General features: G+C 45.2%; 2 protein-coding genes across 8 annotated transcripts; one reads left to right on the top strand and one right to left on the bottom strand.

Annotated features, from left to right (window-relative positions):
• Positions 1–10,298: 10,298 nt before the first annotated feature.
• Positions 10,299–40,909, bottom strand: LOC137571709 (deoxyribodipyrimidine photo-lyase-like). Of its 3 annotated transcripts, none has more exons than XM_068281258.1 (10): positions 40,825–40,909; positions 32,747–33,230; positions 29,230–29,375; positions 28,953–29,135; positions 26,559–26,717; positions 26,241–26,439; positions 20,506–20,658; positions 17,895–18,016; positions 13,703–13,862; positions 10,299–10,766 (listed from the first exon to the last, which is right to left on the bottom strand). In XM_068281258.1, the coding sequence occupies exons 2-10, from the start codon at positions 33,159–33,161 to the stop codon at positions 10,615–10,617; spliced, it is 1,689 nt and encodes a 562-aa protein (XP_068137359.1). In that variant the 5' UTR covers positions 33,162–33,230; positions 40,825–40,909; the 3' UTR covers positions 10,299–10,614. The 3 variants fall into 3 exon arrangements, with proteins under 3 accessions (XP_068137359.1, XP_068137360.1, XP_068137358.1); XM_068281259.1 differs by lacking the exon at positions 40,825–40,909 and adding an exon at positions 40,560–40,628; XM_068281257.1 differs by lacking the exon at positions 40,825–40,909 and adding an exon at positions 34,015–34,129.
• LOC137571708 (uncharacterized) lies at positions 34,253–208,012 on the top strand. Of its 5 annotated transcripts, XM_068281253.1 has the most exons (9): positions 34,253–34,437; positions 88,067–88,201; positions 103,755–107,726; positions 107,810–107,974; positions 117,503–117,727; positions 123,703–123,750; positions 123,840–123,925; positions 157,537–157,604; positions 160,155–160,230. In XM_068281253.1, the coding sequence occupies exons 1-8, from the start codon at positions 34,398–34,400 to the stop codon at positions 157,594–157,596; spliced, it is 4,731 nt and encodes a 1,576-aa protein (XP_068137354.1). In that variant the 5' UTR covers positions 34,253–34,397; the 3' UTR covers positions 157,597–157,604; positions 160,155–160,230. The 5 variants fall into 5 exon arrangements, with proteins under 5 accessions (XP_068137354.1, XP_068137356.1, XP_068137353.1 ...); XM_068281255.1 differs by lacking the exons at positions 157,537–157,604; positions 160,155–160,230 and adding an exon at positions 207,964–208,012; XM_068281252.1 differs by lacking the exon at positions 157,537–157,604 and having other exon boundaries at positions 160,155–160,504.
• The last annotated feature ends 32,450 nt before the right edge of the window (positions 208,013–240,462 follow it).

Here is a 240,462-nt window from a genome sequence, read left to right as displayed (position 1 = left end):
CCAGCATGCCCCGGTACATTCTCTGCTGCAAAAGACCATCTCTGCACTCCTCATGGAGGTACAGTACAAGCACTTGCCATCCATTTGTAGGACTACAAGGTTAAATTCTAAAGATTTGATAATTACCTGGGGCTACCTCCAGCCCCATAAGCTTGTCAACCGCGATCAGCCCTGGTAACAGGCTCAGTCAGATCCAGTCTGGGTCTTCTGCACAGGCGCAGTAGTCCTGGACTGAGACAGTTACCTGGGCTGATCGTGACTGAACAGCAGACAGCAAGAAAATGGCGTTGGACTCAGACAAGCTTATGGGGCTGGAGGAAGCCCCAGGTAAATCTTTAGAATTTGACATCTCTGGTTTCCTTTAAGTATACCTTAGGGCTGCATAAATTGCTGGTACAGTATCCACTCGCTTCTGTGAGTGACCCGATAGCTGCACGGGTGAGACTTTCAGCACATGTCCTGCAAAACTTTCTGTTCACACATTGAAAGTGAACCTCCGGACTAAAAATCGACTCAGCAGCATTGAAAAGGCTTGGGGTTTCTTTAATAGTTTCACAGCATCAGAACTTTGTTTCTCTTATACAAGCCTCATTTTTAGCTTCACAGATGCTGTGCAAAGCATGATGGTATTTCTGATCTTCTCGTTCTGCTGTAAAAAATTTTTTTTACATTTTGATTTTGACATTTGAAGCCTAGCGTGTGCAGCTGGGAGGGGTAATCAGGACACAGGACAGTTGGAACTGTGTCTCCTGCTCCTTGTCACCTCCTTTCAACCAAAAAGATGGCTGCCCCCATGAATCAAACATTTGCCTGTTCTTTTAAAACAGGGTGGGTAAGAGATTAGATTACCTATCTATTCTAATTAACAAAACTAATGTAACTTGATGACAGTATGTTTAGGCTGAAGTTCCCCTTTAAGCCCCTCTTCAAAATGCACCCAATCATGATAAGCCACTTGCATCTGTAATACCTCCATAGGTAGGACTTGGCACTTTCCTCTCCACTCTTAGTTTTACAGCGAGTAGGCCTTCTCTGATCTGCAATACAAGTGAAAATAGCCTGTACTGTGCTCCACGCACTACCATGAGTGCCACCGTCAACAAGGAAAGAGATACCCGGCAGTACGTATAATCCTGTGGGAGGACTGTGACAATACTTTTATTGGTGATTGCAAAGTGGCAGTGGTAACATTCCATCCTCTTGTTTACATTCACATTAGTCCTCATTTTCCCCAGGGTACTTATTTGTACAGTACTGTATATACAGTGCTGATGCCATTCTTATCTTATAGATGTTAGGCATCAACTCACTTACAACCAGCCTGAAGGGAACAATTGACCATGGGTTTCACACTGACATATGACACATGAACTGCCCACTTTTTACTATATCCAGTCAGCATCATGTAGGGGCCAAAAAACATGTTTACTATGACAGAAGTTTTATTATATTTACTATACCAAGCATTGCTCCCATAGACTTATAATGGAGATTAGCCGGGACCTGGAGAGGTAGTTTACTATAATTTATTATAAATGAGATTATACTGCCAATCTTCAAAAACACTCAGGGACATGGGCCTCGATTCATCATTCTCTTTGAGATAACTTTTTCCAGTTTGTTAAATTACCAAATTCGAAGTTTAGCGATTTCTAGTTGTATTCATCAAGGTTTTTCTTCATTCGGTGTGAATTCGATAACAATTCGGTAACGTGTCGATATTTCCATTTTACAGTGGTACTTTAACACAAGGCCATAAGATTCCCAAGGAATTGTGGGTAAAAGGCAGTCCTTTGAGCACTACGTAGCAACATTCTGAATAGGGCTTTACACCTGGACCAGGATTCTGAAAGTGGTTGGGACAATCCCACAATTTGATAGGAGCCTTTTCTAAAAAAAAAGTATAGTGCAGCTAGCAAATTAGTTAACCCTGACAGTGCCTGTGTTCTCTTACAAGATGATTCAAGAGAAATGCAGATGTCGTGTTATAGCAAATAAATCTATTCTCTTACAAATTTATATGGTTGCAGACCTTATTCTTGCCCTTCTGCGCCTTTGAATCACTCTCAGCTGATACATAACCACTTCAAATGGCTCCATCTTCTCTGTCAGCAATGATCTGACAGGAATAACGACAGAGCAGTGAAGGAGATAACTAATCCTAAATGTAACACTAAACCACGCCCACTTTCTTTTTCATGAATTGCACTTTATTCCGTTTTAGCGAATCGTTACCGAATGTTCGCTAACAGCTGTAGATAACTTTGATGAATCCTGAAATGAAGTTAACAAATTCGGTATTTTACCAAACAGTTAACAAATTTGTTAAGTGTTGATGAATCGAGGCCATTGGCCTCGATTCATCATTCTCTTTGAGATAACTTTTCCAGTTTGTTAAATTACCGAATTCGAAGTTTAGCGATTTCTAGTTGTATTCATCAAGGTTTTTCCTCATTCGGTGTGAATTCGATAACAATTCGGTAAACCATTCGGTAACGTGTCAATATTCCCATTTTACAGCGATAATTTAACACAAGGCCATAAGATTCCCATGGAATTGTGGGTAAAAGGCAGTCCTTTGAACAATACGTAGCAACATTCTGAATAGGGCTTAACACCTGGACCAGGATTCTGTAAGTGGCTTGGGACAATCCCACAATTTGATAGGAGCCTTTTCTAAAAAAAAATATAGTGCAGCTAGCAAATTAGTTAACCCTGGCACTGCCTGTGTTATCTTACAAGATGATTCAAAAGAAATGCAGATGTCCTGTTATAGCAAATAAATCTATTCTCTTGCAAATTGATATGGTTCTAGACCTTATTCTTGCCCTTCTGCGCCTTTGAATCACTCTCAGCTTATAAATAATCACTTCAAATGGCTCCATCTTCTCTGTCAGCAATGATCTGACAGGAATAACGACAGAGCAGTGAAGGAGATAACTAATCCTAAATGTAACGCTAAACCACGCCCACTTTAATTTTCATGAATTGCACTCTCTTCCGTTTTAACGCATCACTAACGAATTCTTACCGAATTATTACCGAATGCTCACTAACAGCTGTAGATAAATTTGATGAATCCTGAAATCAACTTAACGAATTCGGTATTTTACCAAACTGTCGTTAACCAATTCGATAAGTCTTGATGAATCGAGGCCATGGTCTTAGTTTATGTTCTCTCCGGCAAACTTCGGTCTGGTGTGATATTTTTCTTAAGCCTTGTTCACACTGCAAGAGATTTTTCTAAGCGCTTGTGACTTTAAAATCTCTTGCTAATGTAATGCTAGGTATGTATTCACACTGGAGTAATGTGATTTTATAAAAATTACCCACAGCATTGCATTAAGAGCTTTTCAAATCTCGAGCACTTAAATGCTTGCAATGTGAACCCTTAAAAAGCAAAGGTTTACTCCTTGCATACACACCTCTCCCCCATGCAAGTGCAGTTTCTATCTGATTGTATAAGCAAGCACGCCTGCCGTTATAAGTCCTGTGATGGCATATTACGGTTTTTGGAGACTTATTTCAGCATCTTACTGTCTCATCTCAGCGTGAACTTGCTTGGGCGGCCAGTTCTGGGGCATGTTAACAGTTTTGAAAATCCTCCACTTGTAGACTATTTTCTAAGCAGTGGAATGGCTGATTTCAAATGATTTTAAGATCTTTTCAAATCCTTTACCAAATTTATAAGCTGCTACAATTTTCTTTCTGAAAGTCTCAGCCAGCTCTGTTCAACTAAGCATGATCTTCACTCTGATCTCAGTCAGGCGCACATCAAACTAATGTCTGTTTAGAGAGGAACTGTCGCAAAAATCTTAAAATTTAAAAACACATACAAATAAGAAGTACATTTCTTCTTGAGTAAAATGAGTCAAATTACTTTTCTCCTATGTTGCTGTCACTTACAGTAGGTAGTAGAAATCTGTCATTACCAACAAATTTTGGACTAGCCCATCGGTACTTATCCGTTAGCCGGGCGCATCCTCTAGGTGGCGACAAAACTCCACCAGAGTTACAGCTTTCCCTACTATCCATGTCGGCCTGGAGGGGGAATAGTAATTAGCGCCACCTGCCGGATGCGCCCGGCTAACGGATAAGTACCAGCCCATCTACTCATAGGGGGGTTTGTCAAGGTTTTCTTTATTTTTAAAAGCACTTTGTGAATGTCAGTTGCTCAGTCCAACTTCCAAATAAGTGTGCAGGGAGGCTGGCCAGCATCTTTGTATTAATCTTTTTCAGGGTATGTCTTTAGAAAGAATAAAAAGCCACGCTGAGAATCCCCGATGAAGCGATGGACTAGCCCAAAACCTGTCAGTAATGCCAGATTTCTACTACCTACTGTAAGTGACAACATAGAAAGGAAATTATGGCTCATTTTACCCTGGGAGAAAAAGTACCTCTTATTTGTACGAGTTTTACATTTTTTGCGACAGTTCCTCTTTAAATAGCTAAAAAAAAAAAATCCAACAGTCACTGTCCCTCTAAGGAGAAAAAGAGCTCATGGGGTGTACTTACGTTGAAAGGGGAACACCTCTAGTTCCTAATGAAGCTTTCCCCATCCTTTTAAAATATTACCAGTTACCCGACTCTCCTGCTAATCCTGTGTCTAATACTTTTAGCCACAGCCCCTCAACGAGCATGCAGATCAGGTGCTCTGACTGAAGTCAGACTGGATTAGCTGCATGCTTGTTTCAGGTGTGTGATTCATCCACTGCTACAGCCAAAGAGATCTGCAGGACTGACAAGCAACTGGTCTTGTTTAAAAGGAAACATCCATATCCCCCTCAGTTAAAGGGGAACTGAAGAGAGAGGTATATGGAGGCTGTCATGTTTATTTCCTTTTAGACAATACCAGTTGCCTGGCAACCCTGCTGATCCTCTGCCTCTAATACTATTAGCCATAGCCCCTGAACAAGCATGCAGCAGATCAGGTGTTTCAGTGGTTCAGACTTATAAGTCTGATCTGACAAGACTAGCTGCATGCTTGTTTCTGGTTTTAATCAGATACTACTGCAGAGAAATAGACCAGCAGGGCTGCCAGGCAACTGGTATTGATTAAAAGGAAATAAACATGACAGCCTCCATATACCTCTCTCTTCAGTTCCCCTTTAAGGTTCACTTTCAGCCTCAGTGATCCAGCGCTGGCGGCCCCCCAAGCATCACACACGGCAATATTTACAATCTGCACAAGCACAGTACAAGCTTCCCCTCGGGCTCCAGTGGAAATGCCGAGCCAGATCAGGTTCACTCTGCTGTGTAGGCGACTTGCGCCTGCGCAGAACAGTGGACCATATCAGCTCTGTTATTTCCGCCGGAGACCAAGGAAAAGCTTGCACTGTGCAGGAGCAAAGATTATAAATATTGTCGAGCTCTGTCAGTGGAAGAGGATTGGGGGGGGGGGGGGGGGGGAGCCGCATCAGGATCCACAGACTTCCCCCTCACGAGGTGAGTACCTCCAGGGCCACTATTTCTCAGGTACACAAAGTGATGCAGTATTTCTTTTAGACCGATCGCAACAAAAAGCCAACGTTTCGGAATCGAGAATTCCTTTTATTAAAAGCAAATGTTGGTAAAAGCCAAGTCTGTCCACAGAGTTGGGCACATTCAGATAATTGTAATGACTTGAAAGAACTCCTGTGCCCATATGCCCATTCTCTCTTTCTCCTAAGTTTTCTCCTAGAACCTGCAGTGGTGTGAAAAACTATTTGCCCCCTTCCTGATTTCTTATTCTTTTGCATGTTTGTCACACTTAAATGTTTCTGCTCATCAAAAACCATTAACTATTAGTCAAAGATAACATAATTGAACACAAAATGCAGTTTTAAATGATGGTTTTTATTATTTAGTAAGAAAAAAAACTCAAAACCTACATGGAGCTGTGTGAAAAGGACATTGCCCCCTGAACCTAATAACTGGTTGGGCCACCCTTAGCAGCAATAACTGCAATCAAGCATATGCGATAACTTGCAACGAGCCTTTTACAGCGCTCTGGAGGAATTTTGGCCCACTCATCTTTGCAGAATTTTTGTAATTCAGCTTTATTTGAGGGTTTTCTAGCATGAACTGCCTTTTTAACCATCTTAGCGGTATGGACGAGCTCAGCTCGTCCATCACCGCCGATGGCTGCCGCTCAGGCCCTGCTGGGCCGATTTTGCTCAAATAAAAAGCAGCACACGCAGCCGGCACTTTGCCAGCCGCGTGTGCTGCCCGATCGCCGCCGCTCTGCGGCGATCCGCCGCGAGCAGCGGCGAAAGAGGGTCCCCCCAGCCGCCTGAGCCCTGCGCAGCCGGAACAAATAGTTCCGGCCAGCGCTAAGGGCTGGATCGGAGGCGGCTGACGTCAGGACGTCGGCTGACGTCCATGACGTCACTCCGCTCGTCGCCATGGCGACAGGAGAAGCCAAACACGGAAGGCTGCTCATTGCGGCCTTCCGTGTTACTTCTGGCTGCCGGAGGCGATCGGAAGAATGCCTCCGGAGCGCCATCTAGTGGGCTTTCATGCAGCCAACTTTCAGTTGGCTGCATGAAATAGTTTTTTTTTTTTATTTAAAAAAAAAACCCTCCCGCAGCCGCCCTGGCGATCTTAATAGAACGCCAGGGTGGTTAAGGTCATGCCACAACATCTCAATAGGATTCAGGTCAGGACTTTGACTAGGCCACTCAAAAGTCTTCATTTTGTTTTTCTTCAGCCATTCAGAGGTGGATTTGCTGGTGTGTTTTGGGTCATTGTCCTGCTGCAGCACCCAAGATCGCTTCAGCTTGAGTTGAGGAACAGATGGCCGGACATTCTCCTTCAGGATTTTTGGTAGACAGTAGAATTCATGGTTCCATCTATCACAGCAAGCCTTCCAGGTCCTGAAGCAGCAAAACAACCCCAGACCATCACACTACCACCACCATATTTTACGGTTGGTATGATGTCCTTTTGCTGAAATGCTGTGTTACTTCTATGCCAGATGTAACGGGACACGCACCTTTTGTTCAACTTGTCTCGTCAGTCCACAAGGTATTTTCCCAAAAGTCTTGGCAATCATTGAGATTTTTTTTTAGCAAAATTGAGACGAGCCTTAATGTTCTTTTTGCTTAAAAGTGGTTTGCGCCTTGGATATCTGCCATGCAGGCCGTTTTTGCCAAGTCTCTTTCTTATGGTGGAGTCATGAACACTGACCTTAATTGAGGCAAGTGAGGCCTGCAGTTCTTTAGATGTTGTCCTGGGGTCTTTTGTGGCCTCTCGGATGAGTTTTCTCTGCGCTCTTGGGGTAATTTTGGTTGGCCGGCCACTCCTGGGAAGGTTCATCACTGTTCCATGTTTTTGCCATTTGTGGATAATGGCTCTCACTGTGGTTCGCTGGAGTCCTAAAGCTTTAGAAATGGCTTTATAACCTTTACCAGACTGATAGATCTCAATTACAGAACCTTTGTTTTCATTTGTTCCTGAATTTCTTTGGATCTTGGCATGATGTCTAGCTTTTGAGGTGCTTTTGGTCTACTTCTCAGACCTCAGAGTTAGCAGGGGCATGTGTGCCCCTGCTAAACCGCCGCTATCCCGCGGCTTAACGGGGGTCCCTGATCCCCCAAATCCCCTCCGTAATGCGGGGGAGCGCTTCCTGGTTGGGGCAGGGCTAACCGCCGCAGCCCTGCCCCACGCGCATCTGTCAGCGCGTATCTCCGCCTCTCCCCCGCCCCTCTCAGTCTTCCTTCACTGAGAGGGGCGGGGGAGAGGCGGCGATGCGCCGCTGATAAGACGCGACTGGAGGCAGGGCTGCAGCAGTTAGCCCTGCCTCCAGGAGCGACCAAGTGTCGCAGTGGGGGGTTTGGGGGTCAAGGGACCCCCGTTTAGCAGCGCTGATGCGGCGGTTTAGCAGGGGCACACGTGCCCCTGCTAACTATGAGCTCTGAAGCGAGATTTATTCTCGCTTCAGAGTCTCTTTAAGTGATTTCTTGATTGAAACAGGTGTGGCAGTAATCAGGCCTGGGGGTGACTACAGAAATTGAACTCAGGTGTGATAAACCACAGTTAAGTTATTTTTTAACAAGGGGGGCAATTACTTTTTCACCAAGGGCCATGTAGATTGAGTTTTTTTTCTCACTAAATAATAAAAAACATAATTTAAAACTGCATTTTGTGTTCAATTATGTTATCTTTGACTAATAGTTAACGGTTTTTGATGAGCAAAAAAATTTAAAGTGTGACAAACATGCAAAAGAATAAGAAATCAGGAAGGGGGCAAATAGTTTTTCACACCACTGTAGGTGATATTTTCACACCTAGTCAATAAAATGCCATTTAAATCCCCAGTAAGCAAAACAACTCAAAATGATTTCTACAGTACTTTTTGACCAAATGTTGCTGCTCTATCAATTGCAGAGCATTGAAAAGTTATTTTAAGGAGACGATAAAGGATCTCCTAGGAGAAAAAAGTAATTGCATGTGGGCCCAGAAGTCAGAGGGATATGGATCCAGATTTAATTTCCTTTTCAGGGCTGGTGCACACCGAGCGGCTTTTTGGGTGTTTTCAGATCCGCTTGCGGCTGCGGATCTGCTTGGTCAATGTATCTCAATGGGGTGGTGCACACCAGAGCGGGAGGCGTTTTGCGGAAACGAAAAATGCCTGGGTGAGGCATTTTTTGGATTTCGGATGCGTTTCTGCCTCAATGTTAAGTATAGGAAAAACGCAAACCGCTCTGAAAAACGGCACTTCAGAGCGGTTTGCCAGGCGGTTTTGTTACAGAAGCTGTTCAGTAACAGCTTTACTGTAACAATATATAAAATCTACTATACTGAAATCCGCAGCAGCAATCCGCAAAACGCCATAGAAAAATTTAAAAAAGCGTTTAAAAATCTGCTAGCATTTTGCGGATCTGCTAGCGGGTTTTGGTGTGCACCAGCCCTAAATGTTGCTGATGGACAGAGACTTGTCTGCACCACATCGCAGAAAGACCAGAACAGCTGGTATGGAGATTTCCATAATATTTTTATTAACGTACCAGGAGGAGAAAACCCTTCTAGTTTCCTGTAGTTACTGTTTTCTTATTATCACAAAGGACAACTGAAGTGAGAAAAACATGGATGCTGTCATATTTATTAATTTTAAAAAAAAAATATCAGTTACCTGGCAGCCCTGCTGATCTATTTGGCTGCAGTAGTGTCTGAATCAAAGCAGAAACTAACATGCAGCTAATCTTCTCAGATCTTACAATAATGTTAAAAACACCGAATCTGCTGCATGCTTGTTCAGGGTCTATGGCTATAAAGGTTAGAGACAGAGGATCAGCAGAACAGTCAGGCAACTAGTATTGCTTAGAAGGAAAAATATAGCAGCCTCCATATCCCTCTCACTTCAGTTGTCCTATAAAAGGGTTACTAGCACAAAATTGAAAATTAAAAAACATGTGTACACAAACAAAATGTACATTTCTCCCAGAGTAATATGCACTATAAATTATGTTTCTTCTATGTTGCTGTCACCTACAGCTGATCGTAAAAAACCAACAGGTTTTGGATTCGTTAATTTCCTCATGGGAGATTCTTCCTTTGTTCTTAAAAAAAAAAAAAAACCCTATGGAGAGAATTATACAAAAGGTGCTGACCAGCCCCTCCCTACTCACTTTCGCACTATTTTGGCAGCTGGACTGAGCAACTGCCATCCAGTGCTTTTGACAATAAGGAAAAGCCTAAACATCCCCCATGAGGAGTTGGACTAGAAGTAAAAAAAAAAAGAAAAAAAAAAAAAGGAGTTGAATGGATCTGTTGTATTAAGCTTTTAACGACCAGTGCACATTTTAGTACTGTATCATCATTACCTAAAGTGTACCAGAGCTTTAAATAAAGCAAGATTTGATACTTACCCAGGGCTTCCTCCAGCCCCATAAGCACAGGTGAGTCCCTCGCAGTCCTCCCTCGATCTGACGTTCAGCCTCGGTAACAGGCTCAGTCGCATCAGTCGTGGTCTTAAGCACATGCAGACCTCCCGGGCATGCGCAGAAGGCCACGACTGACGCGACTGAGCCCGTTACCGGGTCTGATTGCAGCTGAATGGCAGAAAGCGGGAGGATGGCAAGGGACTTGCATGTGCTTATGGGGCGGGAGGAAGCCCCGGGTAAGTATTGAATCTTACTTTACTCACAGAACTGGTTTACTTTAAAGAGTAAACTGTCAGCTAAGATATATGTGTATAATATAAAAAAAAAAAAAAAAAAAAAAAAAAAAGGACACCTGTTTAAAAAAGAAAAAAAAGCATTTTTTTTTTTTTACAAATTGTAAATATAGAAAAGAGAACATAGTTAACATACTTTGTAACATTTAAACAGTATTTTTAACAAAATAAAAGTACCAGAGTAAAAAACAAAACAGTATTTTACATTCCCACCAATGTGTTTTGAAGCTGTGTAACATTTCTATGTTCAGCAGAAAAGAGAAAATGTGTATTCTTTATGAGTAAAGATCAGAGTTCTGCATAAGGCAAACCTCCCAGGTATGAAAATACAGGAAATGATCTAGGACATTTACTGCAGAGTATGTAAAACAAGGCAATAAGCTCCCTGAATGTCACCATCAATGTCTCCTGAGTGTCACTGTGTATGTCTTGCACATCTACCATTCCAGGCACCAACACTAACTGAATTTCTTTGGATTATAGCGTCGCTCAAATTGTTCAACGTCAAATTTCCTTTTACACCCCTGATAATTCATGAATCTGATTTTACCAAAAACGGCTCTCTCTGCCCAGCCCTGATCGTGGATCCCACAAATAGACCACATGCAACCTGCAAAGATAAAATGACCATAATTATAACTTTGGAAAACAATGTAGCTCAACAAATACCATCCTACCATGGCTGTTGCTGAAAACCCTAAGTGCCCGTTTCCACTAGGAGCGGTGCGGCTACATAGCTGCATCGCACCGCGGGTGTGCTGAAACACATGCACGCCAGTGGAAGAGTTTCCTCTGCGTGCATGTTGTGCAGTGCGGAGCGATCTGAAAATCTGCAGCATGCTGCAGATTTTCGCACGGCCGCAGCTGCGTTCCATCTCCTCCATGGACTTCCGCATCGGGAGATGCGGCAGTGATGCGGCCGGTGGCGGAAGTGATGCGATGCGGCTACGTAGCCGCATTCGCATCACTTACTAGTGGAAACGGGCCATAAAAGGTCTACCTCAACAATTCATTAATTATTATTGTCATTGTATAATTCTACTGCAACGCTCATACTTCAGTCAATGTTCTGGGACTAGTAGGGTTGAGGTAAGCTAGCATGAAAGTACATAGGGAAATTTTGCTAATGTGATTGGATGGTCAGCACCTTCTCAAACGTCTACGTCTCAGATAGGTTGTACTATAATACACCTACACTATTTGGCCAATTAGGGCGCACGGTGGCATAGTGGTTACCGCTCTCGCCTTGCAGTGCAGGGTCCCCGGTTCGTTTCCTCCGGGCACTCAGTTTTCCGCCCACATCCCAAAAACATACAGATAAGTTAATTGGCTCCCCCCTAAAATTGACCCCAGACTACAATACATACAGTGGCTTGCAAAAGTATTCGGCCCCCTTGAAGTTTTCCACATTTTGTCACATTACTGCCACAAACATGAATCTATTTTATTGGAATTCCACGTGAAAGACCAATACAAAGTGGTGTACACGTGAGAAGTGGAACGGAAATCATATATGATTCCAAACATTTTTTTTTAAATAAATAACTGCAAAGTGGGGTGTGCATAATTATTCAGCCTCCTTTGGTCTGAGTGCAGTCAGTTGCCCATAGACATTGCCTGATGAGTGCTAATGACTAAATAGAGTGCATCTGTGTGTAATCTAATGTCAGTACAAATACAGCTGCTCTATGACGGCCTCAGAGGTTGTCTAAGAGAATATTGGGAGCAACACCACCATGAAGTCCAAAGAACACACCAGACAGGTCAGGGATAAAGTTATTGAGAAATTTAAAGCAGGCTTAGGCTACAAAAAGATTTCCAAAGCCTTGAACATCCCACGGAGCACTGTTCAAGCAATCATTCAGAAATGGAAGGAGTATGGCACAACTGTAAACCTACCAAGACAAGGCCATCCATCTAAACTCACAGGCCAAACAAGGAGAGCGCTGATCAGAAATGCAGTCAAGAGGCCCATGGTAACTCTGGAAGAGATGCAGAGATCTACAGCTCAGGTGGAGGAATCTGTCCATAGGACAACTATTAGTCGTGCACTGCACAAAGTTGGCCTTTATGGAAAAGTGGCAAGAAGAAAGGCATTGTTAACAGAAAAGCATAAGACGTCCCGTTTGCAGATTGCCACAAGCCATGTGGGGGACACAGCAAACATGTGGAAGAAGGTGCTCTGGTCAGATGAGACCAAAATGGAACTTTTTGGCCAAAATGCTATGTGTGGCGGAAAACTAACACTGCACATCACTCAGAACACACCATCCTCACTGTCAAATATAGTGGTGGCAGCATCATGCTCTTGGGGTGCTTCTCTTCAGCAGGGACAGGGAAGCTGGTCAGAGTTGATGGGAAGATGGATGGAGGGCAATCTTGAAGAAAACCTTTTGGAGTCTGCAAAAGACTTGAGACTGGGGCGGAGGTTCACCTTCCAGCAGGACAACAATCCTAAACATAAAGCTAGGGCAACAATGGAATGGTTTAAAACAAAAACATATCCATGTGTTAGAATGGCCCAGTCAAAGTCCAGATCTAAATCCAATCGAGAATCTGTGGCAAGATCTGAAAACTGCTGTTCACAAACACTGTCCATCTAATCTGACTGAGCTGGAGCTGTTTTGCAAAGAAAAATGGGCAAGGATTTCAGTCTCTAGATGTGCAAAGCTGGTAGAGACATACCCTAAAAGACTGGCAGCTGTAATTGCAGCACAAGGTGGTTTTACAAAGTATTGACTCGGGGCTGAATAATTACGCACACCCCACTTTGCAGTTATTTTTTTTTTAAATGTTTGAAATCATGTATGATTTTCATTCCACTTCTCACGTGTACACCACTTTGTGTTGGTCTTTCATGTGGAACTCCAATAAAATTGATGCATGTTTGTGGCAGCAATATGACAAAATGTGGAAAACTTCAAGGGGGCCAAATACTTTTGCAAGCCACTGTAGACATAGGACTCTGGTAGGGATTAGATTGTGAGCTCCTTTGAGGGACAGTTAGTGACTAGGCTATATACTATGTACAGTGCTGCGGAAGAGGTCAGTGCTATATAAATACTAAATAATAAAGAATGTTTCATATTGTAGACCTTGCTGTGATTGGAGAACTGTTCCCTATGGACTTTCATGCTGGCTCACCTCAACCATACTAGCTCCAATATTCTATACAACCAAGGGCCAGTTTGGAAGGGAAGTCAATCCACTTACCAGAATATTTTGGGGTTATAAAAGGACATTGATTGATGTGCAGGAAACCAATACAGTCACAGGAAGAACATAGAAACTCCATGCAGATAATGAGGAACCAGGGACTCTAGCACTGCAAAACCACTTATGCTCCCCCTACTGTGTTACTTTAGTATCACTCCACCTTTCTATGCACATTATCACACTGACAAATGCAGCCTTCACCAAAGAACAGAACACACCGCTTGGCAGATAATTGAGATGAAATGTTTTTATGGTAAAAAGCTATCCGTAATTATCAAGAACATTTGTTATTGCAACTGTATAAAGGACCTTCAGTCCATGTGTGCTCACCTACATATCCGTTGGGATCGCGCCCATCCAGCTCAAACCGGTCATTGAGATAAATGGCAAATCTAAGGGCTTCTTCAGGAGAAGTAGTCCACTCTAGAATTTTCTTCGCCCAGTACATACGCAGGAAGCCATGCATCTTTCCTTCATGAACCATTTGCAACTGAAATAGGAAAAATTAGTAAATGCAACTGAACTAAAATTAAGGGTAAAAGCAGTCACAAAGTCACTGATAAGACTCTCATAGCTCTGAACGCTGCAGGCCATGCTATGTGAGCACTGGCTGCTGTGAGCAAGGCCACAACCTCAAATTCTATTGCCGCACAAGTCACCCTAAAACAAGGACAGAATAGAGGTCAAGAGATTCAGTCCTCACACTACCATTTTAAATACGTTAATATTTTTCCTAGATAAGGTAAACATAAGCAATGGACAGGATTGATGATCATCTTTCTGAGCTCAGTTCAGGAGATCACAAGACAAATAGTACCCTTTAAAATCTTGTAGATCAGGGGTGCCCAATGCGTTGATCGTGATGGACTCTTGGGTAGATCGCGGCCGGGTGTTTTAAAGTAGTGCACCGGACACTACCGCTGTACTATCTAATTGTGCTGCTCTGCTGCGCTATGCAGAGCAGCACGTGGCCAGTCAGAGGAGGAAAAGAAGGGGGAAGAACAGCCAGTGAGAGTCAGCGTCTGTGGCCCCACCCCTCCAGGACGCACAGAGGAATCAGCGGGGAAGAAGAGTGAATGCAGGAGACAGCGTTGTGTTGCACGGAGCTCCAGGAGGGGATCAAGGGAGACTAGGCAAGCTGTTAAAAGAAGCTGAGAGCTTCCCGCAAAAAAGGGTGAGCGAGTCCACAGGCAGACATCCCACCTGGCTGACACAGGTCTGCAGCTGCTGGCTGATCACACTGTAATTAGTCTAACACCAACCAGCAGCACGCTGAGATGGCAGCACAAATGTGGTGTTTGTAAGACTGCTTTGATGTCTCACTCACAAGTTCATTATTCAGAGTCCTAAATTAGAGTTTGCATTGTTGACTGGGTAAATGAGTAGTTAATGGATCCTCTTTGATAAAGATCTCTGATAGCGTACGAGAGGAATCGGCGCAGGAGACTTGGGCGCAGGATACAGCTGGTATATGGATGATCCTGCTGCTGCACAAGTCTCGGGGGTATTAAATACTATTCCCCCCTCCAGGCCACCATGGATGGTGGGGAATGATATAATTCGGCTTCCAGCTATTGCTGGAAGCCGAATTATTGGCCTCGATTCATCAAGACTTATCGAATCAATTACCGACAGCTCGGTAAAATACTGAACTCGATAAGTTGATTTCAGGATTCATCAAAGTTATCTACAGCTGTTAGTGAGCATTCGGTAATGATGTGATAAAACGGAAGAAAGTGCAATTCAATAAATTGAAAGTGCGCGTGGTTTAGCGTTAAATTTAGGATTAGTTATCTCCTTCACTGCTCTGTTATTCCTGTCAGATCATTGCTGACAGAGAAGATGGAACCATTTGAAGTGGTTATGTATCAGCTGAGAGTGATTCAAAGGCGCAGAAGGGCAAAAATAAGGTCTAGAACTATATCAATTTGCAAGAGAATTGATTAATTTGCTATACCAGGACATCGGCATTTCTCTTGAATCATTTTGTAAGAGAACACAGGCAGTGCCAGGGTTAACTAAATTGCTAGCTGCACTACATTTTTTTCAGGAAAGGCTCCTATCAAGCAGTAGCTGGCAAAATTGTGGGATTGTCCCAAGTCGCTTCCACAATCCTGGTCCAGGTGTTATTCGGAATGTTCCTTCGTGGTGTTCAAAGGACTGCCTTTTTACCCACAATTCTACGGGAATCTTATGGCCTGGTGTTAAATTACCGCTATAAAATGGAAATATCGATACGTTGTTTAACAGACATTAATCTGCATATCTGACAATCCATCCTGGTGGATCTGATCTGCAGATGACTGTCTGTTAAACAAGGTGTGTATGAGGATCTTCAGATATAGACTATGGGCTGGTGCACACCAAAAACCGCTAGCAGATCCGCAAAATGCTAGCAGATTTTTAAACGCTTTTTTTTATTTTTCTATGGCGTTTTGCTAGCGTTTTGCGGATTGCTGCTGCGGTTTTCAGTATAGTAGATTTCATATATTGTTACAGTAAAGCTGTTACTGAACAGCTTCTGTAACAAAACCGCCGGCAAAACCGCTCTGAAGTGCCGTTTTTCAGAGCGGTTTGCGTTTTTCCTATACTTAACATTGAGGCAGAAACGCATCCGAAATCCAAAAAATGCCTCACCCAGGCATTTTTCGTTTCTGCAAAACGCCTGCCGCTCTGGTGTGCACCACCCCATTGAGATACATTGACCAAGCAGATCCGCAGCCGCAAGCGGATCTGAAAACGCCCAAAAAGCCGCTCGGTGTGCACCAGCCCTATGAATGCATTTTGCAGGAACGGATCTTTTGCAGGAACAGATCTTTTGCAGATACTGCTCTTTTGAATGTGTACAGCATCTTTGTGTGCAGCATCTTGCAAAGATTTTTATCTGATGGAGAGTTCAGCTCAATAGAATAGATCCTAGGTTCTTAACATGTGGTACGCGTACTCCAGGGGGTACTTCTGATAGTTCCAAGGGGGTACTCAGGCTTGATATACTTAACCAAGAATAACAAATTTAGAGCTTTAAAAAATGATAAATCATATTTAAACACCGAATTCGTGTTTTAATTAATTAAAAGCAATAGTAAATGCTTGGAAATTGTTTAGAACCAATTATTATGTACTACAATTAGATATATATTTATCAAGGGGTACTTGTGATAATGTTTAGGCTACTTTCACATCAGGACGTTGAGTTTGATGCGACGTTAAGGTCGCACAACGTGCCCCTAACACAACGCATTGTGCACTATAACTTAGACGTTATAGTACATTCTTTAGCCCTGCATTTGGTGCGCAGTTTTCATCGCACAGTGATGGAACGAAACCGGCACATGCGTTACATAAAAAAAAACAAAAAAAAACATTTCTGAGCACAGCATGCAGCACTTTCTAATAACGCCTCACGTTACACACAAACTCAACGTGTGCACTGTGAATGTCGCACAGACTTTAGTATTGCTGTGCATTAGTCTGAATTATACAATTTTCTAACGTCGCACTGTGAAAGAGCCCTTAATGTTTTATGCTGGGGGGTACTTGGTGAGTACAGGGTTTTAAAAGGGGTACATACCAATAAAATGTTGAGAAACACTTGAATAGACTATGTTGAGTATGGCTCTCATACTAAACGGAAGGGGGTAAAATTAGTCTAAGATTTTTCATTGATCTTTTAAGTGTGTACACACCACCTAAGCATCACTGGGAGGGTAGGGCTACATACCAATATACAAATGGAAGTGTTTCTCACGCTGAAACCAGGATAATTACTGTAAAAGTGGGTGTCCTAAATTAGTTACTGCATTCTAATATATGTTAAGACATCTGCGGAGAGCTGTTAGAAGCCCCATGTAAGTTCAACTTTTTACAGTACTCCTTTAAAGCTAAGCCTGGAGCCACACGTAATGCTTTTCAATACCATTCCACGTGTTAATTGGCAAATCCATGATTTTTCGACCGCAATATGTGCGCATTTAAAAAATTTATTGCGGCTGCATAAAATTGCAATTCATGTGCATTCCCATAGATTGCTAACAAATATTGGCAGTCTATGGTTGCTGAGGCGTTAAAATGCACACAGAATACAAAAAATTGCCCAAGTAAAACTGCCAACATTTTACATAGACACAAGTGTGGCATATCACAAGTTGCTGCATATCTTGACTGTAGCAAAGCCGCATATTATGCAATTCTGTCCCCTTAGCTGCTGCCATTAATGAATGGCAGATGAAGAGTTAGATGAAAAGCAGACTATACTCTGGAGCTACAAAACTCAGCAAAAAAAAAATTCACACAATATCGCCAAACGCTAGTGTCAGCGATTGCGACTTATGATGTGAACAAGGCCTAACTGGCTGTTTTTCCAAGTCAGGTTTCTGGCCATAGCCATGGGAATCCTACTGGCTTATTCAAAAGCTTACATAAAATAGTCTAAGGTGCTAAACATCTTGCATATGGGCATAGCAGTACCTTCAAGAATAGATGCGGTATACGGTTCTGATGAATGATACCTATAAGCTATTACCTGTGCTGCGTTCCACAGCGGATCATGAGTCTTCCCAGCTTCAAGTTTTTCCAGGCTATATATATGCGTTCTCTTGTCTTTTTTATGGTCATTGAGCGTGTTCTTGGCCCAGTCATAAGCACCTTAGACACAAAATGCAAACAGTAAAGTAGCGATCCATCTTCTTATACGTTAATTAGTTGCAGGTTAAGCATATGCTACTGTCAAGGCAGCAGGGCTAAAGACAAACAACTAGGTTTTGTGCAGTGCATCCTAAATACATTAAAAAGCACTATTCCAAAATACTTCACAACTCAAGAGATGTATACACATACATATGAGGAGTTAAGAAAAAGGAGTAAGGCCTGGAACCCACTAAAAAGCACAATCGCTAGCGATTTGTGATAGCATTTTGCAAGCGATTTCCCTGCTCCTATACAATTTACTAGAATGGAAACACTCCCAAAATGCTGCATGTCCTGCAGTTGCCATTTTCCCTAAACACAAAAAAAACGCCCTAGTGGGTTCCAGGCCTACAAAAAGCATTTTAAATTACTTTTTAATTTGGAAACTTTTCAGCTCACTTGAACTTGCTACTCTATTACTGGTTTAACCAAGCACACACCTTCCCTCTATTGAGGAGACTGGGTACTGCAGCTTGGCTGCACAAGTCTCTTTGCCCATTTGTTCTTTGAAGTAAGATGTGCATTAAAGTAGAAGCAGAAAACATCAGTGCGAGGGGCTTATAATGGTTTGCTGCATTTTGAAGAGAGGCCTCATCAGTGTTCTCCCAGGCTCTTTAACCACCTTAGCGGTATGGACGAGCTCAGCTCGTCCATTACCGCCAGAGGGTGCCGCTCAGGCCCTGCTGGGCCGATTTTGATCAAATAAAGTGCAGCACACGCAGCCGGCACTTTGCCAGCCGCGTGTGCTGCCTGATCGCCGCCGCTCTGCGGCGATCCGCCGTGAGCAGCGGCGAAAGAGGGTCCCCCCAGCCGCTTGAGCCCTGCGCAGCCGGAACAAATAGTTCCGGCCAGCGCTAAGGGCTGGATCGGAGGCGGATGACGTCAGGACGTCGGCTGACGTCCATGACGTCACTCCGCTCGTCGCCATGGCGACGAAGTAAGCAAAACACGGAAGGCCGCTCATTGCGGCCTTCCGTGTTACTTTTGGCCGCCGGAGGCGATCAGAAGAACGCCTCCGGAGCGCCATCTAGTGGGCTTTCATGCAGCCAACTTTCAGTTGGCTGCATGAAATAGTTTCTTTTTTAATTTAAAAAAAACCCTCCCGCAGCCGCCCTGGCGATCTTAATAGAACGCCAGGGTGGTTAAAGGACCACTGAAGTGAGAAGAATATGGAGGCTGCCATATTTGTTTCCTTTTAAACAATACCAGCTGCATGGCAGCCCTGCTGGTCTATTTAGCTGTAGAAGTGTCTGAATCACACCAGAAACAAGCATGCAGCTAACTGATCAGATCTGACAATAATGTCAGATAACACTGATCTACTGCATGCTTGTTCAGGGGCTATGGCAAAAAGTATTACAAGCAGATGATCAGCAGGATATCCAGGCAACGAATTGTTTAAAGGAAATAAATATGGCGGCCTCCATAAACCTGTCTCTTCAGTTGTCCTGTAAGTCGGGTGCTCCACCTGGCTGTCATCAGCTCTCTTCCTCCTCGGGTGTAAGGAGAGCTGCACCAGCCCTGCATTCTCCCCCCTTCCCCCCCTCACACCCCACCCGGGTACTTTGTCATGCCACCCGACTGGAAAAAAATTCTGGAGAGAAGACTGCTTCATGATTGGCTCAAGTGTGAGCAGAAAGTTTTGCAGGACACATGCGGCAAGTCCCACCCACGGAGGTATCGGAGCCACTCACAGGAAGAGAGTGGCTGCCTCTATTCAGTGACAGCTGCAATGTTTATGGTGCTTTAGATACTGTACTAGCAATTTGTCCAGCCTGGCTATGCAGCCCTAAGGTATACTTAACCTTGTCATCCGCCAAATGTGCACGTGCTTGTACTGGACCTCCACTGGAAGGACAGAGTCGCTCCTTTGCAGCAGAATATGTACCAGGGCATGATGGGCATCAGGGGCATAACTAGACTTAATAGAGCTCGCCCTGCAAAAATGATAGCTTGGGGCCTCCTTGGTCCCGAACACCATGGGATTGGGCGCCAGTTAATGGCAGCAGAGAGTGTTCTACTGTGAAGCAGGGAAAACATTTACACATGCTCCTGCACATGGCTTTTGTGAGTGAATTGTGGGAGAGGTCTCTTTGCTAATTGGCTGCACTTGTGGTTGGGGAGAGGAAGGTGGAGGGGACCCCAGCTATGGCAGAGGTCGCAGGGGTGATTGCTACGCCCATGTTGGGCATTTCTAGGTCAATTTCTGATATAGTAAACCACTTTTCCTGGCCCCTTGGCATTTACTATACAGAGATTATACTGTATTAAAACAGGAAAGCAATGTTTTCTACCAAAAGTGAACTCTTGATTGTGGCGACTAGGCTCTAACATTTTGGCTGCTCTATATGTGGTAATGGAGTCATACTGCAGGAGTTAGATCCGCTAAGACCATATACGCTTTACGTTACCAATGGATGTTTTATGAACTAAACACTTAGGTGTACCTTCCACTTTGTCATAGTTTTTGTTGTAATAACAGAAGTTATCTGCTAGCTCTCTTCTCACTACAGCCTCCTCCACAAAGCTGTCCACTGATTCCTTGTATTTGCTGCGACACTTCTGCACCTCCAGGATGGCCCGCTGCACAGACAGGTGGCCTGAAATGCAACAGGACAGAACAACATTATTTTTAGGCTGGAGTCACACTGCACACCTTGCATAACATGCATGCATATTGCAATGGACACTGCAAGTTATAATACATTATTTCAAGGCCTAGTCAATTTCTCTGCAAATATAAACATATTCACACACGTTATCCAGGAATACACTGCAAAGAGGGAGTTACAAATAACACGATCCTTTACAATACAGAGATATGAACATGCTCATACAATTGTATAGGCAGTGGGTTCACACGTGGAATTGTTGCACAATGCAACGTACATAGGCCCTTATTCAATTAACTTTTTCTCCGACATAGTTCTAACTATGCCCTTCTCGTGGCTGCCTAAGCCTGATGTGGTGTAATGTTAATGCCACCCGATCCCTTGCACAAGACGCAATAGTGCATCTCCACCAGCAAAGAACTCAGCTGTCTATAAACAGAAAAACTCCGTAACTCTGTCAGGAGCAGTTTTCAATGGCTCCTGACCCCCTGAACACTGTGAGCCAATCCAGAGTCAGCGTCACGTAAAAAAAAACCCCAAAAAAACCCCAAAAACAAACACCATGGTCCTTTAAAAAAAAGGGACCAGAGCCTGCGGTCCAGAAATATTTAAGAAGATGAAAATGCATCTCCTAGGAGAAAAAGCAAACAGAGTAAGGGCCATAGTGTGAACTTAGGCGTATGGTATCTGATGAAACAAAAATACAAATCCAATTAAATATTTATGAGAGGATCCAAAAAGCCAAAGTGTCCTAACAGTCTCTAAAAGCTGCAAAGATGCATTATAAAATGAGGTGTTGTAAACGATAAGGCAAGTGCCATCAGTCAAATCCAGATAAGCGATATTGGGCTCTATTCATAAAACATTTGGGGGGGGGGGGGGGGGGGGAGGGGGGGAATCTTGGGAGGGAAAATACTGCATCGGTATTTTAGACTTGCGTGTGCTAATTCATAAAAACGTTTACACTTGCGATAATAGGTCGGAGAATTCCCGCACTAAACTAGCGGTACTGGCTGAGTTGATACATTTTCTCTGTGCAGAGACAGAGTAAGGCCTTGTTTCCATCTATGCGCTTCTATCCGCTTCTGTCCGCTTTTCAGCAACATGTATCAATCTGTAACATTGATGTGCTGATAAAAAGCGGACAGAAGCGGACAGATGGAAACAAGGCCTTATGGTGTGTATACACTTGAAAGATAAATGAAAGATATCAGACCAATTTTACCATTATTTTTTTCCATGTAGTATGAGAGCCATACTCTACACAGTCTATTCTATGGAGCTGAACTCCCCATCAGATAAAAACTCTTTGCAAGATGCTGCACAAAGATGCTGTACACATTCAAAAGATCAGTATCTGCAAAAGATCTGTTCCTGCAAAAAAAATGAATGTATTTTGCAGGAACGGATCTTTTGCAGATACTAATCTTTTGAATGTGTACAGCATCTTTGTGCAGCATCTTGCAAAGAGTTTTTATCTGATGGGGAGTTTAGCTCCATAGAATAGACTGTGTAGAGTATGCTCTCATACTACATGGAAGGTGGTAAAATTGGTCCGATATCTTTTATTTATCTTTCAAGTGTGTACACACCATTAGTATAAAGGAGGCAGCCCCAGCATCCCTTTACATGTGCATTTTTTTTTATTGCCTCTCCTTGCCCTGAATCTGCGCTGAATCTGTCTAATAGTCTTTCTAAACAATCTATTTAATTGCTGCAGTTTAGAAGAACTTCAAGAAATGTTACACATGCAGGCTTTCTGATGTGAAATTTAACTGAAAACAGGTACCCAAGGGGTTAAAAAACACAGCCTTTGTATTCTAGGATGCATTTTTTTGTTCTGCTCTCACTGCAGCTGCCTGGGAGGTCTGTCCACATTAGCTTGCCTGTTATTGCTGGCTTATCTCCTTTTCTAAACAGTCGGTGTTCTCCGTGCTGATTACGCTTGCTCTAATCTTTATGAATTAACCTTCAGTGACATGTGTTGTGATAATCTCCGCAGAAGGCCGGTAATTTCCCGCACTGCTCAGGAATTTTAGCTTTTCATGCGGAAACAGCTTTTATGAATGGACACTTTGCTAAGGGCTCGTTTCCACTATTGCGGTGCAGGATCGCCTGGATTCCACCGCTGATGAAATCGCATGCGGATGCGATTCCGCGTGCGTTTTTTGCCTCGAATTCGCATATGAATTTGCATAGGTGAGGGCATATGCGATTTTAACCATGTCACTGCCTGTGTGAATTTACATTGGTACTTATGTGAATTCGCGGCGGAAACCGCATGCGATTTCCCTATTAAATATATTGTGCGCGATTCGCCTGAATTCCACACGCAGGTGAATTCTGAGGGCTCTGCCGTGCAGAAAAATCCTGCACAGAAAAACGCACAGCAAAACTGACAAGTGGAAACAGGCCCATCTATTTGTATTGGCTGTGCGAATCCGCATGCAGATTCGCGATAGTGGAAACTGACCCTAAATGGTCAGGAAAGTCAGCTGTTTTGAGCATTACCACGCTTTATGAATAGAAGCCATTGTCAGTATTACTATCTTCTATTGCCGTGTACACATGGGTGCGCTTGAAGGTTACAAGAGATGGAAAGTGACAAATATGAATGGAATTCCAAAGAAGGGAAGGATATACATAAAATAAATATCTAGATAGAACACACTGGCAAACCATGTGATAAAAAGCAAAGGGCACTTGTGGAAATGACAGAGGCGCAAATTTATCAGCATGAGACTATTTCTAATAAAAACAGGAGCAGTCGCCCAGAGCAACCAATCACCTGTAAAGTGTTAAATGGCATAAGGAAAATGACAGTCTTGAGCATTTCTTTCACTTCTTGTTTCCCATGCACAGTTCTTGACAAATCACCCCTAAAGCAGCAAACTGCACTTGACTCAAAAGCTGCAGCTGCCTACATAATCTGAGCTCTGACAGTGCTGCCTAGTTTTCTAGTCTAATGGCTGTATTAGAGGGGAGAAGGAGCAACAATAAGGCCTAGGGCCCACTAGAATGTTTTCCATAGAGTTTTGGGATGACTGGTGATACCAAAAAGTGCAAAGCTAATGAAAGTGAATGCAGGCAAACACACAGGAGCAATTGCGATTAGGCCAAATTGCAATCATGGGTCCTGCATCATTCTGGAGTATTTGCGATGTAATGTGAAGTATAGAAGTGCTGCAAAATCACTTTTCAAATCACTATACTATTTTGCTGTGCTTTTACTACCCAGACTCACCCACTGTACCCAGAAGCCTGTGCAAAAACTTGTTTTTCTTCCCGTTCCCTCTCTATGGTTAGTAAGCGCATATGTCTCACAATCAGGACAAAGGAGCAAAACTGAAGAGATACACAGCATGCAATGGTTTACAACAGAGGACCTCACTAGCAAGGTCCAGCATAAAATGGACCTGCATCGCACTGCTGCCCCATTCATACATCCAGAAAGCAGGAGGCAGAAGAACAGTTTCATAACTCTGAGACTTGCTGCAGAAATTGTCACCCATCCTAATCTGACTGCTGCATTTAGATATGCCGTCTATGTCTGATCCACAACTGTGCATTCACTGATCGGGGGGCTAGCGGCAGGAGCAGCATTGCCTATCTGGGCGAGGAAGCTCGTCCAGATAGGCCGAACTGGTTAAGTGAGCAGATAAACAGCACCAAATGATAAAATATCTTGTTTTTTTCGCCACTAATTAGGCTTTCTTTGGGTAGTACATTTTGCTAATAATTATTTTTTTTCTAAATCCATTTTAACAGGAAGATTAAGAAAGAAATGAAAAAAATTCATTATTTCTCAGTTTTTGGCCATTATAGTTTGAAATTAATATACGCTACCGTAATTAAAACCTATGTATTTTATTTGCCCATCTCTCCCAGTTATTATTACACCGTCTAAACGATGTCCCTATCACAATTTATGGTGCCGATATTTCATTTAGAAATAAAGGTGCATTTTTTCAATTTGCGTCCATCACTATAAGCTTATAATTTTAAATAATATAATAACATACTCTCTTGACATGCATATTTAAAAAGTTTAGACCCTTGGGTAACTATTTATGTTGTTTTTGTTTTTTTTTTTATTGTTTTTTTTTTAATAAAAAATGTATGTGGGTAATTTTTGGTGTGGGAGGGAAACTGCTTATTTTAAATGTAAAATAACAATTGTTTAATTTAAAATGTATGTGGGTGCAGTTTACTATTTGGCCACAAGATGGCCAAAGTGAAAAAAGTCCTGGATGCGAACAATCTCGCATCCAGGAACTTAAAAGCAGAGGAGAAGTTTCCTGGGGGCAGAAATACCGCGCTCTCTGGATAGAAAGCATCGGTATTTCTGCGGGGAAGTTAGATCGGTGAATGGGAATTATATTCCCATTCACTGATCGGGGGGCTAGCGGCAGGAGCAGCATTGCCTATCTGGGCGAGGAAGCTCGTCCAGATAGGCCGAACTGGTTAAGTGAGCAGATAAACAGCACCAAATGATAAAAGCCAGGATGACCATCACAGTACCTCAGCAAACTGCTTAAAGAGACTAACAAAAATGTCATCTTTTTTTCTACTATCCTACAAGTTCCTGAACCTATTCTAATGTGCTCTGGCTTACTGCAGCACTTTCTACTATCACCATCTCTGTAATAAATCAACTTCTCTTTCCCCTGTCGGATTTGTTGCCCTGTGTCTGGAAGGCTGCTAACTCTTCAGTGTTGTTGAACTGTTATGCATGCCCCCCCCCCTCCATGCCCCCTCTATGCACACTTTCGTGTGTGTTATTTACATTAGGCAGCCTCTCTGCTCTCTTGTCAGTGAGAGAATAGAGCTTCCTTTTACAAGCTGGATAAATCGTCCTCTGTCAGGCTGTGGAAGGAGCTGGGCTGTCACATATTGAGGAATTACAGACACAGAGCTGTCTGCAGGACGAAACAGTCTGTCACTCTTTAGTGGATGAGAGCTGCAGGGGGAAGAAGGTAAACACATAAATGATCTCTTGAGATTCAAAAGGAAGGCTGTATACAGCCTGCTTGTGTATGCATGTATTTTCTATGTGTGGACATACTGTACATCAACCTACTTCCGGTTTTGGTGGCCATTTTGTTTGTTTATAAACAAACTTTTTAAAACTGTTTTTGACTACTTTTAATGTGGCGGGGAGAGGCAAAAATTGTGACAGAGGGGAAAAGGAGATGTCCCCTAACGCACTGGTATGTTTACTTTTGTGCGATTTTAACAATACAGATTCTCTTTAAACCCAAAACTACAACCATGGGAGAATGTACATTTAAAATCACTGTAGCCAGCTTCTTCGAGAAAAGGTTGAAATAATGGCAGATGAGTAGACAGTAGTACTGACAGCATTGCCTCTCTACAGTCAACAGACAATCACAGGAAGCTCTTACATCAGTGCTCCACAGTAAGTTTACATGAAATACGTTTTCCTACTTAACTTTATAACAGGTGCAGCAATGGCTTTAGTGTGGCACTGCCAATGCACTAACAAAATAGTACATAAAAGGCTCACTTTTATATAACATTATGGAGTTTTCGTTTACTTGGCAACTCACCAAAGTGGAACCACGGTGACAAATTGCTTAGAGCTTGACGATTTGGGTTGTTCCTGTCTGAATTAAAAGACTTAAGGCGCTCTGATAAAAACGAATGGAGCATGTTCAGTCCCGCCCTTGATCCAGGTTTGGCCCAATCAACTTCCTTAATAGTCCGATCCACCTCCAGACTGGCGTAACACTGATCCCAATCTATGGGCTGCCCAGTGAATACCAGGCAGAGAAAAAAAAAAAAAAAAAAAATTGCACATGAATAAGTCTGTTTTCAGACAGCTGCTTGAGTTGTAATGACGATAAGTGCAAGAAACAAACACTAACCTCTCCCTCAAACTTGGAGTCATATGGATGTTTTGTGACTGGTGGGTATTCAGTGAGAAACTGTGAGAGTTGGTCATGTATCTTCCTCCGTATGGTACGTGCTCCATACTCCTGTTTACCGGAGGCAGTCCAGCAAGGCACAATGTTATGGGCATCCACCTGGAAATGGTAAAGAATTAAGAAAAATCTTTGAAGAGTCCTTTCAATTATGGTCGCATTCACAGTGGGACATTATGGTCGCACGTTATTAAAGTCTTATAACGCAGCTTACCGCACTGCAATGCTAATCCTATGGGCCCTTCACAGTGCGACGTTATAGTTGTGTTAAAAAAAGTTGCGTTGTGGTAACTCACTGCTTGCAGCGTGTTACCTCAACGCAGACACGTTGCATTAAAAACGCAACGTCCCACTGTGAATACAGCCTATAGGCCTATTAGTTCTACTGTAATACAGAGGTAATGCAAAGAGCCGATCAGGTAAATATGTACCATAACACTAATATATGTACTATGTACTGTGTCTATCGACTACTATATGCTAGCAGCAGCCTGTATTGTAAATAAAAGTTTGTAATGGACATTTTTATGGGACACAAGGCCAATTAAACGCACAATTGAATAAGACCACTTCTAAGAGTAATTAGGATGGTAGATGAATATCAGAAGTGTATTCCTCCACTGTGTTCTCTCCCTGCGGTGTTGCACACATCTGAAGAAGCTTTTGTGACAAAACGCATCATGTGTTCACCTGACGTCAGCTGGTCCCTGCTCAAGCCTCCCCCCGTGGCTCTGTACTCCTATGCCCAAGCTCAGCTCCCACGTGACCAACACAGAAAGTACTGGCAGCATTGCGACATCACAATCTCCCAACACCTGCAGTTGTGCAAAACACACTGTAGGGAGCGACAACAGCAGAGGAACTGCAGCAGTACTGTTGGCATCTGAATGGCCCTACTTGAAGGGGACACAAATGTTTATAACTGCAGCTCCTGCATTGAGGCTGCGCATGAACACCTGCCTGTAAGGAGTACATGCATTGTATATGTTGTGATAGAGGCGTGTTGCATTACACACGAGGATGGCTGTGTCCATCTTTCTTTGCAGGACATCACAGTCAGACTTGGGTTACCACTCACAAGATTATTGGGCCCGAAGAAAATAACTGGTTCGGATTTACAGGAAAGCACTCCTGATATGGAATCATTATGCCCACAGGTTATTTATGATTGGTCACAATTTTATGGGGGTTTTATGGCACCGTGTGTTCATTGTATAGATTATGACGCCTTTTGTATAATAAACGGTTATATGGTAAATAGCTCAGTGCTCCGTTAGTTCATTCAATTAAAACTGTTCAATTCTGGCCTTAGTTGGGCTTTAAATATGAGCATCTTTGAAGAATCTGTATGATATGTGCCTGAGAACTGGAGCCACTGGTCCTGTGCTATCTGAATATCGTTATGTGATAATTGGGGTTTACTGTCTACAGACAGCCCTCACAAGAATTGCAGTAGATTAAATACTTACTGAGGGCCTGAGCCCACTAAGGGCTTTGTTTCCATTATACAACGCAGAGCCATGCGCTCAGCGTGGCTCTGCATTGCACGCGACTCCCGGGGGGCAGCGCTTGCGATCCCATTCATTACACTGAATGAGCATCACAGGCGCAAGTGCCCAAAAATGCAGGCAACCATGTGCTGCGGTTCAGCTGTAAATCCCAGCCCATGTATGGTTGTCCCTGTGATGGAGTTTCCATAAGCACGCCTGAAAGCACGCTATACATAAACGAGTCCTTATGCAATTGTGTCCACTTCTGTCCGCATTTCAGCCTCTGCAACATTGATGTGTAATTGAAAAGCAGGTACAACTGCGTCAGTGGGCTCAGGTCCTGAGTAAGTAAAGAGCACAGGAACTGCTTTAGAACCTGAAAATGTATATTCAATTCTTAAAAGGACAAGTGTCAACAGTTATTTATTTTTGCCCCACAGAAAACAAATACACTTACTTATTCAAATGTATCCTGTGCCTGTTCAGGCATCAGCGGCGGGACATACCATCGTGGTGTGAGAGAACATGATCAGCCTCTCACCTAGTGCTACTTATGCTCCCCTGGCCAATTTGATTCGCGCTCTCTGGCTGCACTCGAGGATCCAGCGGGACAGTCTGTCATGTTGACAGGTGACGGCACTGCTGTTCTTCAGGAAGACTCTAGAGGGGATTTTCAGTGTCCCGTCTCTACAGGCATTACTACGGGCAGCTGACGAGTCTCCGAGACTCACGCATGTGCTCTGTGTACAACTAGATCTATCTGCTTCACACAAAATCATTGGCGACACCGGTCCTTTAACAACAATGCTCATTTCTAGGTTTTGAGTTGAACCCATAAATGTTATACCTGGACTAGTGGTACATCCTTAGGCAAGCGTCCACAGACATCATCCACCCACTGCAAGGGGACACGGAGAGGTGCAAAGTCGGTTACAACCCCACCGATACTGTGCTCTTTCACAAAGTTTGGGAGAACATCTTTAGCATACCCAATCAGCAAATGGAAAGGAATATTCAACTCTTTACAGTCCTGAAAAGGAAAACAAACAAAAAAACCAAAAAAACTAGGGTCACTGGGAAGTCTTTAAACAAATTGGCAAAAGTCACTGATTTTATAGCTGTACCTCAGCGACTTCTTTCAGACCCTTCAGCATAAAGCCATAGTGTCGAATGGTGGCATCCAAAAACTTTGGTACCAAACAGAAAACAACATGCAGTGGCAACTTCTGCTTCAGAGCCAGACGCTGAGCATACAGAAAGGCCCAGTTATCTGAAAAAGATTTATATAGCAAAGAACATATAGAAGGTAAGTGAAAAATATAGAATTATAGAAAAACAAAGAACTACTATGCCATGTGACATTGTTCTACAAATAGTATAGTATAGAATAGAATACAGAGTAAACAGTACATATCTGAAATATATATCTGATCTTCTAACAGTGTGCACATTAATGAATACCCATAAATTGTTCAGTTTCAGCATCCCAGCATATTTTAAGGCCTCATGCACACCTACAAGGCATGTCAGCTGTCATGGATCAGGACTTAATCCCTCAGGCAACAGCCAAGGCTGTGCAGACCTGTTGCTGGCATCCAAACTAGCATCAGGTGTTATTGCCAAGAGAGGTGCACAAGGAGCGTAACTGAGCAGGCAGGGCAAGGAGAACAAAGCCCTTGGCAGAGTTGACCCTTCAGGCAGAGGAGGATCAGAGGCCATACACACGATGGAATCTTGGCAGAGATTATCCCCAGCCTAGGCAGAGTTTAATCTACCATGTGTATGAAGCTTAAAGGACAACTGAAGTGAGAAGTATATGGAGGCTGTCATATTTATGTCCTTACAATACCAGTTGCCTGGCAACCTTGCTGATCTGTTTGGCTGCAGTAGTGTCTGAATTACACCAGAAACAAGCATGCTGCTAATCTTGTTAGATCTGACAGTAATGTCAGAAACACCTGGTCTGCTGCATGCTTGTCCGGGGTCTATGGCTAAAAGTATTAGAGGCAGAGGATCAGCAGTATAGCGAAGCAACTGGTATTGTATAAAATAAGAGAATAAATATGGCAGCCTCCACATATCTCTTGGTACAGTTGTCCTTTAAGATGTCTGCTGTGTAGAGTCATCAGGTTGAAACACAAGATCATACAGCTTACACTTCAGCCCTTCCACGTTACAACTCCCCACAGCTGCTTGAAAGTGTTTGTTGTTGGTGATCAGTCTCAGCTCAAGGTTGCTGGCTGACCACCGCTTTACCCCTCCTGCACCATTTCCTTGCCAAGTGCATAGCCAGACTAGCAGCTGAATTAAGTTAAATGTGACACGCAAGCCACTAAAAGCCTATGAACATCTATGAACTCCCAAGTGGAACATCTAATAAAACATTCAAGGAAAAAGTTGTACTTATCACTACACCACAGTTTCCACAGCATGTTCATCATATTTCAGGTACCACAGCCTAGACCTAAACCAAAGCGTACAAGTCACCCAAGTACAAAACTAGGGAAAGTAAATCGCCATAATCCTTAGAATAGTGCTCAGCAACTACTTATGTAGGAGGAACTGCTCAAACTAAGGTGTGGACTGTTGTCAAAACAACACGGAAAAGATGCCAAACCATGTTGATAAGGGATGCTGGAGGCTCACATCTCTATTTAAAGGACCACTATCGCAAAAAATTGTCAAATGTAAAATACATGTAAACATATACAAATAAGAAGTGTGTTTCTTCCAGAGTAAAATGAGCCATAAATTACTTTCCTCCTATGTTGCTGCCACTTATAGTAGGTAGTAGAAATCTGTCAGAGCTGACAGGTTTTAAACTAGTCCATCTCTTCATGGGGGGTGACAGGGATTTCTTTATTTTAAAAATGGACTGGATTCTTAGCAAGGCTTTTATTCTTTACTAGTGGACCTAAGCCCATTTAAAAACTGGCTAGGTCTGTCCCTAATGCGCCGCGTGCATCCACACGCCTGCCCCTTCTGGCTCCGTCCTCCTCCGGCTCTCGGCAGTGTCTCTGCGTCCCTGCACATGCGCAGTGCACAAAAAGCACTGACGGACGGACATGGGACGCAGCGACACTTGCCTTTTATTAGGTAGGATAAAGACATTCCCTGAAAAGGATTTATACAATGATGCAGGCCAGCCTCCGTGCTCGCTGCACACTTTTTTGGCAGTTGGACAGAGCAACTGCCATTCACTAAGCGCTTTTGAAACTAAACAAAACCCTGAGAATTCCCCCTGAGGAGATGGGCTAGTCCAAAACCTGTCGGTTCTGTCAGATTTCTACTATCTACTGTAAGTGACAGCAACATAGGATAGAAGTAATTTACGTCTTATTTTACTCTAGAAGAAACGTACGTCTTATTTGTATGCGTTTACATGTATTTTACATTTTTTGATTTCAGTGATAGTGGTCCTTTAAAGGACTTACGGGGCCAAAATGCTACAGTGCGTGGTTCGGGGGGTTGGCCGTAGAGCTGCGCAGCCGCACTCGCGGCCAGGCGGACTGCGCAGCCGCGGCCAATGGAAGCGGCCATATTGAGAGCGGCACGAGAGCCCGACCCGGCCTGGGGGGGGTCGGGGTCGGCGCGGGGGGGCGATCTCAGGAAGGGGACCCGGCGGAACTGCACGGAGCGCGCGGACGGCGTCCTCCGTGCATTTAAACAGCTTACAGGTACTTTTCTTTTTTTAGACATTTTGGCCTCGTAAGTCCTTTAAGGACTGTAGTCTCATGCTTCCAGAGACCCGTTCTCTCTCTTGATAAATGCACTGCAGTGACCTCAAAAGATCAACATTTCTCCTTGGGTTACGCCAATTTAGCACAAACATTTACTATATTTTTCAGCATATAAAAATGCCCAGCATATAGGTCCAAGGCAACCACTGTAGATGCAAATGGGGAGATTAGACCTGTCCCCACTCAGGATTAAGAAGTCGCTCTCTGTAGATCAGAAAAAAGGGGGGTTGGCATTCCTCCACCAAGGGTGACTCAGATAATGTAGAAGGCAAACAGAAGCTCCAAAATAATGAAATTCACTAAAATCTTTAAAAATAGAGGCTGTAGTGGTGGACTTACCTCCTCAAATCAGACACAAGACTTGTTGATTTCGATAAAGTAAACAACTTTCATTTAAGTACTCCAAAATTATTTTCTGCATCGTGTTTCACAGGTATGAACCCGCTTCATCAGACAATAAGGGATTGAGAATATAACAAATGCAGGTCTGGAAGACACCAAGCGCCTCTGTGAATTTTGTTTAGTTTATCGAAATCGACAAGTCTTGTGTCTCCTGGAAAGAGGTAAGTCCACCACTTTCTCTTCTATTTTTTAAAAATTTAGTGAATTTTATTCTTTTGGCACCTCTGTTTACCTTCTACAACTTTAGATCAGTCAGTAGTCAGTCCCCTGCAACTTTGTGCATTACAAGTCGATTTTCTGGACTCCGCTGTACTTGTAAGCAGATAGCCCACAGAATTGGAGGACCACCGTCTTCCTATAACAAGTAAGAACACACGAACACACACACACACGAACACACACACACACGAACACACACGAACACACACGAACACACACGAACACACACGAACACACGAACACACACGAACACACACACACACACACAAAAAATAAGCACCTTCAACTCTTTGATCTCTCGACATCCAGTACACTATACCAAGTGCATCATCCTTCAGGTCATCCCCACTGGTCACCAACCGCAACCTCTTCTTGTTAAATTTAAAGTCCGCAACAGAGGCAGCGTTAGCCAGACGAGAATTCTTCACTGCATCAAACAGACTTCCGACTTCAGCATCAGCTTTTTTATCTAGCTTCATCCTCTTAGGATCAGCGTCTGAATTTTCACTGCTGCTTGCCTCTGATATTGCTTTAGCTTTGCCCTTTTCTGTGCCTTCCGACTTTCTTTTCATTGGGCTTTTCGCCATCTTGCTTGCTTTAGACTTGGCATCCAATGTCTGTGTAGGTTTCTGGCTGCCATTTGATTTTTCACTCCCAGACCCTTCTTTCTTGCTCTTGGGGGCCTTCTGTGACATCCTTGTGGCTCTTGTCAAGGGACGGAACAGGAGCAGATACCTCAGAATCAGCTTGGCAGAACAACTAATCTAGAAATAAAATAGATACATTTAATTTAGACAGCGAGAATAGTAGAGATGATCTATGGCAGAGCTCCCCAACCCTGTTCTGAAGGCCCACCAACAGTACATGCTGTGCAAGAAACCACAAACATTCACAGGTGAGGTAATTAGTGTCTCAGAAGATCTGATTAACTACCTCTGTGCATTTCCACAAAACATGCACTGTTGGGCCTAGTGCACACCAGAGCGGTTCTGCTGCGGTTTGCGATCCGCTTGCGGGTGCGGATCAGCTAGGGTAATGTATTTCAATGGGCTGGTGCACACCAGAGCGGGAGGCGTTTTGCAGAAACGCATACTCCCGGGCTGCTGCAGATTTTGGATTGCGGATGCGTTTCTGCCTCAATGTTAAGTATAGGAAAAACGCAAACCGCTCTGAAAAACGGCACTTCAGAGCGGTTTGCCAGGCGTTTTTAGTTACAGTAGCTGTTCAGTAACAGCTTTACTGTAACAATACATGAAATCTACTACACCAAAACGCTTCACAAAACCGCAAATGCTAGCTGAAACGCTACAGAAAAATAAGAAAAAGCGTTTCAAAATCTGCTAGCATTTTGCGGATCTGCTAGCGGTTTTTGGTGTGCACCAGGCCTTGGTGGGCCTTAAGGACCGGGTTGGGGAACACTGGGAGACAGAAAAAGCAAATCCCCCCCTCTATCCCCATGCTGGCTTCATAGTGGTTGTGGGCCAAATCCAGCCCCCGGGCCATAGTTTACCCAGGCCTGGCCTAAGCAATTTGGACGCAGACACGCACCACTGCAATTTCCGGAGTGCATCCTTCAAGAGACATGATAGCTAAGTGGAAATCAGCCCTTATGGCTATAATTACTTATCCGTAAGGTTTACACTACAATCCGACAAGGGTCTGACAAGAGATAAACTTGCATGCCTGAAGTATAACTCTTTCAGGCACAAAAAGATGATAGCATAAGAGTTTACTGGTTCCAGCCTACTGACCACCTGACATCTAACTGCTAAATAAGAACCAGTAAGCTGTCATCTTCGTGTTTACCTACATACAGTGTTTTACATACACACACAAACAATCACTTCCTGGTTAGCGGCCATGTTTTTGGTTTGTAAACTCTGCCTAAAACTGGCGATTAAAAGTCAGGATCGTGGCGGGGAGCTGCGGAAATGGCAAAGAGGAATCCAGGAGATCACAGTAACTCGATTGGTATGTTTTTTTATTGTACAAATCGGACAGTACAGATTTTCTTTAAGAAATGTGATGGAAAGCTTGGCAACTGCATGCAACTTGCTATTAAAGATATTAAGAATTCTACGCTCATACTACATGGAAGTAGTAAAATTGGCCAGTCAAAATGTGGTGTGTACCAGGCTTATGCCTGGTACACACGATGCAATTTTCCACTAGATTGATGGTCGAATCGATTTCAGACAGGTCCAATCTGATTTATGAATGGGTTTTCTGATCGATTTTGTGATCACTTCTATACAAAATCGATCATAAAAACAATCAGAAATCAGATCAGACCTGTCGGAAATAATCCATTTGACCGTCAATCTTAAGGAAAATTGCATTGTGTGTACCAGGCTTGGTCCTCACTAGGACAGATGTACAATGGTGCATATCTCTAGAGTTTCCTGAACAACTACACTGGTTCCGACTTGCCGCTTCTCCTGCCACCAGGGACCAGCACTGAAATACTGATAGGAACCCTGGCAGAAGGCATATTGCTGAGGCTTTCTGTTGGAATGAAACTAGCCAATAGTAGTGTTGTCCGGATCATGAACTATTCAGATCTTTGATCCGAATCTCTTTTGTGAGTCGAATCATCCGAATCATCAAAATGAGTGATTTGGATCGCAAAAGGGGCGGGGCCAGGAGCAACACGCCCCCTCAGCGGGCAGCGGGGTCCTGGAAGCAGAGCAGAGATGGATCGCTCTGTTGGAGGGGAGCCAGGGACAGGTAGATGAGAGAGAGGGGACATCAGTGCCACTGCCAGATATGTGTAGAGCACACATACTGGCTATAATGTGCTGCTCGTTATAGGCTGTCTGTTCCGTAGTTGTGCACAGTGAACTAATTGGAAGCTTTTGGCTCAGCTCAGCAACTTTGCAGGCACTGTGATTGCAGGACAATATGATCCTCCTGCACTCGCTCTAAACAGCTGCACTTATCTTCTGAGAATGCTTTCTTTCACTGTGCGACGTTTGCATTCAAAGTGTACAGATGAACATATAGGTGAAATACATGTAAAGCATATGATTGCAGCATGTGGGTATTGTGTGCAAACAAACATTTCTGCTCTCTGCTCGTCCCTCCTCCCTTCTCTGTCCACTCCCTGCCCTCTGTCCATCTTCTCCCCTTCTCTGTGTGTCCACCCCCCCTCCCCTTCTCCTGTCCTGCTAGTCATTTCACCCCCGAATGCTTCCATAATAAAATCCGAGATTCGGATCAAAGATCCGGATCTTTTCAATGATCCGATTCGAATCATCCGGATCATTGAAAAGATCCGAACTTCGCATTTCTAGCCAATAGTAATCCTCCCTACTCATTGAGGATTCTCATTGGTCCACTGTGGTGAACCAGTAAGAATCTTCCCTAGGGAGGGAGGGTATTACACTCCAGTAAAATTCTATATACCATTGCTACTACACAAACAATGATTTATTGTCAACTCTGGCCATTAACATTCTAGTCCCCCATTGATTATTAGGAAGTTACACGTCTGCAGAGATGTAATCTTAAAAATTTGACTTTCTCTATCCAATTATCAGCATTAGAAGGGGATTGAACCGATTCAGAAACCAAGAAAGAATTATTGGAAATCCCTTTGAGAGGCAGTGACTAGACCACATACTTTGCAAAGCACAGCACAAGATGCCAGAATTACACAAACTATATTAAAAAAAAAATGATCATTTGCACCTGGAATCAACATTTGCAAATTTTCAGTTTAGCATCAAACAATTCCAGCTCTTGCTAATCAAAAATGTACAGGATTGTGACATTGCAAGTTGATTTCGAGTGGTAAGTAAACCTGCCTGTTACTGTATCATGGAGATTGTCAGATTTTTAAACATGCATTAAGTACAAGTTTGCTTTAACTTTTTGCAGTATTAAATTAACGTAGATCAAGCAAAGTAATATGTCACTAAATTGCAGCCCCTAGGCCTAGCTCATGTTCAGCAGCTAAGTTCATTGTATCCGGGGTCTTATTGTCTACCCCAGCCTTTCTCAACCTTTTTACCTTGGAGGAACCCTGTAAATAACTTTTGGATCTCAAGGAACATGATAAAACAAGAAAAGCTTTTGGGCTCATAGTGTCAACAAGGAATACAAAACTTTTTATTAATTACAGCACCGATATACAAATTTTCCAAAAACTATGCAAGCATCACAATTGTCATCACAATACAAAAGGTTAAAAACAAGAGCTCAGCAGAAAACTTCATAAATCAGCTTGTCCGCAATTACATGTGCTCACAGACGTATAGCGTGTATGGCATACTTAATCACATACATCCATCACTCGCCCGCGCATTCACCTGTAAATGCACCATGCCCGGATAGGTAAAAATTGTTGGGGGGCCCCCTTAGAAAAAACTCTGCAATAGGGAGAAAGCTTTATCCACTTAAATTCAATGATGGTGGCAGCCACATCCTGTTTATATACCCGAATTGCACATGGTATTGAGCTGTAGCATAGGGGGATCTCACCAACATCCAACGTGATGCTCCGTTTGAATCCGCAGTGCCGCCTCACATGAACCCAGCTGATCCTAAGGGTCCTATCGCTCCTGCTCAATCGCAGCAGGGGATTCTCTTGTGATGATTCACCGGCAGGGGAGAAGAGCACGCCGGGCCCGGAGCAGTAGCGGGCACACGCTGCTGTGAAGCGATCAGCTGATCAAAGCTCCGCCCACCGACGCGTTTCGAACCGCCCAGGTTCTTTCTCAAGGTGTGGCTAGCTCCTGACATGTCGCCCTTTTCAACACCCGTGTCACGCCCATCCACCAGCAAACAACAGGAGGAGAGACAAGCCAGGAAGGGGAGGGGAAGGCAGAGGGGAGGGAAAGAGAAGGCTGCACGTCCTAGCCAATTCCTAGATATTCCACTCCCCGAATCATCATAGCTTCAGAGTCCAGCAAAGCATCAGACACTCCCACCACCTGAAGCAACAATCCAATCCAAATGAAGGAGTTTAGTACAGGGCATGTGTCAGTTACCACAGTTCCAGTTTCTCCCATCAAATTTCACGTTCAAAGTGATGTTCATGTTCCATCAAATAGCAGCGTCCTCATTAGATACAGGCATCAGTGCATGTCTTTTTATTGATTTGTGTGCGGCAGGTAGTGGCACAGCTTAAAGAAGGCACGGTGCATTTCTAACATTCATTGCGGGACCAAGCATATTCACATTCCAATGCCGAAGTGACATGGCTTAAAAAAGGAACCATTCATCGCAACCATTGGTTTTTATAAGCACCGTAAGTGCCATAGGGTCAGCCATACCTTGCTACCTTCAAGAAAGGTGAGAGGTCCAACTTTGTATTCAAACCTCTAGGGCTCACCGTGTCAAGTTTGAATATCCACATTGACTCCTTGCAGAGTAACACTTCATCAAAGTCACCTCTACGGCTTGAAATGTTAAGTTTATATATCCCTTTTACAGTTGTACCCCTCAAACTATTCCCATGAACCTCTCTGTAGTGCTCCGCCATGTTGGTCTGACCTTTCCCACCAACAATGATAGCTAGGTGTTCCAACACCCGTTCCTTTAGGGCCCTCTTAGTCTTCCCTATATATCTAAGATGACAGGGGCACTCAATCATGTACACTACCTTCTCACTGTCACAGTTTATGAAAGCTCTTATATCATAATTGGTGACACCTAGTCTATCCTGGAAATTTTTGGTCCTATCAATAAATGGACATAGTTTGCACTTGCCGCACCTAAACATGCCTTTTGGCACTCGTTCCTGTAGCCATGTGTTATTTTTTGCCTGTAACTCACTGTGAACCAGGCGGTCTCTGAGATTGGGGGCCCTTCTCGCTGTCAGCAAGGGTCGGGGGCCCACAACCTCAGACACCTCCCTCAGCACCGGCCAGAATTTAGTCAAAAGCCCCTGTAACCGTTCCCAGTGTGCCCCATACCTGGTAATGATACGTACATAGCCCTGTTCGTCAACCTGTTTTTTATCTTTTGGGGCTAACAACCTGTCACGATCCAGGGACCATGCTCTACTCAATGCCCTCCGTAGGACCGAATGTGGGTAACCGCGGGCTCGAAAACGCCTGTACATTGCGCGCGACTCTCTCCGAAAGTCCCCATCACATGAACAGTTCCTCCGTAAACGGAGGAACTGCCCATATGGAATTCCACATTTTAAGGACCGCGGATGGTGACTGTCGGCATGTAAAATCGTATTGCCAGCTGTACTTTTACGATAAGAGGAGGACACCACTTTGTCCCCTTCAATTCTCAGCATCAAATCCAGGAATGAAATCTCCTGTCCGAATGTATATGTGAGCCTTATATTTTTCCCGTTGATATTTAGCTTATCAATGAATCCCTTTAACTCATCGGTCGTTCCACTCCACACCATCAATACATCGTCTATATATCGAATCCAGAGGGCGACGTGTGCACCGTACTCTGGAATGGGAAACACATCCTCGCGTTCCCACAATCCCAGGTGCAAACATGCATAAGCTGGGGCACACGCCGCCCCCATAGACGTACCGCGGATTTGCCGATAAAAACGACCCTGAAAAACGAAGCAGTTAAGATACAAAATTAGCTCCATGGATTCTACAAGGAAGGCATTGTGTAGATCAGCCCCCGGATAACGCTCGTTCAAAAAGAAAGACATTGCCCGGAGCCCCCCCCCGGTGTGGGATCGAAGTGTACAAGGATTCAACATCGATCCCCACTAGGAGGGACCCCGGGGGTGCCAAGAAACCAGCCAACACACCCAACACATCGCAGGTGTCCTGCACATATGAGGGGAGCGACTGGACCAGAGGTTTCAGCTTCTGGTCAATCAATTGTCCCAACCTCTGTGTGGGGCTGCGTACATTTGAAATCGGCGCCGGTAGACTTGGGCGCAGGATACAGCGTTATATAGCTGATCCTGCTTCTGCACAAGTCCGGGCCGATTTAATTACTATTCCCCCTCCAGGCCGACATGGATAGTAGGGAAATGAAATAATTCGGCTTCCAGCGATTGCTGGAGGCCGAATTATTATGTTTTTAAGCAACTTCGGCTCTGTCTTCTGACGGAGCCGACGTTACTCACTGAGCACTTCAATAGGAATGATTCCTATTGAAGTCTATGGAGGCGCCGGCTGCGCCCAAATCTAGCAGCGCTGAAAAGCACTGCTCCGGTGGGGCTACCTACAGCTGAAACTATGGATCTCAAGGAACCCCTGCAAAAAATGTTTTGGTCTTGAGGAACCCCTACATTTATTGTTCAGGCAGCATGGTCGTTAAAGAGAGTCGGAAGCGAGAATAGATCTCGCTTCAGACCTCATATATAGCAGGGGCACGTGTGTCCCTGCTAAAACGCCGCTATCCCGCGGCTTAACGGGGGTCCCTGTCCGCCCAAATCCCCTCCGTAATGCGGGGGAGCGCTTCCGCATTGGGGCAGGGCTAACCGCCACAGCCCTGCCCCACGCGTGTCTGTCAGTGCGTATCTCCGCCTCTCCCCCGCCCCTCTCAGTCTTCCTTCACTGAGAGGGGCGGGGGAGAGGCGGCGATGCGCGTCTGATAGACGCGCTGAGAGGCAGGGCTGCAGCCGTTAGCCCTGCCTCTAGGAAGCATATTCTACGACCAACCTTTGCAACCAACTTTTGCGGGGGTGGGTTGGGGGGGGGTCAGGGACCCTCGTTTAGCCGCGGGATAGCGGCGTTTTAGCAGGGGCACACATGCCCCTGCTATATATGAGAGCTGAAGCGAGATTTAGTCTCGCTTCAGTGTCTCTTTAAGTAGGTTAGGCTGCTAATTTCACTATCTCCTATTACACTGCCACTCATTATACTGTCTCCTGACTCGCCAATTTAGTGCTTCTTGTTACAGTACCACCTATTATGGTATGCTCTATTATACTTCCCCCACGATGGGGTAAAATGCCAAGGAACCCCTGCAGAGTCCTCAAGGAACCCTGGGGTTCCAGAGAACCCTGGTTGAGAAAGCCTGGTCTACACACATCAAAGAACTGAATTCTGCAGCCATATAATAGCTAAGGACTCACACACAGTAGCTGCAGCACATGAAGGAATCACACACAGTAGCTGCAGCGCAGCCCATGAATAAATCACACACAGTACCTGCAGCACATACAAGACCTGTCCATCCCTCGCTCCTGCCTCTACAATGCACAGTGCCTGCAGCCCATAGAGGAGCTGTCCATCCCATTGACCATCCCTCGCTCCTGCCTCTACAATGCACAGTGCCTGCAGCCCATAGAGGAGCTGTCCATCCCATTGACCATCCCTCGCTCCTGCCTCTACAATGCACAGTGCCTGCAGCCCATAGAGGAGCTGTCCATCCCATTGACCATCACTCGCTCAGCCTCTATCACACACACAGTACCTGCAGCCACGCGTTCCAGCTATTGCAGCTTGTTGTATAACATTCCCTTGCTCCACCTCCAACCGCAACTTACATAAACCAGCAGATAGAGGCATTTCAAGATTACGTCACTTTCCTCCGACATTCTCGTTTCCGGCGTGTGTTAATCGCCATCTGCTGGCAAGTAAAAGTAATGCATTATGTATGAGATCAGGATAAAGGAAGTGCTTCAGTCGACGTGCTGGATATCTCTTTACACGAGACGTGACAAAACTCTTGACCTGAAGAAAAATATTTGGCATAACGTTATTTTCTAACTTATCAGTCCATCTTTTGGTAGAACAGACACAGTAATGTAAAGCTGTAGTCACCTATAAAAAAAGTTACAGAGTACCTAGCAAGCTCGTGGTGAACCAGAACTCCTAGGAGTTTGTGAGGGGCTACAACGGACCTAAAAGCAGGGACGGATCAAGACCAAGTTGCGCCTGGGGCAACGTCAGGTTTTGGCGCCTAAAGGTCAGGTTTTGGCGCCTAAACTGCCATTCATTTTGACGCCTTTTTAAGAATTCAACAAACTGCGCCTGGGGCAAGATACCCGCTTGCCCCCCCCTAGATCCGCCCATGCCTAAAAGCCCCCTTACTTAGGGTGACCATATTTTGATTTCCAAAAAAGAGGACGATCACAACAGCATGTGGGCGTGGTCATGGGTGGGGCCAAATATACAAGACCTTAGCAGTGTGCTGTTCAACTTCGTGGGCATGGAGGGACGTTTTTTTTTTCCAGACCACATGGTCGAGGGCCGGCCAACCACAAAATGCAATCAGATTCACAGATTTTCCCACAAAATGCAATGAGATTGGCAGCAGATTTCCCCACAAATGTGCTGACAAGGTATATGTCCGCAGTATAGGTTAGATAGGAATATGGCCCCAGTATAGGTTAGATAGGAATATGGCCCCAGTATAGCTTAGAATCTCAGGCCCTTATGCTCCCACAGGCTGGCCACACAGCAGAGTGACTTCACTGCTAACTCAGGCCCTTATGCTCCCACAGGCTGGCCACACAGCAGAGTGACTTCACTGCTAACTCAGGCCCTTATGCTCCCACAGGCCGCCCACACAGCAGAGTGACTTCACTGCTAACTCAGGCCCTTATGCTCCCACAGGCTGGCCACACAGCAGTGACTTCACTGCTAACAACTAAGGCCCTTATGCTCCCACAGGCTGCCCACACAGCACCAGCGTGACTTGAATCAATTCACTGACACTGACAGACTGAACTCAGGGCTCAGGCTGTGCTGCTGAGCTGCTCCCACAGGTCACACACAAACAGCACCAGTGATCAGCCCAGCGTGAGTCCCACTGAACTCTAGTGTTGTCCGGATCATGAACGATTCGGATCTTTGATCCGAATCTATTTTGTGAGTCGAATCATCCGAATCATCAAAATGAGTGATTCGGATCGCAAAAGGGGCGGGGCAAGGAGCGACACGCCCCACTCTCAGCGGGCAGCGGGGTCCTGGAAGCAGAGCTGAGATGGATCGCTCTGTTAGATGGGAGCCAGCCTTGGAGCCAAAGGTAGATGAGAGAGAGGGGACATGGGTGCCACTGCCAGATATGTGTAGAGCACACATACTGGCTATAATTTGCTGCTCAGTATAGGCTGTCTGTTCTGTAGTTGTGCACAGTGATCACATTGGAAACTTTTGGCTCAGCACAGCTCAGTAACTTTGCAGGCACTGTGATTGCAGCGCAATATGATCCTCATAAACAGCTGCACTTTACTTTGGGGAATGCTTTCTTTCACTGTGTGACGTTTGCATGCAAAGTACACAGATGCACATATAGGTGAAATACATGTAAAGCATATGATTGCAGCATGTGGGTATTGTGTGCAAACATTTCTGCTCTCTGTTCGTCCCTCCTCCCTTCTCTGTCCACTCCCTGCCCTCTGTCCATCTTCCCCCCTTCTCTGTGTGTCCATCCCCCTCCCCTTCTCCTGTCTCACTAGTCATTTCACCCCCGAAATGCTTCCGTAGTCAAATGATCCGAGATTCGGATCAAAGATCCGGATCTTTTCAATGATCCGATTCGAATCATCCGGATCATTGAAAAGATCCGAACTTCCCATCTCTACTGAACTCAGGCTGTCTCTGGCGCTGTCTCCACCCCTCTGCTCTGCAATTTGCTCTGTCTCAGTGGATGGGGGCGGCTGGAGGTGGAGCAGAGCAGCAGGAAGGGATTGACTCACTGCCTAGCCCGAGGAAGAGCCGTTTGAGTCAGGAGCTGAATGAGATGAGCCGAACACTGGGAGCCCAAGCTGCAGAAGAACAGCTTGCAGAGAGAGAAGATCCACTGAGGCTGAGATGAGCCAAACACTGTGAGCCAGCGACAGAAGAACCACTTGCAGAGATCCACTCAGGCTGAGATGAGCCGAACACTGCGAGCCCATGCAGCAGAAGAACCGTTTGCAGAGAATCTCTGCAAATGGTTATTCTGCCTTGGGCTCGCTGTATTCGGCTCATCTCAGCCTCAGTGGATCTCTGCAAGCAGTTCTTCTGTCGCTGGCTCACAGTGTTCGGCTCATCTCAGCCTCAATGGATCTCTGCAAGCTGTTCTTCTGCCACTGACTCGCAGTGTTCGGCTCATCTCAGCCTCAATGGATCTCTCTCTGCAAGTGTGTTCGGCTCTCCGGACAGATCAAATATCCGGGAGGACAGCCCGGACAGGTCTGAAAAAGTGGACCTGTCCGGGCAAAAGAGGACACATGGTCAGCCTACCCTTACTAAAATGCTATGGAAAACAAAAGTTTGCTTTCTTAAAGCAGAAAGTATTTGCGATAATTCTGGTTGGAGTGAGCTCCAAGAGGTCTCCCAGCAGTGGCGGCGCTACACTGGGGCTTACCCAGGCTTAAGCCCCAGCTGAAATGATGTCAGCCCCTCCAAAAGCCCCCGCTCTGCAGAATTACCCGATCATCACACAGCGTGGAACACTGGGGATGTATAGGCAACGCAACGTGTTCTGCTGCTGCAGGACTGAAGCAGGCTGGTAAGTTTAATGCCCATTGGATGTTGGGAAGTAGGCGGAGCTATAGGAGACGAGAAGCTCCAGCAGGGATAGGAGAGATTTGCAGGCTGTCTGTGCGTGATCTCTGCCTCCCTCCCTCTCCCCACGTGTGTAGATTTCCTTATCGCGGTAGATTTGAGCTTTCTATGCGGGCTGACAGGGACTCCCTCTCTTCCTCAGACAGCTGGACCAGGCGCTTCCCTGAGCCTGGACTCTACACACAGGACAGGGGTGAGCTTATCTCAGGCATTTCTGGCTGCTCTCTGACTCCCTGTAATGGGGGGGAGGGGTTACTTAACCCTTTCAGCAGTTCAGCTGCCTCTGTTGCTTGCAAAGTCTCTGGCATTCCTCTTCCACAAGGGTTTTTATGCATGTCAGTTAGTTCTGCACTCAGAGGCGGCCTTTGGGGGTGGCAAGTGGGGCGATCGCCCCAGGCCCCGCACATGAAGAGGGCCCCGCATGTCATGCCCGCCATACCATGCTCATTTTGGTAGTGGTGAAGGAAAGGTCTACAGAAGCCTAGCTGTTTGTGTTCTGAGCAGTGTGTCATTTACAAATAATCAGATTTTCCTATTTTGTTTTACACACCTTATATTTTGCACAACCCCCCTTTTATTGCTTAGGTTTTCGTCTTCAGCATGCTTTACTGTACTATGCCGTTTGCATTTTTGTAATTAATTTCTTCACTGACATGAAGCTTGCCAAATGTCAGATTAAGGTAATGTGCAAGGTGATGTGCTCAGCCTGAGGGCCCCAGGGGCATTTAGGTCAGTCAAGCATGGACTGGAGCTAGAGAGGGCTCAGGTTGAAGCTTCCAGACTGGCTGGGGATTGGTGCTAGGTTTCATGGGGAGCTAGGGATAGGTAGAGGCTAGCTGGGGAGCTAGGGATAGATACAGTTTGATTACATTACGTACTGTAATTGTTCCTGTATTGGTTGGCTTAGGGGCCTTTAACAAGTTTTTAGACAATAATAAGGCATACTGCTTTAGAGGTGGACAAGTCCGTGACTGTGGTGGTACGGTACATGGCCTTCACTTATGCCTCTAGGCCCCACATATGACACTCGCCCCAGGCCCCGCGTACTCTAAGGCCAGCTCTGTCTGCACTATTCTTATAAAATCTATGGTTTCTCCTGTTCTGCGTGTATATGCACACATACACACAATGTAGATGTTATAAGAATAGTGCATAACTCACTGTTTGACATGCATGTGGAAAAGGAATGCCAGAGCCTTTGCAATCAACACATCTGAGTTGCTGAAAGGGTTAAGTACACCTGTTTCTAAGGTGCCCACACATCAGCAGCTCTATGGGCAGATTGACCTAGAGTCAGATCTCTCTCTGATTAGAGAGTGATCTGTCGGCTGCCCATACACCGCAGGCTGATTCCCGATCGGTTTCAGCATGAAATCTCTCGGGAATCAGGCTTTTGACGCCGCCTTGCGCCCCCCAAGCTGTCCCCCTTAATGTAAAATGTTCCCTACCCCCTGTTGCTCTATACTTACCTGTCCATTGCTGGCACTGTCCTCATACATTCCCCATGTGGTTGCCAGTGTATGTGTGGGAGCATGTGTGATGTCACACATGCACTCACGTTACGCAGGCAACCAGGTGGGACGCTATGGCCTCGATTCATAAAGCATTCCCGCATTCGGAAATGCTGAAAACGGCTCACTTTACCGACCACACAGCAAAATCTGTATTCATAAAGGCTTTTTCCGCATGAAAAGCCGACATTCGCGAGCAGAGTGATAAATCACCACCTTGCACGGTGATTATCATAGCAAAAGTAACAAGTAGTCAATTCATAAAGATTAGAGGTAGCGGTATGCGGACGGGTATTACCGCTACCTCTGATGTGGCGAGAAGCGTGCGGAATACAGTGCAGTGAATGGGACAGACCTCCCAAGCAGCTGCAGAGAGAACACCGCACGGAGGGACTACGCCTGCTTCTCCTGTTTCCGCATGTCTCCCGACAGCCTAACGCCTGCCTACAGCGGAATATCTCTGCACGCCTGTCACAACTAGCAACATTTTTATGAATTACCACCCTGAAGGCGGAAATACCGACAGCGGTGTTTCCCCGCTCAACTTTACCTTACCGACAGCACTTTTATGAATCGAGGCCTATGAGGGATGAAGCACAGATTGGCATAGGGGGGCCCCATCCAAAGTTTCACAGGGGGGGCCCAATGATGTCAAGTTACGGTGAGGGAAGGGGGGGAGATGTCCCCCTTCCCCACCGCTGTGCCCATCGCTCCCTCTTCTCTCTCTGCTGCCACCCCACCTGGGGACATCTGTACACCTGGCTATACTGGGCCCTGGGGACACAGTAAGGCCCAGTGCACACCGAGCGGTTTTGGATGTGAACCGCCGGCCGCATCCGCCTGTAAAACTGCTTGGCTAATGTATTTCAATGGGATGGTGCACACCGGCGGTTTGAGGTTTGTAGCAAACCGCAAACATGCCTCCTGTTGCACGTTTGCGGTTTGCAGAAGCGTTTCTGCCTCAATGTAAAGAATAGGGAAAACGCAAACCGCTCTGAAAAACGCTACGTCAGAGCAGTTTGCCAGGCGTTTTTGTTACAGAAGCTGTTCAGTAACAGCTTTTACTGTAACAGTATAAGTAATCTGCTACCCAAAAACGCTCCTAAAACCGCTAGGCATGTGTAGAAAACGTCTCTAAACGTGCCTAGAATCGCTCTGAAATCCGCTCCAAAAACCGCTACCGTTTTGTGGATCTGCTAGCGGTTTTGGTGTGCACTGGGCCTAAGTCCTGGTTGACACTGGCTGTCTGTCATTGCATGCATTTACTGGTGAAAGGCTGTCTGTCATTACGTGCATTTAAGGCCCATTCACACTAGAGCGTTTTGCCAGCGATTTCGGCAAAATTGCTGAAGCACTAGCATTTTTTAAAGCGCTAGTGCAATAATACCCTATGGGCCTGTTCTCACTTGGGGGATTTGCGTTAAAGCAAATCGCCAAACACAAACGTGTAACCTACACCATTTTCAGGCAATTTTCCGGTGATCGCGTTTCAGTGCTAAAGAAGCGCTAAACGCGATCGCTAAAAAAATCGCCAAGTGTGAATGGCATTTTTTTTTCACGTTCAATGCAAAAAAACGCCATAGCAAACGCTAGCAAAAGCACTAGTGTTTTGCGTTCAGCAAGTGTGAATGGGCCATAACTGGTGAAAAGCTGTCTCTTATGTGCATTTACTAGTGAAAGGCTGTCTCTCATTACATGCAAATACTGGGGAGAATTTGTCTGTCACTATGTGCATTTACTGGTGAAATGCAGTCTGCCATTACGTGCATTCACTAGGGAAACGCTGTCTGTCATTACGTGCATTCACTAGGGAAACACTGTCTGTCATTATGTGCATTTACCGAGGAAAAGTTGTCTGTCATTACGTGCATTTACTTCATTTTTTTTAATGTAACTACATTAGGTGGTATAACTACGTTACAGTTAGCCCCGCCCACATGATGTCATGACCACGCCCATTGTTCGCCGCTGCGCGCGCCGCTAATTTCCCCCATGAGCCCCGCCTGACAGCCATTGTGCCTCTTTTCAGCCCCCCCCAAAATCTGAAGCTGGAGCCGCCACTGTCTCCCAGTGCATCACTACTGAAATATGCAAATTATCCATTGTTATCCCTGTAAGCTAGCCACACCTCCAGATCCGCTGGAATGCAACGATGTGTCAGCTTGTGAATATTACAGAGGATAATCAAAGCTTGATACTTAACCTAGGTAGTCTAGACGTAAAAGCGCAAAACGGCACTGAAGATTAGGGTGCCGCCATAGGCTGTAATGTGAATTACCACTGGATTTAGCGGCACTCAGACTAATTTGGGAGCCGTCAAAATACAGTGCCCAAATTACTTTAAAAACAGCGTACTTTGGCAACTAGCAGTAGCTGGTCTTTCCCCTAAGTCCATGGCAGCCTGGAGGGGGGGAACAGTAATTAACACAGCCGGGATTTTTGCAGTAGCAAGATGAGCTGTTTTTTTGGCTTCTTCTTAGTCTATTCTCACCTCCTTACTTCCTCTCATGTCTCCTCACATCTACTTGTATCTCCTCTTGACCTCTAATGTGTGCTCTCTCCTCTTATGTCTCCTCTTGTCCTCCAGCATCTGCTTATTCATCTCCTCAAAACTTCTCATATATCCTCTTGTGTCACCTTGTGAGCAGTGGTGCTCAGCAGAGCTCGAATATTCGAGTAGCTCGAATATTCGAGCTCTTTTTCAGCTATTCGAGCTCGGTATTCGAGCTCCGAATAGCTGGAGCTATTCGAATGGGCTATTCGAGTGAACTCGAATAGCCCATTCACTATTCGCGCTATTCGAGCTAACAGCGCTATTCTAACTCGAATACCGAGCTCGAATAGCGTCATAGCCCAGATTGATGTCCTTAGGTCCAATCAGAGGGCTCCCAGGCCCTCTGACGGCGGCCAATCACTGAGGGGGACCCTGGCCAGCCCCTACCCTATAAATAGCGGCCGCCATGTTCCGTTTCTCCGTCCTTGCCCGACTTTGCACAGAGAGAGATTTGCTCCTTTGTGCGTTGGCTTAGCAAGAGCTTTATTGTGGTCATTTACCTAGCGTTTTTGCTCACATACACCTCCTATATACACCTATATTGTTGTTAGTTAGATAGACATTGTATTTTAGTTAGTAGCTTTTGTGTTACATAGAGAGAGACTCAGACAGCTGCTGCAGGCTTACAGCTTTAGGCCTCAGGGCCTTGCCTGTGTGGGCAGCTGTTCTCTCCAGGCCTCTGTTTATTTCTCATCTATACCAGTATTTCTGCTGTCCTTTAGTACTGATTGATTGTATTTTGTATTGTAGTTATATACTGTAACTGTACTAGGACACTCACTCAGTCACTGTTCATAGGCTACTAGCTCCTGCGTGTGCGTGCACTCACTGTCTGTGTACTGTACACACACTCTATTTCCTTCTGAATAGTTATATACTGTAACTGTACTAGGACACTCACTCACTGACACTGTTCATAGGCTACTAGCTCCTGCGTATGCGTGCACTCACTGTCTGTGTACTGTAGTGTACACACACTCTATTTCCTTCTGAATAGTTATATACTGTAACTGTACTAGGACACTCACTCACTGACACTGTTCATAGGCTACTAGCTCCTGCGTATGCGTGCACTCACTGTCTGTGTACTGTAGTGTACACACACTCTATTTCCTTCTGAATAGTTATATACTGTAACTGTACTAGGACACTCACTGTCACTGTTCATAGGCTACTAGCTCCTGCGTGTGCGTGCACTCACTGTCTGTGTACTGTACACACACTCTATTTCCTTCTGAATAGTTATATACTGTAACTGTACTAGGACACTCACTGTCACTGTTCATAGGCTACTAGCTCCTGCGTGTGCGTGCACTCACTGTCTGTGTACTGTACACACACTCTATTTCCTTCTGAATAGTTATATACTGTAACTGTACTAGGACACTCACTGACTGTCACTGTTCATAGGCTAGCTCCTGCGTGTGCGTGCACTCACTGTCTGTGTACTGTAGTGTACACACACTCTATTTCCTTCTGAATAGTTATATACTGTAACTGTACTAGGACACTCACTCACTGACACTGTTCATAGGCTACTAGCTCCTGCGTGTGCGTGCACTCACTGTCTGTGTACTGTAGTGTACACACACTCTATTTCCTTCTGAATAGTTATATACTGTAACTGTACTAGGACACTCACTGTCACTGTTCATAGGCTACTAGCTCCTGCGTGTGCGTGCACTCACTGTCTGTGTACTGTACACACACTCTATTTCCTTCTGAATAGTTATATACTGTAACTGTACTAGTACACTCACTGTCACTGTTCATAGGCTACTAGCTCCTGCGTGTGCGTGCACTTACTGTCTGTGTACTGTACACACACTCTATTTCCTTTTGAATAGTTATATACTGTAACTGTACTAGGACACTCACTCACTGACACTGTTCATAGGCTAGCTCCTGCGTGTGCGTGCACTCACTGTCTGTGTACTGTACACACACTCTATTTCCTTCTGAATAGTTATATACTGTAACTGTACTAGGACACTCACTCACTGACACTGTTCATAGGCTACTAGCTCCTGCGTGTGCGTGCACTCACTGTCTGTGTACTGTAGTGTACACACACTCTATTTCCTTCTGAATAGTTATATACTGTCTCTGTACTAGGACACTCACTGTCACTGTTCATAGGCTACTAGCTCCTGCGTGTGCGTGCACTCACTGTCTGTGTACTGTAGTGTACACACACTCTATTTCCTTCTGAATAGTTATATACTGTAACTGTACTAGGACACTCACTGTCACTGTTCATAGGCTACTAGCTCCTGCGTGTGCGTGCACTCACTGTCTGTGTACTGTACACACACTCTATTTCCTTCTGATTACTGATTGATTATTGTAATTTCTGGTTGTACTTACTGTTACTACTTACTGTACTAGTAGGGACACTCAGTCACTGTTAATAGGCTAGCTCCTGCGTGTGCGTGCACTCACTCACTGTCTGTGTACACACACTCTATTTCCTTGTGATTATTACTACTGATTATTGTAACTTTTAGTTGTACTTACTGACTCTGTTACTACTTACTTACTGTACTAGACACTCACTCAGTCACCTCGCCCACCAACCCACTCCATTAAAGTACCCCACTTTTCACCCGCCCTTTTAAAAAACTTTTGTGTTTACGCCCAAAACATCGAAGATGTCTGGAAGTGGCAGCCAGCGCGGTCTGGGCAAGGGGAAGGGCAGCAAGGGAATCAGGAGGAGAGGGAGCAGCATTGTGGCAAGCCGCGGGCGCGGCCGCGCCACCATGCACAGTTCCGCAGCAGCAGCGTCAGTGGCTAACATTCCTCCTATAGCCACTGGCCGTGGACGCCTTGGGCGCCGCCCAGCAGGAGCATCTGCAACTCACGCTGCAGAGACGCAGCAGCGTGTAGCACCTGCTCCGATTTTCCTCCAGCCGGGTCGGAAACGTCCCATTGAGGAAAAGGATGCAGACACTGTGGTGCAACTGATGACGGAGGATGAGCCGCCCGCCATCAGCTCTGCATCCGAGGCCTCCACCCTCACCACCACCACCCCTGTTCGCAGCAGCCGCCCAGCAGGGCCTGGGGAGGAGGCCAGTTCACCGTCAGTCGCCGACCTGTCACTCAGCACTCTTTTGACCCCAGGCATGATGAGTCAATTGTCTGCTGTTGTTGGCGATTTGGAGGAGGAGATGCTGATGGGCACTTTGGGGGATGAGGGATTGGACAGCAAGACTGTGGCGACAGTCAAGCAGCCCATCCATGCATCAGGAGAGGAGTTTGGGGGGTCATCATCCCAGCAGGACATGTTTCAGGAGGGGGAGGATGATGATGACACGGTGACAGACAGAGACTGGGTGCCACCAGCTCCAGGGGATGTCGTCATCAGCAGCTCTGAGGAGGAGGAGGAGGATGCGCTTGTGGGCCTTGCAAGGAGGCGCATCATTGCAAGCATTGTCAGCAGTAGGCAGGTCCCCCAGCCTGCTGGTGTCTCAGGCTCAGCAGCAGCAGCAGCAGCATCTGCCAGTACCACCACCAGCCGCACCCAAGCCCCCCCCCCCCCCCCCCCCAACCACCACAGGGAGACAGGCAGCAGCGGTTCCATGCCGTAGGGTTTTTTTTTTTGTCACCAATCTGGCGCTTTTTCACCATGCCCACAGTGTACAGCAAGTACGCCACTTGCAACCACTGTCAGCGGAAGTTGAGCAGAGGTGCAGACCCCTTAAAGTTCAGCACCAGCTCGCTCATCAACCACCTTGCTGCGAAACATTTCCACCAGCATGAGGAGTTCCAGAGGCTGAAGGCATCTGGTGCTGGCAGTGGCACCACACCCATCACTGCACAGCCTTCAGCAGCAGCAGCAGCAACAGCAGCCACCCGCCCTCCTGCTCCTCCAGCAGCACCAGCAGGAGTGCGGAAATGCACTGCTCCTCCCCCCTCTGCAACTCCTGCCGCCGACACTGAGGCCTGTTCTGGCAGCCAGTCCTCAGTGGCCTCCTCTGCTGTGTCTGCTGATTCCCGTGCCAGCAAAAGGCCACGCCAGAGCTTTTTGAGCGAGTCCTTCCAGGGGGTGGTTAGGGCTCTGCCTCCCAGCTGAACGGCTTGCTGGCACGGGCCATGTGCTCCCAACTCCTGCCGTACACGCTCGTGCAGGAGGGGAGCGACATTCGTGCGCTGCTTGCTTGCGCAGCCCCAGACTGGCAGCTCCCCAGCAGACACTTCTTCGCCCGCAAGGCCATTCCTGCACTGCACCGCTTTGTGATGGCCAATGTGGAGCGAGGGCTGGAGCACGCGGTTGGTGAAAGGGTCCACGTCACCATGGACTCCTGGAGCAGCCGCTTCGGGACAGGCCGCTACCTGTCCTTCACTGTCCACTGGGTCAGCTTGGTGGAAGGGGGTGAGGATGGGAGAGCAGCAGCGGGCACAGCAGCAGCAGCAACACAGTGGGTGGTGCCACCCCGCAGGGTCGGGGGAACTGCAGCAGGTTCCTCCGATCCTCTGCCATCCTCCGGCACACCTGGCCAAACCCCCCGCCTCAGCAGCAGCGTGAAGGCCCGCCACTGCCAAGCGCTGCTGCACTTGGTCAGCCTTGGGAAGACCAAGCTGACGGCAACCCATGTGTTGGCCAAACTCCAGGAGCAGGAGAGGATTTGGCTGACCCCCAGAGGCCTCAGAGTCGGAGAGGTGGTGGCCGACAATGGGGCCAATCTGGTTGCCGCAATAGACAGGGGAAACCTGACCCACATCCCCTGTCTTGCCCACGTGCTGAACCTGGTGGTGCAGAAGTTCTTGCGCACCTACCAGGGGATGGGCGAACTGCTGGAAACGGCAAGGAACGTTGTGCGTCACTTCCGGCGCTCGGCTGCAGCCTGTGCGAGCCTGGAAGACGTGCAAAAGGAGCTGGAGCTGCCACGCCATCGGCTGATCCTTGACGTTCCGACTCGCTGGAACTCCACCCTGGCGATGTTGGAGCGTCTGGTTGAACAGAAGCACGCTGTCAACCAGTACCTTGCCCTGGCCACTGTTTCCGCCGCTCAGAGAAGGGACAAGACCAGCAACATCCCGTCCATCGTCCCCGATGATGACTGGAGGCACATGCAGCAGGTGTGCTTAGTGCTGGCTCCCTTTCTGCAGGCCACTAACATGGTGAGCAGGGACCATGCTATGGTCTGCGAGTGGGTGCCCCTGGTTTGTCTGCTGAACAGGGCCCTCGATGCTTTGCTGGAACAGGAAGCGGCAGCCTTGAACCAGCAGGAGCGGCAAGCAGCTGCACAGTCCACCTCTGAGGGGGAGGAGGAGGAGGACTTGGTGGAGGTCCCTGACCTTGCTGCTGATGAGGGGGATCAGCACAGCGCAGCTGAGTTGGTGCGGGGGTGGAGAGAGGATGAGGCGGCAGAGGAGGAGGATGAGGAGGACAGCACTGCCGTCGATGTGCCAGCAGACGTGGCCCGCCTCTTCCCAATGGCAGCGCACATGCTGACGTGCCTGCGCAAGGACCCCAGGGTGATCCAGATGAAGCAGAGGGAGGACATCTGGATCAGCATGATGTTGGACCCGCGCCTCAAGGGGAAGTTGAGCCAGTTCCTGCCGCCTGCAGGAGGAGACCCAGCGCAACAAATAAGGAGCTTGCAGCAGGCCCTTGTTGAGCTCTTGGAGGAAGCCTTCCCCCAGCCTTCCACCCCCACTGTCCAGCCAGCACAGAGGCAGCAGCAGGTGCCTGCATCCAGCAGCAAGCGCCCCACAGACCTGCTGTCTCTCAGCCACGAGCTCTACAGGACTGTAGAGGCTCCGGCAGCAGTAACTAGAGAGGAGGTGCATGCAGCAGCATCCTCCTCCGGTCACAGCCAGCGCCTGACCCGCATGGTGGCTGACTACATGGGGTCCTACAGCGGGCTTGACAGCGATGCCCCTGTTGATCCCATGGAGTATTGGGTCAAGCGCCTGGAGATCTGGAGCGAGCTGGCGCAGTACGCCCTGGAAGTGCTGTCCTGTCCCCCTTCCAGCGTGCTGTCCGAGCGCTGCTTCAGTGCAGCTGGTGGCGTGGTCACCGAGAAACGCTCACGTCTGTCTCACAAGTCTGTGGACAGACTGACGTTTCTCAAGATGAACCAGGCGTGGGTGGAAGGCGAGTTCCTGGCCCCTGTTGTCGGCGAGAGGGGGACATGAACTGAAGAACCATCGTTAATGTGCCTTACCACCCTTTACCACTTCCTGGCTCCTGCTCACTAAGCCAGCCTGGTTCACTTTGACTATTACGTCGCCTACAGCCACACATTTTACACCTACAGTGGGCTGCTGTGTACTGCCCTTCTGCTGTCTGTCTGTGTTTCCCACTGTCAGAGTACACAGATTTACCTTCTGCTGCCACTCTGCCACCAGCTATTACGTCAAAAAATAGCTATATCTGTGTAATTGGTTGTAAAACCAAAACTACAAAACCATTAAAAAAAAAAAAAAAAAAGGTTTAATTTTTCTGAGGTGCCCGGGTTGAAAACTGTGTTGTCCCAGTTGTGTATTGGACACAATGTGGGCTGCACGACCGCTGTCTGGGACCTCCTGTTGTGTTTATTTACGCCCTGGTATCACCGCTAGGTACCAGGGCTATTATGTCACGCTGCCTGCCTGCTGCCACACTCACACTACTCCTCCATTCCTCCTGCTGCTGCTGCTGTCTGTCTGTGTTTCCCACTGCCAGGGTACACAGAATTACATTCTGCTGCCACTCTGCCACCAGCTATTACGTCAAACAATAGCTGCTCACATTACTCCTCCATTCCTCCTGCTGCTGCTGCTGTCGGTCTGTGTTTCCCACTGCCAGGGTACACAGAATTACATTCTGCTGCCACTCTGCCACCAGCTATTACGTCAAAAAATAGCTATATATCTGTGTAATTTGTTTTACAAACAAAACCAAAAAACCATAAAAAAAAAAAAGGTTTAATTTTTCAGAGGTGCCCGGGTTGAAAACTGTGTTGTCCCAGTTGTGTATTGGACACGATGTGGGCTGCACGACCGCTGTCTGGGACCTCCTGTTGTGTTTATTTACAGCCCTGGTATCACCCGCTAGGTACCAGGGCTATTATGTCACGCTGCCTGCCTGCTGCCACACTCACACTACTCCTCCATTCCTCCTGCTGCTGCTGCTGTCTGTCTGTGTTTCCCACTGCCAGGGTACACAGAATTACATTCTGCTGCCACTCTGCCACCAGCTATTACGTCAAACAATAGCTGCTCACATTACTCCTCCATTCCTCCTCCTGCTGCTGCTGTCGGTCTGTGTTTCCCACTGCCAGGGTACACAGAATTACATTCTGCTGCCACCAGCTATTACGTCAAAAAATAGCTATATATCTGTGTAATTTGTTTTACAAACAAAACCAAAAAACCATAAAAAAAAAAGGTTTAATTTTTCTGAGGTGCCCGGGTTGAAAACTGTGTTGTCCCAGTTGTGTATTGGACACGATGTGGGCTGCACGACCGCTGTCTGGGACCTCCTGTTGTGTTTATTTACAGCCCTGGTATCACCCGCTAGGTACCAGGGCTATTATGTCACGCTGCCTGCCTGCTGCCACACTCACACTACTCCTCCATTCCTCCTGCTGCTGCTGCTGTCTGTCTGTGTTTCCCACTGCCAGGGTACACAGAATTACATTCTGCTGCCACTCTGCCACCAGCTATTACGTCAAACAATAGCTGTTCACATTACTCCTCCATTCCTCCTGCTGCTGCTGCTGCTGTCTGTCTGTGTTTCCCACTGCCAGGGTACACAGAATTACATTCTGCTGCCACTCTGCCACCAGCTATTATGTCAAACAATAGCTGCTCACATTACTCCTCCATTCCTCCTGCTGCTGCTGCTGTCAGTCTGTGTTTCCCACTGCCAGGGTACACAGAATTACATTCTGCTGCCACTCTGCCACCAGCTATTACGTCAAAAAATAGCTATATATCTGTGTAATTTGTTTTACAAACAAAACCAAAAAACCATAAAAAAAAAAAAGGTTTAATTTTTCAGAGGTGCCCGGGTTGAAAACTGTGTTGTCCCAGTTGTGTATTGGACACGATGTGGGCTGCACGACCGCTGTCTGGGACCTCCTGCCTGCTGTGTTTATTTACAGCCCTGGTATCACCGCTAGGTACCAGGGCTATTATGTCACGCTGCCTGCCTCATTGACTGCCTGCTGCCACACACTCATCCTCCTCCTCCTGCTGCTGAATTTACCTCCTGCTGTCTGTGTGTTTCCACTGCCAGGGAGCACATACAATGGCGCTTCCAACATGCGTGCGCCACCAGCTATTTGTTACGCTCAAAAATAGCTGCATTTCTTTAACCACTTGAGGACCCACCCTTTACCCCCCCTTAAGGACCAGCGCTGTTTTAGCTGATCTGTGCTGGGTGGGCTCCGCAGCCCCCAGCACAGATCAGCGTGCAGGCAGAGCGACCAGATCGCCCCCCTTTTTTCCCCACTAGGGGGATGATGTGCTGGGGGGGTCTGATCGCTCCTGCCTGCCGGGTGTTACGGGGGGGCACCTCAAAGCCCCCCTCCGCGGCGAAATCCTCCCCCTCCCTCTCCTACCTGGCCCCCCCCTGGAGATCCGGGCTGCACAGGACGCTATCCGTCCTGTGCAGCCAGTGACAGGCTGTCTCCTGTCACATGGCGGCGATCCCCGGCCGCTGATTGGCCGGGGATCGCCGATCTGCCTTACGGCGCTGCTGCGCAGCAGCGCCGTACAATGTAAACAAAGCGGATTATTTCCGCTTGTGTTTACATTTAGCCTGCGAGCCGCCATCGGCGGCCCGCAGGCTATTCACGGAGCCCCCCGCCGTGAATTGACAGGAAGCAGCCGCTCGCGCAAGCGGCTGCTTCCTGATTAATCAGCCTGCAGCTGGCGACGCAATACTGCGTCGCTGGTCCTGCAGCTGCCACTTTGCCGACGCATGGTATAAGCGTGCGGTCGGCAAGTGGTTAAAAAAAAATTTGAAAAGAGAAATAAGTGAAGAAGAAGAAGACGATATAGAAAAAGAAGGAGAAGAAGAAGGAGAAGAAGAAGAAGAAGAAGATGAAGGAGAAGAAGAAGAAGAAGAAGATGAAGAAGAAGAAGATGAAGAAGAAGAAGATGAAGAAGATGAAGATGAAGAAGATCAAGAAGAAGAAGAAGATGAAGAAGAAGAAGATGAAGAAGATCAAGAAGAAGAAGATGAAGAAGATCAAGAAGAAGAAGATGAAGAAGATGAAGAAGAAGAAGATGGAGAAGATGAAGAAGAAGAAGAAGATGAAGAAGATGAAGAAGATGAAGAAGAAGAAGATGAAGAAGAAGAAGATGAAGAAGAAGAAGATGAAGAAGAAGAAGATGAAGAAGAAGAAGAAGAAGATGATGAAGAAGAAGAAGATGAAGATGATGATGAAGAAGATGAAGAAGATGAAGAAGAAGATGAAGAAGAAGAAGAAGAAGAAGACAATATAGAAGAAGAAGAAGAAGATATAGAAGAAGAAGATATAGAAGAAGATATAGAAGAAGAAGAAGAAGATATAGAAGATAAAGAAGAAGAAGAAGAAGTATATACAGTACTGAACAAAATTCTGGACACAACTTCTCTTTCCACCTTTTTTTTTTTAAAGGAACATCCCCACATAATCACTTGCTGTTGTTACTTGGAAAAAAAGATGTTTCTTGCATCATTCACCCTCAAAACAAGTGTTGGAAGCTATTTAAGGCCAATTCGAATAGTCAGCTCGAATAATGAGCTCGAATACCGACTCGAATAGTGAGCTCGAAGTCCGAGGTCGAATCGAATAGTAAAAATTATTCGACTCGAATATTCGACTGACCTCGAATAATTTACTATTCGAATTCGACCAAACTCGAATTTTAAAAAGGGGTATTTGAGCACCACTGCTTGTGAGTCTGCCTCCTCGAGCCTTTTTACCTCTGCTGTCCTTTCGTCATCTTTAGATTCTTAGTGTACCTGCTGTCGTATCTGCCCTCTTGGGGAATCAGAATCAGAATCAATTTATTTTCGCCAAGTAAGTTTGCACCTACAAGGAATTTGTCTTGGCAGTTGCTTAACAAACACAAACAAAAACAATAGAAGGACAGACAGTGTGAATATTACAAGTTAAGGACATTATAAGTATAGTGGCAGTAAGCAATGTGAGAATTGTTCATGTTTAGTTCTGTGCTGATTACTTTCAGTCCTAGCAGCTCTAACGTGGTTCAGCATTAAGTATGGCTACCGCTTGAGGAAAAAAACTGTTCCTGTGTCTAGAGGTTTTGGTAGCGATTGACCGGAATCTTACTCCTGAAGGCATGCGCTGGAAGATGGAGTGAGCTGGGTGAGAGGGGTCAGAGGCAATTTTGGTTGCTCTCTTTCTGCACCTGCTAGTGTAAAGATCCTGCAGGGAAGGTAAGCTACAGCCAATTATCCTTTCCGCTGATCGGATGATGCGCTGCAGCCTCCCCTTTTCTAATGCTGAGCAGGAGCCGAACCATACAGTCATAGATGATGTTATGGTTGATTCGATGATTGCAGTGTAGAACTGCACCATTAGATTTTGAGGTAGGCCAAACTTTTTCAGCTGCCGTAGATGGTACATTCTCTGTTGTGCTTTCTTGACAATCGTGGCAGTGTTGTTGTCCCATTTTAAGTCGTTTGAGATCGTGGACCCAAGAAACTTGAATGACTCTACTTGGGTTATTGTGGATCCATTTATGGTTAAGGGGAGGTGCTGGGGGGGAGATCTCCTAAAGTCTATTATCATCTCCATGGTTTTGAGAGCATTTAGTTCCAAGTTGTTGCTGCTGCACCAGGAGGAAAGCTGTCCCACCACATGCCTGTATGCAGACTCATCCCCGTTTTGAATGAGACCAACAACTGTTGTGTCGTCTGCAAACTTCAGAACCTTAACAGATGGATCTGTGGAGATGCAGTCATTGGTGTAAAGTGAGTACAGCAGTGGGGAAAGCACACAGCCCTGGGGTGCACCAGTACTGACTGTCAGAGAGCTTGATGTGAGTTTACCAAGTCTAACACGCTGTCTTCTGTCGGTTAAGAAGTCGGTTATCCATTTGCAGAGGGATTCAGGTATATGTAGCTGGGAGAGCTTGCTGTGCAGCAGTGATGGAATTATGGTATTAAATGCAGAGCTGAAATCTATAAATAAAATCCTGGTGTAGGTTCCTGGGATATCTAAATGCTGTAGTACATAATGCATACACATGTTCACGGCAGAAGAAAGGCTGCTTAAAGGCCTGGGACCACTTTTGCATCGCTGAACGGATCTCAACAAAGCGCATCAGTGTGAGATACGCAGAGACATCCAAAAGTGCATAGACAGCACTTTCTGATGGGCACATATACAGGATCTTCTCAAAAAATTAGCATATTGTGATAAAGTTCATTATTTTCTGTAATATACGGATAAACATTAGACTTTCATATATTTTAGATTCATTACACACAACTGAAGTAGTTCAAGCCTTTTATTGTTTTAATATTGATGATTTTGGCATACAGCTCATGAAAAGCTTTATGGAGATGAAGATTTAATTTTTCAACACGACCTGGCACCTGCTCACAGTGCCAAAACCACTGGTAAATGGTTTACTGACCATGGTATTACTGTGCTCAATTGGCCTGCCAACTCCCCTGACCTGAACCCCATAGAGAATCTGTGGGATTATGTGAAGATAAAGTTGAGACGCAAGACCACACTCTGGATGAGCTGGAGGCTGCTATCGAAGCATCCTGGGCCTCCATAACACATGAGCAGTGCCACAGGCTGATTGCCTCCATGCCACGCCGCATTGAAGCAGTCCTTTCTGCAAAAGGATTCCCGACCAAGTATTGAGTGCATAACTGAACATAATTATTTGAAGGTTGACTTTTTTTGTTTTAAAAACACTTTTATTTTATTGGTCGGATGAAATATGCTAATTTTTTGAGATAGGAATTTTGGGTTTTCATGAGCTGTATGCCAAAATCATCAATAAGAAAAACAATAAAAGGCTTGAACTACTTCAGTTGTGTGTATTTGAATCTAAAATATATGAAAGTCTAATGTTTATCAGTACATTACAGAAAATAATGAACTTTATCACAGTATGCTAATTTTTTGAGAAGATCCTGTAAGTGCTGCACTGCAGTACATTATGGCAACGGACTGCTGAATACATTTTGAGTGCAACGCTGAGCTGACCTTTTCACTATAGTTGAGTGGGGTCAGCTCTGTATTGGAGAGCAATGCAGGTGCCAAATGTTCGTTTAAATCAATGGCCTCGATTCATAAAGCATTCCCGCATGCGGAAATGCTGAAAACGGCTCACTTTACTGACCACATAGCAAAATCTGTATTCATAAAGGCTTTTTCCGCATGAAAAGCCGACATTCCGCGAGCAGAGTGATAAATCACCGCCTTGCGCGGTGATTATCTTAACAAAGGTAACAAATGTCAATTCATAAAGATTAGAGGAAGTGGTATGCAGACGGGTATTACCGCTACCTCTGATGTGGCGAGAAGCATGCGGAATACATTGCAGTGAATGGGACAGACCTCCCAAGCAGCAGCAGAGAGAACACCGCACGGAGGGACTCGGCCAGCTTCTCCTTGTTTCCGCATGCGTAGGACAGCCTAACGCTAGCCTACAGCGGAATATCTCCGCACTCCTATCACAACTAGAAACATTTTTATGAATGACCACCCCGAAGGCTGAAATACCGACAGCGGTGTTTCCCCGCTCGAATTTACCTTACCGACAGCACTTTTATGAATCGAGGCGGCCCTTATTATGCTGTTGGGGACTGACACTCTGCATAATTATGTATTTTGGGGGACACGTTGCTAATTGTGATGTTTGGTGCACACACTGCTGAATTCTGTGTTGTTGGGTAAACATGCTGCCGAATTGTTATGTGCGGGATTTGCCTGCTTAATTATAATCTAAGAAACGGATGCTAAATGTCTGTGTTATTTCATCTTGTATGGCTGATTGTATGGTAACTAACTAAGACTTATTTAATGTTAATCAATTAAAAGGGGATTCAAATTTTTGCTGGGCAGTCCAATTGTGTTTGTTTGTATTACACTGCTACTATGTTCATGTACATTTGGCTCCAACCATCACTTTCAGGTGCATGGCCATCGCATGGCAGTGAAAAGGAGCATACAGCTAAAACCGTCCAGTTCCATATTAAGCGCCTCTGTCAGACAGAGGCACTTAATATGGACCTGGACGGTTTTAGCTGTACCCTCCTTTTTACTGCCTGATGAAGCAGGGTCACGGCTGCGAAACGCGTTGCAAACTATTGTGGAGTATATTAATACATTTTCTTTGATTAAACGTCATTACGTTTACCTTGTGTCCTTTGGAGTAGGTAAGTCCACCACAACCTCTCCTATTTTATCGGGGAGGGCTTCTCACACTATGAAAAGATTTGCAATAGATTTTAGTATGATAAGTCACTTCCCATACAGCTATAGGTAAATGCCACGTCTGAACACAGTCAGTTCTGCTGAAACAGTAAGCCTACCTTGTGTGTACCTCTATTAGCATGCAGGGGACCCCCCCTCCCCCTTGGGTCAGTATAAATGGAATTGGAATAAATGGAATTGATTGCTAGTCTAACCATTATAATTCAAGTGATACTGTACTGAAAAATTTAAAGTGATCACAAGTTTTCATAACTTTATTAGAAATTGGGGGTATCATATGGAAATCAGAAAACCGAGTTCAATGTAAAAAGCAAAAATGTCTTCACATAGGTATCTACTATAGATTACCATTGTCGATATCTTACAAATGGCAGTAGAGATACCATATTTAGGATTAGCAACACAGACATCATCATTACGCAAGAAATATACAATCTACACAGAGATACAGCTTACAGCTCTGAAGGGAAAAATCCTGCATGGCTGGAGTCTGAACCTTCATCTGACAACTGCACCATCTGATGTTCTCTTCCTATCACTATGTTAAGATCTCAAATCAATGGGGCCACCAGTGCAGCCTGTACTATGGGTGTCAGACACCTTCATATACAGGGCATTGGGATCACCATAGCAGCCATAATAGGTCACCATAGTAGCCATAGCGGCTGCTGTCGGGCCTATAGCTGGGTGGTGGGGGGGGCTGGTGATAATAAGGTGATCTGCATAGACAGTAAGTAAGTGTAAATTCCTGGGCAGAAACAGTATCCTCAGAATGAGACATGTCAACATGTTAGGCTAATTTATTCATATTTATCCTCTTCTTAGTGCAGCTTACTGAAATCTACACCCTGTTTGCAGCCTCTTTATGTCTGCCAGTATGTAGATTTCAATAGCCCGACTCTGCACATTCCTGCTGCTATCACACTTCTGCCGCTGCTAAACTCAGCTATTGTGCAGAGTGACAGCTGAGCTCCCTACACCAGTAAAGAGTCCATTTAGTTGGCTTCTGACCCTGTGATCACCATGAGCCAATCACAGTGATCCCAAATGAAAAATAAAAAAAAGTCTCCTGGAGCTAGAGCAGCGCTGTCTGGAAGAAGTTAAAGTGCTTCACAATCAGTGGGGGTATTTTTCTCACTTTATAAAACTTTCTTTGAATAGATGGGGGCACTTTAAATGTTCCCTTTTCTCATTCACTTTGGAATGTTTGGATATCTACTTGCTATTCTTTCCCCACTCAGTGGCAGGGGAACAGGCAGGTAGTAAAACCCCCCAATCTCTACCCCTTTACGGGCATTTCATCTTCCACTGTAGGTGGTAAGGACCCCTGTGCCTGGCAGCTCTAGGGGTCACTGCTTTGCATGGGTGGGGTGGGAACATGTTTTGAAGCACTGTTCACATGGTCCACACTTTGAAATTCAGTGTCATATTTCTGCATTTTAGAAGAGCTACCGATATGCTATTTTACTATTCTGAAAAGCTCCATTTGTTTAGACACTGGGATTGACTAGAAATCCCATAGCTGTTCGAGGAGGAAATAATAATAATAATAATAACAACAACAACGTATAAGCAAAGTGTAGATGTTTTGTTTGTTTGTTTCTTTATCCATCAGATTTAACTGCCTATCTGTCATTGTTCTGTTCTCTGGCCTAAGTTCAAAACAGATTAATTTCTTTGTTAGCCAAAGCTTTCAAAAGATCTTTCACACATAAAATCAGCTGGGAAGCTTTGATCATCACAATGTAACTACTGAATGTAGTAACCAAAAATACTTATGTAGGAAACAAGATACACCTTTTTCCTGTTATTTGTTCGGGGATGGTTAGCTTTGAATAACTCTGCAGATGATGTTTGAATAGTGTTTTTTAATGACTAATAGCTGGGAGTAAGGAATCCATATCTCTTCTACTGTAATGCTGGATACACACCATGCGTTTCCGCGTTCGATGCGTCCGTCGATACGCGTCGATTCGATTATTTCCGACATGTCCGATTCAAGCTTCGATGGATCGTTAGGTCGATGTGCCATACTTTACATGGCAATCGACCTAAAAATCATCTAAATTCGTTCGGAAATGCTCGGAAATAATCGAATCGACGCGTATCGATGGACGCAGAAACTCATGGGGCTCGATTCACAAAGCGGTGATAACCCAGTTATCACGCCTAAAAGATTTTAGGCGTGATAACCTTTGCACCACTGAGTTATCACCGATTTTTGCTCTTTATCGCGCGAAGTTTCCGCGCGTACGCGCGTACGCGCGTCAAAGTCCCATAGGGCTTAATGGGAGCTTCGCGCGAAGTGCCAGGTGCTGCGCGCGCGCGTACGCGCGTACGCGCGGTAACTTCGCGCGAGTTTCTTCTTATCATGCCTAAAGTGAGTTTAGGCGTGATAAGGGCCTTTTCACCAGCGTGCAAACACTTTGCACCGCTTGGTGAATCGAGCCCATGGTGTGTATCCAGCATAAAAGGATAAAAGTCAGCAGCAACAGCTCTCATATTTTACTAGTGGCAGATAAAAATTGATAGGCATTCTAGGCACCAGAGTTTCCTAAAGTAACATATTACTGGTCATATTTGTCCTTCTTGTAAATGGTTCATCAATAGAGCAGTAGGGTGTGTTAGCACTACAGTGTGTGTGTGCAGCATGCATGATGGCGGTGAGCATGCATCTTCCATGTACCGTACCTATATCGCAGACTCAGCAAGTCCTGACCATGGTAGACATTTTATGGAGCAGGGAGTAAAGAGGACATTCAGCACTGCTGGTGCTTGCTTTTATAAAAGAGCATGGATACATAAAGCACCACAGCTGATTCTGCCTGGGGGACAATCAGGGCATCCCTGAATAGATCAGGGGCACATGCCACTGATCTTTGGGACTAGCAATGCCCCTGGCGGCAGGGAGAGCTATGCATGTGCTGGATTCACTGACATGGGAGCTGGTTATATGCGGTGCATGCAGCCATGTGATTCACAGAGTGGGTCTGCCCAAAAAAACTTTAGACAAAATAATTGAGTACTTATATGCTTCATGATAATTCTTCAAGTAGTCACATGCCACTAAATACAGTGGCTTGCAAAAGTATTTGGCCCCCTTGAAGTTTTCCACATTTTGTCACATTACTGCCACAAATATGCATCAATTTTATTGGAATTAAACGTGAAAGACCAATACAAAGTGGTGCACACGTGAGAAGTGGATCGAAAATCATATATGATTCCAAACATTTTTTACAAATAAATAACTGCAAAGTGGGGTGTGCGTAATTATTCAGCCCCCTGAGTCAATACTTTGTAGAACCACCTTTTGCTGCAATTACAGCTGCCAGTCTTTTAGGGTATGTCTCTACCAGCTTTCCACATCTAGAGACTGAAAACCTTGCCCATTCTTCTCTGCAAAACAGCTCCAGCTCAGTCAGATTAGATGGACAGCGTTTGTGAACAGCAGTTTTCAGATCTTGCCACAGATTCTCGATTGGATTGAGATCTGGACTTTGGCTTGGCCATTCTAACACATGGATAGGTTTTGTTTTAAACCATTCCATTGTTGCCCTGGCTTTATGTTTAGGGACATTGTCCTGCTGGAAGGTGAACCTCTGCCCCAGTCTCAAGAGGTTTTCTTCCAAGATTGCCCAGTATTTGGCTCCATCCATCTTCCCATCAACTCTGACCAGCTTCCCTGTCCCTGCTCAAGAGATGCACCCCCCGCGCATGATGCTGCCACCACCATATTTGACAGTGGGGATGGTGTGTTCAGAGTGATGTGCAGTGTTAGTTTTCCGCCACACATAGCGTTTTGCATTTTGGCAAAAAGTTCAATTTTGGTCTCATCTGACCAGAGCACCTTCTTCCACATGGTTGCTGTGTTCCCCACATGGCTTGTGGCAAACTGCAAACGGGACTTCTTATGCTTTCTGTTAACAATGCCTTTCTTCTTGCCACTCTTCCATAAAGGCCAACTTTGTACAGCTCATGACTAATAGTTGTCCTATGGATAGAGTCTCCCACCTGAGCTGTAGATCTCTGCAGCTCGTCCAGAGTCACCATGGGCCTCTTGACTGCATTTCTGATCAGCGCTTTCCTTATTCGGCCTGTGAGTTTAGGTGGATGGCCTTGTCTTGGTAGGTGTACAGTTGTGCCATACTCCTTCCATTTCTGAATGATTGCTTGAACAGTGCTCCGTGGGATGTTCAAGGCTTTGGAAATCTTTTTGTAGTCTAAGCCTGCTTTAAGTTTCTCAATAACTTGATCCCTGACCTGTCTTGTGTGTTCTTTGGACATCACAGTGTTGTTGCTCCCAATATTCTCTTAGACAACCTCTGAGGCCCTTCACAGAGCAACTGTATTTGTACTGACATTAGATTACACACAGGTGCACTCTATTTAGTCATTAGCACTCATCAGGCAATGTCTATAGGCAACTGACTGCACTCAGATCAAAGGGGGCCGAATAATTATGCGCACACCACTTTGCAGTTATTTATTTGTAAAAAATGTTTGGAATCATGTATGATTTTCGTTACACTTCTCATGTGTACACCACTTTGTGTTGGTCTTTCATGTGGAATTCCAATAAAATTGATTCATGTTTGTGGCAGTAATGTGACAAAATGTGGAAAACTTCAAGGGGGCTGAATACTTTTGCAACCCACTGTAAAAATATTAAGTAGTCACACACCTCCAAATAAGATAGTTAAGTAGCCAGGTGCCTTACAATGAACAAATTAAATAGCCAGGCATGTCAAGATAACATAATTAAATAGCCAAGTGGGCCCTGCATACATAAATTAACCACTTGAGGACCGCCCCCAGCCGATGGGCGGCGGCAAAGACCGGGCCCAAACGACCGCAATACGCGGCGGGGGCGGCATCAGAGGTGGCTGTGCGGCGATCGCATCATCAATGACGCGATCGCCGGCGGCAATAGGCTCCGCCCACCCTGCTCGGAAACCCGTCGGCCAATTAGCAGCGCCGGCGGGTTTCAAATGCGGCAATCGGGCCAATCAGAGGAGTATAATACACTTTGTTATTGTAACAAAGTGTATTATACTGGCTGCCTCCTCCGCTGATGGTCACTCGTCGTGCGACCATCAGAGAGGACGGCAGCCTTGCAGCTAAGTGTAACAAAACACATTTTCACCCACACAGACCCCCCGATCGCCCACCCCAGCCCTCAGAACCCCCCCTGACCACCCCAGCACACCAGTATCTGCACCCCACCACCCACCTAAAAACCCATCAATCACTCCCTGTCACTATCTAGCGATGCTATCCCCTAGCTTAGGTCCCTAACTGCCCCCTAGGGTCCCCTGATCACCCCCCCTACCCTCAGATCCCCCCAGACCCCCCCCCAGACCACCCCCCTGTATACTGTATACATTTGTATACAGCTGCTTTACCCACTGATCACCTGCCTATCACCTCTTGTCACCACCACCCATCAGAGCAGACCCTAAACTGTCACTTGGGGGTACCTGATCACCCAACCAGACCCTCAGATTGTCCTCAGACCCCCCCTACTGATAACCTCCCCAGTGCATTGTTTACATCTATTCTCCCCTGTAATCCCTCACTGATCTCCTATCATCACCCCCTGTGTCTGCCACCCATCAGATCAGGACCCAGTCTGCCCCGTGCGGGCACCTAATCAACCCCCCACAACCTTTAGATCGCCCTCAGACCCCCCCCCCCCCCCCCCCCAATCACCTTCCTAGTGCATTGTATTTGATGGTGCTGTAATTGTATTTGACTGTGCTGACATTCAATTTAATTGTGCTGACATTCAATTTAATTGTGCTGACATTCTATTTGATTGTGCTGTAATTGCAGGGGTCTAGTCCTGGGCGAAGAAGTGAGTGAACTCACTTAGAGAACTCCTGCGCGGCGCGCCAAAAATGGGCGTGGTCAAGCACACCGTGGGCATGGTCATGGGTGGGGCCAAATATACATGACCTTAGCAGTGATGTAAAAGGTCTGCCGAGGAAGTTTGAGCTCTGCCGTAGTGTATCCCCCAAAAATAGATGTAATCTGACAGCATTTCACCAAAAAGACACATAATCTGGTAGAAGTTCCTCCAAAATACAGATAATATGGAAGTGGTTCCCCAAAATAGACAATGTGGCAGCAGCAGTTCCACCAACATACACATAATTTGGAAGCAGTTCCCCAAAATACGCGAAACCTGGCAGCGGATCACCCAAAATACACGTAACACCCAAAGGACATAGAATCTGGCAGTAGTGGTCCCCCAAACATACACAATCTGGCAGCAGTTCCCCAAAATACATATAATCTGGCAGCAGCCATTCCCCTAACATACACATAATCTGGCAGCTGTTCCCCAAAATACATAACAGCGGTTCCACAAAAATGCAGATAATCTGACAGCATTTCCCCCAAAATAGGTACCCCCAGGTAGCCAGGTCTATAGGTGTCCCCAGTATAAGTAGCCATGAGTATAGTAGTCCCCAGTATATGTAGCCAGAGGTATATGTGCCCAGTATATGTAGCCAGTGGGATATGTCCCCAGTATATGTAGTCAGGGGTATATGTGCCCAGTATATGTAGCCAGGGGTATATATGCCCAGTATATGTAGGCAGGGGTATATGTCCCCAGTATATGTAGGCAGGTGTATATATCCCCAGTATATGTAGGCAGGGGTATATGTGCCCAGGTAGCCAGGGGTATATGTCCCCAGTATATGTAGGCAGGGTATACAGTATTTGCCCAGGTAGCCAGGGGTATATGTCCCCAGTATATGTAGCCAGGGGTATATGTCCCCAGTATATGTAGGCAGGGGTATATGTGCCCAGGTAGCCAGGTGTGCCCCCACCCGGAGGGAGCAGAGCAGAGAAGGAGAGCTATGGGGACAGCAGGGATGGGCGGACATCTTCCCCCCCATCCCTCACCTTCGTGCTCCCTTTCCTGCCTCTCCCCTCCAGTGTTGTGAAGTGTCGGGCCCGGCGGCGAAAGTGGGAGACTTACCTCGTTCCAGCCGCAAGGGACGCTCCGCTCTGTGTGCAGCTAGTCTGGTCTTCTATCCGCACACAGAGCGGAGCGTCCCTTGCGGCTGGAAGAAGGCGGAAAGTCTCCGCCCACTTTCGCCGCCGGGCCCGACATTTCAAAACGCTGGAGGGGAGAGGCAGGAAGGGGAGCACGAAGGTGAGGGATGGGGGGGGGGAGATGTCCGCCCATCCCCGCTGTTCCCATAGCTCGCCTTCTCTGCGCTGCTCCCTCCACACAAGCCAGGGTGAACGGCGTTCACTCTGAAGAAAAAGTGGGTGGACACCGTTCACCCGCGTCCACGCAGGACTCGACCCCTGTGTAATTGCATTTGATTGTCCCGTGATTGGCTTTGATTGTCCCGTGATTGGCTTTGATTGCCCTGTGATTGCCCTGTGATTGGCCTGTGATTGGCTTTGATTGTCCCGTGATCGGCTTTGATTGTCCCGTGATTGGTTTGATTGCCCTGTGATTGGCTTTGATTGGCCTGTGATTGGCTTTGATTGTGCCGTGATTGGTTTGATTGCCCTGTGATTGGCCTGTGATTGGCTTTGATTGTCCCGTGATTGGCTTTGATTGTCCCCTGAATTGAGTGCCCTGTGATTGGCCTGCGATTGTCCTGTGATTGCCTTTGATTGTCCTGTGATTGTTTCTGATTGCCTCTGATTCCCCACTCGCCACCACCCCCCTGTCACTATCCTAGTGATCTAAAAACAGTGATCAGTGAAAACTGTCACTTTTTTAGTATCACTAGTGTTAGCAGTTAGGCCAGTTAGCTAGGCCCCTTTGTAAGTGTCAGTTAGTGCTCAGCCCACTGCACCACAGTTAGCGTCATCACTGTCGCTAATCAACATTGGTACTATATAGTATCTGTAAGTGATCATTACTGATCGCAGTCAGATCTATTAGGGTCACTAGGATCCACAAAAAAACGCAGTGTTTGCCCGATCAGGCCTGATCGTTCGCCTGCACTTGCGTTCAGCCCGCCCCACCGCAGTGACAGAAATTTTTACTGATCACTGCAAAAAACACTGTACAATAGCTGTGGCACTGTAAACATCAGTTTTGATTTTTTTTTTGTCAAAACTCAGTGACCACAGCTTTCTACCTCTCAAATACTCCCTTTTGCTAGGTAGGTGCTCTTTTTTTCTGGGTAGTCTCAAAGGAATACCCCCTAAATTTAGCAGTCCACCATGGCAAGAAAGGGGTATTCCGATGATGAGGTTCTCAGGTACATGGCCCAGTCGGATGAGGACGATTGGGACGCCTCCTTCGACGAATCTTCCGGGTCAGAGTTTGAACCTGAATTGAGCAGTGGCTCACTGACCGATAGTGATGACGAGGTTGAGGTCTCGGCTAGAGCCAGGCGTACCACACCCCATGTTGTTGGACCGCAGGTGGCGCAGGATCGGCCTCAAGGGCAGCAGAGTGGTGTTCGTGCTGGTCTGAGATTTCATGGTGGGGCAGGCACCAGCAGCACAACATCTCCTGGACCTAGAACCAGTACTTCCGTAGACCCTGGTGAAGTGGCGAGCACCAGCATGGAAGTTGAAACTGGTTTGGTGGCACGTGCACTAAGATCCCAGTCGCAGCCACCAAAAAGACGGGCCCGTACTACCCCTAGTTTACCAGAGGTGCTGGCAAACCCAAATTGGCAATCCCCTGATTCTGCCGCACCCGTACTTCCCCCTTTCACCGCCCAGTCTGGAGTCCAGGTGGAGACAGATAATCTAGGATCGGCACTAGACTTTTTCTATCTGTTCTTCACCCACAATCTCTTAGACTTAATTGTGGCAGAGACCAACCGTAAGGCCACACAATATATAACCACCAATCCGGAAAAGTTCCTTGCCCAGCCTTTTCGGTGGAAACCAGTCCAAGTTTCCGAAATTAAATTTTTTTTGGGCCTTCTCCTTCACACTGGACTAGTAAAGCAGAATGTGTTGCGGTCTTATTGGTCTACGGACCCAGCATATCATGTTCCCCTGTACTCTGCTGCCATGTCCAGGACACGATTTGAGAACATCCTGCGCTTCCTACACTTCAATAACAACGAAACCTGTCATCGAAGTGACCACCCTGCTTTTGACCGGCTCCACAAAATTCGACCCCTTATAGACCACCTGTCATCCAGATTTGCAGATGCTTATACCCCTGACCAGGACATCTGTGTAGACGAGTCCCTCATACGTTTTACCGGGCGCCTTCGCATCAAACAGTACATCCCAAGCAAGAGCGCCCGGTATGGGGTGAAACTGTATAAGCTCTGTGAAAGGGCCACAGGCTATACATCTTATTTTAGGGTCTATGAGGGAAAAGACTCAAACTTGGAGCCGGTCGGATGCCCTGACTACCTGGGGAGCAGTGGAAAGGTTGTGTGGGACTTGGTGTCACCCTTGTTCCAGAAGGGGTACCATCTTTTTGTGGACAATTATTACACAACTGTGGCCCTCTACCAGCACTTAAAAATAGAAAAAATCCGATGCTGTGGCACCGTGCGGCCTAGTCGCTGGGGCTTCCCCCAACGGCTCATTACCACCAGACTTGAATGGGGGCAGAGGGCTGCCTTGTGTGCTGACGACCTGCTCGCGGTGAAATGGAAGGACAAGAGGGAGGTTTACTTCCTGTCCACCATTCACGCAGACACGACAGTTGAAATTCAACGACGAACTGAAGTCATTGAAAAACCCCTTGTCATCCACGAGTATAATACTAACATGGGAGGGGTGGACTTCAATGACCAGAGGTTAGCGCCCTATTTAGTTGCCCGAAAAACAAGACGCTGGTATAAAAAAGTGTCTTTTTACCTCATTCAATTGGCAATTTACAACAGATTTGTTCTCTACAGTAAGGCTGGGAGAACTGGATCGTTTATTCAATTCAATAAACAGATCGTGATGGAACTCCTGTATCCAGGAAGTGCCGTGGACCAACCCCAAGATGCAACTAGCCGGCTGCATGGAAGGCATTACACCTATCCAATTTCCGAGTACCCAGTTCACCGAACCCGAAGAAAACGTTGTTGTGTCTGCAGCAGGGCTGGAATAAGGCGTGACACCACTGTTTATTGTCCCACCTGTCCTGACCAGCCTGGCCTATGCCTAGGGGAGTGTTTTGAGAGGTACCACGAGCAGGTACACTATTAGAGAGTAGGGAACTCCACACACAGCGGTAGGCACACAAGGGTCTCTCAGTGCTATTTCACACTGCTGCGATGCGTTAGGGCAAAATGCCTAGCAAAAGTCACACTTTGCGGTCCCCCCCTACGCCAGAACTGCTTGACCTAACACTAGTGCATGCCTACGTTACTGCGTGGCTTCTGTGGCAATATCGATCGGCCCGGAAGTCATGTTAGTCTATGGCGACGCAGTTCATTACTAGGCCGAATGCTACTCTTGTGGTATTGCCTGAAGGTCTGTTTTGGACGATACGGTGCGGCGGGCTCGACCCACCGGATATGTCAATATGCAGTGTGAAACCAAACATCGGGTTTCCAGAGACCCTAATACACAGGGCTGCCAGAAACCTCTCCTTTTACTTGGGACAAATTGCGTAAAGTACTTCGCCACAACTCTGTGCGATTTGCACTTTGCACATTGTCCCACGGGGGAGGAGAGGTTTGTCCTTGGGAGGTAAGTTAAAAAAACAAAACAAAAAAAAAAAAAAAACCAGGTAAGCAAAAAAGTTAATGTTTGGTTCGCAATGTTAAGGTTTTGATTAAAAAAGTTCAAAGTTTATTAATGTTAATGAAGTAATTGCTTTGCTGCTTGCTTGTTTTTTGTTTTTTTTTGTATTTTTTTTTCTCTTTTTCCATCCATTAACCTTCCAGGTGGACCGAGCGAACGACTAACCAGCTGCAGCACTGATGGTGCATCCTGACAGAACATTGCGCGTCTGTCAGGTTACACAAAATCGGTGCATGCTGCAGGACGAGATTTCTCCCCCGCAGTCAAAAAGATACGTTTGCCGAGGCATATGGGCTGAGGAGTGGTGTTGGGGTTCATACGCTTTGGCAAGCACTTTGTATCAAAAAAGAACTCTGGCAATGATTTGTTCATCCACATCGATCGGTGTGAATGGATAAATCAGGTTTGCCAGGGCATACGAGCTGGTGGGTTTGGATTTTTGGGGCGGCAGCTCCTATGTCCTGGCAGACACCTTCCCCTCCTTTTTGTATTGTTTTGTCTTTTTTTGTCTTTCTTTTTTCTATCCAGACCGACTAATCAGCTGCAGCACTGATGGTGCATCCTGACAGAAGCATTGTGCCTTTGTCAGGTTATACAAAATCGGTGCATGCAGTGCTGCAGGACGAGAGTTCTCCTCCACAGTCAAAAAGATACGTTTGCCGAGGCATATGGGCCGAGGAGCGGTGTTGGGGTTTCATATGCTTTGGCAAGCACTTTGTATCAAAAAAGAACTCTGGCAATGATTTGTTCATCCAAATCGATCGGTGTGAATGGATAAATCGGGTTTGCCAGGGCATACGAGCTGGTGGGTTCGGATTTTTGGGGTGGCAGCTCCTATGTCCTGGCAGACGCCTTCCCCTCTTTTTTTTCACATTTTTTTGGCAGATATTTTTTCATCCACATTGATTGATTGTTTGACGTTCATTTTTCCTTTCAGCCCAGAGTGCATTACCCTTATGCCCAATATAAGGAGTATAGCAGAAACTCCTAATACTGGCCATACATGTAATGATTGCAGAGACCCTAAAATGCCAGGACAGACCCCACGAATGATGCCATTTTGGAAAGAGGACACCCTAAAGTATTCTGTTAGGTGCATGGTGAATTCATAGAATATTTTCTTTTTTGTCACAAGTTAGCAGAAATTGTGGGTTTTTTTTTTCACAAAATGTCATTTTCCGCTAATTTGTGACAAAAAATAAAATTTTCTATGAACTCACCATGGCCCTCATGGAATACCTTAGCGTGCATTCTTTCCAAAATGGGGTCATTTGTGGGGTTTGTTAACTGTCCTGGCAAGTGTGTGTGGGGGGGGGTGCTAAATTGTAAGCACCCCTGTAAAGCCTGAAGGTGCTCATTGGACTTTGGGCCCCTTAGCGCAGTTAGGGTGCAAAAAAGTGCCACACATGTGGTATTGCCGCACTCGGGAGAAGTAGTTTAATGTGTTTTGGGGTGTATTTTTACACACACCCATGCTGGGTGGGAGAAATATCTCTGTAAATGACAATTTTTTACTTTTTTTTACACACAATTGTCCATTTACAGAGATATTTCTCCCACCCAGCATGGGTATGTGTAAAAATACACCCCAAAACACATTAAACTACTTCTCCTGAGTATGGCGATACCACATGTGTGGCACTTTTTTGCACCCTAACTGCGCTAAGGGGCCAAAGTCCAATGAGCACCTTTAGGATTTCACAGGTCATTTTGAGAAATTTAGTTTCAAGACTACTCCTCACGGTTTAGGGCCCCTAAAATGCCAGGACAGTATAGGAACCCCACAAATGACCCCATTTTAGAAAGAAGAAACCCCAAGGTATTCCGTTAGTAGTACGGTGAGTTCATAGAAGATCTTATTTTTTGTCACAAGTTAGCGGAAATTGATTTTTATTGTTTTTTTTCACAAAGTGTCATTTTCCGCTAACTTGTGACAAAAAATAAAATCATCGATGAACTCACCGTACTCCTAACGGAATACCTTGGGGTGCCTTCTTTCTAAAATGGGGTCATTTGTGGGGTTCCTATACTGTCCTGGCATTTTAGGGGCCCTAAACCGTGAGGAGTAGTCTTGAAACAAAATTTCTCAAAATGACCTTTGAAACCCTAAAGGTACTCATTGGACTTTGGGCCCCTTAGCGCAGTTAGGGTGCAAAAAAGTGCCACACATGTGGTATCGCCGTACTCAGGAGAAGTAGTTTAATGTGTTTTGGGGTGTATTTTTACACATACCCATGCTGGGTGGGAGAAATATCTCTGTAAATGGACAATTGTGTGTAAAAAAAGCAAAAAATTGTCATTTACAGAGATATTTCTCCCACCCAGCATGGGTATGTGTAAAAATACACCCCAAAACACATTAAACTACTTCTCCCGAGTGCGGCGATACCACATGTGTGGCACTTTTTTGCACCCTAACTGCGCTAAAGGGCCCAAAGTCCAATGAGTACCTTTAGGATTTCACAGGTCATTATGAGAAATTTTGTTTCAAGACTACTCCTCACGGTTTAGGGCCCCTAAAATGCCAGGACAGTATAGGAACCCCACAAATGACCCCATTTTAGAAAGAAGACACCCCAAGGTATTCCCTTAGTAGTACGGTGAGTTCATAGAAGATTTTATGTTTTGTCATAAGTTAGCGGAAATTGATTTTTATTGTTTTTTTTCACAAAGTGTCATTTTCCGCTAACTTGTGACAAAAAATAAAATCTTCTATGAACTCACCGTACTCCTAACGGAATACCTGGGGTGTCTTCTATCTAAAATGGGGTCATTTGTGGGGTTCCTATACTGTCCTGGCATTTTAGGGGCCCTAAACCGTGAGGAGTAGTCTTGAAACGAAATTTCTCAAAATGACCTGTGAAATCGTGGTACTCATTGGACTTTGGGCCCCTTAGCGCAGTTAGGGTGCAAAAAAGTGCCACACATGTGGTATCGCCGTACTCAGGAGAAGTAGTATAATGTGTTTTGGGGTGTATTTTTACACATACCCATGCTGGGTGGGAAAAAATCTCTCTGTAAATGGACAATTGTGTGTAAAAAAAAATCAAAAGATTGTCATTTACAGAGATATTTCTCCCACCCAGCATGGGTATGTGTAAAAATACACCCCAAAACACATTATACTACTTCTCCTGAGTATGGCAATACCACATGTGTGACCCCTTTTTGCAGCCTAGGTGCGCTAAGGGCTCTTTCACATTAGGGCAGACTTTCTGCGTTAACGCAAACGGAAGCCGTTTGCGTTAACCAAGGTAAGATGAAAGTCCATAGACTTTCATTTTACCTTTCACACTCGACGCTGCGTTTTGATGCGTTGCGGTTCCGACGCACCTGGGCGCAGTTTTTCCTCCAACGCACCCGTGAGCCGGTGTTTTCCGTCGGGTTTAATTACCAGCTACCGCCGCTGATTGCGTCGCACCGCAGATACCCGACGACACGCCGCAGGCAGACAACGCGTGCAGGAGAACGGCTCCTGTTCGCGTTGTCTGATGTGAAAGAGCCCTAAGGGGCCCAACGTCCAATGAGCACCTTTAGGCTTTACAGGGGTGCTTACAATTTAGCACCCCCCAAAATGCCAGGACAGTAAATACACCCTACAAATGACCCGATTTTGGAAAGTAGACACTTCAAGGTATTCAGAGAGGGCTATGGTGAGTCCGTGGCAGATTTTTTTTTTTTTTTGTCACAAGTTAGCAGAAATTGATTTTTTTTTCCACAAAGTGTCATTTTCCGCTAACTTGTGACAAAAAATAAAATCTTCTATGAACTCACCATTCCTCTTTGTGAATACTTTGTAATGTCTTCTTTCCAAAATGGGGTCATTTGGGGGGTATTTATACTATCCTGGAATTTTAGCACCTCATGAAACCTGACAGGTGCTCAGAAAAGTCAGAGATGCTTTAAAATGGGAAAATTCACTTTTGGCACCATAGTTTGTAAACGCTATAACTTCTACCCAATCCAATAAATATACACTGAATGTTTTTTTTTATCAAAGACATGTAGCAGAATAACTTTTGCGCTCAAGTGTATAGGAAATTTTACTTTATTTGAAAAATGTCAGCACAGAAAGTTAAAAAAGTCATTTTTTTTGACAAAATTCATGTCTTTTTTAATGAATATAATAAAAAGTAAAACTCGCAGCAGCAATCAAGTAGCACCAAAAGAAAGCTGTATTAGTGACAAGAAAAGGAGGTAAAATTCATTTAGGTGGTAGGTTGTATGACCGAGCAATAAACCTTGAAATCTGCAGTGGTCTGAATGGAGAAAAAGGCTCTGGTCCTTAAGGGGCGAAAAGACTGTGGTCCTCAAGTGGTTAAGTAGCCATGTTCCCCAGAAAACAGAATTAAGTAGCCTTGCGCCAGCTGGAAATGTCTCCCTTTATCCCTTGTAGGCAGATGTCAACTTAATTAAAATGAAGTTCTTACCAAAATATACATATGTATTCAGGAACTCCCCCATACGACCAAACAAAAACTTTTTTGCACAAGTAAACTCATTCATGTGCAGCTTCATTTGGGATAACAAAACTCCCCGGATCAGTTTAAGAAAGCTACAGAGGCCATGGAGGGGGGGGGGGGGGGGTTTAGCCTTTCCTAACTTATACAAATATTTCTTAAGAGGCCCATCCACTTAACGATTTTCCCGCTTATATACAGCAGATTCGATCACTGTGATCAAATCTGCTGTGAAATAGCACAAACGCTGAGCAAACGATCGATTTCCGACCGAAATCGATCGTTCCCGTCGATCCGTCTGTGCGGAAGATTTCGCTCGATCACCAGTGGGTCGGGAGTGCGTCGATAGCGGGGTTCGAATGTCCGACGACCGACGCTAGCGGCAATACATTACCTGCTCCGCCATCACGTGTCCCCTGGTCTCCGCTGTCCCTTCTCCGCGCTGGGCTCCGGCAGGCTTCACTTCTTCCTGTCCCGACAGGAAGTTTAAACAGTAGAGCACCCTCTACTGTTTAAACTTCCCCGGACAGGAAGTACAGTGAAGCTGCAGCCCTGGAGCCCAGAGCGGAGAAGACAGTAGAGCACCCTCTAAACAGTAGAGCACCCTCTACTGTTTAAACTTCCCCGGACAGGAAGTACAGTGAAGCTGCTGCCCTGGAGCCCAGAGCAGAGAAGACAGTGGAGACCGGGGACTCGCGCCGGCCGGATCAGGTAATGTATGCAGGGGGGACGGTGGCAGTGGCAGCTTCACAGATGGTTCACAATCTGTTTGCAGTAAAGACAGCCATACGGTCCCTCTCTGATCAGATTCGATCTGAGAGGGATCTATCTGTTGGTCGATCTCATGGCAAATCGACCAGTGTATGGCCACCTTTAGCTAGTCAGTAAGTGTAAGCTAGTTTTATGTTCTCATAAAACCTTTTGAATACATAATAGCATCAAAAGATAAATTGATCCAATTTAAAATAATTCATAGAGCTTATATGGCACCCTCCAGACTTGTTAAATTTCGATCCTCGGGGGCTTCAGTTTCTGGAGATGTGGGGTCGATTTGGCAAATTTTGACCATATTTTCTGGCTTTGTCCAGCGATAGCCTCAAAATGGAAAGAGCTATGTAAATATATTTCACAATTAACAAAAATTAAGGATCTCCCCTGAACCATTTTACTGCCTTCTTGGAGAAGTAACAACCTTAGCTCCAACTAGAGCTCAAAGAGCATTATTGGGTCTCCTGCTGTTTTATTACAGAAAATCCATATTGCAGCATTGGAAACAGCAGGACCCCCCAACAATCCCATTCTGGAAAAACCTTATTAATTCATCTCTGCACTTATACAAGGCAGCATTCATTGCCAAAGGTTGTGCCACCAAATTTCAAAACGTTTGGGGAATATGGACTAAAAATCCTCAATTAAATAATATGTAGAATTTGATATGGAGGAACGGGTCTTCTCACTTTATGTACGATTTAGATATATAATCAAATGTACAAACCTTCACACATCCTAAAAATATGCATTTGTAGGGATTTGCCCTTACAATCTGCCTATAGTAACGGGGGGGGGGGGGGGGGGGGGGTAATGGGTGTTAAAAGGTATTAATGAGCAGTTATTACCTGTGCACTTAACAATTGCAGTAGCATATATGATGCTGTACTTTCGTAATGGGATGCAGTTATACTCCTTACTGTAAGCTTCTTCTAATGGTGTATTTGTGTGTAATCCCCTTCTGTTTGGGGAATGTTGTTCTTATTGTATGTTTCTAAGAAATGAAATGAAAAGAAACTTTAAAAAAAAAAAAAGTAGCCATGTGCCCATATATATATCAGTATTAGGTAGCCAGTGCTGGGAAGGGATGGGCGCTGCCTGCTTTGCTGGGTGCTGCCTGAGTGCTGGGAACTTTGGTGGGTGCTAGGCTGGGGGTTTGCTGGGGGATTTGCTGTGGGCTTTGCTCGGCAATTTGCTGGGGGCTTTGCAGGGCTAGAGCTTGGTTTGCTGGGCTGGGAGTTTTGCTTTGCTGAGGGCTGGCTTTCCTTTGCTGGGCTGGGGGCTTTGCTGAGCTGGAAGCTTTGCTGTGCTGGGCTGGAGGCTTTGCTGAACTGGGAGCCTTGCTTTGCTGGGCTGGGGGCATTGCTTTTGTGGACACTAAGCTTTGCCTTGCTGGGCTACTCATAGATCTCAGATCAGGGCAACCAAAGAGAGGCAGAGCAGAGTGCACGCTGCTCGCCCACACCAGTTACACTTTGCATGCAGGAAGTGACCAATGATGTCACTTCCGCATTTGAAGTGTCCCTGTCCAAGGAAAATGTGCGTCCTGCTCTGCCTCTCTCTGGTCACCGCTGATCTGAGATCTTTTTGAGAGGAAGCCAGGCAGCGGGGACCAGTAGGCACAAGTGGCGGAGGGCCCATGGCAACTGGCACTGGCGCCATTTTTAAACCGCAAGATGGCCCACCGGGTATTTTCCATCTCCCCAGCAGCTCAGTTTGACCCTGTTGTTCACTCCCATCCCCGGCTGCTGATCTGCTGCTCTAACCTCATTCACCTTACCAGCCATTCCTGGTATCTGTCAGCGTTGCAACAATCTTACTATCAGAGAGTTGACATGTACTTAAAATCTGCACCTTAATTTACCCAGCACAGTCAAACGGGCTGGCACCCACCAAAATCAGTAGGGGGAAAGCCTCTGGATGCTCCAAAGGCTTCCCTGATCTTCTTCACCCCCTACGCTGCTGGCCAGGACCCTCTTCCACTTTGTGGTCACTTTCCCTTCGATCACACAGGTACCAGCCAGTTCGCGCCTGCGCAGTAGCACAGAGCCACTTGTGCACAAAGAAAAAAGCCATGCTCAAAGCAGCTCCGAGGTACTGCACAGATGTGGACCATCCGTGTGCTTTCACGGTGTGGACGTGCTCGTACACAGAGGGGTGTGCGATTTAGACTTTAATTTCACGTATTCTTTAGAGAGTCCCAGGAGAGGAACAGAGAGAGAACTTCAGGCTTACTTTAGGTCAGAGGAGTCATCATACTCCTCCAAATGACTCAGGCTTGGACTGATGTTCGTGTTACAGTGGCACACAAACGTGATTTCGAATATAGAATTTGTTTTAGAAAAAAAATGTTATGGGATAGCAAAGCCAGTCAGTGAAAATCTTGTTATCTGTAGTCTATGAAAAACACAGCTGTCCTAGATGATAAATTAAACTCTCTATTATGTAAGTATTTTTTTTTAGAAGGAGAGAACAAGTGTTTTCCAAAGTACCTAGCAAGGTAAACAATGAGATCTGTGATCATCATAAACTGAGCAGATGTTTTCTCACTGTAAACTGAGCTGTGTTTCAATGAAAAGGACTCAAGTGGCAGTCTGTGTTTGCATTGCTGAATAAGGTTGTGTCAGCCTTTGTTGTCAGATTTCTATATGTCTTTATATATTGTATTTTCCAGTAATCGTGAAACTCTAGCTGGATGATACAAAAGATTTTGTAGTAACATTTCCTTCCTCTTATTGAATGACTTTCAAAGTCATATATTAATGTTTCTAAACAAGGATAAATGCTAATATTTTGTATAATTGTGTATTTATTAGGTATTTTGTTTATCTTCTTAAAATTGTCTGTAAAACGCCTTTTATTGAGAAAATTAAAGCCACCTAGACAGTGCAGGTGATTAAAAGTGTTGTGAGTTGGAATTAGGTCCGGTAATGTCAGACACTGCATGGAGGACATGTGGTGGGTGGGTCTGACTGCCCTGTGTGCTCTTGTGTGCTTGTGATCTGGCATGCGCTGCATTCTGTACTTTAGCATCATCTAGCAAAGAGTGGCTGGATAGTGGTTAAAGAGGATGAGTAACCAAGGATTGGAATTCATCCCAATCAGTAGCTCATATTTCCTTTCCCATGAGAAATATTTACCTTTTCTCTAATAGATCATGGAGGGAAGGGGGGCCTGTATTGCTAATATTGTGGTGGACCCCCTCTTATAGTGTGATGTCAGGACCTAGGTTCTGACAGTTTCCTGTCTGTGAACCTCATTGCATTGTGCTAAATAAGTTTTATAATGGTACTTCTTAGATTCCCTATGCACTGGGCAGGTGTTCAAAAATGCAGCAATATTGGGGTGTCTATCACCCCATCATTTTATATTACACTGTGTTGTGGTGCATCTTCAGCTTCTTTCGTACTGTTTGATTAGTTTCTCCAATGTAGAGAATGTTGTTGGAACATTTTGTGCATAATCACATACACCATGTTGGATTATGTGTTATGTGTATACCCAGAGCAGGGTCATCCGTATTACAACCTAGGCAGGTGCCTGGTGGGTTTCAGGGGGCCAAACTCCCACTATCTCTGTCCCGTCTTCCACCTCAGATTGCTGAAATGACCATTAAAATAAGCCGAAGCTAGTACCTTGCTTAGGGCCCCATTTCATCTTAATCCATCATTCTTGTATACCTCCTGGACATAGTAGACCTCAGTAGAATCTGGTAATGGTAATATATCACTGCATAGTATGTGACAGTAGGTTTTGTATTACCTCTGCCCACAGGGGAATGTACCATTTTTTGAAGGCTAGAGCAGGGGGGCTCCTGCCAAGGAGTTACCTCAGGTTAGTTGGCTGTGTGTAGGCAAGGAGTGATTATTCTGGGAAGGGCTGTAGTTCCCAGGCGATCTTTTGGAGAACTCGCGTAGCTACAGGAGCTCCTAATCTAACCTTTACCATAGTGAGAGTCTAATGTCTTTACTTTTCTCAAAGGCCATTTTGAGACGAAGCTTCTTAACTTATCCATGCAGATGCCTGTTCAGTTTATAATTCAATTCTTCAGTCTCCAACTATACATTACACAGATAATCAAGGTCATGTGACCACGCCAAACTTCAATTTTAAGGACTCCTGAAATGAGAGGGATATAAATATATGGATATACCTAGTAAACAATGTCCACTAATACATTTAGCCATAGATCCTGAACAAGCATGCCGACCAAGTGTTTCTGACTGAAGTCTGACTTGATTAGCCGCATGCTTGTTTCAGGTGTGTGATCCAGATACTACAGCTAAAGAGATCAGAAAAATATTATGCTGGGAACACACCATGAGTTTTTTCGGCAGATAGATGCCTTGATAGATAATTTCCGACAGGTTGGATCTGATTTTGATCGTTTTTATGATCGATTTTCTCAAGAAGTGAATGGAGATCGATCAGAAAAACAATAGATAAATTGATCGGGAAAACGATCGGACAGTAAATCTGCCGAAAAAACTCATTGTGTATTCCCAGCATTAGACAACTGGTATTGTTTCAAAGGAAGTCAATATTATAGCCTTCATATGCCTCTTACTTCAGGTGTCCTTTAAGCCTATATTGGAAGCATAAGTGAGACATGATCACATGATTGCAACCACTCCTTTAGAGATTTACATATCAGTTACCTAGTAAAAAATATCACACGTTTCTCCATACATTCTCAAATGTACTGTATATAGAATAAACTGACCTAGAATAAGGTGTACCGCTCTAACTCCCAGGCTCTGGAAAGTGCCCAACCAAAAACAGCCAGTCCACCGACAGAAGTAGTAGAGAGGTCCGCACATGTTCCAGAATGTCACGGTGCCGTAGTGGTTAGCGCTCTCTCCTTGCAGCGCTGGGTCCCCAGTTCGAATCCCAGCCAGGTCAACATCTGCAAGGAGTGTGTATGTTCTCCCCGTGTCTGCATGGGTTTCCTCTTGGAACTCCAGTTTTCTCCCACATCCCAAAAACATACAGATAAGATAATTGGCTTACCCCTAAATTGGCCCTAGACTACGATACATACACTACACTACATGATATAGACATATGACTATGGTAGGGACTAGATTGTGAGCTCCTCTAAGGGACAGTTAGTGACAAGACAATAAACTCTGTACAGTGCTGCGTAATATATCAGTGCTATATAAATAGTAAATAATAATAATAAATAATAAAATAATGCATGTCCAAATGGAAACTTTATTGTGGAAGTATCCAATCAGCAAATCCCAGACACCAACAGCTGTTGGTTTCCATTTGGACATTCTGGTACATGTGCGAATCTCTCTATTACTATTACAAAATGTGTTGGGATTAAATGAATAAGTAAATATGACTTTTCAAAACTGGAAGAACATAATAAAGTTGCTACAATTTGGTGATTACTACCTTGACAAAGACGTAGTAATACACAATGTTAGATGCACATCAATGACTATTGCACTAGAAAAGTTCTTGCTTGTAAATACTTCATGGTTCATGGTGGGATTTATTTATCTTAGAAGCACACATAAACATGGGTGTAGGCTTATCTCAGTGTCACTGGTAAGAACATTATCCTCAGAGCGCTAATCTGGCCACAATAAGAATGCTACATGATATTCACCTGTTTTCACCAAGTGACGTGGGCTTTTCTTTACCCTGAGTTTTTGTTACAAGCGTAACTCTCACACTTGTTCAGTCATTCTGTAAACAAAATGAAGATCACACTGATGATAATCTGCGGTGTATTCTGCATGGCAAGGAGTCAGTTTGTAGGTAAGATGGCATGACGCTGGTTGATTTTATTGTATCTTGTATGTATGCCACAAAGCCAGCAAATAATGTAGAATGTTTGTGCAGGATATTACTGATGATTAGTACATCAGTAATATCTCAACAAACTTCCGTGTCCTATTCTCACACTAACCTTTTTCTTTTCGACTACTAACCGCTTCACACCTAACACTTACTATTACTGTCTCAGTTTGGCTGCAGTGTAGTTGAACTCATTTCCGATGTGCCCACTTGTCCCACCACCACTATATACGTTTGCCTATTATAAACCATCATACAATATTAGATTAGTGTTAACATCAGGTAAATTAGTAAAATCTGATTGATGTTGATTGTTTGAACAAACAAAATCCTCCACACTCTTTCCATATAATAAAAATAGTAATTCGTTTATTAAATCATCATTAGAAAAATGTGCAAAAAAGCATGGCAGCATGCAAGCTGATATTAATTGTTTGCCTGGTTACCACTGTATACATTTGTCAATAGTGCAGATGTAATGCTGCCTCCAGTGTCTTTATACTGCCCAATGAAGTACAAAGCTATAGGAAATGTTAACATGTCACTCAAGTGCCACTTCTGTTCTGTTTGCTCGCTCTCCTGGCAAAAACTGACCTTTTCAATGAATGTTTCATTGGTAAAGCAGACAAATAGCCACCTAGAAGGCCTTGATTTTATGTTTATTTTTCATATATTCATATTTTTATAAAACCACATGACTAGACTTTTCAAAAGATGTAACAATTTATGGTAGGCTCAAGATTGGATCATCCCAAAGAACTCTGAGGCTCTCCAGTAAGAGCAAAACTCAAGCAAACCTGAGTGGGACCTTTTTAAAAAGTTGTGTGCCATTATGTAGTAAAAGACTGCAGATCTCATGTGGGCCATATTGAAACACAGTGAAGTTTGCTAAAATGGTGAAAGCAAGCTCCTACTGACACCCACAGTGAAAGCTATTTTTAATAGAAGTAAGCTGTTGTAGATTTATAAAAAATAAATCTCCCGCTGTGGATGAAATCACAAAACTACTAATAGATAAACCTTTCAGCAATTGTGACCATGATCTGAAAAGACCCCGTTGAGGGTGGCAAATGCTTACCACTTAAAGGGAATCTGGAGTGAAAATAAACTTATGATATAATGATTTGTATGTGTAGTACATCTAAAGCCTCATCTACACGGTACAATTTTCCATCGGATAGATGGCTCTATTAGCTAGATCTAATAAGAAACTGCATTGTGTGTAGATGTCCAAATTGTTTCAGATCAATTTTGTGATAGATTTTGCTTTGATAAAGGTACCCATAGACCTGACTATTATGGGCAGATTTAACAAAGAGACACATTTATCTCTAATCGAATCTGATTAGAGATACATTTGCTTTTGTTTATTCTACCCATACACTACAGGCCGATTCCCATCCGATTTCAGCATGAAATCTTCAGGGCATCGGCTGCCCCCAATGTATAATGTGCCTCCCCTTGTGTGCATTTATATGTTACCTGTCCTGTAGCAGCCTCCGCGTGCTGTCCGTAACCCTCTGGGCGGCTATCCATACATGCCATTGGCGCATAGTGTATGACATCAGACGCTATGTGCCGACGTCAGACACTATGCACCAGTGGCTTGTACGGAGAGCCACACGGAGGTTACGGCCACCACCCAGAGGCTGTTACAGAACAGGTAACGTATAAATGCACACACCGGGCACATTTATACATTGCGACGGTAGCGGCGGGGGTTTCGTTTTCTCAACGCTCGTTCTGGAAATGGCTGCCGTACCGCCGCACACCCAACCAACCAATTTTGGCCCGACATCTTGCGGCATGCGGGATCGACCATGTGACCAATTTCCGTCCCGAAATTGGTCGCTTTGTCGGTCGGGCATGCACTTGGCAGCACCAGTTTTAATAATCGAATTGGATGGTTGATTGGCCACCAAGTCGCCTGATGTATGGCCACCTTAAAGCGGTTTAAAACTCTGACAAAATTTTAAACAAAAATGTGTTTCCTTACTTTTTATAACCCATACAATTATCATGTTTGCTTTTGTGCACAAGTATTATTATTAATTTAGACATTATAACTTCCCAGAGTTCAGTTAATTTATTTTTAAAGCTGCTGGTGCATTTTACTCATAACTGTTGTAACTCTGTTTTAATTGCAGCCACCAGTGATTTCTGACCTGTGTTTCACCCCAGGACTCATCATCTGAAGTCCTGCACAGCCAGAGAATGTTTAGATAAATGTATCAAGTAAAAAATGTGTACACAAGATAAGCTTAACAGCAGTTCGGCTGCGGGTTCTCCCTGCAGAAGAAAGAGTCAGCCCTGTGATGTAACCCTTTGAAAGCTGTTTTACTAAAAAAAAAATTGTGTTAGTATCTTATGTGCTGTAAATCATCTTTTAGAGCAAAGAAGAAATTCTGGGTTATATTCCGCTTCAAAGCGGAATATAACCCTGCATTTCAACTTTGCTCTAAAACATTATTTACAGTATATTATATGCAACCAGCATTTTTTTTTTTTACTAGACCAGCATTGGAAGGGTTACACACAGCTTTAAAGTTCCTGGAGATTTCTTCAGACGCATCCGAAGCTGACAAAGATACATTTTGTTTACATAAATGTATCTAAGTGTTGAATGTGACTCACTCTCTCAGGAGCTGGAGGACAGACAAAGAGTGTGTAACATTTCTCAATAGATACATATAACTAAATAGAATGTAACAATCTGAACTTCTGCATATCTCTCCCGGAACCTTAAACCTCTGTGTTTAACCCTTCCAAAAAAAATGCTTTTTGCATATAATATGCTGTAAATAATGTTTTAGAGCAAAGTTGATATGCAGGGTTATATTCCGCTTTAAGTACCCAAAATCTATTGCAAAATCTAATGCAATCCGATTGGACTGGCTGAAAATTATCTAATACATCCGTCTAATACATCCGATCTGATGGAAAATTGTACCGTGTAGATGAGGCTTCAGAAATAAAATATTAGCAGCAGAGATATGAGTCTAATATTGTTTACAGTACAGGAAGACTTAAAGTGACTCCGAGCTCAGAGTAAAAATAAAATTTGAACTTACCCGGGGCTTTCTCCATCCCAGCCCTGGTCGGGACGTCCCACGCCGGCCTCCTGGCTCTTCTCCCGGCGGCTGTCTGCATAGTGCGGACAGGCCAGTCCCCCGGGCGACACTGGCGAGTGTCGGGCCTTCTCCTTCCGTATAAGTCACGAATGACGTCACACGCCGGCCGCCGCGCGTCATGACGGCGGCCGGCGTGACAGCACGGTGCATGCGCGGTTTAATCGCACATGCGCTATGCGGACAGCCGCCGGTAGAAGAGCCAGGAGGCCGGCGTGGGACGTCCCGACCAGGGCTGGGATGGAGAAAGCCCCGGGTAAGTTCAAATTTTATTTTTACTCTGAGCTCGGAGTCCCTTTAAGAAACTCCAGTTGTTATCTATGCAAAAGAGCTAGAGTCACAGAGAGCTCTGTCTCTTGAAGCTTATTATCTCAAGTGTCTGTCACTGTATTTTGTTTTTCTGCAGAGTAAACTTCAAAAGCTCACTAGCCTGCTCTGTGAAATTATTTAGAATGTTGAGTGTAGTGTGTAAATTGCAAATATTAGAGAATGATGCAATGTTATAAAAAAAAACTATATAAATGAAAATAAAAATATGAGACTATTTTCTTTGCTCTTAATATGTATTACTACACATACAATTAATTATATCATAATATTTTTTTTGCTTCAGTGTCACTTTAATAGAAGGCATTTTTTTTTACCAGTTTCTGGTCAGATTTCCTAAATTCCTGTAAGTAACCTCACTGGGGATGCTTGGACATCTCTGGGAATGATTTGATAAATCAAGCATATTGATTCTTGGCCAAAACTTCTAAAACTGTGAAAATAATGTGAAAAATACCAGCAATTTTATACAGTAGTAATATTAATAATATCAAATAATAACAACATGCATAGTCACAATAAAAGATAGCACGGTGACAGCATTATAAGAATGTAAGTAACACACTACCAGACATAATATACGTATGCAGGTGAAACCGGTGAGTTGTTACATGTGTTGAGTAAGCAAATTATGACCTGCAAATGAGTCTGTGGGAAAGGTTACAGTAGCCTTATGTACAACATGACTGAGGTGATCATTGTCAAACCTTTCACTATTTAGCATTCTCCATGGAAAAGCCTGAGACCACTTCCACTCATGTAGTTATCAGACTAAGCAAGCTCCAGTGAGTTGTGGTGCCATAGGTTTACATAGCTGTTGTTTTGCCTTTTATGAACAACTAGGCTACCTAAGCCCGGTTAAAAAACGGGCTCTAGGTCTGTCACCGCTGCATATCAGCGCGCATGCACCCGCCACGCACACGCCCACCCCTCCTGGCCCCGTCCTCCCCTGCAAGCCGCGTGTCAGTGTCTCTACGTCCCTACACATGTGCAGAGTGAAAAAAACACACACACACAGGGACATGGGACGCAGAGACACTTAGGTTTTATTAGGTAGGATAAATAGAATATAGTATTTAACTCTAAAGCCATGCATAGTTAGGCAGTATTTTGTCATTCAGAGGAAAGTGTCGTTCGCCTAATTGCGCACTCGTACCCACCTCGTGAGATTGTGGAAACGATTGCTCGTTGCTTAAAAAAACCCTCGGCCGTTGGAAGAATTGCGCAAAGAATCGCAAGGTGGGTACAAGCCTTAAGTCTCTCTGCTTTGAAAGAACCCGTATCTGCCACTGGTGCTGGGGTCAACAGAGTAACTATAATTTATCAAATTTATTGATTTGTCAAGACAGACAACCACAAATAATTGTCTCTAATGATGCTCTAAAGATGAATATCTTCCCTTTAAGTGTATCTTGGAAATAGTTTTGAGATGAATCTTTGCAGATGTTTGAATTATCTCTACAACATACAAATAACTTTGTGTTTCTTGTTTTTAGGGCGATGCACTGCAAGTCCACTGATATGCTGCGTAGGAATAAACAGTGCATGCCATAGAACGGATTGCTACTGTGATGAGTTCTGCACTGTCAATCATGACTGCTGCCTGGACTTCGGCTCCGCATGTAATGAAGGTAAAACACGGGTCAAAACTCATCAGGACTGACTTGCTAAGACCTGTGCAAAGTAAACTGGAGCAGTGCCCTGTAGCAACCAATCAGAATCATTGTTTCATTTAAGAGGTGAAATTTAAATGGTTGCTCTTAATGACAACTTCACTTTTGCAAGTTTTTACAATAAGATATCTGTAAATAAAGGAAAGGCTCAGCAGCTTAGAGCAGTTACTGATTGATATATTTCATAATGGTAATTAGGCCAAAGGGAAACACACAAATGGTTACATTTGAACGTAGTGTGCCGTGATCCAGCTCTGGTACCCCCTCAGAGCCAGTGGCATAGCTAAGGAGCTATGGGCGCCAGTGCAAGTTTAAAGAGAATCTGTAACCTATAAACCTCATATAAATAAACATACCAGCTTGTAGGTTTTCATCTCCTGTCCCCCTCTGTCACATTTTCGCTGCTCCCCACCAGGATCCTGGCTCAAAAAAAGCAGTTTTATAAACTGTTTTTGTAAACAAAAAGTATGGCTGCCAAACAGGAAGTTCATCATAATATTGCATATTCCTGTAAACTGTATTACAGTTTCCATGAAAGGTTATATTATTGAACAATAAATTCAGCCTTTAGAGTTTATTTCATAGTTTAGAAGTTTTACCTTGTAAAGAATGCTGCAATCTTTAGTAGTGATTACTGATAGCAGGTTGGTGTCTGCATCCTGCAATAGTCTATGAGCTATGCTTCTCACAATTATCAGCTTTTATCAGTAAATGATACTGAGTTACTGAGAGCAGGGAATGTGTGAGCTCTGATTTTCACAGTTTTTAGTGTGTGAAAGACTTGAAGAGACTCAGAGCAGGGCTATCAGTGTAACCTCCTTCTGTCTGTTAACAATTACAGCCACTTCCTCTTTGGGCCGACAAGCCTGACAAAGGAGAGTAAATTTGATTTATTACAGCAATTGAGCAACTAAAAAAGGATGCAGTAAGCCAGAGCACTTTAGAATAGATATAGGAACTTGTAGGATAGTAGAAAAAAGGCTGAAAATTTTGTTACAGAGTCTCTTTAACATTGGTCCCCCCAAGCACTCAATACATAACAATTGATACAGCGCACCAAAACCTGCCAGGGACAACCACAGTGTCAGAGACTGAAGCAGGTCATGGGGAACAGTTTGCTGACCTCCCTGGTGGTGTGATTCCTTCCTGATTTTAGGGTCTAAAAGCGGTACAATGTTTTCATGTGCTTTTAGACCCTAAAAGGGATCCAGCGTTGCAGTTCTCCCTCCGTCCTCCGGGTAGCGCTGTAACCCTATAGAAGAAGAAGAGGGTAGCTCGGGGTTACCACTCTGAGCTGCGGTTTTCTACCCTGTGTCTAGCTCGTGGTTACTGCTAAGAAAGTTAATGATCACTACTATTCAAAGCATCTATAGAAGTGATTATTACCAGCACAGGACCGATAAAGAGCTAATACTGTGGTTGAGGGAGGGCCCCTCTGGCTCAAGGGCCCTGGTGTCGTCACAACTTCTGCACCCATCATATTGCTATGATTGCTCCTCCACTCTATCGCCCCCGCCTCCCCACCACATCCGACTCCTTCCTCTTTCTCCTCCCTTACCTCCTTCAATCCTGTCACGGTGGAGGAAGTCAACCAGCTGCTGGCAACTTCACCTGCCACTTCCTGCCCCCTAGATCCGGTCCCATCTGATTCTCTGCGCCCACATTTTTTTGATCTGGTCCCTGTCCTCACCCATCTGTTCAACCTCTCCTTCTCCACCGGCATCTTCCCCTCCGTATTCAAACAGGCCACTGTGCTTCCCCTACTAAAGAAATCTTCACTTGACCCTGCTCTGCCATCCAACTACCGCCCAATCTCTCTCCTCCCTTTTGCCTCAAAAATTCTTGAACGCCTGGCCCACCAACGCCTGACCAACTTCCTTAACTCCAACTCCCTTCTCGATCCCCTGCAATCTGGTTTTCGCACAGCCCATTCTACAGAAACCGCTCTCACCAAAGTGGTAAATGACCTCGCCCTTGCCAAAGCCGAAGGTAAATACTCCATCCTGCTCCTCCTGGACCTCTCCTCGGCATTTGACACTGTCGGCCACTCCCTCCTCCTCCACTCCCTGCAGCTAATTAGCATTCAGGACCTAGCCTTAGCCTGGATCTCCTCCTACCTCTCCAACCGCTCCTTTACAACATTTTTCAATGGCTCCTCATCCACTCCTACACCCCTCTCAGTTGGTGTTCCTCAAGGTTCCGTCCTAGGACCCCTACTGTTCTCACTCTATACTGCCTCAATTGGCAAAATCATCTCCTCCATGGGCTTCAATTACCACCTGTATGCCGACGACACCCAGATATATCTCCACACCCCAGACCTCTCCTCCTCTACCATGGACAAAGTCTCTGCCTGCCTCACATCCATTTCCTCCTGGATGGCTGCCAGGTACCTGAAGCTTAATTTGGACAAGACTGAGCTTCTAATATTCCCACCCCGCTCAGCTGCACCCCTCCCAGATCTGCACGTCACTATTGAAAATACTATAATCCACCCTACCTCCCAAGCCCGCTGTCTAGGCGTTACTCTGGACTCTGAACTTTCCTTTACCGCCCACATCCAAGGTATTGCCAGATCCTGCAACTTCCACCTCCGCAACATCTCCAAGATCCGCTCCTACCTGTCCCCTGACACCACTAAACTCCTTATCCACGCCCTTGTCATCTCCCGCCTAGACTACTGCAATTCTCTTTTATCTGGCCTCCCCTCTAACCGTACTGACCCACTTAAATTGGTAATGAATGCGGCAGCCAGACTGATACATTCTTCTCACCGCAGCGCCTCTACAACTCCGCTCTGTAAAGCACTACACTGGCTCCCCATCAGCTTTAGGATCAATTTCAAAATCCTGTGCTTTGCCTACAAATCAGTGCACAAGACCTGCCCAACCTACATCTCTGATCTGGTCCACAGGCACATACCAGCCCGCCCCCTCCGATCCTCCAATGACCTGCGCCTAGTCGCACCACGCATAACTCAGTCACACGCACGATTGCAGGACTTCACCAGGGCCGCCCCTACTCTCTGGAACTCTCTCCCACCAGCCGTCAGACTCGCCCCCACCTTTAATTCCTTCAAACAAGCTCTCAAGACTCACCTCTTCACGCTCGCATACCCCCCTACACCAGCACCATAATATGTTCTGTTAGACCCCCTCTCAAAAGACGCACCTATTGTCTCCACCCCACCCTTTAGATTGTAAGCCTCCGGCAGGGCCCTCCTCCCTAACGTATCCAGCTTGATTATGCAATCTTACTCGCAACCACCCCTCTTGTAGACTCGAACAGTCTCTATTTTGACCTATGATACTGTATTGTTATCAAATCATTTGCATGATCTTGTTTTGTTGTGAGTTTCCGTATGTTCTACCTGTATGTTAACCCATTTATCTATTGTGCAGCGCTGCGTAAGATGTTGGCGCTTTATAAATACAATAAATAATAATAATAATAATGATACTGCTCAGAGCCAACAGGACCAATGAATAATGAAGGGTCGACATCACTGAATAGATCACTCCATACAGGTTAAAATCTGCTGCAGTGAAATATTGCTGTCTCAAGGGACAACCCTCTTAGTCAAGCTGCTAAAGTCATCAGGCTAAAAAAACATAAAATCAGCTTTACTCACCTGGGGCTTTCTCCAGCCCCTTGCCGCGGACTGTCCCACGCCGACCGCTCCGCTCTCCGCCTCTGTACTTGGCTCCCTGCATGCTGTTCAGGCCGACCTCGAGGTCGTCCTTACTGCGCCTGCAAGAAGCGCCGCAGTAGTTCTGCGCCTGCGCAGTTCGCCTGCGCTTCACACAGGCGCAGTAAGGACGACCTCGAGGTCGGCCTGAACAGCGTGCGGGGTGCCCAGGACGGCGGCGACTCTCCTTCGAAACAGCGGTCTGTCACTGCAACAGATTTTGATCTGTATGGAGTGATTTTTTTAAAGAGTAAAGCTGGGTCTAGATGTAGCGATCCGGCGGCTTGATTAGCCGCCGGATCGCCTCTTCCGCATCCCCGCGCGTACCCGCCGCGTCCCCGCTCAACCGCGAGTGCGTCGGATTCGATCCCCCCTCGTCCCCGCCAGCGCTGCTTATCTTCCGCTTGATTCCCTGCCATTGTGCGCTCGTGGGGAACGAGCAGGGAATCGGCGGCAGCGAGATCGGACCTGTCGGATCTTATCAATCGAGCCGCATCAGCGGCTTGATCGATAAGACACATCGCCCCGTGTAGACGGGGCTTTACACAATACTTTCAGTGGTGCTGCCCGCCCACCCCTTCATTGTTTGTGTGTGATAATGATAATTAGTGACAACTTTGCCTCTGTGGTTTGCATGAGTTAGTTGAGTTTTGGTAGCGACAGCCTACATACAATAAATGTTCTTATGGATAGTTTTTTTTTTTACCAGCAGATGTCACTGTAAGATTTTAAGGGGACTGTACATCACAATTGAAATTATTGCTATTGATTTTTAAAAAGAGCACCAGCATATAAAAATAATCCAGAGGGCCAATTAAAAAAGGGTAAAGGTTCATACAACACAAATATTCATCCTTGACAAAGGTCAATACGACTCTCGGCACACATCAGATAAAAATCTTTAGAAATTGAAAGATCAAAGGCCAATTTTACCACATCCATGTAGTATGAGAGCGAACCTACACAGTCTATTCTATTAAGCTGAGTACACCCATCAGATGAAAATCTTTGCAAACTGAGGAATTTATCCATCGCAGAGGTCTGTCAGGGAGTTTTGAAAGAATAATCTTTCTGAAGCTGCGTACTCACCGATGGACAGGTCCAACAACGTCCCCTTGACGACGGTCAATAGCGATGCCTCTTCCTGTCGGGGGGTAAGCGCGAGGCCACGCGTCGTACACAGCAGCGTGAGGGAGACTTCCAGTGATCGCGGTAATTTGCGCGGTGTCATCGGGGATCTTAAAGATCTGCCATGTCAGTCTTTTGCTATCACACGATGCTAAGTAACGTTTGCAATCGTGCGCCTGTACCCACCTCGCTATGTTCTGTAGAAATCGTCAGGTGTCGAAAAAAATCGCCATGTGGGTACATACCGGTAGCTTGACCACTTCAGCCTTCAGTTATTTTTCACCTTATGCATCTGAGCAATTTTCACCTCCCATTCATTCACCAATAACTTTATCACTACTTATCACAATTAATTGATCTAAACGCATTTTAACAGGAATATTAAGAAGAAAATTGAAAAAATTCATTATTTCTCAGTTTTCAGCCACTATAGCTTTAAAATAATACATGCTACCATAGTTAAAACCCACACATTTTATTTGCCCATTTGTCCCGATTATTACACCATTTAGATTATGTCCCTATCACAGTGATGACTAACCTTGGCACTCCAGCTGTGACAAAACTACAAATCCCATCATGCCTCCGCCTCCCCAAGTTATGCTTATGGTTGTCAGAGTATTGCAATGCCTCATGGGACTTGTAGTTCCACCACAGCTGAAGTGCCAATGTTAGCCATCACTGCCCTATCACAATGTATGGCGCCAATATTTTATGTGGAAATAATGGTGCACTTGCATCCATCACTATTTACAAGCTTATAATTAAAAAAAATAACATTAATATACCCTCTTGACATGCATATTAAATAAGTTCAGACTCTTAGGTAACTATTTATGTTGTTGTTTTTTTTTATTGTATTTTTTTTTTTTTTTAATTAAAAATTTTACTTGGGTATTTTTGGGACAGTGTGGGAGGTAAACTGTTAATTTTAATGTAAGTGTATGTATATTTATTTAAAATGAAAGTATGTAGATGTAGTTTTACTATTTGGCCACAAGATGGCCACAGTGAACTTTTTTTTTTTTGGTCCTGCAAGCGTAACAAGTACATTTACAGGACTTAATACTTAGAAAGATGGCAGCTTCTCATAGAAGCTGTCGGTCTTTCTAACGGGGACTTTGATCAATAAAAGGGGATTGTGTTCCCATTCAGTGATCTCCGGGCTAACGGGCAGCGGCACGGAGCGCGCAGCAGCCTTTTGGACGTAGCAGCTACGTCCCAAAGGCTTAAAAGGTTAAAGATGCTGTACACATGCAAATGAACAGTATCTGCAAAAGATCAGTTCCTGCAAAATGCATTCATATTCTATGATATCTGGAGATCTCATACACACCGTGTTTAACGGACAGTCATCTGCAGATCAGATCCACCAGGATGGATCTGAAAGATTGAGAGATACATATCTTTGATCTGGATCAGTTTAGGTCTTTTGTGAACTTTTTGACAAAGATTTTCTGCAGATTTGATCTTTGATCTCTCACTGTTCAAAGATGTATCTTGTGTGTACCCAACTTTAGTACTTAACATCTGTTGGCCCTCATACTACATGAAGGTGGTAAAATTGGTCTTCAATCTTTCATTTTACAAAGACTTTTATCTGATGTGTGTACCCAGCTTGAGTTCACATAGAGGACATTGCTTTGCCACAATGCTCTGATGAAGCATATCTTGAAATCGCTGCATAGGCAGTCTCTCTGGTAACTTTTGCAAATGAAACATTCTATTTATTGGCAAAATAATATTTTTACTATATAATGGGAAATGGTGGAAGACTAGAGACAACAGTATTTTAAGCCCCTGTTCCATAATACATTGACTGTATAATAGTGCGTCTTTGCCATATATGTGCTTATTCTGATTTGCATCTGATTCTGCCCAACATAGATTTAGTCTAGGTTAATAAGTATCCATATAATTGTTTTATACATTTTGGTAATGGGCTGATCATTTCATATAGTTTGTAACAGGCTAAAAAGATTTTATGATGTCCCCGGATTACATTCGGGACAGTTGTCATTTTCATATTCTGCTGCATTTGCAGAATTCAAACTATTGCACACATGTAGGTACACCTGTTGTGGAATTGCCCTTCAGGCCATGAGCTCATCTTGTAACGTGACAATTTAGGTGCTCTGTATGCAAAACACAAAGTAAAAAGTTGAGGTAGTAAGATATAATAGTAAGTTATAATGATGATATGTAAAATTAATTTCATCAAAATGTAATTATGTTGCAAACATATGAAGGATAATTCCATTGTAATAGGTCCTCTAAGTCTGGGTTTACACTATTTACTGCAAGTATAAAACACATACAATTTTCCTGTGTGCTGAAAGGGACAAACGCAAGTGTACCAATAAAGCAGCATGCTGTAGTTTGCAAGTTTGCACATTGGCAAGGACTGTATTGCATTAGTGAGAAGAGACTCCTGCGATTAACATTATAAGAAGATTGTCAATGCATTCGCAAAATGCAAGTTCTCACAAAAACAAATCAATGCGCATTCAGTGGGAAACATTCCTGAAAGAAACCTACCACTGCCTACATGGGTGTAACTAGAAATAACTGGGCCCCCTGCAAAACTTTGAATGGGACCCCCTGCTGCCCCCCCCCCCCATCGCTTTCTGCATAGGTTAACAGGTAAACTGAGAACCAATGTTATTCAATTGGCTAGTGCACACTTGAATGTGTTTTCCCCATGCAGATAAAAACAGACATTTTTACTTTGGCTACTCTGACACACTAGTAGATTGGTCAGGTTTCTATTTACTTTATTACCTCATTGCTCAATTGGGGTTCACAATGGTAAATGGTAATACTTGACCATTCATTTACTTGGTGAGACCAGTTGGATTGCAGAATCTGACCGAGGTGCGAAACACAGTTGAAATATTTGTTTAGTTGGCCAAGGGGTGTTTTATGTACAGAAATAGAGATTTTTTTTATTTAATTCACCTTATAATGAAATGCTTTACGAAAGCTAGATAACAGATTTTGGACAAGTGACATGTCTTCATTAGATTTGCCATTCATTGATCTCCGGGCTAACGGGCGGTGGCACGGAGCGCGCAGCAGCCTTTCGGACGTAGCAGCTACGTCCCAAAGGCTTAAAAGGTTAAAGATGCTGTACACATGCAAATGAACAATATCTGCAAAAGATCAGTTCCTGTAAAATGCATTCATATTCTATGATATCTGGAGATCTCATACACACCATGTTTAACGGACAGTCATCTGCAGATCAGATCCACCAGGATGGATCTGAAAGATTGAGAGATACATATCTTTGATCTGGATCAGTTTAGGTCTTTTGTGAACTTTTTGACAAAGATTTTCTGCAGATTTGATCTTTGATCTCTCACTGTTCAAAGATGTATCTTGTGTGTACCCAACTTTAGTACTTAACATCTGTTGGCCCTCATACTACATGAAGGTGGTAAAATTGGTCTTCAATCTTTCATTTTACAAAGACTTTTATCTGATGTGTGTACCCAGCTTGAGTTCACGTAGAGGACATTGCTTTGCCACAATGCTCTGATGAAGCATATCTTGAAATCGCTGCATAGGCAGTCTCTCTGGTAACTTTTGCAAATGAAACATTCTATTTATTGGCAAAATAATATTTTTACTATATAATGGGAAATGGTGGAAGACTAGAGACATCAGTATTTTAAGCCCCTGTTCCATAATACATTGACTGTATAATAGTGCGTCTTTGCCATATATGTGCTTATTCTGATTTGCATCTGATTCTGCCCAACATAGATTTAGTCTAGGTTAATAAGTATCCATATAATTGTTTTATACATTTTGGTAATGGGCTGATCATTTCATATAGTTTGTAACAGGCTAAAAAGATTTTATGATGTCCCCGGATTACATTCGGGACAGTTGTCATTTTCATATTCTGCTGCATTTGCAGAATTCAAACTATTGCACACATGTAGGTACACCTGTTGTGGAATTGCCCTTCAGGCCATGAGCTTATCTTGTAACGTGACAATTTAGGTGCTCTGTATGCAAAACACAAAGTAAAAAGTTGAGGAAGTAAGATATAATAGTAAGTTATAATGATGATATGTAAAATTAATTTCATCAAAATGTAATTATGTTGCAAACATATGAAGGATAATTACATTGTAATAGGTCCTCTAAGTCTGGGTTTACACTATTTACTGCAAGTATAAAACACATACAATTTTCCTGTGTGCTGAAAGGGACAAACGCAAGTGTACCAATAAAGCAGCATGCTGTAGTTTGCAAGTTTGCACATTGGCAAGGACTGTATTGCATTAGTGAGAAGAGACTCCTGCGATTAACATTATAAGAAGATTGTCAATGCATTTGCAAAATGCAAGTTCTCACAAAAACATGGGTGTAACTAGAAATAACTGGGCCCCCTGCAAAACTTTGAATGGGACCCCGTGCTGCCCCCCCCCCCCCTCCCATCGCTTTCTGCATAGGTTAACAGGTAAACTGAGAACCAATGTTATTCAATTGGCTAGTGCACACTTGAATGTGTTTTCCCCATGCAGATAAAAACAGACATTTTTACTTTGGCTACTCTGACACACTAGTAGAGTGGTCAGGTTTCTATTTACTTTATTACCTCATTGCTCAATTGGGGTTCACAATGGTAAATGGTAATACTTGACCATTAATTTACTTGGTGAGACCAGTTGGATTGCAGAATCTGAAGGAGGTGCGAAACACAGTTGAAATATTTGTTTAGTTGGCCAAGGGGTGTTTTATGTACAGAAATAGAGATTTTTTTATTTAATTCACCTTATAATGAAATGCTTTACGAAAGCTAGATAACAGATTTTGGACAAGTGACATGTCTTCATTGGATTTGCCAGAGCGATGATCACTAGGGATGAGTAAGAACGTGGCTAACGTGTTCGCAAAAATGTCCTCAAACTTTCAATGGATCTGTGAATTTTTACCAAACCAGTTCCTATTGCATTGCACATATCTTACTCCCATGCATGATTGCAGGACTTCACTAGGGCAGCCCCCACTCTCTGAAACTGGCTCTCATCAGCTATCAGACTCGCCCCCACCTTTAATACCTCCAAACGAGACCTTAAGACTCTGCTTTTCAAGCTGGCCTACCCTTCTGCAACAGTACCATAATACGCTCTGCTGGGCACCCTCTCAACAGACACACCTATTATCTTTACCCCCACCCTCTAGATTATACCCCAACACTCTAGATTATAAGCCTCTTTAATGCAGGCTCCCCCCCCCCCTCACTTCCTCTGTGTTTCCAGCTTGATTATGCAATCTCACTTAATTCTGACAACTTTCTTGTGGACCGGAACAGACTTTATTTTGACACGAACACTGAACTACTGTTATCAAAGACATCTGCATGATCTTGTTTTGTTGTGAGCAGCTCTCTCTATTGTGCAGTGCTGAATAACATGTTAGCACTTTATAAATACGATTAATAATAATAATAATAATAATGATAATAGAAGCCTGTTCGACACATTTTTAAGATGTGTATTTAGTAAAGAAATTGAACAGTAATTTGTTGGATTAGCTTTACCCTTGCCCTGCTTTGGAACTGCAGTAATGGTTGCCTGAAGCATTTCGTCAGGTAATGAGGCTTGTGAGCAGGCTAAGATAAATACATCAGCAAGGTGAAGGGCTAGTGTATTCTTAAAAGTGATGTAATTTGAGGCCATCTGGGCCGAAGGCCTTGTTGAGTGTAAGATTATGGCTTTAAGAACTACCACTACTGAGAAATGTTGTCATTCAAGAGAATTATGCCCATTAACAGTGGGGAGGGAAGATTCTCGAGAAATGGTTGGATGACTGTTTCTGAGGGTTAGTATGTATGGAAGGTGTTTTTTATTTAAGTATGTAATTTTATTTTGGGAATCTCTTTCTTTTGCTACTAGTTATCTTATATTATTTGCAAAAAAAAAATCCACAGCTTTGTTTTCTTGGGAATAAAAAGATCATTTGAGATTTTTATCATTTGTTCATGTCTGAAGATAAATATATCTTGCAGTTGCCTGCCATCAAGCAGGCCATACAGATATAGAATTCTGCAGAATAGTCTCAACTGGTCAATTCTTCTCTGATAGAAATTGATTCAGAGTGGAATCGGTTCCTACCACCACAGAATGATGTTCAATAGATTCCAGCAGGAAATCCATTGAAAAAGTGATCGAATTTCAGCATTGCACTGTTTGAAGAAGTGCAAAACTATGGGCTTGCAAATCGATTACCACTTCTGCTCCAATAACATGATCGGCCAAAATTTTCTATCCAGTTCCGATTGTTGTTTTCAATCTGTTTGAGGCCTAAATTGATTGGCAGTCGATCGGTTGGGCAATATGCTGGTATTGAATCTGCTGGGAAACAAACAGGAAAATTGATGTCTGTATGGCCTGCTTTAGCTGAGCTGAAATTTGGGGTCTCTTGATTGTTTATGTTGTTGTTCTAAAGATTACATTTTTGATATGAAATCATTGCCTCTTTTCTCTCTAACTTTGTTTGGTGAAAAGAAAGATACATATTCCGCTTATACAGTAGAATGCCTCTACATTAAACGTCAAGGGACCTGGCCAAGCAGTATACTATAGCAGAAGCTTTATCAAGGTTGGTCATACCAGCTGTGTATTTGCTTCAGCTTTCACATGATCTCTTTCATTGCATTTCCAACTAAAAGAAAACTTTAAAAATATTGTCCTGTTTTAAACCTTCATCATACTTAGTCATGTTTCAGCAATAACTCATTGTGCAGCACCTGTCAAAGATAAAGAAACAAATAACCCCTGAAATGTATTCACTCATTACGCACAACTTTTCATGCCAGTGGCTTTCTATAGGTGAGTAACATCCCCAGGCCTCCAGCTTCATACTGGTAACATCAGATAAGACTGCTGAGTTACAGAGTTACATAGCAGTGATGGTTGCTGTCAACTTTTTGACAGTGAGATGAAATTGTGCTGTTTGTGCAGAAGAGAGCATGGTGCCTCAAGTACAAAAGAAAAGTTATGAAATCACAACTTTATTAAAGAGAACCTGAAGCAATCGTAAAGCAGAAAAACAGATACTTAAAGAGGAGCTCCAGCCTAAACAAACATACTGTCATTAAGTTACATTAGTTATGTTAATTAAAATAGGTAATATAATCTCTTACCCACACTGTTTTAAAAGAACAGGCAAATGTTTGATTTTATGATGGCAGCCATCTTTTTGGTTGAAAGGAGGTGACAGGAAGCATGAGACACAGTTCCAACTGTCCTGTGTCCTGAGCACCTCTCCAAGTTGCTAGGCAACGTGAATAACAACATAGGAAATCCCATCATGCTCTTCAAAGCATCAGGGGAAAAAAGCTTTTTTTCTTTGATGGGTGGAGCTTAGCTAAAAATGCAGCTAAAAATGATGCTTTGGTAAGAAAAACAAAGTTCTGATGCTGTGAAACTGTTAAAGAAACACCAAGCCTTTTCAGTTCTGCTGAGTAGATTTTTAGTCCGGAGGTTCACTTAAAGAACAGGGAAGCCGTGGATCCTCCAGAGGCTTCGATGTCCTCCTGAAGGCAACCATCATTCCTCTTTATTCACAAGCATGGCTGTGCTGCACCCACTTAATGCACAAGTACAGCCGTTTTGCAACTGTGTGAGCATGGCCGTGCCTGTGCAGTAGCGTGGAGCTGCTTATGAGGTCTCGAGATTGTTTATGTGGTTGTTCTAAAGATTTAGTTTTCGATAGGAGATCATTGACTCTTTGCTCTCTAACCTTCCTTTGTTGACATCAAAAGGGTTCTTACCTGGATGTTCGGTAATCTCTAGTTTCAAACATGGTGCTTGATCCACTAAACCGTGATAACTCATATCTCGACCATGTTAACGTTTTCGCGTTTCCATGTGCAATCGTGAATTTTCGCGTGCAATCGCAAATTTTAGTGTGTAATAATGTGCAAAAATTTGCAATCGCACTTGAAAACATGCGCAAAAATGATAGCGCGGCCGAGATATGAGTTATCACGGTTTAGTGGGATTGTCCTGCGGCAGGAAGCCCAGAAAATCCTGAGAATCCCCCATGAGGAGATGGACTGGTCTAAAACCTTTCAGTTCTGTCATAGTTTTACTATCTACAGTACATGACGGCAACATAGGAGAAAAGTAATTTATTTATTATAAGTAATTTTACTCTGGGAGAAATGTGCATTGTAGACATATGCATGCATGCAAATTAAAAATGCTTTTGTACTGAATGTGCTTGAGTTCTGAACTGCACATGCCCTGTAAAAACAAAGATATGCATGAGCAATTTCTCTCACTGGGCATGCACTGATGGGTCTGGCATATGACCAGCTCAGAGTGGCTTGTTTACCCGCCTTGCCCGATAAACTTCTGGAAGGCTGCAAAGAAATAAATCTACTGGGAGAGTAAAGGACCCTGGAGACAATTAGCAGCAGGAGGATGGTCAGGAGGCGGGTACTCTAACCACATGTTTTTTAATGTAAAGTTTTGACATACTTCAACTGTGCTTCAAAGTTAGCCAAGAAATGTTTGCATCCTGATTCAAAAGTTCCTGATAGCTAACATGGTACAATACAATACCATATAGATACATCTCTGCGAAACAAGAAAAAATGGAGCAGGAGCCCTTACGGAAAAAAGGGCACCGCCATAGGTGCCTATTATAAAAAACGTGATTCACAGCAAAGAAGGCAAATTTGGGCAAACAGCATTGGCATGCCTTGTTCCCCTCTCAAAACATACCTCCTTTACCGCAAATCACACGTTTTATAATGGGGCAATTTGCATCAAAGAAATAAAATTTGGGTGCCCGATAAAATTGTAGCGACAAAATCATGCCGATATAAAATGCTGCAATTTGCAAATCAGCACCTACATTTACCTCTTTGCAGTAGGGGTAGGGTAAGGCTGGGGATAATGTTAGGTGTGGTGGTGGGAGGGGTTTATAATTAGGCATCGGTAGAGGTAGGTGTTAGGTTTAGGCATCGGTAGAGGGAAGGTCCTCCGTGAGAGTAGGGTTAGGTTAAGACATAGTAAATTATCAGCAAAGATTACTGATATTAAGTAGTAGTACATCGGTAAATTTACCAATATTCTACTAGCGGCTTTTCCTTTTTTACATGTATGCACCTCTCTGTGGCAGTCAATTGTTTCAAATGACACGCTAAGGCCCCGTTTACACTTAATCAGTTGGTGTGCGTTAGTATGCGTTAGTGCGCGTTGGTGCGCGTTTTTTCCATAGCAGTGCATTGGGAAAAAGATTTCAGTTAAAACACGTTAAGTGTGAAAGGTGCCATAGGAAAAAATGGGCATTACTTTGAAAATCAGTTTTCTTTCCATTTTAACTGAGAGCTACTGATTAAGTGTAAAAGGGCCCTAAGTTGACATGCTGCAAAGATTACTGATATTAAGTAAGTAGTAGTACATCGGTATGTTCACCAATATTCTACTAGCAGCAATCCCTTTTTTACATGCATGTACCTCTCTGTGGCAGTCATTTGTTTCAAATGACACGCTAAGTTGACATGCAGTCTAACAAGCTTTAAAATTCTGTGAATGCTGCCTGCAGTGCTCATATATTACTAGTAAGATGTCAGCTCTATGCAGACATCACAAGTCTGCTATGAGAAAGTAATAAATGGAAGCTTGTTGTGCAAGTTTGTCACTTCTAGATGTAGATATTGTCACATGTATTTGAAGTATATATTAAAGAGACTCTGAAGCGAGAATAAATCTCGCTTCAGAGCTCATAGTTAGCAGGGGCATGTGTGCCCCTGCTAAAACGCCGCTGTCCTGCAGCTAAACGGGGGTTCCTTACCCCCGAAATCCCCTCCGTGCAGCCGGGGATCTCTTCCTGATTGAAGCAGGGCTAACCGCCGCAGCCCTGCCCCACGCTCGTCTGTCAGCGCGTATCTCCGCCTCTCCCCCGCCCCTCTCAGTCTTCCTTCACTGAGAGGGGCGGGGGAGAGGCGGCGATGCGCCGCTGATAGACGTGCTGTGAGGCAGGGCTGCAGCCGTTAGCCCTGCATCTAGGAGCAGCAAAATCTACGACCAATTTGGTCGCTGATTTTGCGGGGGGTTTGGGGGTGAAGGGACCCCCGTTTAGCCGCGGGATAGCGGCGTTTTAGCAGGGGCACTATGAGCTCTGAAGCGTGAATTATTCTCGCTTCAGTGTCTCTTTAAGCAAAGGTTTTCTTGAATAGTGTTTCTGTCTCTAAATTTACTTTTCTATAAAGTTAACCACTGTATTAGAAATGTCCACAGGGCAGCAAGCTGAATTTCAACATTTACCATTGACCTGAACATGCGTGAAGGAATAAAACATATCCATTACAAAGCAATTTATGCGCCCTGCAGTGGTGTATTACATTTTCAAGAATGTACATAAAAATTAAATTTCTGTATTTTAGAATTTAAACGTTTCTTGAATAGTGTTTCTGTCTTTAAATTTTCTTTTCTATAAAGTTAACCACTGTATTAGAAATGTCCACAGGGCAGCAAGCTGAATTTCAACATTTACCATTGACCTGAACATGCGTGAAGGAATAAAACATATCCATTACAAAGCAATTTATGCGCCCTGCAGTGGTGTATTACATTTTCAAGAGTGTACATAAAAATTAAATTTCTGTATTTTAGAATTTAAACGTTTTTTGTTTTATTAATCTTGTGCAATTTTCTTTTGCAGTATATCCAACATCAGCAACTACAACAACAACAGCCACTACAACAACCTCTGCAACTACAGCTATTACAACAACAACAACAACAACTATTACAACAACACCAGCAACAACAACCGCTATTACAACAAAAACACCAGCAACAACAGCAGTTATTACAACAACAATACCAGCAGCAACAACAGCTATTGCAACAACAACAGCGATTACAACAACACCAGTTACAACAACACCTATTAAAACAACAACACCAGTAACAGCAACACCTATAACAACAACACCAGCAACCACAACAGCCACAACAACATCAACCTCACAAACGCAAGCAACTTCAAGTACAACTGGAACAAGTTCTAAATTATCAAGCAGTTTTACATCTACAGCATCAAGTACAGCCACCATAGAACCAAGTACAATGACAACTATTACAGCGTTAAGTTCCTCAGCTAATACCGCATCTATAACTAACAGTCTCCTTTCTACGGTTTCAGTTAATGTAATGTCTATAGTAAACCCATCAAATACTTCTCCATCTGCTCAAAATACAATGACTGCAACATCTAATGAATTATTTACAAGCAGCAACCAGACATCTTTTATCAGTACAACTGTCACTAGAGGTCCAAATGGTGTGTCCACCTTACTTAGCAATGTGTCATCTCTTATTGCACCTGCCAGTACCATCAGTGTCACACCTGGAATAAATCTATCCAGTACCTTGGGAACAACCGTAATGCCAATAGCCGGCATAATGCCAACACTGGTTTCAACAGCTCCTAATACTAGTACTTTATTGAATAGTGTAATTGCCACCCAAGAAACAAATAAAGTAACAGCAACTACCAACTATTTTTTAGCATCTGTTATTGCTTCTAGTAATGCCACCACTTTGACAGGCACAGGTGCACCCATATTAAGCAATATATCAACAGCTGGCAAAAACTCTAGTTTTTCAAACATTCTATCCAGCATCTCTAATACAGAAACTACTGGAGCATCATTTACAGGCAGTAGCAGTTATGCTCTGATTTTCAACATCACACCAGGGGTTAATGCATCAGCCACTATGAAATCAACTATAATGGCAACAGACAGTCCCTTAATATCTGTAGCAGCTGCAACTATTAGTAGCTCTGCACCTAATGGAGCTGCGACAATGAACACAACTGTTGTGACAGCGAATTCCAGCAATACACCAGGGTTGCCAGCACTTAACAGTTTTCTTTCAACAACAGGCATAACTTACAGTACCGCAAGTAGCCTGATGCAATTAATTAACAATGCCACTGTCACCTCATCTTTTACAAGCAGTACTGTTTCACCTTCGAGTGTCACTGTGACCTTTACTACTCCAGTAGTGTCAACAGTGAGCACAATTACATCAGTAAGTAAAACAATTACCAATGTCACAAACAGCCCACTTACTAATTTACCTACATCATCAGTGCAACTATCTAATGTAACTACTCCAATGGGCACTGCAGCATTAACAACCTTAAACACTGCCAGTAACCTTAGCACAGTGTCAAGTTCTCTCAGCAATCTTATAACAACACCAGTAACAACAACAGCTATTACAACACCAACAGCAACAACAGCCACAACAACAACAACAACACAAACAACAAAAGCAACTTCAACAAGTACTACTGGAACAAGTTCAACATTATCAACCAGTTTTACATCTACAGCATCAAGTACAGCCACCATACAACCAAGTACAATGACAACCATTACAGCATTAAATTCCTCAGCTAATACCGCAGCTAAAACTAACAATCTCCTTTCTATGATTTCAGTTAATGTAACTTCTATAGTAAACCCATCAAGTACATCTCCATCTGCTCAAAGTACAATGACTGCAACATCTAATGAATTATTTACAAGCAGCAACCAGACATCTTTTATCAGTACAACTGTCACTAGAGGCCCAATTGGTGTGTCCACATTACTTAGCAATTTGTCATCTCTTATTGCACCTGCCAGTACCATCAATGTCACACCTGGAATAAATCTATCCAGTAACTTTGAAACAACTGTAATGCCAATAGCCGGCATAATGCCAACACTAGTTTCAACAGCTTCTAATACTAGTACATTATCAAATAGTGTAATTGCCAGCATCTCTAACACAGCAACTACTGGAGCATCATTTACAGGCAGCAGCAGTTTTGATGTGTTATTTAATGCCACTAGGAACATCACCCCAGGGGTTAATGCAACAACCACATTTAAATCAACTATAATGGCAACAGCCAGTCCATTAATATCTGTAGCAGCTGCAACTTCCAATGTCACTATTAGTAGCCCTGCACCTAATGCATCCATGATAATGTACACAACTGTTGTGACAGCTAATTCCAGCAATACACCAGGGTTGCCAACACTTAACAATGCTACTTCAACCATAGGCATAGCTTCTAGTACTAGACTGATGCAATTAATTAACAATACAACTGCCACCTCATCTGTTACAAGCAGTAATGTTTCACCTTCAGATGCCAATGTAACCTTTACTACCCCTGTAGTGTCAACAGTGAGCACAATAACATCAGTAAGTAAAACAATTACCAATGTTACAAACAGCCCACCAACCAATTCACCTACATCATCAGTGCAACTATTTAATTTAACAACTCCAATGGGCACTGCAACATTAACATTAACTGGCAGCAAGTTCAGCAACCTTATCACAGTGTCAAGTTCTCTCAGCAATCTTACATTGTCCATAAACAATCAAACAACTGTCAGCAGATTGACTGACATGTCAACAAGTGCTGGTATTTCAGCTAATGACAAGGTTTCTAACTCCACCATCAATGCTGCATTCATCAATAATGGAACCATTCCTGTCACTGTTTTGCCAACAAATTTATCAGCCACAATCCTGACTGCAAATTCAACAACTTCATCCACTGCTGCCTCCATGCCTGGTATGGCTTCTAGTAGTTTGACTAGTCTTGCAATAGCTATAAACACAACTACATCAACTGGACTCCCAGTAATGAACAGTCTTACATCTGATGGCATAGTCTCAAGCAACCAGCCAACAATTCCTCTCAGTACAACTACTTTTATTACTACTACTGGTACTATTACACTAGCTGCAACTCCAAGAGTAGACTCTAGTGGTTCAACTTCTAATGTCTCCACCAATGTAATTACATATGGGGCTAACACAACAACTTGGAGAACCACTTTATTGCCACTAGTCAACTTAACTGCAACACTAGCAAACACCACAGTAACCTATGGCATCACTGGCCCTTCAAACGGTAATGAATCCAGTATAACTGCTGCTATGAAATCAAGCTCTGTCACAGTTCTGCCTACTTTTAAATCAACATCTTTTATAAGTATGAATGCATCTAATAACTTTACAGTGCCCTTTGCAATCAATACTACAACTGGATACTCGTCCCCCAGCACTCTAACAATGTCTGGATCAACCTCTAACACAAGCAGCCTCTCAATTTCACTTGGAAATACAAACTTAAGTTATAATACACTGAACAATTCTACAATGCTACCAACAAGTACAGTATCTACACCTTCAACCACTGGGCTAACATCAGGCACAAACAGTACAAGAATCCTAGCAACATTACCAAATGCAACCATTCAAACACCTATCACTACCTTTCTTTCTGGATTTCTTAACCATTCAACTAGTCCATTAATACCTTCTACCAGTGTATTTACCACTGCTAGATCAAGTGATCTGTCGGTGACTGCTATCAAGTCCAGTGCAAATCCAGCACAAACTGTAATATTGTCTAATATCAGTAATGTGACGTTTTACTCCAATCAAATGGCAGATTCAAGTACTTCTTTATTGACAAGTGGAGCAATTATAGATTTTTCAAAAACTAGCACCCCATTTGCTTCTACAACAAGTACAGCCAGGCCCACTCTGAGCCTCTTCCCTCAAGGAACATCCTCAACTCCAAACAATGTATCTGCCTCATCTACAGCAGGTAAGACACTTAAACATAAAAAAATATATGTATTAATTAGAAAAATCTGTACAGTGATTGTTGAGTTTATTTTCTTTAAATAGAAGCATCATTTACCATCCAGCAAGTTGGTTTTGATGCAATGATGCCATTGGGCATTCAGTCAGAAGACCTACAGGTGTCTTCTACAGGAGGAACCATACTTACAGCAGTGGCAACAAGTGATATACAGAATTCTACACCTGCTCAGATGTCCTTGGGTTACCCAGGTACTGTCATTAAAATGCCTCCTTGCCTCCTGTACTCTCTATAGCAGCCTTTCTCAACCTTTTTTGACCTGAGAACCCTTCGGAAAATTTTCAACTCTCGGTGAACTCCTGACGTGTGTGTGGGTATATATATATGCATGTGTATGTATATATATATACATATGTATATATATATGTATATAGTGTGTGTGTGTGTGTGTGTGTGTATATATATATATACACTTCGTCCACAGGTCAGTAGATATACATCCTCTGAGACTTCATCTAAGCCACAGGTCAGTAGATCTACTGACCTGTATTGAAGCAGTGCTGTGCAGGATTGGGCTTGCTCCTGTGCACATTTCTGGCACTGTCTGATGCAGGACTAATTGGTGAATGGGAATATAAGTTTCCTGAACTAATGAGATTGATTTTTACTATTAAAAATACTTGTATTTTCTCATTTCATAGTGAAAAACACACTCTGTAGCATTATTTCAGAATCAAATATCTTCACCATAAATTATGACAGGAACATAATCTAAGTTTTGTGATAAGCAGTAAGAATAGCCAAACAAAATGTATGTTTTCTATCTACAGTAGCACTTTTTATTTTTAAACTGGAATTGGTAAAACTGAGAAATACATGTTTTTTCTATTTTTTTCTTTGTCTTCCCATTGAAATTCATAGAAAACAAAATTGTTTGAGGGAAAAAAATGACATACAATGAAAGCCTAGTTTGTCTTGAAAAAAACAATATATATTTCATTTATGTGTCATAAGTAGGGATAAAGTTATTTCTGATTAAATAGGGACATAGCTAAACTGTCAAAACTGCTCTGGCCAATAAGTTGAAAACAAGGTCTGGATGCAAAATGGTTAAAATTGGACCCATTCCCTCTCTATAGTATGGCATCTGTGCCCTCTTTATTCAGTGTGGCCCGCTATGTCCCCCTTAACAGGTATGGCCCCCTTTGTCCCACTAGTTAACAATTATGGCTCCCATGTGCCCTTATTAACAAGTGTGGTCTCCATTTGTGTGGCTGCATTGTCCCCCCAGTTTGTTTGGCTGCTGTCCCCCTTGTTTGTGAGACTGCTTTGTCTCCCGTTTCTGTGGCTACTATGTCCCCCATTTGTGTGGTTACTATGTCCCCTTGTTTGTTTGGCTTCTTTGTCTGTTTGTGTGCTGCTTTGTACCACCTTTCTGTGACTGCTATGTCCCCTCTTTCTGTTGCTGCGTTGTCCGTTTTATGCTGCTTCCCCCCTTTTTGTGGCTGCTTTGTCTGTTTGTGTGCTGCTGTCCCCCCTTTCTGTGACTGCTTTGTCCCCCCTTTCTGTGGCTGCTTTGTCCGTTTGTGTGCTGCTGTCCCCCCTTTCTGTGGCTGCTTTGTCCCAAGTTTCTGTGGCTGCTTTGTCCGTTTTTGTGTTGCTTTCTCCCCCCTTTCTGTGGCTGCTTTGTCCATTTGTGTGCTGCTGTCCCCCCTTTCTGTGGCTGCTTTGTCCGTTTGTGTGCTGCTGTCCCCCCTATCTGTGGCTGCTTTGCCCGTTTGTGTGCTGCTGTACCCCCTTTCTGTGACTGCTTTGTCCCCCCTTTTTGTGGCTACTTTGTCCGTTTATGTGCTGCTGTCCCCCCTTTTTGTGGCTGCTTTGTCTGTTTGTGTGCTGCTGTCCCCCCTTTCTGTGGCTGCTTTGTCCCCCCTTTCTGTGGCTGCTTTGTCCGTTTGTGTGCTGCTGTCCCCCCTTCCTGTGGCTTCTTTGTCCGTTTGTGTGCTGCTGTCCCCCCTTTCTGTGGCTGCTTTGTCTGTTTGTGTGCTGCTGTCTCCCTTTTCTGTGGCTGCTTTGTCCGTTTGTGTGCTGCTGTCACCTCTTTCTGTGGCTGCTTTGTCCCTGTTTTTGTGGCTGCTTTGTTCGTTTGTGTGCTGCTTTCTTCCCCCTTTCTGTGGCTGCTTTAGTCATTGGTGTCAGTGCAGGGGAAAAAACCCTTACTTACCATCTGACGTCATTTCCTCCTTAAAGCTGGGATCCTGTTAGAACTCCCACGCATGCCGGAACTATAGAGCTAGCTTCAGTTGATGCGGCTGCTTTATAGATCCATCCGGCGCGTCACTTGCAGCAGCATGAAGGAATCCTTCCGCTGCCACTGCTGCAGACCTATGGAGAAGCGGGACTATATTGTCCCGCGGAAGTGTCAAATTGACACAGAACCCCTGGAGGGAACCCCGGTTGAGAATAGCTGCTCTATAGCATAAAAGTGTAAAGGCTTGCAATCCATACATTTCATTACTATGATCATGACATGTTTAAAGAGGCACTTAAGTCTCGAAAAAAAAATCGTCGGGTCCTGACGCCGAAACCGGAAGTGCTCACCGGCGGGGACGGAAGGATCAGCGAGACACGGCGAGGGCACCGATCGGCTGCAGGGGGCTGAGGGAAGCCCCAGGTGAGTAAAACTCTTTTTTTTTTCAAGACTTAAGGTTCGCTTTGGGGTACTCACTTTGGGAAGGGAAAGCCTCTGGATCTCCCACCTCCACGGGCCCGTTCCAGTGCTGTAGTAGCATGGGCCTGATCGGGCTCTAAAAAATTGATTTTGTGCTACTTCACATGTGCAAGCTTTCTGTGCGTGCATATTAGCACAGACCTGATTGAACTTTTTCTGCTGAAGCCGAGCGGGTCCATGCTACTGTGCAGGTGCAATTATAAAAGGTTACTGTTCTGAAAGTGTTATGATTTATATTTTTCTTGTGTCAAAAGCAGACAACAACTAAAATTGTATAAATTGTAGGAAGGAAGTTATTTTTTTAGATTTTTGTTTTCTATGTCCCCATTTGTCCATATTTCCTACTAACTGTTTTGAAAAGAAGTGTAATAAATCTTTCCTAGAGGAACAACAACAAAACAAAGTCTACTGAAGTTTTACACTTTTTGTACTGGTGACATTTAGGATACATTGACACTATGCTGCATTGTAGTGCAAAACAGTACTGAATGTACACTCAGTGCTCACCCAAATGTATGAGCATGTTCACGTGTCTGCATTGTAACGGATCACGTTATCCCAGTGCACTTTCTGTAGTGCAGTTCTGCATAATGTAAAAATGTGCATGTTACATAGCTATTGTTTATGCTATGGAAATAGTGTGCATGTTATAACATGCACAGTGTACCCTGCATTATGCACACTAATGTGAACTTCAAAGCTCACTTTGGATCATCAGGACAGAAAATTAGGAACACTTTCCTAACAGTAGCACCAACAACTGTAGTAAGCTTATGGAGACTTGAGGCTCCAGCTTCAATTTATTTTTATTTTTTTGGGCGGGGGGCACACACAAAGGGGGCACATGGTGGCAAGTATGGATGTGTGTTTGCATGGGACTGCTTACTCTCTCCATAAGAACACACACAGGTAATGTGGTGGATGTTTATACCCCATTGTCCCACCTTACCACCAGTCTAACTGCATTGTTCAGGGTGGTGATGTATTATTCCCTGTTCTTCTGGCCATTCATTAGACATTACTTTTCTACCCTTGGATGCAGGAGATTGCTCCAAGTCTTTATTCTTAGTTATAATTAACACCTTAGTTTCCACTCATGAGTTTTTTGTGCACAAATGTATTTATTGTTACATCATTAACCTCTTCCGGATGTTGCTAGTTGCAATATACACCGTTTGTGGCCGCTTAAAGCGGATCCGAGATAAAAAACTAACTATAACAAGTAACTTGTCTATATATCTTATCTAAAGTTTAGATAGTTTAAACAGCAAATCTAGCTGCAAACAGCTTTAATAGAATATGATTTCTTCCTTTGATACAATGACAGCAGCCATGTTGTTTGTAAACATTACACAGAGGCAGGCTTATCTGTATCTTGATCACTCAGCCTGTGAAAAAAACCTAATCCCCCTGCTCCCTCCTCCCCTCTGCCTCTGAAATCAATGGCTAGTAACACCTCCTCCTCCTCCTGCCCAGACTGAGCTCCCATGAGCCCTTGCTACTGCCAAGGCTCTCTGAAACCTGTGGGCGTGGTTTATTTAGTTTATAGGGTATTAGAGTATTAAAACAAAAAAGTATTTGGCTTGAGGAATGCCCTATAAACAATAGGAAAGGAACACAATTATGCAATGAGCAAAAGTTCACCTCGGATCCACTTGAAGCCTGCCAGAGCTTAAATTTCAGCTTCCCCATCGCGCAGTCATGCAGTTCCTGTTGCTCTTGCCGATCCAGACAATGCTGCAGCCCACTTGCTCTGCTGTCAGTGACATCAGAGCTCCATATGGCAATTTCATTGGCTCCTGGCACCGTGATTACTGTGAACCAATCACACGATAAAACAGGGAAAGGACAACTCTAATCCTCGAAGGGCCAAAATTATCCCATCCCGAAGGGGTTAATAAGCGATTTTATTTTTTGGTTTAGAAACTGTATTTTTTAGGACAGGACTACATTGCTTTTTCTAAATTGTGCTTCGACCTGTGTCTATATTTATTCAGCAGTGTATTGTTCCCCCAGTATATTTTTATGGTGTCCAGTGTGCATTATGAAATAATATATATATATATATATATTCAGTTTCTGGCTCCTCCCTATAGCATTACTGCCCATGAAACTGTACAGTAGATGTCCTAGTATTTGCTATAATGATTCTGGGAAGGGGCCCTGCATGCACTGTAGTATGTGTCTGGTATGTAGGCCATATCATTTTAATAGGAACAACCCTTTAGGGCTAGCTCACAGTGCTCAGTTGCGTTGCAGAATAATTCTGCATGCTAACTCACTGCCCATACAGTTCTGTGGGGCTGTGCACTGTACTGCATTGTAACTTATCACGTTGTTTATTTAATATCGCTGCATGCAGGCTTTTTTTCATTAAAGTCTATTTCCAGTCTCCATTACAGATCACACACATTTTAATATGTGTGTTATGCAACTGACCACTTTGAACCCACCATTAAGCTTTAGGAGGTGAGAAATAGTTGAACTAAAAAGAACGCTGGATGTATTTTTCTTAAAAGAAAAGAATGTTTTTTTGGGGGGGGATTCTGCTCATGCAACTTGGCATTTCTTTTTGACTGCTGTGAAAAATGAACATCTTCAATTAGGTCACAACTTCATCTAGAGCTGTAATGTGATTTCATTTTCCAGCGTACAAATAATAAGGCATGTAGTAATCCATACAGGCAAAATAAGGGAGAGAAAGTGCCCTTCCCAAAGTCTTGAGCTGCTTATACTTCCTCTAATCCTGTCCCCACTTCTCTTTTTCCAAGACTCAGTTACAGTATATACAGTCCTTTTATTGAGCAGAATGTAAAGCTAGCTGATCCCAAAACTGAAACAGCTCCAACAACATTTCAGTTCTTCAACATCAAATGTTGTGAAGTAGAACCGGAACAAATGTGGAAACCAGATATTCACCAATTGTATGCTTAGGCCATGTCCTTAATTTAAGGACCAGGGGTGGTTTGCCTGATCTGTGCTGCGTGGACTCTCCAGCCCGCAGCACAGATCAGGATAGAGCCAGGGCGACCAGACTTTCCCCCTTTTTTCCCCACTAGGGGGATGTCCTCCTGGGGGGGGGTCTGATCGCCGCCGGCATGCTGCTCTTTGCGGGGGGGCTCTTCAAAGCCCAGCCGTATGATGTAAACAGCGGGGATTTCTTCCCCGCGTGTTTACATTTTGCTGGCGAGCCGCGATCGGCGGCTCTCCGGCTGTTCACGGAGACACCCTCCGTGAACTGACATGGGAAGGCCGCTCGATAGAGCGGCCGCTTCCATGGTAACCCACTTAAGACCTGCTGACACCTATGGGTGTTAGCTGGTCCTTAATTGGTTAAAGTGGATGCGAGATAAACTTTTACTCATTGCATAATTGTGTTTCTTTCATATAGTTTATAGGGCATTCCTCAAGCCAAATACTTTTTTTGTTTTGTTTTATTACTCTAATTCTCTATAAACTAAACAAGCCTCGCCCACAGCTTCTCCAGAGTGCCTTGGCACTTTGAGACAGATGTAGCAAGGGTTTATGGGAGCTCAGTCTGGGCAGGAGGAGAAGGAGGTTACAAACCAGTGATTTCAGAGGCAGAGGGGAGGAGGGAGGAGGAGAGGGGAGTGAAGTTTTTACGAGCTGAGGGCTGGAGATGCACAGCAGCTTGCCTGTGTGTAATGTGACAAACAGAACATGGCTGCTCTCATTGAATCACAGGAATAAATAATCATATACTGTTGAAGTTGTTTGAAGCTAGATTTGCTGTGTAAACCATCTAAACTTTAGATAAGGAATATAGACAAGTTACTTGTTATAGATAGTTTTTCATCTTAGATCCGCTTTAAACTCCTCAACAAATTAAAAAAACAGAAAAATTGTCTTGGTCTTTTTAGCAGGTCAGGTTCACTAGCTGTCAAATGATGAGGATCTTCAGTTACGCCACAGCTAAATTTGCACTATAATTGGATTGAATTTTCCAGTATATAAACTACAAAGCATGCAGTGATCAAACGTGCATGCAGGATAAAACTAGAAAAGGAAGTGCCTTCCCCAAAGCCCCGAGCTGCATATCTCTATTATCTTCTGCTTTTTCTTGTCCTTCCTTCTCATTGGTCAGGACTTTAGTATAAAATGTAGTAGCTTCCTGGAAACTGAAACCTGAAACTCATAGTTTTGTTGTAATACTGTACACCCTTGTGATCAGTTTACTCACTGAGTCTACTGAAAGATACGGTATATAGATACATATATAAATTGTTTTATTAATACTTTTCATTTATATGTAAATTTAACAAAATAACACAGTATATTTGTAAAGGCAAATAGATTAAAAGTTCTACCTTTATGTTATTACAAAACTTTGAGGTTAAAGTGAACCTCCAGACTAAAAATCGACTCAGCAGCACTGAAAAGGCCTGGTGTTTCTTTAACAGTTTCACAGCATCAGAACTTTTTTTCTCTTATACAAGCCTCATTTTTAGATACACAGAAGAAAACTGCCCGGGCATTTTCCCCTGATGCTGTGCAAAGCATGATGGGATTTCTGATGTTGTTGTTCTCGTTCTGCTGTTTCGGTGCAAATTTTTTTTGGGACATTTTTATTTGACATTTAAAGCCTAGGGTGTGCAGCTGGGAAGAGTAATCAGGACACAGGACAGTTGGAACTGTGTCTCCTGCTCCCTGTCACCTCCTTTCAACCAAAAAGATGGCTGCCCCCATGACAAAGATGGCAGCCCCCATGAATCACAAACATTTGCCTGTTCTTTTAAAACAGGGCGAGTAAGAGATTATATTACCAATCCATTTTAAATAACATAACTAATGTAACTTAATGACAGTATGTTTGTTTAGGCTGAAGTTCCCCTTTAAAGAGGAACTGCAGTGCAAATAACATAATGAAAAAAGTGCCTAATTTTAACAATAATTATATATAAATTATTTAGTCAGTGTTTGCCTTTTGTAAAATCTTTCCTCTCCCTAATTAACATTCTGAAAATTATCACATGGTGACATCTTTACTGCTAGCAGGTGATGTCTGTGAAGGAGATGCTGCTTTTTGCCAGTTGGATACAGCTGTTATTTCCCACAATTCAACAAGGCTCCCACCGTGTGATATCAGTACCTAGGTGCTGACATCACACTGTGGGAGGGGTTTCACCACAATATCAGCCATACAGATCCCCCTGATAATCCGTTTTAGAGAAAGTAAAGATTTCTCAAGGCGATATCAGCTACTGATTGGGATGAAGTTCAATCCTTGGTTACAGTTCCTTTTTAAAGAATAGTTACGGTAGAGTATTGTAACACGTTAGCCATGGGTAAAAACAAGACGTTTTGAATCAGGATGATACCATTTATTGGCTAACTTAAAGAGGCACTTAAGTCAGATAAAAAATGAGTTTTACTCACCTGGGGCTTCCCTCAGCCCCCTGTAGCTGATCGGTGCCCACGTAGAGTTGTTTCGATCCTCCTGGACCCGCCGGCGGCCACTTCCCAGCCGCCGACAGGCTGGGAACGCGAGTGATTCTTTGCGTTCCCAGCCACAATAGCGCCCCCTATACTGCTATTGCGGCCTTCCTTGCCACTATAGCAGTATAGGAGGTGCTATTGTGGCTGGGAACGCGAAGAATCACTCGCGTTCCCAGCCTGACGGCCGGTGACAGCGAAACCGGAAGTGGCCGCCGGCGGGTCCAGGAGGATCGGAGCGACTCTACGTGGGCACCGATCAGCTACAGGGGGCTGAGGGAAGCTCATTTTTTTATCTGACTTAAGGTTCACTTTAAAGCGTAACTGTCAGGAATAAAATAAAAAAAAATCAATTCTTTATTTGTATCTGGTAAGCAAGTAATAAGGATGCTAACCAGACAATCCAAAAGTTAAAAGTCACTTTTACTTTCTTTCTCCATAAAAAATCATTCCCCAGTTTCCCTGGCTTTTATTTGGTACATCTGCCACACAAAGGAATTTGCAGGGAATGCTGGGCTTTCTTTTTTTTCTTTTTTACTTTCCCCTCAGACCTAACTAATGCATCCTGATTGGCTGAATCCTCTTTCCCTCCCTTTTTCCCCTCCCACACCTCTGTTCCTCTCTGATTGGCGAATATTTCTAATGCTGAGAAGCTGAAACCAGCTCTGCAGTCACACAATCACAATGCATTGTTCTACTGCAGAGCTGGGTGGGAGTGTCTGAAGACTAGGAGGAGGGCAGGCAATGATACACAGACAAAGTAAAGGAGGAAATGATATCAGAATTGGCTTCAAGATATACAGAGTCAAAAGGGAAAATCCTAAGAAGGGTTTTCTCTTTTTTACAATAGAAAAATCATTACAATCAAAATGTTGACAGTGCAATATGTTATGTAAGTAGAGCAAGTATTCATCTACTTATATGTGGGTTTTTTTCTGAGATAGTTTTCTGACAGCTCCTCTTTAAAAGAAAAAGTGTAAGCTTTCAACTAATTAGCATTCTTCAGACTCAATTCCTGTATGCTAACATGTTGTTACAGCTGGTGATTGGAGCTGAGGGGACTCTTCGCACTCCTGGGGTTTCTGTCTGGTTGGTAACCAGCTCCTAAAGATTGGGGCAAGGCTAGTATACAGCCAAGAAAGGGGCTCTCACTGTTTTTCTAAATTGGTAAACAAACATATGGAAACGAATTAAACACTTCCAAGCTGCAGCAGTGTAATGTCAGTGAATGCTGTCTGCAGGTCGTAATCTTGTTACTAAACAAGGCATGTACGACAGGTAGAACACCAAATGAGTTTATTTATATGTGTTTGCTGCATATCATTTAATTGTATTAATATATGTATTCACTGTTAGAATGATGTCTATCAGTCACATACATTTTAATAATTTCCCTCTCAGCGTGCATTTTATTTTCTGACATATGCAGTCTCAAGTATAGCAGCAAATGTATCAACAAATGGAATACCCCATACAAAAGCAATCAGTGATCAGAAAAATGCAGGCAGCAGGACAAGAACATCACAGTTGTCATTTGTCATTGTGTTAGGGCTTCTTTTGTCTACAATTATCTTTTCACCATCCATATCTTGTGTAGCTTTGTACACAACCAGCGCACCCAATCTGGACCCTGCAGCCAACACCACTGAACCAAAAAACCGAAAGTGCCTCAAGAAGAAGAAGAAACTTCCATCGGCATTATGGTCGCTGCTATTCTCTACCCTTGAAGGCAAGGAACTTTCCAATCAGACAACCACAAAACTCAATGGTACCACTGGGCATTTTATACAACTGGACCTCAACAATCAGGCAGACAACAAAGGTAAGATCTAAAAGGAAAGCATTAGTTTTTTCTTAAGAAAATACATATAAATATGATAAAATGTACTTAGGTAAGCAATTTTGTAATGTGATCTTCCGAAAAGATTAAAGTGGTAAGACACTCAGCATTTCTTCTTTGCTCTAAAAGTTTATAGCATAAAATCTACTACCACATAAACTTTTTTTTTAGCAGCACAGCATTCATACAGTTAAATACAGCACTTTGTCCTTCAGTGGAAAGCTCCTTGCTTCAGTGGAAAGCTTATGGCTGCATCCAAAGAGGTGATAACATTATCTTTTATCTGTTTACATTTCTGTGTCTGCTACATTCCTAGCTGTGCTTAAAATGAGCTCTCTCTACTGTAGAAGCAAAGAGCAGAGAAGTGATCACTAGATTTTAATATATAACTACAGCAGCTATGCAAGAAAATGCAATGGCAGCTTTCAGAGCAGATAAACACTTTGCACTTTGGGAACTTGTCATTTGTAAACAGGCAATATTACTTGTGCACAAAAGCTACAAGTAACTGTATGGGTAATAAAAAGTAGGAAGAAACATTTTATTGCATGATATGTCTGAGGTAAGTACCCCCCAGGGGCTGTTTTTTTTTGTTACAGTTCCTCTTTAACATTGCCTGATGAATAATGGATAGGAATGTGAATTAAAGTGACACTGATGTGAATTTTAAAATAAAAAACAGATACCCTAGGAGAGGGAAGGCAAGAGCTTCCCACTCTCCTGCCAGTCTCCGGGTTCCCCCACAGGCTCCCCTGTTAGCAGTCCCCGACCAATTGGTTGTGGACTGCTCTCATCTGAGTTGGGGAGACTTTGGCAGCCTTGGAAAGCACTCAGGCTTCCGAGAACGGGCTGCTCCGTACTGCGCCTTTCGCAATCGCCCTCTCTTGCGTACTCACATGTTCTTGGGAACATGTGAGTGTTCCCGAGTGCTTACGAAGATTGCCGAAGTCTTCCACGGTGGGAGATTCGAGCAGCGGAGCCTGCGAGGGAAGAGGAGACCGGCAGGAGAACGGGAAGGCTCTATAGGACCCAGAGCCTTCCCTATCCTTAGGTTAGTATCTGTTTTTTATTTTAATACTCATTTCAGACTCCCTTTAAATTAAGCAAGTTACTGTTTTGTGATAAGACTAAGGGATTATTATTATTATTTAGTATTTATATAGCGCCGACATATTACGCAGCGCTGTACAGTATATATATATATATATATATATATATATATATATATATATATATATATATATATCTTGTCACTAACTGTCCCTCAAAGGAGCTCACAATCTAATCCCTGTCATTGCCATATATCTATATTATGTAGTGTAAGTACTGTAGTCTAGGGCCAATTTTAGGGGGAGCCAATTAACTTATCCATATGTTTTTGGAATGTGGGAGGAAACCGGAGTGCCCGGAGGAAACCCACGCAGACACGGAGAGAACATACAAACTCTTTGCAGATAGTGCCCTGGCTGGGATTCGAACCAGGGACCCAGCGCTGCAAGGCGAGAGCTAACCACTACGCCACCGTGCTGCCCTAGGGGCATGTGATTATGTTTATTGTTTCATAAGTCAGCAGCAGAATTATGTAATATGTTATGATGGGAACTGAGGTGAAATGAGAGTCACATAAAACACTCTATAGAGATATAAACAGGGCCGGATTTGTACTTTTTACCGCCCAAGGCCAACTATACTGTCTGTATGGTTGTCATCTCTGTGTGCCCCAATGAGCATTTTACTTACTTTCCATCATTGGATGTCACAGACAATAAGTATTTTAGTAATATGCGTATAGATTATAAGTTGTGTTTTCCTTAAGAACTTTATGTTATGTTTGCCATTTTGTTAATGATGGACCCACTGTGTCACCATGAGAATTAGGCTGATATGTACCTGCAGGGATAGAGCTTACAGGTCTTGCAGGGACGACACAAGTACAGGACACAGAGTACGAAGGGTTAAAGCTGTCCTTGTAGATGGGGATGGCTGCACAGAACAGCTTTACTGCCCCTCACTGAGCCGCCCCTAAACTTCTGGTGCCCTAGGCCATGTCCTATGTGGCCTTGCCAGAAATCCGGCCCTGGATATAAATGTATGATCGGGACGTTATGAAAGAAAAACAATTAAGTTAATACTGATATTGTGAAGTATCTGCGGGATGTGTGTGGTGACAGACAGGGATTTAAAGCAGTACGATTAGCCATACTATTCCAGGGGGAAAAAAAACACATATATAAGTAGATAAATACTTGATCTACTTACATAACATATGTATTGTACTGTCCACGTTTTGATTTCAGTGAATGTTATATAGTAAATGTCGAGAATTCTGTTCCTGGTGGGGGCCATGTTTTTTGCCCACAGTTAAGGCTAACTCGTGATGTCCTTTCTGCCCTTTACTTTTTTTCTTGTCAGATAAGGAGCTGGCAGGGAAATAAAGGGGAGAGGAGGAATAGATTATAGATAAAAAGAACCCCCAGCATGCAATTCTTTGGCACGACTACTAAAGAGCCAGTGCTCCTAAGGTATATGATAACGGCAAATCATAACAGCAGAAAACATTTTGAAAGTTTTGAATGCAGGGTTAGCATCTTTATCACTTAATACACTCAGACCAGTTGCTGTTGAAATTTGATTTTTATGGTGACGATACCGCTTTAAAGAGAGTCTGAAGCGAGAATAAATCTCGCTTCAGACCTCATAAATAGCAGGGGCACGTGTGCCCCTGCTAAAACGCCGCTATAGCGCGGCTTAACGGGGGTCCCTTCACCCCCAAATCCCCCTCGATACACCCGGGGAGCGCTTCCTGGTTGGGGCAGGGCTAACCGCCGCAGCCCTGCCCCACGCGCGTCTGTCAGCGCGTATCTCCGCCTCTCCCCCGCCCCTCTCAGTCTTCCTTCACTGAGAGGGGCGGGGGAGAGGCGGCGATGCGCCGCTGACAGACGCGACTGGAGGCAGGACTGCAGCCGTTAGCCCTGCCTCCAGGAAGGGAAATTCTGCGACCTTTTTACGACACACTTTTGCGGGGGGTGGGTTGGGGGTGAAGGGACCCCCGTTTAGCCGCGGGATAGCGGCGTTTTAGCAGGGGCACACGTGCCCCTGCTATTTATGAGCTCTGAAGCGAGATTTATTCTCGCTTCAGAGTCTCTTTAAGGAAGGAAGTCTCCTATCTTGTCAAGTTTTTTCTTTTAGATGGCACAAGTGGAAGTAAAGTATGGAGGTTGTCTGTGTGTAAGTTTACTAGGGCTTTCTGACCAATAGGATATTGAGCAGGCCATTGCCTCCACATTTCCTTGGTGTAGTCATGCCCTCTCTACAATAAGCTCTCTGTTACAGGCACAGTTATAATATCCTCCCTTAATAAACACAGGAATAGTTCACACCCTTAACCTCCTTATCGGTAGTCCTGAGTCAGATGGAAATTCGTAGCTCAGATTGGTAATCCTGTGCCTGAGTGAGTTATATGCAGGAGCTGCTTCAGATCTCTCTGGTATATTTTTTTTCTTGTTTTTTGGATCTAAAAGCTTGTGAAAACATTGCACCACTTTTAGACCCTAAATCCAGAAGTAATCATAGCCCCAGGGAGGTTAAAGGGGCACTATGGTTAAATTCTTTGTTTTTAAGTCACTGTAATATTTGTAGGTGTATGTAGAGCATAGTAGGTTACATGTAATGAGGCAGGTGACATTTTTTTTTACACTGACATACTGCTTATTTACTTTTAGAGTCACGTCGGCAGATTTAGCTTACCGACGCGACTCAGGGCAATCAATTTAGTTGTAGGAGGCATCTGTACCTGCTGAGTTATTTGTCGTTACTGGTTACCCCTGTGTGCTGCGCTGTATGGATTGTTCCTAATCCCAACCGCACAATCCGCACGTTACACAAATCCCCCATCCGCCGTAAAGAGCAGAATTTCATCTGCTGCGCACACTGGACTACATCATCCCTCCTCGGTGGGACGCAACTGCCGTGTGAGGAGGAACGCTGCGCAGCAAGGACCCCTGTAGCGAAGCTGGCAATGAAACGGACACCTATTGTTGTCCGTTTCTATGGTTACCAGCCTTCGCTGTTTGAAGTTCCTAGTGTAGCGGCGCCGGCGGCTGGATAAAGCGGACACAAGCGCTGTAGCTGTGTCCTGCTGTTTATTGCCTAATTGTGGGTTTTTTTTCAAAGTATTTTTAACCCACTGCCGGTCCTTGCTGCGCAGTGTCACCAGTGACGCTGCGTTCCTCCTCACACGGCAGTTGCGTCCCACCGAGGAGGGATGATATAGTCCAGTGTGCGCAGCAGATGAAATTCTGCTCTTTACGGCGGATGGGGGATTTGTGTAACGTGCGGATTGTGCGGTTGGGATTAGGAACAATCCATACAGCGCAGCACACAGGGGTAACCAGTAACGACAAATAACTCAGCAGGTACAGATGCCTCCTACAACTAAATGGATTGCCCTGAGTCGCGTGGGTAAGCTAAATCTGCTGACGTGACTCTAAAAGTAAATAAGCAGTATGTCAGTGTAAAAAAAAATGTCACCTGCCTCATTACATGTAACCTACTATGCTCTACATACACCTACAAATATTACAGTGACTTAAAAACAAAGAATTTAACCATAGTGCCCCTTTAAAGGGAATCTGAAGTGAAAATAAACTTAGAATCAGGGGCTGGATAGTGTACTGGTTAAGGGCTCTGCCTTCGACATGGGAGACCAGGGTTTGAATCCTGGCTAGGGTCAGTAACTATTCAGTAAGGAGTTAAAGGCAAGACTCCCTAACACTGCAGGGTGGCCTCTTGAACACGTCCCAGTGGCTGCAGCTCTTGAGTGCTTTGAGTCAGACAGGAGAAAAGCGCAATACAAATGTTCAGATTATTATTATTATATAATGAATTGTATGTGTAGTACAGCTAAGAAAAAGAACATTAGTAGCACAGATATGAGTCTAATATTGTTTCTAGTACAGGAAGAGTTAAGAAACTTCACTTGCTATCTATGCAAAAGAGCTTATCTGAGTTTTCTGACTAATTTAGTCAGAGAGCAATGCAATTTTCTGAAGCACTAATACATCAAAGAAACAATGAAAGACAACTTTAGATATGTTTTACTGCAGAGAAGTTCAACAGGTCATTAGTTTAGTTCTGCTCTGTTTCATTGTTTAAAATGCAGAGGGTAGTTTGCAAACTGCAAATATTAGAGAATGATGCAATGTTATAAAAAAGCTATATACCTGAAAAGAAAAATATGAGACTCTTTTCTTTGCTACTAATGTTCTATTGATTATCTGTACTACACACACAATTCATTATATCATAAGTTTTTCTTTTGCTTCAGTGTCACTTTAACTACAGTAAATTACATTATGCACCAACCCTAACACACACCCTTTTGGCTTCCCTCCCTCCAGTATGCTGCCTAAAAAAATCACTACCTTATTTCTCCACTGTAACAGGTGCCTTTGTATGTCCTCCATATAAGACAACTGCCCAATACAGAGGCGCAAGGGAATGCATAGTCCTTTAACCTTCAGCAATTGTCTAAGGACTTTGAGGTTCTCATGTTTACCGCTTTGCACATTTGTTATATGATGTTCTATACACAATTACCAGAATACAGTATGTGTTTTGTAACTTATTGCTAGCTATTTCCTGGGAACCACTGCATCCAGCACTTGGAGCATAAAGCTCCACAGAAATGGCAGGGAATCATCAAACAAAATATTTTAGTTTTGGATAATATGGAAAAGGGTTAAATAAATCTTATAGTGAAAATAAAATAAACTTCTGGGATGATTCATTTGTATGTGTTTTACTGAAGGTAAATTAAAGAAGATAACAGAGTCTCATATCTTTATGTTCAGTATAAGGGCTTCATTTTAAGCACTGCAAGGCCATAGATCCACTATGCCATGCCACCTCGCCACCTAAGTTGTATTTGTCTTTGTATAATTATTTTTTCCCTGTAGGCAATGGAAGTGATATTAAGAATGGAACCAATGCAAGTTCTAAAAATGGTAAGGATTGAACGATGTTTAGTATCTTCCTTTAAGTTGTGTTAGGAAGTGTTTTGTGTAATGTGACATTGTTCATTCTACAATTTTAGGTCCTCAAAATGCTCTTGACATTCTTTTTGTGAGCTACTTGAGAATATCAGAAGGAGATGGTGATTCTGGAAATCTTATATATGATGTAAGTGTATTTTATGATAATAACTAGCATATGTTCCGGTACTTCATGAAAGGATTACAATGCAAAATGTTAGGCTTCATTTACACTGGTGTTTTATTAGCTATTGATAGTGATTTTTTCAGAAACCTAAACCTGGGTGATTGGTCACCCCGTCATAAATGCTATAGATGCAGTATGCAAACTGACACCCTTGATTTATAGAAGTACAAGGAGTTTAGAGGAGTGTACTGCCCTGGTGGCCATTTTCCTTTGTGTGTCAGAGGAGACAATGTGTATTTTTAAAGCTGCAGTTGTGTGACAGTTTTGAGCTGATGTTGGATACGGCAATTATTCCTTCTGTTATGAAATGAAGAATGGATGCACCCCATGCTGACCTAAAGATTTACCCCTTCATACAACCTGGGCTTTTTACATAATCTACGTAAGAAACAAACAAACAAATGTGCCATCTTCACCCACAGAGAATGTTTGGCGCACTGCTGGAATGGATGCAGCCTCTGCTGTACTGATGCAATAGCACCTTGCAGACTTCCCCCCTCTGCAGAAGATGACTTTGTGGTGTGTCCTGCACTACTTGTAATCTCACTACATTGACCTAATCAGTGTGAATCAGTGTGTTTGTGTTCCTCACCTGTTGCAACATATACAATTTTGTTGCCATCGTGATGGGGGTTTTATGGGACTCCCACAGATTCAATGATAATCACCAAACTCTGTGATGTGACAGGATCTACTGGGTGGCCAAAGAAGAATCCCACCCCAATCTGTTGTTTATAAAGAACCTATGCTATTTGTCTTAACAGAAGACAGGGTCTTCCTGCTGGATAACAATCTGATGCAGCCATACTCAAAGCAAGCCTGGACCAGACATAAAGATTTTTAATGTTTTTAATCATCGCCTCAGTTGAACCAAATGCATAGTCGAGTGCAGCATACTGATCAACAAATGAATGGTTTTCCACAGTGCCTTTATGCTTGCCATAGACAAAATGGGCATGGTAGTAAAAAAACCCAGATGTATACTATACAACCTTGTCCATCAGCATGAGAGCAATTTTGATGACCTACAGGAGCATGTAATGGGTGGGCAAAAACAAGAACTTTAGGTTATGTATGACAAAGTAGCCAACTACAGCTCTTTGTCTCGCCAGAAGAAGAGGTCCTCTGGCAGTACTTTGGGATTGAGACATTGTTCAACAATATGCTACAATCTTTCATCAGTCAAGGAGATGGTAAATATGATTTTGTTTAGCAATGTTTTGCCTGGAGTGACAGTGAGTAAGTAAAGGTCCCCACTGTTCACAATTGAGTCAACTATTGTCAATTGTGTTGTCAGGTACATGGAGGGCATTCAATTTATATTTAAATTGGTTTACATTTGAGTGTGTATGGCATTCTGCAGTGGCGTACCTAGGGTATTTGGCACCCGGTGCTCATTATCCACAGACCCCCCCCAATCAGGAAGACAACGTGCGGCGCGCTTAGCCGAAAAATGGGGCTACATTGTGCGGCTGCGCTGAAAAATGGGTGTGGTCATGGACCAAAATGTGGGTGTGGTCACAGGTGGAGACAAATTTACATGAACTTAGCAATGGTGGGACATTAGATAAGGACAGTGGTGGCGAACCTTTTGGAGGTTGAGTGCACAAACTGCAACCCAAAAGTCACTTATCTATCGCAAAGCGCCAACAGCAGTTTAAACTAAATACAAACATTTTAACTCATACGTGAACATTATGGAAAATCCAAGTTGAAAATAAACTGTGAAGATAAACAATTTCATCCATCCTATTCCTGAAAAATGTATTGTTTTAGAAACCCCCTCCCCCCAGTTTTAATTTTCTGTTTTAAAAAGATAAAAAAGTAGGTTTAAGGCTATTGTCTCATATGATTATGATTCAGCTTTTCCCATAGTCTCACAGTTAGCAATCATGAGGCCCCCAACAAGACAAATCCAGCAATCATGAGGCCCCCAACAAGTCAAATTCAGAAATCTTGAGGCACCCAACAAATCATGAGGCCCCCAACAAGACAAATTCAGCAATCATGAGGCCACCAACAAGACAAATTCAGCAGTCATGAGGCACATAAATAGACATCATTTCACATAAATGGGCAGAATGCCCCCTTAATATGGTAGACACCTCTCACCTGGCTTCTGAATTCTCCTCTACTGGCTGCTGTGCCTGGCTGGCAGTACTGTTTTTGGCTGGATTGGGGATGATGTGTGGACTGAAAGGCCTGGCAGTGATGCTGTGGCCTCGCTGGCGGTGATGCTGTGGCCTGGCTGGCGGTGATGCTGTGGCTGGGCTGGTGGTGATGCTGTGGCTGGGCTGGCTGGCGGTGATGCTGTGGCTGGGCTGGCTGGCGGTGATGCTGTGGCTGTGCCTGGCTGGCGGTGATGCTGTGGCTGTGCCTGGCTGGTTGAAGTAAATGCTGGCCTGACTGGGGGTGATGCTGTGGCCTTTTTGCCAGTGATTCTGGGCTGGTTGGCTGGTGGTGATGTTGGGCTGGCTGGCCTAGATAGTTTAGGTAGTGAGAGGTGCCCCCTAGTTTAGGTAGTGCCAGGAGCCAGTGTAGGCAGTATAGTAGTCCACAGTACAGCTAGTATAGTGGCCCCCAGTATAGGTAGTATAGTGGTCCCCAGTATAGCTAGTATAGTGGGCCCCAGTATAGGTAGTATAATGGTCCCCAGTATAGCTAGCATAGTGACCCCCAGTATAGCTAGTATAGTTTCCCCCAGCCAGTATAGCTAGTATAGTTTCCCCCAGCCAGTATAGCTAGTATAGTTGCCCCCAGCCAGTATAGCTAGTATAGTTGCCCCCAGCCAGTATAGCTAGTATAGTTGCCCCCAGCCAGTATAGCTAGTATAGTTGCCCCCAGTCAGTATAGCTAGTATAGTTGCCCCCAGCCAGTATAGTTGCCCCCAGTATGTATGGTTGCCCCCAGCCAGTATAGCTAGTAGTTGCCCCCAGCCAGTATAGTTGCCCCCAGCCAGTATAGTTGCCCCCAGTAAGTATAGCTAGTATAGTTGCCCCCAGCCAGTATAGCTAGTATAGTTTCCCCCAGCCAGTATAGCTAGTATAGTTGCCCCCAGCCAGTATAGTTGCCCCCAGTAAGTATAGTTGCCCCCAGCTAGTATAGCTAGTAGTTGCCCCCAGCCAGTATAGCTAGTATAGTTGCCCCCAGTAAGTATAGCTAGTATAGTTGCCCCCAGCCAGTATAGCTAGTATAGTTGCCCCCAGCCAGTATAGCTAGTATAGTTGCCCCCAGCCAGTATAGTTGCCCCAAGTAAGTATAGTTTACCCCAGCCAGTATAGCTAGTAGTTGCCCCCAGCCAGTATAGTGGCCCCCAGCCAGTATAGCTAGTATAGTTGCCCCCAGTAAGTATAGCTAGTATAGTTGCCCCCCGTAAGTATAGCTAGTATAGTTGCCCCCCCGCCAGTATAGCTAGTATAGTTGCCCCCAGTAATTATAGCTAGTATAGTTGCCCCCAGTAAGTATAGCTAGTATAGTTGCCCCCAGTAAGTATAGCTAGTATAGTTGCCCCCAGTATAGCTAGTATAGTTGCCCCCAGTAAGTATAGCTAGTATAGTTGCCCCCAGTATAGCTAGTATAGTTGCCCCCAGGAAGGTGAAAGCAGCGCTAGAAGGAGGGGCTGTGAAGGCAGTGGTGGGGAGGGGGGAAATATCCCCCCCCTCCCTCACCTGGGACCCCTCTTTCTGCCTCTCTCTCCCCCTCCATAGCTAACTGTCGGGCAGTGCAGGGGCGGCCGGAGGCGTGCTAAGAGTTACTCACCTCATTTCCGCGTTCCAAGCGTGGAGCCGGAGCGCAGAGTCATGTCGTCACAGGTCTGTCTTCAACGCCGCCCACTGTGCTTCCTAATTAGCGGAAGCACAGTGGGCGGCGTTGAAGACAGACCTGTGACGACATGACGCTGCGCTCCGGCTCCACGCTTGGAACGCGGAAAGGAGGTGAGTAACTCTTAGCACGCCTCCGGCCACCCCTGCACTGCCTGACAGTTAGCTATTGAGAGGGAGAGAGGCAGAAGGAGGGGTCCCAGGTGAGGGAGGGGGGGGGATATTTCCCCCCTCCCCACCGCTGCCTCCACAGCCCCTCCTTATAGCGCTGCTTTCACCCTCCTGCTGTGCTGCTATGGGGGGTCGTGGTGACACCCCCCTGGGTGTCTGTCACCCGGTGCGCCACGCCCCCCTGCGCACTATGGTAGGGACGCCACTGGCATTCTGTTTCTTGTTTTGTTTTGTTTTTAAACTAGAAGCACATTCCCAAAAGGGGTAGCCTTGACAGAGACAAACCCAGGATTTTCAAGGGGGGAATTCCTGAAAGGTCTCCCTCAGCCACGCACAATACAGAATAATAATATGGTAGGTCACCATGCTGGGTACACATACTGTAATGCAATTTCTCACCTGACCGACAGGATCTGACAATTATTTCCTAAATGTCTGATCTACTCCCGATTGACAAAGGGATCGATCAGGAGCATTTTGGATACAACCGACATTGGTAATGAAGAGAAAAGTGATGCAGTCACATAGCAGGGCACAGGGTTGTGCTCATACCTGACCCTGTTAAGTTCCCCAAAGCTGCTCCATGCTCTGTACACACGCTGCTGCCCCATCCAAAGTCAACTGTGGCCGGGAAAGAATGTGCAGGCAGTAGCACGGTGCTGTGAGCTGCAGGATGCATGGAGATATTCTGTCATCTCAACTTATGCCTGTCCCCAGACACTGCACTAGCCCTGGTCTAAGGGTGGATTCTGGGCAGCTGTAATTCCCCCCTGCGTTTGCCTATACATGAAGTACCTAAATATAACTTTATTTGGTATGCATAAAAATATGGAGTAATGATTAGTAAATGTGTATAATTATACAAAACATGCAACATACAAATGGACCTGTCAGAACTCTGACAGCACCCACATGCATCTATGAGAGTCTATGTTATTTTGTGGTGGGGGAATTTGTTTTTTATTTTATGCAGTGACCAATGTATGATTGAAAACTCTTAAAAAAATTGCTTGGGTCTATAATTCAAGAAATTTACTACCTATCCCACGGCATTCAATTTTTTCAGAAAACTCACCAACAGGAAATTCGATTAAATTCCTGAAACAAATAAAAAAATAATTTAAGTTGGCATAAATTAGATCATATTATTGTATTGTGTATGACAACCTTAAAGAGAATCTGTATTGTTAAAATCGCACAAAAGTAAACATACCAGTGCGCTAGGGGACATCTCCTATTACCCTCTGTCACAATTTCGCCGCTTCTCGCCGCATTAAAAGTGGTTAAAAACAGTTTTAAAAAGTTTGTTTATAAACAAACAAAATGGCCACCAAAACAGGAAGTAGATTGATGTACAGTATGTCCACACATAGAAAATACATCCATACACAAGCAGGCTATATACAGCCATCCTTTTGAATCTCAAGAGATCATTTGTGTGTTTCTTTCCCCCTGCAGCTATCTTCCACTGAAGTGTCAGGCTATTTCTTCCCGCAGAGTGCAGACAGCTCTGCCTGTATGTAATTCCTCAGTATGTGAAAGCCCAGCCAGCTCAGAGGAGGATTTATCCAGCTTGTAAAAGATAATAGAACAGAGAGAAGCTGCACTAATCTAAATATCACACAGGCAGTGTGCAGAGAGGGGCCTGGATGGGGGAGTTCATAGCAGAACCACAACACTGAAGAACTTGGCAGCCTTCCAGACACAGGCCTGACAAGTCTGACAAGAGAGAGATAAGTTGATTTATTACAGAGATGGTGATAGTAGAACGTGCTGCAGTAAGCCAGAACACATTAGAATAACTTTTGGAACTTGTAGCATGATAAAAAACAGGATGCAATTTTTGTTACGGAGTCTCTTTAAAGAGACTCGGTAACAAAAATGTCATCCGGTTTTCTTCCATCCTACAAGTTCCAAAATCTATTCTAATGTGCTCTGGCTTACTGCAGCACGTTCTACTATCACCATCTATGTAATAAATCAACTTATCTCTCTCTTGTCAGACTTGTCAGCCTGTGTCTGGAAGGCTGCCAAGTTCTTCAGTGTTGTGGTTCTGTGATACATCTCCCCCCTCCAGGCCCCTCTCTGCACACTGCCTGTGTGTTATTTAGATTAGTGCAGCTTCTCTCTGCTCTATTATCTTTTACAAGCTGGATAAATCCTCCTCTGAGCGGGCTGGGCTTTCACATACTGAAGAATTACATACAGGCAGAGCTGTCTGCACTCTGCAGGAAGAAACAGCCTGACACTTCAGTGGAAGATAGCTACAGGGGGAAAGAAACACACAAATGATCTCTTGAGATTAAAAAGGAAGGCTGTATACAGCCTGCTTGTGTATGGATCTATTTTCTATGTGTACATCAACCTACTTCCTGTTTTGGTGGCCATTTTGTTTGTTTACAAACAAACTTTTTAAAACTGTTTTTAACCACTTTTAATGCTGCGGGGAGCGGCGAAATTGTGACAGAGGGTAATAGGAGATGTCCCCTAACACACTGGTATGTTAACTTTTGTGCGATTTTAACAATACAGATTCTCTTTAAGTGTAACATACAGTAAAAGAAAAATCTTGACTGTCATGGTGCCCACTAATGATACAATCTTTTTTTATCCAATCTTACCAAATCTATGTAGCAGAAGGGTAAACTGTGTGAATATACTTTGAATGGATACTTTATGTTGTCCCTCAAATTACGTAGAAGTGGTAAGTTTGGAGAAAAAGATTGCATCAGTAGTGGGAACCTTACAGGGGCACTATGGTGAAAAATTGTAAAATTTAAATATGTGCAAACATAGACAAATAAGAAGTATGTTTTTTTCCAGAGCAAAATGAGCCATACATTACTTTTCTCCTATGTTGTTGTCACTTACAGTAGATAGTAGAAATATGACATTACTGGCCGGTTTTGGACTAGTCCAGCCTCACTGAGAATGAGAAACAATCAGAGTGTTTCCAACTGGCAGCTGACTATGTACAGGAAAGCATCAATTGTTAATCTATTCACAGTGCAGTTACATAGGAAAAATAGGGTGGGGTCAGATGTGAGTAATGCTTTGAGTAACTGTAGCTAACAAGCTGATAGTAGCTGTGCTGGTAATAGTCTCAGTGGTACGGGATGACCGGGTAGGTATGCAGTGACAGCCACACTGACTCACATCTAGCCCCAGACCTGTTTGCATCTTTTGTCGATATTCTAAGCATCCGGGAGGATATAATAGTATTGTGCTTACTTGACTTTGTGATTTTATCTCTATCATCATGAACATCTACTTGCAATATCATGACTCTGAAGAAGTAGCTGTATAGCTATGAAATGTGTGTTAGACCGCATATTGTATCTATACAGGGAGTACAGAATTATTAGGCAAATGAGTATTTTGACCACATCATCCTCTCTACCAATTAAGCATATTAGGTGATATGCATCTCTGTAATGAGAAGGGGTGTGGTCTAATGACATCAACACCCTATATCAGGTGTGCATAATTATTAGGCAACTTCCTTTCCTTTGGCAAAATGGGTCAAAAGAAGGACTTGACAGGCTCAGAAAAGTCAAAAATAGTGAGATATCTTGCAGAGGGATGCAGCACTCTTAAAATTGCAAAGCTTCTGAAGCGTGATCATCGAACAATCAAGCGTTTCATTCAAAATGGTCAACAGGGTCACAAGAAGCGTGTGGAAAAACCAAGGCGCAAAATAACTGCCCATGAGCTGAGAAAAGTCAAGCGTGCAGCTGCCAAGATGCCACTTGCCACCAGTTTGGCCATATTTCAGAGCTGCAACATCACTGGAGTGCCCAAAAGCACAAGGTGTGCAATACTCAGAGACATGGCCAAGGTAAGAAAGGCTGAAAGACGACCACCACTGGACAAGACACACAAGCTGAAACGTCAAGACTGGGCCAAGAAATATCTCAAGACTGATTTTTCTAAGGTTTTATGGACTGATGAAATGAGAGTGAGTCTTGATGGGCCAGATGGATGGGCCCGTGGCTGGATTGGTAAAGGGCAGAGAACTCCAGTCCGACTCAGACGCCAGCAAGGTGGAGGTGGAGTACTGGTTTGGGCTGGTATCATCAAAGATGAGCTTGTGGGGCCTTTTCGGGTTGAGGATAGAGTCAAGCTCAACTCCCAGTCCTACAGCCAGTTTCTGGAAGACACCTTCTTCAAGCAGTGGTACAGGAAAAAGTCTGCATCCTTCAAGAAAAACATGATTTTCATGCAGGACGATGCTCCATCACACGCGTCCAAGTACTCCACAGCGTGGCTGGCAAGAAAGGGTATAAAAGAAGAAAAACGAATGACATGGCCTCCTTGTTCACCTGATCTGAACCCCATTGAGATCCTGTGGTCCATCATAAAATGTGAGATTTACAAGGAGGGAAAACAGTACACCTCTCTGAACAGTGTCTGGGATACTGTGGTTGCTGCTGCACGCAATGTTGATGGTGAACAGATCAAAACACTGACAGAATCCATGGATGGCAGGCTTTTGAGTGTCCTTGCAAAGAAAGGTGACTATATTGGTCACTGATTTGTTTTTGTTTTGTCTTTGAATGTCAGAAATGTATATTTGTGAATGTTGAGATGTTATATTGGTTTCACTGGTAAAAATAAATAATTGAAATGGGTATATATTTGTTTTCTGTTAAGTTGCCTAATAATTATGCACAGTAATAGTCACCTGCACACACAGATTTCCCCCTAAAATAGCTAAAACTAAAAACTACTTTCAAAAATATTCAGCTTTGATATTAATGAGTTTTTTGGATTAATTGAGAACATGGTTGTTGTTCAATAATAAAATTATTCCTCAAAAATACAACTTGCCTAATAATTCTGCACTCCCTGTACACTGACATGGTCATGGATTTGGTGTTTTATTGATTTCTAGTTACCTGAATTTTATCACATTGTAATAAATGTTACGCTTTATGGATATTTGACAAACTCTCACTGGCCTCTAAACCCTACGTTTTTTGTTTTGGTCTTTCATTGCAATATATAACTGAGCACATGCTCCATTTTTCAACAAGTTTTTTCCGCCAATATCACTTGCATTTATTTTGATATGCATCTTTGAAAGTCCTAAGTTTAGCTTGTAGTGGTGAGATAAGTAAAAGAGGGGAATATACTAAACCAAGAGATTGCACACCGTAATTCCTCATTTCATTGCTCCTGTGATGGCATAATTGGAAATTAGGTTGCAGCAGTGTACAGAACCAGTGAATTCTTACATTTATAAGGAATGTACCTGTTGATGTTGTTGTTGCTGCCGAGACCCGGCGGAATCCGGCGATTCCGGGTATCGGTGCTTGTTCCCCACTGATGACGCTGCTGGTGGCTCACAGGTTGCGCATTCTGACAGGCGGAGGGCGCGTTCCCACTACGCCCTCCGCAAAGGTAAACAATAGTCAGCTGACTCCGTTCAGCTGACAGAGCGGTGTCAGCTGACTTTACAGCTGACACCTAGGCAGGGCCTTGCTGTGTGATTGGATATGCTGAGTGTGGCCGGCCACTGATTGGATGATGTATTGTATTTAAACCTGCAGAGTGCTCCCAGTCATTGCCCGTGATAAGCATAGCTTTGGGTAGTTGCTGGGTGCGCACTCACTTGTTAATGATATGCTGGATATTTACCTTGGCTTCTATTTGACTATTCTTGTCTGTTGTGATTAACCTCTGCTTGATTCCTGGAAATCCTTGTCTGCTGCCTGAACTGACCTTACCTGTTATCGGACACCCCTTGCCTGCCACCTGGACTGACCGCTGCTAGTTACTGAATACCCTTAGCTTGCCGCCTGGACCTACCTTTGCTAGTTACTGGATAACCCTTGCTGGCTGCCTGGACCAACCTTTGCCTGTTACTTGATACCTCTTGCATGCTACTTGAACTGGACGATAAGTATATCCTACTATCCTTGTCAGTCATCTGAACAGTGTGCACGCAGTCTCTTGTAAATCACATACTACCTGGAGCATCTGTTACCTGTTGAATAACTTTGCATGCAGACCAATAGGAACTGTGTCATAACGCGCATCATCTATTACCTGTTGCATAACACTGCACGCAGACCTGCTTGAACTATCTCATAACCTGGACTGTCCATTACCTGTTGAATAACTGTGCATGAAGACTTGTCTAAACTGCATCATACCTGGTTTACTCATTACCTGAACTTTGCCAGTGGATTGTTGAACCTTCTCTTGATACTGAGAATCTGCAATCGATATCTCTGCCACTACTGACAACGACACTGATTGCTTCATTCCTCTGACTCTAGGTAATAACCCTGTGTGATACTGCTGAATGTTGGAATGTGTTACTAGCCTCATTAGGGCTCTAACATGTTATTCCTCTATACATCAGTCTGTATGCCATGCACCTTAAGACCTGGGGGTAACCGTCGTCAGGAGACAAATAACATGTCCCGTTCATGCGGGGCTTGTCTATAGGTGAAGATGTGGGCCGGGTTCAGAGCCGCGGTAATAGATTGAGGCATATGACTGAGTGAGGACATAACCTGTCAAGCCTAACAACATTATTTTAAATACCAGAAGCCAAGCCTTACAGCTACTGCAACCATGCAGGCACAAATTTATTTTAAAAAAATGATGCGTCCACAAGGGAATGCAATGGACGGTAATGACATCCTTCATTTTTCACCGTTTAAACTTTTTTTATCTTTTGTTCTGTTTTCTATATACTACGTGCTACCGTGCTACAACGTATACTTCTCTCTTTCTTGGTGCAATCCAATCAAGATAAAAGAATAAAAAGTAAATAAAGAGGTTGACATAAGAGTTATAGGAGATTTAAACAAGAAGAAAGAAAAACAAAAACAAAGACTTATACAGAAGTAATGATAGAAGAAGATTAAAGTATATAGAGGCATAGCGGAAGAAATAAGTATACAGGAAAGCTTGGTGACATCATTCCTGTATTACAGTATCCTGTACACCTGAACCACACCAAAAGTGATCTATTACACCATATCTGACTTTCCTATTTACTTGGCATCAGGGGATGTCCCATTCTCCACTCAAAAAGGAGTAGACAGAACGTAGGCTAGAGCATTAGCTGAAACAGGCCTAGATGCCATTTTGCTCCGACATAAGAAGAAGGTGGTTCAAGCTATGGAGGATAGGGAACAGCAGTTCAATGGTGCCACATTGCTTATGGTGATCACCTCCTATCAGGGGAGGACTGGGACCTTTTGGCCTGGGGGGACAACACAAACTAGAGACCCGTTTCACGGCATCCCCAGCCCAAAGCCATATCTTTCTTGTGTGCAAATCTTCAAATTGTGATGACTAACAGACACACACACACACACACACACACACACACACACACACACACACACACACACACACACACACACACACACAGACAGACACAGACACAGACACACACACACACACACACACACACACACACACACACACACACACACACACACACACACACACACATATATACACACACACACACACACAGACACACATCACACACACACACACACACTATGTGCCTGATGCCTAACCCCATTTCTCCGCACAATCTACCTGTCTGTGTCTGATGCCTAACCTTAAAGGAGTTATCAGGCTTTTTTTTTTATTATGAAAATAAGTGCTACTTACCCAGGGCTCGTCCAGCCCCAAGCTCCCAGCATGTCCCTTTCCGCAGCTCTGCAGTCGGCTGTTCGCTGCCTCCCAGCCCCCGGCGATGACACCTACCCCCCCCCCCCCTCCAACTACCTGTTTGACAGTGCCTAACTGCCTGCCTCCCCCCTCCCCTGCCTCAATCACACCACAAGAAGAAAAAACGTTCCCCCTCAGGCCAGGGTCAGAATGGGGATGATTATCACACAAAAAAAAACTCAGAGGGCACTGGCCTGGGCAGAGAATTGAATTTGACAGCAGTAGCAGGCAGGCAGCAAAGTGTAACTCAGTGACAAGAAGGGAGAAGAAGTACAGGCACACCACAGGGCACACCACAGCCAGCCGCCTCAGCCCATTCTCTGATTGGATACTTCAACTTGCCGGGAAATATCGCGCGAGGTTGCGATCCCCACTGCGAACGTGTCACCTGTGGTATGTCTGCAGCCGCTGCGTATAGCAGCGGCTGGCCCTAATTACTTAAGATTCGGGCGGCCCGGGGGGCAATTGCCCCCCGTCCCCCTGGGCCAGTCCTCCCCTGCCTCCTATTAGGAAATTATGAAATACATGCTAAATTCTTAGATTTATAGTCTGCAGATGCAGATTTTTACATTTCCGTATGAAATGGCCCGAGAGAGAATTACGAAAGCTGAGAGATGCACTAGTGACCTTGAAGATGACTCGTACCTGAAAAGTCACAGACCACCAGGGCTGGATTATGTATTTGGAGAACTGTGGGCAGTAGATGTGGAAAATAGAAAGATGTGTAACAACACATGTACTGTATCTTGTCTTTCAGAAGGAACCTTCTATTCCCTGAAACTTTTTATACTCATTGTTATGTGGGAGAGAGGGCCTATTGCACTTTCATGGTTGGCCACCTGGTGCTTTTGCAAGGCCATTTATTTAAAGCTATTAAATTATTGTATCAGTGGCACATCATTAGATTTTTTTTAAAAAAAAGCATTTCCTCATGACAGACAGATGTCTTCAAATGGCACTATGTCTTCATTATGCAATAATTCTTGTTAAAGCAAGAGTATCATATAAAAAACTGTACAATTAAAATACATATATATGCACACATGCACATTTGTCTCAGATGAAGTGGCCTCCTTTATTTTATAAACATGAGAGATTGAGGCAATATGTTGAACTGTTGAACTTCTTCTTTTGCCTTCAGCTTCTACTTGCCTTTGTGCATCTTTTGCTGAAGATCAATACTGAGTAACATCACATAGGGTGAAACAGGTGCTAATTGAAACAGCACTACCCAAAATGTCATCCAATATTTATATAGAAATACTGGAGGATAGCATAGAGAGGAGGAATAAGCTCTATGATATGCAGATATATGTAGCTTTATGATGGTAATGTAGAAATACCAGAAGACAGCTCAACTGACATGTTGGCCCCAAAAGCTGTGGTGGGGGTATCTGAAACAGATACATTAATTTCCCTTTAACTACTGTATCAATCTTTATCACCACCATTCACAATAAATAGACTTGATAGAATCTTAGTGGGAGGATGTGCTATGCACAGAACAGAGCAAACTTATTTCTTACAAGTAATTTGGGTGTGCTCTCATCTTCAGGGCTTTTGGAAACAAGTCAATAAAATATTGCAAAAGAAGGTGTTAAAGAGAAAATCTGTTTTCCTTGGGGTAATAAAATAATCCATCATTATCAGGTAGGGCCACATTTAATCTGCTGACCTTATATTCTGGAATAAAGAGAAGTAGCAGCATTAATAAAGTCATACACAGGGCCGAGGCATAGGCTGGAGAGGCTCCAGCCTCAGGGCGCAGTGTAGGAGGGGGCGCACAATTCATTCAGCTGTCATTCCTAATTGTGTTTGAAGCAGAAAGAAATAAGAAAAGGGGATACATGACAGTGACTGCAAGCCAGATAACTAGAGATTAAGGTGTTGGGGAGGTTGGGGGCTCTGGGGCACCTATTTATCTAATAGCAATCAGTGTGTGACAGCTGGGGTGGGAGGGATGGATGGGGCGCACTTTGGTGTCTCAGCCTTGGATGCTGGAGGACCTTGTCCCAGCTCTGGTCATACAGTATATACAAAAACAATTTGTCTTTATAAATGTGATGCGGCATGCTCTGAATGGATCTCTTCTTTTCAGACTCCGTATTGCTTATAAAATCATTTACTGTGTACAACTGGACACTTTATTTACATCGGGCACTGCTCCTCTGTTTCCTTACACTAACCCATCAGAGAGCAGATTGTTCTAAGTACATGTCCTGGCCAGGTCTGGTTTTTCCATGCTCTGCCTGCATGCGCCTGATGATGGAGAGGCAGCTCACTCAACTCCCCGGAGTGCCTGCCACTGAAGATGGCCCGAACCTCCGATTTTCAGGTTCGCAAACCGGGTTCGCGAACTTCCGCGCAAAGTTCGGTTTGCGCGAACTTTCGCGAAATGGAATAGACTTCAATGGGGAGGCGAACTTTAAAAACTAGAAAAAAATATGCTGGCCACAAAAGTGATGGAAAAGATGTTTCAAGGGGTCTAACACCTATAGAGGGGGCATGGTGGAGTGGGATACATGCCCAAAGTCCCGGGGAAAAATCTGGATTTGACGCAAATCAGCATTTAAGGGCAGAAATCACATTGAATGCTAAATTGCAGGCCTTAAGTGCTTTAAAACATCTTGCATGTGTATACATCAATCAGGGAGTGTAATTAGAGTACTGCTTCACACTGACACACCAAACTCGCTGTGTAACCCACCGCAAACAGCTGCTGGACTGGTGCGCACCATGGCGAGACTGCAGGCCGTGGCAGATTCCAAGCCCATATGGTCGCCGGGCTGTGGTAGCTTAATGATAGAACAACAGTGACTGTCCAGCTGATCAAATTTGGTCGGTCCACAATGAAGCAACGACCTTATTATCTTTGGTGTGCCACCCCCCGAGACACTCATATATCCGGCGGTCATTGCTTCATTGTGATACGCAAGCCCCTTCACCACGGCAAGGTAATGATCACGAAGGGGAATGGGCACATGTACATGCCTTTTGTTTTGTTGTTGCAGCTGTTACACGCACCAGAAAAAATAGTATAGTGGCTGCTGCTAGCAACGGCCTTAAAAATTCAGGAATCCACCTGGAGTCCTGGACCCTGTTAGTGGTAGCGGAGAAGGCAAGCAGTCTGCAGGCAGAGGTGCTGTCTGTGGGGACTGACTTAGTCTTCGGGCAGGCAGTATTCCTCCAGGATCCATGCCTCTTTCATTTTGATTAAGGTCAGGTACTGAACACTTTTGTGACTTAGGCGACTTCTCTTCTCAGTGACAATGCCTCCAGCTGCACTAAAGGTCCTTTCTGACAGGAAGCTTGAGGCAGGGCAAGACAGAAGTTGGATGACAAATTGGGACAACTCTGGCCACAGGTCAAGCCTGCGCACTCAGTGGTCCAAGGGTTCATCGCTGCTCACAGTGTCTTCATCCACACTTAGGGCCAGGTAGTCGGCTACCTGCCGGTCCAGGCGTTGGTGGAGGGTAGATCCAGAAGGGCTAAGGTGAGGCGTTTGACTAAAGAATGTCCGCATGTCCAACATCACCATGAGATCGCTGGAGCTTCCTGTCCTTGCCTGCGTGGACATGGGAGAAGGATTACTGGCAGTGGTACCTTTATTGCGTTGTGCTCTGACATCACCCTTAAACGCATGGTAAAGCATAGTTGCCAGCTTGTTCTGCATGTGCTGCATCCTTTCTACCTTCCGGTGAGTTGGTAACATGTCCGCCACCCAGTACAGCTAATTCCCCTTGAGTTTTTTTATACGGGGGGGGGGGGGGGGGGGGTCCCTCAACAGGCTGGACAGCATGAAAGACGCCATCTGCACAAAGTTGGATCCAGACGTACACTCCATCTCCTCTTGCTCTTCCTCAGTGAAGTCAGGTAAGTCCTCCTCCCCCCTCCAGCCACGAACAATACCACGGGAACGTTGAGCAGCACAAGCCCCCTGTGACGCCTGCTGCGGTTGTTCTTCTGCCGCCGCCTCCTCCTCCTCCACAGAAATGCCTTCATCATCATCCGAGTCTGACTCCTCTTCCCCACACGACTCTTCCTCTTCCCCCCTTCCCCTCTGTGCTGCCGCAGGTGTTGAGGAAACATCTGGTTCTGATGTAAATTGCTCCCACAACTGTTCCTGCCGTAACTGTTCCTCTTCACGCTCCTCCACAGCTTGATCCACCACTCTACGCACAGGACCCCTCCAGAAAGTAAGCATACGGGATCAAGTCGCTGATGGTGCCTTCACTGCGACTCACCAGGTTGGTCACCTCCTCAAACGGCCGCATAAGCCTGCATGCATTTCGCATCAGTGTCCAGTTGTTGGGCCACAACATCCCCATCTCGCCAGATTGTGTCCTTTTACTGTAATTGTACAGGTACTGGGTGACGGCTTTCTCCTGTTCTAGCAGGCGAGAGAACATGACCAGGGTCGAATTCCAGAGAGTCGGGCTATCACATATCAAGCGTCTCACCGGCAAGTTGTTTCTCCACTGAATGTCCGCAAAGCGTGCCATGGCCGTGTAAGACCACCTGAAATGCCCCCACAACTTCCTGGCCTGCTTCAGGACGTCCTCTAAGCATGGGTACTTTGACAAAAATCTTTGAATGACTAGATTCAGCACATGTGCCATGCAGGGTACATGTGTCAGCTTTCCCAAATTCAAAGCAGAAAGGAGATTGCTGCCATTGTCACAAACCATGTTGCCAATCTCCAGCTGGTGCGGCGTCAGCCACTGATCCACCTGTTTGTTGAGAGCAGCCAGGAGAGCTGGTCCAGTGTGACTCTCCGCTTTGAGGCAAGACATGTCTTAAATGGCGTGACACCGTTATACCTGGCATGCAGCATAGGCCCTGGGGAGATGGGGCTGTGTAGCTGGAGAGGAGATCGCGGCACCAGCCAAGGAGGAGGAAGATGATGACAGCGAAGAGGATGTAGCAGGCGGAGAGGAGGTAGCAGGAGGCCTGCCTGCAAGCCGTGGAGGTGTCACAAGTTGGTCCGCTGCACAGCCACGTACTCCCTGCTTGCCATCGGTCACCAGGTTGACCCAATGGGCTGTGTTAGTAATGTAGCAGCCCTAACCGTGCTTGGCAAACCAGGCATCCGTGGTCAGGTGGACCCTTGACGCAATGCTGTGTGCCAGAGATGACACCACTTGCATCTCCACTTCACGGTGCAGTTTGGGTATCGCCTTTTTAGAGAAATAATTGCGGCCTGGCATCTTCCACTGCGGTGTCCCAATGGCCACATATTTACGGAAGGCCTCAGAGTCCACCAGCTTGTATGGTAACAGCTGGCGAGCTAACAGTTCCGCCACGCCAGCTGTCAGACGCCGGGCAAGGGGGTGACTGGCAGAAATTGGCTTCTTCTGCTCAAAGATTTCCTTCACAGACACCTGGCTGCTGTGGACAGAGGAGCAGGAACCTCTCAAGGTCAGAGGCGGAGTGGAGAAGGGTGGCTAAGAAGGTGCAAGTGAGAAAGCGGCTGAAGATGCTGCACCTGAAAGAGGAAGAGGTGAAGGAGGGTGGCTTTTCTTTTGTGTGCTGCTTTTGCCCAGGTGGTCTTCCCATTGCAGTTTGTGCCTTTTCTCCATGTGCCTTGGTAAGGCATTTGTCCCTACGTGAGTGTTGGCCTTTCCACGGCTCAATTTTTGGAGGCAGAGACAACAGATGGCATTGCTCCAATCTGAGGCAGACACATGAAAAAATGTCCAAACCGCTGAGCTCCCCTGGGGTGATGGCACTATGGTGCCATCAGCAGCTGACGTTGAAGGGCATGTTGGCTGGCTGTCCATAGGTGGCGATACATGGCACAGGACACTGCCACCAGCTGTTTCTGATGACGAGCTCCCCCTGCTTCTTTCAGGAACTCGTCTCCTCCTACTCCTCTCTGACTCCCCCTCTGAACTGTCCCCCTGTTCATCTCCTCTATTAGGAACATATGTGGGATCCGTATCATCATCATCATCATAATCATCCTGCCCAGCTTCGCTTACCTCAGACACCTCCAAAACTGCACCAACAGCAGGTACTTCATCATCATCCTCCTGCTCGCACGTTACGTCCATAGATTCGCCTAACTCACACATATGAGGTGGTGTAACTTGCTTAGCGCCTTCATCTTGTTGTTGCAGTAGTGGCTGTGAATCAGTGATTTCACCACCAAATAACTCCTGAGAAGTGTCAAATGCAGCGGATGTGGTGCTTGTAGTATCGCTGGTGGCTGCGGAAGATGAGGTGTTCTGTTTTAAATAGTCAACCACGTCCTGACAATCTTGGGATTTGATGGGACGTGCCTTCTTCTGAGCACTGTACTTTGGGCCAGGGCCGCACGAAATCACATCAACACGACCTTGCATAGACCTGCCGGGTGGCCTTCCTCTGGCTCTGCCTCTACCTCTTCCTCTACCTGTTTTGTCCATATCGGGGGGGATGAAGTGAAAGGTATGCACTGACTTGACTAATGCAATGTTCAGTCACACAGGTGCAGTTAACAGGTATGCACGGAGTGGTATATCACACTGCGTGCACTCACGTAGGTAGGTGTATATCACACTGCGTGCACTCACGTAGGTAGGTGGGTGCACTGAACACAACAGGTAGGTATATGCAGTGATGAGGTGGGTTCACTCAACACAACAGGTAGGTATATGCAGTGATGCGGTGGGTACACTGAACACAACAGGTAGGTATATGCAGTGATGAGGTGGGTTCACTGAACACAACAGGTAGGTATATGCAGTACTGGGTATTACAATGTGCACCTGTCACACACACAGGTAGTCTAGCCACTGAATGTGCTGGGCCTGACAGTGGCACACACACAGTATGAATTAGCAAGGCTACCTATGCAACACAAGAGTCAGTGGGACACACAGGGAAAAAAAAATCACAAAAACAAGATTAGCTCTCAAAAGAGCTGTTGTTGGGTGCTATTTTAGCAATAAGAAATCAGCAAGGAGCAAGCTAGCAAGCCTACAACAGCCTAACTAATCTCTCCCTATTAGAGTCTGCCAGCAGCTGTCCCTACTCTCACTATTGCAGGCACACAAGTCAGTGTAATGGCTGGTGGAGCCTGCCTTATATAAGGGGGGGGGGGAGTGGCTCCAGGAGAGAGTGTAGCCTGATTGGCTACAATGTGCCTGCTGAATGTGATGTAGAGGATCAAAGTTGACCCTAATGGTGCACTATGGGGGCGAACCGAACTTCTGGAAAAGATCTCCTTACATGGCGAAGGCGAATCACCGGAAGTTTGCTGGGAACCGTTCGCCGGTGAACCATTCGGGCCGTCTCTACCTGCCACCCTCTCTCCATGTGCAGAGTCCCAAGCGGAGTGTAAATAAGAGGTTACTATCCTGACTGTTAACATTCTACTTATGAGATTTTCCTTCAGCTGGGGGCACCTCTCGCTACTTAATACGAAGGGTACTTCTAAGTACCTAATACTAAAGGGCACCCGTGGCTACCTACACCGTGCAGGGAAAGTAAGGGAGAGGTGACAGCTGAAACACAAAGTACACCTGCCCGCCTCTGGGAATAGCAGTTATGATGGGGAGTCCAAATCGGGTAGGAGGTCCATCAATCCTCCCTTCAATCATCGAAACAATACACAAATCCCAGTTAGGACTCGACCCTCTATGGATAAATATCCTAAATTTTTATTGCATGATACTTGCGGTAGTACAAAGCATAAAAACCAGCACGAAGTTTCGGGCCAAGGGCTCTTTATCAAATGCATTTGATAAAGGGCCCTTGGCCCGAAACGTCGTGTTGGTTTTTATGCTTTATACTACTGCAAGTATCATGCAATAAAATTTCATGATATTTATCCACAGAGGGTCGAGTCCTAACTGGGATTGGTGTATTGTTTAGAGGTGACAGCTGAGCCAGCCAGCATACTTGCCGTACGTTTCAGTAGGGGGTTGTGGGTTCATGGAGGGTGAAGACAGAACACATGTGCCTATAGGCTCCTGTGATGTAAATCCGAGCCTGGTCCTGGCGCTTTCAACTAGGGATGCTCACCATGAACTCGTGATCATGGAATAGCCGTGATTCACAAGCATTTTTCCAGTATTCGGCTTCGAAATCCGAAGCCGTGGATTGATTGTTGAACCATGGAGCAGGGCCATGACAGTCTGTGATTTTGTATATCCGGATGCATTCACGATCATAAACACGCTGGGAAAGCACATTCACGATCATGAACATGGCAGGGAAAGATGTGGTTAGGTCATGATTAGAGAATATGGGTGGAAATGACTTCCCTGGGCCAATCAGAGGCCCCCAGCCAGGCCCTAGCAACCAATCATAGGAGTGGGGGCTATGCCCTCCCCTGTATAAAAAGCATCAGCCATGATGAAAAGTTCCGTCCTTGCTAGACTGTGGCACTTAGAGGATCATCTCCAGGCCATTGTTGCTTCAGCAAGCGCTTTTCATTGTTAAAAACCAAGCGTTTTTACTCCTAACATTGCTCTGATACTGTACTTGTCAGTTGTATTTAGCTAGCTAGCCTGTTAGTGATTTATTATTACTTCAGTTAGCTGAAGTCAGTGTAGTCATAGTGAGAGTGTACTGATTACTGTGCTTAGTGCAGGCAGGAAGGTTCAGAATGAGTATACTGCTGTATTACTGTATACTTGTTATCTAGCTGAGCCAGCCAGCCAGCCAGTGATCAACTTCAGTTACTTGCAGCCAGTCACTGCCACTGGTCAGTCACTAAGCTTACTCAGTGACATTGTACTGTACTGTTAGTGCAGGCAGACCGCTGTCCACTAATTTTTGTGTTCTATATTATTTTACTGTATCACTTGCATTCAGCTCATAGCCAGTGATCAACTTCAGTTAGCTGCAGTCACTGCCACTGGTCAGTCACTAAGTTTACTCATTGACATTGTACTGTACTGTTAGTGCAGGCAGACCGCTGTCCTCTAATTTTTGTGTTCTATATTATTTTACTGTATCACTTGTATTCAGCTCATAGCCAGTGATCAACTTCAGTTAGTTGCAGTCACTGCCACTGGTCAGTCACTAATTTTACTCAGTGACATTGTACTGCTAGTGCAGGCAGACCGCTGTCCACTAATTTTTGTGTTCTATATTTTACTGTATCTGACACTTGTATTCAGCTCATAGCCAGTGATCAACTTCAGTTAGCTGCAGTCACTGCCACTGGTCAGTCACTAAGTTTACTCATTGACATTGTACTGTACTGTTAGTGCAGGCAGACCGCTGTCCTCTAATTTTTGTGTTCTATATTATTTTACTGTATCACTTGTATTCAGCTCATAGCCAGTGATCAACTTCAGTTAGTTGCAGTCACTGCCACTGGTCAGTCACTAATTTTACTCAGTGACATTGTACTGCTAGTGCAGGAAGACCGCTGTCCACTAATTTTTGTGCTCTATATTTTACTGTATCTGACACTTGTATTCAGCTCATAGCCAGTGATCAACTTCAGTTAGTACTTGCAGTCACTGCCACTGTTCAGTCACTAAGTTTATTCAGTGACATTGTACTGTACTGTTAGTGCAGGCAGACCGCTGTCCTCTAATTTTTGTGTTCTATATTATTTTACTGTATCACTTGTATTCAGCTCATAGCCAGTGATCAACTTCAGTTAGTTGCAGTCACTGCCACTGGTCAGTCACTAATTTTACTCAGTGACATTGTACTGCTAGTGCAGGAAGACCGCTGTCCACTAATTTTTGTGCTCTATATTTTACTGTATCTGACACTTGTATTCAGCTCATAGCCAGTGATCAACTTCAGTTAGTACTTGCAGTCACTGCCACTGTTCAGTCACTAAGTTTATTCAGTGACATTGTGCTGTGCTAGTAGTAGCGTGCAGCCAGTTACTTTGCCGTGCGTATAGTGCAGTCAAACCATGGTGCTGTCCAGTGAATTTTGAGTTCTATTACAGTGTATTCAGTTTTTGTGAATTGCACCATCTGCGCATTTGTTTGTTTGTTTTTGGTTTTCTTGTTCTTTTCGGAAAAATCAATAAAAGCCCCCTGTTATATTACGTCTGTCCCCAGGCCCACACAGGTATTGACTGTAAAAAGCAGCACACTTTCTCCACCTCGAAATCTTGTGCATAGTATACAACATTCAACCAAATAACAATAACCGTAGTGTCTGCATGTGCTTATAATTTTATTCTTGAGTCTGCAAAATGATTAATACAAAACATGGTTCACACTACTTAAAACTCTAAAAACAATCTAGACCACGTGAGCTAACCACTCTTCTCCCACTGTCCCAATGACGGTATATTACCTGATTGATCGCCCAGCTGCGCCTATGCATATCAATCGGTTACCAAGTCATATTTGGACTCTTGTGGGCCCTCCACCCGCCGCGCAGTAGCCTCTGTTATGTCTTCATTTATGGTGTCCCTGACATGATCATCTCACATGTGCTGGTTGAAAAAAAGAGACCATTCAGCAAAAACTTCAATTCCCCAGACTTCCGTCTGCTCACGGACTTCCGCACTGGATGTATATGAGGATTAGCGTAGCTGCTAGTACTCACGACCTTGCCGTCAGCTGTCCAATTGTTCGGGGGGAGCTATGCTCAGGGCTGGTCTGCCCGACGCTCTGCTGCGTCACCTCTCTCAGGCTTATTCAGCTGGCTGCTCCGGTCTCCTCACTTCAGCTCTGCAAGCGGCAATCCATGGCGTGTCCCGGCGTCCCGGGATGGTGAGCGCTCACGTGGTCAGCTAGGCCCCACCCACTGACGCGTTTCGCCCCGCCCAGGGGGCTTTCTCAAAGTGCGTGGGGATAGCTTGTCCTTACAGCAACTCCTCTTTATATGTATTTCCCAGCACGGCCTCCAACTCCTCCCCTGTCACGATCCACCATCTTTGTTTCTGTTGCATTGAGGGCAGCTTCCATCCAATTCTTTTCCTCATTATTTTAGATTGTTAATTCTTGTATAAGTTATAATTACATCAATTCCAGTCTTTCTTCATTACTTCACTACATCCCCATTATTATTTCAAAAAATACACCATATTCAGATCAGAATTCAGTCCCTCAGGAATACGCGTCCCCAAACGATATATCCAGGTTGCTTCAATTTTATAAAGTTCGTTCTCAATGTCACCTCCTCTGTGTGACACTTTCTGCTTTACAATTCCTTTAAAGCGTAACGTAGTTGGGTCCTATTGTGATAACATGCAAAATGTAATCCCAGCGGGCTATCCTTTTCAGCCTTTTCAATATTTTTAACGTGCTCCCCAATACGTGTACCTAGACGTCGTTTTGTTTTTCCTATATATAATAAATTACAAGGACATTTAATGCAATACACAACTCTTTCTGAATTACAGTTTATGTTATCCCTAATTTCAAAGGTTCTGGTGCCTTTCGCATTTGAAAAGGTTTTCGTTCTCTCCACTAGACCACACACATTACAATTTCCACAACCTAACATTCCAAATTTCTGCGGAAATTTATTAAGCCAAGTCTCCTTTTCTTTTTTCACATATTCCGATCGCACCAATTTGTTCTTCAAATTAGGGGCCTTTCTTGCTGTCATATAAGGTCTTTAACCCACAATATTTTTTATTCTCCTATCTAATAGTAGAACACCCCAATGTTTCTGCAACACCCTCTGTAACGGGTACCAATGGGCTCCATAGGCCGTAATAAATCTAATGGGGTCCTTGTCACCACTACCACCCCTCACTTTCTTCCGGGGAGATCGACCCTTTCTTAACTCCTCCCTTTTTGTCTCAATCATTTTTTGATACTCCTGTTCCACCAATTCTTCAGGGTAACCTCTCTCCTTTAACCTTGCACTTAATTCCCGTCCCTCCCTCACAAAATCCTCATCACGGGTACAGTTTCTTCTGTGCCTATAAAACTGCCCCCTAGGGACAGCTCTCTTTTGTGCTTCCAAATGAAAGCTTGAATAATGCAATAGCGTATTCCCAGCCGTTGGCTTCCTATATGTAGAGGTTATCAATTTTTGCACCTTCCTTCTGTATTTTTAAATCCAGGAATGACAGTTCCCTCTCACTCCACTCAAAAGTGAATTTGAGATTTTTCTCATTTTCCCTTAAACTCTCGATAAAGCCGTTCAACTGTTCCTTGGTCCCTCGCCAGACCAGGAGCACATCATCTATGAACCTCAGCCAGAGGCGGACATGCCTCTGGAAGAGGTCCATGGGGTATACATCCTGCCGCTCCCACAGCCCCAGATGTAGACAAGCGTAGGCCGGGGCGCAGGATGCCCCCATCGACGTGCCCCTGATCTGCCGATAAAAACGACCATCAAAACAGAAACAATTGTATTCCAAAATCAACTGTAGGGCCTCCACTATGAACTCATTATGGAGTCCTGACTCTGGAAAGTGCTCACGGAGGAAGAAAGACGTAGCTGCCAACCCCACCTCGTGGGGTATGGTGGTATAAAGGCCCTCAACGTCCACACTGAACAAGCCCTTGATTTCCTAAAAGGGAGGGATAACATAATCATCCGTTCAAGTGATAAGGGTGGAAATGTTGTGATCCTCACAGAGGAGTATTATAGGACGGAATGTTTGAGATTATTGGGGGAACAGGAAACTTATTTGAGATTAAGGGAAAATCCATTCTTGGCTATCAAGAGTAGAGTAAATTCATTGGTGGACACTGGAAAAGAAATGGGGGTGCTCACGGTGGGGGGAGGCGGAATTTTGTAGGGTTGTAAATTTTAGGGCCCCTATTTTCTGCACTATTCCCAAGATCCACAAGAATAGGGCGAGACCTCCGGGGCAGCCAATAGTGTCCGAAATAGATGGTCCATTGGAGAGACTGGGTAAGTTTCTGGATGGAAAATTGAAGCCTCTTGTTGAAGCGTTGCCCTCATTTGTTAGGGACACGGGGGATGTGTTGGCCGTCCTAGAGGGGGTCCCTGTTAGTGAGGAAGATTTGATTGTAAGTGTGGATGTTGAGGGCCTTTATACCTCCATACCCCACGAGGTGGGGTTGGCAGCTACGTCTTTCTTCCTCCGTGAGCACTTTCCAGAGTCAGGACTCCATAATGAGTTCATAGTGGAGGCCCTACAGTTGATTTTGGAATACAATTGTTTCTGTTTTGATGGTCGTTTTTATCGGCAGATCAGGGGTACGTCGATGGGGGCATCCTGCGCCCCGGCCTACGCTTGTCTACATCTGGGGCTGTGGGAGCGGCAGGATGTATACCCCATGGACCTCTTCCAGAGGCATGTCCGCCTCTGGCTGAGGTTCATAGATGACGTGCTCCTGGTCTGGCGAGGGACCAAGGAACAGTTGAACGGCTTTATCGAGAGTTTAAGGGAGAATGAGAGAAATCTCAAATTCACTTTTGAGTTGAGTGAGAGGAAACTGTCATTCCTGGATTTAAAAATACAGAAGGAAGGTGAAAAATTGATAACCTCTACATATAGGAAGCCGACGGCTGGGAATACGCTATTGCATTATTCAAGCTTTCATTTGGAAGCACAAAAGAGAGCTGTCCCTAGGGGGCAGTTTTATAGGCACAGAAGAAACTGTACCCGTGATGAGGATTTTGTGAGGGAGGGACGGGAATTAAGTGCAAGGTTAAAGGAGAGAGGTTACCCTGAAGAATTGGTGGAACAGGAGTATCAAAAAATGATTGAGACAAAAAGGGAGGAGTTAAGAAAGGGTCGATCTCCCCGGAAGAAAGTGAGGGGTGGTAGTGGTGACAAGGACCCCATTAGATTTATTACGGCCTATGGAGCCCATTGGTACTCGTTACAGAGGGTGTTGCAGAAACATTGGGGTGTCCTACTATTAGATAGGAGAATAAAAAATATTGTGGGTGAAAGACCTTATATGACAGCAAGAAAGGCCCCTAATTTGAAGAACAAATTGGTGCGATCGGAATATGTGAAAAAAGAAAAGGAGACTTGGCTTAATAAATTTCCGCAGAAATTTGGAATGTTCAGTTGTGGAAATTGTAATGTGTGTGGTCTAGTGGAGAGAACGAAAACCTTTTCAAATGCGAAAGGCACCAGAACCTTTGAAATTAGGGATAACATAAACTGTAATTCAGAAAGAGTTGTGTATTGCATTAAATGTCTTTGTAATTTATTATCTATAGGAAAAACAAAACGACGTCTAGGTACACGTATTGGGGAGCACGTTAAAAATATTGAAAAGGCTGAAAAGGATAGCCCGCTGGGATTACATTTTGCATGTTATCCCAATAGAGACCCAACTACGTTACGCGTTAAAGGAATTGTAAAGCAGAAAGTGTCACACAGAGGAGGTGACATTGAGAACGAACTTTATAAAATTGAAGCAACCTGGATATATCGTTTGGGGACGCGTATCCCTAAGGGACTGAATTCTGATCTGAATATGGTGTATTTTTTGAAATAATAATGGGGATGTAGTGAAGTAATGAAGAAAGACTGGAATTGATGTAATCATAACTTATACAAGAATTAACAATCTAAAATAATGAGGAAAAGAATTGGATGGAAGCTGCCCTCAATGCAACAGAAACAAAGATGGTGGATCGTGACAGGGGAGGAGTTGGAGGCCGTGCTGGGAAATACATATAAAGAGGAGTTGCTGTAAGGACAAGCTATCCCCACGCACTTTGAGAAAGCCCCCTGGGCGGGGCGAAACGCGTCAGTGGGTGGGGCCTAGCTGACCACGTGAGCGCTCACCATCCCGGGACGCCGGGACACGCCATGGATTGCCGCTTGCAGAGCTGAAGTGAGGAGACCGGAGCAGCCAGCTGAATAAGCCTGAGAGAGGTGACGCAGCAGAGCGTCGGGCAGACCAGCCCTGAGCATAGCTCCCCCCGAACAATTGGACAGCTGACGGCAAGGTCGTGAGTACTAGCAGCTACGCTAATCCTCATATACATCCAGTGCGGAAGTCCGTGAGCAGACGGAAGTCTGGGGAATTGAAGTTTTTGCTGAATGGTCTCTTTTTTTCAACCAGCATATGTGAGATGATCATGTCAGGGACACCATAAATGAAGACATAACAGAGGCTACGCGCCGGGTGGAGGGCCCACAAGAGTCCAAATATGACTTGGTAACCGATTGATATGCATAGGCGCAGCTGGGCGATCAATCAGGTAATATACCGTCATTGGGACAGTGGGAGAAGAGTGGTTAGCTCACATGGTCTAGATTGTTTTTAGAGTTTTAAGTAGTGTGAACCATGTTTTGTATTAATCATTTTGCAGACTCAAGAATAAAATTATAAGCACATGCAGACACTACGGTTATTGTTATTTGGTTGAATATTGTTCAGGATACCGCAGTGACTCCCCCACCGGGTGGTGCTATATTGTTAACACGTGGCCGCGGAATATTTGGTGGTAGTATAACATAGTATACAACATGTCTGGCAGGGGTCGTGGGTGCGGCAGGAGAGGGAGTGCCATTGCCTCTGCCAGTTTTGGGACTGGTCCACGGCCAGGGAGAGGACGCTCAGCTGTAGCGGGTGCAGCAGAAAGGCGTCTATCCACAGCACTGCCTGGGCTGAGTCAGCCAACACTGGTGTCACCCATTTTCAGCACCTTGGCTCGATGCCGTGTGGTCGTTCAGGAGTTTGACTCACAGGCATTGATTTACATGATAACGGAGGAGCAGCCCATCAGGAGTTTCTCACAGACCTCCGCTTTGAGCAGCACTCCCAGCAGCAGCCAACGGCCTACGCAAGTTGTGACATCCACCCCAGCAGCCAGTGGTCAGCAGCCCTCCCCGCATGAGAGTGTTGTGTCCCTCAGTCCGGCGTCTAGGAGAGTATTTATGGCTGCCATTGAGGAGATGATGGGGCCTGATGTGGAGGAGGAGGTTGGGCTCAGGCCAGCATCCCAAGTTTATGTTGAGGACGATGAGGGGTCTGTGCCTGGGGATGTTAGGGTGGCAGAGGTGGTGGGGGGTTCAGGAGAGGAGTTCTATTATGATGATGATCAGGACCGTGTATATGTGCCTCAGACCCCGGAAAACATATTGGGCTCGATTTACAAAACAGTGCTAAGTTTGGCACTGGCCCTTAGCATGTCTAAACTCAGTTGAAATGTGAGAAGTAGTGATCGTGCGCAAAGTACAGCGCGCAAAGTTTTGCGCACGCACTACACAGAGCGCAGGCCGCTCCGCATGAAGTGCCCACTAAAGCCTATGGGACTTAGCGTGCGCATATGACTTTGCGCGCGCAAAACTTTGCGCGCGGTACTTAGCGCGCGATCTGATTGAGAAAACCGGTGCTAACCTACTTAGCACCCTGGTTAGCACGCCTAAAGACTTTAGATGTGCTAAGTAGGTTAGCACCGCTTAGTAAATCAAGCCCATTGTATCTTGTGTTTAGGTACTAAAGTACTGTGTTTACACTGCCAGGGTCCATGGATACTTACAATTTTTGGGCACAATTCTCGTGCTGTGGTGCCATCAATGAGGGGCCATGCCCTTCTGTGCTGCTGCTGCTGAGTCCTTAGTCCTCCTCCTGCTGCTGCTGATGTGTTTAAGTGCTAAAGTTTGTGTCTCCACTGCCAGGATCCACGGATACGTACAATTTTTGGGCACAATTCTCATGCTGTGGTGCCATCAATGAGGGGCCATGCCCTTCAGTGCTGCTGTTGCTGAGTCCTTAGTCCTTCTCCTGCTGCTGATGATGTGTTTAAGTACTAAAGTCTGTGTTCCCACTGCCAGGGTCCACGGATGCTTACAATTTTTGGGCACAGTTCTCGTGCTGTAGTGCCATCAATGAGGGGCTATGCCCTTCTGTGCTGCTGCTGCTGCTGAGTCCTTAGTCTTCCTCCTGCTGCTGATAATGTGTTTAAGAACTACAATCTGTATTCCCACTGCCAGGGTCCACAGATTATTATTGATGTCCCAACTTGCCGGAACTCCACTCTGGTGAAGTTGGAGCGGCTGTTGCAGCACAGGAAGGCTCTTACCAAGTAAATATGTAGTGAAGAGAACCAGCAACTTCAAGTGATTATCACCACAGCTCAGTGGACACAGATGCAGCAAGTGTGCCTGGTCCGGACTCCCTTCCTGCAGGGAACCAAGATAGTGAGCCGGGAGCGTGCATCCGTTTGTGAGTGGGTGCCCTTGATTTGGCTACTAGACAGGGCAATGTCCGATCTAATGGAAGAGGGGGAAGCAGTCGGATCAGGAGCAGGCAGCACAATCCACCTCACAGGAGGATGAGGACTTAGAGATAGTGGAGGAGGAGGAATTGGAGGTCTCTAACCTGAATGCTGGGTGGGAGCTGCAGAGTGCCACTGGCATTGTAAGGGGGTTGCGGACTGAGGTGGAGGACACTCCACAGGAAGAGGACGACAAGCATGTCCTCAGGGACTAAGATGTGGTTGCCAATGCCCTTCGGTTCCCTATGGCTGCGCACATGTTGCGCTATCTTCGCAGGGACCCCCGGATGATCCAGATGCATGAAAGGGAGGACATCTGGATCACCTTGATGCTGGACCCGCGTCTAGGAGAAGCTGGGGGAGTTTATGTCGCCATCCACCGAGCAACGCACAAGGGAGTTGCAGGAGGCCCTTGTGTGCAGACTCTTGGAAGCATTCCCCCAGCCTTCCACCCCCACTGTTGCTGTTCTGCCAACCCAGCAACAGGTGCCTGCAACCACCACCAGCAACAGCAGCAGCCGACACCCCAGAGACCTGCTGAACCTAAGCAAGAGCCTGTATGCAGTGCAGCTGCCCAGAGCAGTGGTGCCAGACACAGCATCCTTCTCTAACTAGCACCAGCAGTGACTGACCAGTCTGTGTTCCCAACACCAGGGTCCATTGATACTTACAGTTTTTGGGCACAATTCTCATGCGGTGGTGAGCTGCCATGAGCTGCCATGCTCTTCTTTCTGTGCTGCCGCAGAGTGCTGCTTAGCCCTCCTGCTGCTGCCTCCTGCTGCTGCCTCCCATGTCATACTATTAAACGACAACAGCAGTCTGTGTACCCACTAGCAGGGTCCAGGGATGCTACAATTTTTGGGACGATTTATCGTGCTGTGGTGCCACCAGTGAGGTGCCATACTCTCTTTCTGTGCTGCCGCAGAGTGCTGCTTAGCCCTCTTGCTGCCGCCTCTCATGTCGTACTATTAAACGACAACAGAAGTCTGTGTACCCACTACCAGGGTCCAGGGATGCTACAATATTTGGGGCAATTAATCGGACAGACAACTTTGCTGCATTGCCATTGCTATCGCTGCAAAGAAAAAAAAACACCACTGCCAGGTGCCATTGAGACTCACCATTACCTCTGCGATTGCTTAAAGTGTATTTCCCTGTTTAAAAACAATTATTACCAATTAATAACCGCATTTTAAGTGTTGATTTCACTTTAAAATCCCTTTTCTCAAAAACTAAAAGTTATTTTTGAATTTTTTAAGTTGTAGTCCCTAATCACCATTATAATCTATGCTGTTTTGGAGATTGTAGCATGTATGGGGGCTTTAAAGTTAAAAGAAAATCCTGATCACGGGCCGTGGATAGCCGTGATTTACTAACTCATGGCGAAAATCCGGTTCGAATTCGTGATTCAGTTTCAAATCCGGATTTTAATCACGACGGTTCCAATCACGGGCAGGTTTGTCGAATCCATGCATGAGGGAATCCGGGATTTCCGGATTTACTCGAATTCGTGGATAGGGGTATCCGAGCACCACTACTTTCAACTATACAATACTAAATCAGCTAGTACCAGACAAAGCAATCTTATCAAGCAAGCATTTCTAGTTCATGGGGAATCTGCTGCATCTTACAAAGACTTTATAGGGGATTTGATGACAGAGACATACAACATAGTTCCCAATTGTCCCTTTTTTGGGGGGGGGGGGTGGGGGACAGTCCCAATTTGGGAACCAAATCCCCCTGTCCCTCTTTCATCGTCATGTGTTCCTCTTTCAAGACTCATGTACAGATCTATGTAAATATATGTATTTTTCTACTGAAATAGTTACTTATAGCAAATTCAGGAAATGATTATTTTTTTCTGACTTGTTGTTCTAAATTAGACTCGGCTTTCTGCTGCTTTTGAAGTCCTATGAAATCTAAAAGAACTGTTAGACAAAAAGATTGTTTGCTTTGAAAAATCGTGGATAGTAGTTAGCGCTAATTTCAGGTCCATGGCAGCGAACACCTGTGATGCCAGAGCTTCGGGATTCTGGCTACAGCAAGTTGAAAGACCTATAGCGCAAGATGCAAACATAGAATCAATAAGGCTACGTTCACAGTAGGATGTTGGGTTGCATTGTGTTGGACAGTGAAATCACATTGCTAGCACAATGGCTATCATTCATAAAGCATTTCCGCATGCAGAAATGCTTAAAACAGCTGACTTTACCGAACACTCTGCATGTTCGGCATTCATAAAGCCTCTTTCCGCATGAAAAGCTGACACTACGAGCAGAGCGATAAATCACTGCCTTGTGCGGTGATTTTCGTAACAAATATAACAAAATGTTAATTCATAAAGATCACCGCAAGCGTTGTGAGGTCGGGAAGTACCGCTCCCTCTGATGTGGCGATAACAATGTACCGGTAAGTGAATGGAGACACACAGACCTCCCAGGAAGCTGCAGTAGAGCGGAACACGGAGAAATGTATCAACTCCGCACCTTCCTGTCTTTCCGCAAGCCTACCGCCTGCCTAGTTCGGGGAATCTCCGCACTGCTATCGCAACTAGATACATTTTTATGAATGCCCATCCAGAAGTCTAAAATACCGCCAGCGGGGTTTTCCCGCATAGATTTACTTTACCGACAACAGTTTTATGAATGACTAGCCGACCCGCGGCGTAGCATACGCCGCATAAGGGGGTAGAGGGCAGGAAGGGGGTATTGGGCACAGCGTTGGGGAGGGGGGTTGGACTCCCCCTCAACTGGGCCCCCTATGTGTGCTCCACCTCCAGCTTAAGCTCAGCAGGAACCCCCCCCCCCCTCACCTGGGTCCCCCATGTGCACTCCCCCTCCTGCTTAAGCACAGTAGCAGCCACCACTATTAGTAAGAGGCAGCGGGCGGGGATGACTCACCTCTTCAGTGTTCCATCGTGCGTTCCACTGTCATCACTTCCTGCAATGCCGCACACTGTATTGGTGTAATTTGCCTTTTTAAAACAGAAGGAAATCTGCAATAGTTCAGCTATAAGGGCTGGTGCACACCGAGCGGCTTTTTGGGCGTTTTCAGATCCGCTTGCGGCTGCGGATCTGCTTGGTCAATGTATCTCAATGGGGTGGTGCACACCAGAGCGGCAGGCGTTTTGCAGAAACGAAAAATGCCTGGGTGAGGCATTTTTTGGATTGCGGATGCGTTTCTGCCTCAATGTTAAGTATAGGAAAAACGCAAACCGCTCTGAAAAACGCCTGTTCAGAGCGGTTTTGCAGGCGTTTTTGTTACAGAAGCTGTTCAGTAACAGCTTTACTGTAACAATATATGAAATCTACTATACTGAAAACCGCAGCAGCAATCCGCAAAACGCTAGCAAAACGCCTCATAAAAATAAAAAAAAGCGTTTAAAAATCTGCTAGCATTTTGTGGATCTGCTAGCGGGTTTTGGTGTGCACCAGCCCTAAGTGAACATTTGTGGTTACCCACAATGCACTGCTACTAAATATGAAAATTACCGCTTTTCCCCCTTGGTAAGCCAAGCAAGCATCCAGAGCTGCTGGTGTAGCAAGCATATAGCTTTAAATTTTACACAGTCATATCAAATCCACATGTAGACAGCCTGTTTCAGACTTTTGGTCCTCATCAGTGCATGGCAGGGATTGATACAGCTGAGTGAGATAGGGCTTGGACCAGTACAACAGAGTAACCGAGCAGCTCAGGGTGACCCAAACCACTCGTAATGTATAGGGGGAATAAAAGGGACCAAAAAGACCTCCTACTAAAAAAAGCAAAGCTTGGTGTAATTTGCCTTCCTAAAACAGAAAGAAATATGCAATTACTCAGCTATAAGTGAACATTTGTGATTACCCACAATGCACCGCTACTAAATATGCAAATTATTCCTTTTCACCCTTAGTAAGCCAAGCAAGCCTATAGCTTTAAGTTTTACACAGTCATATCAAACCCACATGTGACAGCCTATTTCAGACCTTTGGTTCTCATCCCTACATAAGCTATTATTCATAAAGCATTTCCGCATGCGGAAATGCTTAAAACAGCTGACTTTCACGTAGCAAAATCTGCATTCATAAAGGCTCCTTCCGCATCAAAAGCTGACATCACCGAGCAGAGCGATAAATCACCGCCTTGTGCGGTGATTGTTGTAAAAAATGTAGCAAAATGTTAATTCATAAAGATCACCGCAAGCGGTGTGAGGTCGGGAAGTACCGCTTCCTCTGATGTGGCAATAACAATGTTAAGTGAATGGAGACACAGAGACCTCCCAGGCAGCTGCAGTAGAGCGGAACACGGAGAAATGTATCAACTCGGCAGCTTTCGTATCTCCGCAAGCCTACCACCAGCCTAGTTCGGGGAATCTCCGCACTGCTACTGCACCTGGATACTTTTTTATGAATCAGCAGCCAGAAGTCTAAAACATCATCAGCAGTGTTTTCCCACACTGATACTCCATACCAACAGCACTTTCATGAATCATGACAGGAAGTCACAATTCATGCTCTGCTATGGCTGTATGAGATAGGGCTTAAACCAGTACAACAGAGTAACCAAGCAGCTCAGGGTGACCCAAACTTCTAAAAATATATAGGGGGATAAAAGAGACCAAAAATCCCTCCTACTAAAAAAAGCAAAGCTTGGTGTAATTTTCCTTCTTAAAACAGAAGCAAATCTGCAATAATTCCGCTATAAGTGAACATTTGTGGTTACTCACAATGCACTGCTACTGAATATGCAAATTATCCCTCTTTGCCCTTGGTTTGATATGACACTACTTTTTCTTCTTGCTTGGACCAGCCCCTTCTTCTTGCTTGGACCGGCCCTGGGGGCAGGGCGCTACTTCTTCTTCTTGCTTGAAGGTTGAGGTACTTACTCTATTATATATATAGATAGCCAATGCATTGAAATGGTATGTTAACATCAGCGTTTACAATGCGGTGCAGTGAAGTCCGTTGGCACAACGCAGTGCAGGCATCAAGTGCAGTGAAGCATACTTTGTATGTATTGTATGAGTCACTGCATGCCTTGCACTGCACGTATAACTAGTGATTTGCTGCTTGCAAGATGTGCAAAGCAGCACCACACTATGAGCTTAGCCTAAAGCATTTCTCCATATTACAGATGTTTGGTCTGAATTCATTCATATTACAGCATTGTGAGACATGGCTAGAAGAAATTCATGACTAAAAACATGGGATGGAGTCAGTCATCAATGAACAGGGAGTGTAGAATTCCCTTTTAAGGTGATCTGTTATTTTGGCCTCGGTTAAGAGGAATTATGTGTGCATAGCTAATCAAAAGAAAACCTAAAAAAGAAAGTTCAGATAGATCAAGAGACCCACCAGCTTAATTTTAAAACCAAACTAGCCCCAAACTGACCAAAGTAAATTCTAAAAGCCAGTCCAATTGATAAGGTAATGCAAACGGCATACCATAGAAAAATGGCGACCAGAATACCTGTTTCATGGGATTAATGTGCTTGGCAAGCTTCATCATAACTCATTTCTCTCTGGATTCAGCTAGAGTCTGGTCAATTAGTTGTGACTATGTGATACCAATATTAGAGAGAGCAATATATGCCAGACCAGGTTCTTAAGTATCACTGAATTAAAGAAGAAACCATGTGCTAGTAATTCCAAGCTGACAGAAATTTTCATTACCCTTCTATCGGGAAGCTGCTCCATTATGCGCTGAGCCATTATCCTTCCTTCCCTCCCCATACCTATGGTACATGTAGGGGCCTAACAAGGACCCAGCAGACCCCCCAGTGAGTCTGAGCTAGTCTGGGCCCTCCTGAATCTGGTTCTCTTCCCCCCAATCAAAATTGTGACTAGGCCCCCCTGCAGTCGCATGTAATTACCCCCCCCCCTTTTTCCCAGTGCGAGCAGAGCAATGCAGTGGGGAGCGGCTTTCCTTACCTCTCAGCAGAGCTAGCAACATGTCCTCTTCACTAGAGATGGGCCGAAGTATTCACCAGGTGAATACCTTGCAGTGAACCGGCAGTATTCAAAATTCACATTCAAAAAATTTTGTGTGCGCATTTTTCCCATAGACTTTAATTACTTTAGAGGTTAATAGCAAAGCCCCCTTACGTGCTAGAAAAATGACTTTTTTCATGGTTGAGTTTTTATTTCATTTAACCCTTTGTGGAAATAGGTAAGGGGTACTTTGCACCCCTATACTCATTTCTCCTGGGAGGGAGGGAGGCATCTGGGGGTCCCCTTCTCAAAGGGGATTCCCAGATGCCACCATGAACCCCACCAGGGAGTCATCGCCCCCACCTCCTCCTGGGGCAGCGGAGGTGGGGAAGAGCCCCATGTCCATGGATTGGACAAGGGCTCCAGTAAGGGGAAGAGGGGGGAGGCTTGGCCGCCCCACCCCCCTGGAGCCCCCTACCATGGACCATGCAGGCTGGTATAGCTCAGGGTGCGAAGCCCCACTCAACCGGGGCTCTGCATTCTGGCTATCCCAGCCTGCATGGGAGACAAAGGGTTAAAGAGGCTTGTTAAATTTCCCATACTCTGAACATTTAAAAAAAAAAGTTTAAAAAAATAGGTAAAGTTGCCAGGGGTCTTTATAAAGCCATATTGTGGTGGTATAGCGATCCCTGTCCAAAGCGTTGCGACTGCAGAGGGGTTTCCAAGGGGTCCGTACACATTCAATTGCTCTTTCTTTTGACATATGTAAAATTACTCTACCGTAACGTTAGGTTTGCTACATTATCTGTCGTTTACTTCATTTAAATGTATACTTTTTACCTATGAAACTTTAAAATCAATTTTCTCAAAAACTATAAGGTCTTTTTGAAAAGATTCCCTAGATTTGCGAGCCCAAAATTTGATATTCAGCCCATCGCTACTCCTCACTCATGTTACATACATCAGGCACTGCAGTTACACTGTATGCCACAGCTGAAGAGAAGAGTGAAGAGGGAAGAGGATGATGTGTAGCTAGCTCCACTGCCATCCTCTGCATCTAGGCACCCCTAGCCCCCCCCCCCACCACCACCACCACCACCACCACCGTATAGGAGAGTGAACTATCTGTACAACATTAATTCCCCTAGGTACTGCCTGCAGGATTAAGCTCAATCCTGAAAAGAAGCACTTATAGTTGGTGTACACATTTTAAGAAAGATTATATTCAGGATGGTGGAAGTGAGGGAAAGGGGGGGGGGGCTTTGACTTTCCTACTGGCTCTTGTTTCTATGTAACTTATTTGGGTACATTGTAACATAGGTGAACTGTCTTTTTTGACTACAATCTGATGCTTTTATGACTTGAAATGGTTATTGGGCCAACAAAATCTGTGCCTGAGGCATTGTGTCTAGACAGCTTTGGGATTGTTCGGTGGCAGTGAATAATCTGTGAATTTCAAAGCAACAATCTTTAACAAGAATTTAAATCTCACCACAGTTACGAAAGCTGCTTGAGGAAGACTCAGATTTTGTATCCGGGGAATTGGAGCAACATCCTTGACCAGACTGTTGGCCTACCTTTGTATGGATGAAACACGTGAATGGACTACATTGGACTCTATAATCTGAAGATCCAAAGATTTAATGGGAAAGGACGTGCCACCTGATCTTTCTATGATTACTATGCTGATTTTAGATAACTTACGAATATTCTATACTTTTAATATATAATGTGCAGTGTGTGAATGATGGGTAAAATACCTGTTTAAGATGCAAGTCCCTTACTAGCATTAAAATAATGATTTCTGCCTTAGTGGCCCCAACAGCCTAGGATTCTGCTCATAGGTGTGCCAGAATAAGTGCATTTTTTGGCATGTTCTTATAACTGTGGCATGCTCTTATAAAACTATGTAAAATATGTTTTTTATGTTACTGTTTTAAAGGCAAGTAATTGAAAAACAATTTCTGTCTTGGACAAGAATGAAATGTATCATCCATCTGACATTTCATTTTAACGTAGTTGCAATTTAACTACTTAACAATAACAATAACAATAATATTTTTATAGCGCTTTTCTCCCTGGGGACTCAAAGTGCTGTGACCCTGCGTTATGCAGTCTCAAAGGCTCGGGAAAAGAGGTGAGTTTTTAGCCTTTTTTTAAAGCTGTCCAGAGAAGTAGCCTCTCGTACTGATTGTGGAAGTGAGGTCCATAAAGTAAGGGCTGCATAGGAAAAGGTCAGAGCACCAAATGTTAAGTGTATCCTGGGAATAACCAGATTCATCTTGTTGGCAGAACGGAGGGTGCATGGAGGGGCATAAAGTTCCAATAGATCCGCTATGTATTTGGGTCCCATGTGGTTTAGAGCCTTGAATTCAGCAGGCAGATCTTAAAATGGATTTTCCATTTTACTGGCAACCAGTGAAGAGTTTGCAGTACTGGGGTGATGTGTGAGCTGCGGGAGGCATTGGCTAGGAGTCTGGCTGCAGCATTCTGTACTAGTTGTAAGGGATGCAGAACCTTATCTGTAGATTCGATGGACAGGGCATTGCAGTAGTCCAGGAGGGAGGATACAAATGCATGAACCAGGGCAGGTAGGTCTTCAGCTGGGATAAGGTGTTTTATTCTCGCTATATTTCTTAGATGGAAGAAGGAAGACTTGACGACAGCTGATACCTGCTGTCTAAGTTTTAGATTTCCATCCAGGATCACCCCAAGGTTTTGCACAGAGTCTTTATACTGTACGGCATCTCCCCCAATTGCTAGTTTGAGGTGGTGAGCATTTTGAACTTTATCCATCATGTGTGGACCACCTACCACCAACACCTGTTTTGTCAGAGTTCAGCTTCAACCAGCTGGTGTTCATCCAATTTTGTAAATCCACTAGACACGCATTTATGGATGCTGATGGGTCTTGGGTAGAGATGGCCCGAACGGTTCACCGGTGACCGGTTCCAGGCGAACTTCGGGTGGTTTGCCTTCGCCGGCGAAGGCGAACTTTCCTGGAAGCTCGATTTGCCCCATAATGCTCTGAGGGTCAACTTTGACCCTCTACATCACAGTCAGCAGACATATTGTAGCCAATCAGGCTACACTCAGTCCTGGAGCCACTCCCCACCTTATATAAGGCAGGCTCCTCCGGCCATTACACTCACTCGTGTGCCTGCAAGGCTGCAAATAGTCAGAGTAGGGCGAGCTGCTGCAAACTTTCTCCTAGGGAAAGATTAGTTAGGCTCTTGGCTTGTTAGCTTGCTCCTGGCTGAATCGTATTGCTTTAATAGCACCCCGCAACAGCTCTTTTCAGAGCTAATCCTGTTCTTGTGATCTATTTTTTCTTCTTCCGTGTGTCAAACTTGTGTTGCATAGACAGCCTTGATAATTCATACTGTGTGTGTGCCACTGCCAGCAGCCCAGAACATTCAGTGACTGACTACCTGTGTGTGTGACAGGGAGCTGCACATTGTAATACCCAGTACTGCATATACCTAGTACCTGTTGTGTTTAGGTAACCCACCTCATCACTGCATATACCTACCTTTGTGTTCAGTGAACCCACCTCACTGCATCTAACTACCTTTTGTGTTCATTTAACCCACCTCACTGCATCTAACTACCTTTTGTGTTGAGTGAACCCACCTCACTGCATATACCTAGCTGTTGTGTTTAGTGAACCCACCTCACTGCATATACCTAGCTGTTGTGTTGAGTGAACCCACCTCATTGCATCTAACTACCTTTTGTGTTCAGTGAACCCACCTCTGGGCGACCATATGGGCTGGAAACCGCCACGGCCTGCACTCTGGCCATGTTGCGCGCCAGTCCAGCGCAGCCGTCACTATGCAAACACCTGTTTGCGGTGCGTTACACAGTGAGTTTGGTGTGTCAGTGTGAAGCAGTACACTAATTACACTCCCTGATTGATGTATACACATGCAAGATGTTTGAAAGCATTAGTCCTGCAATTTAGCATTCAATGTGATTTCTGACCTTAAAACGCGTCAAATCCAGATTTTTCCCCGGGACTTTTGTCATGTATCCCACTCCGCCATGCCCTCCTCCAGGTGTTAGACCCCTTGAAACATGATTTCCATCACTTTTCTGGCCAGCATGAGTGTTTCCAGTTTTCAAAGTTCGCCCCCCCATTGAAGTCTATTGCGGTTCGCGGAAGTTCGCGCGAACCGAACCTTCCACGGAAGTTCGCGAACCTAAAATTGGAGGCTCACGACATCTCTAGTCTTGGGTGCCAGGCTTGAAGGACAGATACAGTTGTGTGTCATCTGCATAACAATGGTATCCTAGGCCATAGTTCTGGATTATTTTGCTCAGTGGGAGCATATAGACTGCAGAGTAATGGTGATAGTACAGAACCCTGTGGAACTCCATAGGCAAGTGGCACTGTATTAGAGTAGTGTGTGCCCAGACATACTTGTTGTGTCCTGCCAGATAGGAAGGACTGAAACCAGCTAAGAACAGTACCCCTTAAGCCACAGTAATTCTTCAGTTGCTGGGTTAGTATTTCATGATCCACCGTATCAAATGCTGCAGACAAGTCAAGAAGAATCAGAATTGGGCCAGCCCATTGGCAGCGTAATGCACACACATGCATGTATGTACGCACGTGCGGGTTCAAGCAAACGTGTACGGCACCGAGGGTGTACTGCAATTAATGTTAATGCAAAATTATCGTTTTAAAACATCTGTTATTAACTGAATAGCTGGAAGCCAAATGACATATTTTCCCAAAGTCCAAGGCAGCCTGAAGGGGAAATGGTAATTAACGTCACTGGGACTTTTGCAGGAGCAGGGAGAGCTGTTTTCAGTTTTACCCACAGCGCCCAAATTTCCTGCCGCCTTAATTACATGTATTCCTGGCTGTATACATTTTAATTGAAAGCTTTTTTACAATGCACTCCCATGGAACAACTGATCAGTTAAATGTTTTTTCTCTCCAGATATTTCTAATGTATGCTTGTGGGATTGTAATCAAATAGGTTTTTCGGTTTATATACTTTAAGAATTCCTGAAAATTTTGGGATTTTGTAAATTATATTTAATTTTATTCAGAAATCTACGCATACGCTAGTTCCACTTGATGCCCCTTTTAGCATTATTCTATATAGGATTAGGAAAGTTTTCATATCAATACTGAATGACAGTATCACATATACCCACAGCAGCAAGACTTGTTATACTCCAGGGACAAATTTAAGCCCCTTTGAGTAACTTTTATTCACATGTATATTTACCTGCTCTTATTATATCATTAGTTGAGATCATCAATGATAGAGAGAGTTATCTTTTAAAAATTGTATTGAATTATCCCAGTATAGTATGAAATAAATATTGACTTGTTCTTGAATGAAGTGGTTTGTCTTTGAATCCAAATACTAAAAAATACATTTTTCTTTAAATGTTTTATAGATCTGGTTAATACAAGTATAAGCTATAAGAATAATTATTATTGATGTTTAGCAATTATTACACATACTACAGCACAACTTTAGTCAGACTGTATCAGTTCTATATATCAGTTGTACACATTATTTTTGTTTACCATTTTTATACAAACAATTGCATGTTTCATACTGTAACTATTGTATTTATGAGTGTAAAAATACAATAAAAGGCACTGATTTTCAAACAATAATTTCATGATTTTCATTAGCTGGATAGTGTACTGGTTAAAGCCAGTGGGTACCACTTTAAAAATCAAAAAGTCAGATACTCACCTAAGGAGAGGGAAGGCTCGGTCCTAATGAGCATTCCCTCTCCTCTCCCGGTGCGTCCGCCGCCGCAGGGACTTCGGAGGTCTTCGGGAGCACTCGGGGTTCCGAAGACGGGCCGCTCCATACTACGCACGCGCGAGTGCATCGTAGAGGGCGCTCGCGCTGCCGCGCATGCGTAGTATGGAGCGGCCCGTCTTCGGGAGCCCGAAGGCTTCCGAAACATCCCTTCGGCTGCGGAAGTGGCAGTATTTGACCGAACTGGTCAAATACTGCCACGGGGGATCCTGCGCGGGACCGGGCACCGGGAGAGGAGAGGGAAGGCTCATTAGGACCGAGCCTTCCCTCTCCTTAGGTGAGTTTCTGGCTTTTTTCTTTTAAACGGTAAACATTCACTTTAAGGGCTTTGCTTTTGACATAGGAGACCTGGGTTTGATTCCTGGCTAGGGTCAGTACCTATTCAGTAAGAAGTCCATGGGCAAGACTTCCTAACACTGCAGGGTGGCCCCTTAAGTGAGCCCTTAGCGGCTGCAGCTCTTGAGCGCTTTGAGTCCAACAGGATAAACGTGCTATACAAATGTTAGGGTTAGGATTACAAACAATCCCTTTCCCCTTCCCCCCCCCCCAAAAAAAAGCATAGTCTTTCAGCGTACAGTGGGAAAGAGGCACCCAGTCAGATCCAATTTGCCATTAATCTGTGATATCAAACCACACCAATCGATTGATTTGCAGCAAGCAATAATTAATTGAAATTATAATTGGACATTAAAACGTGAATTAATTGGACACGGCAGGGGAGTGGCGGTGGATGGTTGGCCCATGGCATTGCGCTGTATCAAACAGCTCAACTGTGCAGTTCAATAGATTTTTGTATAGATTTCCTGGTGAAATCTATTGAAGAATCTAGATCTGTCTGTAGTGGGGTTTTTTTAGGGGGGGGGGGGGGATTCTATCCTCTGATCAGATTCAGATCACAGAGGGATTGTTCTGTTTGCCTCATAGGGTGGCAATCTAAATGCGTACGGTTACTTCTAGTCTTAAATTGGCCAATAACACAATTCTACCACATCTGTGTTGCATTAGGACTGACAGATTAAGAATACACTGGAGTGGATAAACTGTCAAACTACATGGAGGTGGTAAGATTGTACAATCAAGATTGTATGCTTAGTGGCCAGCTGTTTTCTACATAGTTGTGATTAGAGTGTACAATCAAGATAATATGGTGTACAGCCTAGCTTAAGGGGTTAATTTTCAAAATTTAAACGACAGTGGAGAACAATAGAGATCCAGCAAACGTAAAGCCAACACACACACTAGGTTGTTTTTGGCTGAGGTTTCTGATCGGGGTCGTCTCTGCTGAGAATCTAGCGTTTGTACAGCTACCATGATGCATTGCCAGAAGAAGCTGTTGTGTCTTAGGCTGCACCGTAATCCCGCCTCTATAGTAAACTAACACACTGCGTGGTTGTAGCCTAGTGTGGTTGTGGTGTTTGTACCGCACTCTGTCCCTGCATCAAATTCCCTTTAGACATCAACATCCCTTCACACTAACTCTATAGGCTTCTAGCAGCTTAGATAACCCTCCCCATTCCTTCTTCTTTTCCCTCCTTGCACAGGACAGAAGGAGAACAGAGAAATGCACCCTGTATGTATTTAGAGCGTTTAGCCTATCCATTCCCCGTCATCTGTGTCTAATCACAAGTTGTAATTGTATCTCTCAGTGGTGTCAGCTCAGGAATTAGCTAATTGGTAGGCACAGGATGTTAACAATATGTCTGCCTCCATGAAAGCAGGAAGTAGACACACTGCAGACTTATTGCAGGATTTTTATCAGCCTTACTAAGAAGGAAATATTTTTCTTTAAAGGTCATAATGGTATTGCTTACTAGAGTTGCTCCAATGCGAATTCGGGTGAAAGCCTGTTACTTACAATCACCTGTGCAGGCTGGGCGGGGGGGGGTTAATCTTACCTAGCTGACGTCTTCTTAGGTCCACCCCTCGGCGCCTCCCATGATGCGCTCCACGCGGCGGTCACGTGAGTACAAACACTTCCTCCTTCCGGGTTGAAGGAGGAAATGTTTGTACTCCCGTGACGCGCGTCGATCGCATCGTGGGGGGCGCTGAGGGACGGACCTAAGAAGACGTCAGCTAGGTAAGATTGACCCCCCCCCCGCCCAGCCCGCACAGGTGATTGCAATTAACAGGGTGAAATCCGGATAGCAACTGTCCGGCTTTCACCCGAATTCGGATTTGAGCAACTCTGTTGCTTACCTTTTAGAGCAGAGAGGAAGTTCTGATTCGCTTTAATGCAGCCACCCACCCAGTACTCACCTACTAGGAACAAAACAAAAAGCGATCCATCTATGCATGGTGACTGCCCGTCCCCATTGAAGCTGAGCCCGCAATCCGTCTCTTTTATGTTTAAAGGGGTTCTGTATGGGCTTTTTAAAACAAAAAGTGTCAAAAAGTGTCTAGTTACCTGGGGCTTCTACCATCCCCCTGCAGACATCTTGTCCCATGCTGGCCTCAACGATCCTCCCGTGCCACAGGTCACTTCCTAATTATTTGTCTAACCTGATGAACGCGTCTGCGCGCCCATGGCCGCGCGCGTCTCTGGGAGCTTCCTGTGCAGGTGCAGTGTGAAGCTCTCTTGCACTGCGCCTGGGCAGGAAGCTCCCAGAGATGAGAGTGGGAGCGAGGACGCGCACGACCATGCGCACGACCATGGCTGCGCAGACGCAGTGGCATACGTCTAGGTAGACAAATAATTGGGAAGTGACCCGCGGCACGGAAACCGAAGGATCATTGAGGCCGGTGCGGGATAAGATGTCTGCAGGGGGCCGGCAGAAGCCCCAGGTAAGTGACACTTTTTTGCTTTTAAAAACCCATAAAGAACCCCTTTAAGGGGCAATGACTAGTGACATCACCAGCCTACCCATAATAAAATATTTACAACAATGCAAGGGGTGTATTCACATTTTTGAGTGTATATACATTTTTTTTTTTTACAAAAAAACCCTCTAGTAGCAGGTTTATTTAATTGAAAGTGAACCCAAGGTGAAAACAGATTGTATTTATCCTCCTACTCCTAAAAATGACTTTTTAGATATCCTATGGTTTTATTTTATATTTAAAGATTTACAAATTAGATTGAATGTTGTATTGCCCCTGTTCACTGGCAGCCCATTAAGTGTCCCAGAGCAAAGTTCCAGAACTATTGACCTTTTTCTATCTTTCCCCTGCCCTCAGTAGTTGTATTCTGCAAGGAAAACTTGTATGGCTGTAATTTGCTTATCAGTGAGGTTTACTGTATACCGACAAGGCAGAAGCTGACACCCCATGCCTGAAAATTAACTCTTTCAGGCAGCAAAATAAAACAAAGAAAGAAAGGCTAGGTATTTGTGTGTTTTGCACTGTACAGCAAGAAACTGGCAAAACTGGAAATTTTTTGCTCCTATGCAAACTTTGCATAGGAGCAAAAGATCTTTTGTGGAAATAATATCATCCAAGCCATCTTTCTTCTGCCATGCCAGGTGAAAACTATAATTGCAAGTACCGTAAGTCAACTAAGCACAGAGGTATGTCAATATTGCAGATACAATCCTGTGTGCATTGTCCTCTATACTCTCATCCTCCCTTCCCCCCCTGCTATCCCCAGCCCCAAAAATATCACTTTTAAAGAAAGTCATTTTTTAAAAAAGAAAGAGGCTGGCTTGCATTGTTAGTCTGTCCCTTCCCCATCTCTTGATCTCACACAACCTATTCATGCCCCTTCACCACCCCATGTTTTCCCCGATCCCTATACATTCACATTGGGCACAGAAGAAGCGCTGACCAGGCAGTTCTTCTGGGGTCATCACCATTTTAAAGATGAACAGAGCCATGGATGAACGTGAGAACGGAAGGAGGGAAAAACATGGCGAAAACAATCTGAAGGGGGTAAGTATTGTGCTCATGTGTTTATTTTATTTGTTTGTGTTTGGGTCAGGTGGGCTTTAATGCTGGGGAGTTCTACAATTGCATAGGGCCCCTTGAGATAATATTTGCACACTAAAGATCGATCAAGCTGACTGGATTCCACTGTTAGCAGAGATCATGTGATGCTTTGCTTTCTAGTTTGTTAAAATCTGTCACTGCTCTTGAATGTGTATGGATGGTCTAGGTTAGCATATGAATTAATGGATTTAATGGGCTGGCAGATGCACTAAGGTCTATTTAAACAAGGCAACATAATTGTCAGAGGTGGGATGCTCAAATACCCCTTTTTAAAATTCGAGTTTGGTCGAATTCGAATAGTAAATTATTCGAGGTCAGTCGAATATTCGAGTCGAATAATTTTTACTATTCGATTCGACCTTGACTTCGAGCTCACTATTCGAGTCGGTATTCGAGCTCACTATTCGAGCTGACTATTCGAATTGGCCTTAAATAGCTTCCAACACTTGTTTTGAGGGTGAATGATGCAAGAAACATCTTTTTTTCCAAGTAACAACAGCAAGTGATTATGTGGGGATGTTCCTTTAAAAAAAAATGTGGAAAGAGAAGTTGTGTCCTTAATTTTGTTCAGTAGTGTTACTGTATATACTTGTTCTTCTTCTTCTTTATCTTTCTTCTTCTTCTTCTAGATCTTCTTCTTCTATATCTTCTTCTTCTTCTTCTATATTGTCTTCTTCTTCTTCTTCTTCTTCATCTTCTTCTTCTTCTTCTTCATCATCTTCTTCTTCTTCTTCTTCATCATCATCTTCTTCTTCTTCTTCATCTTCTTCTTCTTCTTCATCATCTTCTTCTTCTTCTTCTTCATCATCTTCTTCTTCATCTTCTTCATCTTCTTCTTCTTCTTCTTCATCTTCATCTTCTTCTTCTTCTTCATCTTCATCTTCTTCATCTTCTTCTTCTTCATCTTCTTCTTCTTCTTCATCTTCTTCTTCTTCTTCTTCATCTTCTTCTTCTTCTTCTTCATCTTCTTCTTCTTCTTCTTCTTCTTCTTCTTCTTCTTCTTCTTCATCTTCTTCATCATCTTCTTCATCTTCTTCTTCTTCTTCATCTTCTTCTTCTTCATCTTCTTCTTCTTCATCTTCTTCTTCTTCATCTTCTTCATCTTCTTCATCTTCTTCTTCTTTTTCATCTTCTTCTTCATCATCTTCTTCATCTTCTTCTTCATCTTCTTCTTCATCTTCATCTTCTCCTTCTCCTTCTTTTTCAATATCGTCTTCTTCTTCTTCACGTATTTCTCTTTTCAATTTTTTTTTTAAAGAAATGCAGCTATTTTTGAGCGTAACAAATAGCTGGTGGGCGCACGCATGTTGGAAGTGCCATTGTATGTGCTCCCTGGCAGTGGAAACACAAAGACAGCAGGAGGTAAATTCAGCAGCAGGAGGAGGAGGATGAGTGTGTGGCAGCAGGCAGTCAATGAGGCAGGCAGCTCGCCGTGACATAATAGCCCTGGTACCTAGCGGTGATACCAGGGCTGTAAATAAACACAACAGGAGGTCCCAGACAGCGGTCGTGCAGCCCACATTGTGTCCAATACACAACTGGGACAACACAGTTTTCAACCCGGGCACCTCAGAAAAATTAAACCTTTTTTTTTTTTTTTAATGGTTTGTTTGGTTTTGGTTTTGCAACCAATATAGCTATTGTTTGACGTAATAGCTGGTGGCAGAGTGGCAGCAGAAGGTAATTCTGTGTACCCTGGCAGTGGGAAACACAGACAGACAGCAACAGCAGCAGGAGGAATGGAGGAGTAATGTGAGCAGCTATTGTTTGACGTAATAGCTGGTGGCAGAGTGGCAGCAGAAGGTAAATCATCTGTGTAGTGTACCCTGGCAGTGGGAAACACAGACAGACAGCAGCAGCAGCAGCAGGAGGAGGTGTGGAGGAGCAGTGTGAGTGTGGCAGCAGGTAGGCAGCGTGACATAATAGCCCTGGTACCTAGCGGTGATACCAGGTCTGTAAATAAACACAACAGGAGGTCCCAGACAGGGGTCGTGCAGCCCACATTGTGTCCAATACACAACTGGGACAACACAGTTTTCAACCCGGGCACCTCAGAAAAATTAGACCTTTTTTTTTTTTTAATGGTTTGTTTGGTTTTGGTTTTGCAACCAATATAGCTATTGTTTGACGTAATAGCTGGTGGCAGAGTGGCAGCAGAAGGTAATTCTGTGTACCCTGGCAGTGGGAAACACAGACAGACAGCAACAGCAGCAGGAGGAATGGAGGAGTAATGTGAGCAGCTATTGTTTGACGTAATAGCTGGTGGCAGAGTGGCAGCAGAAGGTAAATCATCTGTGTAGTGTACCCTGGCAGTGGGAAACACAGACAGACAGCAGCAGCAGCAGCAGGAGGAGGTATGGAGGAGTAGTGTGAGTGTGGCAGCAGGTAGGCAGCGTGACATAATAGCCCTGGTACCTAGCGGTGATACCAGGGCTGTAAATAAACACAACAGGAGGTCCCAGACAGCGGTCGTGCAGCCCACATTGTGTCCAATACACAACTGGGACAACACAGTTTTCAACCCGGGCACCTCAGAAAAATTAAACCTTTTTTTTTTTTTAATGGTTTGTTTGGTTTTAGTTTTGCAACCAATATAGCTATTGTTTGACGTAATAGCTGGTGGCAGAGTGGCAGCAGAAGGTAATTCTGTGTACCCTGGCAGTGGGAAACACAGACAGACAGCAACAGCAGCAGGAGGAATGGAGGAGTAATGTGAGCAGCTATTGTTTGACGTAATAGCTGGTGGCAGAGTGGCAGCAGAAGGTAAATCATCTGTGTAGTGTACCCTGGCAGTGGGAAACACAGTCAGACAGCAGCAGCAGCAGCAGGAGGAGGTATGGAGGAGTAGTGTGAGTGTGGCAGCAGGTAGGCAGCGTGACATAATAGCCCTGGTACCTAGCGGTGATACCAGGGCTGTAAATAAACACAACAGGAGGTCCCAGACAGCGGTCGTGCAGCCCACATTGTGTCCAATACACAACTGGGACAACACAGTTTTCAACCCGGGCACCTCAGAAAAATTAAACCTTTTTTTTTTTTTAATGGTTTGTTTGGTTTTGGTTTTGCAACCAATATAGCTATTGTTTGACGTAATAGCTGGTGGCAGAGTGGCAGCAGAAGAAGGTAATTCTGTGTACCCTGGCAGTGGGAAACACAGACAGACAGCAGCAGCAGGAGGAGGAATGGAGGAGTAGGCGAGCAGCTATTGTTTGACGTAATAGCTGGTGGCAGAGTGGCAGCAGAAGGTAAATCATCTGTGTACCCTGGCAGTGGGAAACACAGACAGACAGCAGCAGCAGCAGCAGGAGGAGGTATGGAGGAGCAGTGTGAGTGTGGCAGCAGGTAGGCAGCGTGACATAATAGCCCTGGTACCTAGCGGTGATACCAGGGCTGTAAATAAACACAACAGGAGGTCCCAGACAGCGGTCGTGCAGCCCACATTGTGTCCAATACACAACTGGGACAACACAGTTTTCAACCCGGGCACCTCAGAAAAATTAAACCTTTTTTTTTTTTTTATGGTTTTTTGGTTTTTGGTTTTACAACCAATATAGCTATTGTTTGACGTAATAGCTGGTGGCAGAGTGGCAGCAGAAGAAGGTAATTCTGTGTACCCTGGCAGTGGGAAACACAGACAGACAGCAGAAGGGCAGTACACAGCAGCCCACTGTAGGTGTAAAATGTGTGGCTGCAGGCGACGTAATAGTCAAAGTGAACCAGGCTGGCTTAGTGAGCAGGAGCCAGGAGGTGGTAAAGGGTGGTAAGGCACATTAACGATGGTTCCGGCAGCCAGTTCATGTCCCCCTCTCGCCGACAACAGGGGCCAGGAACTCGCCTTCCACCCACGCCTGGTTCATCTTGAGAAACGTCAGTCTGTCCACAGACTTGTGAGACAGACGTGAGCGTTTCTCGGTGACCACGCCACCAGCTGCACTGAAGCAGCGCTCGGACAGCACGCTGGAAGGGGGGCAGGACAGCACTTCCAGGGCGTACTGCGCCAGCTCGCTCCAGATCTCCATGCGCTTGACCCAATACTCCATGGGATCAACAGGGGCATCACTGTCAAGCCCGCTGTACGACCCCATGTAGTCAGCCACCATGCGGGTCAGGCGCTGGCTGTGACCGGAGGAGGATGCTGCTGCATGCATCTCCTCTCTAGTCACTGCTGCCGGAGCCTCTACAGTCCTGTAGAGCTCGTGGCTGAGAGACAGCAGGTCTGTGGGGCGCTTGCTGCTGCTGGATGCAGGCACCTGCTGCTGCCTCTGTGCTGGCTGCTGGACAGTGGGGGTGGAAGGCTGGGGGAAGGCTTCCTCCAAGCGCTCAACAAGGGCCTGCTGCAAGCTCCTTATTTGTTGCGCTGGGTCTCCTCCTGCAGGCGGCAGGAACTGGCTCAACTTCCCCTTGAGGCGTGGGTCCAACATCATGCTGATCCAGATGTCCTCCCTCTGCTTCATCTGGATCACCCTGGGGTCCCTGCGCAGGCACGTCAGCATGTGCGCTGCCATTGGGAAGAGGCGGGCCACGTCTGCTGGCACATCGACGTCAGTGCTGTCCTCATCCTCCTCCTCTGCCGCCTCATCCTCTCTCCACCCCCGCACCAACTCAGCTGCGCTGTGCTGATCCCCCTCATCAGCAGCCAGGTCAGGGACCTCCACCAAGTCCTCCTCCTCCTCCCCCTCAGAGGTGGACTGCGCAGCTGGTTGCCGCTCCTGCTGGTCCAAGGCTGCCGCTCCCTGTTCCAGCAAAGCATCGAGGGCCCTGTTCAGCAGAGAAACCAGGGGCACCCACTCGCAGACCATAGCATGGTCCCTGCTCACCATGTTTGTGGCCTGCAGGAAGGGAGCCAGCACAAAGCACACCTGCTGCATGTGCCTCCAGTCATCATCGGGGACGATGGACGGGATGTTGCTGGTCTTGTCCCTTCTCTGAGCTGCGGAAACAGTGGCCAGGGCAAGGTACTGTTTGACAGCGTGCCTCTGTTCAACCAGACGCTCCAACATCGCCAGGGTGGAGTTCCAGCGAGTCGGAACGTCAAGGATCAGCCGATGGCGTGGCAGATCCAGCTCCTTTTGCACGTCTTCCAGGCTCGCACAGGCTGCAGCCGAGGGCCGGAAGTGACGCACAACATTCCTTGCCGTTTCCAGCAGTTCGCCCATCCCCTGGTAGGTGCGCAGGAACTTCTGCACCACCAGGTTCAGCACGTGGGCAAGACAGGGGATGTGGGTCAGGTTTCCCCTGTCTATTGCGGCAACCAGATTGGCCCCATTGTCGGCCACCACCTCTCCGACTCTGAGGCCTCTGGGGGTCAGCCAAATCCTCTCCTGCTCCTGGAGTTTGGCCAACACATGGGTTGCCGTCAGCTTGGTCTTCCCAAGGCTGACCAAGTGCAGCAGCGCTTGGCAGTGGCGGGCCTTCACGCTGCTGCTGAGGCGGGGGGTTTGGCCAGGTGTGCCGGAGGATGGCAGAGGATCGGAGGAACCTGCTGCAGTTCCCCTGACCCTGCGGGGTGGCACCACCCACTGTGTTGCTGCTGCTGCTGTGCCCGCTGCTGCTCTCCCATCCTCACCCCCTTCCACCAAGCTGACCCAGTGGACAGTGAAGGACAGGTAGCGGCCTGTCCCGAAGCGGCTGCTCCAGGAGTCCATGGTGACGTGGACCCTTTCACCAACCGCGTGCTCCAGCCCTCGCTCCACATTGGCCATCACAAAGCGGTGCAGTGCAGGAATGGCCTTGCGGGCAAAGAAGTGTCTGCTGGGGAGCTGCCAGTCTGGGGCTGCGCAAGCAAGCAGCGCACGAATGTCGCTCCCCTCCTGCACGAGCGTGTACGGCAGGAGTTGGGAGCACATGGCCCGTGCCAGCAAGCCGTTCAGCTGCCGCACGCGACGGCTGCTGGGAGGCAGAGCCCTAACCACCCCCTGGAAGGACTCGCTCAAAAGGCTCTGGCGTGGCCTTTTGCTGACACGGGAATCAGCAGACACAGCAGAGGAGGCCACTGAGGACTGGCTGCCAGAACAGGCCTCAGTGTCGGCGGCAGGAGTTGCAGAGGGGGGAGGAGCAGTGCGTTTCCGCACTCCTGCTGGTGCTGCTGGAGGAGCAGGAGGGCGGGTGGCTGCTGTTGCTGCTGCTGCTGCTGAAGGCTGTGCAGTGATGGGTGTGGTGCCACTGCCAGCAGCAGATGCCTTCAGCCTCTGGAACTCCTCATGCTGGTGGAAATGTTTAGCCGCAAGGTGGTTGATGAGCGAGCTGGTGCTGAACTTTAAGGGGTCTGCACCTCTGCTCAACTTCCGCTGACAGTGGTTGCAAGTGGCGTACTTGCTGTACACAGTGGGCATGGTGAAAAACCGCCAGATTGGTGACAGAAACTTCCCCCTACGGCATGGAAGCGCTGCTGCCTGTCTCCCTGTGGTGGTTGGGGGGGGGGGGCTTGGGTGCGGCTGGTGGTGGTACTGGCTGATGCTGCTGCTGCTGCTGCTGAGCCTGAGACACCAGCAGGCTGTGGGACGCTGCCAATGCTTGCAATGATGCGCCTCCTTGCAAGGCCCACAAGCGCATCCTCCTCCTCCTCCTCAGAGCTGCTGAGGACGACATCCCCTGGAGGTGGTGGCACCCAGTCTCTGTCTGTCACCGGGTCATCATCATCATGCCCCTCCTGAAACATGTCCTGCTGGGATGATGACCCCCCAAACTCCTCTCCTGATGCATGGATGGGACGCTTGACTGTCGCCACAGTCTTGCTGTCCAATCCCTCCTCCCCCAAAGTGCCCATCAGCATCTCCTCCTCAAAATCGCCAACAACAGCAGACAATACCCTGATGGTGCCTGGGGTAAAAAGACTGCTGAGTGACAGGTCGGCGACTGATGGTGAACTGGCCTCCTCCCCAGGCCCTGCTGGGCGGCTGCTGCGAACAGGGGTGGTGGTGGTGGTGGTGGTGGTGGTGGTGAGGGTGGAGGCCTCGGATGCAGAGCTGATGGCGGGCTGCTCATCCTCCGTCATGAGTTGCACCACAGTGTCTGCACCCTTTTCCTCAATGGGACGTTTCCGACCCGGCTGGAGGAAAATGGGAGCAGGTGCTACACGCTGCTGCTGCTGTGTCTCTGCAGCGTGAGTTGCAGATGCTCCTGCTGGGCGGCGCCCAAGGCGTCCACGGCCAGTGGCTATGGGAGGAATGTTAGCCACTGACGCTGCTGCTGCTGCTGCGGAACTGTGCATGGTGGCGCGCCCGCGGCCGCGGCTTGCCACAATGCTGCTCCCTCTCCTCCTGATTCCCTTGCTGCCCTTCCCCTTGCCCAAACCGCGCTGGCTGCCACTTCCAGACATCTTCAATGTTTTGGGCGTATAGACAAAAGTTTTTTAAAAGGGCGGGTGAAAAGTGGGGTACTTTAATGGAGTGGGTTGGTTGGTGAGGTGACTGAGTGAGTGTCCCCTAGTACAGTAAGTAAGTAGTAACAGTCAGGAAGTACAACTAGCAGTTACAATAATCAGTAGTAATCACAAGTAAATTTAGTGTGTGTACACTCAGACAGTGAGTGCACGCACGCAGGAGCTAGTAGCCTATGAACACAGTGACTGAGTGTCCTAGACTCCTAGTACAGTAAGAGTAAGTAGTAACAGTAAGTAGAACTAACTAATTACAATAATCAATCAGCGATCAGAAGGAAATGGAGTGTGGGTGTGTGTACACTCAGACAGTGAGTGCACGCACGCAGGAGCTAGTAGCCTATGAACACAGTGACTGAGTGTCCTAGACTCCTAGTACAGTAAGAGTAAGTAGTAACAGTAAGTAGAACTAACTAATTACAATAATCAATCAGCGATCAGAAGGAAATGGAGTGTGGGTGTGTGTACACTCAGACAGTGAGTGCACGCACGCAGGAGCTAGTAGCCTATGAACACAGTGACTGAGTGTCCTAGACTCCTAGTACAGTAAGAGTAAGTAGTAACAGTAAGTAGAACTAACTAATTACAATAATCAATCAGCGATCAGAAGGAAATGGAGTGTGGGTGTGTGTACACTCAGACAGTGAGTGCACGCACGCAGGAGCTAGTAGCCTATGAACACAGTGACTGAGTGTCCTAGACTCCTAGTACAGTAAGAGTAAGTAGTAACAGTAAGTACAACTAACTAATTACGATAATCAATCAGCGATCAGAAGGAAATAGAGTGTGTGTTGTGTGTGTACACTCAGACAGTGAGTGCACGCACGCAGGAGCTAGTAGCCTATGAACACAGTGACTGAGTGTCCTAGACTCCTAGTACAGTAAGAGTAAGTAGTAACAGTAAGTAGAACTAACTAATTACAATAATCAATCAGCGATCAGAAGGAAATGGAGTGTGGGTGTGTGTACACTCAGACAGTGAGTGCACGCACGCAGGAGCTAGTAGCCTGTGAACACAGTGACTGAGTGTCCTAGACTCCTAGTACAGTAAGAGTAAGTAGTAACAGTAAGTAGAACTAACTAATTACAATAATCAATCAGCGATCAGAAGGAAATGGAGTGTGGGTGTGTGTACACTCAGACAGTGAGTGCACGCACGCAGGAGCTAGTAGCCTATGAACACAGTGACTGAGTGTCCTAGACTCCTAGTACAGTAAGAGTAAGTAGTAACAGTAAGTACAACTAACTAATTACGATAATCAATCAGCGATCAGAAGGAAATAGAGTGTGTGTTGTGTGTGTACACTCAGACAGTGAGTGCACGCACACAGGAGCTAGTAGCCTATGAACACAGTGACTGAGTGTCCTAGACTCCTAGTACAGTAAGAGTAAGTAGTAACAGTAAGTAGAACTAACTAATTACAATAATCAATCAGCGATCAGAAGGAAATGGAGTGTGGGTGTGTGTACACTCAGACAGTGAGTGCACGCACGCAGGAGCTAGTAGCCTATGAACACAGTGACTGAGTGTCCTAGACTCCTAGTACAGTAAGAGTAAGTAGTAACAGTAAGTAGAACTAACTAATTACAATAATCAATCAGCGATCAGAAGGAAATAGAGTGTGGGTGGTGTGTGTACACTCAGACAGTGAGTGACCGCACGCAGGAGCTAGTAGCCTATGGACAGTGACTGAGTGTCCTAGACTCCTAGTACAGTAAGAGTAAGTAGTAACAGTAAGTACAACTAACTAATTACGATAATCAATCAGCGATCAGAAGGAAATGGAGTGTGGGTGTGTGTACACTCAGACAGTGAGTGCACGCACGCAGGAGCTAGTAGCCTATGAACACAGTGACTGAGTGTCCTAGACTCCTAGTACAGTAAGAGTAAGTAGTAACAGTAAGTAGAACTAACTAATTACAATAATCAATCAGCGATCAGAAGGAAATGGAGTGTGGGTGTGTGTACACTCAGACAGTGAGTGCACGCACGCAGGAGCTAGTAGCCTATGAACACAGTGACTGAGTGTCCTAGACTCCTAGTACAGTAAGAGTAAGTAGTAACAGTAAGTAGAACTAACTAATTACAATAATCAATCAGCGATCAGAAGGAAATGGAGTGTGGGTGTGTGTACACTCAGACAGTGAGTGCACGCACGCAGGAGCTAGAAGCCTATGAACACAGTGACTGAGTGTCCTAGACTCCTAGTACAGTAAGAGTAAGTAGTAACAGTAAGTAGAACTAACTAATTACAATAATCAATCAGCGATCAGAAGGAAATAGAGTGTGGGTGGTGTGTGTACACTCAGACAGTGAGTGCACGCACGCAGGAGCTAGTAGCCTATGGACAGTGACTGAGTGTCCTAGACTCCTAGTACAGTAAGAGTAAGTAGTAACAGTAAGTACAACTAACTAATTACGATAATCAATCAGCGATCAGAAGGAAATGGAGTGTGGGTGTGTGTACACTCAGACAGTGAGTGCACGCACGCAGGAGCTAGTAGCCTATGGACAGTGACTGAGTGTCCTAGACTCCTAGTACAGTAAGAGTAAGTAGTAACAGTAAGTACAACTAACTAATTACGATAATCAATCAGCGATCAGAAGGAAATAGAGTGTGTGTTGTGTGTGTACACTCAGACAGTGAGTGCAGTGCGCACACGCAGGAGCTAGTAGCCTATATGAACAGTGACAGTGAGTGTCCCTACGGGTACAGTAAGAGTAAGTAGTAAGTAAGTACAACTAACTAACAATAATCTATCAGTAATCAGAAGGAAATAGAGTGTGTGTACACACAGACAGTGAGTGAGTGCACACACGCAGGAGCTAGCTAGTAGCCTATAAACAGTGACAGTCAGTGAGTGTCCTACTCCTAGTACAGTATAACTACAATACTATTAGTAAAGGACAGCAGAAATACTGGTATAGATGAGAGAAATAAACAGAGGACAGCTGCCCACAGAGGCAAGGCCCCCCTGAGGCCTAAACCTGTAAGCTTGCAGCAGCTGCCTGTCTCTAATGTAACACACAAGCTACTAACTAAAATACAATGTCTATCTAACTAACAACAATATAGGTGTATATGGCAGGTGTAGGTGAGCAAAAACGCTAGGTAAATGATCACAATAGAGCACTTGCTAAGCCAAAGCACAAAGGAGCAACTCTCTCTCTGTACAAGTCTCAGGCAAGCATGGAGAAACGGAACATGGCGGCCGCTATTTATAGGGTAGGGGCTGGCCAGGGTCCCCCTCTGTGATTGGCTGCCGTCAGAGGGCCTGGGAGCCCTCTGATTGGCTCTAAGGACATCAATCTGGGCTATGACGCTATTCGAGCTCGGTACCGAGCTCGAATAGCGCCGGGTTGCTCGAATAGCTCGAATAGTGAATGGGCTATTCGAGTGTACTCGGATAGCCCATTCGAATAGCTCCAGCTATTCGGAGCTCGAATACCGAGCTCGAATAGCTGAAAAAGAGCTCGAATATTCGAGCTACTCGAATATTCGAGCTCTGCTGAGCACCACTAGTTAAGGCCTGAATCAATTGCATCTGATACTGTTTATGTTGTTGCAGAGATGTTCGTGCTAGAGATGGAACGAATAGTTCGCCTGGCCCTGTGACTAACTGTTCGCCAACAAACAGTACCTGCAGCTACTTCCGGTAGATCTTGGCAAGCATTGCTGTAGGTAGTCATGCACATGCACAGAGCGCTCCCAGCCGTGGGCACAGAATCAAGGATGCACGCTGCCAGCCAGCATCTGTGCATTACTTAAAGGACAACTGAGGTGACATGGGACATGATGACATGGACATGTGTATGTACAGTGCAAAGCACACAAATGACTATGCCATGTTCCTTTTTTCTTTCTATGCCTGAAAAACTAAAAAAATCAGGTATGCAAGTAACAGTTTCTGTCCGGGTCAGGACTGAGTCGGACTATAGCATAACCCTCACTGATGAGTAATTATAGCCATAAAACACTTTCCTGTCAGTAAATGGCTTCTGAAAGCAGGAAAGAGATAAAAAGGGCTTCAATGAAGGTGTCATTAAGCAGAGACGATGAAACAGTAAAGACTTAAAAACTAGATTTAAATATAAAACAAAACTGGGGGATATTTTTAGAAGAAGGATGATAGCTAATATTGTTTATCTTATCAGTTTATCACCTCGGATGTCCTTTATAGACATCCCTGAACCGGAGTAGCTGCAGGTACTGTTAGTTGTCGAACAGTTAGTTACAGAGCCAGGCGAACTGTTCGTCCCATTACTAGTTAAGGTCATGTCATATGAATTTCTTATTTGCTGCTATTTGTTGCAGCTACTAAGATGCCTAGCAGATTCTACTAATGTTATGCTGCAATTACTAACAACAAAGTGTTGATTCCATGGGCGACACTACACTGGGTCACACTGGGGCACTGTCCCCGTCCCCTTCCTGGAATCACTGTGCCCCCATGAGTGCCTCCCGCTCAGTAACATACAGTGAATACAGTTAACTGTTTCCAGTCTCCAGCAGCATACAGTGAACAGGAAAGGGGCTGTAAAAACTCCCCATGTCAGCCTGAGTCTATGCAGGCATTAAGCAAACCAAGGGTCTTATCTATTGCCATACATACCTCACAATCCTTGCAAATCCCTTGTAATTAATGTATCTGGATGACGTTTATATTTGTTAAAAAAATCTCTCTACCTCATTTTGAATGTATGTTCTAACATTGCCAGTCAACAGGAATAGAGTCTGAAGAAGGCTTACAAGCTGAAAGCCAGGAAGTTTTTAATCAGGATAATAATAGGCACATAGGCTCATTGCACCAATGTTTGTGGGTGTCATTTATCATTTGATCTTTAGCCACCAGCATTATGCATTCAGTTACACTCTTCTGCAAATATGAATTCTATTAAAAATAATATAATAGTGTTAGAAAGGTAAGAGTAGGAGTTATGGGGCCTGACTCAATTCACTTTTTCTTCAAAGTTTTCTCCTAGGTGATATTTTCACATTTTATCAATAAAATGCCCTTTAAGCCACCAGCAAGCAAGAAAATACTCAGTACTTTTTCACCTACTCTTTAGTACGTTTTCAATTGCAGAGTGCTGAAAACGTATTTTAAACAGAGGGTGAAAATTATCTCCTATGACAAATCAAAATTGGATCAAGTCAATAGTGTCTACTTTAAGGGAGAAGATTGGGTGCACAGGATTTAATCTTGTCACTATACTGGGGCAATAGAGATGGGCTGAACATTAAATTTCAGAATTTCGAATAATGAACGCAAATTTCTGCAAATGTTTGCGAATCTGCTATTTGCAGCGGGCTCCTTAGACGTAAATCGCAGGCAAACGGCCGCCAAATTTAGTTGTTAATAGCAAAGCCCCCTTACATGCTAGAAACACCAAATTTTCAGGGTATGTGGAAGGTCCCCTTTTAGAAAATGTTTCCTCTTATACCCACTGTCCCAGTGGGTATAAGAGGAAACATTTTCTAAAAGACCTTATAGTTTTTAAGAAAATTGATTTTAAAATCTCTGTGACTGTCTAACGCCAATTGGCGGCCGCAGAGTGGCTCCCAAAGGTCAGCCTAACACAGATTGGCATCAAGTCCTGGGGCAGAGATTAGCAGGGAACACATGCGCGCATGTGCAATTGTTCCCTGCCAAGACATGGAGTGGAACTCTTCGATCAACCTGCCCGCCCGCGATCGCAGCTGATAGGCTGTTAAGAGAAAAAAAAGCTGTTATACACATGTACAGTGTGGCGATCTACTGCAGCGCTGTACAGGGGACAGCTCTGTCACTGAGCTGTCCCCTCAAGTGGCTCACAAACTGATTCCTCTCATAGGGCCTGATTCACAAAGCGGTGCTAACAGTTAGCACCGTGGTGAAAAGCCCTTTATCACGCCTAAACTCTGTTTAGGCATGATAAGTTTAGGTGTGATAAGTTTAGGTCTGATAAGTTTAGGCATGATAAGTTTAGGTGTGATAAGTTTTTAGGCGTGATAAGTTTAAGCACCAACTGGGTTAGCACCGCAGTGCACAGCTGATCAAAAGTTTTGCGCTAGCAAAGTCTGGTGCACTTTGCATAGAGTTTAATGATGCTGCTTTGCGTGCGGGACTTTGCACGCGTAATAAACTTATCTAAACTTAGCATGCCTAAACTTATCACACCTAAACTTATCATGCCTAAACTTATCATGCCTAAACTTATCATGCCTAAACTGAGTTTAGGCATGATAAAAATGGTTATCACGCCTAAAGTCTTTAACTGGGTTATCACCGCTTTGTGAATCGAGCCCATAGTCTGATGCCTATGAGAGGCGATCACACTGATTGTTTCTCGTTTGGGGGGGGGGGGATACATTTTTATAAAAAAAAAAACCACAACATTTAAATTAATTAAAAAAAACAAAAAAACATTGCAGCAGCAATCAGATGACACCAACAGAGAGCTCTGTTGGTGGCAAGAAAGGGTGGCAAGATTCATTTGAGTGCTAAGTTGTATGGCCGTGTAACGAACTGGTAAAGCTGCAGTGTGCTGAATAGTAAGAAATGGCCTGGTCACTAGGGGGGTGTAAGCCTGTGGTCCTTGAGCGGTTAAAGCTACAATAGGAAAAAAATATACATTTAAATGCAGTAAATGACAGATAATGTAACAAGTTAGTGTAAATTTACATATATCAAATGAAAGAGTAATACAAGAAAGAGTAATACATTTCATGATGGGGTCTGTACGCCACAATATGGTTGTATAAGGATCCCTGGCAACCTCACCTATTTTTTGAAGCACTTGTTTTTATGTTCAGAGTGTGGGAAATTAAAAAAAAATGACATGGGGTCCACCACAAAGTACCCCCTTACCCATTTCCACAAAGGGTTAAACGAAATAAAAACACAACAATGGAAAAAGTCCTTTATTATTCTTAATTAAGCATAAATACTTACCTGTACCTTTAAGAAAATGTTCCCATGCCAATATCCTCATAAATGCCCCACGCCAATATCCTCTATCTTGCGACCTTCATTAAGGCCGTTCCAATTGTGTCGGCAAGGGGGCGGCGCAGCACTTTAATAAAAAAAAAATTTGAAATCATGTAGCGAGCCCGGGGCTCGCTACATGATAGCCGCTGACAAGCAGCCTTCCCCTACCTAACCCGATCGCCGCCGGCGCTCTCTGAAAGCAGGAAATCCTGTTTAGAACATGACATTACCGACGTCAGGAGTCAGGACGTCAGAGGGAATCCCGATCTACCCCTCAGCGCTGCCTGGCACTGATTGGCCAGGCTGCGCAAGGGTTCTGGAGGGGGGGCGGCGCGGCGGGTAGCCGCGAGTCGGCGGCGATCGTAATATACACGCAGCTAGCAAAGTGCTATCTGCGTGCAATAAAAGAAAATTATGCAAATCGGCCGAGCGGGGCCTGAGAAATCCTCCTGCGCAGGTTACCTCGAGCTGAGCTCAGGATAACCGGCAAGGAGGTTAAGTTGAATGAAGATCTCTGCCACCCAGACGCCACACACTGCTGTTCACAGTGAACAGCGATTACCCCTTGTTCACTGCGAAAGTGTTCGCCAGCGAGCTGTTCGGACCATCTCCATGGGGCAACACACAGGAAAGGCTGTAAATATTATATACACCTATATTAGTCACTGCCGGGTTAAGTTATAAGTTATAACTACATGCTTAGCAGAGATCTGCAGCATGTTTTACAGTACAGTGATGTTTGTGATGAATTTATGTGTGATGAGCAGAATAATCGTAGATAAGCTTTTCATACAAAGAATGTTTTTAATAACATGAACTGCCCAAGAGCAGTAATACCTCACATTTTCTCACCTTTACTCACATGGCTCAGTTACTTGCTTTACTACTGGTATTGCCACGGGCTAATACCTTACGCTAGAAAGGTGAAGCCGCCAAGGGAAGTAATTTTGTAAGCCGTGCACATGATCCCATTTGTGGCCCCGTTAATTATTGCATGCATGACTCGGTAGTCTTGAGTTCAGATCTCCAGTTTAATATGACTTATTTCAAAACAATTACTTTAACTTTGCTTTTGTGAAAATGTTAATGATTGTTTTAAGGCATAATAGATGGGGAAAAACTGAAACAAACAACGGAATGTATTAGAGAAAGAAAGGAGAAAGTAAATGTGATGCCTGGAAAGTGAGGATAACCTGATTTACTCTGGTTCTTCAGGTCTGGATATTGTTGGAAACATAAGACATCCTGGAAGCTTGGCCTGGATTCTGTACTCTGAGATGACTTTTGCAATGTCTTTACAATACTAATCAGATCTTAAGAAGTCAAGCTTGTTTTTTCTTAGTCACTTATATTCCCTTATGATCTACATTCTGATAGAACCTTAATAAACCATGTCCAAAGGGTGAAAAGGCTGGGGAACAGCAGAGGGGTTTGGCACGAGGATATTACCCCCCCCCCCCCCCCCCCCAAAAAAAGGGGGATATGCATCTGCCAGGTTCCAGTGATTGAGGCGGTAGGCTCTATTATAGTTCACTGGAGAGTTTACTCTCTTTATATGGTTAAAGAAGCGGGGACCTAGTCCAAAGAACCGCATTGCAATCTGTGAGAGTTTTGCTCGTTTGGAGCAATAAAATTGCAGTTCCTAACCCCACCATGTGTTTTGTTCCTCGAAAAGAGGTGAGTTTACCTTTACCTCTTTTAATAACTTTATTTCACTATGGCACCTCTGAACCACATACATAATCACACCACCTCATGTGGAGGGTGTTGTAATTTAAGTAGGCCTCAGTTATTTGGACTGAGTTTTAGGTAAAAGGCTTGTTCGCAGAGTATACCTTTAAATAGAGGTTTTCGTGATGCAGGCAGAAGCATCTCAGTGTCTGCTTGAAGCAGATGATACAAGCAGATACTGAGAAGATGTTCCTAGTCCAAGGTCTTAGGCCTACACTGCCCCAGACAAATGGACTACGGAAACAATCAACATAGGCCATATTTATAAAACATAACATTCCTGCAACTGGAGCAAGGGGGCTCATAAAATATTAAGTGAGTAGGTGTGTATCAAGATATCACAAGGGATCTGAACCAATCATAGATGGTTCAGATGATGACACAGTTAACTCTTTCCTGGTCAGTATTAAAGGTCATGAGTCGCCAACGGAGGGCATTCTTGCTTTCTATCTACTGGCTAGAACCCTTTACTTATTTATGTTTATTTATGTCTTGTTAGTTATCTTGTATGCTGTATATACTTAATTTAGATGTAACATAGTATAGAAAGAAGATTACTGACTAACATTCAGGAGGAATGTTAGTCAGGAGCTTGTAACGCAACGGACTTAAAGAGAATCTGTATTGTTAAAATCGCACAAAAGTAAACATACCAGTGCGTTGGGGGACATCTCCTATTACCCTCTGTCACAATTTCGCCGCTCCCCGCCGCATTAAAAGTGGTTAAAAACAGTTTTAAAAAGTTTGTTTATAAACAAACAAAATGGCCACCAAAACAGGAAGTAGGTTGATGTACAGTATGTCCACACATAGAAAACACATCCATACACAATCAGGCTGTATACACCCTTCCTTTTGAATCTCAAGAGATCATTGTGTGTTTCTTTCCCCCTTCTGCTCTCATGCACTGAAGTTTCAGGCTGCTCTTTTCTTCCTGCAAATAGCTCTGCCTGTGTCTGAATTTACTCAGCATGTGAAAGCCCAGCCAGCTCAGAGGACGATTTATCCAGCTTATAAAAGATAAGAGAGAAGAGAGAAGCTGCTCTAATCTAAATAATACACAGGCAGTGTGCACAGAGGGGCCTGGAAGGGGGAGTTCATAGCAGAACCACAACACTGAAGAACTTGGCAGCCTTCCAGACACAGGCCGACAAGTCTGACAGGGGAAAGATACATTGATTTATTACAGAGACTGTGATAGTAGAAAGTGCTGCAGTAAGCAAGAACCCATTAGAATAGCTTTTGGAACTTGTAGGATGATAAAAAAAGGATGCAATTTTTGTTACGGAGCCTCTTTAAACATGAGAATCTGCTTTGCTAAGATGTGACGAACTGTATCTGTATATCTGTTTCCTGAATAAACAACTTGTACATTGAAGACGACTGAGAATGGTCTATCTCCAATAATGCTTGCTGTGTGAGGGTCAAGTTATCTCACAGTCTGTGAGGTGCAACTCCAAGAAGTTGCTGGTGTCGAAGCAAAAAGGTGAATTATAACAGTGGTGCCGTGAACCCAGCGCTGTCTAGCAGAAAAGGCAGGCAAGGACCGGGCCAGATGTCAGTCTGTTATCTAGTTTTTCCAGGATTTTCACAGTAACAAGCGGAGGAGATGCTGAGACGCTCACTGGAAACTTATCGAGAAGAGATAAGTGGTGCTGCCAGGCTGCAAGGAAGCCGGAGGCACAGAATGACGTTCGAGTAATTACAGCGGCAAAGGCTCGTGGACTGAATAATATAGGTGTGAAGTACACATGCCTAAAGCCAAAATACAGATCGTGGGCTTTCCTGGCGGCGGCTTTGGCAAGTGCCGTAGTGGAATCGATCGGCTGAGCAGAGGAATCAGTAGCCCGAGGGGGTCCAGAACTTCGCGAGCAAAACTTGACCATTGCTGTAACGAACGGTCATTCGTGGAGAACGTCTCAAGGAACTGGCAAGTATAAAAGTTTTGTTTATTTTGTTAGACAGCAGTGTCTGTCTTGTGGTTATATACAGAAATATGATAATGCATTCTGTGTGTTATGTGCAGCTGCGGATTTTTCTCTCCCTCCCGTGGGGTTTTAGGGAGGGGGGGGGGGCTGACAGGGCCGGCAGTAGCTGCTGCGGTTTCAGTGGGAGCAGCGTAAAAAGGTTTCTCTTGCTGTTTTTCCTTTGTTGGTATATCAGAGACTGTGGTTTTTTTTCATCTCTGTTTTCCTTTCGTTTTCTCTTGTGTTATGCTAGTGGCAGCGGCATGCAGTTTCATGTTTTTTTTTCTCTCTCCCTTGTTTCACAGCGAGAGTCTGGGAGGGATGCCAGCGGTGTTCAGTCTAGTGTAGAGCGCCCGCAGCAACGGGGGGTGGCAGTCTACAAGTAGTGGATGGGGGAGTGAGAGTGAGAGAAGCCGGAGAGAAAGACTAGGTGTTTAGAGAGGGTCTACGCTGTCTGGTAGCAGTTGGAAGTATTTTTTTTCTGTCTCTCTGTTTTTTTGCGTGAGCTGGATATGCAGGACCGCACACAGCCCACTTCACTAGGTCGCTGTGAAGGTATGAAGCAGTTTACAGTCACAGCTGGGATAGTGGGAGAAGCACTGTGTGTGGCTCTTGCTGTATTTGGCTTTTGCGTGTTTTTTTTCGGTAATTTGCATTGTTCAGTGTCATGTGTTTTTTTTATATATTCACGGATCGCAGAGCATAGGTTTGAGTGCACGGTGTTGAGTGCATGTTTTTTTTGCTCCGTCTGCATGTCCAAGATGATTTGCGTTTTTTTTCTGAGGAGGAGATAAGAAACTTCACAAACTGCTGTGCTATTGGTCTTGTATGTGTTTTTTTGCAGGCATCCGAGAGTTTATATATGCTGAAGTGTCTATATATGCTGAAATGTATAGTGTGCATGTATCTTTCTTTTCTATAAGAGTATAGCAGTGCTGTCCAACTTCATGGGCATGGAGGGCCATTTTTTTTCTGACCCCATGGTGGAGGGCCGAAGGTTCTTGCTGGAGCCGCAGCCCCCCCCCCCCCCCCCACCCCCGCAGTAATAAAAATGCAATTAAAGGACAATTAGATTGGCAGCACTTTCCACAAAATGCAATGCAATTGGAAGCAGATCCCCACAAAATGCAATTCAAGAGGTCATTGAAGTTGCGCGCACTGAAAAACAAGGGTTCCGTTCTGCGTAGAGCGGCGCACGTAGCGCGCCATGCCGAAAAATGGGTGTGGCCATGGACCAGAATGTGGGTGTGGCCACGGGTGGAGACAAATTTACATGAAGTTAGCAATGTGGGACATTAGATCAGGACAGTGGTGGCAAACCTTTTGGAGGCCGAGTGCCCAAACTGCAACCCAAAAGTCACTTTATCGCAAAGTGGCAACAGCAATTTAAACTACATACAAACGTTTTAACTCATACATGAACATTATGGAAAATCCAAGTTGAAAATAAACTGTGAAGATAAACAATTTCATCCATCCTACTCCTGAAAAATGTATTTTTTTTTAGAACCTCCCAGTTTTATTTTCCATTTTAAAAAGCTAAAAAAGTAGGTTTAATGCTATTGTCTCATATGATGATGATTCAGCTTTTCCCATAGTCTCGCAGTTAGCAATCATGAGGCCCCCAACAAATCATGAGGACCCCAACAAGATACATTCAGCAATCATGATGCCCCCAACAAGACAAATTTAGCAATCATGAGGCCCCCAACAAATCATGAGGCTCCCAACAAGACACATTCAGCAATCTTGAGGCCCCCAACAAGACAAATTAAGCAATCATGATGCCCCCAACAAATCATGAGGCACCCAAGAAGACAAATTCAGCAATCATGAGGCACATAAATAGACAGCATTTCACATAAATAGGCAGAATGCCCCCTTAATATGGTTGACACCTCTCACCTGGCTTTTAAATTCTCCTCTACTGGCTGCTGTGCCTGGCTATACTGTTTTTGGCTGGATTGGGGATGATGTGTGGGCTGAAAGGCCTTGCGGTGATGCTGTGGCCGGGCTGGCGGTGATGCTGTGGTGTGGCCAGCTGAGGTAGTGACAGGTGCCCCCCAGTTAGATAGTGACAGGTGTCCCGCCAGCTGAGGTAGTGACAGGTGCCTCCCAGTTAGATAGTGACAGGTGCCCCCCCAGCTGAGGTAGTGACAGGTGCCCCCCAGTTAGATAGTGACAGGTACCCCCCAAGTTAGAGACAGGTGCCCCCCAAGTTAGATAGTGACAGGTGCCCCCCAGCTAGATAGTGACATATGCCCCCCAAGTTAGATAGTGACAGGTGCCCCCCAGCTAGATAGTGACATGTGCCCCCCAAGTTAGATAGTGACATGTGCCCCCAAGTTAGAGACATGTGCCCCCCATGTTAGATAGAGACAGGTGCCCCCCAAGTTAGATAGTGACAGGTGCCCCCCAGATAGTGACATGTGCCCCCCAAGTTAGATAGTGACATGTGCCCCCAAGTTAGAGACATGTGCCCCCAAGTTAGAGACATGTGCCCCCCATGTTAGATAGAGACAGGTGCCCCCCAAGTTAGATAGTGACAGGTGCCCCCCAAGTTAGATAGTGACAGGTGCCCCCAGCTAGATAGTGACATGTGCCCCACAAGTTAGATAGTGACATGTGCCCCCCATGTTAGATAGAGACAGGTGCCCCCCAAGTTAGATAACGAGGTGTCCAGTCCCCGTTACCTTTTATCAGCGCTGTCCTCTCCCGTGTCCCTGCTGGCCTGCATCAGCGCTGTCCTCTCCCGTGTCCCCGCTGGCCTGCATCAGCGCTGTCCTCTCCCGTGTCCCCGCTGGCCTGCATCAGCGCTGTCCTCTCCCGTGTCCCCGCTGGCCTGCATCAGCGCTGTCCTCTCCCGTGTCCCCGCTGGCCTGCATCAGCGCTGTCCTCTCCCGTGTCCCCGCTGGCCTGCATCAGCGCTGTCCTCTCCGTGTCCCCGCTGGCCTGCATCAGCGCTGTCCTCTCCCGTGTCCCCGCTGGCCTGCATCAGCGCTGTCCTCTCCGTGTCCCCGCTGGCCTGCATCAGCGCTGTCCTCTCCGTGTCCCCGCTGGCGCTGCCTCAGCTCAGACCTCACAGATCGCGGCGACTGAAGAGAGCAGAGTGCGCATAGCACCCGCGCGGAGGAACTTCACATGCGGAAGTGACTAATGATGTCACGTCCGCATGTGAAGTACTCCGTGTATGCGGGTACTACACATGCGCACTCTGCTCTCTTCAGTCGCCGCGATCTGTGAGGTCTGAGCTAAGGCAGCGCCAGCGGGGACACGGGAAAGTGCGCGGTTTGAGATTGCAGGCATGGCGCCTATAGCGGAAGCCATGCCTGCAACTCAGGGAGACGAGCGGGCCGCAGCTGGAGGCCTGGCGGGCCGGATGCGGCCCGCGGGCCGCCAGTTGGACAGCACTGGAGTATAGAATTGAGAGGTTGCTATGGGGGATTACATAGCAGCCATCTTGCCTGGCATGCCATGACTTAACATGGAGTCGTAATTCTGAGAAAGCCACTCCCACCTTCATGATGTATTAGGAGGGGAGGGGGCGGGAAGCGCCCACTGAGAGGCACGCCCCAATGGAAGGGGGGAGGATGTGCTGGGGGGGGTCCCACGTCACAGCGTTGCACACGGCGCCGTGCACGGAAGCAGCTGGTGGGAGGGGGGGTCCAGAGTGGGGACAGAGAGATTCCACTGAGGATCTCGGCTTCCAGATGATTTTCTCAAAAGAAGTCTGGGCACAGGGAGTGTCCGCAACGTGAGCCAAGCAAGTTGCATGGTCACGGATAGGAAGTGTTTACCAGCCAGGGGCATGTAGACACGTAGATGTCAGATATTTCCCAGGGAGTGATTTGCAAGAGCAGATTAGGAGGGGGGGGGGGTATCTGGACAGGGTTACTTAAGGGATTATTCCTTTAAGTGAGGCACCTTAAAGTGCGGTGCAGCATGTGTTCCCAATAGAGATAGGGGGGACAGTGCATAGTTGGAGAAGGGGAAAGGAAAAGAGAGAAAGAAAGGAGTTGATCAATCTAGGTGTACGTCGCTGCGACTGCAGAACGTTTTTTCGGGGTTTTTTGTGTCAGGGACAGGACCAGAGATTGGCAAAGAGGTCATTGCTGGGCTGTTAGTGTGTTTTTCCTCGCCAACTGATTGGTCAAATATATATATTTTTTTCTCTCTCTTCTTTTCTCCAGCTCTGATTTAGTTTAGCACAGAACAGAACTGAAAACAGTTCATGGGGCAATTACAAAGAAACAAAGAATTGCCATTTATAGAGTGACAGTGTTGCAGTATGGTGTTTGCCATAGGACTACCTACCAAGTGGGCATTCAGTGATTCGCAACCCTGAACCCTGTGTAGTTTGATTGCAAAGTGCTCCTTCCTACAGGGAGGCAGCCATTTTTTTTGTAGTCTGGGGGTAGTAGCACGGCAAACATTGGTCAGAGGGTACAACACACAGGACTTCTAGCAGAGCTAGTATCGCAATGAAGTTCTAGGTAAGTAAATGCGAAAATAGGCAAGAGCATTGCAGGCTCACCTGCAAAGCAGAAACAGGTGTGTGGCATCCGTACTCTGTGCATACAACTGCCGCGTATGTACAGAAGGGGGGGATGTGGGGAGAGCTTGCAATGAGGTGAGAGCTTCCAAAGGTGAAGTCCGCGGGAGCATATTTTACACAGGTAAGTACTTAGGATAGTACTTAGGTAGGGTAGAGAAGTTTAACTCCAATCTACCAAAAAGAGTAAACAGAGTTCATGAGAACCATAAAGCAACGAGATCAATTACGGTATATATTGATCAATTTAAAGTGTACAGAGTAGAAGCCGCAGGGCGAATCCCAAGTCATTAATAAGAATTAATTTGTTTGTATTTCGATTTCAGGATTTGGCAATATGGAAGCAAGAAAGCTGAGGTGCTGGCAGCCGAGACAGAGATGTCAGTCGGATAAGCAACAGGCTCCAGATGCCAATCCGAGTTTGGAGAACAGCGAGATTCCTGAGATTGGAAAGAGACTAAAAAACAAGATTTCTGAGATCGGAAAGAGACTGAGAAACGAGATTTCAGAGATCGGAAAGAGACTAAAAAACTGACTGAGCAAAGCATAATGCAAATTGCTAATGTTTTTCTTTCCCAAGGAGGTGCTTTTATAATGAAGAGTACCGTGCTGATGGTGATCCTAGGCTGCCATTTCGTCCTAGGAGACCGAAGAGAGGACATTCTCATGAACAATAAGGGGTTAATGAGAACACAAGGCCCAAGCATGTTAATGTTTGGAGACAAAGGTACTGATCCTTTCCCACCTCCCTCTGATTGGCACAGATGGACCAAGCAGGGATGGAGGAAAAGAGCGCTTGTGCCAGGTGGAAACAAATTTCATGGCACAATGTTGGTGAAAGGTCTGAAGGGTCAGGTGTGCTGGAAGTTTGAATTGAACGGCAGTCTAAATCTGCTATTGAATGTCACACTCCCAGAATCAATGCACCGATCCAAAGTTTTGTTAAAAGGTACATTGCAGTACAATGGGTACATGCAAAAGGTGGAGTGTGTGATTCAGGGGTACCTTGTCTTCGTTATCCAGAGTGAGATGGTTCCAGATTGGAGAGGAACAAGCAGGAGACGTCAATTCTCCTACAGGAGAGACGCAGGGGACAACATCACACTCTGGAACTACCAACAGAGAGTGTCTCTGAAACAACTATACACACGTAAAGGCTGGAAAGCCGAGGGTTTGTGGTTCTCGAAACAAGAAGTAAAAATCGAGATCAAGCCACATTTCCAGGTGACAAAGAGGGTGGGGAGAGCGATCCCGTGATCCCGGGGGAGGGAAAGCCAACACAGGGAACCTCATTCTCACTACACGGTTCACAACAGGGGACAATATTACACAGTCCATATGCAGCCACTTATCCTCATGCTAGTTGGGTAAGTGAAGAAGTACTCTTAATTGAAAGATTGCAGAGAGTACAGGCTTCCCGACCTCAGGTACACATTTTGCCTCAGGACATAAGGGGGGAAGAGGTCCAATCAGGACAGTTGGGGACATATTTTGTCAGGGAGATGCTAAAAGATCCTGTACAACTGAGATTGGACAAGGAGAGGTTTATTGATTTTTCTGGAGAAGGATCTTTTGCATGGAAACTTCGAGATGTTTGGGTGAACAAATGGAAAGGGTGCAAGACTTCTTTAGGCACCGCCACTTCCTTAGTTCCCACCTCAAAACATGTCTTACACCATGACCTGAGAGGTCAACATTTTTTGGTGCTAGACGGGGAGGTGAAACAAGTAGAGTTGCCCTCATACGGGCAATTCTTACAGAGGTACTTGTGTTTGCTGGGGCAAGTCAAATTTAGTGAAGAAGCCTGCTGGCTCAATAACACAGAATGCGATGCAACCATTCAAAAGATCCGCCCTGAAGCCAAACCGATAGTTCCGGTGGCTGAAGGAAAGGTTTGTTTTTTAAACATAATGTCTAATGACACATTCAAGGTACATTTTCATAATTGTTCCGATCAGGTAGATTTTTCGAGGGGAACTTATTGTATGAGCAGAGATCCCATATGGATCAAGTCATCCAAGTTTGATGACGTCATTCCTCAAATTGTTAAGAGAACTCTAAAGTTCAAAGCTTCAGGGGGCGTTCCCATCCTGAAAGATAACACGACATGGGACACATGGGAACAGGTTTTTACCCAAGATGACCACACTTTGTTACAACGGTTAAACAAACAGAACACTGAGTTAGAGGTGAGATTTCACCATGATCCAGGTGATCTTAACGAGGTAGAATATAATAATAAGCAGGTGAGTTCCAGTCTGACCTGGTGGAAAAGGTTTCCGGCAATGTTCCAGGGACACTCGGACGGGGCCTCTGCAGTTCAAAATTTCTTCCTACATCCACTGGTCATCGGGATGGGGATGACAACTTTGGGCATCATTATCCAGGTGAGGTTGTGTGTCAAATTACGCAAAACAAAATAGCCTGGTGCCTCATAAACAATCTCATGAACCAATATTTCCAAATTAAGGGACATACAGGGTTACGGGTATAGGTTTAGTAGTACTTGTGATGGAGCTGATTGTATAAAGCCGCTCTTTTAGAAGGCACCTGGCACAGCTCCGTTGTTTAACAGACAAACAAGTTTCACTTTTCTGTGATCATGCAAGTTTGTGAGTGATACGCAAGTGACGCAAATGCTGAGAATATGGTATAGAGGGACTTAGAAGTAGGGCATCCCCAGATAGCCTGGTTACAGGAAGACCAAGAGGTCTTGCCCTCTCTTCCAGGGATAACCACCTAGAGCAGAGAAGGTGTGTGAGCACGAGCATCGAAAAGTGAAACATAAAGAAAAGAAACCAGGTACTGCTGGGTTCAGAAGCTGGGATCTGCAGAGCAAGCCATTTTAGGGAGGAATGTTAGTCAAGAGCTTGTAACGCAACGGACTTAAACATGAGAATCTGCTTTGCTAAGATGTGACGAACTGTATCTGTATATCTGTTTCCTGAATAAACAACTTGTACATTGAAGACGACTGAGAACGGTCTTTCTCCAATAATGCTTGCTGTGTGAGAGTCAAGTTATTTCACAGTCTGTGAGGTGCAACTCTAAGAAGTTGCTGGTGTCGAACAGAGCCGGATCATCAACCAGGCACCTCAAGCACCTGCTTGGGGCCCCATCCTGGCAGCAGGTAACTTTTAACTTTACTGAAACTATAAAGCTTCAGTATAGTTTCCCCCAGGCGCACAGATTTCCATTGCCAAGTAGCAGCAGGCAGGTGAGGGGGGACTGTTTTCTCACCAGTCTGCTGCTGGCGCAAGAACACTCCCTGGCCAGCCCGACAATTAATCTTTAGTTCTGGCCAGGGAGGAAGGGCTGGAGGTGGCGCTGCTGAGCAGACACACACTCAAGTCTCGTGATGTGAGGACCGTCCTCACAAGAGAAGACAGGAATGCTGCTGCTGCTCAGAGTTAAGTAGAGAGGGTTGAAGGGGATGGGGGGTCCGCTAAAGAGTGCCATAGAAGAGGCATTGATGAAATAAAGTCCCACCCACGGCTGTGTGAAGCCCCGCCCACAAACCATGGGAAGCCCCACCCACAACACGCGGGAAGCTCTGCCTCCCAAGACACCTTGCAACTCCCTCCAACTCCCTCCACCTGCACCATCACTGACCTCTTTCCCCTCCTGCAACCCACACTGCTCTCCCTCCCCCATGCACCCACACTGACCTCTCCATCACCCCCCTGGTACCCACTCTGACCTCTCCCTCACCCCCCCACCCCCACCTGCAACCCACTCTGACCTCTCTCTCACCCCCCTGCAACACACACTGACCTCTACCCGCAACTCACACTGACCTCTCCTTCCCCCCGCAACCCACACTGACCTCTTCCTCACCCCCCTGCAACTCACACTGACCTCTCCCTCACCCCCTTGCAACCCACACTGACCTCTCCCTCACCCCCCCTGCAACCCACTCTGACCTCTCCCTCACTCCCCCTGCAACCCACACTGACCTCTCCATCCCCCAGCAGAGTCCACACTGGCCTCTCCCACAGAATTGTTCACACTGACCTCCCTCTTCCATAGCAGTGTCCACATTGACCTCCCCCAGCAGCATCCACACTGACATCTCCCTCCCTTATCAGCATCCATACTGACCTCTCCCTCCCATACCAGTGCCCACACTGACCTCACATTCCCCCAGCAGCATCCACACTGACCTCTCCCTCCCCTGTCGTGCCCACACTGACCTCACACTCCCAAAGCAGCGTCCACACTGATCTCTCCCATTGCAGCGCCCACACTGACCTCTCCCGCCCCCCCCCCAGGCATGCCCACACTGACCCCTCTCTCCCCCAGTAGCATCCACACTGACCTCTCCCTCCCCCAGCAGCACCCACACTGACCTCTCCCTCCCCAAGCAGCACCCACACTGACCTCTCCAATTGCAGAACCCACACTGACCTCCCCCCCAGCAGTGCTCACACTGACCTCTCCCTCCCCCAGTAGCATCCACATTGACCTCTCCCTCCCCCAGCAGCATCCACACTGACCTCTCTCTTCCCTTCTGTGCCCACACTGACCTCACACTCCCCCAGCAGCACCCACACTGACCTCTCCCTCCCCAAGCAGCGCCCACACTGCCCTCCCCCCCCCCCCAGCAGTGCCCACACTGACCTCTCCCTCCCCCAGTAGCATCCACACTGACCTCTACCTCCCCCAGCAGCACCCACACTGACCTCTCCCTTCCCAAGCAGCACCCACACTGACCTCTCCCATTGCAGCGCCCACACTGACCGAACCCCCCAGCAGTGCCCACACTGACCTCTCCCTCCCCCAGTAGCATCCACACTGACCTCTCCCTCCCCAGTAGCATCCACACTGACCTCTCCCTTCCCCAGCAACACCCACACTGACCTCTCCCTCCCCAAGCAGCATCCACACTGACCTCTCCCTCCCCAAGCAGCGTTTACACTGACCTCTCCCTCCCCAGCAATGCCCACACTGACCTCTCCCTCCCCCAGTGGAATTCACACTGACCTCTCCCTCCCCAGCAGTGCCCACACTGACCTCTCCCTCCCCAAACAGCATCCACACTGACCTCTCCCTCCCCCAGCAGCACGCACACTGACCTCTCCCTCCCCAGCAGTGCCCACACTGACCTCTCCCTCCCCAGCAGCATTCACACTTCATGGTAAGGGGTGTTGTGGGCTGTGGCTAGAGATGTTACAGGGAGTGTCTTAAAGTGTCCCTCTTTCTTATCTTAAGAAAGTTGGGTGGTATGATATTTCTTATTTCCACTGTTAATATAAAGGAAAAGCAGAGAGGATCAGTGGGGTTAAAATGATGAAATGTTGCCTTTTGCTGAATAATTCTTTGTGGTATGCGTGATTAGGGGTGTGAGGTGTATCTTTACCTTTAAAGTTTACCTGAGCTGTAAACAAGGATTTATTCTTTCCCGGGTCTTCGCTGTCATCAGTGGGCTCCCTCTGTGTCTGTCTGATCCTATCTGTTCCGCCAACTGTCAGCCCTGTCCCTGACTTCCTCAGTGCCACTGCCCCTGACTTCCTCAGTGCCACTGCTCCTGACTTCATCAGTGGCTGGGAGTGTTCTGTGCCACAGCAGTTACAGGCTTTAACTAACTGCGCAGTAGGCATGGGAGCGTGACTAGGGAGGCATGCGGCTAAGTCTGTGCATGCTCAGTAGTCCCCAACTGCGGGGCTGACAACAACAGAACGGATGGACACTGAGGGAGCCTATGGATTTCAGGGAGCTGGAGGAAGCCCCAGGTAAATATAAATCCTTGTGGTGTTTTTGTCTCAGGTTTACTTTAAGGATGTCCCTCTTTCTAATGTCAAAATGTTGGGAAGTATGTACTACCACCACCAAACAGGGGACCACTAGTTTATTAATACCATATCAGGGCCAGGTAGAAAGCTAAAGGGGCACAGGGAAACCACTGGCAGGGAGGAGTTCTGTGGGGGAGGGGGGGAGCTGGCCAAAAGTTTGCTATGGGGCCCAGTGAGTAGTAGCTACGCCCCTGTGTCTGGCCGGGGTCTGCCTCCCACAGCGGCGCTGATTTCCAGAAATGAGCTGAGGCGTCTCTTTGTCATAGCAACGAAAGACGCTCAGCTCATCAACCCTCGAAGCCAGTCAGGGTGCGCCCCCCCCCCTTTCCTGCGTGAGCCCTGTCCCTTGACTCAAGTCTGATGACGTCATTCCGACCTGCCCTCCCTTTCCCTCCTCCATTGTGGCTATGCCTATGTGTGAAAGTACGTAGCTACTCTATACCTCCCAACTTTTTGAGATGAGAAAGAGGGACATGTAAGCCACACCAATATCACACGCCCCGTCACACCCCTAGTCATGCATACCATAAAGATTTCATAAGAAAAATATGTTGTTTTATAATTCAAACCACGCTGGTTCTTTCTATCCTTGGTCATTTTCCTTCATATTAGCATTTTAAAATTAGTAATATATCAATTTAAAGGATTAGTCAAACAAACACATTTTTAGTAGATATATATATATTTATATATTTACATAGAAAGAGGGACAAATGAGGAGGAAAGAGGGACAGAGGGACCAGGCTCCCAAAGAGGCACTGTCCCTCTTCGGTAAGAGCATAGAAATTCCTATGGGTCCTAGAAGCCAAAGGTACCCTCAGTTCTTTTATTACATTATGCAGGGGGAGGCAGCAGAGGGGGTTAAAGAGGGAGGGGGGGGCAAATCTGCTACTTTGCTTGGGGCCCCATTTGGCCTTAATCTGGCTCTGGTGTCGAAGCAAAAAGGTGAATTATAACAGTGGTGCCGAAACCCGGGACCTCTCGATTATATGAATTATAACAGAGGGGAAAACCCTTTGTTGTTTTGTCCATAATTGTAGAGAGTGTAAGATTCGCCCTTTCCTGACCTCTGCCACCACCAAACTCCTCATCCATGCCCTCATAATTTCCCGCCTTGACTACTGCAATGCCCTTCTGTCTGGTTTCCCTATGACCCGAACAGCCCCACTGCAGTCCATCATGAATGCGGCAGCCAGAATTATCCACTGCTCCCATCGCTCCACCATGGCAGATCCCCTCCTAGAATCCCTCCACTGGCTTCCTATCCAGTCCAGAATCAGATTCAAGATACTGTGTCTGACCTACAAATCTGTCCACAAAACCTGTCCAACCTACATTTCCGATCTTATTCAGAGGTACACACCTAGCCGCTCACTCCGATCTTCCAATGAACTTCGCCTACCCGCCCCCCGCATCACCCAGTGCCATGCACGCCTCCAGAACTTCTCAAGAGCTGCTCCAACACTATGGAACTCCCTACCTCCACCCATTAGGACAGCCCCACAGGATCAGAACTAGCATGAGCACTAGCCAATCACTGCTGCAGTGAAGGCTGTGTCCAAGCTAGCAGGACTGGAAGGACTATGAAGTTCACAGGATCAGAGCTAGCAGGAGCGCTAACCATTCACCACCTCAGTGATGGTTGCGTCCGGACTAGCAGGACTGGATGGACTCTGCAGTTTACCCAGGAACAGCAACCGTCCACAAGCAAGGCAAGACAATTCACAATTGAAACACGGGACCCAGCAAACAGCTATGGCAAAGCTGAATGCTATGACAGGCAAGATGACAAGGGAGGAAGAGGCTTTTATAGGAAAATCATCCAATGAGAGCAGGCAAGCAAATTCCAACACAGCTGAATAGTAATCACTCAATCCTGTGTTACTTTGTTTGGAGGCTACAGGCTGATTGCAGATGGATTGGAACTCTCATTACAAATGCATACAACATTTTGCAACAATATGCATGCAGGGAATTCAGGACAGTCTGGCTGCAGCTCATCTGGAACAAGTCATAGGTGGATTCCTGACCGCATCCTGAGCTGCTCTGAACTGCAGAGTGATTGCAGAGGGTAATGACACTTACCAAAACTATGCAACTGAATACATGCAGAGAAATCAGAACTGCCTAGTTGCAGTTCCACTGTAACCAACAGGACATACTACAGGAGACATCCTGACAATACATTTTGCATCGTATGACAAACGTGACAATTCGTTTGGATGGCATCTGCGCATTCAAGTATTTTGAATATTTTTTAAAGTGCTTCAGGCAGTTTTTCGGCTGTTCTGCACTTCTTTGAGGACACTGAATGCGTGCTCAATCTGGATTAACTGGATTGTTCATCTAACTAGTTTCTTTACATAAGCTGACGTATTCATCATATATTTCATGTGAGGTATGTATTTTATGTAACGCAAGAGTCCTACTGTATTACGTGGGTAATTACTGTATATTGTGTTGCTCATAAAGCATATTCATTGATTGTAATGTTTTACTCATTTGGTATAATATGTTTGATATATCACTCCTGCTAAAAATCACCATTTTATTTGATACCAGGCAGTTTTCAGCTTTCCTTCCTCCAATATAACTCTTGCATGGCAATTGTTATAAGTTGGGTAGTCATACCCCATCAGTTTTCACCTATGTTGTTTATTAGTCAAGGTTTGTTTTGTTGCTTGTTTTCCAGTTATTGATTACACAGCATATAGAGATTGAATCCAGAGCTGGATCATCCACAAGGTATTAAGCAGGTGCCTAGGGTATTGTGAGTGTCCAGGGGCCTGACTGCCACCTTTTCTGACTCCCATTTTTCATCTTACCTTAAAGGCATCATCAGTCAGATAATGCTACCCCCAGTACTACTTACCCGGGTGTTCCTCCAGCCTCTGGCAGTCGCTATGTCCCTCACTGCAGCACCACTCTCCGCCACTGGCTCCCTTTTCCCGGCGGGGCTTTGCCAGGTGTCCTCTACTGTGCCTGCGCGTGGGCCACTGTCAATCACCTCCACGTGGTCCGGAGTATACTGTGCAGGTGCAGAACTACTGTGCCTGCGCAGTACACCCCAGGCCACGTGGAGGTGATTGACAGCGGCGCTCACGCAGGCGCAGTAGAGGATGACCTGGAGGTCTTTCTACACACTGTCAGGGACTGGGGGTCAGCGGCGGAGAGCGGAGCTGCGGCTAGAGACGTAGCGGCTGCCAGGGCCTGGAGGAAGACCCAGGTAAGTAGTACTGGGGTTAGCATTATCTTATTGATGACTCCTTTTAACAAAAAAGCCAGGTGGTCAGCAGGGGAAGCCAAATCTGCTGTTCTGCCTAGGACCCCATTTCACATTAATCCTTCTCTGATTGAGGCTGCTTTCACAGTAAGACGCTACAGGCGCACGTTAGTGCAGCCTGTAACGCAGCCCAACTCACAGTAATGAAAAATCAATGGGCTGTCCACAGTTCCCACATTGCATTACATTGTAACGCTGCACGTTATTTAAAAGTGCAGCATGCTGTGCGTTCTTGTTTGCACATGCTCAGTATTGTGTTTTTGTTTTTTGAGGAGGAGAGGAGGAGGGGAGAGTCCACTATTGTTAGCCACATGGCTAATTAATATTCACTGCACTGACGTGTAGTGATAGGAAGTTCGGCTCAATTCATTGAAAAGAGCCGCACTTCCTATCTCTACTGTTCAGAATCGATTCATTGAAAAGAGCCGGACTTCCCATCACTAGGTTCAGTCCTGCTGCTCTGAGTCGATTCTAAACAGTAGAGATAGGAAGTCCGACTTCCCATCACTACTGCAGTGTTTACTTCCTGGAGCGGCCGCTGCTTGGCTGGTGGGACCAGTGATGCGAAGTGTTCTGATCACGTGGTCCCCGCAAGGTATGAGACAAAAAAGGCGCACCAACAGCCGCACAACGCGGCTCACTGTGGCATCCACCTCCAACACCACCATGCGTTGCGTTAGGGGCACGTTATGCGACCTTAACATACCCTAAAACGCAACCTCTTGGTGTGAAAGAGGCCTTAATCTCTCCAGAAGCAACACATGGTAATAAAATACGTAATAAAATACTTTTCAGTAGTGTAAGCATACCTCCCAACTTTTTGATGTAAGAAAGAGGGACATTTAAGCCACACCCCTAATCACACCCCCAACACACCCCTAGTTATAAGCTATGATAAAGATTTTGTAAGATATATGTGTTGTTTTATCATTCAAACCACACTGGTCCTTTCTATCCTGGTCCATTATCCTTCTAATTCAACATTTGACAATAAGAAATATATCAATATAAATGATAATAAAGTCAAGTACACACAATTTAAGTAGTAAAATACATAGATTTACATAGATCTGTACATCAGTCCTGAAAGAGGGACACATGAGGAAGAAAGAGGGACAGAGGGATTGGATTCCCAAAGAGGGACTGTCCCTCCAAAAGAGGGTCAGTTGGGAGCTATGGTGTAATGGTGCCCATACATGGCACAATTTTCTAATTTTTTTCAATTACTTAATTTTGTTTGATTATTCCATTAGATCAAATATAAAGATTTTTCCAACATGTCTGATCAGATTTTTATTGAAAAAATGGGATAATAATTCATTTTTCTTGATAAAAAAAAAGATTCTTTTTGATTTTACAGTTTTGGTCGAATAAATGGTAAAATCTAACATTTGTATTGTACTGTGTATGGGCACCATTAGGGAGAATAAAAATAAACAACCTAGTTTTAACTGGTCATCTTTTTGCCTTTGAGAAGACAGTGGGTCTGATATATCATTATTGTGGCAAGGGGCAGTAACATGTAATCAGTATAATATCCCAGTAAGATCTTTTTAAAAAAAATAGTGCCATGGGTGGCAGCACATCAGGGGTTTACTGTGTGATTTCCAGTCACTACTATGGAACTTTATGCTCCAAATGATGGCTGCAGTGATTGGCAGACAAATAGCTGGTAACCCTGGTTTTTAAGCATGGATATACTAAGGGCTCTTTCACATTACATAACGCGTGCAGAACCTGATTTCGTGCACGCATTATGACTTATGGTGGGACTTTTGGAAGTTGCGGTTAGACGCTAGTTTTTATTTACCCGATGGAGAAACGCTTGCAGCGGACGATTAAAACGTCCCAGAAGCGTTACAACATAATGCCCTGGAACGCTTTGTGTAATGTGAAAGTCAACAGACTTACCACATCTTAGGAGCGATCCGTCAAAACGCACGGATCAACCCCTAGTGTGAAAGAGCCCTAAGAGGGAACATATCATCAAATCAATATTATGTCACTTTTTTTAAAATTAAAAACAAACAAACACCTAAATAAAACAGCCTAGCCCAACTCCCCCCCCCCCCCAGCTTTACTTATACTGCGCAGAAGTACCCAGGTAAACATAGGTGTCCTAACTCTGGCCCTGTAAGTAACATGCATAGTGCAGACATGCAAACACATTCATTGCATCAAACCTATCAATGGATTAGGAGCACACATCCTGACGTCCTCTCCTGGGACAGACAGTGCATCTTACCAATCGCACAAGAGAGCTAACGTTATGTGTCCATGTGCACCATGCGCATACACCAGCATAAGCTGTCTGCATGCTGACAAACATACAGGGGAAGGGGGGACTGCACCGAATTGGACCCTAGCCACAGGGGTCAATGATAAGAATAAACATACATATATCCAGGCACATCGCCTATAGTTAGGACATTAAATAAGTTATTAGGGAAAGGGAGGTACTGAAAGGGGTGTGGCTACAAAGCAGCAAAAATCTATTAACCCTTCGCACTCTCGCATGCAAATGTTCAAACAAATGCATTCACAGATTCACTCATCCAGGCACAACTGTTATCCCTACAGCTAAGTTAAAAGCCAGGGTTTTAGTTCACAGAAGAATGCATTCTTATGCTTAGTCACCTATACTGCGCAGAAGTACCCAGGTAAACATAGGTGTCCTAACTCTGGCCCTGTAACATGCATAGTGCAGACATGCAAACACATTCATTGCATCAAACCTATCAATGGATTAGGAGTACACATCCTGACGTCCTCTCCTGGGACAGACAGTGCATCTTACCAATCGCACAAGGGAGCTAACATTATGGACTCTATTCATAAAAAAATTGTGGCGAAAAAACTCCTGGAGGGAAAATACCACAGCGGTATTTTAGACTTCTGGGTGGTCATACATAAAAATGTTGGCAGCTGCGATGCAAGTGCGGAGATCTCCCACTGAAGGCTGGCGGTAAGCTGTCGGAAGGCTGGTGGAAACACGCCGGCAGAGTCCCTCCGTGCACTGCTCTCTCTGGGAGGTCTGTCCCATTCACTTGTATGTAATCCGCAGGCTTTGAGGAAGCGGTATTTCCCGTCCACATACCGCTTCCTCTAATCTTTATGAATGGCCATTTTGTTACTTTTTTCTAGATAAATCTAGGAAAACACTGCAGAAGGCGAAAATTTCTCGTTCTGCTGGGGGATTGTAGATTTTCATGCGGGAACAGCTTTTATGAATGCCCACTTTGCTAAATGGTCAGAAAAGTCCGCTGTTTTGAGCAGAAAACTTGCGGTAACCTTTTATGAATAGAGCCCCATGTGTCCATGTGCACCATGCACATACACCAGCATAAGCTGTGTGCATGCTGACAAACACTAAGGCCTAGTGCACACCAAAAAACGCTAGCAGATCCGCAAAATGCTAGCAGATTTTGAAACACTTTTTCTTCTTTTTCTGTAGCGTTTCAGCTAGCGTTTTGCGGCTTTGTGTAGCGGTTTTGGTGTAGTAGATTTCATGTATTGCTACAGTAAAGCTGTTACTGAACAGCTACTGTAACAAAAAACGCCTGGCAAACCGCTCTGAAGTGCCGTTTTTCAGAGCGGTTTGCGTTTTTCCTATACTTAACATTGAGGCAGAAACGCATCCGCAATCCAAAGTCTGCTGCAGCCCGGGAGTATGCGTTTCTGCAAAACGCCTCCCGCTCTGGTGTGCACCAGCCCATTGAAATACATTACCCTAGCGGATCGGCACCCGCAGGCGGATCGCAAACCGCAGCGGAAACGCTCTGGTGTGCACTAGGCCATACAGGGGAAGGAGGGAGTGCACTGAATTAGACCCTAGCCACAGGGGTCAGTAACAAGAAAAAAATACATATATCCAGGCACATCGCCTCTAGTTAGGACATTAAATAAGTTATTAGGGAAAGGGAGGTACTGAAGGGGGTGTGGCTACAAAGCAGCAAAAATCTATTAACCCTTCGCACTCTCGCATGCAAATGTTCAAACAAATGCATTCACAGATTCACTCATCCAGGCACAACTGTTATCCCTACAGCTAAGTTAAAAGCCGGGGTTTTAGTTCACAGAAGAATGCATTCTTATGCTTAGTCACCTATACTGCACAGAAGTACCCAGGTAAACTAGACTAACTAGAGGCGATGTGCCTGGATATATGTATTTTTTTCCAAGCTTTACTTACCTCTCAAACTAAAATAACTAGGAGGGTGAAGCCAAAAAAGCATGGGGTTGCACTCTCAGATTCATACTAATGTGCATGACTGCTAACATAGTGGTGGCGGAAGGATGGGGGTGGGGAATTACCTGGTAAGAGCGTTGCCAAATTTTTCCTGTATTTGCATACTTCTTCCAATCTTGAAAGATCAGGGATCATTTCCACTCCTGGTACCAGGTAGAGACAATAGAATGGAGGGCTAGAACCTCTTCACCCCAAAGATAAGGTGATTACCAAATAGCCACTCCCACCCAAGTGTAAAGGAAAAAGCGGTCAGTGCTTTTTTCTGATATTTTACAGTTGTGTAACCTAGCCCTATTCTCACTTGTGCTGTCCCTCTAACGATGCCTAATCCTATCCCACCCCCTGTGCCACAATCTCCACCGATAGAAGTGCCACCTTTGCGGTTAAAAAATCCCTCTGCTTGTATCTGTGCCAGTGATTAGCAAAGCGCTGTAACAATGTATCCCTATGGGACCATTCACAGGGCTGGTTCACACTGGGATGCTTTTCAGCACTTTGCCGATCACTGGTGATAATTGCTGTGCAAATGTTTCCCTATGGTATCATTCTCACTGCAGTGTTTTCAATTTTCATAATTTGCACGCTGCATTTTGGGGGAGGTCAGGATGTGAATCTTGTTCTCTTGAATGGGAATCATAATCGCAAATTGTGGAAAAATCACAAAATTTAATGCTGAAAAATAGCGATAGAAATTGCGATTTGTGCTCCAAGTATGAACCAGCTCTCAGTGTAGCATTTGCAATTTGTATAAATCACAAATGCACGCCATGTGGCATAACAGAAGTGATCGCTATGCAAATTCCCACAAACTAGAAACACTAAGCACAATTATGATCCCAAGGCAATTGTGATTGCATTTTGTGATCTGTGTGTGACTGAGTCTTTTCTGTACACATGACAGCTGAAATCAAATCTAGACAGTTCTCACCTGGTAAATGTGGCCGGTAAGCCCAAGTTAACCAGTGAATGAGCAGCTGTCCTACTCAAAGTCCAGGTTTGCTGTGGAAGTTCCTTCATTAAAGTGTACCAGAGCTGAAAAATTAAAAAGATTTTATACATACGTGGGGCTTTCTCCAGCCCCATCCACTCCGATCGATCGCACGCCGCCATCCTCCACTGCTCGCAGCTTCGGGAACCTGCACTTCCGTCAGTCGGTGCCAGTCTAACGTAAGGGAAGTGTGCTGTTTGCGTATCTCTCCAGAAGCCACTGGAGAGATACGTCGAGAGCGCACTTCTCTTGCATACCTGGCCACGATTGACAGTCAGTGACGGGACCCTGTTCCCGAAGCTGCGGGCAGCGGAAAATGGCGGCGTGGGAGCGATCAAAGCGGATGGGGCTGGAGGAAGCCCCACATATGTATAAAGTCTTTTTAATTTTTCAGCTCTGAGTCCCTATAAGTGCCTAGGGCAATCTCTGGGTGCAAAGGGAAATGTGTTGTGCTTCAGCAAACAGTGTACTGTCCTAATATTTGTAAATAAGCATACGTTGAATGATTTGCTATGTGTGAAAAATTATAGCTTTACACACAATTCTGGTCGTGCTGCTACTTACTGATGATTATTATTATTTATTGGATTTATATAGCACCAACATATTACGCAGCACTGTTAAATACATAAGATTACAGACGATGATAACGGGTGACCGACAACAGAGCACAGGTAGTAAGCAATAATATTCTGTCATAGACCTGGACATCGAGAATGTTGAAACCAGGTATCAGGGGCTCTAAGGGCTTGTTCACACTAAGGGCTCTTTTGGGATTTTTTAAGCGCCTGCGATTTTCAAAATCGCTTGTGCAATGATTCCCTATGAGAGTGTTCACATATTAGCGGTTTGATTCCGATCAACTCACCAAAGCTCTGCCTGTACTATTTTGGGGAGATTTGCCCTGAGTGGATGGTATAGGGAAATCGCAAAGCACTTGAAAAAACGCTTTGTATAGCGATTTCAAGAGCGCTTTTAAGAATTAATACATTGTATTTATTCTTTTCCATGTCAAAGAGTTCCCTTCCTGACTTGCGTCAGGAAGTGAAAAAACAAATCACTCTGTAAAAGCGCTTAGAAAAGCGCTTTATAAAAAAAATCGCAGCGCAGGTACGAGCTAAAAAACATCACCCACAAAATCGCAAAATGCTGGTGTCAGCGATCGCGATTTATGATGTGAACAAGGCCTTAGGGCCTGTTTCCATTTTGTGCGATTCGCTGCCTTTCCAGGCATGTGAATTTGGACGGGTACACAGCCTATTGAACTCAATAAGCTGCCATCTTATTCATGTGGAAAAGAAATCAGATTGCATGCAGCAAATGGAGACTGCATGCAAATCCCTTTAGCCATGCATGCCACTGTTAGATGGATTCAGATGTGCCTCAAATCGCAGCTGTGCCGGCATCATGTCTCACAAGACTGCAAGTTTTCACATTATATACGAAAAATCGTATACGGCATACGAAAATAACAGACTGCTAGTTTTATTCACGCATACAATTTCATGCAAAAATTTGCATGAAATGGAAACTAGCTCATTCACAGTTATTGGGTTTCATATACATGCACATTTTCATTGTGAAATTTCGTGGAAAAATCGGACAAGTGGAAATCTAGCCTTAGGGCCTGAGCCCACTAACGCAGTTGTGCACAGTTGTACACAGTTGTGTTCGCTTTTCAGCATCTGTAATGTGTTGGACACAACTGTGCACAACTGCGTTAGTGGGCTCAGGCCCTTACAGAAAGGAGCTGAGAGGGGACATGTTAGGGAACTTATTTATTGTATAACATAATTTATCCACTAAAGAAAAAGTATTTTTCTTTAGTGGATAAATTATGCCTGGTATTATTTATATTGTAAGAACTACTTACAATAGATCTGTTAATTAATACAATGTTAATACATGTAAGGGGTGGGTCACACTTGGTGCTTTTTCAGCACTTTGCTGATCGGAGGAGATCGGCAAAGCGCTGCTACTTATGTATACCTATGGATACATCCACACTGCGGCGTTTGCGATTTTCGATCAATCACAAACACACTGCATGCAGTGTTTTTGGGGTGATTTCACTGTGATTCTCCGTCTATTGATGAGAATAACAACCGCAAATTGCGCTGAAATCACAAGATTTTGCCCTGAATCACGATCGCAGAGCAAATGCAATCACGGGGCAAGTGGCAGGCAAGCGCTGAGTGTGAACTAGCTTTAACATACGTGTAATTACCTTGGAGCAGAAAGGAAAATGAACCTAGACGTCATAGTACAAAACTATTTGCATCTCTTTCTTACGCAAGGAGTGGCCAGCATACCTTACAGGTCAGTGTCATAAACAAGAAAATCCAGAATTTCTGTTTCATGGTGAGGGAAGGACATGCTCTTCAAAAAGGAATCTGGAATCATGCTTTTTATTATTTGATCATAATCAATGCACAATCTATACAATCATTTGTCAGCAGATTTTTTTTTTATTATTTTCTGATAAATATACCATGCTAATATGCTGTAGCTGGACAGGCAGCAATGTACATTGCATCATTTCACAAACTCAAGCTAGACATTAAAAAGACATGACTCTGGGTGCATGAAAGGAAATAAAGTTCAGGGAAGTAAAGAAAATGAGATTAATGACAAGACATCCAATTAATTAGAGAATATTTTTTTTCTTTTTTAAGGGATACCGGTAATGTCACAAAAAAGATACCTACATAAGAAAAGGGAAGCCTCTGGATGGTCCAGGAGCCTACCATCGCGTGCATGAAAAAAGGGCGCAATGAAAAAAGGGCCCGGCTGGATAACGAAATGGCGCCGGTGGATAACGAAAGCTGATAACAATAAACATCGTTGTCAAACTTTGTTAATGATAAATACCATTGCAAAAACAGAGGGGAAATAATAATGAAAAGATATTAAGGTTAAAAATCGTTATGTAATTTAACAATACAGCTTAACCAACCCTACTCTCACACAGAACCCTCCCCTAGTGGTGCCTAACCCTAACCACCACCCCCTGGTGGTGCCTAACCCTAACCACCACCCCTGGCCGGTTTTGCCTAGCCCTAACCCCCCCTGGTGGTGCCTAACCCTAACCACTCCCTCTACAAAAGCACCCTTTTACACATAGAAATGATAATATCTTTGATAACGTAAAATCTGTACATACAAACGAAATAATATGACAAAAACTATAACGTTGCAAACTTCTAAAATAATAACATCCTTCAAACACTATAATGTTCTAAGGTTATTAACCACTTGAGGACCGTGGGCTTTACCTCCCTTAAGGACCAGGCACTTTTTTTCCATGCAGACCACTGCAGCTTTCACGGTTTATTGCTTGCTCATACAACCTACCACCTAAATGAATTTTGGCTCCTTTTCTTGTCACTAATAAAGCTTTCTTTTGGTGCTATTTGATTGCTGCTGCGATTTTTACTTTTTATTATATTCATCAAAAAAGACATGAATTTTGTCAAAAAAATGATTTTTTTAACTTTCTGTGCTGACATTTTTCAAATAAAGTAAAATTTCTGTATACATGCAGCACGAAAAATGCGGACAAACATGTTTTTGATTAAAAAAAAAAACATTCAGCCTATATTTATTGGTTTGGGTAAAAGTTATAGCGTTTACAAACTATGGTGCAAAAAGTGAATTTTCCCATTCTCCAGCATCTCTGACTTTTCTGACCCCCTGTCATGTTTCATGAGGGGCTAGAATTCCAGGATAGTATAAATACCCCCCAAATGACCCCATTTTGAAAAGAAGACATCCCAAAGTATTCACTGAGAGGCATAGTGAGTTCATAGAAGATATTATTTTTTGTCACAAGTAAGCGGAAAATGACACTTTGTGACAAAAAAAAAAGTTTCCATTTCTTCTAACTTGCGACAAAAAAAAAATGAAATCTACCACAGACTCACCATGCCCCTCTCTGAATACCTTGAAGTGTCTACTTTCCAAAATGGGGTCATTTGTGGGGTGTGTTTACTATCCTGACATTTTGGGGGGTGCTAAATTGGAAGCACCCCTGTAAAGCCTAAAGGGGCTCATTGGACTTTGGGCCCCTTAGCGCAGGTAGGCTGCAAAAAAGTGCCACATATGTGGTATTGCCGTACTCAGGAGAAGTAGTATAATGTGTTTTGGGGTTTATTTTTACACATACCCATGCTGGGTGTGAGAAATATCTCTGTAAATGACAATTGTTTGATTTTTTTTTTACACACAATTGTCCATTTACAGAGATATTTCTCCCACTCAGCATGGATATGTGTAAAATACACCCCAAAACACATTATACTACTTCTCCTGAGTACGGAGATACCACATGTGTGGCACTTTTTTGCACCCTAACTGCGCTAAGGGGCCCAAAGTCCAATGAGTACCTTTAGGATTTCACAGGTCATTTTTGTTTCAAGACTACTCCTCACGGTTTAGGGCCCCTAAAACGCCAGGGCAGTATAGGAACCCCACTAATGACCTCATTTTAGAAAGAAGACACCCCAAGGTATTCTGTTAGGAGTATGGTGAGTTCATAGAAGATTTTATTTTTTTGTCACAAGTTAGTGGAAATTGATTTTAATTGGTTTTTTCACAAAGTGTCATTTTCCGCTAACTTGGGACAAAAAAATAAAATCTTCTATGAACTCACCATACTCCTAACGGAATACCTTTGGGTGTCTTCTTTCTAGAATGGGGTGGGGGAGGGGCATTTGTGGGGTTCCTATACTGCCCTGGCATTTTAGGGGCCCTAAACCGTGAGGAGTAGTCTTGAAACCAAATGTCGCAAAATGACCTGTGAAATCCTAAAGGTACTCATTGGACTTTGGGCCCCTTAGCGTACTTAGGGTGTAAAAAAGTGCCACACATGTGGTACCGCCGTACTCAGGAGAAGTAGTATAATGTGTTTTGGGGTGTATTTTTACACATACCCATGCTGGGTGGGAGAAATATCTTTGTAAATGACAATTGTTTGATTTTTTTTACACACAATTGTCCATTTACAGAGAGATTTCTCCCACCCAGCATGGGTATGTGTAAAAATACACCCCAAAACACATTATACTACTTTTCCTGAGTATGGCGGTACCACATGTGTGACACTTAGGTGCCTAGGTGCGCTAAGGGGCCCAACATCCTATTCACAGGTCATTTTGAGGCATTTGTTTTCTAGACTACTCCTCACGGTTTAGGGCCCCTAAAATGCCAGGGCAGTATAGGAACCCCACAAGTGACCCCATTTTAGAAAGAAGACACCCCAAGGTATTCCGTTAGGTGTATGGCGAGTTCATAGAAGATTTTATTTTTTGTCACAAGTTAGTGAAAAATGACACTTTGTGAAAAAAACCCAATAAAAATCAAAATATGAACTCATCATACACCTAACAGAATACATTGGGGTGTCTTTTTTCTAAAATGGGGTCACTTTGTGGGGTTCCTATACCACCCTGGCATTTTACGGGCCAAAACCGTGAGTAGTCTGGAAACTAAATGTCTCAAAATGACTGTTCAGGGGTATAAGCATCTGCAAATTTTGATGACAGGTGGTCTATGAGGGGGCAAATTTTGTGGAACCGGTCATAAGCAGGGTGGCCTTTTAGATGACAGGTTGTATTGGGCCTGATCTGATGGATAGGAGTGCTAGGGGGGTGACAGGAGGTGATTGATGGGTGTCTCAGGGGGTGGTTAAAGGGGTTAGAGGGGAAAATAGATGCAATCAATGCACTGGGGAGGTGATCGGAAGGGGGTCTGAGGGGGATCTGAGGGTTTGGCCGAGTGATCAGGAGCCCACACGGGGCAAATTAGGGCTTGATCTGATGGGTAGGTGTGCTAGGGGGTGACAGGAGGTGATTGATGGGTGTCTCAGGGGGTGGTTAGAGGGGAAAATAGATGCAATCAATGCACTGGGGAGGTGATCGGAAGGGGGTCTGAGGGGGATCTGAGGGTTTGGCCGAGTGATCAGGAGCCCACACGGGGCAAATTAGGGCTTGATCTGATGGGTAGGTGTGCTAGGGGGTGACAGGAGGTGATTGATGGGTGTCTCAAGGTGTGATTAGAGGGGGGAATAGATGCAAGCAATGCACTGGCAAGGTGATCAGGGCTGGGGTCTGAGGGCGTTCTGAGGGTGTGGGCGGGTGATTGAGTGCCCTAGGGGCAGATAGGGGTCTAATCTGATAGGTAGCAGTGACAGGGGGTGATTGATTGTTAATTAGTTGGTGATTGGGTGCCCGCAAGGGGCAGATTAGGGTCTGATCTGATGGGTAACAGTGACAGGTGGTGATAGGGGGTGATTGATGGGTGATTGATGGGTAATTAGTGGGTGTTTAGGGTAGAGAACAGATGTAAACACTGCACTTGGGAGGTGATCTGACGTCGGATCTGCAGGCGATCTATTGGTGTGGGTGGGTGATCAGATTGCCCGCACGGGGCAGGTTAGGGGCTGATTGATGGGTGGCAGTGACAGGGGGTGATTGACGGGTGATTGACAGGTGATTGATGGGTGATTGACAGGTGATCAGGGGGATAGATGCAAACAGTACACAGGGGGGGGGGGGGTCTGGGGAGAATCTGAGGGGTGGGGGGTGATCAGGAGGGGGCAGGGGGGGGGATAAAAAAAATAGCGTTGACAGATAGTGACAGGGAGTGATTGATGGGTGATTAGGGGGGGGGGGATTAGGTGCAGCAGGGGGGGGTCTGAGGGGTGCTGTGGGCGATCTGGGGCAGGGGGGGGGGAAATCAGTGTGCTTGGGTGCGACATAGGGTGGCTGCAGCCTGCCCTGGTGGTCCCTCGGACATTGGGACCACCAGGGCAGGAGGCAGCCTGTATAATACACTTTGTAAACATTACAAAGTGTATTATACACTTTGTATGCGGCGATCCGGGTGCTAGTAACCCGCCGGCGCTTCCGAACGGCCGGCGGGTTACAGCGCGAGGTGGGCGGAGCCAGTCCCCGGCGGCCGATAGCGTCACGAATGACGCGATCGCGCCGCCCATGCCCGTAAAAGGACCGCCGCCATTTGTGAATACGGCGGTCCTTGCGGGGTCCACTTCCCGGCCGCCAATTGTCTATACGGCGGTCGGGAAGAGGTTAACGCGGCACCCTTTTTTCTGCTTTTTTTGCCATATTACCGATAATTGCATTAAAGTCTATGGTGGCGCCCTTTTTTCCTGCTACCCATACCATCCACTGGACAGCTTTACCCCTAGGAATGCCACACAACACATGAGTAGTTCCGGCTTAGTTGTGAAAAGGCTGTTACCAGGATCAGAGGAGTTAAAATATGCTACTGAGTTGGAATTCCTAGTTTGCTTGCCACTGGGGTATATGATATGATGAACAGTAGACGTATGTTTTATAAAAATATTAGAAGAATGCCTCTGCCCTGAAGAGCAGTAGTTATTGACAAGATGATAAGTAGTAAATATGTCACCAAACCAGGGTTTCCCCAATTCTTTTTGATGTCTGAAGTGTATATTTTTAATTGTCTTTGTGAGTTTTGCTTTCTTAGACCATTCCTTTCTATATTACCTTCTTGATATGCGTTAAATGTAAATAGCTAGGAGCAATTTATGTATAGAGATGGCCCGAAAGGTTCGCTGGCTGGCTGTTCGCGATCGCGGAGAACTGGGAACTTTTCCCCTCTACATCACAGTCAGCAGGCACATTATAGCCAATCAGGCTACACTCCCTCCTGGAGCCACTCCCCCCCTTATAAAGGGCAGGCCCCGCCGCCCATTATACTCACTCGTGTGCCTGCAGTAAATAGAGAAGGGACAGCTGCTGCAGTGCAGACTCCGTCATAGGGAAAGATTAGTTAGGCTCTTGTAGGTTTGTTAGCTTGCTCCTTGCTGATTCTTATTGCTAAAATAGCACCCCACAACAGCTCTTTTGAGAGCTAATCTGGTTCTTGTGATCTATTTTTTTTTCTGTGTGTCCCACTGACACTTGTGTTGCATAGACAGCCTTAATAATCCATACTGTGTGTGTTCCACTGTCAGGCCCAGCACATTCAGTGACTACCTGTGTGTGTGACAGGTGCACATTGTAATACCCATTACTGCATACATACACCTACCTACCTATTGTTCACAGTGCACCCACCCACTACCTACATGAGTTGAGCCACGCAGTGTCACTGTGCCTGTCCGCTACCTGTCTGTGTGAGACAGGTGCACATTGTAATACCCATCACTGCATATACCTACCTACCTGTTGTTCACAGTGCACCCACCTACCTACGTGAGTAAGCGCACGCAGTGTCACTGTGCCTGTCCACTACTTGTCTGTATGTGACAGGTGCACATTGTAATACCCATCACTGCATATGCCTACCTGTTGTGTTCAGTGCACCCACCTACCTACGTGAGTGCACGCAGTGTGATATACCACTCCGTGTATACCTGTTAACTGCACCTGTGTTACTGCACATTGTATTAGTCAAGTCAGTGCATACCTTTCACTTCATCCCCCCGATATGGACACAACGGACAAAACAGGCAGAGGTAGAGGCAGACCCAGAGGAAGGCCACCCGGCAGGTCTGTGCGAGGTCGTGTTGATGTGATTTCATGCGGCCCTCGACCAAAGTACAGTGCTCAGAAGAAGGCACATCCCATCAACTCCCAAGATTGTCAGGACGTGGTTGAATATTTAACACAGAACACCTCATCTTCCGCAGCCACCAGCGCTACTACAAGCACCACATCTGTTGCATTTGACACTTCGCAGGAGTTAATTGGTAGGGAATTAACTGATTCACAGCCATTACTGTTACAACCAGATGAAGGCGCTAAGCAAGTTACACCACCTCATATGTCTGAGTTAGGCGGCGACACTATGGACGTAACGTGTGAAGATGATGAAGTACCTGCTGTTGGTGCAGTTTATGAGGTGTCTGAGGCAAGTGAAGCTGGGCAGGATGATTATGATGATGACGATGATACGGATCCCACGATTCCACGTATGTTCCGAATAGATGAGATGAACAGGGGGACAGTTCAGAGGGGGAGTCAGAGAGGAGTAGGAGGAGACGAGTTGCTGAAAGAAGCAGGGGGAGCTTGTTCACAGAAACAACTGGTGGCAGTGTCCGGCGCCATCTATCGCCACCTATGGACAGCCAGCCAACATGCCCTTCAACGTCAGCTGCTGATGCCACCATAGTGCCATCACCCCAGGGGGGCTCAGCGGTTTGGAAATGTTTTCATGTGTCTGCCTCAGATCGGAGCAATGCCATCTATTGTCTCTGCCTCCAAAAATTGAACCGTGGAAAGGCCAACACTTCCATAGGGACAAGTGCCTTAGGAAAGCACATGGAGAAAAGGCACAAACTGCAGTGGGAAGAGCACCTGAGCAAAAGCAGCACACAAAAGAAAAGCCACTCTCCTTTTCCTCTTCCTCCTTCAGGTGCAGCATCTTCAGCCGCGTTCTCCCTTGCACCTTCACAGCCACCCTCCTCCACACCGCCTCTGCCCTTGAGCGGTTCCTGCTCCTCTGCCCACAGCAGCCAGGTGTCCGTGAAGGAAATCTTTGAGTGGAAGAAGCCAATTTCTGCCAGTCACCCTCTTGCCTGGCGTCTGACAGCTGGCTTGGTGGAACTGTTAGCTCACCAGCTGTTACCATACAAGCTGGTGGACTCTGAGGCCTTCCATACATTTGTGGCCATTGGGACACCGCAGTGGAAGATGCCAAGCCGCAATTATTTATCTAAAAAGGCGATACCCAAACTGTACCATGAAGTGGAGAGGCAAGTGGTGTCATCTCTGGCACACAGCGTTGGGTCAAGGGTCCACCTGACCACGGATGCCTGGCCTGCCAAGCACGGTCAGGGCCGCTACATTACTTACACAGCCCACTGGGTCAACCTGGTTGCCGATGGCAAGCAGGGAGTCCGTGGATGTGCAGCGGACCAACTTGTTGTGACACCTCCACGGCTTGCAGGCAGGCCTCCTGCCACCTACTCTCCTCCTGCTACATCCTCTTCGCTGTCGTCATCCTCCTCCTCCTTGGCTTAGTGGCAGTTCAACTCTACTGGTGCTGCGATCTCCTCTTCAGCTACACAGCCCCATCTCCCTGGGGCCTATGCTGCATGCTAGGTACGACAGTGTCACGCCATCTTAGACATGTCTTGCCTCACAGCGGAAAGTCACACTGGACCAGCTCTCCTGGCTGCTCTTAACAAACAAGTGGATCAGTGTCTGACTGTAACATCTGCAACTATGGCGGCTGCGGACACGCAGGGTATACCCGCAGCCACCTTTGTTCCCTGTTCACAGGCCTCATCCGTTCCATCGGCATCTAGCACGCCGGGAACGGTACTGTCTCGTGCTCATAGGGTCGCTGTATCGTACGGGCACGCGCGGAGACAGGACCTTTATGCTGGAAGAAGGCGCGTCAGCTGACCTGCCGGTCGGCTGACGTCAGAGGTGACTCACGCCGCTTGGATTGGCTGATTGGTAAGGGGCGCGGCTGTGAGCTCTGCTCGGCTTCTTAAGGCTTCACTGGTCATTTGCAACTTGTCTGCTGTTGCGAATACACTCGTGTTAGCGCTCAGACCTTAGACTGGTATCCGGTGTGCTTTGATCTGGGAGGAAACCAGGGATTTCAGACAAGACTAGGACTATTGTTATATTGTATTACTGATAACCTGTGTATGACTCTGGCTATACTCTGACCTTGCTATTGCTCATTGATTCTGTACTTCTGCCTATCTGACGTAGTTGCTGAACCTCTGCCTGATAACTCACTATTCTTCCTCCTCACGTTTCTGTACTGTATCTGCCTCTCAGTTGCCGAACCTTGCCTGTCAGACCTCTCTACTCACCAGTGGGCCCTTGCCACTGGTGAGGTGCTCTTTGACTGATACTCACCAGCTCCTCTGGTGAGGTTCAGTTTAAGTTATACAGCTCCTGTGACTGATAGTACCTTACCAGCTCCTCTGGTAAGGTCCAGTTAATCTATTCAGTCGCTTGTGCTGATAGTACCTTACCAGCTCCCCTGGTAAGGTTTAGCCAAACTCGTGCTGTTAGTACTTTACCAGCTCCTCTGGTAAAGCCTATTATTTATACTACTGTTGTTACAGCTAGAACCCGCCATCTCCCCTGGTGAGGGCTAGCACTGTTGTTGCAGCTAGTACCCACCAGCTCCCCTGGTGAGGTCTAGCACTGTTGTTTCAGATAGTACTCACCAGCATCTCTGGTGAGATCTATTCATTTGTTCTACTGTTGCACCAAACACTTTACACGTTTGTTTCTCAGCCTTCTATACTTGCATTATTGGTGTTACTGCAGATCACCACATAATCGGGTATAGAGTCTGTATTGTTGGTGATTCTACAGATCACACAATAATCAGACGTCTGTGTGCTACACCAATAGTTACATAGTAGAAGAGAATGTGTAGCACTTCCTCTTAGTATTAGATAAGTCTGACGTGCCAGGCCAAGATCCAGCAGCACTCCGGATCACACTGCATGAAATGGAGAGACAGCCGGCACCATCCAAGTCAATAATGCTCTTTTATTGAGATAAAAACATCTCAGCAGGTCACAGCGACGTTTCGAGGAAATCACCTCTTTATCAAGCTCATGCTGAGGACAAGTCACAAATGAACAATACAAGTTGGCGCTTATATATCAAACATGGAAATGCAGCAGCCAATCACATACACTTTACATAATGCCCAATCATAATAGTCCGTAAGTTGCCGGACCTGATGGGGAACTTAGAGGCTGCTGCCTCATAGGTACATTCAAATGGGGTCCCTCCCATCCCCCGACGCCCACCTTGGTAAACCGCCGCGGCCCCTTCCGCCCGTCAATCACCACAATCTCCTCCCATCCATCCGCCCATGGCGGACCTGACAGGGGACTAAGTGGGATGGACGCCTGTGTGTCCGCGCTCATGCGCAGACACTCTGCATCCAGACGGGCGGATGGTGACGTAGGCGGCTAGAGAAGCCGCCATGCGTCACACGCTGGTAGGGCGGGGCAGCGGTGGCGACCAATAGGAGCGCTCAAAATTCAATGCATAGTGCAATACGTGTCCATGGCGTACACGGCGCATTAGCATATGTAAACAGTCATACTGTAAGGCACAGTGCACAATATATATGTAGCAAAAGAACATACATAGGGCCCTAAGATCCATATACATATAAGAACTATCGTAGAGTCACATGCTCTCCCTACTAAGTACATGCCCAGGGTGAAGAGAATGCAATAACGTTATATGAGCCCAATAAAGATGGTATGGACATATGGAGAAAGATCAACAGGGGAAAAAACAGGGGGGCATAAGGGAGGGGGAAGGGGGAGGGGGGGGGGAAGAAAAAGGAAAGAATAATTCTAACCCAACAATACTAGATTGTATGAGCGCGGACACACAGGCGTCCATCCCACTTAGTCCCCTGTCAGGTCCGCCATGGGCGGATGGATGGGAGGAGATTGTGGTGATTGACGGGCGGAAGGGGCCGCGGCGGTTTACCAAGGTGGGTGTCGGGGGATGGGAGGGACCCCATTTGAATGTACCTATGAGGCAGCAGCATCTAAGTTCCCCATCAGGTCCGGCAACTTACGGACTATTATGATTGGGCATTATGTAAAGTGTATGTGATTGGCTGCTGCATTTCCATGTCTGATATATAAGCGCCAACTTGTATTGTTCATTTGTGACTTGTCCTCAGCATGAGCTTGATAAAGAGGTGATTTCCTCGAAACGTCGCTGTGACCTGCTGAGATGTTTTTATCTCAATAAAAGAGCATTATTGACTTGGATGGTGCCGGCTGTCTCTCCATTTCATGCAGTGTGATCCGGAGTGCTGCTGGATCTTGGCCTGGCACGTCAGACTTATCTAATACTAAGAGGAAGTGCTACACATTCTCTTCTACTAAGTGTTTTCAGCACATTGTGAGAGCACCCTCAAAACAGCATGGAGGACATCGATGTGGGGACCCTCGTATTCACTTATACCCCAGAGGAGACTATGAAAATTATGGCGCAAGTGTCTAAGGAGGTGGCTTTCTTAAATATGGCAGATGATAAGGCCATTAAGAAACAGATCTACAGAGTTGCTAAGACACACATCACCTTTGAGTTACATGCAAGAACCTTAGCGGAGTATCATAGGGTGAAACGTATACCCAGGGGAATGAGATCGAGTGTGGCCCCGATAATGTTTCCGACCGACAAGGACTTTTGTCAAAAATGGTGTCGTATATGGAACAAAGCTTCCTTTGACTCAATGGTGTTAACCATAGAGAAGATACATGAGGAATTACCTAAGCTGACTATACAGCGCCAGGAGTTGAAATCTAAACTCAAGGAACTTATTCCCATTGATGAGTATGAGGGATTTCTAGATGAGCTAACAACTAACCTGGAGACACATGAGAAACAGATCCAGTCAATCAAAAGAGACAAATATCAAAGAGATGAGTATGACTATACTCGGGGATTTGTATACAACTGGCAAAGACCCACTGGACGACCACGCTATCCAAATAAACCCAAACAGGGGGGTAGACCAGGAAGTCGACCAACGGGTAGTTAACCCGATTCATCAGACAATCCCACCTTATCATCTCAGGAGGTCCTGTCGGATTTACCATCAGGCCAAGAAGGAAACGCAGGGGCGGATATAGGAGAAGGAGGAATAAGGGAGAGGCTTCCGCCCCGACGACACCAACCATATCGCAGAACATGATAGTGGTCAACATCTCCTCCCGCCAGCTATCCTCTGCACAACTCTCTGCCCTCAATCTTGGATTGTCTTTTGCACCTCTGTATGCTCCCGACCCACTTGAGGTGGATGTTGAACTACAGCGATTTTTTCGATCTATAAAATTAAAATACTACTTCTCCATGCCAAGGACTTTGGATTTGACTCCTGCTGTTGATGTGAACTCTGACCAGTTGCAACTTAAAGATACTACGTTGCATTCGAAGAGTACTTTCCAACCCCCCTCTTGCCAGATAATTGATCTCTTTGTTAAAAAAGTAACAAATGAAGTAGACTCTTTGTTGAGGAGACCAAATTTTATGGGCCTTTCGGTCCATAGGAATATCACAAGGGAACAGCAACTGGCACTCACAGAATTGTCTGAGGATTCTGCCATAACAATTAAGCCGGCAGACAAGGGTGGAGCAGTGGTTGTTATGGATACGTCGACATATCGTGAAGAGGCCTTGCGGCAGCTTTCCGATGTGTCGACGTATCGTGAGTTGGAAACAGATCCATTACCCAATATTCAAGGTTTGATCTCAGAGGTGGTTTTGGGAGCAGTTAGAACTAATGTCATTGATGAGAAGTTGGCTAACTTTCTTTTGCAGGAACATCCCATTACCCCTGTGTTGTATCTTTGTCCCAAAATTCACAAACGATTGGACAATCCCCCCGGCCGCCCGATTGTAGCCGGGGTAGACTCTGTATTTGCTCCAGTAGCAAAATACCTCGATCAATTGTTGAGACCGTTTGTGATAGCACTTAAGTCCTATTTGCGTGATACGCAGATGTTTCTTAATATTCTTCGATCTATGGATCCATTGCAGGGGCCCTGCCTCTTGGTTACGTTGGATGTGGAGAGCCTCTACACCTCCATCCCACATGATGGGGGTGTAGAGGCGGTCCGCTATCTATTGGAGACCGCATCAGATTATACACCGGTGCAGATTGGGTTCATTTGTGAGCTCTTGAACATTGTGTTGCGGTATAATTATTTCCGATTTGATGATACCTTCTACATGCAGGTGAGGGGCACCGCCATGGGGTCGAATGTGGCTCCGTCCTACGCAAACATTTTCATGGGCGTGTATGAAGACATGTTTGTCTACACGAACCTATTGTTTCAAAAGTATGCCATTCATTGGTACAGATATATAGATGATGTGTTTTGCGTGTGGGCGGGGCCGCTTTCGACCCTGCAACAGTTTGTGGGGGAACTCATGAATAGATGTGGAGACATTAAACTTACCATACATAGCTCACCAGATCAGGTTAGTTTTTTAGACACAATGGTCATTAGACAGGGTGATAGATTGGTGACCGACCTCTATGTTAAGCCCACGGATGTGAACTCCCTTCTCCATTACGGGAGTTTCCATCCGGGGGCTACTAGGAGGTCGGTCCCCATTAGCCAATTCCAGAGGATATGCCATATAGTTGAGGATGAGGAGGTGCGGGGGAGGAGGATGGAGGAGATGCAACAAAAATTTCTTTTGAGGGGTTATCCCACAGACACTCTAGAGAGGGCCAGGACAAGGGTGGGTGGATATGGTAGGAATCGGAGACCTAGACAATCTATGCAGAATCGTATTCCCTTTGTCACAAGATACAACACACAGAGTGACAATATAGCCAAGATAATTAGACGCCACTGGCATTTATTGTCCGAGAGCTTTCCTGAAGTGGAGCACTATAGAAATCCCCCCCTGGTCTCATATAGGAGACCACCCACTTTACGAGACCGTTTGGTACATGCAGATACTAGGCAAGACACTGCTGCATCACAGTTAACAAAGAGGCAAGGGACATACCCATGTCTCAACTGTGTGCATTGCAGCTCAGTTATTAAGGGAGCTGAATTGATGCATCCACATCGTGGTACCAAATTTAAGATTAGAGGATGGCATACATGTGATTCGGATTATGTGGTGTATGCTTTAAAGTGCCCTTGTGGCCTATTGTATGTTGGCCAGACCACACAGAAACTTAAGAAAAGGCTATCATCACATAAACACGCAATCAGAGAACGCTTGGTGGACCAGGCGGTCCCATATCATTTTGTACAGGCCAAACATCATGTTAGTCAATTAAGATTTATGGTCATAGAGCGGGTGGCCCCCTTGAGGAGAGGGGGTGACCGAGTTAAAAAACTTCTTTGGAGGGAGGCATTCTGGATTAAAAAGCTGGATACAATGGAGCCTCGGGGTCTCAATAGACAACTTGATTTATTACCCTTTATTTAAGCTTTTTCATGAGGCTCCATTGTGTCCTGCCCAATGCTAGCATCTGATTGTCTCTACAATCTAGTATTGTTGGGTTAGAATTATTCTTTCCTTTTTCTTCCCCCCCCCTCCCCCTTCCCCCTCCCTTATGCCCCCCTGTTTTTTCCCCTGTTGATCTTTCTCCATATGTCCATACCATCTTTATTGGGCTCATATAACGTTATTGCATTCTCTTCACCCTGGGCATGTACTTAGTAGGGAGAGCATGTGACTCTACGATAGTGCTTATATGTATATGGATCTTAGGGCCCTATGTATGTTCTTTTGCTACATATATATTGTGCACTGTGCCTTACAGTATGACTGTTTACATATGCTAATGCGCCGTGTACGCCATGGACACGTATTGCACTATGCATTGAATTTTGAGCGCTCCTATTGGTCGCCACCGCTGCCCCGCCCTACCAGCGTGTGACGCATGGCGGCTTCTCTAGCCGCCTACGTCACCATCCGCCCGTCTGGATGCAGAGTGTCTGCGCATGAGCGCGGACACACAGGCGTCCATCCCACTTAGTCCCCTGTCAGGTCCGCCATGGGCGGATGGATGGGAGGAGATTGTGGTGATTGACGGGCGGAAGGGGCCGCGGCGGTTTACCAAGGTGGGTGTCGGGGGATGGGAGGGACCCCATTTGAATGTACCTATGAGGCAGCAGCCTCTAAGTTCCCCATCAGGTCCGGCAACTTACGGACTATTATGATTGGGCATTATGTAAAGTGTATGTGATTGGCTGCTGCATTTCCATGTTTGATATATAAGCGCCAACTTGTATTGTTCATTTGTGACTTGTCCTCAGCATGAGCTTGATAAAGAGGTGATTTCCTCGAAACGTCGCTGTGACCTGCTGAGATGTTTTTATCTCAATAAAAGAGCATTATTGACTTGGATGGTGCCGGCTGTCTCTCCATTTCATACACCAATAGTTACACTGACCCTGCACCAGCTGGAGATCGGCAACGTGGTGTGTGACAACGGCAGCAATCTCCTTTCCACTTTGAATTTGGGAAAGCTGACACATGTACCCTGCAGGGCACATGTGCTCAATCTAGTCATTTAAAGATTTGTGTCAAAGTACCCAGGCTTAGAAGACGTCCTGAAGCAGGCCAGGAAGTTGTGTGGGCATTTCAGGCGGTCTTACACGGCCACGGCACGCTTTGCGGACATTCAGCGGAGAAACAACTTGCCGGTGAGACGCTTGATATGTGATAGCTCGACTCGCTGGAATCCAACCCTGGTAATGTTCTCTCGCCTGCTAGAACAGGAAAATGCCGTCACCCAGTACCTCTACAATTTCAGTAGAAGGACACAATCTGGCGAGATGGGGATGTTCTGACCCTGAACTGGACACTGATGCAAAATGCATGCAGGCTCATGTGGCCGTTTGAGGAGGTGACCAACCTGGTGAGCCGCAGTGAAGGCACCATCAGCCACTTGATCCCGTATGCTTACTTCCTGGAGCGTGCCGTGCGTAGAGTGGTGGTGGATCAAGCTGTGGAGGAGCGTGGAGAGGAACAGTTATGGGAGGAACAGTTGTGGGAGCAATTTACATCAGAATCAGATGTTTCCTCAACACCTGCGGCAGCACAGAGGGGGGAGGAGGAGGAGGAAGAGTCGTGTGGGGAAGAGGAGTCAGACTCTGATGATGAGGAAGGTGTTTCTTTGGAGGAGGAGGAGGCGGCAGCAGCAGAAGAACAACCGCAGCAGGCGTCGCAGGGGGCTTGTGCTACTCTGCGTTCCCGTGGTATTGTTTGTGGCTGGGGGTAGGAGGAGGACTTACCTGACGTCACTGAGGAAGAGCAAGAGGAGATGGAGAGTACGTCTGCATCCAACTTTGTGCAGATGGCATCTTTCATGCTGTCCAGCCTGTTGAGGGACCCCTGTATAAAAAAACTCAAGGGGAATGAGCTGTATTGGGTGGCCACGCTACTCGGTATAGGCACAAAGTGGCGGACATGTTACCAACTCACCAGAAGGCAGAAAGGATGCAGCACATGCAAAACAAGCTGGCAAGTATTTACAATGCATTTAAGGGTGATGTCACAGCACAACGCAATAAAGGTACCACTGGCAGTAATCCTCCTCCCATGTCCATGCAGGCAAGGACAGGATGCTCCAGTGATCTCATGGTGATGTCAGACATGCGGACATTCTTTAGTCCAACGCCTCGACTTAGCACTTCCGGATCCACCCTCCACCAATGCCTGGACCGGCAGGTAGCCGACTACCTGGCCTTAAGTGTGGATGTAGACACTTTGAGCAGTGATGAACCCTTGGACTACTGGGTGCGCAGGCTTGACCTATGGACAGAGCTGTCCCAATTTGCCATCCAACTTCTGTCTTGCCCTGCCTCAAGTGTCCTGTCAGAAAGGACCTTCAGCGCAGCTGGAGGCATTGTCACTGAGAAGAGTTGTCGCCTAAGTCACAAAAGTGTTCAGTACCTGACCTTTATCAAAATGAATGAATTTTCATGGATCCCGGAGGGCTACTGCCCGCCCGAAGACTAAGTCAGTCTCTGCACACAGCATCTCTGCCTGCACGCCGTGTGACTGGCTGCCTGCCCCAAGACTAACTCGCTCCCCACACAGCACCTCTGCACACAGGCCACTTGACTGCCTTCTCCCCCCACCACCAACAGGGTCCAGAACTCCAGGCGGATTCCTGAATTTTAAAGGCCGATCCTAGCAGCGGCCGCTATACTAATTTTTCTGGTGCGTGTACAAGCCTGCCTAATTTTTCTGCCTGCACTGCAGCTGCAACAACAAAACAAAAGGCATATACATGTGCCCATTCCCCTTCATGATCATTACCTTGCCATGGTGAAGGGGCTTGCGTATCACAATGAAGCAATGACCGCCGGCTATATGAGTGTCTCCGGGGGTGGCACACCAAAGATAATAAGGTCGTTGCTTCATTGTGGACAGACCAAATTTGATCAGCTGGACAGTCACTGTTGTTCTATCATTGAGCTACCACAACCCGGCAACCATATGGGCTTGAAAACCGCCATGGCCTGCACTCTCCCCATGGTGCGCACCAGTCCAGCACGGCCATCACTACGCAAACAGCTGTTTGCGGTGCGTTACCCAGTGAGTTTGGTGTGTCAGTGTGAAGCAGTGCTCTAATTACACTCCCTGATCCATGTGTACACATGCAAGATGTTTTAAAGCACTTTAGGCCTGCAATTTAGCATTCAATGTGATTTCGGCCGTCAATCCCATCTATCGGTCGTCAATCCCACTCTGCCATGCCCCCTCCAGGTGTTAGACCACTTGAAACATCTTTTCCATTACTTTTGTGGCCAGCATAAATTTTTCTAGTTTTCTAAGTTCGCCTCCACATTGAAGTCCACTGCGGTACGCGGAAGTTTGCGCGAACCAAACTTTTTGCGGAAGTTTGCGTACCCGGTTTGCGAACCAAAAATCGAAGGTTCGGGCCATCTCTATTTAGGTACTCATGCTAAATTGGGGCAGTTGCCTTTCAATTCCTCCACAATTTCATTAGCAAAACTATGTTGCCACAGGTTGCCACAGGGGCCCCTATGCAATTTACTTTTTCTCCTGAATTTTCTCCTAGGATATAATTTTTCATCTTCGATTTAAAATAACTTTTTAGCACTTTGCAATGGAAAAAATACCGAAAAGTATGTAGGTGAAAATGTAGTCATAATAATTTTGAGCATGTGTTTGCTTGCTGGTGGTTTAAAAGGCATTGTATTAATGTATTTACAAGTTGTGAAAATATCACTTAGGAGAAAACTTAGGTGAAAAAGTGATTTGCATATGGGCCAGGGGCTTAACCACCCTGGCGTTCTGATTAAATCGCCAGGGTGGCTGCGGGAGGGTTTTTTTTAAATAAAAAAAAAACTATTTCATGCAGCCAACTGAAAGTTGGCTGCATGAAAGCCCACTAGAGGGCGCTCCGGAGGCGATCTTCCGATCGCCTCCGGCGCCCAGAATAAACAAGGAAGGCCGCAATGAGCGGCCTTCCTTGTTTTGCTTATATCGTCGCCATAGCGACGAGCGGAGTGACGTCATCGACGTCAGCCGACGTCCTGACGTCAGCCGCCTCCGATCCAGCCCTTAGCGCTGGCCGGAACTTTTTGTTCCGGCTGCGCAGGGCTCAGGCGGCTAGGGGGGCCCTCTTTCGCCGCTGCTCGCGGCGAATCGGCGATCAGGCAGCACACGCGGCTGGCAAAGTGCCGGCTGCGTGTGCTGCTTTTTATTTCATCAAAATCGGCCCAGCAGGGCCTGAGCGGCAGCCGCTGGCGGTGTTGGACGAGCTGAGCTCGTCCAGACCGCTCAGCTGGTTAAAGGAGCAGCCATACTATCTCAGAAAAAAAGGCATATATAAGTAGATAAATACTTGCTCTACTTACATAACATATGTATTGCACTGTCCACATTTGATTTTAGTGATTTTTCTAAAGTAAAAACAGAGAAAATCCTTCTTAGGAGTCTCCATTTTAACTGTGTCTATCTTGAAGCCAATCCTGATGTGATTTCCTCCCTTACTCTCCTCTGCCTGATTGTGTATGCATTGCCCGTCCTCCTCCCAGTTTTCAGACACTCCCACCCAGCTCTGCAATAGAAAGTGAACAATAAAGCTGTTTCACTTAGTCTCAAAAAACACACTTCATTTTATTAAATATCTGCATACAAAACCCCCAATATAAACCCCCATAAAATACGAGCCTAAGAATGTATACCAGCCTAGCATACACAGCCGGCCGTGTCACTCACACTGCACAACCAATCACACCAATCAAACACAGACTTATACTCCCGAGAGTTCCAGATTGTATAATGTCTTCCTGATGTGTAGGCTATATCTTTGGATCCAGTTCCATGTTAATGGTGCGTGCAGTCTATAGTGATAATTCCTAGATCCATACTAGGTAATCTTCACGTATAAACGGTTCTATCATTTACTATGCTGTCCTGTCATTTGTTTTCTCATATGAAGTTCATTCAGGGGGAGTGAGGATTAGGATGCAATAGTGTTGGTCCATGCAGGGGGGGGTTGTTAGTATGCAGTGGCGTAGCTAAGGAGCTGTGGGCCCCGATGCAAGTTTTACATGGGGCCCCCCAAGCACTCTATACATAACAATTGATACGGCGCACCAAAACCTGCCAATGGCAACTACAGTGTCAGAGGTGCAAGAAGGGGATGGGGAACAGCTTGTTAATGATTACCAATATTAAAAGTATCTATAGAAGTGATTATTATGAGCACAGTACCAATAGGGAGCTAATACTGTATTTGTGGGAAGGCCCCTCGGGGCCCCTCTGGCCCAAGGGCCCCGATGCGGTCGCTACCTCTGCACCCCCTATTGCTACGCCCCTGTTAGTATGCATAAGCGACCACTTAGATTAGTGTCTATCTTGAAACCAATCCTGATGTGATTTCCTCCCTTACTCTCCTCTGCCTGATTGTGTATGCATTGCCCGTCCTCCTCCCAGTTTTCAGACACTCCCACCCAGCTCTGCAATAGAAAGTGTATTGTATTAGCAAGAGAAATATTGGCCAATCAGAGAGGCACAAAGGTGTGGGAGGGGAAAACAGGAGGGAAAAAGGCTTCAGCCAATCAGGCTGCATTAGTTAAGTCTGAGAGGAAAGTAAAGAAGCACAAAAAGACAACCCAGCATGCCCTGCAACTTCCTTTGTTGCAGGGCAATGTACCAAATAGGAGCTAGGGAAACGGGGGAATGTTGTTTTATGGATATGAAAACTAAGAGTGATTTTTAACTTTTATTGTAATTATAAAGTATGGTTGCCCATATCCATATATCACTACAAACTGTATATGGAAACAATTGCTCTGAATCACTAACGTTTGCTAAATCTGGTGTGCGCAGACTGCGCCTAGCAATTCTACCATTACTGCTGACAGCATAGTGCATGTTGCTTAATTAGTACAGCCTGCTACATTGTCAGTGGTATAACGGTAAAATTGTGGAATGCTGTCTGCGCATGCCATTTTCACCACAGGTTAGGGATTTAGGGCCAATATTTTCAAAATATTAACATAAATTGATAATTGAGATTAAGGCTGAACTCTTACTAAAATAAATATTGCCAATCACCCAATCTGTCAGGTACCGACAGTCCCGAATGTCTGTTTTTTGTTATCAAGCCATACAAAGCAGAGGATACACTACAGAAGCTCCTACAAACAGTGGCATAGCAATAGGGCGTGCAGAGGTAGCAATTGCATTGGGGCCCTTGGGCTAGAGGAGCCCCGTGGGGCCCAACCTCAACCACCTCTTTATTGGTCCTGTGCTAATAATAATCAATTCTATAGATGCTTTGAATAGTAGTAATCATTAACAAACTGTTCCCCACCCCCATCTTGCACCTCTGACACTGTGTTGTCATTTGTTAGTTTTGGTGAACCATATCAATTATGTGTAGCATGCTTGGTGGGGGGCCCAATGCAAAACTTGCTCCAGGGCTCATAGCTCCTTAGCTACGCCACTGCCTACAAAGCTGGGTAGGACCACTGTTAGCAGGATAACATATTTGCATCTCTGGGAAGCTGTGGCATGATACAAGAACATTAGGAAGCTGGGACATACTTTGTGGGGCATTACAAAGCAAGAAACTCCTTGGGGACAGAGGGGGCACAAGGAAGTAACAATGGGAAGGGGGGGGGGGTGAATGTTGTGACACTATTGGGGGCACTGCCACATTGTGTGACCATGCCCACTTCTGCATTCTCTATACAGCAACCCAATGCTACAACCCAAATGTTTTCAGAACCAGGGAGTCAACCAGCCTCCACTTGTGTCCACACAGTGTATGAAATCCCACAGTGAAAAAAAAGGCAAAGGCTTATTTTTACCTGATTTTAGGCCAGTTGGCCAGTTTATTGCAAGTGCCACAGTTCAGAGCACGCCCACTTCTGGCCAACTCTAGTAAAAACCGTGGCTGGTGTGACTGAAGAAGTGCTGTCGGCCTTTCTGGCCTCTACTCATGTGAATATTAGTTAATTTACAATTAAGCCAATAATAAGAAGATATATGAATGTACAAAATGTAAGATCGTAAATAATGGTTTTACCTTTACTGATTCTTTTAAGGTTGTGTTTTTCTTCTAGGTACACTTCCCCAGGCAGGGGCTACAGAATTTTTTTTTTAGCTCCGAGAATTAGACCTGGTAAACAGGTTCCTGAAAATGGATTAGATACCACAGTGTTGACCAATTAATGCTGGTGGGAGGCTCAGTTTCAACATTGTACATTTTTCTGTAGGTCACTTTCATGCTTACAGAACATTCTACAGCCAAGCGATATTAGACAAAGCATATCTTCAGATGTGGTAAGCAAACATTTATATGCATCAAACTGCCATACTTCGATGGAAATGTTGTTAGCTGTCTTTATTTTCACATTGTCTGTTTTGCTGAGTAAAATACCTTTTCATCGTATATTCAAAGTCACTGCTTTTTTTCCATCATAAAATTCTTTATTGAAGCTTAGTATATAAAACATACAATTAGTTAACCAATATGTTGATAGGTTGTACAACTTATAAGTAGAGTGACATTGTTTACAATATTTACCCCTTAGCAGTCATTTACGTAACCTTATAGGTAGACAGTATGGCGTACAGCTTTAGAGATGGATCTGACGAAACCAGGTGGTCTCTAGTGAGGCCTCCGTCAGATTGGTATTGTTATATTCAAGTAGAAAGTTCTATAATGTACCAATGAGACTCATAAATGAAACAGTAAATAAACAGTATAATCCCTAAAAAACGTAAAAGGGATATAAACAAACAGAGCTATATAGCTTGACAACACGTTGTATTACCGCCATAGTGCTTAAAAAGTTGACCCGCAGATTAGATATTTATGATAAGATCAGATAACATCACTTAAATTATATCATGAGATACAATAGGCTGTGTCTTATTATTAGGCCTATATAACATTGTAGCTTTCTTATTGTTGATGAAATTATGGGGAGATCTATGTACTGGGAAATTTGAAGTTTTCATATGATAGAAAAAGGGATTTTCTAATTTTTTCTTCCATAGTTAGGTTATTTCTAACATTAGCTATGAGGTGTGCTGTGTTGAACTTTTCTTGTGATTCCCAGTTGGTGGTGATTAGATGTAGAGTGCTTAGTATGATATGACAAATAGATGGTTGTAGTTGTTTAGGCAGCTTCTCAAAGTCACTGCTTTTAATGACCAGTTCTGTCTGGGTGGGAAAGCCTGCAGTGCAGCTTTGCATTAGTGAAACCTGTCAAGACGGAAAGAAGTTACTGCCATTAGTGACCTGAAAATCCGATTACCTGACTGTCTGATCCTCTGGGCAGGCAAATGTAAGCTCATACTATCTCATTTCAGAACCAGTGGTGTAGTAATAGGGGCAGAGGCTGCGATCGCACTGTGACCCTTGGACCAGAGGGGTCCACTACAGGCTCTGCCTCAACTACAGTATTAGCTCCACAATGATGCTATGCTGGTAATGATCACTTTTATATATGCTGTGAATAGTGGTAATCATTAAAAAACTGTTCTCCACCTCTGCTTATACCTCTCATACTATGGATTTTCTTGGCAGGTTTTGTGCCATATGAAGAATGCTTGAGGGGCCCAACGTAAAACTTGCACTGGGACCTAAAGCTCTATGCTATGCCATTGTTCAGAACATAGGCATGTAGCAGGCATTAAGCCACAAGGATTAGTACTTGATCCTGTTGAAAGATCAAAGATGGGATTTCAGGCAATTGAAGTTTATTATTATTATCCAGAGTTGTGTATGCTGTTCACGTGTCTATGGAGAATTAGGTTTAATGTGGGCATGCAGCAATGCTATTTACATCAGACTGCAAATACAATCTGAAGTACAGGTGTGTTCTGCATGTAGTTACCGTTTTTGCATCTATAACTTGTATTTTTTCTCTGTTTTTCCCCTAATTCCTGCAAATATTAGTCCATGGTGAACATAGGGTTTACATTCTAGCAATATCATTGAGTTGGGGTGCTGTCTCAAGCTCCTTCATACTGCGATTTGAGTATGTTGTTCATAGAGTACAGACTAACCAGCCACGTCATGGTGAACCAGAACTCATTGGAGTGTGTAAGGGGCTACAATGGTCCTAAAAGCCCCCGTACTAAATGCTAAGAAAAACAAAAGTTTTCTTTCTCAAAACAGAAAGAATTTGCGATAATTCAGGTTGGAGTGAGCTTGAGATGTCTCCCAGGCATCACTGCTGAATTTATGCAAATTAACCGTTGTTACCCTTAGAAGCTAAACACACCTCCAGAACCGCTGGAATGCAATGCTGTGTCAGCTTTTTAATTTGTACAGAGCCATAATAATCCAACATGCATACAGACTGTTTTGGATTTTTTTTTTTTTTTTTGCCTTTCAGATTAAAATCACTTAAAAACCAGCCATCACACGGATCTCTCCATCAGGTTGGCAGCGATATTGCCCTTCCTTCACTGTTTAATCATCATGCCGGCTTTAATCAAATCTGTTCTTTATCAATCAAGAAACAACAACAAAAAAATACATTTTAGAGCAAAGAGCCCCATTCCTCTTGTCTCCACAATTCTTTCGCCTTCTCCTCCCCAACACCTCTTTTATCTGCTAGATAAACCACGTACAGTCTTGCCAAAAATATATTGCATACTGCTTCCAATGACAACTGCTCTTTTTTGAATACAATTAGGTTCCTTGCGTTCCACAGAACTTCCTTGAAAACAGAAAACACTATCCACCCTCTCCTATCCTTCTCCTTTTCTCCCAGTGACACTCCACCCATCACCATTGAAAAAGATGTGACCCTGACCTCCACCACCACCTCTAGAAACCTTCCCAACCTCCTCCGAAAATCCCTTGCAAAATCACACTCCCAGAAAACGTGGTCCACATCCTCCTCTCCTCCACACCCTTCTCTTGGGCACCTTCCTGAGACAGCTATACCCCTCCTTTTGCAAAAACCTCTAGTAGGGAGTGCTGATACCAGGCCCATCCACACCACATCCTTCTGCCTGTTTGTTATTCCTTTTATACTCATTCTCTTCCATATTGCCTCTGTTTGCACACTTGTCATTCCTTTTATATAACAGATCATATCATTCCTTGTAATCCACTTTTTTATGTTTTGCTTGCTGATGTCTGTCAAGGCTGCTCCTGTCATGTTGAAGTTATCCAGAATGTCTTTGACTTTTTGGTAACATAGCGCGGTTGTAAATGCGGCAGGCTTGCTCAGGTCCTTAGTGACCCATCCCAACTTATTCCACAACCATCCTCCCAAGTATCTCACAAAATCCTTCACCCTCCCTTCTGACTCCAACACTCTACGGACAGACACCAGATAGTGCAGAGACAAAAAGGAAGCAACATCAGGGAAATCCCAACCACCCAGAGATACACCCTTGTGAACCGTCACCCGTGCCACCCTCTCCATCTTTGAACCCCAGAAGAAGACAAACAACATTCTCTGCACCTCTTGCATCCACCTTTTGCCAGGAGGCAAGACCAAACAAAAATACAACAACAATGGCAATATCACAGCTTTCACCACCAACACTTTCCCTGAAAAGGACAACTTCCGCAACCTCCACAAATGCAACTTTCTTACCACTTTCCCTTTCACCTCATCCAAAGTCTTTCTACCTTTCATCTCTGCATCAAACACCACACCCAACACCTTGATCTCCTGACTCACCGGCACTTTCTCCACTTTCAAAGGTACAGGCCTCCCAAAGGAAACCAGTTGGGACTTCTCCCAATTCACAGCCATTCCAGACATTCCACAAAACACCTTCACATGCAAATTCACCCTGTCAATATCAGCCTGTGACCCACCCACAAACGACACATCATCCATATAAGTCAAATACTTCACCTGCTTTCCACCACCACCTGGCACAACAAACCCTTTCACCACTTTATCCCGCTGGACATACCTCAGCAAAGGCTCCACCACACAAATAAAAGCCATAGGCGACAGCGGACACCCCTGCCTGACTCCGGACAAAACGGGGAATGACCTGGACAAAACCCCATTTACCAAGACTTGGCTCGAAATTCCAGTGTAAAAACTTCTAATAACTTTTAGGAGACAATCAGGGACCCCTAATTTTGCCATCACCCCGAACAGGAAGGAGTGTGATACTCTATCAAATGCCTTTTCCAAATCGATACCCTCAATGACCATCAGCACTTTATTTTCCTGTGAAAAATTTATCATGTCCCTTAACAAAACCAGGTTATCGACGCTTCTTCGACCGGGGACCGCACAGGTCTGCCCCTCTCCAATCATAGATGCTATCACACTCCTTAACCTGTTTGCGACCAATTTCGCCACTATCTTGTAGTCCACATTCAACAGCGAAATCGGCCTCCAATTTTTTATCAGTTTTTTGTCTCCTTTCTTATAAATCAGGGTGATGACTCCCTCCCGCATTGATGGGGACAACCGTCCAGAAGAAAAAACCTCCTGGACCACCTCCACCACTTCCCCACCAATGATAGGCCAGGCCCACCTAAAAAACTCCACTGAGAGCCCATCCTTCCCTGGAGTCTTGCCTGTTTGCATGGCACCCACTGCCGCCCATACCTCCTCCGTGGCCACCGACTCTTTCAACTGCTGCACCTCCAACGGATCCAAACACTCCTCCAACACCTCATCACAATACTCTTCCATCTCCACATCCGACCCAACATTCCCTCCTCCATACAAATCCACATAAAACTTCTGCACCTCTTCCACCACCTCAGAACCAACCACTTCTTTCTCATCCACCACCACTGACTCTAACACTTCCCTACTGGACACCACCTTCTTAAAGAAGAAACGGGAGCAAGACTCCCCCTCTTCCAAATCTCTCACTTTCGCCTGATACACAATCCTCTTCCCACGCTCCATCAACATTCCCTTCATTCGCTGTCTTGCCTCCTCCAACTCTTCCTCCACCTCATACCCCCATTCCTTCATCTTCACCAGATACTGCAATCTCACTTTCCACCTTTCTTCCTCCTCTCTCTGCAAACACCTCTTCTCATACGCCAGATTCCTAAAAAAGCCAGAAATCCTCCTCTTCACCCAATCCCACCATTCCAACAAATCCACAAACCCTCTCTTCCTACACACCCATCCTGCATACTCCACCCTAAATCTTTCAAGTACATCCACATCCTCCAACAACTCCACATTCAACTTCCAGACTCCCTTCCCAAACACCACTCTCTCCGACGCTTCCAGGGAACAAAGAATGGCTCTGTGATCAGAAAAAGTGACCTGATGATAAGAGACAGCAGAAACCAACACATACCTAGAAAGTAAAAAGTAATCTATGCGTGACTTAACCGTGCCCGTATCCGAAAAGTAAGTATATTCCCTGTCCCTGCTGCCTGCCGCCAAAGCTGCATCCTGCAGTCCAAAATCTGTCACAATCTGGTTGAGGATCCTACTGGTGGAGTCCAGCTTGGTCTCTCCTGACCCCACTCGATCCCCAACCGATCTTATACAGTTCAGATCGCCGGCCACAATGGTCTTAATGCGGCCTGGCAGATTGAACTTGAGCACCTCCAAAAACTCCGCCCTCTCATTTTTGTCTGCAGGAGCGTAACAGTTAAAAAGACGGTACTGGGAACCAAAAAAATCAAAATTCACAACCATCATCCTTCCCGGAATGATGACAGCATGTGACAAAACCTTTATGCCTGAGTTATTAAACAGCACGCCAATGCCCTCATTCCTACTCTGGCAGGCAGGGGACCAGATGGCATTGCCCCCTGCCCATTCCCCAGAGCCTGGTACCGTCTTCAAAATACACTCCTGCAGACAAAAAATATCCGCCCTAAAATTTGCAAGGTCCTGCAGGACTGCAGCCCGGCGGTATGAGGAGCCGATCCCCCTCACATTTACAGACAGCAGGGACAGGACCATCACCAAAAGACACCACGTGTTATGCACCCTACACTCAGCCATCATCACTTCTTGGATGCCCTGGGACTCTTCCTTAAGCCCACTGTAGCGGGCTCCTGCTTTCCTTTTCTATTTTTCTTTCTTTTTTGTTTCTTTGACTCCGCCATATTCCAGTCCTCTGGACCAGAATCTCCAGCAGTACTCGGCCCAGGCACCTCTGGGTTAATCCTCCTAGCTGGTTTGGTGTTTTCCCAGCTAGTGGGTACAGGAGACTGCATCATGTCAACTTTTAACTCTCCCTCAGAAATGTCACTGACAATACGCATTTTTGACACATGGGTGTCATCACTCTCTGATTCGGTCACAGCATCTTTTCTTTCCTGATAAGGTGGTGGATGATCGCTGTCACTCTCTTCTATCACCACCTCTTTCTCCCCTTCCACCTTCCCAGGGTCAGTTATGTCCATCTCACTCTCCTCCTCCTCATTTGCATAACCTCCTCCCACCTCCTCTGACATCATGCTGGCTGATTTCCCTCCTTTATTTGAATTTGGGGAGCCGTTTTTTTTGGAGGGAAAAAAGGGAGTCCCCTGCTGGGATCTCCCCCCAGCAGTGTCAGCCTTTATCTTTTTCCCTGCGCTTTTCACAGGGTTGGAATGTGCTGGCAGAGTCTTCTGCGAGAGAGCAGAAGAAGGGGTGGAGTCAGGATTGTGCAGGGGATCAGCTGACTGTACAGCTGTTTCCCCACCTGTATTCCTCTCATTCTCGCCGGCTGAGCCGGCTCCAGGGACTGTGGCACTACTGCTCCCAGCGGACCTGCGGCTACTAGCGTCCATGGCAGGCCGCTGGTGGTCTGTGCAGACATCAGGCACCTCTGCCTGGCTGATGAGAAGCACGGGGGAGGCTTCAGTACTGGTGGCAGGGGTTGGGGAAGCCTCAGCATGCTCTCCAGGCTCACGCTGCGGGTCCCGCTCAGCAACAGCTGAGCTGGTGACGTCACTGGCATCGGGGGAATCTCGCTCTGCTTGAGAGCCTGGCACATCTTCGGGGAGCTGCTCTGGGGGGGTTTCCTCCACAAAATCTCTCTGCACAGCCCCAGCCTGACTCTCCACAGCGGGGGGACTCGGGGCAACCTCAGTCACAGCACATAAATCAGCTTCTCCAGTCCTACTCGCTGCAGACACGGCAGCGGCAGCCTTCTTGCAGGCAGGACCGGCAACATTCTGCACATCACAGGGAAACTCTGCAGACAGAGGCACGGCGTCCTCTTCACCCCCACTCCCCACAGCATCATCATTTTCATTCACGTCCTCGGCAAGTTTCCTTTTTTTAACTCGCTGCGGCTTTGACACCTCCTCCGCCTGCAGCATCTGGGAATCAGTTACATCATCCACAGGGGGGGCAGGGGGGGTCTCAGCAGCGGTTGGGCTCGAATGACACACACTGGTGCCCTCTCCAGCTGCATCAGCAAAGGGAGGCTCAGTAACAGCCTCAGGGTCCCGGGGCTCCACATGGGGAGCCATTGACCACCTCCTTCCCCTGCTGTATGAACCAGCTGCAGCAGCATACGTGTAAATCCTTGTTTTGCCACGCCTTTCACAATCTTTGGCCAAGTGGCCAGCCAAACCACAGAGGTCACACACTTTCACCTTCTTACAGCTGGAGCCAGGGTGCACTGGCTCCTTGCAATGTCTGCACCGCTCCTCAGAAACACAACTTCCGGCTCCATGCCCGAACATATAGCACCTCCGGCAGTAGAGAGGCTGCCCAGGATACGTGACATAACCTCTCTCTCCAGCAATAGAGAAAACAGGGGGCGGGTGAACTACATCATGCCAGCAACCCTCCTGTCTCTTGAACTTCACAAAAAACTTCATTTTGCTTCTGTAAACACCAATATGGTTATATATTTTTTCAGCATAACTCACCTCCTCAAAATATCTGAGCATAAACAGCCTGACCACATCTGGCTCCACGAATGGATTGTACATATGTACATAAATCTGTCTTGCCTTTTCATTAAATAATGGCGTGACCGACTCCAACCAATTAACATACTCTTCCCTGCTCTCTCTATAATCTGCCAGCACTTTTAGCGCATCTTCCTCATTATGCATAGTAATATCATAGGCCCCTTGTCCTGGAAAATCTTGTATTGCGAACATCTTGCTCTTATTCAGCTTCAACCCCTCCACCAGTACCTTATCGATGAACGCCTTTGGTCCATGCTTCCTCCAATCCGTCTTTACTACAAAGCGAACTGAGTTCCGAAGTTTTGGCATGCCTCCTCCACCTCCTCCACTCGACGCAGCTGCCATCCTCCCCTCGTTTATCCAGGGCCCCCACAAGGAGGACCCTTAGAATATCTCTCGTACCAAAACCAAATAACTATATTGTTTCGGATTGTCTGATCCTCATCAGTGCATGGCATGGATTAATTTGGCTCTATGGAGTAGGGCTTGTAACACCGAGAGATACAGACTAACCAGCAAGCTCATGGTGAACCAGAACTCATTGGAGTGTGTGAGGGGCTACAATGGTCCTAAAAGCCCTCTTACTAAAATGCTAAGAAAAACAAAAGTTTGCTTTCTTAAAACAGAAAGAATTTGCGATAATTCAGGTTGGAGTGAGCTTGAGATGTCTCCCAGTGCATCACTGCTGAATATATGCAAATTAACCAAACCGAAACAGTCTGTATGCATGTTGGATTGTTATGGCTCTGTACAAATTAACAAGCTGACACATCATTGCTTTCCAGCGGTTCTGGAGGTGTGTTTAGCTTCTAAGGGTAGCAATGGTTAATTTGCATATATTCAGCAGTGATGCACTGGGAGACATCTCAAGCTCACTCCAACCTGAATTATCACAAATTCTTTCTGTTTTAAGAAAGCAAACTTTTGTTCTTCATAGAGTACTGTGACATGTGTCCTCCAGTGGTCCCTAATCAATGCTCTAAAGCAGCATCTGAAAATCTTACATTTTCAGCTGTGATCATATTAACTGGAAACATGTTTCTGATTTGCTAATGATATTTAAGTCTCATTTTTAATGTCTTTTTTTTCCAAAATATATTTTTGGTGTTGGTGGGACCCTCTGACGTAAAAAACCAAGGCCCGATTTCCATGTTTGAAAAACATCTTTAATGGCCACATTTATGACTAGAGAACAATGACAATTATACTCATTATTATGTGATTGAACTAGCAGGTTATGGATAATTATCACCGTCTGAGCACATGATAAAACCGAGCAATATGATAATGTGCATGTGCACCTGGAGGAGGTTGTATCATGCCTAGATATATGACTGTGATCTAATGCCTGTGCATGGGGTCAGCTACAAGTGTTCCTTTGAATGAGTCAAGTAGTTTTGGGGCCTGCTTGGCTTCGCACAGCACCTGATTTGGGCGCTGCCATTGACCTTAATGCTGATTACTGCTATTGCGACACATGCTGAATTGCAAAAAAAAATCCACAGTAATTCAGGTGTCGGCAATAGTCAGACCCTAAATTACGAGGCCAAAATAAACAGAATCATAATCAATATGTTACCTTGCACAGGCTGAGTCGCATTTGGCTTTTCATTGGGACCAAATAAAAATTGGCTGGAACATAAGTATGCCCTCTCTAAATACCTTAAACTCTATACTGGGAATCAAATAGAATAATCTAAGTGGATTATACATCTGCAAGAAAAGTGTATGTTAAGATTCTCTTTTTAAAAATGTTATTTTATTATTATTATTATTATCATCATCATCATCATCATCATCACCATCATTTTTTATATATGTGTGCAGTTGCAGACACAGGATTATATTAAGAAATGACTGTATTAGAAATGATCTGCACCAGCTGCATTGTATTATGTATTGTCACATTGTCTGCTATATCGTTGCCTCCCAGGTTGGTACTCTGTTACGCAATCTATGACACTCTGGAGGTGGGAATGCACACAGTGACATGTTATACTGCCCCACCCCTAAAGCTCTGTGAATCAGGAACATGACACTGAACCTGCTCAGAAGTTTTAAGCCAACGGACTGTCATTCCACTTCTGAATCACATTACGGGTATTCAGTGGTCACATCAGTGCTGAATCTCAGCTTCACAAGGTCAGTAATTTGTGAACTAAAATCACCTGAAAGTTCTATTATGTATTTATGGATAGGATCAGAATATAAAACATTCTTTCCATTTACACCAGTGTAAGAATGAGTGTTATCTTGCTTAGACTTGGTGTTGTAAGTGTTTCTAATACCCTTGTACTTCATCTCTTTTACTTGTCGGAAATAAGAGCTCATACATGTGATAGAAAAGTAAGCGTTTTAGCACTTTTCACCAAGAAAATTAACCTCCACTGTTTATGTTTCAGTGGAATACAGTAGTATGCTAGTTCTTAGCAAAGTAAGAATTTGAAAAGCTTTACTTATTTACTACCTAAGTTAAAGGAAGTTTACGCGTTATGAGTGATATAATAAAGCATAGCAAAGAGATACAAACTTATAAACTGCAGTAACCCATAGCAACAGGGTTTAAGTGTCACATAGTCACATTTTTTTTTAAAAACAGCACGGATTTATTAAAATATATAAAACAAACTCCCCCCAAGGGAGGTTCATAAATAATGTGGGTTGTTGCGGGGGAGACAAACATTACTTGCCTTCGAGGGGTTGCTTTCTAGATCCCCAACTGTATGGGTTTCATCCATCTTTTCCAGCTAGTCCCACAGATGCAGAAGCTTCAAGCTCCCATAGCAGAGTTGTGCATCTCTGACAGCCGAAATGCATTCTGGGTTATGTAGATGGTGGAGCCCATACAGATGGTGGCTCCAGAGGGGTCAACATAACCACAAAACTATGTGTCTGGGGCTGAGCATCATATACTCAACGTGTTTCATAAAGAAATACTCATTTCCTCAGGAGGACTGTCCCAGCTGTTCTGAAGTATATTTGACCGTATAGCCTTCCACCTGACACTAGCATAAATATGCTTAAATTGTACATCATATCAACTGTATTCTAAAGCCATTGAGGTGAGATGATAGTACCTATCATTACAACTTCAGTACCAATCATGGGCACCACAACGCGAAAAATTTAAAAATATGTGTGTTGCCTTTGACTTACATGACTAACGGTCACTGCACCTCGTTGTGGATATCGAATGGTAGCGCGCTGATGCTTTTGCATCAGATTGGATGCTTCTGGCGCACCACATCTGATCTGAAATGTCTCATTTACTTTCATTTCTTTAGCATTACTCTGCGGTAAAAAAAGGGTTACACAATGCAATGAAAATGTCTCAGTGTGAAAGGGGCCTTACTATGCTCTAATTTAACCCAGGCCAATGATCCTCACTTTTACCACTTTACAGCCCATGATTTAGTCCATGCTACATCTGCATGATAACCTAGATTCATTTCACACTAAAATCTTCTGAAAGAAAAATAATGATTAATGACCTGCCAGCTTAATTAATAACCATTAATAGCAGCTTAAAGGGAACCTGAGAAAGGGTTATACATACCTGGGGCTTCCTCCAGCCCCCTTCGGCCTGATCCATCCCTCGCGGCCATCCTCCGCCTTCCAGATCCTCCATAAGGGCTCCCGAAAGTTTCCATACCTTGGAGGGTCAAGTCCTATGGGGAGGCTGCAAATCATTTGGTTACTCCCGTAAGTTTGGCCAGGTGGAGCTTACTGCGCATGCGCCCCAGTTGCGCTCCCATGGCTGTGAGCATTCTACACCTGTGCAGGAGCGCGACGGGGGAGCACATGCGTCGATTGCCTGGCTGGCAGAAGTTAGGTACAGTTTAACCACTTCACCTCTAAGGGTTTTTCCCCTTAAACAGCAACACTGCGTTCATATATTCAGTAATAACTTTATCACTACTTAGTTATCACACTAAAATGATCTACATATTGTTTTTTTCACCACAAATTAGGCTTTCTTTGAGTGGCAATTTTTGATAAGAATGAAGTGATTAGGAAGAAGAAAAATAAAAAAATAATTTTCTCAATTTTCAGCTAATAAAGTTTTAAAATAAAACACGCTACTGTAATTAAAACCCACACTTTTTATTTGCCCATTTGTCCTGGTTGTTACACCATTTAAATTATGTCCCTAGTACAATGTATGGTGAAATTTCTATTTGGAAATAAAGGTGTATTTTTTCCATTATGTGATTTTGGGTACTCTAAAAATAATGTAAGCCCTTATTTGCAAAAATAACAGTAATACACCCTCATAGCATTATTGTAATGTTCTTTTTTGTCCACTATCGTCC

The sequence above is a fragment of the Hyperolius riggenbachi genome, chromosome 4 (genome assembly GCF_040937935.1).
Source record: "Hyperolius riggenbachi isolate aHypRig1 chromosome 4, aHypRig1.pri, whole genome shotgun sequence".
Classification (NCBI taxonomy): Eukaryota; Metazoa; Chordata; class Amphibia; order Anura; family Hyperoliidae; genus Hyperolius; species Hyperolius riggenbachi.
The sequence above is the reverse complement of the archived record's forward strand: the minus strand, read 5'-3'. Positions and strand labels throughout refer to the sequence as shown.

Excerpts from the sequence above, each read along its gene's own strand:
- LOC137571709 (XM_068281257.1), bottom strand. The coding sequence starts at position 34,050 with ATGTCTCTTGAAGGATGCACTCCGGAAATTGCAGTG. Across the intron at positions 29,136-29,229 it reads GTCTGAAAGAAGTCGCTGAG|GACTGTAAAGAGTTGAATAT; the intron begins GTACAGCTATAA and ends TTTCCTTTTCAG. Across the intron at positions 10,767-13,702 it reads CGATCCCAACGGATATGTAG|GTTGCATGTGGTCTATTTGT; the intron begins GTGAGCACACAT and ends TTATCTTTGCAG.
- LOC137571708 (XM_068281252.1), top strand. The coding sequence starts at position 34,398 with ATGGCAAAGAGGAATCCAGGAGATCACAGTAACTCGATTG. Across the intron at positions 88,202-103,754 it reads CGGCTCCGCATGTAATGAAG|TATATCCAACATCAGCAACT; the intron begins GTAAAACACGGG and ends TTTCTTTTGCAG. Across the intron at positions 123,751-123,839 it reads CAATGCAAGTTCTAAAAATG|GTCCTCAAAATGCTCTTGAC; the intron begins GTAAGGATTGAA and ends CTACAATTTTAG.